Raw genomic sequence first — 288358 nt, 5'->3', positions numbered from 1 at the left:
GTCCCAAAGGCTATCTCAGATAAGGCGGTGAAAAAAACCACACGTGCAATGAAGTGTTCTGAGCTCATGCAGGCCACCCACACTGAAAGAGCTCAGCAGAAAGGGTGGAGGGACACAGTAGCACAGGACAAGAAAGCGGCCAGTGTACGTGAGGAGAGGTGGCAGCAGGAAGATCAGAGGATGCACAAAGCAACACTGAGGCTACTGCAGGAACAAATGGACATGACCCGGCGTCTGGTGGAGGTTCAGGAACATCAGCTAGAGAGATTGCTGTTGCAGCTCCTGTTTAGCCACCCTCCCTCCTCCCCATGTTCCATAGCCGCCGCCTCACCCAGCTGCCCAAGAACACAGGGGCGTAGGCTCCAGGCACCCCAGTGGACAGAAGGCGGTCATTCAACAAGTATTGAAGTGGCCTCTTCCTTCCCTCCTCCCCAACCCCACCCAGGCTACCTTATGAGTTATCTCCCTATTTTTATAATTATTAAAAAATACATGTTTTTTAAACTATAGTGACTTTATTTCCAATTTGTGATCAGGGGGGAGGGTGGTTTGCTTACAGGGAATTTTAGTGTCAATCAAGGGTGTGGGTTTTCATTAAGGAGAAACCAAGAACTGTCACACCGTACCCTGGCCAGCCATGAAACTGATTTTCAAAGCTTCTCTGATGCACAGCGCTTCCTGATGTGCTCTTTTAATTGCCCTGGTGTCTGGCTGTGCGTAATCGGCCGCCAGGCAATTTGCCTCAACCTCCCACACCACCATAAACATCTCCCCCTTACTCCCACAGAGATTGTGGCACAAATAGCAAGCAGCAATAAAGGTGGGGATATTGGTTTCACTGAGGTCTGAGTGAGTCAAACTGCACCAGTGACCCTGCAAATGTCCCAATGCACATTCTACCACCATTCTGCACTTGCTCAGCCTATAGTTGAATAGCTCCTTACTACTGTCCAGGGTGCCTGTGTATGGCTTCATGAGCCATGGTATTAAGGATAACTATAGGCATTTCAACATCCCCAACAGTTATTTTCTGGTCTGGGAAATAAATCCCTTCCTGCAGCCATTTAAACAGACTAGAGTTCCTGAAGACGTGAGCATCATGAACCTTTCCTGGCCATCCCACGTTGATGTTACATCCCTTGTGATCCACCAGTGCTCACAGCACCATTGAAAAGTACCCCTTGTGGTTTATGTACTGGCTGCCTTGGTGGTCCGGTGCCAAGATAGGGATATGCATTCTGTCTATTGCCCCACCAGAGTTAGGGAATCCCATTGCAGCAAAGCCATCTACTATGACCTGCAAGTTTCCTAGAGTCACCACCTTTGATAGCAGCAGCTCAGTGATTGCATTGGCTACTTGCATGACAGCAGCCCCCACAGTAGATTTGCCCACTCCGAATTGATTCCCGACTGGCCGGTAGCTGTCTGGTGTTGCAAGCTTCCAGAGGGCTATCGCCACTTGCTTGTGAACTGTGAGGGCTGCTCTCATCTTGGTATTCTTGCAGTTCAGGGCAGGGGAAAGCAAGTCAAAGTTCCATGAAAGTGCCCTTACGCATGCGAAAGTTTCAAAGCCACTGGGAATCATCCCAGACCTGCAACACTATGCAGTCCCACCAGTCTGTGCTTGTTTCCCAGGCTCAGAATCGGTGTTCTACAACATGCACCTGCCCCATTAAAACCATGATGTCCACAGTGCCAGGGACCATGCTTTGAGATAAGTCTGTGTCCATGTCCTCATCACTCTTGTCACTGTTCTGCTGTCACCTCCTCACCTGGTTTTTCAGCTTCTGGTTCTGCATAAACTGCATGATAATGCGTGAGGTGTTTACAATGCTCAGAACTGCTGTGGTGAGCTGAATGGGCTCCATGCTTGCCATGCTATGGCATCTGCACAGAAAAAAGGTGCAAAACAATTGTCTGCAGTTGCTCTCAGGGAGGGAGGGGCGACTGACGACTGTAGCTATCCCACAGTTCCTGCAGTCTCCACCAACTATTTGAATTCTGGGTTGAGCTCCCAATGCCTGATGTGGCAAAAACATTGTCACAGGTAGTTCTGGGTACATCTCATCAGCTCCCCTCCCCCTCCCCCGTGAAAGCAACAGAAAAAATCTTCTCACCGTTTTTCACTGTCACTGTATGTCTACTGGATGCTGCTGGCAGACGCAGTACTTCAGCACTACACATCTTCTTGCCTTGCAGACAGCAGATGGTACAGTATGATTGGTATCTATCATCATCGTGAGGTTGGTCGGGGGCACCTGGAAAAAAAAAAAAGGGAATGACTTCAGGTCATTCTCTCTAAGTTCTGTGTAAGGGAGATTCAGTCCTGCCTGGAATATCATGAGAGCTGGAGGCTTCTGCCTCAGGCTGCTCTCCCAGTCGGCAGCACCGTGCAGTCACACCTACCCCAGCCTACCTACCCCTTGCTCCCATGGCTCATGAAGCCTGGACAGTAGTAAGGAGCAGTTCAACTATAGGCTGAGCAAGTGCAGAATGGTGGTTCACTCTACTTCCCTGTAAGCCAACCACCCTCCCCTCCCCGCTTTGATCTCTGCTTGCAGAGACAAAGTCAGTGTTGTTTCAAATTCATGTATTCTTTATTACTTCATCACACAAATGGGGGGATAACTCCCAAGGTAGCCCAGGAGGGGTGGGGGAGGAGGGAAGCAATGGGTGGGGGTATTGTACGGGCACCTCCTAGAATGGCATGCAGCTCATCATTTGTGGGATGTCTGGGGCTCTGACCCAGAGCAGCCACTTGTACCTGTGGTACTTCAGTAGGCTTGCCTGATATTCTAGGCAGCACTGAATCTCCATTAGACAACATTTAAAGAGAATGACATGGGGAGTCATTCCCATTTTTGTCCAGGTGCTCCCAACTGACCTCACAGAGGCTGGCCAGGAGCACCCATGTCTGCTTAAGTGCCCCCGACTGACCTCACTGAGGCCAGCAAGGAGCACTCATGACAGCAGCAGACAGTACAGTATGACTGGTAACCGTCTTTGATAACTTGCAAAGGCAAGGCGCTGCCGCTGTGTAGCACTTGAGTACTGCGTCTGTCAGCAGCATCCAGTAGACATACGATGCCAGTGAAAAAAGGTTGAATGGGCTCCATGCTTGCCGTGCTATGGCTTCTGCTCAGGCAATCCAGGGAAAAGGGCACAAAATGATTGTCTGCTGTTGCTTTCACAGAGAGAGGGTTGACTGACAACATTTTACCCATAACCACCCATGACAAATTTGTCCCCATCAGGCATTGGGAGCTCAACCCAGAATTCCAATGGGCAGCAGGGACTGCGGGATAGCTACCACAGTGCACTGCTCCGAAAGTCAGCGCTTGCCACGGTACTATGGATGCACACTGCTGAATTAATGTGCTTAGTGTGGATGCATGCACTCGACTTTATACAATCTGTTCCCAAAAACTGACTTCTGTAAAATCAGAGTAATTTCGTAGTGTAGACATACCCTGAGTTTAAAAAAAAAAAAAAGACAGGAAGTAGTCCTCACTGAAGATTACTTAGTTCACATCAGTTATCTGCAGTCACTCTTTGGGAGAAATGAGGTGTGGTTGGGGGGCTAGAGTCAAAGTAGCCTACAATACCCCCCTGGGAGGAGGGAATTTCTGTGTTGGCAAACAGGGGAAGGGGGGCCCAGAAGGTTAGGAAAGGCTTAGGGAAAAGGCAGTAAGGTACAACATGGAACAGACTGCAGCTGCTGATTAGCGGGTCCTGGAGCTGGAGTAATGGGTGGTCCCATGTTCCCCTATCAGCCACTGGGGAAATGGCACTGGCTGGGCAGTGAAGAGGAAGACTGCCTGAGCCTGTTTGGAATAAGGGGCTTTGATACCCTGCAAGGGGAGAACACATGTGACTTGGCTGGAGGCTAAGCCACAAACACAGAGCATCTTGTCTTGCTGAGAGTCAGAAGGAGACTGTAGGGCATGTGGCAAGCAGTGGAAGGGAGGTGAGACCTAGAATCAGCTAATCCCCAGAGCAACCAGGAGGAAACAGAGCAGTAGTGAGTAGATCCCATGACAAGTTGCTGCTCTTATAGGGCAGCTTGGAAAATTGCAGTGGAGCCCCATGTAAATGTCAGCTGGAATATTTACCTTAAAGAGCAAATACACAAACAACAAACAAGAATTAAGACCATAGAATCAAGTCAACCTTCACATAAATTATTTTTCAGTGGATGAATATCAAACAAGCTAAGTAAAACAAGTATTTCTGTAAAAAAAAATGCAAAAATTAATTTCAAGCAATAAACATGTATATTAAATTACTAACTCAGATGGGGAACAGCCATAGACAATTAGCCAAAGTACCCATGATGAAAATTTGGTAGTCCTCTAACATTAGGTTAAAGGACTTGTGAAGATTTTCAATATCTGATTAAAACCTTTCCCCAAAGCTTATAATCTAGAGGACTCTTGAACAAGAAATACAATAATGCTAGCAACTGTGTACCAATCGAGCCTTTTAAAATTAATCTCTGAATGAAAATCCTGAACCTAAAGGAAAATTAGCAATTAACGAAGGAAGTAGGCTCGAAAGGATGTGTATGTGTGCACAAAGGAAGACTTTTTTTAATTGGCTGACTAAATCTGAACTGTGTAGACTTTGAAACAATAAGAACACAGATGCAGACTGTTGTATAGATTTGCTATCAATTGGCCATTAATGAGGTCTTCATTTTCATGACTACAATCAAACCTTTTCCTCTGAACAGAACAACTTTAGAATATCCTAAGTGCCCTAATATATGCAGCCTGCTATATTGAATTTATTATAACAGATGTTTTACAATGAAGTATCCATCAGTTAAATTACTGGACATCTGGTGAATCTCAAATTTCTTTGAAATTCAGAATTGAAATTAGCTGGCAGTGTTTGAGTAAAGAGCTCCAATCACTTTGCAAACATAACTATTTCACTAACTGTATTTTCTTAATAGCTAAGTCCACTACATGATTACTTCAATGAAATAATGGCTATATATAGCTCGTTTTAAGATGTAGGCACACAAATTCGAAACAGCATTATTTGCTCAAGTAACACAGATTTTCTTCAAACATAGGTTGACCAAGCTCTTTATTTAGGAGTATACAAATTCTACTGGATGACTGTGGAGAGCTTAAATTCTTCCTGAAATCTTTCATGTTATTAGTCCCACACTCTTTCAGCCTATGGCCAAAGCACACTGCACTCTGGATGTTCCAACAAGCATAACAGCCTTCAGACTGTTTTAAATTATGCTGGGTCCCTAACCAGCCCCAAGCTGGCTCCAGAATCAGGAATGAGTATGAGAAGTTGGTGTGCCAGGTACTGTTCTAGTGCACCTGAGGATTGAGCCCTATCTAATTCTAAACAGAGTCAGGATGAGCTCTACCCTGACATCTGGTGGTGAATTGTGGCAAGTTGTGGAAAAGAACTTCAGGGGCTGCTCTTGTTTGCATAGGCACACCCACCCCACCTAGCAGCCCAATTGACCATTTGGACTCATGCTATGGGATCCCAGTTTCTCTGTTATTGGGGCAGGAAGAATAAAGCATTGTTACCCTGATTATGTGAATCAAGGACAATGAAACTGTTTTATGACAGAGGGACTCGCTATCAATTAAGTAGCACTCGCTAGACAAGGGACATGGGTTCCAAAACCCAGTAAATCGAGAGATTTTGCGGCTAGGTAGTTGACCCTGATTGTATGGGTCCCCTTTGAGGGCCTGCAATACCATTTGCACCTTTTTCTTGGTCTACTGTAGAATATCAGAGCTAGTTTTAATTCTATTAGAAGTCTAGTTACAGGCTGCGGAGCTGAATTCACTTTGGGCCAATGGTGTACTAGCACTGAGGCTCCCCCACTACAAGCTGAAAGAGCTAAAATTACTGAGGGGGGGCTGAAGATATGTTGCTAAGCAGCTGGCAGAGCAATTTGTGGAATGGCTGGAGTGGCTCACAGTGAAGGCTGCAGCAGAACCCCATGGAGAGGCGGGGCAGTTGGCCTCGGATCACATAAGGTGCCCCTTAACACTGCTGTGTGCCCTCCCCCGCACTGGGAGGTAAAACTCTGCAGATAAGCTTTTGAACTCTGTGGCTGCACTGACCAGGAACAGAGATTTTTGGGTTATTGGACTTAAGACCCCAAGGGGAAAAGGATACTGCCAAACTTACTGGGGGAGGTCTTCTGTTCATGGTTTGTGTTATGAATCCTATTTGTGGTGTCTCCCCAACATAATGCAGCATTGTTTCCCTCCTTTATTAAAAGGATTTTGCTACACTCAGACTCCGTGCTTGTGAGAGGGGAAGTATTGCCTCTTAGAGGCACCCGGCGGGTAGTATGTAATTGTCCCAGGTCACTGGGTGCGGGCTTGAGCTAGTTTTGCATTGTGTTATTGAAACAGAACCCCTAGATACTGAACCCGGCCCTTCTTGCTGCCAACGCAGATGAGCAGAAGGGTTACATAATTATTACAAAACCCTTGGTTTTATTTGGAAATGACACTGAATTCAATGGATGAAGTTCAGTGTTGACATAAATTGTGGAGAAAGTTACATGTTGGGTGTAAATAAGTAGTAAAGCAGTGTAGCTTGTATTGTTCTGACAAAACAAGAAACTGGCACAAATTGCAGAGCAGAAGGATGTGCATATCAGGAAAAACATCAGGAGTGGGGGAGGGATGGATGGCTTTATGTTGCATCTTGTTTGATTTTCCTGCTGTGTCCCTCCCTTTCCATTCCTTCAGAACATTCCATTTGTTTTACACTCCCCCTGAATGCCAAGTCAGTAAAAGCTATACCTCTTCTGCTGCTGCTACTGCTAAATTGGCCTGGAGATTCCATGTGAATTGCACCCACATACAGTAGCCTGAATTTGGCCAACTCTATTTACAATATAACTAAAAAAAAAGCTTACCTGACCCTGCATAAGGGAACAAAGAAAAAAATAAACTCCAGTGCTGGAAAAAAGCATCTACTTCTATAATCAATAGTGTGACTAAAGTCTTATGTACTGAGTGACAAACTTAGTGAACACATGCCTGGATCTGGTGGGATCCAGACATAATCAGAAATGGAACATCTAGACCTCTAACTACCATGTGAGAAACCCAAGTTTTATTGTTAGGGCTGGTCCACACTAGCTCTTTAAATCGAATTTAGCAGCGTTAAATCGAATTAAGCATGCACCCGTCCACACCAGGAAGCCATTTAATTCGACATAGAGGGCTCCTTAGTTCGACTTCGGTACTCCACCTCGACAAGGGGAGTAGCGCTAAATTCGACATGGCTATGTCGAATTAGGCTAGGTGTGGATGCTAATCGATCTTAGTAGCTCCGGGAGCTATCCCACAGTGCAACACTCTGTTGACGCGCTGGATGCCAGTCGGAGCTTGGATGCTCTGACCAGCCACACAGGAAATGCCCCGGGAAAATTTGAATTCCTTTTCCTGTCTGGACAGTTGGAATCCCATTTCCTGGTTGCTCATCGGGGCGAGCTCAGCAGCACCGGCAACGATGCAGAGCTCTCCAGCAGAGGAGCCCAGGCAATCTCAGACTAGAAAGAGGTCCTCAGCATGGACTGACCGGGAAGTCTCAGATCTGATTGCTGTGTGGGGCGATGTGTCTGTGCTTTTGGAGCTGCGCTCCAGCAAACAGAATGCAAAGACCTTCGAGAAGGTCTCCAAAGCAATGAGAGACAGAGGATACAGCCGGGATGCAATGCAGTGCCGCGTGAAAGTCAAGGAGCTGAGACAAGGCTACCAGAAACTCAGAGCGGCAAACGGACGCTCCGGAGCCCAGCCCCAGACATGCCGCTTCTACGAGGCACTGCATGCCATTCTCGGTGGGTCTGCCACCACTGCCCCACCAGTGTGCGTGGACTCTGAGGATGGGATAGTGTCGATGGACTGTTCCTCGGAGATGTTCGCGGACGGGGAAGATGAGGAGGACGAGGCAGTCGACGGCGCTTTCCCCGACAGCCAGGATCTCTTCCTCACCCTCACTGAGATCCCCTACCAACCCTCCCCAGCCGTTACCACGGACCCTGAATCGGGAGAAGGATCAGTCCGTAAGTGCTTTAAACAAGTTAACATTTATTTATTAAAAGCAGCTAAGACCAACGAGTTAACATTTTTTTAGTAATTAAACAGGGAGAGAAATTAGGAGAACAGAAGGTCTACATACAGGGGGATGGAACTTTTATCTTCATAAGATTACCTCCAGGAGAGTTTCCTGGAGATAATCTGAAAGTCTATGCAGGAGGTTCCTTGGCAGAGCTAGCTTATCGTGTGCCCCGAGGTAGCACACTTTGCCTTTCCATGCTATAAGCTGGAACTCCGGGACCATTGCCCTCACGAGCATGGCAGAGTAGGCCCCTGGGTTGTGGTGGCTTTCTTCCAGCATGCGCGCTCTCTCTGCCCGTGAGACTCTCCTCAGGGGTGATCTCTCTCGCACAACTCCTGCATGAAAATTAGAGTAATTGGGGAACTATTAGTAATGGGAGCGCTTAACTGTTCCTTTGCATAACAAGAAGCCTCACTTAACAGCCACGTGCTGCAGTCTACAGAGTGGCAGCATACAGGGATCTTTCCAGTGAACAGCCGCGAGGGGGTGCAACAGGGCCGAGTTTATGCTTTCAGGATTGCCTGCATCAAGAGGACAGATCTGTACATTCACTTCTATGAATCCAAAAGTGTTTGGCTTACCATGCCTTGCTGCTACACGAATTCTTCTTTCCTGCAGAGGTTCTCTGATCTGCAGCCCAATACCCCAGGCAATGAAAGCGCATTCAGAGAAATCGAACTTTCCATTAGTGAGTGCGCATGAGACAGGTGCTGTGCATACTCTTGTTCACAGACACCGAGTAGACTATGTTTCTTTGTTTAAAAAATGTATCATGTAAGAAATTCAACTACCTTTTTGACATCACACAGGTGCAACTGTATCATGACCTGATGCACCATGCCCCTCACAGATGATGGCGCAAACTAGAAGGTGTAAGAAAAAGACAAGGGACGAGATGTTTGCTGAACTTATGGGCTGCTCCAGAGTCGAGGCGGACCAGCAGAGCCAGTGGAGGGAGAACCTCAGTCAGCAGCACCGCTCACTCTGCGAACGGGAGGACAGGTGGCGTCAGCAGGACCAGCAGGCGACTCAAACGCTGCTTGGACTAATGAGGGAGCAAATGGACACGCTCAGGCGCCTTGTCGATGTTCTGCAGGACCGCAGGCAGGAAGACAGAGCCCCCCTGCACTGTATCTGCAACCACCCACCCCTGCCTCAAACTCCAATCCCCCCCTCATCAAAAATAACAAGAAGGAGGGTCACCAGGGGCCGTGAAAACTGTCACTGCACTACAGGACAGTGTTAAATTACCCAAAAGCTATCAGTCACTACATTTTGAAAAGTCCTTACCCTTACTGTGTTGTTGATTATTAAAAGTAGTTTTCTGTTACTTACTTTTTCCGTCATGGTTTTTTACACAACGCTGTGTTAGATGTCTTGGGTGGGTCGTTGGGTGGTTGAGGGGGTAGTGTAATGCATGGGACAGTCACCTTTAGCAGGGTACAGAGACGGGGGCTGGATCAGCAGCATGTCACACACACAGTGCAGTCAGTAGGCGGTTAGCTGGTATGGGAGGTGGTTTGCAGGTTTTCTTTCGTTGGGGGTAGTACGTGCATTTGTAGCGGGGGAGGGGGGTTACAGATGTCATGCAACGGTCCCTGTAATGGACCACAGAGCCACGCAGCAGAGGAATCGGTATCCGTCCTCCCCCACAACAAGGCCACATAGCCCCCGCACACAGAGTCCAAAAAAGGAGGGATGGCCGGATCCGTTGAAACAACCAGTCCGGCACTGCTGACCGGTCTGGGAGCGGGAGCATGTCAAACCTCGACTTTAGAGGCGGTCTTTACATGACCACACACCCTACCCAGCACAGTGTGCGTCCCAGTTTCAACCCTTTAACGCAAAGTCATCAATAAAGACACCGTTGTAAAGCTACAGTGGAGCACGTACTTTAATTTTTAAATGTGTGTTAGAAGTTGGGGAAGCGGGGTGGACGGGGTATGTAACTGCAGAGGCTAGTCCAACAGTAACTTGGTAAAGAAACAGGAGCAGGTTCAGCTTCTCTGTGAAGAAACTGAACAGTCACAGTTCACGCTGCTCGCTGGTACTTGAAGAGTTCCTTGTCGCTGTGCAAGGTGCCTGCATAGGGCGTGACGAGCCAGGGCATTAGCGGGTAGGCTGGGTCCCCTAAGATCAGTATGGGCATCTGCACATCCCAAGCGTTATTTTGTGGTCCGGGAAGAAACTACCTTCCTGCAGGCATCTAAGCAGACCAGAGTTCCTGAAAACACGCGCGTCATGAACTTTGCCTGGCCACCCGACGTTGATGTTGGTAAAACGTCCCCAATGGTCCACCACTGCTCGCAGCACCATTGAAAATTAGCCAAATTTCTCAGCAGCTGACTGCGGAAGAGGTGGACGATAAGTTGCGAGGAGCTGACAGCGGCCACAACTGCAGCGGGATCCGTGCTCGCAGTGCTGTGGCGCCCATGCTGTCACTGAGAAGAAAAGTGCATGAACAGATTGCCAGCTGGCGCTTTCAGGGAGGGATGCTGGGCGTGATTGACGGTTCAATGATGACAGTTATCCAAAACCACCCTCCACACAATTTCCCCCCCCCCCAGCATGCATTGGTGGGAAATCCCAGCATTCCAATGGGCGGTGGGGAGTGCGGGAACTGTGGGATAGCTTCCCACAGTGCACCGCTTCCAAAGTCGACGCTTCGCCCGTTACTGTGGACTCACACAGTCGAATTAGTGTATTTATTGTGGATACACAACTTCGACTTCATTAGGTCGATTCCAGAAATTCGAATTAAGATGAATCAAAATAGTCTTGTAGTGTAGATGTACCCTTAGTCCCAAACTATCATTCCCAGGGCTGGCACAATGCACTGGATGAAGCAATTGCTCCAGATTATTCAACAAGATTTTAAACTTTTGCTCTGTAGTTTTTGCTTTGTGTTGCCTCTAATGTTCTTGCCCTCTCCCAGTCAGAGGGAGGCCACTCAGGCTTGTCCTATAGGGTCCAGACCAGAGTCTGAGAGACAGGCAAATAGTCAATACCAGGCTTTAACCTGGTCTGGGGTAGCTCAGGTAGAGTCAACCCTTAACTAGTTTATCAGGGCTGGCTGTGGCCTGGGCAGAACTCATCAGCTAGCAAACAAACAGTCTCAAAGATGAATAAGCTCCTATTCTGGGCTAGAGGCTCCTTGCACCATATATGGGCCAGAGCCACCCAGGGTGGAGGTGGCAGGGGGACACAGGCCCACCCTACTCCACTGCATCCCAGCCCAGAGCCCTGGCAGGGCTGGCTGCCCCTATGTCAGCAGGGATCCAGACACAACACACCAACTGAGCCACACTAGGTTCTGCAGCCAGCTACTCCATGGCTGTCCGTGGGCTACTTCCTGCCTCCCCAGGGTTTAGTACCTGCAGCCTCCAGGCCTCTTCCAGCTCTTTGGGGTAAACAGAAGCAGGTACGATAGGCCAGTCCTCATCCACATCAGGGACAGTCAGGCATTGGGTTCCTCTCAGGGCCTCTGGAGAACAAGCCGAGCATCCCCCTCCATTGCAGGCTCTCCCCCAACTGAGCTGCAGGGCTGGCCTTTTATACTTCTGGCCCCGCCCTGGTCCTTCCAGCAAGGAGGGGTGGGGTAATCTAGGCTCCGCCCCTCAGGGGCGTGGAATGCTCTTGCCCTCTCCCAGTCGGAGGGAGGACACTCAGGCTCACTACATTGCCTTTCTGTTCCACCCCCACACTGTAGCTGGACTTGTACAAGGAGGTGGAGTGAAGAGAAGAGTAGAAATGATGCAGAAAGCATAGCCAGCGCTGGGCCTGTTGCTATAGGAAGAGAAGAAGAGAACATTCTAACTGGTAAAATTTTGACTGTTAAAGCCTGGATTACTTTAAGAGGTACTGATCTTGTTCATGAATTAGCAGGGCTTCACTTCAGAGAAGGTCCATCAGTGACTGTGTTATTCCAGAAGTGTTCTCACAGCATCCCTGGGCCTTAAAATGAAAGACACTTAAATTCTGCACAATTCTCTACAGCTTCATAGCTTCACAACCATATGTAGTTTCCAGACTCACTTCCTTCTTTAAAAGAAGGTCCTGCCACAAAACCACTACTTAGAAGCTCAGCCTAGTATTTTTCCTTACCTTCAGTTTAATCAGAACAGCCTTCCTTAAGGAATGTAATAAAATATATACTAGGTATATGTAGAATGCTTTCCCTCCATAAATCACTAAGCCCCAGATTTTTAAAGGTATTTAGGCTTTGATGTGCTCAGCGCTGCAATGTCTAACTGATTTAGGGGCCTAGGTCTCATTTTTTCAAAAGGGATTTAGGCTCTTAGGAATCCAAATCCCATACTGTCAAGGGGATTTAGGCTCAGGCATCTGCTGACATCTGATTGTTTGGAGGAACCTAGTGACCTACAGATCTCTGGGGTACCGTAGGGGGAGAGTTGCTTCATGGGAAATCCTTGGGGGCCTCTGGGTTGGACACTGGGGATGCTCTTGACCAATGGGGGCTCTGAGTCTCCTGTTGGGCAATTCTAGGCTGTGGATCCCACCTTGCTGGGGACAGCAAAGACTATTTTTGGGGGGAGTGGGGAGAGTGGTAACCCCTTGGGGTTTAGAGAGCATGTCCCCTTTAAAACCTCTTCTTAAAGCAGAGGAGGTGCTGGTTGTTCCAGTGGGGAGGGGGTTGAGAGAGAGAGGGAGGGAGAGAGAGTGGCAGTGACAGGTGTGAGTGTGGCCTTTACATAGCAAAGCGGCCGAGAACCAGCCAAAATGCCAGGAAGCACAGAGTGCCAGCCAGGAACATCCCAGGATGGGAGGCAGGAGGAGCGCTGTGCCGGGAAGGAAACACCTGAGGACAAACTGAAGCCAGACCCAGTATTGCCATCACCCAGAACTATATGGGTTTGTGAGTACTGGGGCTTGTGACTTTGCACTGGGAACTAAGGAGGGAGGTTGTAGCTAGTTAAGTGAGGTTGTTGCACTGTGTGGGTGTGCAGAGAATGGGGTTTGTTGGGGAAAGTTTACTGGTGCCAAAGACAATCAGGAGCACCCAAGAATCACTGCTGGACTGGAAGTCTGCCAAGGATTCCTGAGGTCTGAATCTAGATGCATTGCTCAGTGTCACCCTCATATAAAAGGATAAACTTTGGGCCCGTGGGTCCTTGTGTTGGATGTAACCCTGCTTTACTGCTCCCCCTCTCTCTTCCCTCTATTTTCCTCCATTCATCCCACTGTCAATAAATATTTCCTTTGCCTGTAGTCATTGTACTAATCCACTGTGTGTATGTATTTAGTCAGTGGGGTTAGGAACAGGTGCTCCTGGGGTGGAAGGGAGATTCTCTACTGTGTTCCTGCATGTGCCTTTTCTTGGCCAGAGCTGCCCTGTAGAGTGGACTCCACCTTGGCCATGAGAGTAAGGTGGCCAGATGTCTGGTTTTTGACCGGAAAGTCTGGTTGAAAAGGGGACCTGACAGTGTCCAGTCACATCTACTGACCAGACACCCTAAGTCCAGTTACAGTGAGCAGGGGAGGTGCCGGGTCATCACCCACTCCAGCCCCAGCCAGAGCCGCCTCCTGTCTTCATCAGGCGGCTGCAGCTCCCAGCCCCAGCTCTGCAGATAAGTCCCTCCTGAGCTGGGTGGGAGGAGGAAAAGCAGTGAGGAACTTGGGGCAGAGGGGAAGAAGAGGGGATGGGAGCAGGGCAGGAGTGTGGGGGGGAAGAGATGGGGCAGGGGAGGTTCTAGCACTTCTGCTAGAGTGTCTGGTTTTTAAATATTACCAAGTTAGTAACCCTACATGAGGGTGCTGTAGTTATACTGAATGTGGGAGGTGACCCACTAGAGAGCTATTGCCAGAGCTGGCCTGCAAGATACTCAGAATTTATGGATGGTGAGGCCAAGGCCCAGTTTGCAGTGCAGCAGAAAATTTGAACATGACTGCCTAGGTACTACTGGGACAGATGTATTAGAAATCCCATAGCGAGGCAGACAGGAATAGAGTTGGTAGAATAATCGGCATGAATAATGTATTTCAGTTCTTCCCCATCAACTATTCAATAAAGATTTTCATTATTCAAACGCCTGTGTACTACTGGGATATTAGTTTGTGAATATCTTTGACCAATCTGACATATTAGTAATAACTTCCTTCCTTATTTGACCAGCACTAGATGGGACTAGACCTGCTGCTGCTGTCTGACCACGTGGGTGGAGGGAAGGGAAAGGAGAGATTAGGGTAAAATTAACCACACTGGGACGGTGCCCAGTGCCCAGCATCTTAACTCCAGATCTGGGTGCTACTCCCCCCCAAAGGCCTAGAACTACGGAGAGGGGCACCCTAGCTCCACGGCATTGGCCCAGGGCCTGCGGGGGAGAGGGGGCGTGGGTCTGGGCTCCTGACTGAGGGGGTGTCCTACCCACTATTGCAGTCGCTGCCCCACGCACTGGGAGGGTGCTCGGCACTAGGCTGGTGGGGGGGGGGGCGGGGGAGCAAGCCCGGCCCCTTAGCGCTCGGGCGGCCAACTTCCCCTTTAAGCCGAGGAGGCGGCGCGGGCGGTCTGTGTCGGCAGAGACAGTGGCCGGCCGCCCTTTAAGACTCCGCGCTGCTGCTGCCGCCGTCAGCGCCGAGGGGCAGCGAGGACGGAGCCGCTACCTGCTTCTCCTGCGCTGCGGGTCGCAGCGGCCCCCGCCCCAGCCCGTTCTCCCGGCGCCGCGGTGCGAGCGGAGGGGGCTGGACGGCCGGGCGGGCGGGGAAGCGCTGCCTCCGCTCCGCTCCGCCTCGCCTCTGAGCGCAGCCCGCTGCGGGGATGTGCCATTGCCATGGCGAGGAGGCTCTTCCCGGGGGCCTGGCTCAGGAAACGCTACTACGCTCAGGTAGGCCGGCAGCCGGCCGCCCCCCGGCGCTGGGTCGGGGCCGGGGGCGCTGTACGGGGCGGGCACCTCGACCGAGCCTGGGGGGAGGGACGTGCCAAGCCCCCCGAAGCTCTGGTGGGTCCGGCCCGGCCCGGCTCTCCTCTGCCCGCCGTGCAGGGGCGCTGCCGTCGCGGCCCCTCTTGCCTGTGCGCGGCACAGAGGTGCGGGCATTCCCCGGCCTGGCGTGGGCGCAGCTACCCCCGCGTGTCAGGCGGCGCGGGCCGGCAGCAGCCCGCTGCCCTCAGCTGTGCGCGCTCCAGCTGCCGCGGGGCTTGGGCAGCTTCCAGGAGCGGGGTGCGGAGCAGCCTCGGCCGCTTGGCAGGTTAGACACCCCGGGGCTGTGAGACTGGCAGGGGCACTGGACCTTGTAGCCAGACTTCATTCCTAAGATGTAAAACGCCAGCCCCTAAGCTGAAGTATCAGCACTAGTGTCATGTGCCTGTCACGGGTTAATGCAGGTGCATAATGCCACACCATGCGCGCGCGCTCTCTCTCTGTATTGACTGTTGAGGATAGTGTATGTTGATGGCTGGGCTCACTGGTTCTTCATCAGGCCTCCTAACACACTGTCCTAGGTCTCTCATCTACTCTTATCACCCACCTTAACCAACTCTCTTTAGTATTGCAGTGTTGATGATCATGTAGTGTGTAAAGTCATCTCTGACATGAAAGGTTCAGAGAAGGGCAATTAAAATGATTTAGGGGTTTGGAACCGGGCTCATATGAGGAGGGATTAAAGAGGCTAGGACTTTTCAGCTTGGAAAAGAGGAGATGAAGGAGGGATATGATAGAGGTCTATAAAATCATGAGTGATGTGGCAAAAGTAAATAAGGAAAAGTTATTTACTTGTTCCCTTAATATAAGAACTAGAGGCCACCAAATGAAATTAATGGGCAGCAGGTTTAAAACAAATAAAATTAAGTTCTTCACACAGCACACACTCAACTGTTGTCAGATGCTACCGGTGTGGTGCTCTGCTCTGATCAATGTTGATATCAATCGGCTGTGTGCGTGTGTTCCCTCTGTGTGCTGCCCCAGCTCTACGCAGATCGCTGACACAGCAGACCCAAGAGAACCCCCAATGACCACAGAGTCCAGTAAGGTACAAAGGCACCAGGTTTATTGCCGTATGGACACAATGATAGTTCCCTGTAGATTACTTAGTCTACCAGGCATACTACGAGAAAGTGCCTCTTGGCAATGGACTTGGCTCAGTCAGTGGCGGGACTTTCCACTGCCCCCTCGGCCGGACCAAGACACTGCCCCAGGGATGCATTCTTATACACAGGTGCAAACAAGTTACACATCACTCCTGACATATTGAGGTGCAACCCTTCTATGTAGTAAGGTACAACCCCTCTACATAGTAAGGTGCCGCCTCTCACCTTGTACATGTTGGTTCGATCAAAACAACTCTATCCATCATATTACCCTTTTGGCCTTGTCATTGGGATGAGTCGGCCTGTTCCTTGTTGTTTGTGGAATGTTCCAGCATAGTGTGTTCTGGTACCGTGTTTATACTTTACTACACTAGGTGAATATATGTTTATGCAACATCAGCCCTTTCCTTGCCAGCTTCTGTGAGCAGGGCCTGCCTCTGGCTCACAGCTTAACTTTGCTTTATGTTAGCAAAGCCTTGACCATTACTTTAGTTTAGGCCTCATACCAGGCCTCTGATACCAAGGTTTATATCTTAGGGCCTCCTCTTACTACATCAACCTGTAGATCTTCTTGCCTGAGGAGGTTGTGAAGGCTAGGACTATAACAAGGTTTAAAAGAGAACTGGATAAATTCATGGAGGTTAAGTCCATTAATGGCTAGTAGCCAGGATGGGTATGGAATGGTGTCCCTAGACTCTGTCTGTCAGAGGGTGAAGATGGATGGCAGGAGAGAGATCAATTGATCATTACCTGTTAGGTTCACTCCCTCTGGGGCACCTGGCATTGGCCACTGTCAGCAGACAGGATACTGGGCTAGATGGACCTTTGGTCTGACCCAGTACGGCCAGTCTTATGTTATGTTTACAGGGATTATCAGAAACCAGAGAAAGAGGCTGGCATGTGGACTAATGTGTGTAACAAGTTCCAAACTGCTGTTCAAATGGCTAGCTGCACCCGTCATATTACCAGTGGCTTTGTGTCACCGCTGTATTCATGGTTTTTTTTTTTTGGTTTTTTTTTTTTTAACTCTACAGACATCCATTCTATTGAGAAGAAAATGACAGGATTCAATAACCGTTTAGACTAAATGTAATTCTTTATATGGGCAGCAAGATGGTTCATTTTTGACACATCTGCCCTAAAAGCAAACCATTTGAAAGGGATCTGTATTTTGTTGTTGGGAAGAACTGTATCTTGTATATACAACAGATGCTTCACCCTGCCTGTGTGCACATGCATGTCCTTGTGTGTGTACCTCCGTATGTAGTGTAGGCAGTATAAATGTATGCTATGAATATGTATTACATAAATTGTCTGTGCATACACTTTCCCCCATCTGTAATATTAGGGTAATAATAACAATCTTTGTAAAGTAACTCAAGATCTTCTGGTAAAAAATGCTCTTTGCCTTAAGAATACTTCGTGATATGGCGTCTCATATTGAAATCCACAGACTAACTATGAGCTTAGGCTAGGAATGTCTTCAGGCATATGGGGAGGAAATTCCTTTTATCTGCTTCATATTTGCATTTTCATTTCAGTGGATGTCCATTGCTTTTTCTGTTTTGAGAGAGGGTAAATAGGGCACTTGTTTAATCTTCTCTGTACTATTATTCAATTACTACGTCACCTCTTTCCTCATTCTTAGTTTAGGATTACTAGGTTTATCTTCTTCATCTCTTTGTACTAAAGTATTTTCAGATCTCTAGTCATTTGAATTGCCTTTCTCTAGAACTTTATCGGGGGTATTCAGAGTGGAGGGGTGTAACAATGCTGGTTTTGGTGAGGCCCAATTGAGAGTGCCAGTTCAGAACAAATTGCTTAAAGCAGGGTGGTTACAGCCCAAGGCTGGGGTTTTTCCACCTCTAAAGCAAACCAGCCAGACAGAGAGGACTTTGGTTTTACCCCACTGGCTAACCACAAGTCACACAAGCAATTCCCTTAGACACTCCAGTTTCCCAGTGTCACCACCAGTGCCACTTGTTATGGGGACAAATGGTTATAAAAACCAATGCCCCCGTAAAAGGAAAAAAGGGTCTCCTGATCCCAAAGGACCAAGCCTCAGACCCAGGTCAATATACAAATCAGATCTTGCCCACAAATCACGCTGTTGCCAGTCCTTTAGAGTCTAAAGGTTTATTCATAAAAGGAAAAAGATATAGATGAAAGCTAGAATTGGTTAAATGGAATCAATTACTTATGGTAATGGCAAAGTTCTTGGTTCAAGCTTATAGCAATGATGGAATAAGCTTCAGGTTCAGTCTCTGGAGTACATCCCCAGCTGGGATGGGTGATCAGTCCTTTGTGTAGAGCTTCCGTTTGTAGCAAAGTCCCTCCAGAGGTAAGAAGCAGGATTGAAGACAAGATGGAGGAGCTGCAGCAGCTTTTTAGTCTCTTGCCATGTGATCTCTGCTTTCTTTGTCCCAAAGACAAGCTGTAAATCACATGGCATGGAAAAACCTCAGAGTTCTATCCATAGGCATGTCCCTTGTTGAGTCACAAGGTGTGTCTGCCTTCTCTCAATGGGTCAGTTGTATAGCTTATGGTCCTTAATGGGCCATCAAGCAGGCTAGGCAGAGTTGACACCAACTTGTCTGGGGTGTCACCCAGAAGCATAGCATAAGTTTGAAATACAGACAGTATAGAACCAATATTCATAAGTTCAACTACAAAAAATGATACACCCATATAGACAGCATAATCATAACCAGCAAACCATAACCTCTCCAGAGACCCCTTACATGACAACCTTTTTTACAATACTTGCTGCAAATATATAACAGTGGTTGCAATAGTCATCTATTCTAGTTACAGATTATGTCAATAATGTCACACTACACCTTTATGGGGGTATTTGGAGTGGAGGGGATAGTATTGACTTCTGTAATGATGCTGTTGTTTGGTATGCAATATTGTCAATAACATTTGCGTTTAAATAGTTTAAGGATAACCCTTCCCATTTTATTTAGTTTACCTGCTTATAAAGAACTTTTATCTGTTAAAATATGTGCTGTAAAATACATTTAAAAATTAAATGAGACACTTGTACAGGCTTCCTAGCTAGGACCCTCCAAACTAGTTGCCTTCTCTACCCTAATATAACTCAATCTAACCACCATCAAATCTCACCATTTTACCTCCAATCACCCCTCACTGGGCTTGGGATGGGAAAACTTGGCTTTTGAAACCACTTTTTGCAGAGAGACAATTTTGAAATATACAGAAAACATGAGTCAGAATGTTGATAGAACTTCTCATTGGGATCCCTGGAACAATTATTTTTCCTTTTAGTTTCCTATTATATCTATTGGGGGGCCAGAAGGAAAAGTAGTAGCCATTGTGACTTTGGACTGATGCCTCTAAAAGGCTGTTTTATGGCTCTGTTTTGAGAAGGTTAATGAGATGGCCTTTGAGTGTGAATTTATTTTGCTATGTTGTGATATGTGCCTTCTGCCACTTGATGCATGTGTAGAATTGGCAGGAGGCTGTCAATATGTTGGCTTTACTTGTTGTTATGTGGTGGTGGCCCCAGATTATATAGCTCTTCCTTCTAAAGATCCCAAAGAGCTAACCAGACTTTATATAAAGGGTTCGTTTAACCCATTATTGAAATGTAGTTATGTCTGGGATGGAGATTGGAAGACTGTAAGCAACATATAGCAATACTACACAGTAGTGCAGGACAGAAAGGGAATATTACTGTAAAGAGAGAAAGTTATTGCCTAGTTCAGTGGTTCCCAGCTTTATTGGTTCTTGTACCACCTTTTTTTTTTTTAAGAATTGATTAACATCTCACTCCTGTAGGAAGTTTGGGCCTCCAAAGGTTGGTTAAAAATGAGGATGCAAATCTAAACACTTTACTCTTGTTTAATGTGTAAACCAGATAGACATTAGGCCAAATTTTCTACTCTTATCTGGCCATGTTGTGCGCCTCAGGCTGTACAAAGGGGCTGAAATCTGGCTATAGTTGGCTGATTGATAATACCCTGGCCAAGGAGGATGGAGTGGTTTGATCTCTCGGCTGCTGTAAAGTCATCAGAAGGCCCCTCCCAACCCTGGCATCGGGGCGGTAGGTTTGTATAATTTTTGGTAGTGCCCAGAATGGGTCCAAGTCCTCTCCCCACTCCCACCTAAAGCTCTGGGAGGGAGTTTGGGTGTGGGAGGGGGTTTGGAGTGCAGGCTCTGAGATGGAGTTTGGGTGCTGGGTGTAGTCTCTGGGCTGCGGCAGGGGGTTGGGGTGTGGGAGGGAGTTTGGGTGCAGGAGAGGTGCAGGCTTGGAGGGAGTTTGGGTACGAGCTCTGGGCTGGGATGGGTTTGGGGTGTGGGAGGAGGTTTGGGGTGCTGGGTGTGAGCTCTGGGAGTGGGGTTGGGTGCAGGCTCTAGACTGGGACAGAGGGTGTGGTGCAGGCATGGGGCTGGGCCAGGGATGAGGAGTTTGGGGTGCAGCAGGCAAGCTGCCCTGGGGCTGGGGACCAGAGAGGGGCACTCCCCCCCCAGCCCTCTCTCTGCCAGCAGCAGCGAGCTTTGGAGGGGAAGGGGGGCCCTCTCTGACACTCACCCAAGCGCCCCCCTGCCCCCCGGCTGCTGCTCAGGAGGTCCTGTCAGGATAAGCCCCCCCCCCTTGGAGTTGACTTGAAGTCGCCTGCCTGGGGGGTGCTGCCATGTACCTCCTCCCCTTCTCCCTCTGCAGGCGCAGCAGCCGCCTCAGGCTGCCCTCAGTACCGCTCCCTTCTAGCCAGCCGTGGCCGGTGAGAAAGCACAGCACGGAGCTGCAGGGGGCAGCCACCTGCTGCCCAGGGCAAGCAGGGATGCTTGGTGGGGAGGGGGCAGGCGGGGCTGGGGACGCTCCAGGGGAGGTGTGCGGGGGCAGCAGGTGGGGCTGGGGGAGAGATCGGGGCCCTGAACACTGGTGGAGCCAGGCCACCCGGGCTGTGAATTTGCTGGAGCCCAGTTCACCACGGGCCCATACAACTTGCCGCACCTGCCTGGCATAGGTACTGGGAGAATCAAGTGTTTTCTCTATAGTGTTTCTCCACTAGCATTTATTCTTTTAGGGAATATAGAGCAGCCCTGGGCTGCAATAATTTACACTGGTGTTTGTGACAGTACAGACTAGCCCTCAGAATCTGGGACCCAGAACTGTCTTGTTTGATGCTCCCCTTTTTGGAACATGGCTTCAGAAGAGAATCTGTCTCGCTGCTTTTTAATTAAATCCTCCTTACTAACAGTCAAAAGCAGTATATCCCGAAGTGTGGGTATATTTCCCCTGGGGAGGCACAAATAACTAGCCAGAATGGCACTGACAGATCTCTGTTTTTTTTAGAGCCTCAGATTCCAAGTCTCTTACCCTTTTTAAAGAAACCAAGTCTCTACTTGTTATGGTTGTAAAGAAAAACTTGACCATGCATCCGACGAAGTGGATATTCACCCATGAAAGCTCATGCTCCAATACGTCTGTTAGTCTATAAGGTGCCACAGGACTCTTTGCTGCTTTTACAGATCCAGACTAACATGGCTACCTCTCTGATACTTGACCTGTGTGTTACACACAGGTCAAATATCTGATGAAGCAATGTCTGCCTGAGTGTGAAGGAAGTCTGAAACAATGGCTCTGAAGTGTGAAGTACCCCCGTTCATTTCAATGGATGCTAACTCAGTAAAAATTTAAATGTTAACACTAACTATTTCACTGCTCATCAAACACACCTGGGTGTGTCTGATTCCCTTTATTTTGAAGGGAAGGGGGCTTAGCTTTTAAAAGTTTTGGGGGAATGCTGATCTAGGTTGTTCCTAAGAGCAGCCAGTTTACCTGCAAATCTTGTAACTAGAATAACTGTATTGTGAGGCTGAAGAGATTGACAAACTAGTAGGTTCATGTATAGCAACAGTAGTGTCGAAGAGCTTTTCATGACTGGAAATTTATGAGCTACCAAGAGATACTGTGCTGAATTTTTCAGTCATAACATGTGCAGTCCTACTGGCTTAAATAATATTGTGAGGCAAAATTTTGCATGTTGTCTTTAAAGATCTCAAGTGCAAGCAATCAGAAAAGTCACTGGTAGCAGAAAATTACTGTCATCTGATTTCCCTCAGTTTTTAATCCTTGATTTATTTTCCATCTTCTTTACTTATGAGAGAAATCCTGTTTTTTCTATCTTATCTTTTACTATAGTACAATGTCCATTGCTCACTTGTTCCTCAAATTGGTGATTATTTAAAATATAAATAGTTCAAGACATTCATCATCATAATGTGTATGTTCACCACTTTTAGAGAAAATGTGAATGCATCCATGCTGTTGCCGGCACAGAATGCTCGAGGCAGCAACAGTGGTTCGTTGCCCGGTGTGCTTCGCTCCAATAAACACACCAAGGTGGAGAAGCAGACAAAGTTTATTTGAGCCCAAATAAGGTGCAAGGGAGACATAGCAATCTCAAATCCTGCACACCGATACAAGCCGTTTTTCCCTTCTTATACATGATTTCAGCTAAGCATTCCCATTACCCCCCACACTCCTCCCCCTTACCCCCCCTTCTTCCCCCTCCCGTCTATTTTTCTATAGCAAATACATCATGCAAGTAGCAATTACATTAAGCAGTTAAGTCATACTTGGCAACAAACAAATCATCTCGTTAGTGACTTTTTCTTGACCGGTTATTTTGTTTTACTCCCTCTGATTTGTTATTCTGCCCTCCCCCCCTCCTCTTAGCCAGGTGCAAGCAGGCCTTATTATTGCCTCCTGGTATCAGTGTTGCACTGATAACTAGCTGCTATACATTCCATTCTCGGTTACTGGCTTGTTAGGTCGATTAAAGTTCAAACATAAACATGGAAGCGCTCTGGTCAGACATGGAGTGACTTTAGTTCATTTAGGCCTACTGTAGGAAGGCTTTATTGACACTTATGGTTTTCCACCCTCCTGAGTTACCTAGAGTCATGCCTAGTGACACCAACAATGCCTTGTCAACTGAAGTTCTCCATTATTCACAAACCCCAAATGTTGTGTTCACACCAACCTGGCTGAAACATACTGTGTCTTTATAAAGCCTTTAAAATAGAAATGAGCAGATAACAAAAGGAAATTCATAATGTGGTCAAGTGACAATATTAACGAACTGGAAGCATAATAAACATTATCTGGAACCTGCAGTACAGAACTGGGAACTGTGTTCTATGTAGTTTATTTAAACATGATTATATAGTACAGTGGTAAAACACTTTTTTGGTAGAATTAACCAAATGTTACTTAAAACCTTCTTATAGCAGAAGAATATAAAGTAGTTACAGAAAAACTGGCTAATAATTCTTACTGATATCTTTCAGTTTGCTATTACCCATGTCATAGAATATCAGGGTTGGAAGGGACCTCAGGAGGTCATTTAGTCCAACCCCCTGCTCAAAGCAGGACCAATCACCAGACAGATTTTTGCCCTGATCCCTAAATGGGCCCCCTCCAGGATTGAACTCAAAACCCTGGGTTTAGCAGGCTAATGCTCAAACCACTGAGCTTATCCCTCCTCCCGCTCCTCTGGAATACATCCAGCTTTGAATTTTGCCAGAAGTGGTTTTACCAGATCTGCATCCCAGGGGATGACAGTATAATTACCATGCAGCACACATTTTTGTAGAATGTAAAAGTGATGGCAAGATGTTCAACTGTGTCTATGCCTTTTTAGGTATGTCAAGCTTCTTCCTTCATGCCTGTGTTCCCTGGCTCATGTGAGAATGTACGGTGGAAGAAAGAAACAGTATTTACTGGCTCTGAATTATTTTCTTTCTGGCTCATCTCAAAATTCTTGCCCTCCCAGAGTCCTAATCATGTAATGATTGTTCATAGTTTCCTATAATAGATTTCATATGGGCATATGGCAATATCTGTATGAATAATCATCTACACAGTGAATATATTAAAACAAACTTTCCATAAAACCTACATTCTTCTTTTTCCCTCGGTCACTACCAGATTTTCTAAAATTATGTTCTGGCTTAGTTCTGTTTCTGTTCTACAGTTGATCAGCCATTATGTTAAAACCTTTAAGCAAACAAAACAAAAGAGAAAATCCTGTAGCTGTTTACCAGGATAAGTTTTATTTAGAAAAGTAAGGCAAAGAGGTTTTCTTCACACTATTTGCATTAGCTTTCACTTGCTGTAATTTCTGGTCAGTTGTGCCAATCTTACTTCCACAATTTTGTGTGGGGGGGAAAAAACTGAGGAAAGCATGTTAAATATGCTTTACAAGAATTGTCCATAAATCTATATCGTGCTTCTGAATTATAACTTCTTTGTCGAGGGGAGTTTTGCAGGGAAGAAACCTGTAACCGGCTGCAAGAAGGCAGTTTTTAGGATTGCCTTAGGTTCTAAGGATCTGATGAAATCATTCTTAGCCACTTTTTCCTGTAGGTATTATTGAAGATTACATCAAGAGCATGGTAACTAAACTAGTTGCAAAGCAGCAAAAGATTCACTCTTTAAAAAAAAATCCAAGGAAAAAGAGTCTTCCTGCAGTAGAACAACAGAGTACCTTTCTTTCAAGCCAAACACTGCCCCCAGCGTCCTGTTATTTGCAGACTTGCTGCTCTGCAACTGCAGTCCTTCCCAAGAGAATCCTTCACCTCTTTTGTTTAATTGCTGTAAATTACTCTGCCATCCTGCCTAAAGTTGCTTGTCCAAAACAAAGTTTGCAAGCCATATTGATCCCAGAGTTGCGTGAACAGCTCTTTCATACAAATGCCCTGCCTTGGAGGACATTCAGTCTGTTAAAATCAGTCTTCCTAAAATGAAAAATATGTCTAAAGTAAAGGACTAAGTTAAAGATGAACTGCAAAACTAAAGTGAGAGTGGAGTTAAGTCCAAAGTGCATGCTGAACAGCTCCTACTAACCGGGCTTTTCGTGTTGCGGTATGTGTGTGTTTGGAGGTGGTGGCACTTAGAAATAAGTTGGATTTTTTTTTTTCTGGCCAACCTGGGCAATAGAGTTTAAAGGGAGTAACTGAAATCCAGCCTTAGGCTGATATTTACTACTGATATAGTATTATTGCTATTGTGTATTCTGTAGAACCCAGATCCCAGGTACTGAATAGAATTGCCCTGGACTGTACCCTGAAGGAGCTCACAGTGTATAGATAGCTTTACACTGGTGAGCAGTTACTCAGCTGATTAGTTTATTGACATCAGTACACATTACATTTCAATTGTGTGTAGATACCTAGTTGACTTAGGTAAATATTGCTGAGTTCTAATTTAAAACAAAACAAGGAGCTTGTTGTTTTGAGGAATACTTTCAATGTTGTCCCTTACCTGACTCAGGTCTGCACACAAACATCTCTAGCTAAAGTCAAGTGGTGCATTAAGCTTGAGGTAGGTGCCGGTGGCCCGTTGGGGTGGATGGGTTGAAGCTTGAGTGCAGCTGAAGTTTGCGTAGTAATACAGTCAGGACTCTGTTTACAGTCCAGTCCATTCAAGTATCGGGAGGTCCCCCCCATGCTTTCCTGAAACTCCCACCCAGGTTAATTGTTGTCTGTCCCCCCTCGCATCTTGATTGGACACTATTTCCACCCTGTATTAATACTCAGTTTGATACTTGGACCCTGTCTTCTATGTGGCCCTTTGCACCTGTAGCATTTCTTCTACCTCAGCTATTAAATCACTGAAGACAATCTACTGCTGGGAAATGACTAAGTGAAACCCTGGCAAGCTCACTTTACTACAATTTGACTGGGTGATTTCCAGCATGCAGCTCTATACCTAGGCAACTCAAAGGCCTCTTGAAGTTCATGAGTGACTGACCATGGAGGATCCTGAGGAGGACCCAGAGCTGGGCCTGTTGCTGGTCAGAGTTCTTGGGCGAGGCAGAACCAATGCTAGGGGCCACAGTCACTCCATCCTTGACTAAGACTCTGGGAGGAGATGCTGAAACAGCATTACTTCAGCCAGGTAAGGACTTGATTGACCATTGTTATGGTTAGGGGGGATATGACATAAGGGACCTGTTATTACCTTTGTAGAACCAATCTATACAAGGGGATGTTATGTGGTGGAGGGTGGCCTTTAAGAGATGCCATCTGTAGCTTCCCTTTGGGGTATGGGAACAACCATTACCTTCACCATCCCTGGCATCCAGAGGGTAGGTTTTAGGTAATGCTGCCTCCGCGTTTCTTGCTGGGCATAGGAAACCATGATCTCCTTTCCACCGCAGAACCTGGCATCCAATAATGTCCACTCAGCACAGCAAGGAATGTGGACATACCAACTGACATTTCAGGAACTCTGGAATTTAGCAGCTGCAAAGTGAAGAGTTTCACTTAGATAAAGGGGAGATTCTCTTCCTTTTTTACCCTACACAGTAAAGCTATGCACTGTTCATAGAATCTCAGGGTTGGAAGGGACCTCAGGAGGTCATCTAGTCCAACCCCCTGCTCAAAGCAGGACCAAACCCAACTAAATCATCCCAGCCAGGGCTTTGTCAAGCCTGACCTTAAAAACTTCTAAGGAAGGAGATTCCACTACCTCCCTAGGTAACCCATTCCAGTTCTTCACCACCCTACTAGTGAAAAAGTTTTTCGTAATGTCCAACCTAAACCTCCCCCTCTGCAAGTTGAGACCATTACTCCTTGTTCTGTCATCTTCTACCACTGAGAACAGTCTAGATCCATCCTCTTTGGAACCCCCTTTCAGGTAGTTGAAAGCAGCTATCAAATCCCCCCTCATTCTTCTCTTCTGCAGGCTAAACAATCCCAGTTCCCTCAGCCTCTCCTCGTAAGTCATGTGTTCCAGCCCCCTAATCATTTTTGTTGCCCTCCGCTGGACTCTCTCCAATTTATCCACATCCTTCTTGTAGTGTGGGGCCCAAAACTGGACACAGTACTCCAAATGAGGCCTCACCAGTGCTGAGTAGAGGGGAATGATCACATCCCTCGATCTGCTGGAAATGCCCCTACTTATACAACCCAAAATGCCATTAGCCTTCTTGGCAACAAGGGCACACTGTTGACTCATATTCAGCTTTTCGTCCACCGTAACCCCTAGGTCCTTTTCTGCAGAACTGCTGCCCAGCCATTCGCTCCCTAGTCTGTAGCAGTGCATGGGATTCTTCCGTCCTAAGTGCAGGACTCTGCACTTGTCCTTGTTGAACCTCATCATTTCTTTTGGCCCAACCCTCTAATTTGTCTAGGTCCCTCTGTATCCTATCCCTACCCTCCAGTGTATCAACCACTCCTCCCAGTTTAGTGTCATCTGCAAACTTGCTAAGGGTGCAGTCCACACCATCCTCCAGATCGTTTCTTTGCTTTAAAGCCTATCTGCATAGGTGCAATCCAGCCACCCACCCAAAAGGCCACTGAATATCAGCATCAGAGTCTAGAACCATAGAAGCAGAAGGTAGAGGACACAGGAGGACCTTTTGATGGAGATGCATAGGGACTTTGGCAGAAAGTCTGACCTGCTCTTTGAGCTTCAAAGGGAGATGCTGGAGCAGGAACAGCAATTCCAGACTGCAGCCAAGATGATGCTGGAGAGGGAGGAATGCATGGTGGCAGAGTAAGTTGCCCGTAATGTGCTATGTGCGAGCAAGACTGCTAGCAGAAGCACAAGGAGAACCCACACCAAATGGTTGCACGTCTTCTAGGCATTATGGTCAGCAAGTGCCAGAACAGCCTGGCCACCGCATTTGCCCAGATTCATCTCCAGCCTAAACTTGCAGCCATGAACCATAATTAAGGCTAATATTTTGTCAGATATTTTTAGTAAAAGTTGTGGGCAGGTCACGGGCAATAATGAAAAATTAATGGAAGATGGTGACCTGTCTATGACTTTTACTAAAAATATCCATGATAAAATGAGGAGCCTGGGAAGCTGTGGGTGGGCTGGGAGCTCCAGGATCCCCTTCTGCTGGCAGCTCTGAACTCCAGAAGTTCCACCCATGAGCTGCGGGGGTGCCACCTGTGATGGCCAGGACCTGCAGGAGGTCTGCCTATTGGCGGCGGCAGGGGACTGACCCTGCAGCTCCCAGCCGGGGCTGGCTGAAGTCAGAGGTCTTTGGAAGTCCCAGAATCCAGTCAATTGGCAATTATTTTTGGACCAGTCAGATGCCCACCTAGACTGAGGGTAGGTCTACCTTTTGTGGTTATGACTGAATGTTTAAATCTCCTGGGTATGCTTGTAGCCATCCTTGAGCTGTAATTTTGTTCAAACTCTCAGGGTTTGTCTACACTTACAGCACTGTAGCAGGGCAGCGGTACCACTTCTTGAAGGCACTACTTATGTTGATGAGAGAGCTTCTCCTATCGGCATAGGTACTCCACCTCCCTGAGAAGTGGTAGCTACGTCTGTGGGAGAAGTCCTCTTGTCAATATAGCACTGTCTATGCTGGGAATTAGGGCGATATAACTTGGGGGTATGGTGATGTAGTTACTGACATAAGTCTGTAGTGTCGACCAGGGCTTAGGCTAAGCAGGGAAAGACCTGATCAACATCTGAATGGAAGTCCTTCAAGGAAAAACCTAGTTGCTGTAGAAAATGTTGTTGCTGATTCAGTAGTTAGTACCCTTCCCTCCAAGTTTGTTGAAATTCTATGATTTTTTTTTAATGTCTGTTCTCCACTTTTGTCTTGTAGAGAGTAGTGCTACAACAGCAACATTATTTTGCACCTGTATTCTGTGCTGAGAGTGACTACACAACTGAACTTGTGTTGGGCTCTCCACTTCCTGCCAAAAAGTTGCAGGATCCAGCCCAAAGCTGGTAAAGATGCATAAGGAATTGGGGTAATTAGGTAAAATGTGTAATGTTGACCCCCTATATCTTGTGCTAAGAACCCCTCCACAGCTGGAACTATTTCAAGATGTGTGAATGTGACCTCTTCAGGTTGTAGGGGAACTGAGACTGGGATTTGATGCTTCCACTCTGCATTTTCCTCTCTCGAGTTTGACTTTTTTGTTCTTGGCATAAATGAGAGGCAATATTCAGTCCATAGTGCATATCATTACTAAAGAACATTGAAAAATAGGTCCCCTAATATATTACATTATTTTTTCCTAATTTGAAAAACTGCAGTTTGCACGTGCTCCTAGAGACTTGCTAGATCTCTGCAGCTAAAATCTCTATCTACATGCTCAAGCTAGGAGCTCAGCAAATTTTTTTTCCATTCAGCTGCAGGTCTGGGTTGCCATGGTCTGGGACCAAGCATCTGAACTGAGAGGAGGGAGAGAGTCTCCTGTTCTCTCAGTCCCTTCCTGCTGACACCAAGACTATCTGGAGGAGGAAGCTGTCTGATACAAATGCAGAGGGGACAAGAACCAGACCAGGGGGTGGCAATGGGAGTTGATCTGGACAAAGAGCTCTGGGAGTTGTGGGGAGGACTAGAAGCTGAGAGGGGTGGGGGAAAGATGGGGGAAATTGGGAATTAGTAGTGAAGGAGACTAGGACTGGCTGGGCAAGAAGACTAGGATTGGGAGCTGGTGTGGGGAAGTGGTGGGTAGGGGAATGGGACTAGGAGCCATTGGTTGGAGGGAAAGACTGAACTCGGATGAGGAGTGGAGGACTGAGAGCCGGGGGGGGGGCAACAGGGGACAGGCAGATTGGATAAGGTGCCAGGAAAGGATGAAACTGGGACTGGCTGAGCAAAGAGACTAGGAACAAGGAGGTAGGGGGAACTAGAAATGGCTGGGCAAGGAGAATGGGTTTTAAACTGTAGGGGTGTCTGGAGAGAAGGATGGGGGTGGAGAAGCTTGAGGAGCTAGATGAGAGGCAGGGCTGGCTCCAGGGTTTTTTTGCCGCCCCAAGCAGCGCGCCAAAAAAAAAAAAAGCTGCAATCTGCAGCACTACTGCCTCAGCCTCATTATTCGGCGGCAGGTCCTTATCTCAGGGAGGGAGTGAGGGACGTGCCACCCCTCTCCGTTGGCCGCCCCAAGCACCTGCTTGCTGAGCTGGTTCCTGGAGCCGGCCCTGATGAGAGGTTTGGGATGAGGAGCCAGAAGTGGACAGGGATAGGGCAGAAAGGATAAAGTTTTAGGGGGAAGGGACAGAAGAGGCTATGCCCACTAGAGAATGTTCCCCTCCAGAGTCTGGAATGGAATCCAGATTCCTGAGTCTCATCATTCCTCTGTTGATAGCAAATATCTGGAAATCCACTGACAGTGCCCCATCCTTTTCTAGTATTGGTCCACAGAGGATGACACTATTACTGTTATGAATTGCTGCCTTAACTTAAGTGGCAGAGGTCTTTGTGAAGGATCTTAAAGTTCCAACCCTGGTGGTGACCCATATGGGTGTCAGTATGATGCCACAAGATGGTTTTTGTGTGCAGTTTGCGCTTTTTTTTTTTTTTTTTTTTAAACTTTAGAAATGAAACACACACACCACAACAATAGAAGAACATTTTTAAGGTCGCAAAGTCAAGCACTCGGAAGTTATGAAATGCCAGAATTAAGGTTGTCTGTGCAACCTTAATTTAGCCCCCTGGTGTATATACATTATAATACAGTCTTTAATTACATGATCAACTATTTTTTTTGACTTAGGACTCCTGCCTCATTCAGTGCACACAATGAATGGTGCTCATGTTTAAAAAAAAAAAAACAAAAAAACTTTTCTCCTGATTGTTCTGTCTGTGGCTCTATGCCTTATTTTTGCATATGAACAATTAGAACATAAAGCACCAATTTTCGGCATGGTTGGATTCTTTTTCCTCAATTTATCTCTCACCAGCAGGGCTATTGGCAACCATTAATATAATGATATTTGCTTAATTAATACATGTATTTGTTCCCCAAACCTTTTATTATCTTTAGGCACAATGGTGAAATCCCTCAGACCTCACATTCTTTCCCAAGTGACCTTTTAAACTGTAAATCTAAATAGTGTAACATATCATGGATCTAACAATTTTAGTAATTGTATTGTAATGGCACATTTAAAGATAAGGCACTAGTTCTTCATATCTGTTACAATTCTTCTACAGGATTACTTTTTCTTATGCTGTTCCCATTTCTTCATGAAAGGCAGTTATGCGCTGTCAATACTATTCAAAACTTAATATAAATTACTACAGCAAATTCCTTTAAAAACATGTATGTGCAGCAGCATATTTTATTACTGCTGAAGAATTTCTACTGAAAATCTCTTTTTTTGGGGGGGGGGGTGTTACTGATAATCTTTGATTTGTAAGTACTGTGAATATTGCAAATCTTAATCTGTTTAAAATCTAATAGTTCAGGTTTTTTAATTAAAGCCAGTGAATGGTGTGGGGAAGCAGGTATTTATAATAGTCAGAGTTCCCTTGTCTTAATCTAGGATTAAAATTCTTAATTTAATTGGTGATAAATGAGATGAAAAAAGACTTAGTTACTTTGAGAGAGAATCTTGTTTTTTATAATGACCTTAGCAATAGGGTGAAGTATAAGGACATGTTGGATTTTTTTTTTTCTTGTAATATACCCTAGAGAAGTGCTCTCTCTACCCAGTGCAGCCTCCCACTTTGAGGTTTTTGGGCTGTCATTGCATGCTAATCTTAAGAGTTATAGACAAAGCAACAAAACAGGATGGTTCAGATTTGTTTGCCAAAGCCACATTTTATATCATTAATTCTCTTCTGCTTGTGTATAGTGCAAATAGAATCTCTCTAAGGGTCTTTCAAGAATGTACAATGTTACCTGCTGTGCATGCAAATATGGTTTTAGATCTACCTTCTGTACCATTTTGTACTATATTATTTTGTAGCAAACTGCTTGGGGGGTATGTTTCGCTGCTGAGTGTGGAGCTAGGAGAATACTGCAAAATCTTTCCACAAATGTTTTGATTTTGACTGTGTCTGGGTCCTTATGTTTGTGGAAAGTATTGCAGAATTACTTTACTGTTAGAAATAGTTGGAGAAACAGGTAGTATACATTTGAGAACATTCACAGAAAATAAAAGTTGGATTTTTTTTTAAGTTACGTTACACACAATTATCAGTTATGTTTCTGATCCCTATTTAGATTAACCTATATCAATAACTAAAACACCTTGAATTTTGATTATTAAATAGTCACAATTTGCTGCTCACAAATAAATTTATGGCCAAGATTTAGTTTCAGAATATATACAATGAATAATTTAAAATTTGTACATTTGAGAAAACTGACTTGTTCCTGGATAATGTTTGCACAGAAAATGGAATAATTTGAACTACTCCTTTTATCCATTATCTGTCCAGTTCTACCTGAGGACTTGGGATTTGCAGACAGTCCCAGCTTGTCTTGGCTTTGCAGAATTTACGGTATAGTTCTGACCTAATAACTCTGCCAGGGAATTATCTTGCCTTTTAATGTGAATGCATTTTTTTTAATGTTCAGTCTTAATTCAATGAAGCAGTGGTGCAAGCACATTAAAAACTTGGAGTGTACCAGGAATGTTGAGAAATCTAGGAATGATGAAGTACTTCACCCTGAGTATAATTTAATAACAAAGAATTCTTCTTCTCTACAAGTTTTCAATAGAGAATCTGTTTCCTTTAAAATGTTATCTGGACCCCAAATATCAGATCTTTTTAAGGTGTTCCAGGATCTACCATTCTTAATGTAGGGAAAACCAAATTGTAAAGAGCAGTGGGAGAAGCTCTTCAGAGGAGCAATTTGAGGTACAGTACTAAGGTCTCCAGTGAATTTTCTAAAGAAGTAATATTTTATTTGAAGCATTTTGATTAGGGCTGTGAAGTGATTAAAAAATTAATCACGATTAATTCTTTCTTTTTAAATTGCAATTAATTGCACTGTCAAACAATAATAGAATACCACTTATTTAAATATTTTCAGATGTTTTCTACATTTTCAAATATGTTGATTTCAATTATAATACAGTGTACAGGGATCACTTATTTTTATTACAAATATTTGCACTGTAAAAAAACCATTTTTTTCAGTTCCTGCATTTCAAGTACTGTAATGCAATCTCTTTATCATGAAAGTTGAACTTACAGATTTAGAATTATGTACAAAAAACCCCTGCATTCAAAAATAAAACAATGTAAAACTTTAGAGCCTACAAGTCCACTCAGTCCTACTTCAGCCAAACAAGTTAGTTTACATTTAAAGGAGATAATGCTGCCCACTTCTTGTTTACAATGTCACCTGAAAGTGAGAACAGACGTTTGCATGGCACTGTTGTAGCCAGTCACAAGATATTTACGTGTCAGATGTGCTAAAGATTCATATGTCCCTTCATGCTTCAACCACCATTCCAAAGGATATGCATCCATGCTGATGACGGGTTCTGTTAGATAACAATTCAAAACAGTGCGGACCAATGCATGTTCATTTTCATCATCTGAGTCAGATGCCACCAGCAGAAGATTGATTTTTCTTTTTTGGTGGTTTGGGTTTTGGTGGTAGTTTCGGCATCGGAGTGTTGCTCTTTTAAGACCTCTGAAAACATGCTCCATGCCTTGTCCTTCTCAGATTTTGGAAGGCACATCCAGATTCTTAAACCTTGGGTTGAGTGCTGAATCTGTCCTTAGGCCTGGTCTACACTATGAGGTTAGGTCGAATTTAGCCGCATTAGGTCAATTTTTATAAGCAACGTGTCTACAAAACCAACCCCATTCCGTCGACCTAAAGGGCTCTTAAAATTGACTTCTGTTCTGCTTCCTGGCGAGGGGAGTAGCGCTAAAATTGACCTTGCTGGATCAAGTTTGGGTTAGTACAGATGCAATTTGACAGTATTGGCCCCTGGGAGCTATCTCAGAGTGGTCCAATGTGACCGCTCTGGACAGCACTTTCAACTCCAGTGCATTAGCCAGGTACATAGGAAAAGCCCCAGGAAACTTTGAATTTCATTTCCTGTTTGTCAGTGTGGCACAGGTGACCAATGCAGTCCCCTCAGAATCGCAAACAAGCTCCAGCATGGACCGAAAGGGAGACACTGGATCTGATTGCTGTATGGGGAGAAGAAGAATCTGTGCAGGCAGAACTCCAATCAAAAAGAAGAAATGCTAATATATATGCCAAAATCACACAGGGCATGATGGACAGAGGCTACAATAAGGGGACACAGCAGTGCCGCGTGAAAGTTAAGGAGCTCAGGCAAGCCTACCAAAAGATAAAGGAGTCAAACGATCACTGTGGGTCAGAGCCCCATACATGCCCGTTCTCTGATCAGCTGCATGGCATTCTAGGGGGGGACCCTACCACTACCCCACCACTGTCCGTGTACACCTGCAAGGGGGGGGAGAGTCTAATGCAACAGGGAAGATAATTTTGTGGATGAAGAGGAGGAGAATCTGTTCTCCCCAGCAGCCAAGACCTTTTCATCACCCTGGAGTCAATACCCTCCCAAGGCAGGATCCTGGACCCTGAAGCAGGAGAAGGCACCTCTGGTGAGTGCACATTTGTAACTACAGTACAGGGTTTAAAAGCAATTGTGTTTAATGTTTGATTTGCCCTGAAGGATTGGGATGCATTTGCAACCAGTACAGCTACTGGAAAAGTCTGCTAACGTCCAGGCTTTGGAGTGGAGCCCGGAGCTGAAGTGTGGACCAGTAGGTTTTTTGCCCAGAGCTGGAGCAGAGCAATTCAAAATTTGATTGCTCCAAATACCTAGTTAACATGTCTGGGGATGGAGTGGGAATCCTCCAGGGACATCTCCATGAAGCTCTCCTGGAGGTACTCTGAAAGCCTTTGCAGAAGGTTTCTGGGGAGGGTTGCCTTATTTTGTCCTCCACAGTAGGACACTTTTACCATGCCAAGCCAATAGCAAGTAGTTTGGACTCATTGCAGCACAAAGCATGGCAGTGAATGGTCCTGGATTTTGGTCACATTCAAGCAACATTCAGTCTATATCTTTCTGTGTTAGCCTCAGGAGAGTGATATCATTCATGATCACCTGGTTGAAATAAGGGAATTTTTGTAAGGGAACAATAAAAAGACCCCGTTCATGCTGGGCTGTTTGCACTTGGCTAAAAGGGATCATCCCTGAGAATAGCCACATGGTGGGGGGAGGGGTGAAGGGCTCATCCCAGAGAATAGCCATGCGGTGGGGTGGGGAGAGGGGTGTGTGTGCTGCACATCCACCCGAAAATCACAGCCCCTCCTTTTAAATGGCAAACCCAACTGGCATTGCTTGCTATGGGAAAGGAGGGTGCTGCAGTTTGAAACCATTCCCACATGTTATGAAGGCAGAAGAAGTCAACCCCACGTACCCTTTGGATTACCATGGCTGCCTGGAAACCGAATTCTCTTGCCCAGCCATGTGTGATGGGTCACCATACTGGCAGGCACTCAATATAAAAGGCAAAATGCGACCTTATATCTAAAGCACGTGTGCTGTCTGCTGTGAATTGCTTGATTCACTGTGAAAGAGTCTCCCTTTTGTTCTCAGAAATGTAACATCTTAAATTTTATTCTCCCTTTTATCCCCCCGCAGGTGCAAATGTTTCTATGCTCCCCCATCATCTCTGTTCCCGGAGATTTATTGCTGAGGCTAATGGGAGAGCTGGTGGAGCTGCAGGAAAGGCAACAAGAGCACAAACTGCTGCTGCATCCACTGTATAACCGCCTGCTGTCCTCCCCAAGTTCCATTTCCTCCTCACCCAGATGCCCAAGAACGCTGTGGGGGAGGCTCCAGGCACCCAGCCACTCCACTCCAGAGGATAGCCCAAGCAACAGAAAGCTGTCATTCAAACAGTTTTGATTTGTAGTTTGGCTACAATAAGCAATGTGGCCTTGTCCTTCCCTCCTCCCCTACCCTACGTGGGCTACCTTGTCAATTATTAATTTAAAAAAAAAAGTGAGAAAAAGAAAGAATGCATGGTTTTCAAAACAATTGTGACTTTATTTCATTTGCCAGCTGTGATTGAAGGAGGGAGGGTGGTTGGCTTACAGGGAATTAAAATCAACAAAGGGGGCAGGTTTGTATCAAGGAGAAATGCACACAACTGTCACACCATAGCCTGGCCAGTCATGAAACTGGTTTTCAAAGCTGATGCGCAGCGTGCCTAGCTGTGCTCTTCTAATCATCCTAGTGTCCGGCTGCTCCAAATTAGACACCAGGCAATTTGCCTCAACCTCCCAGCCTGCTGTAAATGTCTCCCCCTTATTCTCACAGATATTATGGAGCACACAGCAAGTAGCAATAACAGTGGGAATATTGGTTGTGCTGAGGTCTAACCTAGTCAGCAAACAGCGCCAGCGAGCTTTTAAATGTCCAAAGGCCCATTCTGCACTTGCTCAGCCTGTCGTTGAACTGCTTCTTACTACTGTCCAGGCTGCCTGTGTACAGCTTCATGAGCCATAGGAGCAAGGGGTAGGCTGGGTCCCCAAGGTTAACTATTGGCATATCAACATCTCCGACAGTAATTTTCTGGTAGGGAAGTAAGTCCCTTCTTGCAGCTGCTCGAACAGCCCTGCGTTCTTAAAGATGCAAGCTTCATGCACCTGTCCCAGCCATCCCACATTGATGTTGGTGAAACGTTCCTTGTGATCCACCAGTGCTTGCAGCACCATTGAGAAGTACCCCTTGCAGTTTATGTACTGGTTGGCAAGGTGGTCCACTACCACGATAGGGATATGCGTTCCGTTTATTGCCCTGCCACAGTTAGGGAATCCCATTGCAGCAAAGCCATCCACTATGAGCTGCACATTTGCCAGAGTCCCTACCCTTGATATCAGCAGCTCTTTTATTGCATGGGCTACTTGGATCACAGCAGCCTCCACACTCAATTTGCCCACTCCAAATTGATTCCCGACTGACCGGTAGCAGTCATGTGTTGTAAGCTTCCACAGGGCTATTGCCACTCGCTTCTCAACTGTCAGGGCAACGCTCATCTTGGTATTCCTGCACTTCAGGGTGGGGGAAAGTAACTCACAAAGTTCCAGGAGAGTGGCCTTACGCATGCGAAAGTTTTGCAGCCCCTGGGAATCATCTCATACCCGCAACACTATGCGGTCTCACCAGTCTGTGCTTGTTTGTCAGGCCCAGAATCGGCCTTCCACTGTATCAACCTACCCCACTGCCACCATGATGTCCCAATTGCCACATCCCGTGCTTTCAGAAACATCTGTGTCCATGTCCTCACAGTCGTCCTCGTGCTGGCGTCTCCTAGCCAGGTTCTGCACATACTGCAGTATAACATGCAAGGTGTTTACAATGCTCACAACAGCACTGGTGAGCTGAGCGGGCTGCATGCTTGACATTCTATGGCATCTGCACAGGTAACAAAGGGAAAAAAGCATGAAAGAATTGTATGCCGTTGCTTTCACAGAGGGAGGGGAGACTGACATCATGTACTGAAAACCACCCACGACAATCTTTTTGCCCTGTCAGGCATTGGGAGCTTAACCCAGAATTCCAATGGGCAGCGGAGACTGCAGGAACTGTGGGATAGCTACCCACAGTGCACCGCTCCATGAGTCCATGCTAGCCATGGTATTGAGGACGCACTCTGCTGACTTAATGCACTTAGTGGGACATAGACAATCGACTGTATAAAATCCCTTTCTAAAGATCGACTTCTATAAAATTGACCTAATTTCGTAGTGTAGACATACCCTTAGAAATCTCACATTGGTACCTTCTTTGCATTTTGTCAAATCTGCAGTGAAAGTGTTCTTAAAATGAACAACACGTGCTGGGTCATCATCCAAGACTGATGTAACATGAAATATATGGCAGAATGCTGGTAAAACAGAACAGGAGACATACAGTTCCCCCCCCAAGGAGTTCAGTCACACATTTAATTAATGCATTATTTTTTAATGAGCATGGTCAGCATGGAAGCATGTCCTCTGGAATGGTGGCCGAAGCATGAAGGGGCATATGAATGTTTAGAATATCTGGCATGTAAATACCTTGCAATGCCGGCTACAAAAGTGCCATGCGAATGTCTGGTCTCACTTTCAGGTAACGTAAATAAGCAGCATTATCTCCCGTAAATGTAAACAAACTTGTTTGTCTTAGCAGTTGGTTGAACAAGAAGTAGGACTGAATGAATTTGTAGGCTCTAAAGTTTTACAGTTTTGTTTTTGAGTGCAGTTATGTAACAAAATCTACATTTGTGAGTTGCACTTTCACAATAAAGAGATTGCACTACAGTACTTGTATGAGGTGAATTGAAAAATACTATTTTTTATAATTTTTACAGTGCAAATATTTGTAATAAAAACATCAAAAATAAAGTGAGTACTGTATACTTTGTATTCTGTGTTGTAATTGAAGTCAATATATTTGACAATGTAGAAAAACATCCAAAATATTTAATAAATTTCAATTGGGATTTTATTGGTTTTTTGAGTTAATTGCGAGAGTTAACTGTGATTAATCAACAGCCCTAATTTTGACTTTATGATCCCCTTAAAGATACATACTATCATTCAGAGAATGTTTGGTACTCAAGTTTCTGCAATGTCACTTCTTTATTCCTCTAGTAATTATTAAATTTCCCTTCTGTAGTTCCATGCTGTTAGATCTGACCTCTACTAAGTTAGGAGGAAAGCATTAAATTAGAACATGCCATCTTAAAATTGCTGTGTTTTTAAAATAATTCCATAAACTGTTCATAGAACATTAAGGTTGAATGAATAAATATCAGTAAACACCAAATTAAGATGCACGTGCAACTTTAGCAGTGGCCCCTTGTACTATTATATTTAGTTATATTATGTATTTGCATTGTTTTAATTACATTAGAGCATTATATCTAAAATAATATAGTATCTTACAACTTTTTTCTACAACCATGAGTAATTTCCTCTGGAACGAGTGAAGATACCCCTTTTCAATAAGGTCTACATATTTTTATGCCAAATTTCAATCCACAGCTAATTTGTGGATTTATGTGTGTGTTTTATTTTAATAGAAGTTGCAAGTATATTTTTATAATGGGAAAAGTGTGTATTACTTTTCTACCCTCCTAACTGTGCGAAAAAGGTCAACTGATTTTATTCATACTTTCCAAAATAATTCACCTCTGGGCAGAGCCCATGCTAGGAAATCTTCTTCAATTAGGTTGTTAGGCTGGTGACAGTTCTGCAAATTCAACTGAAGCCAATACTGCTCCCATTACAATAACATTGTATTGTAGTGAAGCATAGATCATTACTACCATCTAATTTGGTCTGAAGGTCAAAATCCCTCAAATGATTCTTTTGTGACACTTTGCTACATTTAGGATGCAGATGTTAAAATAATAACAAAAAGCATAGGTCCAAAGCTTTAAAAACCCAACTGTTTTTCCTAGCAGGGACTCTAGCCCCCAGGCTTAAAAAATTAAGCTAATGATTTAAAAATCAATAGTTTACTCCCAAATTAAATTTTATCATCAGTTCTAATGTGCATGAAGGTTAAGGAACTGGCTGTTCTGGAAACTGAAATCCTCTGTTTATTCACAGGTCAGATACGATGCAGGCAGCCAAAGTGTGAGCTTTCTTACACTGGCCCATTGCTGACCTGAGCCCTGATTTGGAGGGACCACCTTCTATAAGGGTAAGAGGCAATTCAGTCTCCTTACTACAGGTAGTTCTCTCCCAGGCCTTTCTCCATCAGAGATTTCTAATAGTAGTTTACTTTGAGTTTTGTATGTGATGAGCATTTACAGTGTTAATGACTCTTCTTGCTTAGAGAAAATATATGATCTGAACCAGGGGTAGGCAACCTATGGCACGCGAGCTGATTTTCAGTGGCACTCACACTGCCCGGGTCCTGGCCACCGATCCGGGGGGCTCTGCATTTTAATTTTAAAGGAAGCTTCTTAAACATTTTTAAAACCTTATTTACTTTACATACAACAATAGTTTAGTTATATACTATAGACTTATAGGAAGAGACCTTCTAAAAATGTTAAAATGTATTATTGGCACACGAAACTTTAAATTAGAGTGAATAAATGAAGACTCAGCACACCACTTCTGAAAGGTTGCCAACTCCTGATCTGAACCATAGACCCATGATACTATACCCCTTTATTTGGATTATAGAATTAAAATCTTTTCTGTATGGATAATTCCATTATGAAGTTTCTTGCACCTTCCGTTGAAGTGTCTGGTACACTGTCAGTGCTGTCTGCTCAACTAGATGGACTATTTTTCTGATTTGATAAGATAATTCTGGTGTTCCTATATAATTCTTCTGTTGTAAGTTGCAGTTTTCTCTAAATAGTTATTTGAGGAAGCAGAGAGGGATAGAAACTAGGTATAAGTAAAAGGAGCCTCGAGTATTCGAGTTGTTCTAGGCTACCTGAATCCTTAAAAGTCAGCTTTCCTTAGTAAGAGTTGATTTGGTTAATCTTATTTCATGTTCCTTTCCAAAATGTATATTAAAGGTGTGTAATATCTTGTTAAACTATAGGTTGAGCATTCACAGAACCCCAGAACAGTTTTTAAAAATTCCAGTAATCTTTTTCAAGCATCATAAGCAAAAATTTAAGTTCAGTTACTATAAACCATGGTACTTACCCTTTCATAGAAAATGTCACAGAAGCCAGTAGTTACAAATACTTTTGAAAAAGTGTTTATATTTTTTAACAACTGTGACTATTATTTCTAGGTAAATATTCTCTTTGTATTTAAAGGAAAACTGCACTCGTTTTATTCTCTCCAGTGTCAAAGTTAGACTCAGGACTCACAGTTTGTCAGACCACTCTGTTTTATTAGCACAGCACTCTGCTAACAACACCCAGATAATGTGAGCACCATGCAAGACATAAACTATCTTATTTATACAGATAAAAGGGCACGAACTTAACTCGATAACAAAGGAAGCAGAATCTGATAAGTTTACCTGGGCTAGACATTCATAGTTAATTTCCTTACTAACTTTTACCAATCTCCGGTTAATGTTTCACCATTAGCTTAAGTGAGCTCATTGTTTATGCCTTAATGTTTCTTTTCCTGACACCTGTATTTCAACATTTATTTCTGCTTAAAGGTACATACAGCATTTCTTTAATCCATTCTTATTTTTACAATATAATTCATTCTACTTTCACACCAACAATCTAAAAGTTTAAACGGTAAGAAATGATTCTCATAATAAAGCATGTTTCATGGGTGACCGTCTTGTTGAAGTGACTTAATTTGCAACACTGGCAGTTTAGGAACAAAAAACACAACTCTAAGCAAGTTTCAGAGTGTAACATTTCAAATAACTTAAAAATGAAATGTTTTGTAGAAACAAGTTTTGAGTGTTAAAATGTCATTAAAGCAGTCTGACAATTTTATTTAGTTTCTTACAGCAGTCTGTCACACAGGTGTTGTCACAAGTGACATTTCTTCCACAAGATGGCTACTTGGGCTCAGAGTTGCCAATTTATTTTTCCCAAATACACTTAATGTTTTATTCATGGCAAGTTATACTTCTTACTTCTTGGAAGACTCTAAGCGGAACAAATCTAAGCGGAATAGATAGGAAGACGTGGATATTAAAAATAAGAACGATACTTTCAAAACTTGATAGCAGAAGGTGAGAGGACAGACAGTGTTGTAATTCAAGTACTAGACTTCAGCCGCAGGAGGGGGATGGGGAGGGGGAGAGGAAGGGATGACCTGGCCCCTGTCTTTGCAGAGCTCATCTCTTCCCCCACCCTCCTGTGGCTGGAAGCAGCTCCCATCCCTTCCTGCCTGCACAGTGTTGAAAGGCAACTAATACCTCCTGTAAGCTGCTGCTGGCCACTGACATAACCCAGCCACCTCCTGTCTTTCTGCCCCTGCACCCCCCTGCCCCAGCTACAGTGCGGGCAGGAAGGGGTTAAGCCCTAAAGCTGAATTGTGCACCATGGCCCAGGGAATCTGACTGCAGGGGCTTCAGCAAACCTGGCCAGGGAGGTGGCTCAGCAGCAGAGGGTGCCTAGGGGACAGAGAAGTCCTGCTGTCCCTGTGGGCAGGGGAAGAGGGTGCTAAACCATTGCCTCGGGGCTGCTGTGGAGCCTGCAGGTTCAGGGCATGAACAGGCTGGAAATCTCACACACCCCCCATCCCCACTACTCCAGAGCTTAGCTGAAGGGCAGAGAGGCACCCTGTGTCAGCACTGTGTGGGGCTCTGACTTCTCCTGGCCAGCACCCCGTGCCAGAGTGTTTTGGGCTTCCCTGGGGCACTGGCCCAGGCCCAGGCAGAGGCAGTGGTGGAAGGAAGGAGCCTGCCAGTGAGCTGAGCACTCCAACCAGGGGTTGGTTCTCCACACAGCACTGGCAGTAGGATGCCGGGGGAGATATGGAGGAGCAGCAGGAATGTGTGTGTGTGTGTGAGTATGACGGGGCAAAGCAGGGAGCAGACAGTGAGAGGGGGAGCACATAAATGGTGGACAGTAAAGGTGACACGTAACCAGCCACTGCCTAGTGCCTGCCCTCACTTACTGGCTGCCACAGCATGCAGTCAGTGCTGATCAGAAATGGGACAGGGAGTGAGGCCCTGCTGGCTCAGAGCCAGCACGCAGCAGGGGCTGCACTGACGGAACAGCAGGGGAGCAGCTGGCCCTGCACACTGCATAGACTCATAGACTTTAAGGTCAGAAGGGACCATTATGATCATCTAGTCTGACCTCCTGCACAATGCAGGCCACAGAATCTCATCCACCCACTCTTGTAACAAACCCCTAACCTATGTCTGAGTTATTGAAGTCCTCAAATTGTGGTTTGAAGACCTCAAGCAAGTGACCCGTGCCCCATGCTGCAGAGGAAGGCGAAAAACCTCCAGGGCCTCTGCCAATCTGCCCTGGAGGAAAATTTCTTCCCGACCCCAAATATGGTGATCAGTTAAACCCTGAGCATGTGGCCAAGACTCACCAGCCAGCACCCAGGAAAGAATTCTCTGTAGTAACTCAGATCCCACCCCATCACAGACCACTGGGCATACTTACCTGCTGATAATCAAAGATCAATTGCCAAATTAATTGCCAAAATTAGGCTATCCCATCATACCATCCCCTCCATAAACTTATCAAGCTTAGTCTTAAAGCCAGATATGTCTTTTTTCCCCACTACTCTCCTTGGAAGGCTGTTCCAGAACTTCACTCCTCTAATGGTTAGAAACCTTTATCTAATTTCAAGTCTAAACTTCCTAGTGTCCAGTTTATATCTGTTTGTTCTTGTGTCCACATTGGTACTAAGCTTAAATAATTCCTCTCCCTCCATAATATTTATCCCTCTGATATATCTGCAGCTTTGCCCTGCCACCAGCCTTGCACCTCAATTGTCAGCCGAGCCACTGGACCCTCCCACTCACCGCTGGTGGGCGGGTAGCTGGTGAGCAGGGATCCAGCCAGCAGCAGGACCCACCAGTACTGATGTGGAGGGGAGAGCGGAAACAGAAAATACGGGACAATTTGCCCATTTTTAAGAAAAAGTCAGGACACCTGTAGGAGGGCTTAAATACGGGACTGTCCCTTTAAAAACAGGATGTCTAACCCTACTTACGGACTTTGTTCAGTGGCAAAACTTAACTAAATTGATATTTAAATTGTTCTTATTAGTCTTCAGAGCTAACACGCAATTGAGATGAAAAGGAGCAGTATGTACTCAATATGTACTGAGTTTGTGGACTTGGGCAGACTTCACTTCATTGGTTTACACTAGGTTCACATTTTGAAGGTTTTCTTCACAACCGTAAGGGTTAGAGACTTACGTGTGTGTTAAAAATTTAAATCTTAGATTTGGAGGGGAAAATAGCAGCCACCACAGAAAAGTACCAAGTAACACTTGCCTTTGCAGAGGTATAAATGAATGTAGGAACAGAGTAAAGTAGTTTTTGTTTCTGCCCTAAATGCTGCCACAGAATATCTCCTACCTTGGTCACGATTCTGACCCTGCTTAGTTCCTCTTCAACAGGGGCGGCTCTAGCCATTGCGCTGCCCCAAGCGCGGGGGGCACTCTGCCGGTCGCCGGTCCTGCGGCTCTGGTAGACCTCCCGCAGACGTGCCTGCGGAGGGTCCGCTGGTCCCGCGGCTCCGGTGGACCTCTCGCAGGCGTGCCTGTGGATGCTCCACCGAAGCCGCGGGAGCAGCGGACCCTCCGCAGGCACGCTTGCGGGAGGTCTGCCGGAACTGCCTGCCGCCCTCCCGGCGACCGGCAGAGCGCCCCCCGTGGCGTGCCACCCCAAGCACACACTTGGCATGCTGGGGTCTGGAGCCGCCCCTGCTCTTCAAGTTCCCTTTACACCAGAGCCAGAGTAAGGCACTACAGGCCCAGGGTCCCCATTTTTAAAGTTGTGATCAGCTTTAATTTTTCATAGATTAGAAAAGAAAATCAAGCTTTCCTGCTTTTTCTATTTGCACTGGTTTCTTTATTTTGAATGAACTAGTCATTGAACGGAAGAGTGCTGAATAAATTGAAATGAAGGCAATATTTTGTCTGCCTTTGAGGAAGAGGCTACTGGTTTAGCACTGCAGCAAACTCTTGTTTCATGTGTGTAGCCAGTGACTTCTACCATTTCAGTAGTTTGGCTTTCTCTAATACCTCAGTAGCAAACATGTACTACTTTAATTTAATTTAAATTACTTTAATAGATTATAATAAATTTAGGCCTTAACTTGGGTTGTTATAATTTCTAATTTAATTTTAAATGGGTTTATATTAAAAGAAACATATTTAATTTAAATTAAAAATTCTATTTAAATAAAAAAATATTTTTATTTAAAAAAATCATTGATTTTTATCCACCCTGTTTCTAGATCTTACAGTTGAAGAAAAGCTTATAAATGTTCAGACAGCCTGAAACAATAATTTCAAGAGGTGTGAACTGACAAATGCTAACAAATAGACACAAGAAAAACACACAAACAAAAACAAAAAACCCATCCTAAACCAAAACTGTGGAACAAATAAGACACATTCTATTCCACCACTCATTCCCTTTGCTTTGTGTTGCATCACATCCATTGTTTATATATGCTCTATTGAAAATAGGAGGTTGTTGGCAAAATAATCTTCCTTTTAATACTTGTTTCCAAGTATCTAGCAAGTAGAAATAAAACTAAATAGACCACTAATCAGAAGATACCTGGAAAACAAAAGTAATATGTCATGGCAATTTTTATTTTCCTTCAGGGAAAAGTGTGTTAGAATACAATTATGAAAGCTAATGATATTTAAAGTAAAATCAGTACTAAAAGCAGATGTTTTTTTTTAATGTTTATTAAAAAAAAAAAAAGATAATCTACTTTGTTTAAAAAAAAACAACAAGGAATCCGGTGGCACCTTACAGACTAACATTTATTTGGGCATAAGCTTTTGTGGGTGAAAAAACCCACTTCTTCAGATGCATGGAGTGAAAATTACAGATGCAGGGATTATATAATGATACATGAAGAGAAGGGAGTATCTCACAAGTGGAGAACCAGTGTACTTTGTTTAGACTTCCAGCAAATTCTCTCTTTATTCTCCTTTGTAAGATCACTTTTTAGATTGAAGTATGTTATGCTAAGATCAGTGGTGAGCTGGAGCTGGTTCCCACTGGTTCACAAGAACCGGTTGTTAAATTTAGAAGCTGGTGTAGAACCGGCTGTCAAAGGGGCGGGTGGGTGGGCAAACAACTCTGGTCCGTGGGCCACATCCGGCCCGCTGGACCGTCCTGTCTCCGGCCCCCTGAGCTCCCTGGGGAGGCTCCCCCAGCCCCTCCTCCGCTTCCCCCTTCCCCCGCAGAGCCACAGCGTGCCGCGCTGCCAGTGCTCTGGGCAGCTCTGCAGCTCCTGCCGCTTTGAGCGGCAAGTGGGGGGGGGGCTGCAAGCTCCAGCGGGCCGTGCGGCATCCTTACACGCTGCCCTGAGCAACATGGTAAGGGAGCTGGGCTGGGGCTGGGAGGAGGGGTTGGATAAGGCAGGGCCCGGGCAGGGAGCGGTTGGAGGGGGCAGAGGTTCTGGGGGGCGGTCAGGGGACGGGGAACGGAGGGGTTTGGGTAGGCATGAGTTCCGGGGGTCTCTCGGGGTGGTGGTGGATGGAGTTGGGGGACTCAGGAGACAGGGAGCGGGACGAGTTGGGTAGGGGGTGGGGCGGGGTTCTGGAGGGCAGTTAGGGTGGGGGGTCTCGGGAAGGGGTTGCCAGGGGACACGGAGTGGGGGGGGTTTATGGGTTGCTTGCGACCCTTGCGGGTTCTGTGGGGAGCAGTCGGGGGCAGGACATGGGTGGGGGTCGGAGTGGGGAGGACAGGCTGTTTTGGGAGGCACAGCCTTCCCTACCCAGCCCCTGATACAGTTTTGCAACCCTGACATGCAGGGCTGGCTTTAGGAAGTGCGGGGCCCGATTCAAAAAGTTTTGACGGTGCCCGGCAGGGATGACTAAAAAAAAAACACGTGGGGCTTGTACTCACTGGGCGGCACTCCGAGTCTTCGGCAGCACTTGGGTGGCGGGTCCTTCACTCGCTCCAGGTCTTCGGCAGCACTGAAGGACCTGCCACCAAAGTGCTGCCAAAGACCCGGTACGGAACCCTTTGTTAAGATTTTGGCAGCTCATCGCTGGCTAAGATGCTTAAACAATTTTGTATATTCTCTTTGAGTGGTTTAATTTAAAGACATTATCATTTACAGCAATCCAGTATTACAGAGCTCTCTCTCCTGGAATTGCTATCTCCAGCTGAAACTGGTATTCATATTTGGTGTGGGTGGATCTTTAAAGGCCTCTGGTTGTGATTTAAGAACAAGAACCTTCAGAAACAGAATCTTTTATGTACTTTACTACCTCTCATATCCATGCTTTTGCTTTCCCATCCCTCCTTTCCTTGCATGCCTGCCAAGTCTCACTGTTTCTCTATACAAAGCACAGATTTCATGTGGCTGAAGAAGAATGAACAGGCATTTTACATTTACGTAATCTGAATTCTCACTCTTTATGTTGCCAAGACTGGTCTCTGCTGTTCTGTTCTCTCCAACACTTTCTGTTGTTCCTGAGTGCAAAATCAGATCCTGAGCACTCCAGATTGTCAGGAATTAAAAACTAAATGGCCAAATGGCCAGATCAGCATCTATCCCTGCTTGTTTGTTTTTTTAAGCCGGACAGCAGCAACCCACCCTCAAACATTAAAAAGCCAAACAACCTTCCGTTGTCCAAAGGGATAACATGTAGCTGATGGGGTGGAAGCAGCCAGAAAATGAAAATATGGCAATGTAGAAGACAGTTGGAGATCAGAATAGTACATGGAACTTCCCATCACCCTCCTTTGAATTCCACTAATTAGCCACATAATGGAAAGTGTTCAAACACATGGGAATTATTTCCTTCTACACCACCACCCTCCATATACTGATGATTTCATATTTATTTTTCATCTGGATTAGGTTATATCTTTCATTAGTTTCTGCTTTGTTGGAACTGATTTTCCAGAAGTAGCGCTTCTAAGTGACTGACAATAAATGCTTCTTCCGGCTGGATTGGCATAGGTGGAAATAGTAGAAATTTGGCAGTTTCAATTTTTTTACAATTTGGTAAACTTTTACCAACCCTCCCTTTGGTCTCATTTTTCCAATTTCTATGATCAGAGTCCTTCTTTTTCCCCTATAGCTGGCATCCCGCACCAGTTCTGTTTGATCCTGGAACTTAGTGTTCTAAAAGGATACTACACATTAACAAAAAAGATGACTGGATTTTATATAGAGTTTTTGTAAAGACTGAATGGCAAATCATGTTAGGGCAATGGAAGCAGTTCAGTCTATTCCTGAATTAATTAGCTTCATGTTTTTCTTTTATATCTTCAGGTTCGCTTCTCATATATGCGAATGAAGTATCTCTTCATCTCTTGGCTAGTAGTATTTATTGGCAGCTGGATTATATATGTTGAGTACTCCACTTACACAGAGCTATGCAGAGGTCATGACTGTAAGAAAATAATAGTAAGTATATTTGTATGTCCTGTTTGTTAAGCTTTTTTATCGTCTATGGATCTACTTTTGAATTATTCAGTAGTTACCATCAATAAGTAATATTTACTATTACGTTATGCAAATACAATAATCCTAATTTCAGTTACCTACAGCTAAACCCAATTATTTTTGTACTTTATTTTCTCATTGATTAATGGCTCAGTTGTAAACTGCCATGTGATCAAATTCACTTTGTGACAGTTTTGTTGTGGGAGAATCAAATATAATTGACATACTAATTTTAAGTTAGTGATTTCCCCCTGCCTTTGTTTAACTCCTTCTGATGAGTTAAAAATGATGCATGCTGCTAGAGTACCCACAAGATACTCAGGTAGAATCTCTCTCTTATAAGAGAGAAGCAGCTGGCAGTGTGTTCTCCACAGGGGCCCTGTAGATTTGAAACTTTCTCCTTCACAGTCCAAAATAATTTTAGTTTATTGGCTTTTTAGGGCATGCTGTCCATTTGTTTTCCCTGGCTGCAAGGGATCGGGAGGACTTTGGTGAATGATTGTAAAGATCTTAAATATGTTTTTGTTTGCTTGTCTATTATACCTTAATTATTAGACAAAGGGGGGTTGCTAAAATAATCTAATCATATACTTGTATTTTTAAAAGGTGTTGGAGTACCTACACCAAAGCATAGACATCTTTACTGAAAGAATGTATAGATTAAAAGAAATAATACTGTGAACTCAGTGGCAGGCTGTTCCTTTTTCTATTATTTCAGAATGGTGAAATCTGAGGATTCCATGTTGAAGTAGAAATACATATTAGCAGCCCCCCATGTAAAAGCAGAGATAAATGCTAGCAGATGCATTAACAAGTTTGAGGCATTAGCTGTCATTGTGCTTCTTACCTCCCTCAACGCCCCCCCCCCCCCGCAAAAAAAAAAAAGGCATCTTCTGGCACCATCTAATATGTAGTTTTGTTTGTTTCCTGTTTTCGGTAAGTCTCTTCCGATCAAGAGTAAAAGCTCCCTGTCTGTCTCCCAGTTTGAATCATTGACCCAGTAAGGCCCTGATCTTGCAGACTGCTCCATGCAGGTAGACCCCTGTGCCTGCGCAGAGCCCCATTAGCTTCAACATTCTGCTGTATTCTATTCTATATAGCGTCCTCATGCAGATGCAGGAGGTTCACCTCTGCAGAGCAACTTGCAGAATTGGGGTGTATCAGAATATTTTTTTGTACCCCAGACACATTTCAGAGTTTCTACAGCTTTTTCCCCACTCATTTTACAGGACAAAAGCATAGATATTGGAAAAGCCAACAGGTGTATTATTTCCTCTTTCTATTCTTCAGTTCTTTCTAGAAACTATTTTCCTCTTTGTCTTTCAGTGTGATAAATATAAGACTGGAATTATTGATGGATCAGCATGTAGTAGTCTTTGCGCTAAAGAAACTCTGTATTTTGGAAAATGTTTGTCAACAAAACCCAATAACCAGGTATGACTTTATTTATATGAGCTAATTATATGATTCTTTATCTAAACTGGGTTTGGGGTTTGTTTGGATTTTGCAGAATATTAAACAGGCCTTATTGTAAAATGACTTGACTTCAGTTAAATTTTACTTATTTAAAGTTTTGCTCACTGAGATATTCAAGGGATGAGAATTTTAAACTAGGGATCCTGTTGGCACAGCATTTATAATCCCATTCTAAAAGCGAGAAATCTGAGCTGTCAACCAATATAGAACACTGTCTTAGAAACAGCAGACAACAATTCAGAATAATGTTTGATTCCATTTTACAAGGATCATACTTATCTGAATTTTGTATTTAATTCACATTTCTGTTTCCATGAAATAGGATGTTTGCCACTCAATCATTTTTAACTCTAGGCATTTTAAATCCAGTATCCTCGGTTCAGCAAATCTGTGATAAATTGGGTATTGGGGGAAATGAGGACAGAGATTTACCTTTTACAGTGATTTAGATAAATACTAATGTCCAATAAATGTATAGATGTGGTATTTCTTAGTGTATTTGATGATTTGGCATATCATATTATACAGATGTGTATGTATGCTTTAAGTAATACTGTCTAACACTCTACTTCTCTAATTTTACAAACGCCACTTTTAAAATACTGAAACTTTAAATGTACAATAAAGCTATACTTGGTGTGGACCCTGCACTAGAACAGCTATGAAATTCCATTTCATAATCCCAACTTTATATATATAAAATGATGGGGTCTAAATTAGCTGGTACCACTCAAGAAAGAGATCTTGGAGACATTGTGGCTAGTTCTCTGAAAACATCCACTCAATGTGCCACGGCAGTGAAAAAAGCAAACAGAATGCTGGGAATAATTAAGAAAGGGATAGATAATAGGACAAAAAATATCATGTTGCCTTTATATAAATCCATGGTACCACCCATATCTTGAATACTATGTGCAGATGTGGTCATCCCATCACAAAAATTATATATTGGAATTGGAAAAGGTTCAGAAAAGGGCAACAAAAATTATTAGGGGTATGGAACAGCTTCTGTATGAGGAGAGAGTAATAAGACTGGGACTTTTCAGCTTGGAAAAGAGACGGCTAAGGGGAGATATGATTGAGGTCTATAAAATCATGACTGGTGTAGAGAAAGTAGAAGGAACCTTAAGAAAGTGTTTTGTTTACTGCTTCTCATAACACAAGAACTAGGGATCACCAAATGAAATTAATAGGCAGCAGGTTTAAAACAAATAAAAGGAAGTATTTCTTCACACAACGCACAGTCAACCTGTGGAACTCCTTGCCAGAGTATGTTGTGAAGGCCAAGACCATAACAGGGTTCAAAACAGAACTAGATACAGACGTCCCCCGGGTTACACAAACCCGACTTACGAAAATCTGCACTTATGGAAAAATTTCCATAAGCTAGAAAATGGGAGGTCCTTTTTTTTTTTTGTAATGGTCAGGTATACGTTTCCGACTTACGCAAATTTCGAGTTACGCAAGGCGTTCCAGAACGGAAAACTTGCGTAAATTGGGGATTGTCTGTAAATACATGGAGGATAGGTCCATCGATGGCTATTAGCCAGTATGGGCAGGAATGGTGTCCCTAGCCTTTGTTTGCCAGGAGCTGGGAATGAACGACGGGATGGAATACTTGATGATTACCTGTTTTGTTCATTCCCTCTGGGGTACCTGGCACTGGCCACTGTGGGAAGACAGAATACTGGGCTAGATGGACCTTTGGTCTGACCCATTAGGGCCATTCTTATGTTCTTACGTTCATTACACGGTCACTTCCAAAATAGCTGACACTCCAGATCCATTAAAGGTTTTTACAGAGTGCCCATGTTCCAGTACAGTGTGCTTCCTCTCTCCCATCCTGCATCACCAAACCAAAATAAATGCCTCTTATCAGCCTTAACGGAGAAGGTGCTGATGCCATTGTATAAAGCATGCTTTTATGAAGCATGGACATGTTGCTCTTTAAAATCATATTTGGATACAGTGGTCTCTCTTAAATATCTTTTAAAGTGGCACATTGTACAGGGAGCTGCCACTACCAGTCTGAATGCTGGCTCCTTGCAGTTTCCATGAGCAAACCCAGCATTCTGACTCAGGACAGTAGAAGACAGGAGAGCTTTTGAGGAAATTTTAATGTAACTATCTCATTGCCTTTTCTCTGCATAGATGTATTTAGGAATCTGGGGTAATCTACAAGGTGTCATAAAATGCCAGATGGAAGAAACTATTCATCTTGATCTTGGAACTGAACTGGAACCAAGAAAAGAAATAGTTCTGTTTGATAAACCAACTAGAGGAACTACTGTTCAGAAATTCAAAGAAATGGTATATGGTCTTTTTAAAGTAAGTATATGTCAAAGAAGAGAAAATGAGCATAGATGCTCATTCTCACCATATTTATTTGTTATTAAAAAAAAATTTTTTTTTTGCCTGACTCTCTTTATTGTCTGTTCGTTTGTTTTCAGCAGGAAGAGTACACAAATTAAATGTAAAGTCAAAACCTACTAAGTTGCAATTCCAGTTACATTAGGGATGACCTTCTATTGTAGCTTTGAGAACCATTTTCATATTTTTTCATTTTAAGAATCTACTGTGATTGTGGAAAAACTCAATTATGTTCTAGGCTACAGTGGTTGCTGGTGAGTAGATCAGATAAGCCTGAAAAATTTTAGATCCAGAGTTACATGTTAGAGACAATCATGTGTAATTTAAAAGAAAAACAAAAATAGAGGGGTAGAGGTGGCAGGATAGTTATTGGAATGAAAGCTAGCATGCAACTTTTACATATTTAAGGCTTGAACCTGTTTTTGGCCCTTATATAGGTATCTCTTTTTCTGTACCATACTAAAAACTATTCTATCCTACTAAGTAGTCTACAGCCCAGTTTTCCCAGTATAGAAGCATTGATCTAAGGATATGTTTACACTGAGGGTTTTCTGAACTTCTCCCTCCATTACTCTATCACTTGTGCAGCTCCAGTAGTGATAGCAACTGTGGCAGTGTGAGTTTAAAAACCAAACAGAAAACCTGACAGCTGATCTACAAGTGTCACGTACCCCTGCTCAAAGCAGGTCTATGCAACATGATTGTAAGAATGTTGGTGACAGATTTACACTAGTGCTTTCCCCTATAATTAACACTGGTGGAGCTGCAGAGATGCTAGTAATTTCAGGACAATATCAGAAAATGTTCAGTGTAGACAAGAACTCGAAAAAATGTCCTATCTGTACTGGTCATAGATGGGTGTAGTGCAGTTTTGATTCCAGAAAAGACAGGACTTCCCTATTCAAAAGCGCAGCAGCAGTCCTGCTGGTTTGTTAAACCAATGAAATAAAAGTTATTATAGTAAGTGACAGAACTAAGAATGAAAGTACATTTATTAGTATAAGAGTAGTACTAAGAGATATTAAAAACATATTTATGACTGGCTAGAAATGATTGTATTCCTTGTTGTAATCTCTAGTCACTATTGCAAGATCCAAGCTTTAATCAGATGAATTATAATAATCAGAGCTTGTTTTACTATGAAATGTTGTTTGAACTCTCAAAACTTTTATAGCAAAAGAACCACAAAATGTTTTTATTACAAGTAGGGTTGTCAAGCGATTAAAAAATTTAATCGTGATTAATCACACAATTAAAAAAATTAATTGCGATTAATCGCACTGTTAATAATAGAATACCATTTATTTAAATATTTTTGGATGTTTTCTACATTTTCAAATATATTGATTTCTATTACAACACAGAATACAAAGTGTACAGTGCTCACTTTATATTTATTTTTATTACAAATATTTTCACTGTAAAAAACAAAAGAAATGGTATATTTCAATTCACCTAATACAAGTATTGTAGTGCAATATCTTTATAATGAAAGTTGAACTTATCAATGGAGAATTGTGTACAAAAAATAACTGCATTCCAAAATAAAACAATGTAAAACTTTAGAACCTACAAGTCCACTCAGTCCTACTTCAGCCAATCGCTCAGACAACAAAGTTTGGTTACAACTTGCAGGAGATAATGCTGCCCACATCTTGTTTATAGTGTCACCTGAAAGTGAGAACAGGCATTTGCATGGCACTGTTGTATCTGGATATTGCAAGATATTTACGTGCCAGATGCACTAAAGATTCATATACCTCTTCATGCTTCAACCACCATTCCAGAAGACATGCGTCCATGCTGATGACGGGTTCCACTTGATAATGATCCAAAGCAGAGCAACCGATGCTTGTTCATTTTCATCATCTGAGTCAAATGCCACCAGCAGAAGGTTGATTTTCTTTTTTGGTGGTTCGGGTTCTGTAGTTTCCGCATCAAGAGTTTTGCTCTTTTAAGACATCAGAAAGCATGCTGCACGCCTCATCCCTCTCAGATTTTGGAAGGCAGTTCAGATTTTTAAACCTTGGGTCAAGTGCTGTATCTATCCTTAGAAATCTCACATTGGTACGTTCTTTGCGTTTTGTCAGATTTGCTGTGAAAGTGTTCTTAAAATGAATATGTGCTGGGTCATCATTCAAGACTGCTATAACATGAAATATATGTCAGAATGTGGGTAAAACAGAACAGGAGACATACAACTCTCCCCCAATAAGCAATTGGCTGAACAAGAAGTAGGATTGAGTAGACTCAGAAGTAGGACTGAAGGCTCTAAAGTTTTACATTGTTTTGTTTTTGAGTGCAGTTATGTAACCAAAAAAAATCTATATTTGTAAGTTACACTTTCACAAGAGAGTGCACTACAGTACTTGTATGAGGTGAATTGAAAAATTCTATTTTATAATTTTTTACAGTGCAAATATTTGTAACCAAAAATAATAATATAAAGTGAGCACTGTACACTTTGTATTCTGTGTTGTAATAGAAATCAATATATTTGAAAATGTAGAAAAACATCCAAAAATATTTATTAAATTTCAATTGGTCATCTATTATTTAACAGTATGATTAATTGTGATTAATTTTTTTAATCACATTTAATTTTTTTAATCGCATGAGTTAACTGTGATTAATCAACAGCTCTAATTACACAATACCTAACATAATTTATTAAAGACTCTTTTACTGAGGACAAGGTGCAAATTTTTAGGATTTGAAAAGGAAGAAAACACATACTTTCATTGCACCATACACATGAAAGGAACACTCAGTATATAGTCCTAAAAAGTATTGTGTATGTATCATTACTGAAACCAGAAAAAACAGAGCATGACCATAGACACTGCTGTAGGTTCCACATGCAGCGGAGTAGAATGGGTAAAATACTTCATTGAATATAAAAACACAGGACAGGTAATCAGTTTAACAGTTTTTAGAAGAAAAATGTATATGGAATTAAATATATATATATTTGTTTTTTTCTAGCAAAAGTTGGGTGAACAGGGAAATCTTTCTGAACTGGTTAATCTCATCCTGTCAGTTGCTGATGGAAACAAAGATGGTCGAGTTTCCTTACCAGAAGCAAAGTCAGCATGGGCTCTTCTGCAGCTAAATGAGTTTCTGCTTATGGTGATCCTCCAGGATAAAGAACACACCCCAAAATTGATGGGTTTTTGTGGAGATCTCTATGTGATGGAAAGAGTTGAATATACCTCTCTCTATGGAATAAGCCTTCCATGGATCTTAGAACTTTTCATTCCCTCTAGTTTCAGAAGAAGCATGGACCAGTGGTTTACTCCATCATGGCCTAGAAAGGCAAAAATAGCTATAGGGCTTTTAGAATTTGTGGAAGACATTTTCCATGGACCTTATGGGAATTTTCTTATGTGTGATACCAGTGCCAAAAACTTGGGTTATAATGATAAATATGACTTGAAAATGGTGGACATGAGAAAAATTGTGCCAGAAATTAATTTGAAGGAATTACTTAAAGATCGTCACTGTGAGTCTGACTTGGACTGTGTTTATGGTACAGACTGTAGAACTCTATGCGACCAAAGTAAAATGAAATGTACCACAGAAATAATTCAGCCCAACTTGGCAAAAACATGCCAGTTACTAAAAGACTATCTGCTTCGCGGTGCTCCGTCAGAAATACGCGAAGAGTTAGAGAAACAACTGTATTCTTGTATTGCCCTTAAAGTCACAGCAAACCAGATGGAAATGGAGCATTCTTTAATACTAAACAACTTAAAAACTTTATTGTGGAAGAAAATATCCCATACAAATGATTCTTAGTATCTTTAACCACAGAAGAAAACATTGTTGCCAGTATAGGAGATTTACCACTTTTTATCAAGTGCATCTTTGGCATTTTAAAAATATTTCTTCTTAGCTCAGAATTCATTAACTTTCCTAACTCTTACTCCAGCAAACACTGCTACTATAGTGCTTCTCAGAGAGAGAATGTGCCACTTAATGAATTGTCTGGCACAAGTTACAAGAGCCTTGTGGTTAGAATGCTCCATCATGGAAATAAACCACGTGCTTGCTCTCCCCTTGCACTTTGGCAGTAGACCCTAAACTGGGGTCTCCTGCTGTCAATATTCACTGTGCTATCATATTGACTAATTTAACTTTTTTTAATGCTGTGACTAGCATCATTCATTTGTAAATATCCACTGAGAATTATTTTTTTCCAAATAGTGTTACAAATGCTAGCCAAAAGACCCCCATTAGAAATAATGTGCTTGAGTCCAAGAGACTCTTTTGAATGAACTGAACATTTAGAGGATGAAGTTTACTAATAACTTAGCATAGCAAAATTTGCACAATGGAAAATTTTTAAATTGCTAAACTCAGTGTGACAATTAAAATGTATTCCAGAAAACTGGGTATTTTAGTATGAGAGATTTTTAGTTAGATTTTGTTTGCATACACCTTTTTACCTCATACTTACATATATCTTGAATGTTACATTAGCTGAAAGTTCTTAATTAAAGGTCCTGGTACAACATGCCATGTTGGGAGCTAAGAATTTAAAATATGTATTATATATTTAAAAAGTTGCATATACTAGAGCAACAATATACCGTTACACAATGGGGAAACAGAGAAACTACAAAGCCAGAGCCTTGAAATGTCAGTAAGATATAAGGAAAGTTAAGCAGTAGCCGGTTTTGAAGCCAGGGATTTTGTGGATTAGGTGATTCTAAAAGGGTTGGGAGTTAAAGAACTTTAATAGTTTTGGTAGCTGCAGTGTTGTAGCCTTTATAATGGAGATCCTCATAGTAAAGGTTTAGAGTCCTTGTTTGACTTAAGTGAAGTATCTAACAAACTACATTTCTAACACTGATGTAGTCTAAACATTTGATTTTGTAGCTAAGGCTGTGTGGCAAGATGTCTTGAATTTACTCTCTCCTTGTTTACTTTAACAAATGTCTAAATTATAGCTAGGCCTAAGCCATGGGACAGAATCTAGATCCTGATCTGGATTTCCCTAAATTTTGGAAGTGTTCAGATATGGAGTTTTTTGTTTGGGACATCTTTACCCTAAGCACTAAATCAATAATTAGTTTATTATTGGAAATATTCTCCTTGGCATGTTCTTGTTTAAATTTTTGCAGGGTGCTAAGTTTATTCTCTGCAGCTCTGAAGCAGAGTGAATACTAGACTTAAGTTATTTCCCTCATGATCTATCTCATCTTAACTCCCATTTGTCCACATTCCACTGTTCTTGACTGCTCAGGAGTGACTCAAGTCACAAATGAGACTTTGCAGAACTCTGTATGTAAAGCACTTGTGAACACTATGCTTGTATTCACCCATTACAAACCCTTCGTAAGCACTTCATTCACTTCTACCTTTTGTTCAAGGGAGATGAGGAAAAAAACTTTTATTTAAAAAGTACTATTTAAAGTGTTAATTCTTTTAATTGCTTTGCAGGCCTTTTATGTTAAACATGTTTCCTAAATGATTTTTAGTATCTGGATTCAACAAAATTCTTGTTCATGAAGGCATATAACAAACATACTTAGAGAAGGTAAAATCATCTATCTTCCCTCTGTGTATACTGGGGGAAGTATTAATTCTCTTGGTTTAGGTGTGGTTTTGCTTTTTTGTAAATATTCAGTTGTTTGACTCTTGCACCATGTCTACCATTCTGCTGTCTCCTTAAAGTTGACTGATCTGCCCTCCAAGAGGAGGTGCTAATATATCTGCAACTAGTAAAGAAACCAAACATTAAGTATATCATTTTCTTACCAGATAAATCTGAATGTGAATAATATGATGGCCATTAGGCATTGAAACTATTGAACAAAATAGTGTGACTATTTTAAATGTTTTTTGGATAACTGGAAACTTGTCAACAATGCAGTTTATTGTACATTTTGATTGCTACTGCACCACCTTCAGGAACTTTCATTTAGAGTTTTGTTTACAATAAATCAAAGGAATCCTTTCCCTCTTTTACAGCAATATTTTTTATAAAGTAACACTGGGTGTTTGAAAGACTCTTAAAAGGAAGGTTTTATCTTAAAATAACTTCAGATATCCAGCTTCAATTTGATTCTTATAGAAAAGAAGCAAGTCACTTAATCGTTAATGAGCTCATTACTGCTTACTGTATATACTCGATCATAAGCCGGTTCATTTATAAGCTGACCCCCCCACCCAAGATGGATAAGGAAAAATGGAAAAATTTTATTACCCGTTCATAAGCTGACCCTATAATTCAAGGGTCAGCAGACTTTGGCTCCCGGGCCATCAGGATAAGCTGTTGGTGGGCCGAGAGTTTGTTTACCTTGAGCGTCTGCAGGCACTGAGGTAAACCTAAGTAAACAAAGTGTCCTGGCGCACCAGCTGCTTACCCTGACAGGCTGGGACAGCAACTGGTGGGGAAATTTGGGGGGTGGGAGAGAAGCTGGGAGTCAGGGAAGTAACCCCTGTGACCACCCCCCACATGACCCCACCCCTAGCCCAGGACCCCCACACTCTCTCCATCCCATCCCTTCCCACCTTAGCTGGGGAGGGCCAAGGAAGGATGGCTCTGGCCTGGCTAGAGCTGCTCCAGCAGGCTGGGCAGTGCTGCCCACAGCCTGCTCTGGGGGGAGGGGCTGAGCTGCACAGCTGTAGCCTGCTAGCCCCAGAGCTGCAGCTGCTTCAGAGGCTGGGGGGAGAGCAGCATGGCCAGAAGCAGAGAGACTCTGGCCCCGCCTCTTCCCTTCTGGCTCTGCTGCCTCGCCTTGCTCCCTCTGTTGGGGGGGACAGGCTGTGTCCCACTCTCCCTCTTTATACCTGTTCATAAGCCTACCCCCTTCTCTGGTGCTTCCCTTTTTTACTAAAAAAAAATTCAGCTTATGAATGAGTATATATGGTAATTTTCATTGGAAGACAATCCCATTCGATAGTTTTCATACTACTATTGGAATCATAAAAGTTAAAAGGCAGGAAGGTTTTAAAACATGGAATTAGCCTGTTTTAAGAAAGTATGATTGACAGTAGTTGTTTGTTTGTTTTTTTAAGTGTTCAACATCCTCCCTTCAATAGCAATTGCTCCAAATGAAATTGGATATTCCAAAGAATATTAGAGATTAAAATCAACATTGGTAGGATAATTCATGACTCAAGGTATCCCACGGTTTCAGTTATCTAGTTTTTATGTAGATAATTTTTTAAAAAATTATTCAATGAATCTTCTCATTGCACAGCAATAATGTCATTACTTTGTTGCTAATTAACTGAAAGAACTCTGCAAGAAAGCTCATACACTGGCATTGCCACCAATATTCTTTTACATTTTCTTGGTACTGAGTGGGCTACCAAATTCATTGAACACTATATTTTTGTCCTTGAGCAAGTTTACCCTTGCCTAAAGACAAAATTGAGGGTGGGACATGCCAGCTAGGAGTCTCTGCAAGGGGTGTGTGCGCATCAAACGGCAACTCCCCAAGGCTAGTGGTTTCAACCCCCCTCTGCCAGGAGCAACTGTCACATCTCCCGAAACCAACTGTGGGCAGGGGTGATATGCTTTGGCCTCCTCAGATCAACTCCAGAGCCTCCCAGAACTGGGTGGATACTGCAGAGCTATTGCTAAAGGAGCTGTCCCACTACCTCCTCCCAGCCAGGCATGGCCTCAAGAGGAGGAGGAAGGCTTTCATGCCACGGGGGCGTGTTGCGCAGCACTGAGCAGAGTACAGTAGGCTCTTAAAGGACCAGACCACAGCCTTGCTGGGGCCACAAAGAGGAGACAGAGGCACAGTTTCTGACTTGTGCAGCCACATGTGTGCAATTTACAAGAGACACTGATTGCCACTATTAAGTACATATTCTTAGTTAGGAGGAATGGATAATCACATGCATACATAACCCCATTTAATTAACACTAATTTTCTTTTGGCTATTATCTAGACTCACCAATGCCAATGACTGGTCAGCAAAGTGTATTTAAAAATCTCGTCTTACTTTCCAATGCATAAAGCTAAAACTCCAGTAGAACTACAGACAAAGGTAGTTAACTGAGAAATAGAGCCAGTGCCAAAAATTCACAGGGTGAGAAAGTCAATAGGTGACAAAATGAAACTTTACAACATTATCCAGTGGTCTGTGAAATACAATAAGTTGGATCTTTAAACATACTAAGTTACCTTGAAGACAATCATCATGAGTCTAACGCTGTAGAATATTTTGTGAGCCTCTTTTTCAGATAGTTTGTTTGGACTTTCATTTAGATAAAGCATCTTTAGATCAAATGTCAATAAGCCAATGCTACACAGTTGCTGGTTCAATAAATTTATTGTACTTTTCAAAGTCTTCTCAGAAAATTGTGGAAGATCTCTTAGCTATCAGCTGTACGCTCCTGGGCCCTGAGGAAGCTAGCCTTCTTCTGGGCAACACGATCTTTCTTCTGGGCAAGGGATAACTTGGGACGGTTCCATCTGCAATGCAAACATGGTATAAATACACAAGGCAGTAATAGTAAATCTAAATACCAGAACACCAGGAGTTACATGACCATAAGGAATGAGTGTGAGATTATGCCTAGGAAATAGTGTTTCAGAGATTACTTTCTATAGCACTCTTTCTTTCAGTGGTCAAGGCAATGGGTTAGTTAGTATACCACAAGGTTTGGTCACATTATGAAAGTGCACCATGTTTTTCACTGTAGTATCCAGTTTACTACCAAGGGAAATAATTCTAACGTGTGGTGGCAGCACTGTCAAACAGGCGACTAGCCTAGATGGACCTCAAGTCTGATCCAGTATACCAGTTATGTTCCTAGATTAGCTGTTCTCAAACTCTGGGTCAGGACCACAATGGGGTCGCCAGAGCCAGCATTAGACTTGCTGGGACCCAGGGCTGAAGCTGAAGTCCGAACTCCACCGAGGGCAGTGGGGTTGGGGTGTGGCCACCTCTCCAAAGACCTAGGGTGGCAGGGCTCAGGCTCCAGCCCCCGTTCCCCGCATCCAGGGCAGCGGGGCTCAGGCTCCAGCCCTCCCCCTGGTGTCATGTAGTAACTCTGTTATCAGAGGTGGTCACGGTGCAATGACGTTTGAGAACCTCTGTCCTAAAATCATGTCTGAAATATCCAGTTAGTTTCAACACTAAACAGGGACTGGAGGAATTAATTAACAAAAATGCCACAGCTCCAGAAATTTGCTTTGTAACAGGCATATCTAACTCAAAGGAGGAAAAATTTTACCTCTTCTTTTTTACTTCTCTCTTGGGTTTCTTTTCATGGACTGGATTCTCCCGTATACCAGCATGGGCTTTTTTATACATTTCTTCCATCTGCAAGAAATACAATGTAGTCCATAAAGTCATGAATGTTAGAACTTCATTCAATGCGTACAAGTTGGGAGTTATCCCACTGCCAAGAACATACTAGTGAGTAGAGAAAGAATACTGACTGGAGGTCAAATGTGTTCTCTCAACATCTTTAAACAGTCCTACAGAGAGGTCTAAACCAGACTGGGAACAGAACACAGCCACCTAAGGTGCTAAATCTTCCTCCACAAAGAGTAACTTAGGACAGAGCAAGGCTGTCGACACTGCACACCTTACAACGGCTTGTGTTGCAAGGTGCGCTGTGTGACAGCTCTCTCGCCAGGAGAGCATTCTCCTGCTGACAAAATAAAACCATCTCCAACAAGGAGAGGTAGCTTAGTCGCCAGGAGCGTGGCTCCCACTGACGAAGTGCTGTCCACACCAGCACCTTTTGTTGTTATAACTTGTCGTTCAGGAGAGTGTTTTTTCACATCTCTGAGCAACAAAAGTTTAAGTGACAGAAGTGCCAGTGTAGACAAAGCCTAAGATGTAGTTCAAAGGAGCACGTCAGAAAGGCAATAAGCCTGCAGCTTCCACAGGAACTGTGCAGACAGGCTTGCTCTACAGATTTCACACCAGAAACTTTCTTCTGCAAAACCTATCTGAAGTTCTAAAAATACTACTGACATCAAATGCCACCCTTCAACCAGCACTGCACTCTTGTGCTCAGGAGATAGAATTTTACCACCAACCACCCCCCCCCCCCAAAAAAACAAAACAAAAACCAGTCATCCTTCAGCTAAGAGCATGATTGGCTTTGGAATCCAAAGAAACTTTTTCTTTACAGGGGAAAGAGTCATTGGTCTCTATCTATGGTGCTTAGATGGTCCCACCAGTTACTATAGTATAGTATGAGCACCTCGCAATACCCATGGCAGGCAGCGAATAGAGGCACAGAGAGACGAAGTTAGTTGGCCAAGGTCACAAGAAATCTACAGGGGAACAGGGATTTGCACCAGTTTCATGAAACCTAGGAAGCATCCTAACCACTAGATCATCCTTTCTCTGAAGTCTATCCATGTTTTGTGCATCGCTTTTGCAAAATGTCTCCTTCCTCAACCTAAATTAAGAACTAACTCAGGAAGTTCTCTAAATGAAACTGGAATGTTTAGCATGTCCCCGGCAAAGGAGGAAAACTCAAGTCATGCCAGTTTCTCCAAAGACTATACACGTCTGAGGGAACATTTAGTTTGACTTGAACCAAAACCTGTGATCAACAACAATGGCCATATGTGAATGAAGTAATCTGAACTAAAAAACATGCAATTTTTCACAATAGTGGTAATTTTGTACAGCTGTGCCTCAATAAAGATAGAAATTTTATTGTTAATGCAGGGGTGAGAGAATGGCAGAGTCTGAGACACTAATTATTAAGCCATGCAACTGATGAATTTATCAATTAGATGTTAGGTCATCCCATTAGAAATCACTTTGTTGTGGGAGGTAAGGGAAATACATCTCTAAACAGAGAACCTCCATCTTAGCATATTTGGAAATAAAAATTCCTAGTTCTTAAATAGCACTTTTCAGCTGCAGATTTCAGTGCTTTAGAAAGGAGGTCAACATCTTTATCCCTGTTTTATAGACGGGCTGAGGCACAGAACAGTAGTGATTTGCCCAAGATCACACAGCATATCAGTGATACAGCCAGGAACAGAACCCAGGTCTGCAACTTCCAATACAGTGGTCTAATGCACTAGGACCGGCTCCAGACCCCAGCGCGCGCTTGGGGCGACATTTTGCCGGGAGGGTGGCAGGCGGCTCCGGCGGACCTTCCGCAGTCATGACTGCGGAGGGTTCGCTGGTCCCACGGCTCGGGTGGACCTCCCGCAGGCATGCCTGCGGATGCTCCACCAGAGCCGCGGGACCAGCGCACCCTCCGCAGGCACGTCTGCAAGAGGTCCCCTGGAGCCGCGGGACCAGCGACTGGCAGCACGCCCCCTGCGGCATGCTGCCGTGCTTGGGGCGGCCAAATTCCTAGAGCCGCCCCTGACTAGGACTAGGCCACTACTAAGCAACAATTCTGACTGCTTCAGCATAAAAGTTTCCTTGTCCAATATAGAGGTTCTCTTTAAACATGGAATGCATCTAAACCACATCTCAGGGACATTTCTCCTCTCTTCATGACTGCTGTATATTCCAGGCAACTGCATACATTGAAGTGTACCATTAGTATTCTTTAATGCAGATTAGTGCCGGGGTGGACAGTGCTATGCCGGCGGGACAGTGTCTCTGACTAGCACAGCTACTGCCCTTGTCAGGAGTGGTTCAATTATGCCAGCAGGAGAGCTCTCTCCTGCTGGCATAGAGTGGCCATACAGGAGACCATACAGCAGCTCAGCTGCAGTGCTCTGGCTGTGCCGCTGTAAGGTCTGTAGTGTAGACATAGCTGAAGTTATCTCGGTAAAAATTTGTATGTAGGTCGGCTCTGAAAGGATTTTGGAAGCTTACAGCTCTTTAGCATATCTAGTGTATGGGCACTAAGAAAGAGTTCTTGCTGTAAGCATAAGACTTGAGTACAGACTTCATGGCAATATAAACTGCATACATTACTTCAGAGAATAAAGAAGTTAAGATTGTAAATGCCAAAGTTTCACTGTAATTTTCATGGAATTTCTTAACTGTTTAGTATGCTAAAATTTAGTTGGAGTTATTTTAAGACAAGACGTTAAGACATACTAGCAAAATGATTTACAAGATACCAACATAATACACCTCTATCTCGATATAACACTGTCCTCGGCAGCCAAAAAAAACCTTACCGTGTTATAGGTGAAACCACGTTATATCGAACTTGATTTGATCCGCCAAAGTGCACAGCCCCACCCCCCGGAGCGCTGCTTTACCGCATTATATCCGAATTCGTGTTATATCGGGTGGCATTATAATGGGGTAGAGGTGTACCTAAAAACTAACAAGTAAGGGGCTGTATATAGTGTTCTCACATTGTACTGCTATTTAATTGGCTTTTTCAATACAAAAGGTGATACAAACAGAACATTCTCAGAGAATCAGGAGTGACAAGGAAACAAGGAAAACAACATAACAGTGGGACAGGCAAGAAACCACTGGTAAGGAAGAGTTAGGAGGAGGGAGGGCAACACATATTCTGGTAGAACAGTGTCATAGAAAGGAGTAGATCCTTGGTCTGATATCTGTCAAGCAAGACATTTAACAAGCTGCTAAGCTTTTTGATAGCAGGTCACACCTTTATCATCTTTTTGGTGAAGCATGTAGTATGACAAGAGAGGTCATATAATTTGGCCTTCATTACCAGCTGTTCTGGGTTCAGGGAATGTGTCCAACTTTTAAGAATCATAGCACTAGGTTTGTAGAGGCCTGGCATTGGGCGTACCCCTCTGGTCTTATAACATGCCATCTACATGGCCCACATTAATATTTTGCAAAGTATTTGCATTCCTAGCATCAGTTTTAAACAAGACAAATTATCTTTTAGTGCCACTACTAATATGCAATTAATTTACAGACAGTGTCTTACCATGTCAGGTGTTACATTGTTCTTTATATACTGGGAGAACTGTTTTTTGTAGGCATCTTCATCCTCCTCCATCAGGTAACGCATGTAACCAGCAACATTCTGACCCATGATGTGTGTGCGATGAACCTCTGCATTAAACTCTTTGCTTTCCGAGTCATAACCAGGGAAACGTTTGGTACTATGAAACACAAGTTACAGGTTAGTGGTTAGAATTTTACATCACCTAAATCAAAGTTGGTTTAAGAAGTTCTTTAAGATTCAGAGACTGCATTCTACAAGTCTCAAGTGACTGATACACTATAGCTCCCCTACAGGTAGCTGGAAAGTGTGACCAAAGAAAAAGAATTTTAAACCAGCTGACAGATTATGCTTTCTAGAAGCAAAGTTAAGAAATCAACTTGCAAATTGACATCCTTAGCTGCCATCAGTCCCGTCTTGAAACAATGACATACGTCATACACAGACCGAGGACCAACTACAGACTGCTCAGTCACTGGGGTATCATCATATAGCAGCCAAGTTAAAGAACCGACAGAAAGTTGACAGCCTAAAAAAATAATAAAGCAGCAACACTGAACTTTCCCCCCTTTCCTTTAAGTTATTGCAGCTACTGTTTGCACTATTTGTCACAACTGCATTCATAGAAGCAATCAATAAACATCAAAATTAGACAATGCAGACGACAACCCTGAGTCATGATCGTTCACTGATCCTAGCTTAAAGTAGAGGTCGCCAGGACTTCTACACGGAAACCTGTGCCACCACTGCAGATGGATTTTAGATTCTGGCCCAAGTTTCCACTAATAGTTGTATAGAGGGCCTAAGGCCAATGATCATTTTGAATGTGGTGTACATAGTTTCTCAAAACAGAATGTCAGACAATAGGAGGTAAGACAGAGAATTAAAAAGAATTACACATTACTACAAACTGTTTCTATGGCAATATGAACAGTAAGAAGTGTTTACTCTGCTTAACTGCAGTCACTAGATATTCAAGGTGAAAGGTGATTATATTGCTGTATTTTTAGTAACCTTTATGGAAATAAGCATTAATCTTACTCCCTTAACTTCAAGAGTCTCTGGGAGGAATGTCAATAACATCTACTGAAAACAAGCAAATACAACTTGGATTAAACCTAATTACCACATTAACAGGGTCACTCCACAGTGAATTCAGCTAACCTAAGGTGAAGTTGAAATATCACTATAATGCACATAAAGATGTGAAGTCTCAGTTTTCAAAATTCCCTTTTGACCAATTTATCTGAGATAAGTTACCTATGAGGGATGGACAGGCCACCATCCACTGCACCCTTTAGTGCACCGAAGACTTTGTTTCCAGTTGTAGTTCTGGCAAGACCTGCATCCAGGTAGCATGTAAAAGCACCAGGCTGTCCATCCACACTTTCCACATTATATTCATCACCAGTCACTTCAACTTGGCCTTCATAAATCTTATCAAGGCCAAATTTGTTCAAAAGCTGTAACAGGAACAGTACAGTATAAGTATGTCTTCCTCTAGAGTTCTCTCCACATTTAGGTGTTTTGATTTAAGTGTTTTCATGTTGCAAGACAATCGTCATAAAAGTTGATTCTGTATTTGTGGCAGCACCCAGGTATTCTACATTAATGCTTCCTCAGTAATAGCGCACACTAATCTTACCCTCAGAAGGTTTTAACAGGAACCACTAAATAAATCTGTGCATACTTTAGCCCACCCATGTTTGTTAGACAGCCACACTGGGCAATCAAATCAATCTACAAATTCAGCGTTTTTTTTTAAATAAATATTTAGAACACAGTTCCAAATAAGTCAGTGGTACATACATAAGTGGAACCCTCTGTTTTGTCAGACAGACTCCTTTCTTTTCTGCCCATCTACTAAAGCAAGCCCTTTGACATGCAGATACAAGTTTAGTGGGTACATACCCTGCGAGCCAGCAGCAGGCCCGTACAATAGGCGGCAGCATAATTGGTCAAACCAACTTTCACACCATATTTTGGCAGCTCATGAGAGTATGCAGCACAGACTATCATATCACCTTCGATCCTGGCATATGCAATCTGATAACAAAACAAATGTTAGTGTTCTCACAGCGGTTATAATATTGTGTGCTCAAACCTGCCTCCCATCTGCATGTGGAAATCCTACTCAAGTCAATGGCAGTACTGCAAGACCTCCATATGCAGCTTTGGAAAACACAAGTTTAGATCTAAATTCTTCATCTTTCCTCATTTAAACCTTTCATCGTCATGTCTTAAAAGTAAACCTCAAAATGTAAAAAGTATAATAAATGTCAAGAGTTGAAGTACAGCTCTGTGATAATGCAGCCTCAATACTGCTTTTTCTATTGCATCAGCGCTAAACTGACCAATAGAAACAAAGTCACTTCTATCTGAACCCCCACCCCCACCAACCATTACAATAGTTAAGATAACAACAACAGTTATTTTCTTAGTTTCACCTGTGTATTTGACAGCAATTACATCTAGTCAACTTCACCATTCATCTGCATTGATATTTCCCCTATTTGTGTGGTACTTTCAGACAGCAAGAGGAAGGAACATGTTTTTAAAAAACTTGAAGAGGACTATGGGGCACGTGCAGCATTTGTACATAGTCTACATTTTTATTGCAGTTATCTGTTGTCCTGTTTTCTTCAAACTTGGACTGTGATATAGTCCTCATTAAGGACTATAAAAAACAACTTATATGAAGCTTCCAAGCTTAAAGTGTTCTATTTGCACTGATAAGAAAAGTCTATTCGCACATAATTCAAAAGGTGTCATAGAATCAGAATATCACGGTTGACCTCAAGAGGTCATCTAGTCTAACCCCCTGCTCAAAGCAGGACCAATCCCCAACTAAATCCTATGATTGAGGATTTTATGGACAAGCTGTTAAAAGCACATTTGCTTCTGGAGCCAACAGAATGTTTGGGGGTGAGAGGAGACCCCACAACAATGCAGGAGCAGGACCCAGCTGACAAGACCTCATGGTCAGTCTTGCTTCTTTCTGCCTAAGGAAGATGGAGATAGCTCACAGTGTGCATCATTCTGAACTGAAAACTAGCACTCAAGATTAAGAAAACCACTTCATTTCTGCTTCAGCAGTGAGGGTTTGAACTGCCTCTGATGCAATTACATCAGTTCAACTGTATTTGTACTATGAGAGCTTATTCCCCATCCGGGAATAAGCACATTTATACCTGTATAACTACATCCATGATATAACTGCAATGTTTATCTATAATGATCAAAATCACACTCCTAACAGACATTGCTATACCACTACAAAAACTGTGGTTAGACCAGACCTTAGAACACAGAGTTGCTTTTTTCCCTCCTTAGTATAAAGGTAAAAAAAGGCAGTGCTTTGGTATAGCCAAGCAAGCAAAGAAATCCTTACCTGGCAGATAATATCTCTGTTGGTAATGCGTACTATCATCCTATATTTAGGGGTGTTATACTTGTTTTTATCTTGAATCACCAAACGCTTACGGGCATAATAATCAGTCTTTCCCTCTGAAAAGACAATAGTATGGACATGAGAAACAAACAGCGATGACATACAGCAAAGACATACATCAATAGAGTTTACCAGTATAATTTGAGCTATGGAAAAATTAACTGTACCTCTCCTTCTCCTGAATTTCACTTGGTACCTCTTGAAGTAGGCCTTATTCTTGACAACTTTCACAAACCCCTTGAACAAAGAAAACATAATTACGACTGGACACAGTTACCACAGCACCAAGAAGTCTACTGATGGCTACTGTGAATTAAAAAGTGTCTGTGGGAGGAGGGGCTGAAAAGATAGGAGATACAGTGTTTTCTCAGACTAAACACATTAAAAATCAGAAGTTACCCCAAGGGAAGAGAGGAAAGGAACCTTCAAATTCTAACTTAAGGCACATCTTACTGTCTCATTTCATGTGGATTCATGTGAAGTAGAGAAATACAGCAGAGGCCGATTAGATGTATAATACATACTCATTAATTAGATGCTTCTTAAAACTATGTTACCTAAATAAACGAATTTAATCACTTATTACCATGTACTCATAATTATTTTCTTGATCAAGGTAATAGTGTCAAAAGGACAATTACCAGCTTTAATGTCAACATGATAAGAAAACTTCCAACCAGTCTCCACTACTTATCACGGACCACACTAAGTTGGCACATTCGCATCAAAGCCCACCTGTGGCAGCGAGGGGACGGGCGAGGGAAGAGAATATTGGTATGAAACTGGCGTTGCCAAATTTGAAGCCAACAGCCAGTGGCTAGAGGGGACATGGAGCATTTTCACAACAACCCAGGGAGACCGAAAAAGCAAGTGTTTCCCCCCAGAACCCCCGTGTCCTGCCCCCACGTCTCACTCGCAGCTAGACAGCGCCGAGCACAGCCCTGCCCAGACGCTAGGAGCCAGGCCGGGGCCATGCATGCGCGGCGCGAGGGCTGCCATGCGGAGCCTCGCAGCCAGGGCCCAGCGCTCCCCACCGCACAGCGCCGGCCGCACTCGGAGACATGGCGGAGACACCCGGCCCGCCGCTCCCTACGGCCCGCCGCGCCGGCGCGGGGCTGACACAGGCCTGAGGAGCCGGCAGCTGAGGCGCGGTGCAAGGCCCGTGTCAGCGGCTCTTGTCCCCGGGGAGCCGCCGGCCCTGTCCCGGCAGCAGCGGGCCCGGGCGGCGGGGGCGGCCATTAGGCCACGCTGGAAGCTGCTGCAGCCGGGCCCGGGCGCCTCCCCAATCAGAGTCCATCGGGCCGGCGCGGGCCGCGCTGGAGGCTGCAGCGGGCGCGGGGGCACCGGCCCGTATCGCCCCTACCCGTGCTGGGCCCCTGGTGCGCGGTACTGACCATTGCGCCAGGTTCTGTCCCGTCTCGGCTTAGGCCGGGGGCCGCTCAGCGCAACGTCCACAGCCCGTAGCACTGGGGGAAAAGGCCGCGCCCACTGCGCAGCCGCAGCACCTAGCCCGGCCGACGAGGCGGAGGGAGGTGCCGCGAGAGAGAGCCGCCCTGCGCACTAGGGGCGCGAACGGAAGTTGGCGCCCCCTCCTGGGAGGCGGAGAAATCGCACGCCGGAGCCGTGAGTGCAGCGGGAGGTTCTGGTTCCCAGGAGTGGCCGCGCCTCACCTGCCAGTGGCCCTGCTTGTCTTGTCTTTCCTGCAAAGCTCCGGGTTCCCCAGCGAACCCCTCTCGGCTCCCACGCATCCCCATGTGTGCGTTAATTCGTCCAGGCTCCCATCTTCCCCAGGCACCCAAGGACACACACACAGGGATCCCCCGGCTTTCATCTCACCCCTCCCAAGGCTTCTCCAGGACTCCCCAGCCTGGCTCCCTCGCCATAACCCAGGGTGGCCAACCTGAGCCTGAGAAGGAGCCAGAATTTACTAATGTACGTTGCCAAAGAGCCTCAGTAATATGTCAGCAGCCCCACATCGGCTCCCCTCCCAGCCCCGCTCCCAGTACCTCCCACCCATGGGCAACCCTGCCAATCGGTGCCTCCCCCTCCCGATCTGCTGTTTCGTGGCATTCAGTAGACTTTGGGGAAGGAGCGAGGGCACTGCAGGCTGAGGGGAGGGGATGGGAAGGGGTGTAGTGGGGGCAGGGCTTGTGACAGAGACAGCAGTTGAACAGTGACCACACCTTCCCTGGCACATTGGAAAGTTGGCACCTGTAGCTCCAGCCCCCGAGTCGGTGCCTATACAAGGAGCTGCATATTAACTTCTGAGAGCCGCATGTGGCTCCGGAGCCAAAGGTTGGCCACCCCTGCCATAATGCAAGCTTCCCCAGAGCTCTCCCACCCAGTGGGATTCCCCAGCGCCCTTGCTCCTGGAATGTCCCCATGGAGCCCTCCCCAGGAATCCCACTCCCCTCCTCCTGGATCACTTAAACTTTGTCTTCCACTTGAAATTTACTTTCTGCCAACAGTGGCTCTTTTCTTAAGAGCGAAGGCGCCCTTCCCTCACAATTGTGCATCTTCTTTGCAGTCACTGGAATGCTTGATTACATACAGTAATAGTCACTGACAAAACCAGGGGCGGCTCTAAACATTTCGCCGCCCAAAGCATGGCGGCATGCCGTGGGGGGCGCTCTGCCGGTCGCCGGTCCCACAGCCCCGGTGGACCTCCCACAGGCGTGCCTGCAGAGGGTCCGCTGGTCCCGCGGCTCCACCGAAGCCGCGGGACCAGCAGACCCTCCGCAGGCACGCCTGCGGGAGGTCCACCGGAGCCGCAGGACCAGCGGACCCTCCGCAGGCAAACCGCCGAAGGCTGCCTGCCTGCCGCCCTCCCGGTGACTGGCAGAGTGCCCCCCGCGGCATGCCGCCCCAAGCACACGCTTGGCGTGCTGGGGCCTGGAGCCACCCCTGGACAAAACCATCCTTAACGCAGTGTTAAGGTTGCTTTGTGGTACCTTGTCCCCTTCCAGAACCACAAATGAAGAGTCGAGGTATTTTAAACTTCTGAAAATCAGGAAATTCAGAGTTAAGGTACATGCCAATGCAGTCTTAAGTCTGCCACCCTTGAGCAGGCAATAGCCAGTGGCAATTATCTGTCTGCACTCCAGCTGTGTTTACTGTGTTAGGTGGAGTTGTACTGAATGATGGAGGGGTTAGTTGGAGTATCTTGGCAGCACTGTGATTGGGATATGAGGAATTCTGTGGACCCACTTGGTTGATCTGACCATCACCTTCCCTTCCCACCGCCCCCCTGTATGTGTGGTGGAAGTAGGGTGACAGATGTCCAGATTTTATAGGGGCAATCCCAGTATTTGGGCCTTTTTCTTATACAGGAGCCCATTTCCCCCCACCCCCGTCCAAATTTTTCACACTTGCTATCTGGTCACCCAAGGTGGAGGAGGTGCATCCTTGAGATATGCTTCATTTCAGTGCTGAGTTCTGTAGGTTGTGTCAGTGGTGGAGCACAGGGGTCTTCTTGCCATGGGGATTTCCATCACTGTGGGCGGGATATGGGTTATGGGACATGGTTTGTGGGTTTAAAGCTCGGTAAGTGAAAATATAGTGTTAGATTGAATACTGTGGGTGAGAGTGAGTGGGTTGAAAAAGAGGTGAAGGGGTTGTAAAATGTATTAAGGGTGGGGTTGTTTGTGGGGCTCATTGAATGTAGAACAGGGCTGGGTAACTCATTTAAACACAAGTTTTGTCTTAGGAAAGAGAAGGCATTGGACTCTGTGCTACAGTTGTCATGTACCCTATTCCTTGAGTGATGTGCACTATCTGCAAAGGAAGATTGTGAACGTGCATTATGGGTGTATTGGCTCATTGCTCAAAGAGGACAGAGTTAAGGTTGTGTTTGCATGTACCTTAACTCTATATTTCAGGGTTTTCAGAAGTTTAAGTTTGAAATACCTTAACTTTTACTTAGTTACGTATATTAATGAAACTATTGGTCAATTTCCTATTTTTTAACAGAAAGATAAATATTTGTTGTAGGAGTCAGTGGTCATGTAGGCAGTAGGAGTTATCATATAGGTTTGCAGCTGAGACACTACTGTGGCTAAGAGCCAAGTTACACTGTGAACTTACACTGGCATAGCTACAGTGCTCAGGGGTGTGAAAAATCCACACCCCTGAGTGACATAGCTAAACCAACCTAACCCTTGGTGTAGACAGCACTAGGTCGACAGAACAATTCTTCCATCAACCTATCTATCACCTCTTGGGGAGGTGGATTATCTATGCCGATGGGAGAACCTCTCCCATCAGCATAAGTAGTGTCTATATGGAAGCTTTACAGTGGCTGCTATAGCATTTCAAGTGTAGACAAACCTTAGGTAACAATACTAATACCTAGCTATTATATATCACTTTTCATCAGTAGATCTCAAAGCACTTTACCAAGGAGGTCAGTGTCGTCATCCCCATTTTACATCTGGGGAAACAGAGGCACCAAGAGGGAAGGGATTCCCCCATAGTCACCCAGCAGGCCAGTGGCAGAGTCAGAAATAGAACCCAGGACTCCTGTGTCTCATAGGCTAATCTAGAGAACCTAACTCTGTAATAACAAGTCCAATATTGTTTTGCCAAAGGGTGGGTACCATGCGCCAGCTAGGTTAAATGTTAGTAGTAGCTGAGTGAGGGATGATTGAAGTCATAGTTTGAGCTCCAAGAATATGCAAAAAATGTTGGTAGAATGTGCTGACTTTATGAAATGCTGGTGTTTTTTTTCAGGGGAATCCCTTGCTCAAATCAGAAGCTGCTCAAGGCAATCTGCCATCCTTGACAACCCTTCAGTGTGGCACCCCTTCCCATTCAAATTTGGCCCAGCCATCCCTCCATCATGATGGAGGGGCAACTGGACCAAATTTAAGGGAATGGTGTTGCGAACTGGCACATGGGGTCACAACATCACTCAGATCTGGCCTGGATGCCCCTGCACCATGACAGAAGGGCAACTGGGCCAAATCTGTCACCCTAGGCAGCTGCCTATATTGCCTATAGCTAGAGCAGCCTCTGGCTCAACTGACCTCAAATTTGGAGCACTAACCCTACCCGCTGCCCAGGAAGCACACCACATTTCAACTCAATTTGACTAAGCATGAAGATTTTAGAGCACTCGGTAAGTGAAAGTCAGAAATGTCATTTTTTAAACATGAAGGGTTTGGCAGTGTTAATCATAGCAGAGCTGATGTGCTGATATAATACTGTAAGTAAGAAATTAGTCATCAGCAACTGCTTTGTTATAATCAAATCCCCAAACAATAATCTCAAAACAGGGATTTTTTAGGTAGGCTAGAGAGAGGATGGAAGGAAGGGGCTCTATACATCCATCTGCTGCATAAGAGGCTCAGAGATACGTGAGGTAGCCAATTCATCTCAATGTCATAGTCTCAGAATATCCTACGGAGATGAATGCAGCCTGAAACAATAGCTCTGAGCCAGGTGAACTGCTTTATTCGTCTCAGTGGGTGTTCTCATTCCTCCTCCCCACTGCCAATGTTTGAGAGCCTGTGATATACATCAAGCATGCCTGTTATCAGCTCCTGACCCACTCTCAAGCAAGGTGTTCTTGGTGCTGCTCCCAACATGCATGTTCTCCACTCCCCACGCAGAGGATCAGAACTTCCCCAGAAGTCAGATCACCTGAGGGGCAGGGAGTGGGGCTCAGACTTCCCAAGATGCTGGCTCACAGTGGGCAGAGAGAGGGGCTTAGACACCACAGAGGGGTAGGGCTCCCCTAGAACCTGGCACACCCACAATAGGGGAAAATGTGGGTCTGACAGGTATTCCCCACTCCTAATCTCTCCACTTGCCCTGCCACCCATGTCACCCATGCCCTAGTGTCCCACCCATGCCAATGCCAATGTTACCAGTGTCCCACCTGTCCCCTCCCACTTCCCCAATCCTCCCTTCCCCTGATCTGTGACCCCAACCTCTCACCCCTACCATCCATCCCCATTTATCTCTCTCTTCCTGGTCCCCCTTCTTTCGCTGCAGCCTCAAACTGCTGTCCCCATATTCTCCCCAACTTCTCTGCCCCTCTTATCCCCCCTTCCCTCCCAGCAAGCATTAGTAATTTATTTTCTTTTTTAAAATAGTTTCAGTGCGCTCTGAATTTTCTGCTGTACTCATTAAATTTCTTCAAAACACCCCACCCTCTTTGACAGAGGGTAGCAACACAGCTACATTTCACTTTCAGATTTTGGCCAAGGGTGGCAGAATTTACAATGTTTGGGTGTTACACAAATTCAGTGGCCACAACAACTCCCCTTGAGCCACACAGGTAATGTGAAAATTGGCAGGCTACTAACTCTCTTGGGTAAACTGCCAACACACGTGCCATGTAATCCATTTGGCATGTGAGTATTAGGCTTGAGCCCATGTGTACATCTTAACTCTTGGTTGAGTAACATTCAGTATTGTGGGGTAAATGTCAACTGATGGAGACCCTTTGGGGCCCAACCAAGCTATGGTTTGATCCCCTGGTGTGTGTAAAAAACATTGATAGAATCATTTATTGGACCAACTTCTGTGGGTGAGAGAGAGAAGCTTTTGAGCTTACACAGAGCTCTTCTTCACAGGGCTGCCCAGAGGGGGGGGCAAAGGGGGCAATTTGCCCCGGGCCCCAGGCTCCGCAGGGGCCCCCAAGAGAACAGCGGAGGCTCCCGCCTCCGCCCCGCTCCTGGAGCCTCAGCGCATCAAGCGCCGAGTCTCCGCCCTGAGGCCCGCAGCGTGTGTCCGGCGGGGCCTGAGCTCTGTCCCGCTCAGAGCCGCGTGGTGAGGGGGCGGGGCTGGGAGCTCCGGGCCGAGCGGAGGGAGCTGATCTCAGCCTGGAGCTCCCAGCCCCGCCCCCTGACCACGCGGCTCTGAGCGGGACGGAGCTCAGGCCCCACCGGACACACGCTGTAGCTGTTCCGGCGAGGGGCTGAGACTCCGGGTGAGGAGGGAGCCGGGGGTAAGAGGCTGGGGCTGAGGCTGGGGCTGGGGCGGGAGGGGAAGCGGGACCCGCCGCCGAAGCGCAGCCCGGTCTTCGGCGGCGGGGGGCCCCTTCAGGTTTACCCTGCATGATTACCTGGATTGCACTGAAATTTGGTGTACCTCATGGAGGAGCAGGTTAGGTTTAGTGATTCAAATTTGGAATCATTTGACAGAGGAGTTCCCAAGATATAGTCCCTCAAAACCCCCCACTTATGCTTGACAAATTCTATAAATATATGCAGAGTTGCTGTACCCATGTTGGTCCCAGGATATTAAAGAGACAAGCTGGGTGAGGTAATATCTTTTGTTGGACCAATTTCTGTGGGTGAGAGAGAGAAGCTTTTGAGTTCGCATGGTCAGGGGGCGGGGCTGGGAGCTCCAGGCTGAGATCAGCTCCCTCCGCTCGGCCCGGAGCTCCCAGCCCCGCCCCCACACCCCCCCGCCGAATTACCGCCGAAGCGGGACCCCCCGCTGAAGTGCAGCCCGGTCTTCGGGGCACTTCGGCGGCGGGTCCCGGAACGGAAGGGCCCCCCGCCGCCGAAGACCCCGGGCCCCCGGAATCCTCTGGGCGGCCCTGCTTCTTCAGGTCTGTTTAAATTGTGTGTGAACTCTGTGTAAACTCAAAAGCTTCTCTCTCTCACCCACAGAAATTGGTCCAACAAAAGATATTACCTCACCCAGCTTGTCTCTTTAATATCCTGGGACCAACATGGGTACAGCAACTCTGCATATATTTATAGAATTTGTCAAGCATAAGTGGGGGGTTTTGAGGGACTATATCTTGGGAACTCCTCTGTCAAATGATTCCAAATTTGAATCACTAAACCTAACCTGCTCCTCCATGAGGTACACCAAATTTCAGTGCAATCCAGGTAATCATGCAGACTTTAGAGTACTTAGAAGAGTTGTCCTTTGAACAGAAAGGGTTCCTCAGCCTTAACTATAGTGGAACAGGTAGTCCCCTATAAATTAGGACAGTTGAGAGAAGATGAAAATAATTCAATCAAAAGTGGTGGATGAGAATGCTTGATTATGTCTCTCCTATTTGGTATGTGTACTGTACTATGTATTTCCTCTGAAAGATTTGATACTAAGAATTAATCACCAATATTGCTAAACACTCTCAGTCTCTTGCCAGTGTTTGCAACTGTGCCTAATGCAGGAGTGTAACAAGGCACAAGTGGGCCCCCTCTATCTTCTGCTACTTCTACACCCAAAAAAACAGCCAGAGACCTCTACTTTGGTGCAATCACCCATGCTCTTTATTTACAGCACAAGTTCCCACCACCTTGTAGCTAGAGACAGCATCAGGCTTGCAGCCAACAATGCCTCCCAAGCTCTTCCATTTTTTTCCCCCTTGGCTTCCTTCCTGACAGCCTTTATGTAGCCCCTGGCTGATGAGGTCAGCAGCTGTTCTCCATTTGCCACTTAGGCCTGGGCTTACTCAGCCAGCTCCAGTTCCCCTTTCCTGACTGGAGCTGGTGTGCCTGAGGTCTGGTCTAGGGTTTTGTAACCAGCACTCTGTCACAAGGAGCCTCTGTGAATGTAGTTCATGTACTGTTTATTCCGTCTTCAAGAACATTAATGCAGATTTTAAATCTTAGGGTATGATACAGTGGATAGGGCACTGGAGTGAGACTCAAGTGTATTGCCTTCTCTTCCTGGCTCTGCCACTGGCTTGCTGTGTGATCTTGGACAAGTAACTGCATCACTAGGTTCCTCAGTTTCCTCATCTGTAAAATGGGGGAAAAGATACTTACTTCTTCTGTAAAGTGCTTTCAGATCTAATGACAGAAAATACTATAAAAGGGCTAGATACTATTAAATATGAAAGACCTAACACAGTTCCCTATGGTTTCCCTTCAAATACCTCCACAACTCCATATATTACTGTTTTTCTTGACCTTTTGTTTATGGTCTTTCCTTTAGTTTTTCAGTCTGTGTCAGTGTTGTATTATGAGAATAAGATTATCAAATTGCTCACAAAAATCCACTAATTTTACACTATTAGGAAAATCAACGTTAGAAAGATTTTATTTTTTATAAATTCATCCTGCTGATTGTTTATCATTCCAATTGCCTTTTAGATACTCAGGGCATGACCTTGTGAAGTGCTGAGTGCCCACCTTTCTCAGTGGAGTCCATGGAACTTGATTCTACTCACCACATTTCAAGATCAGGCTTTTACTGTTTTTCTCTCTTAGGTCCTGATCCTGCAAACATTTACACACATGCTTCACTTGTAAGTACATGAGCAGTTCCAATAAATTCAGGTGTGTACATGTTTGCAGGACTGGGGCCTTAGTTTTATTATTTTGTTAGGGACAGAGCTTAGACTTACAGGAGAACAATTTCCAGGATCTTTCTTCTTTCCTTTTTTTTAAAATCTGTAGGTAGTACATCTGTTTATCTCTAATCTTCTGGCACCATTACCTCCCCGATAATCCATCACTTTTCTAAAAAAGCTGTTGGATAATTCTAATTCATGGACAAATTTTGGCCTGGTTTGCATGGCTGTTGAAGGCAAAGGCAATGTGGTTTTTCTGCATGGGAGTAAGGGCAAAGGGAGCAGATCTTAGGAAGGCTGCCCAGGATTATATGTCCCATAAACATGATTTTCATAGAAAAAATAAGTGTCCTGAGTTTGTTACTAGTAGTTTACCTCTTACAGGCTGATCCAGGACCCACTGAAGTCTATTAATTTTAAGGGACCTTGGATTAGATCTTTGACTAGTTGCGAGTGCTGTAATGCTCAGTTTGGAATCTTTTTCATGAAGAGAAAGACAACAAAAAATGTAGGTTATATTTGTGGCCTGTGAAGCTCAGGAGAATCATTCAGGAGAAACATCTGCACTTTCCTTTCCAGTTTTCTCTGATTTTAAATAAAAAATCATTTTTATGGTTGTTTTTATTATTTTCCTGAGTTAGTTATAAAATCTGATACATTTATGTCTTGCTTTATTGTATTTGGGTTATATGTACTTGTTTTGTGTATTAAAAATGAGATTAATAAGAAAAGAAGAAAGCTTAGTTCCATTAAAACTGCATAGGATTTTCTCTTCTTTAAAACTCTAATCTTCTAATGAATCACATCAGATTAAAGAAAGCAAAGAAAAAACTCTGATGCAAAATGAGTCTGACGGCTGTCATCTAATGCCCACTTTCCACCTGCTTTCAATGTCTCATCACTTCCAGCTCTTCCTTCTGCACCCAAAAGATATCTAAAAAGTTATTAAGAACTACTATATTCCTATTAAGAGTTTGATGCAACATTAAAGTCAATGGATAAGGCTCTAATTTATTGTCCATTGGGAATATGTTTCATGAGTTTGATGCCCTGGTGCAGATCTTAGGCAAATTCACATGAACACCCATATAGTTAATACAAAAATAAAAGAGCAGTCTAATGCCAAATATTCCCAAAGTAATTTATGAATGCATACAGTCATTGATGTTTCATGGAAAACTTTGAAAAACATTCCGATTAGAACTAGATCTGGGTATACTGGGTCCAAAGTGTGAGGCATGCAGACACTTTCATATTTCTTTTCTCCACTTTTTGATTATTAAAGAAATGGCATATAAACTGCTTATTTGTTCCTGACAGACCCATCTGCGTGTTCCTCAAATGAAGCTATAATCTTGCTTGTGACATCATAGTTATTTGCAATAGAGTAGAGACAACTGTAATGTAACAAACAGAAGATTATGACTTAATGGGCCTAATCCTGCATTCTTTGTGCACCAAAATCACCATTCACTCTAATAGGAGTTTTGGCTGCACAATTAATTCAGGCTTGAGTCCTAGTTGGGGTAAAAGCAGGAGTAGCTGCACACTAAAGAAGGAAGTTGGGGATCTTCAGGGAAAATGGGTGCAGTCTTTTCAGGTGGGCCTAGTGGCTGGCACACTAGAGTGGAACTCAGGAGACCTAGGTTCTAGTCTGGGCTCTGCTATTATCCTTCTGTTTGACCTTGGTCAAGTCACTTCCCCTCCCTATACCTCAGTTTCCCTTATGTAAAATGGGGATAATTTAACTGCCATCCTTTGTCAAGTGCTTTGAGATCTGCTGAAGAAGAGTGTTATATAAGAGCTAGGCATTATTATTAATCTTAGTCAAAATTTTTGTTGCAGTTCAGAGTATCAATAAACTAAGGGTAAAAAAAATCAAGACAAACATATAGAAAGTCAAGGAATTCAGATACAGATTAAAGTAAAAGGTTTTCTGAACATTTGCAAATATGGAAATGCACAATTTAAGCATCCAGATGCTCTTAACTCTGCTCCTGTAATGATACCAGCTTCCAATCTTCTTTTTTATTTATTTCATACCTACTTTGTAAGAAGTGATTTTTGGATCAAAGACTTCTAAGTGTTTTAAGAAGTCCACAGCCTATAGCTGCACACATCTTCCACTTGTAAAAGCCACTATACGTGTATAGTGACTGTGCCAACACCATCCTGCCATCTTTTCTTCATTGTTCTTTTGTATAAGGTCTTTAAAAAGTCTGCAGTCTACAGCAGTGAGCATTTTATGTTTGGAGGTAGCACTATACAGTAAAGTTTATGAGGGATGTATTCAGATGTGCTCTGCAGAACATTCGTTTAATAACTGATTTCATAAACGTGTCTGATACTGAGTGTGATGCTTTATCACAACAATGATTTTGCTCTTTTTTACATAAGAGCTACAGTTTCAGAAGTCTGGTTTATAGGTATGCAAGATCCCTTTTTAATGATGTGTATAATTGTAGCACATAGAATCTTGCTACAGAGAGGGGGATGACTGCCTTTCATGGGTTATTTGCAGAGCCCTACGAAATTCACGACCATAAAAAACACATCACGGACCGTGAAATCTGGTCTCCCCCTATGAAATCTGGTCTTTTGTGTGCTTTTACCCTATAATATACAGATTTCATGGGGGAAACCGCATTTCTCAAATTGGGGGTCCTGACCCAAAAGAGGATGGGGGGGGTCACAAAGTTATTTTAGGGGGATTGCGGTATTGCCACACTTACTTCTGCGCTGCCTTCAGAGTTGGGAGGCCAGAGAGTGGTGGCTGTTGGCTGGGTGCCCAGCTCTGAAGGCAGCGCCCCGGCCAGCAGCAGTGCAGAAGTAAGGGTGGTAATACCATACCATGCCACCCTCACTTCTGCACTGCTGCTGGCGACAGCTCTGGCTTCAGAGCTGGGATCCTGGCCAGCAGCCACCACTCTCCAGCTGCCCAGCTTTGAAGGCAGTGCTGCCGCCAGAAGCATCGCAGAAGTAAGGGTAGCATTACTATACAACGGTCTTCAAAACAGGATTTGTACCTACTTCTCCAGACATGAAGAACTGTCAGTTAATTCAAGTGTGTTTCTTAAACTACTGGACAGGTCATAGGAGTTCTTTGGTGACGGCAAATTAACAATACAAATAAGTGCAAGTAGACGTCCTCTCTCCCATTTATTTCTAAAATGCTTTATAGATTACATTATATTTTTCAGCCTTTGATGATAGAGATGCTTTTTGTTATGAAGAACAATGGGAAAAATAACCATTAATCCTAAAATAAATTATGCAAAAATAGTTTACACACAAGAGTTCTGCAAGTTTTAACTATCTGGTAAGTTTGAAGAGTCTGTGTTGTACACTTATTGCAGTCATTAGGGGCACATAAAAGCTCTAACACTGAGTTCTAAATTTCTTTAAGGGCCAATTTTTAATTCCTAAACTAATTAAACAGCTTCATTTGTAAATTCTGAAAAAATTCATCTTGCACTCAAAGAGTAATTGCTGTAATTTTTGGGAGGGTAGGCTTTATTTTTCCATTCAGAGAGGTTGAATCCCTGCTTTAAAGGCAAAACTCAACTCATCCTTTACTATGGAGTTATTACTGTATATTTAATGAATATATATATATTTTTCAAACACACACTTTCATTAAAAACAAACTTCCCAAGCCAATCTATAAACACCAATCGCAATACACAAAACAAATGAAAACAAAATAATCGAAGTCTGAAGTTATCTTGGTGTTTGCTGTGACAATTACTCAATTAATGAAAGGAAAAATAAAGAAATAAGTAGGGTGACCAGATGTCCTGATTTTATAGGGACAGTCCCGATTTTGGGGTCTTTTTCTTATATAGGCTCCTATTACCTCCCACCCCCTGTCCCGATTTTTCAAGTTTGTTGTCTGGTCACCCTAGAAATAAGTGACTCTCAAAATCACAATATTTTCTTAAATCAAGTAGGCAGCACTATGACTCTACATTTTGCTAATTCCAGAACTAGTTTAACCATGTCTGGGTTAGAACTTTAGAGGGTTCAAAATTCCACCCTATTTTCCTTTTCCCAGGAAGAAACCATTCATAACAAAGTACTTGTTTCTTTTCTTATAGTATGTCTGTCTAAATAAATGCTTGTTATCCAATAAGAATTCTCACAAGGGTCTTACATTTTAATATAAATATCTATAGTTAAAAATATCCCAGCCAATATTACACAAGACAGAAATAACCATTTCCCCTCTTCTCTTCAGATAGAGCCTTTTTGCATCTACAGTGTCTTAATATTACCTACATCCCCATTATGAATAGAACAGAAGGGAGTTGTGTGGGTAGATCTAGGTGGAGTCACTTGCCACACCCCCTGAGTCAGCTATAAATTCAGGCCAAATCCCTTTTCTCAGTTTCTCTCCATCTAAAATGTTTGCTGCCAAGATAACTACTATCCCTAGAGGCCATGGTTTCAAGCAGGTAAAAACAAAGATGTTCCATTTTGTAATAAAAAACTGCTTCCTGAAGGCAATGCCTTATAATTAGAAAGGGTTTATATTTGAATTTTTCTCTTTGCAGCTTACCACCATCAAACCTTCAGTTTCTGTGTTTGAAGAAAAACACTTTTAAAATCAATTTTATGTTGTGTGGAACAAAGAAGTGCACAAATCCTTGATGGAAATGGCTTGCCCATATCTGGAGGGAAACCTGTTTGAGTAATGTAATTATTGCTTATGCTATAAACCCTTTGGAACACCAACTGTCTCTTTGGTGTGTGTTTCTAGAGGGCTTGGCACTATAGGGCCCCGGTCCATGTCTGGGGATCCTTGGTGCAATAAATTACTATTTTATCCTTATTCAAGACCTCTACTTCTGTCTTTGCTGTAATCACAGCTGAGATATTCTTTGTGGCAGAGAAAGTCATAGCAGCAACCTAGGGAATGATCTTACAGTAGGGACTATCTTTTTTTTGAAGCAATTCCTTTGCTGTTTTAAGTGTCTGTCTTTGATTAATGTATACACTCCTTTTGTAGTTAAAACTAAACTGCATATTTCCTTTAGCTGCTGTTCTTCAAACTATTCTGTCTAACTCTGTAGCATATTTATACAGACCAACTAGGGTCATCCTTAATGCTTATGGTGCTTCATGGGGTGCTTGGTATTAGAAGTTGCTACAAATACAGAAAGCTTTCATTTTATTTCCCTGGTGCTTAGCACAATTTGAAGGGACTCCTTCACTAGTAGACTTGGGGCAGAGACTGTCCCTTGGTTTTTTGTATACTGCTTAAAAGCAAGGGCCTCTGAGCTCGTTATGCTAAATACAAATAGACTCCAATGTTGAATGAGGCCTTTGGGTACTATCCTAAAATAAAAGCATGTTATATATAGCATCAAATATACTAGGCAAAAGCGCCTACATGCGAAGTGTGACAAACAGGATATACTGCCTTTTATATAAGGAGAAATGTGGCAGCTATGTTTTGCAATTGCTGTGGTTTCTGGCATGATTCCAGTGGAAGTTTTAGAAATGGTGAAGGCATCAACTACTATTTGAGGTCCACCGTGGGGGTAGGGAACAGCCTTTTTGGGGAGTACAGTGATGGCAATAACTGAAATGCTGTTAGTGGCTGGTGGATTCAAACAAGGGCTGCTCCTAGACTGTGTCTAAACCAAATGATAGCTAGTTTTAATAAGCTTAGAATAGCCACTAGTTAACAAAATTAGAGAACTGGCATTGAAATGGGGGCATACTCAACCTGAACCATACTTTCATGCAATTCTCCTCCTTTTTGGCCACTGAGTTGGAGCCAATACCTCCCTTCCAACCTCTGCCATCCAACAAGATGGTCATGGGTGGGAGATGGGCCTGGGGCAGTGGCTGCTGCCCTGAGAGGACTCCACAAAGGGAGCGGTGTAGACAGTGCTGTCACCCACTGGAATGGTTTACCTAGGGAGGCGGTGGAATCTCCTTCCTTAGAGGTTTTTGGCTTGACAAAGCCCTGGCTGGGATGATGTAGTTAGGGATTGGTCCTGCTTTGAGCAGGGGGTTGGACTAGATGACTTCCTGGGGTCCCTTCAAACCCTGATATTCTGAGTCTAGAAGTCTCAGCCCCCGTTGGCCTTCTGGTGTGTGTGGGGGGGTCCAACTCCCCCGTGTAGGGCTCAATCTGCCTGACCTGAGGGGACGCCTGGCCCGTTTCCATTTCAGGGGCGGGCCAGCCCCCCCCCCTTCGGCAGCCGACCTCTTCTGCAGGGGGTGCTGACCCCAGCCCCGGACGTGGAGCTCGGCTCCCTCCACCGGCCGCCCCCTGCTCTGTAGCGGGGGACGCGGAGCCCCGCGGGGGCGCTCTGCTGCGCAGGGAGGGACGTGGCCTCGCGGCCGCGGGTGGCTCGCTGACGGCGGCCTGGGCGGAGAGTGTGCGCCTGCGCGCCGGGCTCTCGGAGGGACGTGGCCCGGTTGCCTGGGGCCGGAGCAGCGCGGCGAGCTCGGGGGCAAGGCAGCGGGACAGGCCGGGCGAGGAACTCCGAGGCGCCGGCGGCTGCGGGCCGGGCTGCACGGGAAGCCGATGTTCGCACTCCGGCCCCCCGGCCAAGGCTTCCAAGGTGAGGGGCGGGCGAGACCCCAGCCCGGCTCAGCGGGGGTAGCCGGGGTGGGGACGTACCCAGCCGCCGGGCCTAAGCGCTCTCCGCAGGCTGCGGGGCCCCCGCAGGGAGAGCCCGGGGCCCCCGGGCCGGGGACATGCGCTCCCTTCCGGCTTCCAGCCGCGAGCCGCCCCCTCTCGCTTCTCCCTGCCTCCCCCGGGGGCCGGGCCGGATCGGATCGGCCCCTCGCCTCGGCTAGCGCTGGGCTCAGTCTGCGGAGCCGGGAGATCCGCCTTCCTGCGAGTGCCGGAGGAGCAGCCTCTGCTCGCCCTGCCGTCTCCGGAGCGTGGGCGGCGGTGGCTACTGCGGCGAGTTGGGGTTTGCCCCGTGTGGGGTGGGAGCGACTGTCTCGGTTTCAGGCTGTGAACCCGCTGCGAGGCAGCCCCCGAGTGACCCGCCGGAGCTCCCCTGGGCTGGGGGGAGGAGGTGGCGGTCTACTGGGATTGCTTTGGGTTCTCATACACAATCTGCCGGGTACTTGAGTCCTCCTTCCTGACGGCGAGAAATATCCGCCCTGCTCTGACCCTGTGTGAACGCGCTGTCCCAGCCCCACTGACGAGCGCGAGGGGTAGGATGCGCTAGGATAGCACCAGGACTTCATCACAGTGACGCCTCCTTCAGTCATGCAAGGAGGAGATTCCACTGCGGCATAATCACAACATATATTCTGCTGTTACACGTTCATCTGGTTTTAGGGGGTGTGAATTAACTGCTGGCATGGTTTCAGTTTGTTTGGATTTAGTGGTCTTTAGAGGTGGTGGACTGTGGTGATTTAAGTAGAGATGGAAGTTGCTAGCTTATAGCATCACAATAAAATAGCACCCACATGAAAATGTCAACCTTCTTTAGAGGTGACCTAAAAAGAGCTTGTGCCTTTTGTCCAAAAGAGATCTTGATGGTCTTATCTGGAGAGAGTAATTTATCTTGATAAAATGGAGTTGACATATTAAACCAAAAAGGTTTGGGAGTTTCACTCTTCCACAGCTTTACTTAGATTCTTGAAATATTTCAAGTATCAGAGGGGTAGCCGTGTTAGTCTGGATCTGTAAAAAGCAACAGAGTTCTATGGCATCTTATGCTCCAATACATCTGTTAGTCTATAAGCTTTCATGGGTGAATACCCACTTCGTCATTTACCCGTGAAAGCTTATGCTCCAATACATCTGTTAGTCTGTAAGGTGCCACAGGACTCTTTGGTGCTTTGAAATATTTCATTCATTATAAATTCTTGTCTTCAAACATGGTCTGTACTGTTCTGGTTATGTAATATGGATAAAAATTGAAAATTTAGAAGTCTCTTAATGGTGGTTGGTCAGCGTAGAGTCCTTAACATCTTTTTTTCTGTATTTCAATTTGTATTTCCATCATATTTGTTGAGTTGCATATAATTCCTGCTTTTCTTCTTTATTATGAAACAGAGGGAGCTGTTTCATAGTTAAATTTGAAACTGATTTGCCATTATCTCAATTTCCAATCCTCCAACTACCCAAGAAGAGCGATCTTATCAAAATTTATATACTTCAAGAAATCATCAGACAGTTTTTCCCCAAAAGAAGTTTGGTTAAACACTTGAGGTCTTGTTCTGAAAACTTACATGATCATTCTTCCAAAATTTCAGGTGTTCTGACTCATATCTCCAAAATGGCTCAGGGTATGTGAGTGGAGGGCTAGTGGAGAAGATAAAATCCATAATAGAAATAAATACCTTTCGTGATGCTCTCAATTATATGTGAGAAGGGGTTAATAGACCTCAGTAAAACAGGGTTATTAAACTGAGCCAATGGAATTTTGAGAGGGTGTGAGAAGGAAAGATAGAGGAAAATGTTTGGCCTGTTGAGTTTATCCAAGGAATCATTCAAAAATGAACTAGGAAATGTAAGGACTATATACTGCTTACGGACACTTTGAAAGTTGACTGTTTTTCTTTGTGACATATCTGTTGATGTGGGGGAGGGATGCAGGTGGAGAAGAGAAGATTTGGGCTACAATAAAGACAGTTTGGGATTTCATTCACTAATCTATTGGGGTGTGCTGGAGAAATGCTCTCCCAAGGAATGTGTCTCTTAAAGTGCCATATTTTATTTTCCCCCTCTCCTTTCTGCTCTCTGCGGTTACAGCCTTTGTTGTGCTTTTACAGATTGGTTTTTCACGTATACAGATCAAGACTACAACCTCAAGTATGAGTTGTTAGGGGAAATGTAGAGGGGGAGGAATCTGGGAGGCATGATGGAGCCAGTGGAGTTGGAGGGACATGAACAGGAGACTATGTAGCATGAGACTGCTGCCTGGTGTTGGAAATCTTAATGTGTTTGAGCAGGAAGCAGAAAAATTGAAAGGTTGAAATGGGGGAAGTGTAGAGAGGAGTAGGGAAGATGCAAGGGAAAAGATGCCTGTGGTCCAGAGGAATAGGGAAGAGACACAAATAGTGACTTACATTTACCACTTAACACAAAGTATCAGTTGCTTACAGTCATCATCCAGTTAACAGTGGTTGTAAATAGACTGGTAGCAAAATGAAACTGGGAGGAAACCCCCCTACAAGGGGATTTTTCCCTGAAAAGCCTCCCTCACCAGGAAGTGAGATTCTGTCCTGCTAGAGCAGAGATATAAAGTCAGGATTTAAAGAGATTCAAAACAATCTTATTTAAATCAATTTTTAACTCGGTTTTTATTACATGTTGCTTGTTCTCTACTTCCTTCTCATTTTATAGTCTTCAGTTGTAAAATGGGTGTTCTGTACTTATTTGTTTAGTTTACTAATTGATAATAGACCTTCAGATTTTATGTAGATTTTTTTTCTTAGAAGTTTCACACTTAAAATGCCTTTTTTTTTTAAAAAAAATGCTCTTGCATCCAGCACTCTGGGCACATGTACTCTTAAGAATAACAAATCTTAACTGAATAAATTATAACCCCTCCTTACTGAAATAGCCTGTAATATCTCTCTTGATTCCACTCTAATTCACCTACTTCTTGAAGGCCTGGTAAAACAGTATCTCTTATGTACAACACCCGAAATGAATAGCATGATCTCAACTTTTTCTGAAGTTAAATAGCAATGAAAAATATAATTGTTAGGCTATTGTTCAAGAACTGAGAACGTGTAGCACACTGGCTTATAGATGGCACACTAATGCATTTCTTACCTATTTATAGGTTTACTTGTTTGTAAATTGATTTAGTTGATGTTGGAAGACTAGTATGGTTTCATCATAGGCTCTTGTGGATGTTGGCTACAGCACAAAATAATGCTTATCGTGCTGCCTTCTTGGAAGAATGCTAAATGGAATAGAAGGGGTAATGGAAGTTGGGACTAAAGTGTATGGCACAATGTATAGAGATTCTTGAGTGAATCATAGAATCACAGAACTGGAAGGGACCTCAAGAGGTCATCTAGTCCAGTTCCCTGTACTCAAGGCAGGACTAAGTACTATCTAGACCATCCCTGACAGGTGTTTGTCCAACCTGCTCTTAAAAATCCCCAATGATGGAGATTCCACCACCTCTCTAGGCAATTTATTTCAGTGCTTAACGACTCTGACAGTTAAGTTTTTCCTAATGTCCAATCTAAACTGCCCTTGCTGCAATTTTAAGACGATTGCTTCTTGTCCTATCCTCAGAGGTTAAGAAGAACAATTTTTCTCCCTCCTCCTTGTAACAACCTTTTATGTACTTGAAAACTTATCACGTCCCCCTTCTCTTCTCTAGTCTAAACAAACCCAATTTTTTCAATCTTTCCTCATAGGTCATGTTTTCTAGACCTTTAATAATTTTTGTTGCTCTTCTCTGGACTTTCTCCAATTTGTTTGCATCTTTCCTGAAATGTGGTGCCCAGGACTGGACTGATACTACAGTTGAGGCCTAATAAGCACAGAGTAGAGCAGAAGAATTACTTCTCGTGTCTTGCTTACAATACTCCTGCTAATACATCCCAGAATGTTTGCTTTTTTTAAATTTTTTTATTTTTTTTGCAACTGTTACACTGTTGACTCATATTTAGCTTGTGATCCACTATGACCCCAGATCCCTTTCCACAGTACTCCTTCCTAGGCAGTCATTTCCCCTTTTGTATGTATGCAACTGATTGTTCCTTCCTAAGTGGAGTACTTTGCATTTGTCCTCATTGAATTTCATTCTGTTTGCTTCAGACCATTTCTCCAGTTTGTCCAGATCATTTTCCAATGTGAATCTTATTCTCCAAAGCACTTGCAATCCTTCCCAGCTTGATATTATCCACAGACTTTATAAGTGTACTCTCTAGGCCAGGGCTTCTCAAAGCCAGTCTGCCGCTTGTGCAGGGAAAGGCCCTGGCAGTCTGGGCCGGTTTGTTTACCTGCTGCATCCGCAGGTTTGGCCGATCGCGGCTCCCACTGGCTGCAGTTCACTGCTCCAGGCCAATGGGGGCTGCGGGAAGGGCGGCCAGCACCCCCCCCCCCCCGGCCTGCGCCACTTTCCATAGCCCCCATTGGCCTGGAGCGGTGAACCGTGGCCAGTGGGAGCCGCAGTTGGCTGAACCTGTGGACGTGGCAGGTAAACAAACTGGCCTGGACTGCCAGGGGCTTTCCCCGCACAAGTGGCGAACCAGCTTTGAGAAGCACTGTTCTATGCCATTATCTAAATCATTGATTAAGACACTGAACAGAACCGGACCCAGAACTGATCCCTGCAGGACCCCACTCATTATGCCCTTCCAGCATGACTGTGAACCACTGATAACTACTCTGTGGGAACGATTTTCCAAACAGTTATGCACCCACCTTATAGTAGCTTCATCTAGGTTGTATTTCCCTAGTTTGTTTTTGAGAAGGTCATGTGAGACTGTATCAAAAGCCTTACTAAAGTCAAGATATACCACATCTACTGCTTCCCCTTATCCATAAGGCTTGTTACCCCGTCAAAGAAAGCCATCAGGTTGGTTTGACACTATTTGTTCTTGATAAATCCATGCTGTCTGGTGTCTGTATTACATATGCATATGAAATACAGTTTCACTTCTAGAAGCTAGAACTGGAAAGGAGAAGGGACGTTTTAGGTGAAGTCCAATGTTTAGCCCAGGTAATTACTTATATAATTGTTACCTAATGTCTTTAAAATGTTTTCCTTGATGTTTCTGTGGCTGCTCTCATCATTGGTTCTGGTGTCAAGTTGATATTGTGAGGAAATTTTTTTTCTTCCTGTCTAAACCTGCTCTCATGTAAGTTACAGCCTCACTGTAAAATTTTCTGTCAATGTGTTTGAGCCATGACGTTACTTGGATGTCCAGCTTGTATAAACTGCCTAAATACTTAAGTGTTTTTTGAAGTGTTCCATCCAGGAAAACTTAACAAATACAGTACTATACTGGAACAGACAGTTTGCTCACACAGAGGTTTTTTTAGCAGTGGCCTCTATCTGATATTTCAGAGGGGATCTTATGAAGTGCCTATCTTCTTGTGCCTAGCCTCCATATAAAAGGGGGGTGTTTCTTCCTGGTCCTTGCAGATGATCATGTTATGCTCCTAATCAGGTTTGAATACCCTTAGATTATTTTGGCTTGCATAGCTGCAAATGTTGACTATTCATTCCTCTTTAAAATCTAACTACTTTGTGTGATCTCTTGTTATAGTCCTTTCCACTGGTGCAGTGGGGATACATTTGTAGTTAAGGCATCAGACTAGGAAGCAGTTCTATTCTGCATACTGTTTCTGGCTCTGCTGCAGACTGATTCCAGTGAAGTTATTTAATCTAGGTAATAGTTCCCAGTCTCTGCAAACTGGTTTTAATTTGGAAAGTAATCAAGACATCACATAAGTTGTGAACATTTCTGCTTGCCCAGTCCATGTGAGCCATCTCTGATAGCTTTCCTTATTAAAACCTGCATTTTCCCATCTAATCTTTTTGTTGCCTGTATCTTCTTTGCACAGTGAAAACTTTCAGAAAAGTGAATGGAAGTATTTTGATAATGGTTAAATACAATGGACTCAACCACAAGATCTGCTAGTGAGTCTAAAACGAAATGACCAGAGTTTAAATTCATATGAATTTTTAAGACTCCTGAGTACTCTTAATATGGCCTACTGGACAATGTCTGATGGCAGTGTGTGAATCAGGGTGATAATTTGATACTAATTTGGCAATGTCCTAATAGATGTTTAATCAGTTATTCTAAGTGTTCTAAAATAGCATAGCATAAATACCAGCTGAATGTAATTATACTTGCTGCATAATTTTTCTTCAGTGTATAGGGATAAGTCTTCTAAAAATGGATTGCTATTGTCTCAGGTTGTGGAAAGGCTCCTGTAGCTTTTATTTAGTAAGATGGCATGGCAGAATTAGTATGATCTTTGTTTGTTAGTAAAACATATTGAATTTAATGCGTGATGGTGTTCAAGATGTGTTGCTTGTTAAGACATCTACCTTCCCTGGAGGATATGTAGAGAATGATGGGGCTACGAGGGGACTTGAATAAGAGTTCTCTGAGGAATGGAAATCCAGAATTAAGCAACTTTAATTTTGAATTTAGCAAATTTGACTTTAAAAAAAATATTTCTAATGTTCTTCCTCATGTTCCTTTAGTTTTAGGAGTGTGGGAAGCCATAATCCTTTTTTAGCTCTGGAAAACAAATAAGACGTAGCATTCTTTTTTGGGGCAGTCTCCTATAGATTATGCAAATTGACTTTTGTATTGGAGAATTTGTAGGCTATGTGGACTGGATATTAGGGCTTTACTTAAGTAACTTTTGTCAACTCTGTGCCAAAAGTACCGTAAATTAGCTTTATTGTCTCCCTGAGATCTTTCTTGCTATTCTCCACTAATGACTCTTTATTTGTAGATTCCTAGAATAGATGGAATAAATTCTTCTTCCAAAATGAGTACACAAAATGCACTGGCCAAATAACTCTGAAATGTCATTCATTTTTATAAGTGTTGTTGGAATATGAGTAGGCCTCTGGTTTTTAATGAAGCCACAATCTTCATTGTTCACTTAGTCAAATGGCCAAAACATTAATTTCCTTCATTAGGTGCTCTGCTCCTATTTGAAGTTTATGGGAACTTGGTCATAGACTTCAGTGGGACCAGAGTAAGATTTTTCATACAGCAACACAGGTGTTGTACTAACCTCAAAGAAGGCATTTTCTCCTAATAATTGTACTGTAAATACTTGTGGAGATATGTCATGAATATTGTAAATGAATTAACAGGTAAAATTTAAATTCTAGTGCATTACAAAAAGACCAAAGGTATGAACCCACGTAAACCTGCACTGTGGTCAGACTACTGATGCAGCATAACCTATATTTGAAATCTGCCCTGCTCTTGATGAATAAACTGGCTTTCCACTAGATAGTAGAATTCACTCTACCTTTTGAAGTAGAAACTTACACATTTTAGCAGTAGGGTAGTAAGAGTTTTGATTTCAGCCTAGGGATTGTGATATGCAGACTAAGTATTGTAAAGATTGTTTCCCTGTAATTATGAACAGTTTATAAGTAAAACTGAGTTGTTTGGATGCTTTAACTGTTTCCATATTGCCAAATGTTGGAGTTTTTTTAAACTTACCAGCAGAATTCCTGGTTTACTAAGGCTTGTTTTGATAAGAATTTTCACCCTCAAATTACTGTTATGCTCCATCTTAATTCTGGTTTAATGAAGCTTTCTTGGAACTTCAACATGTGTGATTTGGTGGTATTTTCCCATTTGTACAGCACATAATTAAGGCTTATAAGTAAGTCTTGCTATGACTTTGGCAATGTCTTGCTGCATTCTTGATTTCCGTAGTAGCTATAGTTGTCTGTCCCAAAAATAAATTGATTAGAAGCAGCATTGTGGAAGTTAGTGGTTGAGTGAGAAGTGGGAAGAGACTATATTTTTGTAAATATCTGTTAGTGGTAAAGATTGAAAGTCCTCCCCTCTGATTTATATGATAAGTCTTTGGCAACTGATAAGACTTTAGTCATTTCCCCCAGAAATTCAAGTAAGATTTTATTGTCTTCAGTAGCACTGCAGTGTCTTGCAATCTGTTTCTTTAAACAGATTTTACAGAAATGTCATTGGTCATCACTGATAGACTTATTCTTCCCACATCCTCTACCTCCGAAAGATCCCATGCCTTCAAATATGCTCAACTTTACTCTTGTGAGTCTAAGTGTTTTTAGGATTGAGGTCTACCAGTGCAAAGAATCAAAGGGTGTAGTGTAGTTTCCATTTATGTCGTTGTGGCCTCTAAACTTCTCTTCACAATTCCGTCTACCTTTTTGTATCAGGCTGCAAAGTGGGGCCACTGCAGTGCAGGGCAGCTGTCTTTCTGGTTGTGGAGAACTTTAGCTCAAAATATTTAAGAATTTACCTAAGTCTATAAAAGGGAAGTGTTATGAGAATTTAGCTAAATTCCTTAAGTGCACCACTGAGGAACTATTACTTTGTTTTCTTAAGGTTCAGAGGAAGACTACAAAGCATACAGTATTTGTTGTATTTTTAAATGTCTTGCTATTCACCTTAAAATGAAATGTGATCTGCCCAGATCACAGTATTTGTAAAGTAGTTAAGATATCTCATAGAACTGGAAGGGACCCCGAAAGGTCATCGAGTCCAGCCCTCTGCCTTCACTAGCAGGACCAAGTACTGATTTTGCCCCAGATCCCTAAGTGACCCCCTTAAGGATTGAACTCTCAACCCTGGGTTTAGCAGGCTAATGCTCAAACCACTGAGCTATAAGCTATTCAATAATGCTGTTTAATTGCTAAAACACATACAAATGTTCCAATTCAGTGAAATGGGAAATTGATTAATTTAAAAGCAGTTCCTGGTACACCTACAATTAAGGATATCTAAGAATAAACCTGTTAAATGAATACCCTCTGTTTAACAAATGGGAAAATATGGCCAACTTGTTAAGTGCAGCCATAAGCAGTTCTCTGGCTTTTTATGTAAAGAATAATACACAATCCAGAAATGTTCGTAGAAAAAATTTACAGTTACATGAATGTAATCTGAGGTGTTGGTCTTCCTTTAGTATTCCTCTTTACTTAAACCTCCACTATGCTGTTTCCTCTCTAGATTCCGTTATTAGAAACTCAGAGCCTCAACTCAACACCCCATATTATATGTGTAATAAAACAATTGTAATTAACCGATGGTATTATATAACTTGTGCTGATATAAATTAAAACACCCATTACTCAGTATAACTTATTTGCAGATACACATGATGCATAGTGGTGGTTATATATCTTTTACATCCTGGTTAAATATATACAGAATCTTGTAGTAGTTGATGAGAACACTCAGAACAGGAATTGTTTTATGAACTAAAAAGCATGCAGATATGTCACACCACTAGCTGATATATTATGCTAGTAATTCCTCAGTTTGTTTTGTAACAGTGGCTGATGATGATATGGAATTGTAATATAGAGACAATCACATTAAATGATTACTATGAAAACCTTGTTACTGCATCTCATTAGTGAAAAGCAAATTGTATTCTGCAGACATTTTAATATCACATCCATCACTCTGGTATCAGACTTCCAAAAAGCTCAAACTTAATAACATGACCTACTAACATGGCTTTAAAAGTCCTGATCTTTAAACTGACTGAAAGGATTTCATACTGAGGAAGGCAGCAGTTTTCAGATACTTAAAGGAAATGTATATTTCCCCAAAGAAAGTTCATTAAAACTAGTTATGGTGATTTGGGTGGGTGTCCACCCATACAAATCCTTACCTTAACTGGACATTTCCTTTATTTTATCGTCCTTTAACATACCTTAATTCCCATACATCACATTCATCACTTTCACTGGCAGACTCTGCCCTTCTATAAAGTCCCATTCACCTTTGTTACAAACAATAACAATACAATACATATGGCACTTTCCTCATGCTTATACTAGATTGCAAAGCCTTAACTCTGATTTCAGCAGCATTAACATACATATCTGTTAGACGTGTATGGTGTGTTTTCCCATAGGTAAGTATGAGGTCTGAGTCTTGCAATGAAAGTGGTGGATCCGGTGTGTGGGAATTAGGGTCTATTAAAGGACACCTAAAATGGGTGTTTCCTTTTATTTTAAGGGGGACTATCTTGTTAGTGTCCAAACAGAACAACATCTACCACAAAGGGATCCTGGTCCATGATTAGGGATCTTTGATGCTATGGGAATATATTTAATACAAGGCTACCATTAATCTGTCTCAGTTCTTTATAGTGGAGGCTATGCAGAAGTATCTCATTTTTAAAGGATAGCAAAGCCTAATCTTTCTGGGAACAGTATGGCTAAGTGGATGAGACTTGATTCTGTCAAGGTAGAGACCTGGGTTTTACTCCCAGCTCTGCCAGAAAAGTGATTGTTGTGTGCCTTCTCTTACCCTAGTTACCATATCTGTTAAATTGGGGTGAGAAGGGGATGAAACTGGAAGTCTTGCTCAGTCATAAAAACTGAAGTATATAGTTAACACCACTCCAACCTCACACTCTGATCTGGCTTAAAAATAATTAGCTTCTGTTCTTATTTTTTGCCAAATTTATAAAACGTTTATAGTACAGGTGTGCAAAGACCAGAATTAGGATAAACACAAATACAAGGGGAGGGACATACAATCTAAAACAGAAACAATGGAAGGGATGATCTCTACTTTTTGGCAGACAAATAAAGTGACAAACTGACAGTTTTATTGCATGCTTTGGGATTTTGTTTAATTTTTAATTGAAGGTAGGGCGATTGGAAATGGCAGAAACAGGGTTAGTAAGAGCTAAACTTTCCTTTAAATGCTATTTATGAATGGTTGTAGAAGTGGAGTATTCCATAACTATTGGAGTAAAATTAGGATTATTGTTGCCCCCAGTTTGGCTCTTTGGACTGTATTGATGTAATCTTGGCTTTATTTTCTTTTGACTTTAAGTGGATGAGACTGATCTCCTCCCAACTACTTAATTTTGTCTTCCCCAAAAAAGCTGATTATATCTTTCCTCTTCTTCTTCTTCATTCAGGCACTTGCAGTAGATCATTCCAAGCCAAGATGTTTTTGATGTGTTTGCTTACATGAGAAATATTACTCAGCGGCATTGCAAGACTGTCTCTCTATAGTGATCATATTAGCTTTACTTTTTCTTAAGATCAACCTGGTTCTGTCTACATTTATATTTGGAGGAATTGCAATACTTTGTCAAAGGCTTTGAAAATGCTAACTAATCAGTTCCTACAACATCCCGTGAGGTACATTATTAATCTTTATAATAATGCTGTGTATATAAACTGAAGCAGCAATAATTTATGCCTTCACTGCAAGAGAGCATCCTTTATGCTCCCTTGCAATCTGTATGATACATGCATATATGTGTTTAAAAGTCTTCAAAACCCCCATTTAGCTTATCTTTTTGTATGAAAGGTGCTACCCAAACACTGATATTGAAGCAGATTTGGTTTCTTAAAGCTGATCTTTAAATAAAGGAACATAGGTTTCCCTGCCCCCTCCCCCCCCCAAAGTCCTTTGAATTGGAGGTGGGCAGACAAGTTCAGTTAAGGTAAACCAGTTTGAATCTTTTCTCAAGCTTAAGTTAGGACCTCGCTGTTCCCATGTGCCCTACTACCCCCATCTTGATACTTCTGCCTTTGGAGATCCTGCGGGGCTTGGCAGGATCTGTTCACGTTTTTTTGAATGAGTCTTGCTTATGAAAGTAGGGGATTCATAGCTCTCTGTAGGAGAGCTTCTGAACACCTTGTTGTTAGGGAGGGTAAAAACCATACATGCCTTCTCCTCCTCAAATAGCCATCTCCTGCTGCCTCATGGCATTCAGCAGATTTTCCCTCTCAATATTAGACATAAAATGAGAGGGAAGATTTGACCATCTTGTGTTGGTGAAAGATGAGCTTTTGAGCTTACACAGAGATCTTGTATCCATGGATATAAACTGGCCATCAGGAAGTTTAGACTTGAAATTAGACGAAGGTTTCTAACCATCAGAGGAGTGAAGTTCTGAAACAGCCTTCCAAGGGGAGCAGTGGGGACAAAAGACGTATCTGGCTTCAAGACTAAGCTTGAAAAGTTCATGGAGGGGATGTATGATGGGATAGCCTAATTTTGTCAATTAATTGATCTTTGACTGTTAGCAGTAAATATGCCTAATGGCCTGTGATGGGATGTTGGATGCGGTGGGATCTGAGTTACTACAGAGAATTCTTTCCTGGGTGTCTGGCTGGTGAGTCTTGCCCACATGCTCAGGGGTTAGCTGATAGCCATATCTGGGGTCGGGAACGAATTTTCCTCCAGGGCAGATTGGCAGAAGCCCTAGGGTTTTTTGCCTTCCTTTGCAGGGTGGGGCAAGGGTCACGTGCTGGAGGATTCTCTGCCCCTTGAAGTCTTTAAAGCACGATTTTAGGACTTCAGTAGCTCAGACATAGGTTAGGGGATTGATACAGGAATGGGTGGGTGAGATTGTGGCCTGCATTGTGCAGGAGGTCAGACTAGACGATCATAATGATCCCTTCTGACCTTAAAGTCTATGATTCTATGATCATCTTCAGGTCACAAATTCCCAGCATTTGACTCAAGTTAGTATACAGGCTTTGATTATTTTTTTTAGAGAATCTTTCCCTTGGAGTCTTGATAACAAGTTTCTCCAGATCAAGCTGCAGGAATTTCAGAACGAAGGAGCCTATCTCCTACTGAGTGATACAGTCCAGCAAAGCTCACTTATTTCCTGTTGATAGATAGCCTAGCCATCATTTCCCTTCCAGTGTTGAAGCTTTAGTTCTGATATTTTACTTCAAGAACACCCACACTTCCTCTAAACCACACTTCAGTTCCCTAGGAGTTGGTTGATCTCTAAGTTAGATACTCCTGAAGACATTCTGCTCCAAAAAATTAAAAATTGTGCCAAAAAATTATAAATTCTGCAAGTTTCATTGGTCAATACATAAATGCAGAGGTTCCAGCATGGAAGTGGGGTGCACAGGCCACTGGCTGCACAAATGTGAAAGATCACTCTGCAGCCTCCCTACCTCCCCACCCTTGGGACACAGACTCAGTGGTGAGGCTGCACCAGACCTGACACAGCACAAGGCTTGGGCCTGCCCCCGAAAAACCCTGGAGTTCTGCCCATCTGTACCAGGTGTGGGGCAGGCAGGATCCAAGTGTGGGGTTAGAGGATTCTGTGTGGGACAATCTGGGTGCAGGCAGCTCAGTGGGGGGTATAGGTGTGGGGGGATCTGGATGCACAGAGGCTTATTAGGGGGGTTCCAGTTGCAGGGGCAATGGGACTCTGCAGGGGCTTCCAAGTAAAGGTGCTTGGGGGCTCAGCAGAGAGAGGGGTCTCCTCAGGGGGGCCTGGGTGCTGGGGGAGTGGGGCTTGGTGGATGGAGGTCTGGGTGCAGCTAGTTGGGGGTCAGTGGTGTGGATGTCTGGATGTTGGGGCTCAGAGTGGTTTAGTGGGGTGGGGGTTTGAGTGCAGGGAGCTCAGTGCGAGGTGGTCTGGGGTGCAGGGGGTCTGCGTGCAGGGAGGCTCCAGATGTAGGGGTTGAGGTTCAGTGGGATGGGGTTCAGATATGGAGGTCTTGGATGAGTCCTGGGTGTATGGGGTGAGGCTTGGTGGGGGCATCTGGGTATGGGAGATCCAGATGTATGGGAGTTGGGTGGATGGGGGAGCAACTCCCTATACGGTGAGCTCTCTCCCTGCAGTTGAGGAGTGATGGGTTCAGGAAGCAGGGGAGGATGCTGAGCTTCCTGCAGCTGTGGGAGGCTTCTGGGGGTGGGTCTGACACAGCCCTAGCCACTCCTTGTAGGGGAAGAAGTCCCATCCTCTCCCTTCAGCCCAGCCAGAATTAGCAGCTGATCCTGGCTCAGGGTAGGAGCCACTGGCTGGGGTGTCCCCAGCCCTTTGGTGATTATCTCTCCACTGGCTGCTCCAGGTGCCTGAAACAATGTACCTGTGCAGCTAGGAAGTGGTGCTTGACTGTTCTTGCAGCTTCCCTGTCAGAAAGTCATTCTTCTGCAGGGAAGCAAAGAAATCTGTGGGAGACATGAATTCTGCACGTGCGGCGTGGTGCAGAATCCCCCCAGGAGTAGATAGAGGATAAGCTCAAACCTTAGGTGCTCAGATACATAACAAAAGGTCCAACATAATCCATCTAGGTAGGTTCTTACTTGTAGAGTGTGCAGTTCTTGTTTCCTGCATCCACTCTACATTGGACTCCCATTTTGGCTCCTTTACCATCCAGAGATATAACCTCAGACTGGCAGGTCCAAAGAAGGGCAGGTAAGAAGGAAGAGAAAAGATGAGAATAATATATTGGCTATAGCCTTTGAAATATGACTACAGGAAAATGTAGAATTAAACTGCAGGATATACCCATACCATACATGGGCCACAGGCCTATTAATGAGTTTCCCTGGAGGGGCAGCAGTAGGGTATATATGAAGGAACCATTTTTCTTCTCCGGACCATTTTTCCTTCAAAAGAGATGGGACTAGTGAGGCAGTTCCACTCACCCTCTCTAGGACTGGCAAAAAATGCCAGGCATATGCCTTTTCTTGGAGTCCGGCTGCCACAAAAGAATATTTGTTATTTCTCTTTTTAATCTCACTTCTTGTTGCTGATCATGTTACATTTACTGAATGAAAATTCACCGCACTGTGTGAGCTAGCCATTATCTGGAAGGCACTTAGCATGCTCATTTACACGCTGCCTGTTCCTTCTGCGTGATTTCGAAGTCCTGAGTAGTAAGCACAACTTTGGCAGTGTGATATGGGTTGTGACAGATACCCATTTCCATACTGGGCTAAGTCACCAAAATATCACTTGAAACCATTTTTTCATGTCTCGGGGCTGACTAGTTTGTTTCTTCCATAGGGGAAAGCAATATTTTAAGTTCACATCCATGCTATCATTGTTCTTGTTCTCATGTTTTGCTACAGATATTAAAAACTATATGTAAGGCCTTGGTTTTGTTGTTAAATGCTTTTCTTACATATTCTGTTCTTTAATGAGTTTTCAGTGAGGTGGAATGGCAAAACAGTAAGCAGTAAAAACCTTCCTTGAATGTTTCCATTTATAGCAAGTAGGCTATAACATGAGATAAATACATAAAAGCAGAGAAGAAAAGGTAAAATGGAAACATGATAAAAGTGCAGAAGATTCTCACAAGTTCATTAGCTATTTTGGTTTTATAAGCGTAAATATGGACCTAAAATTAGTGCTGACAAAGCCCTACAAGAGTCCAGTTTTAAAGTTCAGAAAATGAATTCAACTACTGTATTTGCATGTGGTGTTGATTCAAGTAATAAAGCATTAACAGAATGCAGTTTAACTCTGCTTCAGTAGGTGGAGCCTCTAGGGTCCAAATAGATAAAACTATTTTTGACTTCATTGATGTAGATAAGTACAATAATATCCTTGTGTAAATGAATCTGGAATTAAAATAAAATTTTAATTCTATGCTGCCAATTCTAAACTGCTTTGAGCATCAATGTTTTCTAATTTGTATATTTTGCTAGTAATGTTCTTTGCAAGTCCTGTTAGTAGACACTGTAAATTAATAAAAATCAATTGCTGGAATGATACCATTTATTTACACTTGTGAGCCTTAAGGTATTAAGTGTTTAATTGCTGCAGAATGCATGTGAAGATGGTAAAAAGAGTAATGTGGAAAAATCATGGGCTGCATTATGCTGTTTTCATAAACTGGTTTGCCTAGTTTTGTGTGTTCTGTAAGAGTTTTGTTGCATTTCACCTTTCATATCAGGATCTGTGTCTTATAAAAGCTGGGTAAGCATTATCCTCATTTTACAGATGGCTAAACTGAGGTACATCAAAGTTAAGTGACTTGTCCAAAGCTGCAGTCAAGAGTTGAGCATTGAACGTGGGTCTTCAGTTTTCCAGTTTAATTCTCTAACCACTAGACTGTATTCTTGAATTCAGCAATTTCTGCAACTAGTGAACTTATGCAATGAAATATGCTCATTCAGTAGATCACTGTTTATATGTAAGATTCCCTTTTAATGCTAGCCCAACTGACAACAAAATGAAGTTCATATGTTCTAGCATATTGACTTGATTTTGTGTTTTTGGGCTAGAAAGGATTCCTATGGCTGAAATCTCAAAGCTTTTAATGTAATGTTTGACTTGCAAAGCAAGTGTAAGGTTTGAGGCTGACACAAAATAACTTTGGAATTTTTAGACATGCACTTTAACCTGCTGTGAAAGCACTGAATTTACTTGATCACTTAATAGTAATGTTGTCGTTCAGAAGAAATTGTAATTTGCTTTTCTTGCAGTTTGGAGTCTAATTGAAAGGAAGATGGCAAGGCAGCTTTGCATTTTACTTTAGCAACTTTTTTCCCCCTCAGTTTAACTGTAAGTAACTTGTATATCTTTATATTTTGGTAGAATTAAAGGCAGTGAATGAACATTGAATTTTACGTTTGTGTGCAAAAGCTATTCAGAATTAGTGACTAGTACTGTCAAGCCTTTGTTTAAACAATTACTACTTATACTTCTCAAATAGAATTTAGCCCTTATTATAGATGTGGGGCTGACATCTTTGAGAATGAAGTCACATCCACAGAAGAGATGCAATACAGACATTGTCAGAATAGGCTTCTTCATAGTGTCCTGTCAGTGTGCTGTGCTGTACTGTTCCCTTGGATGATGCACCTCTGGGGGGAAGTAGGTTGGCTCAGACACTCTACCTTGCAATTTTGACCTTTCTTGAGGCTAAGGTGCTAATTTGTGTCAGTTATGACTGCAGCTTTTTTAATGTGGATGGTTCAGACTGGACTGAAAATGCTGCTTTATTCCATGTAGGCTACTTAACTGTAGTCTGATAGTAACAACTGACTTGAGTGGGGCTGGATTTGAGGGACTTCAGTGGGGAATGGCTCCATATGGAATTACTAATTCCTGAAACTGAGGGTTCCCAAACTTGTTCGTTATGTGGACCACATCTCATGGGTCATCTACCCTTTCATTCAAGATCGCTTTGCACTGCTGTGATCATTAGAGGAATCACTTGTATGGACTATTGTATTTGCAGCTGTTAATGATTCGTCATCACCATATGACTGACTGACAGGTGCTGTGTGGACCACTAATGGAAACCATTGCCTGGAACACTATAGACAATTTAAACAGATTTTTAAACTAAACTCCTTGGCTTTTAGAACTAAGTTAACCGAAATCCCAATAAACTTGAATGCACTCAAATTTTTAACAGGGAGCATTGGGTTGATCAAAGAATTCTGGTGGTGTTCCTAACTAATTCAGTTTGCTTTTCCTGATTAAGGAAAAGTGGAGCTCTTCAATGATATTTAAGGATGTTTATTGAAATAACTTGTTAGCACAATTTTCTCATTAGGTAACACAGCTTAAAATAACAAGAACAGCATAAGATGTTTTGGCTCTATGTTAATCTTAGAAATTTGTAATGATCTAACATTGTCCTAACTAGGACTACAATATTAAAGCTTGAATCACCTTTTTTCGATAGGGAAACTTTTTTGAGCGCCTAGAGCCACTCCAAAATGTGGCCAGCTTTGCTTTTGTGGATGGACTCCGTAGTGTTACTATACTGCTTTTTGAAACTAAATTTCTTTTCATGGCTATAATGGACTTTTCTGATTGGTTTGAAGTAAGTTTATAGATACTAAACTTGCATAAATGTTTAAAATTACTCTAAATATGAAGATAATTATACTGGTGTTCTAGGGTTCTCAACAATTTTTTTTGGTGGCCACCAACTCCTTGCTGGTGGCCGCACTGACAATTTTTCCTAGAACACTTAATTAACTTTAGGAAAAACAAATATGCATATATACATGTCCAAATCATTGTAATTTATTTATGTAGGGTTTTTTCAGACTCATTAATAAAATAATGTACAGTGATCTCTATTCTTTACTGGACCTAAACAGAATAGAAACACTAAGTGCTTTGCATGTTCTTGTCTTTTGTTGTTTTTCTTCTGCTTTTTTGGTTGCTTTTTTTAAAACTTGCTAGATAGTAAGTCAGCTGCTGTGAAAAGTGCTATTTGTATGTTTGTTAATATCACTTTTCATAGCAGCCTTACTCAGCCCCAGCAAGCTCTTGGACAAATTAAACCCTGGATGGAGAGGTGGGCAGGGAGGTGGCAGGGTCCAGGGATGATGGTGTGGGCAGTGAGCCTGGGACAAGAGCCTGCTACCGCATGGATGGAGCCTGAAGTCCTGTGACCGAAGCCTGCCCGCCCCGCCCCCAGGTAAGTGGAGAATTCACCAGCTCCCTGCACCTCTAGCATTTGTCTTTCCAGAGTGGAGCAGGCAGGCTGTGGCTGCAAGAAAAGCCCCTGGTGGCCACATTTGAGCAACACTGTAAGACGGGCTGTATGTGTGTTCTGCTATGTGCAAATTTAGATGCTTAACTTGTTTATGTTTATTGCATAACTGCAAATATACTTTGCAGTTGTATAAAGCCTCCAATTTGATATTCCAAAGTACATATATAATGTAATGCATGTTGGTAAAAATGGGGAAATTGAAACTCCAAGATTAAATAACTTTTCCCATGGTCACACTTCAAGTATAGAACCTATTCCAGACTTTTTTCTGTTCTTAACTACAAGTTGATCCTTCCCTTTGTTATCAAAAAGCAAGTTAAAGCATTATAGGGTCAAACTTCTGACAAATAATTTTAGAAATCTTGGGTCTTACAGGTGGGAGATAAATGTAGAAAAATAACATTAAATTTAAAGCTCTGACATGGAGCTCTACCAACTTGGAATGGTTGTAACATAAATTTATAGGCAACAGTTACCAGCTGAGACAAGCATTTGACACACTGGAGCCTTGATAGCTTGCCTACTCTTGCAGCTCAGTCACTGCAATGAGACAGTAACATCCCCACTGAATCTTTATTACCCTCATTGTCTCCTGAAATGACCTGGATTTGGAGGCCACAGCATCAGCGGGAAGGAAGAGTCTTGCATACAAAAACGCCTGGTGAACTTACTAGTCAATGTGACTGCAGTACTGGTCTGTCTCCCTGCTTTCCTCAGTATCCAAAGATGAGACTGAAGGACTTTCTTCTAATCATCTTTTGATGGAGGTGGATGCTTCTCTGGTAAAGGATATCTCCATGCTTCAAGCATAGGTGTTATGTTGGGCTTCCCTTACCAAGTCCTCAGCTCTAACCAGTCTTTATACCTAAGAAAAGGGCAAGTAAAATCTTTCCTAGTCAAGTTCCATCAGCATCTGCATGGTAGAAGTTTCATTAAATACATTTATATCCCTTATGGCTCAATTATAAGAATGTAGCCAATGCAGTGTTGCCTTCCAGAGCTGGAACTGCTAGTGCCTCTTCTGCTCAGCTTTACCAAGCTGCAACAAAGTGAGAATTTACCAGTCTTGTCAATTTTCCCAGCTGCTGCTAGAACCTTATGGGCAGTAATCATTGAAACTAACAACTAAGTCAATTTTCACTCAGCTTTTTCCCCAGGCTGCAGCAAAAGTGAGCCTAGGAATCAAAAGACCTTGGATATGGTGTTGTGTAGCAGAGCTGCTAAAAGGCTCTACATTGGGAGGTGGGGAAGATGGGGATTCCCTTGTAAGAATTTTTACCCCTCACCTTTCCCATAACTGGAGCAGAGGTTTGTTTTTCACCAGATGTTGCTCCTAATTATTGGAAAACCCAGTCTTCTGGATCACTCTTTACTTAAGAGGTTTAGTCCTGTGGCTTCTGGATGTCTAGTCCAGTATTGAAGTGGTTCAGGGAACAGAGGAAATACTGATAGGAAAATTTAGCAAACGGAAGTGTGGTGCAAATGAGATCTCTTGGGAGTTAGGGAACACAGTGTAGATGACTAATATAAGGAAGTAGGGAAGAGAAGGAAAAGAGGAAACACTGACAACCATGTGGGCAAGACCCAGTGATCCATTACAGGGAAGAGGGGGAAAGATGGGTAGAACAAACACAACATTACTTAACTTTATTTTATTAAACACCAACCATGCTAAATAGTGTGAGCAGTTAACTGCAAAGGATGTGGCTTTGAGCACACAAATGCACAGAATTACTATGCCTGTGTAGACAAGAGGGCGTGTCTACATGAAGACACTCAAGAAAATTTATCAGAATTAACTTAACTAAAGGTGTGAATTCAAAGTGGATTAGTTAAACTGCATTAAATCCCTGTGTGGATTCTGTCATTCAGAATTAAAGTAGCCTTAATTTGGTTTAGCTTAATTCACTTTGGAAGCAATCTTTGCTTTCGATCAGGCTTTTCTCAAATTGTAAAACTTCCCCACTGCACAACTCAATGTATATTGATTTGAAATGTGGTATTTAGCAAAAGAAACATGGTTTATGACATTGTACAGTTTTCCAGTCCAGCCTCTAAGGAAGGGCTGCCTATCAGCTACTGCTAAACCTGAAAATCTGAAGCCTGCCTTAAAACATGTGGCTTTTTGTCATCCAACAGATGAAATGGAAGTTGTCTGTTTAAATTACACTTGAATGAAAGATCTCAGGGAGTGGGATGGAACATTTTCCTTGTGGTTCTAATTGTTTGATATGTTTGCTATAAACTGGTATTATTGGGTAAGCTGTATTTCACATGATTTGTTCATGCCAACCTGTCAATGTAAGGAATTCTACATATGTCAAAATAGGTAGTTTTCGGCAGTGTGACTTGAAAGAAAATTTCTTCTTCAGTCTACTGTTCTCCTTGACAGTCCTTGACTTGTGTCAGCCGTCTTTGTTCTGCATTTTCAGATGTGGCCCAAGTTTTCTTCTAGTGGACAACTTGGATAAGGGTTAGGCTTGCTAGTAGTCTAGATATTCTGTGGCTGAGGAAGTGATCCACTGCAGAAAATAGTATAAACCTCTTGCATTCCTTCAGTGGTAGAGCTTCAAGGAAGTTCTTGGACTAGGCCTCTGATTTTTTTTTTTTGATCGGTTTCCTTTGCTTTTTTCTGAGAAGTCTAGCTCAGGGTTTTCCCAAGTAGTCCTTCCCTAACCCACTTGTGGGAGTAGACTTGTGTTGTATTCTAGAATCTAGATTCATTTCAAAATGACTTTCATTCCCCACTGTTAGAGATCTCAGGATCATTTTATCTTTGATTTTTAGCTGTGGTTCTTGTTGACTTTTAGCCGAACTTCCAGCCAGTCCCTCTTTGAGATGAGAGAGGGTACTGAGAGCAAGAGAAAAATTAACATCTGTGGTACTTACTCATAAATTCCTTCCGGTGCATGTCAGTCCTCAGGTAAAGTTATTGTCAGAGGCATTTTACCTGCTTTACTTGATTTCGGCACTACTATTTTTATCAAGAGATTTTGAGAGGATCTCACTACGTATGTGTCAGAGGTACGAGGTGGTTCTGGATCCAGAGGCACTACACAGAAAAGACTAACCTGTTGTATCGGGAAACAGAGACGAGACAAAGCTGCAGTGAGGCGTCCCTGGATAGTCCCAGACCGCCGCTTTTATTCTCTTTCTTACAGACCGGTTACTCAGTATTACATGATTGACATCACACAGGTTACTTATTACTATATGATTGATACACCTGTTTACTTCATTCTGATTGATTAAGGCTGGTTTCCCTCACCGGGCCATTGTCTTGTGTGACTAGGCTAGCATAGCAGAAAGTGCATAATATACTGTGCTAATAACATGGTTCAGTGCAGGGACAGCGTGGTTTGCCAACATCTGTACCTACACTGTACCTACATCTCCCTCTATTTTGTTTTGTTAACTATGACTAATACTTTCGGGGGGGCTCCGGGCTAGTCCATGGACAGCCCTTAATGAAGAGAGAAACAAGTGAAGGGATACACTGGATGCCGCAGCAAAACAGCACGAGTAACAGTACAGTGAGTCCCCCAAAGGTGACAAGTTGATGCAACCACCCAGTGTTAGGAAGCCATGAGGAGAGCCAATCCCACCATCCCGAGAAGGGGTCTGGATTGTATCTGATTTGATCTGTTAAATTTTTAATTATCTTGAGTTGATTTTCAACTGAATGATGATGATCAGAAATATTAAAGCAACACATATCATTAACCTTTTCACATCCATAATGATGCAGCATAAGTAAATAATCTATAGCCGCTCGATTTTGCAACACCCCATGACGGATGTCTTCCTGCTCATCATTAAGGAGGGCTATAGCGGTAGATGTCGCATTTAAAGCCTTAGTGGCTGCACAAGCTAAACCATTGATTCGCATACTATTTCCTGTGGCCAACCCGGGGACCCCAACAAGAGAGACAGCCAAAGCGACTGTCTCAGTTTTTGAAAGTAAATGTACACGGCTATCACAGGAAGCATCTAAAGGAAGACTGCGACTAACTCGCGAAGTATTTAACAGTTGCCTTTTAGTTGGTAATATGAGTGCAAGTCGGCTTAGGCAACAACAAGTGCCATCACTAAGATTGGCGGGCATATAATTGAAAGTATATCCTGAGCATGTCCAAAACCACCCATTTGGCAGCTGTACATGCTTGTATAGATAAGAGATATTTGTCACAGCAGAACAATTCATTGCTGGAGCAGGAAAATGCTTACAATTACTCATGGTACAATTAGTCATGCGGGCACAGGTTATGTTATGTGTGGCTGCATATGGGGTTCGAAGGGCAAGCGCATTCCTAGGTCTACGAGGTGTTTGGGGTCCCCAATTATGATAGCCAGCATAACCCAAGCCATGAATAGTGGAATTTGGCCCCAGACTAGAATAAAACCAAGTAGCATTTTCAACATCATTAGGATTATGGCATACAGGAATCAGACAGGTACCTAAAATCTCTCCCACCGTAACTTGCTGGGAGAGGCAAAAGGATGTCTGATTCAAGGTGTGAATAAATGTCTCCCACACATTGGTGGAAGGGAGAGGGGCTGCAACACCTTGCGGCAAACAGAACGGTCACCCAAATATACATAACCCAGCAAAGAGAATTAGCATTTAAGCTGGCTATTAGCGCAAGAAAGTAGTTTTCTGTAGTCTTATCCGCCTTAGTTTGCTCTAATACATGTTCAGCCTGCCGTGATAAAGCTTTGACCTGCCCCCAAGTTATGGCAGTGTTAGGTGTGCCACGCTTTCGGGCCTTGTCAATCTTGTCCACCCTATCCGTCAGGGTTAGACTGAAGTCCGGAATGGGATTCTTTAGCCCCTGATGCCAGGCCATCTCTCCACGGCTTCACAAAGCGAGCGGGAACCCATACAGGGCCGGTTTCAGTTGACACTGCTGCGTAACCCCGGCCCCAGGTGATGAGTGGCACAGGCAGGCTCCACTCTGGTCCTGGCAACTTGCGATATATTACCTTCGGCGCCGGAAGGGGCTCGGTCTGTCTATAATGGCGCTGGGCTCTAGATAAAAACTGATTATTAAACAAAGTTAAATTCAAATGATTCAGAGTAAACAAGACACGAGCCAGCCATTCTTCCTTATCTGGCAAGGATAGGGGCACTCCTCCTTTTTGTTTTTGTTTAGTAAGGGCCTCCTTTAGGGTGCGGTTAGCCCGCTCAACAATGGCCTGACCCCGGGAATTATAAGGAATGCCGAATTTGTGGAGAATGCCCCACCGGGCACAAAATGCGGCCATGGCGGAGGAACAGTAAGCAGGACCATTGTCGGTTTTTTAACTCAGTGGGCTGCCCATTACCGCAAAAACTGCGAATCAAGTGATTACAAACATGTTTGGTAGCCTCCCCTTTTTGGGCAGTTACCCAAGTGTAACCAGAAAATGTGTCGACGACAACGTGCAGGTATTTCCAAGGGGAGAAAGGGGGAAAAAGGTGACATCCATCTGCCAAAGTTGATTGGCTCCGAGACCACGGGGATTTACCCCTATGGGAGGACCCTGTGGGTTAAGGGTACATTGAGGACATTGTTGAACAATAACCTCGAGCATCAGAAAGAGGGATCTGAAATTGTTTAGCCAATGCCTTGGCATTTTGATGATGTAGGGCATGACTTTCTATAGGAGTACAAGGGAAAGCCCTGAGTTGGGGCATCCGCCTGGGCATTGCCTTCTGTCAACATGCCAGGGAAAGGTTGGTGGCTTCGAATATGAGCAATAAAAAACTGATCGGTACGGGAATGAATGAGATGTTGCAATGCTAAAAACAAAGCTAGCAAATTTTTATCTAGTGCTGGTGAATACATAGCTACCACTAATAAATTTGAAACAACATTGGCTACATATAAACTGTCAGTGATAATATTAAACGGTTGCATAGAAAAAACGATTAAAGGCTAAAATTACTGCAGCCAGCTCAGCACGCTGGCGGAGCTTTGGGGTAGGGTAAACAGAGAACACCAGTGGGTAGTAGATGGGTCACGCCAAGAGAGAACCCCACGGTTTGGACTCCCGTCCGTAAATACTGTAAAGCACATCTGGCAGCGGGGTTGGGGAGAGTAAATAGCAAAAGTTAAGGGGTAATCGCTGCGTCATGCTGAAACGGGGGTCCTTCAAAGTGTGACAGGAGAAGACCCCAGTAAAAGCTGAGCATGCACACTGAACCTCGGGGTTAGTTTTTCACAAAGAGTTTGCCATAAATGCAAAGGGATCGGAAGTACTATTTCAACGGATCAATGCCTAAAAGGACCCACGCTCGCTGGCGTCCCTTGGTGATAAGGGAGGCAAGCATGGAGGGAAGGGGAGTAAGGGTGTTTGCCGGGGTATGGGCGAGATAAAGCCATTCAAGGATTCGTACCGTCCCAGCCTCGGGTGCTTGAAAGAGGGCGGCACAAGGCTGGGTCACCCCTTGAAGACAAGCGAGACGTGGAGGCTCGTTATCCACAGGCACGATCCACCCAAACCTTTGCGAGAGATTGATTTACCTGCTCAATGGCATCTAATTGTGTTTTTGTGAGAGAAATGATATCGGAGGGGTGACGCCCCTGCCGAAAGAGCATCAAATAATGGACTTAACATGTTAGTATCAAGGCGATAATAGGGACGTACCCAATTAATAATGCCCAGGACTTGTTGAAGGGTGACGTAATTAATGTTGGTTTTCAAGGCAATTTGCGGGATAATCGGAATGGAATAAGTGGCCCATCATTTTATGGCCCAGATAAAGGAAAGGTTCTATACATTGTACCTTTTCTGGGGCTATTTGAAGGCCGTATTCCTGGAGCATATTTTGCAGGTCAGTTTGCCATGAAGGAGGGAGTTCTGTCCCCTGCTATGAGGATATCATCCATATAATGGTAAACCTTAAGCATAGGGTAACCGTTTGCGAAAGGGTAAGAGAGACTGATTCACATAATAAACTGACAGAGGGTGGGGCTGTTTAGCATACCCTGGGGAAGAACCTTCCAATGGTAGCGTTCTGTTGGCTGACTATTATTCAAAACAGGGATAGTAAAGGCAAAGTACTTTCGATCACGGGGGAGGAGAGGGATAGAGAAAAAACAATCCTTAAGATCGATTACTGCTAACTGATAATCATGTGGTATAACATTCGGATTCGGGGTCCCACATTGAAGGGCTCCCATAGGTTCCATAATTTTGTTTATAGCTCGGAGATCATGTAATAATCGCCAGCGTCCAGATTTTTTCTTAATAACAAAGACCGGAGTATTATATGGGCTAGTAGTAGGTTCAATATGTCCCTCGGTTAATTGTTCCTGAACTAATTCCTTAAGGGCTATTAATTTTTCCTGAGGGAGTGGCCATTGCTCAACCCACACTGGGACGTGGGTTTTCCATTCCAGGGGGGAGGGCAGTGTGTAAAAAGCACTGACGTGTCATGGCACCACTAGGGAGGCTCCCAGCTGAGACAATAGGTCTCGCCCCCAGAGATTAATGTCAATTGGCAAAATGCACGGACGAATTTTTGCAACCTCTCGCCCCTCTTCACTATCCCATACTGAGAGCCAATTGGTGCTTTGTCGAGAAGATTGCGGGCCTCCCACTCCCCAAACAGAGGGGGAAACTTCGGAAGGCCAGGAAAGGGTCCCAATGCTTTTGTGCAACTACTGAAACATCCGCTCCAGTGACTAGCAACCCATAGAGCTCCTTACCGTTGATGATATACTTACGGTCGGCTTGTGGGTTTGGATGTGTTGTAATACTGCAGCAATCTGTGGATGAAAAAGGAGACCTTGCTCCAGATTAACGCGAGTAGAACCAAATCCGCCGGCACGACTCGCTTGGCTGGGTCCGGCCGGCGCTGTGTAAGGTAAGATTAGCAGTTGAGCCCAAGAATCTCCCGCCTTTAGCTGAAGGGGAAGATGACTCCAAATTTGAACATAAATAACTCCGGTGTAAATCAGAATCGATAACTCCGGGCACAATCATAATAGACTGACTACTGGCAGAAGAACGAGGCAAAATTAACCCAAATGTGTCTGGGGAAGCGGGACCAGAAAGCTGCGTAGGCATGAGGAGTACGTCACCAGGGAGAGGGGATTGCATATCTACTGCATTAAATAAGATCCAAACCAGCACTGCCTTTTGTGGCTGGTCGAGCAGCTGTGGCAGGCAAAGCTCCCTCCTTTAAACAACCGGGGCTGGAGGGGGGCCCGGTCGAAAGTTTCTCCCGAATTATCTGGGGTTGAGGAGCGACATTGATTAGCCCAATGATATCCTTTATTACATTTTGGGCACTTTTTAGAGGACGGCCCCCGGTGGTGTTTAGTTCCGCCCTTATGAGCACCACCTCCTGGGGCCCGGCACTCCTTTTTGAAGTGTCCAGGTCGCTGGCAGTTAAAGCAGTTACCTGTAGGTTTGTTACCTTGACGGATTGCTCCCGCCAACAGTGCCATAGCGTGGGTCTGAGTGCCCACTTCGGCACATGCCTGCAACATGTCAGCGAGTGTGTAATTAGGGCGGTGAATGATAGTTTGGAGAATTTTCCGACAGTCAGCATTGGACTGCTCATACGCTAAGCGTAAAAGGAGTTCCGTCTGAGCGTCCGGATTGTCAATTTGGCATTGAACAGCCTCCTTGAGGCGATCAACGAAATGATGATAAGGTTCAGTAGCTTGTTGTTTAACATTTGTGAATGATCGAAGGGGCTTGCCAGAGGCTGGAACGCGCCGAAAGGCTCTCTGAATGCACATTGCCGTGCGGTGAAAAGATTCCATGGGCAATATAGATTGTTGCTCCATGGTGGCAAAAGCTCCTGTCCCATATATTTGCTCAGCAGTATTCTGCGCGTTACCGAGTGCTAGGGCTGCCAACCTAAACTCATTATCCCATACCACGTACTGTGCAGGGGAAAGGATCATACAAAATAGATGTTTCCAGTCCTCTGGGATCATAGTATAACTATTAGCGATCCCTTCTATCATACCCTGCACATAAGTGGAACGCAGCCCAGACTCACGTACCGCTTTGTTAAGCTCCCGAAGAATTGAATACGGGAGGGTGGAGTTGCCGAGCTACCACCTCACCTGCCTCATTGGGAGGGTCATAAGACAGGGGAAACATCAAAGGGATTTCTCCCTCCCATTCTTCCAATAAGGGGTCCTGCCCGCTCGCCCGCGCCGCTGCAAGGGCGGCACAGACAGCACCCTGATGAAGGGACTTCTGCCCCAGGGTGTCCACCACTGGTGTAGAAGTTTTTGGTGCTAAAAAAGGGGCTGGTGGGAGCACTCGGGGATAGGCGGGAGGTGCCTCTACCGAGAGCAAGGGAGGTGCGGAGGGGGATGCCTCTTTTCGTAATCTCCCCACCGCAGCTGAACAGTGCTGCCACAACAGAATATGTTGGATCTCGGCTCGAGGTTCCCTAAACAATGCCTCTCCGATCTTTATCCAATCGGAGTGATCTAGGGAGCCTCGGTTCGAGTACCATGGGCACTTATACTCAATCACTCGGAGCAATTCCTCCAAGTGCCGTAACGATACTGCAGTACACCCGTCCTGTTTGATAAGCTTCAATAACTCTTTTGCATGATCTTTTTGCTCAATGGATAAATCCCCCCCCATTACTCACGAGGGAGCGCGTTGCGCTGAGGTGCACCAAGGCTAAGCCAGCCGATGAGTCGGGGGTCCTGTGTCTGGATCACGTCGGGGTCACCAGATGTTGTATCGGGAAACAGAGACGAGACAAAGCTGCAGTGAGGCGTCCCTGGATAGTCCCAGACCGCCGCTTTTATTCTCTTTCTTACAGACCGGTTACTCAGTATTACATGATTGACATCACACAGGTTACTTATTACTATATGATTGATACACCTGTTTACTTCATTCTGATTGATTAAGGCTGGTTTCCCTCACCAGGCCATTGTCTTGTGTGACTAGGCTAGCATAGCAGAAAGTGCATAATATACTGTGCTAATAACATGGTTCAGTGCAGGGACAGCGTGGTTTGCCAACATCTGTACCTACACTAACCCTGTGGGTATCTGGGTAGCTTCCTTGATATCCTTTTGGTGAATCTGTCGCATACTTTATATATTTGTTCTCACATAGCATCTTAACATAATCCCATACCTTTCTCTTGGGCTGCTTCCAACAACTTTGGTAATTCTGGGAAACAGGATAACCTTAAGTCATACTCTTTAGAAGGTGCAAAATACATGACAAACACTTCAGTTTATTTGTAGAATATAGCTATCCCACTAAATACCTTTTCCACTGGTTTGAGTGGGCCTGCTGATCAGTCTACAAAAATAACCTCTATTATCCCGTTTTCCTTTTGTAATTTGCAGGTGGCGACAGACAAGGTTGCAGGAAAGCTGAGTTCTACTCTCTCATGGGTGAAGAACACTGTATCGCATACTGTCAGTCAAATGGCCAGTCAGGTGGCAAGTCCATCTGCCTCATTACACACTACATCCTCCTCTACCACTCTTTCTACTCCAGCGCTATCACCATCCTCGCCAACACGGTTGAGTCCAGATGATTTAGAATTATTGGCTAAACTAGAGGAACAGAACAGGTGAGTGGGGGAAACATGGCTTTCATATTTTGCTCTTGAAATTGTAAAATGAGAACCAAAATAGACTTATTAAAATTATAGCAGAGAACCCATTAAAAGTGATTGGTTTTTCCTGGACCAATATTTGACTCAATTTAAAACTGCTAGCTGCAAGGAAAAGAATGTGCATTTTAAATATTCTTAATCTGAGATTTAAAAAAGCATTTGCTTTTTCAGAACCTCTAAAACATTTGTTACCTTTTCTAGCTTTATAGAAATCATTAAATGTTTCTAGAATTGTACTGACAACTGCTGCTGGAGCCCATGAGATTCTGGGATACAGTTTGAGGGGAGTCTCAAGTCCTGATGCTTTCACCTAACCTGTTCCTTGGTTTGTGATATACTAATGCTGGTTTTTAAACCTATATGAAAGGGTGCAGACTTGTGACTCCTAAACAGTCTAGTTTTATCCTTCTCTGCTCACTGGGGGCTTGTCGAGAAAAGCCCCCAATGAGCCAGGATACAAAGATTTTTTTTTTAAAGGGTGATCAGTAGCATCTCAGACCTCTAGTTGTCCAATTATCTGGTTTTAGTCAGGCCTTTTGGTAAACCTTTCTCTAAGCAGTTTATCTCATGAACTGTGAATTGTGGTCAGAGGTCCAGACCTTCTGTTTCAGTAAAGTTGACATTTTAAGAACATGCTTTTTATTTAATTCCATAAAACAGCACTTGGTTTAAAGACATGGGCATTTAAAGTCTGAATAAATTAATTTAGCAAACAGTTTTCAGACCGCTTTCAAAACTTTCCATAAATGGAATAATCTATCCCCCTCGTGTCTTGTTTTTACAGGTTGGATTGGAGTATTTCTCCTTGTCTCTTGAAAACAGGACATTTATTTTAGCTATAGTGAAGCTTATATACATTTCACTAGAACTCCATTATTGGTTATGACACACTCAATAGGCGATAAGGAGTCCCATTGCTTATCTTCCTTCAAACAGTTCACACCAAGCCTGCTTTTTCACATCAAGATTACACTTTTTCAAGGAGAGAGTTGATGCACTTATCTTGAAAGCTGCTGTGTATTGTGTCACAACTTTTTGAATCTGCTACTTTTTTTTTAAACTAGAACAGCTCTTTGGAAGTAAAGAATTGAACTCTGAACCCAGGAAGCCATACTTGTTTCTGCTCGCCAGACAAATTGCCGCTGGTGATATCTTTAAATTCAGATTTCCTTGTCTGTGTGGGAGAGAAACTGGCCTACACATGAAGATGGGGATATAGGTGAATTAAACAGTTCAGGCTATAGTGAAAGAACCCAAAGGACAAGTGACACAAGGAAACTTAAACTTCCTGCAACCAAATTATATGGTTTTAACCTCTAAGTTAGCAAAACTATCTACTTTTTATTGAAGGCCTCCTAAGAAGTGTATTGGAGTGGTGCAGTCCAAAGGATCTGTTTGTGGATAGTAAATCATTGATAGGGTTTTACATGAATCTAAGCAGTTTGTATTCTGTGTTTAGTGACTACTTACAATATAACGAAACTACATGTTACAAATCTGAGGGCAATGGATTCAGTAAGGTAAGGTTCAAATTATAATAGAAATTTAGTAGAATTTCTTAGAAACTGAGGAAGAAAACCTAGATTGTCAAAACCTTAGGTTTTGCAATCTTAAAATGTTTGTTCTGTGCTTTAAAAGTACATATAGCTCTTCTCTCTGACGGTATTTGGAGTCTGATCGTGTTTAGCATGGTGCGTGTTGAGAAAAGCAGTTCTAGTTTTTAAGTCTGTAGTGGTATGTGGTAGGTTAGGCTTGTAGAAGTTTCAAAATGCATTTTCATGTGTACACAATACAGCTGGCTAGTGATTCTGTTCATCTCAGCTTTTGAGTGTTTTTTTTCTTGTGAAAATGAGACTTTTTGTTTCCATTAATTGGGGCTAAATTCAGATTTAAACTTCTGGGACCATTGAGGTTAAAGGCACACCCTACTACTTTAAGCCTTTTGTTCAAAAGCTGAAAATAATAAAACTGCAAAGATCACACTTGTAAGATGTTGCTTTTTATGGATTAAATCACATTCTGATGCATGCTTTGTTTACACAGTACTTAGGATTTTTTATAAATGCTAATGGGCAGGAGCAGAGAAGGGGAAAGACAATGTAAATATTTGAATTAAATGTTTGTTCTATCTGAGAACCTGAATGTGTAGGTGCACTGAGATTTATGCACATACATGGTCAATACTGTGCAGAAGTTTATAATTTCCTGAAAAAAATTAACGACTTGACCTCACCAATATGGTGTTGGATGCTACTTTTTAGCACAGGGACATCAGAATTTACTTGACTCATGGCTTAGCTTTCATAGCACCCCCCCTTTCCTATAAATACAGCTCCAGTGCTAAGTGAATATGGAACATAGTACACCGTCTCCTAGACTTCAAAGTGTAGTCTGATATCTTGCTTCCTATCCAGTACCTAGACTGAAGTAAATGGATATATTTTTATTACATGGCTCGTTGTTACTTGAAGATAGGTAGATCTTAAGGCCCAGTGCCTGCTGCCCCTGAGCTTTTCACAAAATCAGTAGCCAACAGGAAGCAGGTGATGAATCCAGGCTCAATATTTAGTCTCTGTCTGGAGGGGCCCAGAGGAATAAGGGCACAGCTACACTAGCGTTTACAGCAGTGCGGCTGCATTAGTGCAGGTGCGCCGGTGTAAGCTCCCTAATGTAGGCACTGTAAGCCAACAGGAGAGAGTTCTCCTGTTGGCTTAACTACAACGCTCACAGGCTGGGAGTAGTTGTCATTTCATTTACAATTTTTATTACAAAAACATGTTAAGTAAAACAGTATCAATGAATGGATTTGTTGGATAACTTTCACCCTCTCTTCATAGACTGCATCTCCTTTGCATCATTATTGATAATCAAATTGTTTAATCTAATATGGTTAGTACTGTAACTAGCTTTGTATGTTGCAGACTGTTGGAGACAGACAGCAAATCTTTGCGTTCAGTAAATGGGTCAAGAAGAAACAGTGGCTCCTCCCTTGTATCTAGTTCATCAGCTTCTAGCAACCTCAGCCATCTCGAAGAAGACTCCTGGATTCTGTGGGGAAGAATTGTAAATGAATGGGAAGATGTATACAAAAAGAAAGAAAAGCAAATTAAGGTATTAGTCAGTATTATACGACACTTTTTTTTATAGTGCAATGCAACTGGTGCTATTTTGGTTTATTCTCCAATTGGTCTTCCATGTTTTTTGGAAAATAAGTGATAGAAACTAGGGCTATCAATTAATTGCAGTTAACTCATGCGATTTAATTTTAAAAAGGTTAATCGTGATGTTAAACAATAGAATACCAATTGAAACTTATCAAATATTTTTGGATGTTTTTCTATGTTTTCAAATATCTATTTCAGTTACAACACAGAATACAAAGTGTACAGTGCTCACTGTATATTTTGATTACAAATATTTGTACTGTAAAATGAGAAACAAAAGAAATAGTATTTTTCAATTCACCTCATACAAGTACTATTGTGCAATCTCTTTATCATGAAAGTGAAACTTACAAATATAGTTTTTTGTTACATAACTGCACTCAAAACCAAAACTGTGTAAAACTTTAGAGCTTATAAGTCCACTCAGTCCTATTTCTTGTTCAGCCAATTTTGAAGAGAAACAAGTTTGTTTACATTCATGGAAGATAATGCTGCCCACTTCTCACTTTCATGTGACATTGTAATTAAGAACAGGCATTCACATGGCACTGTTGTAACTGGAGATGCAAGATATTTACGTGCCCGATGCGCTAAAGATTCATATGCCTCTTTGTGCTTCGGCCATCGTTCCAGAGGACATGCTTCCATGCTGATGATGCTAGTTTAAAAAAAAAATACATTAATTAAATCTGACTGAATTCCTTGGGGAGAATTGTATGTTTCCTTCTCTTTTACCTGCATTCTCCATATATTTCACGTTATAGCAGTCTCGGATGATGACCCAATACATGTTCATTTTAAGAACACTTTCACTGCAAATTTGACAAAATGCAAAGAAGATACCAATGTGAGATTTCTAAAGATAGCTACAGCACTCAACCCAAGATTTAAGAATCTGAAGTGCCTTCCAAAATCTGAGAGGGATGAGGTGTGGAGCATGTGTTCATAAGTCTTAAAAGAACACTCCGATGCAGAAACTACAGAACCCAAACCACCAAAAAAGAAAATCAACCTTCTGCTGGTGGCATCTGATTCAGACGATGAAAATGAACATGCGTCGGTCCACGCTGCTTTGGTTCGTTATCGAGGAGAACCAATCATCATGTACGCGTGTCCTCTGGAATGGTGGGTTCTTGTTTACAATGTCACCTGAAAGTCAGAAGTGGGCAGCATTATCTTCTGCAAATGTAAACAAACTTGTTTATCTGAGTGATTGGCTGAACAAGAAGTAGGACTGATTGGACTTGTAGGCTCTAAAGTTTTACATTGTTTTATTTTTGAATGCAGGTTTTTTTGTATATAATTTTACGTTTATAAGTTCAGCTTTCATGATCATGAGAGGTTGCACTACAGTATTTGTATTAAGTGACTTGAAAAATACTATTTCTTTTATTTTTTACAATGCAAATATTTGTAATAAAAATAAATCAAAATGAGCACTGTACATTTTGTATTCTGTGTTGTAATTGAAATGAACATCTGAAAAATGTAGAAAAGAAATCCAAAAATAGTTTAGATAAATGGTGTTCTATTGTTTAAGTGTGATTAATCACGATTAATTTTTTAATTGCTTGACAGCCGTAATAGAAACTTCTAACTTAATCTTTTCATTCTGAAAATCAATTCTATTTATGAGCTAGCAGACTTGTATGCCCCATCTGTCTTTATGTAATGCCAGATATATTTAGTACGTCCAGAATATTGAACATTTTCAATGAAATCTGCCATTGGAAATGCACTGCAAACTAGGAAAGATTCCTCATTTCCTTAATCGTATTTCTGAAGACAGAATATACTTCATGGTCAGAGCCTGTGCTACTTATGTAACGGCATGTGACAGAGCATCATTTGTGCAGGTGAGGATACTTCAGATCTCTCACCCAACATCTGTCAAAGACTAGAAAGCCCACTTGTCTGAGGCAAGTAGGAATCTTTTTTTCCTGGCAAGTGCAAGCAGTTTTGCAGACTTAAAATTAGGTTTCTAGCACCTTATAGATGCAAATATAACTTCAAACTATGATCAGCATAAACCAATGCAGTGTTGTCTTCCCAGGGAGAACTGACCAGTGTCTTGTCAGTTTTGCTGCTGCTGTCAGTTTCACTACTGTACACAGGGCTCTGTTCAAGAATCAGGTCAGTTTTATTCCACTGATGTTTGATCTCTGCTGCACAGCTGTGTGCTGGAGCTCTTCAGTGGGGAGGAGAACTCACAGGGGGTCTGTGGGAGGAATACAATAACTTAAGATGCCGTACCACTACTATCCATGCAGCAGCCAAAAGGACAAGAGGAGAGGAAGAGAGGATGGTTTCTCTTTTCTAACAGTCAGAATATTTTGGCGGAAGGAGGGATCTGTTAATGTCTGTTTAATAGATAACTTATGCTCAGGGGCTCCTTACTTTGTAGGATTCAGGGAGAGCTCCTTTCCCAGTGGCTTGGAGTGGGGTGGGTGGGTGGGGGGGAAATAATTTATTAACTAGGCATTGGCCTGTGACAGTTGGATCTGGCCAGAAATTGATATGGAAGATGGCAGGTAGGCTTAGTTCTGCTAGATGTTGAGTAACTTCCAAGCCCCATGGGGAGCAGAGATGGAGAGAAATTAGTGTGTGTGTGTAATTTCTTTGAGACGGCTGTGAAGAAAGAACATAACGTGGAAAGTGAAAGAAAGATTTGAGGTCAGAGAAAAGAAGGAAAAGAGGAAACAGACTGTTTCTGCTCACACAGCAAAGACAGCTTGTGAAAAGGTACCCATAATAGATCATGGAAAGAAAGCGATTTGAAGTCAAGAGGAGGGAAGACTAGACAAAAGCAAGAGACTGTAGTAAATAGGGCATCTGAGTAGGATTCGGTGAAAATATTTGAGTGTCACATACTCTAATGTCAAACGTTTTTTGTGGTATTTTTGCCAATTATAAAACTAGTCAAAATACTATTTCAGGGAACATAGTCAACAAATTTAACGAATGTTAGTGGAATATCTTTTCAATGAGTTTTCTTTTGCTGTTCAGCCAGCTCTACTAGTAAGTTACACTTTTAAAACTAATAAGATGGATTATCAATTTTACAATTAAATACAGTGTAGAACAGTATGCAACAGCTTCCCATTAATGCCAATGGGCATTGCTTTCTCTGAAGAGATGTCTTCAGATTTGGCTACAAAGGCTGCCCTTGGGCTTGTAGACTTGGGGAAATTTTTGAAACTCTGAACATAAACATATGGTACATTATTTTTCAGACAGGTTGATGTATGTTCCATCCTTGGCACTTTCATCCACCTCAAAGCATGGACCTGGACATAATTCTGAAAGGTGACCTTAGGGGTTCTACCTTTCCGTACCCCTAGCATGCATAAAGAATGATGCTGTGCCTGTTACCAAGTGCAGTATTTTCCTGGCATATAGCCCAGGTACCACTACTGTTTCTTTAGGTGTGTAGGAAGAGTTAATCTTTGTTACCTTGTAGAGCATACCTACATAGGTAACTTAATTCAGTGGAGATGAAGAGTTAACCCTCCTCTGCCACATTGAGTGAGATGTAGGGGATTGAGGGTGGTGCATTGTTGGGAAGCAATACCTGGAGGCAGCTTTTGGGAGTTTAGGGGCATAGTTATCACATGGGAGCAGGGATGGGGGGGCATGTCATAAAGGGCTTTTATGAGCTGATGGGAGCATAGCTGGTTCAGAGAGTTAAAGCTCTGCTCCCTGAATCAGCAAGGGATCATCAGTAGAGCTACTAAGATACTGCTAAAGTGGAGCTCCAGAGGGGCATTGTTCCCTTAAGGAGATTAAAGGGGAGCTCACTGCTGTAGAGCTACAGAACAGCTCCTGCTGTAGTGAAGGTTCTTTGTTAATTACATTCCTTTCCTTGTTGACTTCACCAAGAAACTGTGTAATTGTTTTTTAAATTGTTACTTTTTAAGCGCTGTCCTTGCCCTTGGAAACTCCCAGAAGAGACAATGCTGAGAATGATTTTATGTAGTTTTTTTGACAAATAGAGAGGCAGTCTTTGAAAACTTTAACATGAAGCTAAATTGAAGGTCTTGAAATTAAAAGTACCAGCTCAACTTTCATAAGACTTGGACAAATGATAATTACTGAGACTTATCCTTTAAATTAATAGAGGGTTACCTGCAAGGGTGTTTGAAATAGCATTGTAACAAGGTCCTGGTTTCAACCTTAACTATGGAGAAGTTTCTACTTCTCCATAAATCTTATTTAATAAACTTACATTAATGACAGCTACCAGTTTTTTTCTTTTCAGGATTCGATATTTTCTTAGTGAAAGGATTACTTAAGTAAAAGAAGGTTATCCTGCTTCAAGAACTTACCCAGAACAAATGATTAGATGAAGTGCTAGAAAATGCATAGGAAAGGAACTATGTTGCATTGTTGAGGGAATAACTCTGTGGTTGGTGGTTGTCCCCATGATTCCTAAACTTCCTGAGCTGTATCTTTTTCTTAAAATCTTTATCAAGCAACCAAACCCCTTATCACTCTGTCTTTCTTGACAGATCTGTAAATACAAGTACAATACTCGAGCACCCCTGGAATGAGACAGAATATATAAGTAAGTTGTTAGAGGCCCCAAGAATCTGTTTCTGATGCACCAATTTATTCAGGAGAGGCTTGTATTGTGTAATAGCTGTCTGTCTCTTTTGAGAGAATTTATATATGTCCCATAACATGGAACCAAAAAAAGTCAGAGAACCTGAACATATTACCCTCTTGGTATGCCTTTGTCTCTGAATTCATGTTCAAATAGCTTTAAAAAATATTTGAAGCACTGACATCAGTGAAATTAAGCAAAAAAAAAATAAAAAAAAGCAAGAATTTCTGGTGGATATTGTCTCTAGTCAAGCAGACCCGTATCTGAATAATATAGAAGTAGGACTTTTGTTGTACCATATTAACATTGTAGCCTAACACGCCTAAAATAAGTTTGGCAAATATCAGTATTGGCTAATACTATGTAACCATTTTGTTATTAATTTTCAAATTTTAGCTCATTGGGGATTTATTCCAACCAAAGATTTCTCATTTCTGAATCAAAGGTTACAAATGTAACAAAGGGTGTGGTCTCTTAAAGGCATTTTTTTGTGGTATGTTAAAATATTGTAACTGCATCAGTTAACTTCTGGTGCATAGTAGTCATGTGGTGATGGTGCTTGAAAGTATGTGCAACTACTTAGATGCTCAGAAAATAGGTACCCTGATTTGCTAGACTACTGAGTAGTATCAGAGGGGTAGCCGTGTTAGTCTGGATCTGTAAAAGCAACAAAGAATCCTGTGGCACCTTATAGACTAACAGACGTTTTGCAGCATGAGCTTTCGTGGGTGAATACCCACTTCTTCAGATGCAAGACTACTTTTGTTGCTAGACTACTGAATGTAATTACTTATCCCCTGAAAATACACTTAAAAAGTTTTTAGTGTTTATTAAGTTGCATAGTAATCATACTCCTGGCATCTTCTTGGTCAACGCTCCTTTCTTTTGCTATTAAGTGAAAACAAAGCTGAGTTTAGTTGCATCACCATTTAAACACCCATCTCTCAAGCGCTTATTGTGGACTATGTAATTGTTTTAGAAAGTACTTTTCCTTTGTAAACCAACTTAAGTCTTGAGAAATTTCCTTCACAAAAGATTTAAAATATAATTTCATTGTAGTTTGTTTTAGAAATTTACGTATTTATACTGTAGGAAGCACTAATGAGTTTCCTTTCCTTTTTCTTATGCTTTAGGAGCTTGTTCGAAAAGGGATACCCCATCATTTTAGAGCAATAGTTTGGCAGCTTTTATGCAGTGCTCAAAGCATGCCAATAAAGGATCAATATTCAGAGCTTTTGAAAATGACTTCTCCTTGTGAAAAACTGATAAGAAGGGACATTGCTAGAACATATCCTGAACATGATTTTTTTAAAGAAAAAGACAGTCTTGGGCAGGAGGTTTTATTTAATGTTATGAAGGTAAGTTAACAATGTTTTTTGTTTTTTTTAGTATACAATATTGGAACACTGATGGAGGCTTTACAAATAACATACCCATGCTGCAGCATCTTTAAGAGCCGCTAGTCTTTGAGAATAGAACTTTCAAGGCTGTAACTTAGTATAAAAATTGTTTTACCTCTTGATAGCCCAGTTTCAAAGATGGCTTGCAGATAGGTGTATATTTAGCTATAGGAATAACTTAACTTTATCAGCAGTAGAAAATATTTACTTGATTATCTTAGATAAAATCAATACTAAATACTAACAGCATAATGGAAATAGCTTGTGCAGTAAAACAAAACACATATTGTGACAGTTGGCTAAAACAAGAACTTGAAAATTAGAAGTGCCATTCAATCTTCAAACAATCCTGTTGAGTCTAGGTGTTGTAGCACAAAGTGAAGGAAACATCCAGACTGATCTGAGTTTGCTACAGTGCTGAAGAACAAGATGACTTCTAACTGCAGAGTAATATTTTATCCAGAATTTCCTTGCATTTATTAGCTGACTTAACTATTTTGAGGCTTAATTTAGGAAAAAAGATTGTCCAGGCCCCACGCTGAAATCCTTATCCAGCAGAAAAATTGGCCTGCTGCCAAATTCCATAACCCAATAAACCTTAGCTACTCTTATTAGAGTTAGAGCCAACTGAAAACTCATGAAAATTGTGTCTACCTCTTAACTCCATAGCATTTGCTCCTCAGTGAAGTCCCCCCACAATAACTGTGCTGCAGACAGGAACTACTCCCTCTGTAGGCCAGGCTCTGTCATGACAGCTGTGGGAATTGGGGGTGGACTGGTTGGGAGAGAAGAGGTGATAGTGTTGTGCAGCCTGTTGCCCAGGTTTGCCCTTGTATCGTCCTAAAATTAACAAATTCCTCTGGTTGAAGACTGCATGCATCCCTTTCAAAAGGGGGTGACAGAAATAACATGAAATGCTTCTGCTCTATGCTGGCCTAGGGAACATAGAATTGAGCTCAGTCCTCTGAAGCATCATGCTACCACTAGATCATTTGACCTCTAAATAGAAATTCTGTAATCTATTAGGACTTCAGAGAAGGAAGGGTACTCTGAAGGCCAGATTATTTGTTGAAATATGTACAAGTGCTGTGATCCCATTAATGCTGCTCCCTTGCTATCATGATCTGTTTCAGGCAGACTAGGAAGAGGAAATCATTCCAGCCATCTGTTTCAACTAGTGGAGTTAAAGGAAAAATTGTTAATGTAAACTGGCCTTGAACAGAGCAATCAACAAGGAAACAGCCTGGCAAACATGAAGCTTTGGTCCTTCAACTTCACAAGTAGAATGTCTTAGTTTAGGAGACTTTTTGAAACCCTTTTCTGTAGCCCACTTGAGGATACAAAACTAATGACTGAACAAGGGCACAGCTTTGAGTGACTGTTTCCATATACAATCCATAACTTGACAAATATAATAGATCTGTGGCTGACATAGGAGTCTCAGTCTTGCTATACTGAGAACCATTAAGGATTTGCTGCTATCTTGAAGTTTAAAAGCCTTTACAGTTTGCGTTTAGAAATGCTTATTTGAATATGGCCAATGTACTCATTCCAAAATGAAAATCTTTCAAACCTTTAATCTTCCCTTGGGAGCTTGCTCTTTAGAAGCTGATCCAAAATAGCTTCTGTTGTCAGATGACTGCTCCAACAGGAAGGACCGTGCCTGTATTTCAGAGGTTAACCACTCAAGTATTGTGTTCAGTTCAAGCACAAGTCACTTTGCTTGGCATTTTAAGCTTCTGACTACTGAAAGAGTTGGATAAAAGTTGACCATCACTTTTAGTAGCTAGAAACAAAAGCAGAAAAACAGCAACCAGTGTGGAAATAAGTGTTTTAATTGTTGCTTTTCAAAATCTTAAAGATTTTTATCTTCTAGGCTTATTCTTTAGTGGATCGTGAGGTTGGATACTGTCAAGGAAGTGCTTTTATAGTTGGGCTGCTGCTTATGCAGGTAAACAGAGTATTATGTCAAATGTGTAGAACCTCTAATGTTTTACTAGAATGCAGAACACCGCGTAGTACCATGTGATGGGATTCTTTTTTCTGTATATTTCCTTTTCCATAATTTCTTTCACAGTGGACTGCCAGATACTTTGCTAGTCAAGGACATTTTAAAGTTTTTAGTCAAATTAGTTTTTTTCTTTGCTTCTGTCCTTCCCAAGAAGCATCTCCTATAAAGAGTGACCTTTCTCAATGGAGGGGGGAACACTTATTTCTCAAACTTTTTTCAAAAGTTACTTCAGTGTTACCCTAGCTCTTACTCATTTCAACTTCAGCGACCTTAATTGCTGAGTGACCACAAAGTGTCATTTGAATTAATGATGTGCCAAACTTCAGAGCTGTCTCTTTATTTCACAGTTAGAGCATCAGTGCTCTAGATTAGAATAGGCTTTATAAATTCCAAGGCCAGAAGGGACCATTGTGATTATCTAGTCTGACCTCCTGTATTAGTCCTAGAACATCTCCAAAATAATTCCTAGAGAAGATCTTTTTTAGAAAACTTCCAGTCTTGATTTAAAAATATTCAGTGATGGAGAAACCACTGTAATCCTTGGTAAACTGTTTCAATAGTTAATTACACTCACTATTTAAAAATGTTTGCCTTAATTCCAGTCAGAAATTGTCTACTTCAACTTCCAGCCATTGGATCATATATATCTTTCTCTACTAAATTGATGAGCCTATTATTATATATTTGTTCTCTATGTAGATTCTCTTAGGTTCATGCTGTCAGAACAGGGATGTGCATTTACTTTGAATAACTCCAGTATGAATCCTAAATTAGCCCGTGTACTTCTGGGTAAACCATAATTGGTTATAAGTCCTTGGGGGGAGGGGGCGGAAATTGGCATGTCTTGGCTTGTGTCCATAAGTTTTCATTGTGCCTTTGTCTGTATAGATGCCAGAAGAGGAAGCATTTTGTGTGTTTGTCAAATTAATGCAAGATTATAGACTTCGAGAACTCTTTAAACCAAGTATGGCTGAGCTGGGCCTTTGTATGTACCAGTTTGAATACATGATACAGGTAACTGTAAAAGCTGTTAAATGTATAGTATCTTACGTAGTTAATTAGTTATTAGCCTACTTCTGTTATACACTTGTACTATAAAATATTTTTTTTCAGATGTTGGGCAAAACATTTGCTTATAAGCAGATTAAAACTGCAAGAGGAACTCCTAATGCATGAGCCAAGGAGGAGGGGGAGAGCTACTCCTCCCCCCCCCCAAATAATTAATAATGTTTAGGGCCGTAGGAATGGCCATACCAGATCAGACTAGTCCATTTGCTAATGTAGTCTCTCTGACAATGGGTCGTGCCAGTGCTTCAGAGGAAGATGAAAGAAATCCTATAAGATACCAATGAAATATGCCTGCTATCTGCTTCTTTACCTCAGTCATGCAGTGGTTGGCTTGTATAAATCCTCATGTTCGAGTACCTGTTATTTTTAATCTTTTTTTCTAACGTAATTGTATGTAATCTGTATAAATGCTTAAACATTTTTTTTGTATCCTACAAACTCTTGGACTTGCATTCTTCACTGAATGTCAGTGATTTCTCCCTCCCGCCCCCCCATTAACTGAAACTGTAAGAGGTGGCATTAGCTCTTGTTTAATATTTACTTTCTGATCCTCTCTCCCAGGAGCAACTACCGGAGCTTTATGTGCACTTTCAGTCTCAGAGTTTCCATACTTCTATGTATGCCTCATCATGGTTTTTAACTATCTTTCTTACAACTTTTCCACTACCAATTGCAACAAGAATATTTGATATCTTTATGTCTGAGGTAAGCAAATATGTGTAATACATTCACCACTCCAACAATGCTGTCAGTTAGGTAGTTGTATAAATTCTACTTTTCTGGGGGGTCTTGCATGCAGATTTGAAAGTAAGCATGTTTTTATCTCATTGTTTTGTTAGGTAACCAGTCTTTCTCTGTATGTATTTTGTGAAGAAAAGGCTAATCTATTTTGGATGAACTTATACCACAGAGTCAGAAGTGTTAAAGGGGGAAAAAAGCAATGAAACATTGACCACATCTGACCCCATGCTCTGGATGAAATGGGCAGCACTAGTTTGTAGTAGAGAGGTGTTCACCTCACAGCTAGAACATCAGACTCTTTCAGTAAAGGAATGGAGTTCCGTGGGCAGAAATGCTGCATTCTGGTCAAAGTTGAGAGAGCTTGAGGAGGATATAGAGGAGGCAGAGGAAATGTTGGAAGGCAGCAGCTGCCTGGTGATTATCTTACCTGCAGATAAAGAAGTTATTCTGCAGGACTGTCAATCTGGCACTTCTCACAAATTCAAAATGAAAACATTAAGCTTCATAGGCTTCAGTTTGTAACATTTTTTTCACATTAAATGCTGCTTCTCCAAACTCACAACTTTTAGCACCAATAGGTGCCAATGTACATCTTATTGTCCTACATCAAGAGTGTTTTCAGTACTGTAAACGTGTCTCTCATTCCTTTGTAGCTACAAAGGACTATTTAAATAGCTACTTAAATTATTTCAGAAGTGGTATAATACAACTAACATTTCTTTCCTGAGAGAGAGGTGCACTGTTTTTACCAAAAAGTTCATATAAGACTTTAATAAAGGTTGCACATGTATAGTACCCTGTATGTGAATGGGCTTACTTCACCAGCCACTGAAAGGCTGTCACTTCTGAGACGAGTATGGTAGCTTTTTTTTGGCAGCGTTTAATCCTCACTGCATAAATTTAGGGTGAGGTGAAGAGTGCAAGACTGACTGTAACTTAAATGGGATTTTAAGAAGGCATATTGTCATGACTTACTCTGGGATTTGGCCAGGCTGCTGGGCCAGCTCCCTACCTCACTATGTAAGCTGGTTATTGTTCTGCCTTAAGGAATTCCAGCAATTCATTTTTTTAAAAAACTTCTCTTTCCAGGGTTTAGAAATAGTATTTCGAGTAGGTTTAGCAGTTCTTCAGATGAACCAAGCAGAATTAATGCAACTTGACATGGAAGGGATGTTACAGGTAAATTAAATTTACAATCAAGTATTAAATGCAAGTTCATTTGAAAGCCATGAATATATGTATTTGCCAATACTAATTACTTATATTCTCTGAATTGCTTTTTAGCACTTTCAAAAGGTCATTCCACATCAGTTTGACAGTGGCCCAGACAAACTAATCCAAGCATCTTACCAAGTCAAATACAATGCAAAAAAGATGAAAAAGTATGTGCTCCATTTTGAGAAAATACTGTACTGTTGCCTCTTGCTTTGTGAATCTGTAAAGATATTTGCCCAGTATTTTATTTTGCGCTTTCCCTGTTAAGTAGTTCTAGTATTTTATGCCCTAAATATATTAGTTCCAGCAAATAGCATGTATAAATTTTTATCAGCATAATAATTCTTCTAAAACTAGTAATCACTATTTTTTTTGCTGATTACAGTAACTAAAATGTCTCAGAGGAAAAATAAGCAATCTAAAATACTTTTTTGAAAAGCTGCATGATCCTCATAAATTACACTGACTTTTGTAAACAGCATATAAACTAAAATATAAAAAACAGTTTTGAAAAATATTAGTCTTGGATTCATACTTATGACTTAGATTTTCTAGAGGTGAAAAATCCATTTGCACAACAATGAGGATTGCTTGTATGATCAAGATGAGTGCTGTTTGTAATCTGAACAGTTGTAACTTTTTACTGCCGGTTAAGAGCTCAGTACTACTGTCATGGTTACAAGGCTAGGTTCACCTCTGTCCCCTTTCTGATCTCTGAGTGCACCCCCCTCAGGTCTTGTGTATCATGCCTCTACCTATCCTGAAGTGGAATTGTGCAATTGTCCCATTCTGAGACTGGGCCCTGTATCCACATTTCTTACTCTGCAAAGCCAAATGAGTTTGCGCACCTCTGGTTCTTCCCTTTTGGGGAATCACTGGTGATCAGTGGTGTACAGTGATCAGACCACCTTCTTAAAACCAAAGTATTGTTTGTTTTGCAGTAGGAGCAAAGGCATTTAGAGCGGATTTAAAAACCTGTCTACACTCATCTGTCCTACCTAAAGTTGTATCATCCCTTTGTGGTAACTTAGGCATGCCTAACTTCAGACATCCTCAGGAGGGTGTTCAGTTTGGTACCTCCGAAACCTGCCAGAGTTCCTTTGTCCTTCTGTGTTCATGAGCCTTTTCCTCTCATGATCCAACCATTTTTGTAGATTGGCTGGAGAGGAGGCAAAATAATTAAAGCCAATAGATCTGGTATTCCGTCTCTTTCTAGTGAGGTAACTCAGTGTATTTATAAATCAACATCCCAACAACAGGCCAACATACAGTATTAATAATACAGGGCAGCTCAGAATCCATCAACTACAAAAATACAAATGAGTTCTAATTTAAAAAAAAGGTCAAATTTCTGTACAATGCAAGATCATGAAAACTGTTCAATAGTCAGTTTCCTGGAGCATTAAGTAGGCTTGAGCTCTTTAGGGAACTTACCCAAAACCCAATTAAATCAGTGAGTCTGTCCATTGAATTTAGTGGGTTTGGATTGGGTGCCAGATACTTAAATGCTTTCATTTACTTGGGGATGCCCTATAATTTTTTTTTCAGATAGCTTACTATAAGGAAAAACGTACAGGCAACTCTCAAGCAGTTACATTAAACAAAGGAAATGTCAATCATTCATCAGCATGTACATTTTTCTGCTGTTTGTTGGGCATATCCATATACCAGGCAGTAAATCAATTGTAATATTTCTAATAGATATTTACCATTTTTTATTTTTAGGTTAGAAAAGGAATACACTACAATAAAAACTAAAGAAATGGAAGAACAAGTTGAAATTAAAGTAAGCATGACAGCAATGTAAATGTCTCTGAAGAGCAGTTGGCTTGCGGGGTGGGATACTAGTCTGATCTGGGATATCTGCAATGGTGGATTTCGTGAGCTACTAGAATGACAATAGTTGTACTTGGGCTGTGGGTTCAAAGAGGAAGTTAGTAATGTATTCCGTCCCTTCATTGGAATTCTGATGGAAATAGATACATTATATAGAAATGATATGAAATGCTGCTTTTTTGGTAATTAAAGCATGGCTACAAATAAGTTTGTAACATGCTTATCCAGGTGTGGGTTTCCCACAGAGGATCTTCTGAAAAAATAAATGTAAATGATAGGGAAGAAGCTTAACCCTCATTTTAAAAAAATTCTGACATGTTTGAGCAATGCGTCATCTGCTGGCGAGACATTGAATTTCTTGTGCATTGAGGTGTGAAATCAGAAGCAAAATATTGGTAAATTTTTACTCTGATAGTTTTCATCCTTGAGTTTCTGGAATTAACATATATAACATTTAAAAAAGAACCTTTAAAGTTCAGTTCTGCTCTGAAAAGTCCTTGCAAACATGGCACCTTATTACCAACTGACCAGCTTCCTGTCTGTATTCATTTAATGTATCTACTTGCTTTAGTGACAAAAACAAGCTTTTGCTGGTTTTGTACTCTTAGCCTTACAATTTGAGCTAGATTCCCCTTCATGAGTGTCAATATATTCATTTCCAATCATGGGTCATCACAAACCCTTGTCTCGTTTCCCACCAGCTTCTCTATCCAGCTACACGTGCCACAAAGCATACAGAATCTATACATTGCTAAATTAATGACAAACAATGTATAGTTGGTGAAGATGTTTTTAAAACATCCTAAGATACTTTGCAATGTTGCAATCTTCTGATGGTTGGATTTCAAAAGTAATGTGAACATTATTATGCAAAAAGAAAATCAAATCCTTAGTCTTGCCAAGATCAGATATTTACGTTCGGTTCATTAGGTGAATGTTAAAACCAATGACAAAATCAAAATTTTAAACTTCCCTTTAGTAATGTTTCTGAGGTCATTTGCTTGGACATAGGTTTGGGTTTGATCCATCTCCCCCAGTCACTAAAAGCTGTGTGAAAATGAGATCACATCTTTGGCTCTAAAAACAACAATTTCCAATATCCTGTTAGGGGAGAAGCCCAGTGGTGATGGGAGATGTCATGGGGTATGCAACAAATTTGCTAACCTGGGTTATGCTAGAATATTCAGGATTAAATATTGAAACTGTTTCGGATTGCTTCACAATCTTAATCTATTCTTAGATGTTAAAATAAATTAACATTCCTGTTAGGGTAATATGTCCTTTCTGTAAAAGAATAAAAGGCTGAACATGAATAAACAGTTCTGATATTTATAAAAAAGGGCATATTTTAAAAAGTTTTCACTTCTGTGGTAGACATCCATCCTGCTGCTTCCAGCAAAACTCCTGTTTAGGGAGGGAGAGAGGTAAAACTCCCTTTGTTGGTCTTCTTTATTGCAGTAATTTATTGAATCCCTTCTTCCTGATGTCTGTATTGTGTTCATTGCAGACTTCATTCTCACTTCAGGCACACATGCCGCAGATACTGGCTGTGCATTCAGCGTATAAGCAGACACGATGCTGCTCCGCTTCTAAAATTAACTGCTTAATACTCATAACAATCATTTGCACATACCAGTAAAACATATCAACAAAATAATTGTTAGTTTGACAAAGCAGTAGGTCCAGCTGAGCTATCTAAAACCCAGATCTAAATCAGACAGGTTACAGGTTTATATGAGAACAAAATACATACTCAGGGACTTGTAACAATTTGGGGGTAATAAATTAAAGGAGCAGCTGGTCTTTAAACTAAAGGACAGGACTGGAAGTTGGGAGATCTGTGTTCTAATTCCAGGTCTGTCACTCTTGTGGTCTTTGCTAGTCACTTCCATTTTTGTGCCTGTTTATCTGAAAAAATGGTGGTTCTTGCCTTCTGCACATTGGTATTGTGTGGAAGTAATTGATGTTCTGAAAACATATTGAGATCTTTTGATTAAAAAGCACTGATGAAGTGCAAAGTTGTTATAAAATTTTGGCCTAAATTTTCAAAAGTGACTAGAGATTGAGAGTATGTCTTTGGGCACACAACTTTAGATTCTTTATAGGAGTCTGACTTTGAGAGGATGGATGCTCAGCATTTGAGTCACTATATCTAAACACTTTTGAAAAATTTTAGGCCTGCTTCCCCGTTATGCCCAAAGAGATTTGGCAATAGTACGTTAATTAAAAGAATACAGTGAACAAACCTTTGGGATTCTCAGTATAGTAACTGTAATCTTTAGCACCACTATTAATGTGAAGATTGTTTAGTTACGCTAAACTTGACTTTATTCTGTGCAGCTTTGAACAAAGGGATAAATACATGCTTAACTTGTATGCAGTTAATTATCATGATTGTATGTGTAAGTGGCCACTGAAAGCCCCACATCGGCTTCACACACAGTTATGACAACTGCATGAACAAACTATGCTCTTGTGCATATGCAGAAAGTTTACAAGAGCCATTATAGGCTATTTTCTTAAACTTGTGAAATCCCCTCTACAGCTAAAGCTGGCACTAGTAGTTTTCTGCATGGGACCTGCAAGAAATGTTCTCCCCCATTCCCCTACTCGCTTTCTCTCCAAGTGATGGGGATGTTTTCACTTTTGGGACTAAGGAAAATATTTTTCAGGATAACACTAACTTTCTTGAATTCCAGCTAGCTAGTTTTAATCTGGCCTTGTCTGAATTGTATAATCAGTTTTATAAAGCTAATGTTGCTTACCATGGAAGCTTGAACAGCCTTCTCTCTCAAATGTTATGTAGGCTGGGCCTGTGGCTTACAGCTTGTCTAATACTTAATACCCTTTGTTAGAAAGCAAAGTTGAGACCAAATTTGCAACCTTTAACAAATCCAGTTTCCATATTTTCTATGATGTGCTAATTCAGAGTGTGTGTGTGTGTGTGTGTGTGTGTGTGTGTGAGAAAGGGACGTTTGTTACTGCTGCTTTCTCTACTCATTTATAATGTGTGTTTCATAGGTGCTGAATAGTGTGGATTTTTTTTATGTATTTCATGGTTCTTAAAATAAAAAAATTGTTTAAACTTGTTTGAGTTTCTGTTGTCACATGATTATCTATCTGTTTAGTACATATTCTCCCACATGCACATTTAAAACTATCTTGCTGCTTTTACAGAGATTACGAACAGAAAACAGACTCTTAAAACAGCGCATTGAAACACTAGAAAAAGTGAGTACATGAGTGACTGGATTTAGCCTGTATCTTTACTACATAATTGCCACAAACTTGACTACATGAAATGGTTACCTCATAACTGTAACTTGTTTATAAATTTTTGTGCACTATTCTGCAATATTTGTTAACTCTACTTAGCTGAATAACATGGCAATAATATAGTGCTATGGATGCTGCTTACAAATGCAGTGTTCCTTAAAACTTGTATCTTAGCGTTGTACTAAATGGATAGAATTGCATATAATTTAAAAATCCCAACGTCATCTCTGTGGAATTGCATTCCATGCATCAGAAGGATCTCTGCAAAATACAGGAGGATTAGAGTACATGTAGTTTGGGGGGATTCTTAACTATCCAAAGTCCTAAGTTTCTAGCCACTTCAGGTAAGGGCTGAATGAAGAGCCAGCAAATGCTCACTGTGAGCTAGTAAAAAGAGGATAGAGATGAATGCAGGTTCCACCAGTCTCTGTACTTCCAAAAGTCTAATAGGCTGTTTCAGCACTCCCAGTCTAATTCAGTCTGGGAAGCCTGATGCCTGGTACTCTGGCCTCTTGCATGGATGTGTATTACATTAGAAAAATCTCGTCAGAGGCAGGAAAGACTTGGGTAGGCTTTCAGATAGATCTAAACGTCTTAGACTTCTTTAACCCTTGGACTTTAGTACAACTCTGGATTTCATTTTATTTTTTGAAAGCGCATCAGATTATAAAAGTAAACCAGTATTGATGTATTGTCAAAATACAGGCACTGCTCATGGATAACCTCTCCATCCATATCCTGAAATCATAATTCTGGTTGTAAATTTGTATCTCTGATCTGGTGGTAGGTTTAGAAATGTAGGTGGTTTTTTCTTCTAAGTTGCAATATTAAATTGTTCACTTCCCAGAGTAAATCAGACACCTGTGTAGAGCACATAGCAGTCTTTGTGAACTAGTAATTTCCTGGGGCTTTACATGCCCCCCAGAGACATAACCCATTTCAAATGGTAAATCGATACAACACCTGTTAAAGGCACTGTTATATCAAATTCTAATTTGTTATAGCAACAGAGAACGTTAACTTGCAAGAAACCACACTATAAATAAGAGTGCAACATTCATGAAGCAAAAAATTGGGCAAGAAAATATTGGCTTAAAGAAAAGACTTTGGGAATGTTTCTACTTTTAGTGTTGATAATATACTGGCAAAACTTGCATGAAAAGAACGAGGAGTCTGGTGGCACCTTAAAGACTAACAGATTTATTTGGGCATAAGCTTTCATGGGTAGAAAACCCACTTCAGCTGTAAGGAGTGAAAATTACAGATGTAGGCATAAATATACTGACACACGAAGAGAGGGGAGTTACCTTACAAGTGGAGAACCAGTGTTAACAAGGCCAATTCAGGTCCACTCCCAGTAATTGATGAGGAGGTATCAATACCAAGAGAGGGAAAATGCCACTGGACTCCTCATTGTTTTTTGTGGATACAAACTAACCAGCTACCCCTCTTGCATGAAAAGAGAAGCCTATTTTTGAGACTACTAGAGGCTGATGGCAACAAGTCACTCAGTAGTGAATTTCCATTATTAAATATTGCAGTTTTACAAATAAAAGTACAAGAAATCTTTCAGAGGAATTTGAATATAAATTTATAGAAAGCTTTGTTTTTAATATACTCAATCAAACATGAGAGCATTTGGTAATTGTGTACTTCAAGCAAATGTTGCAGTGTTTCATCTTCAGGGTATTCCAGTATTAGTGATTGCTCTTAAGTGTCTTTCATTTTTTAACAATTCTATTAGTTTAGGAGTGATTCCCTATTAATAGGGAAATAGCTGTACAGCAGCAATATATTTCAAACCAATAGGAATGTTAAGTGCACCTGTTGTGAGAGGAGAGATGCTTTTCCTTCTAAAAAAACCTCTCCAATAGTCATAATATAGATGACTTAATTGTGACTCTATGAGGAACATTTGAACCTAATTTAAACAGCTAAGTGATCAGCTTAATATAGATAAGAACTAAATTCTCTTAATGTGACTGAACTTTCTTTTGATAGTTTAACAATATATTTTGTCTAGAAGTAGTAATTTGTATGGGGGGAGTCTACTTTGTTGCAGAGAATCTGAAAAACATGTAAGTGCATTAGAGGAGAATAGACTTGAAACTGCACTTGCCTGAAAGGTTGAGTGGGTTCTTTGGCTAAGCAGAACTGCTTTGGATAGAATGCTTGTCAGAGTACTTAGAGATCTAGGAAAACTTTTCTGTTGTAGAACTTGAGCAAGGTGTGTTAAACTAGCAAACTAAGTTATTGCTAGAATGTACTAATGCAAACTATTAGCTCCTAAACCTCATTTAGAATAAGTCATTGGCTCTTCATGCCTGACATTTTGCATCATTTACCTTTCTTGCTTTTACCTCTTGGGAGTCTTGATATGGCATGAATGCGTCTGCATTTAGTGGAGTTTTAAATATGATTAGATTATGCCTTCCTTTCATGGTATAACCATGGGTCAAATCTGTACATGCATGTTTATATTCAGAATATTTCAGATACTGCATTACTATCTAGTGTAAATGACTAAACAGAAAATGGTTCACATCAAAATACCCAGTCTCTTCTAGATGAGCTTTAAATTCTTAGTCTGGCTTTGAGGACCTCCTTACATTGACTGCTAAGATGGAATGCTGTAGATTGATACAGAAAGTAATCATTGCAGTGACTTTCAAACATAAATTGTATTAATTTGTATGAAAAGTCAGTCCTGAAAGATTACTGTTTGTATGGAAAATGGGTAGAATGTGACATTCATTCTTGGATCTTAATTTGTCACTCTGACCTCTCCTCTGTTTTTGTTTCTTTTCCCTTATCTTCCTGTCTAAATTTTTCCTTTTTGTAGGAAAGTGCTTCCTTGGCAGATAGATTGATACAGGTATAGTCCTTAAGTATTTTACCTTATACCTCCCCTCCCATCCTCAAAATGGAAAACACTATTTTAATGCATGGATAGTTCCATGCATTTATTTTGAAATGTAACCCTACCTACTTAATTTGGACATAAAATATTTAGCTAATTCTTTATTAGAATTTTGTTTATTTTTAGCATCAGCATCTAAAAATAGACCAATCTGACATCTGCACGTTGTAATATTTTTCTAACATGAAGTTTGTAATCCATGGATTCTGTGGCATTGTATTAACACTTACCCTTAAACTGAACACTGAAAACTCTTAGCAAACCGGTGCATGTATAACAGAGTAACATTGCATGAACTGAATTTTATTGAATGCAAGTACACAACTGAACTTGCTAAAAGATGGTAAGCTTTAATTTCACAAATTAGAGCAGTACTAAACTGCTACATTTTACTAAATTGTTATCAATTGTAACTAAGTTCTATGCTGTTTGTGAGATTTAATATCACAAAGTAAATGGCTAAGCATCACAAAGGCAGTCTGTCTTGGATCTGTCCTCAACTGCTTTAAAAAGAAAATTATGTCCTAAGGGACAAGTGACAAGGGCCCAGGAGGCTGAGGAAAACTACCTCATAAAACGGGAGCTAGCCACCATCAAACAGCAGAGTGATGAGTCCATTACTAAACTGGAACAAGCTAAGAATACCATCAGGGAGCTCCAGCAGCAACAATGGGTAAGGAGCCTGGTAGCACTTCATCTCATCTGTCTCATTCGCTTGTTTATTTCTACTGGTCATGGCACGATCTCTGTGCTGTCCTTGTAAATATTTTGTTTATCATACTATCTGCACTCATGAAATTATACAAAATCCAACTTGTAAGAATGATAGACCATTTAATAGTGTGGTTTGACTTAATTGATAGACTAAATTAAACTTCTTTACATATATCCTATGCACTCATCAGACAAGTAATTTTTCCTTCAATATTTTTCTGTAGGCCTCAAAAATTAAGTCCAGGAATTGCGACTTGATTCGTAAAACCTTTGCCTAGCCTCTTGTTATAATTTAACATGGAATGATTTTAATTTTTCTACCTACTTAAACATTTTGTTGTTTCCTGAGATTAGCTTTTGTAAACCAGTTAGTGGGATATCATCTGTAGGCTTCTAGTGACATGCTAAGACTTTATGCTGTACCAAAAAAGCCCTTTTTACTAAAGGAGAACATTAACTATGCTGCTGCAGCATATTTTGGTTTATTTTTAGAAATAAATTAGGTGTGTAAACTGTAGCTAGCTTGTGTAGAATATGGAAGTTTCACTAAGTGGTCATTGCTACAAAATGGATTCAAAGTGTCATTTTGCTCTAAGCTGCTGTCAGAGCATTTGCTATTTTCTCCTGAAAGATACAGATGTGCCTCCGCAGTCTAAACTTGCATTTAAGAAAAGAAGTTGTGTACTGGCGTATAAACTCCCGTATATCTCTTTAGACCGTGCATCACAAAGTACCTGTCCAGAGCCCTAGACACTTCTGGCACGTCTAAAACACACAGTTGTACAACTAGATATTACCAACAAGAAAACGATCAACTTAAAATAGAACTGTAGCCCTCCCTACCAGTTCCAGCCTTAACTGCACAATTCCTTCCCTAAAGCTCAGGAAATACTTGCACCTGCAATCTGGGAAGCTGGAAAATGTTTTTCATTTGACAAAGGTAAATCTGTATGCCCAAAATACAACTGGAATACAAATTTGTAGAAATTGAAGCATTTTGTGCATATGCAGTCTCTATTTGTAATGCCCAAATATTGCATTTCAGAGTAGTTGTAACAAGAAAAAGTAGTCTGACTAGATCATAACTGCGAAGAGAGCTCTGACTGGCATGTAACAAATCACGGTTTGCTTAATTGAGGCAAGTTTCCCATTAAACAATAAAAAAATGGATTGTGGGAATGGTGGAGAAGTTCTTGTGGCTGTTTTTTGACTTAAAGCATTCAAGTAGGTACATTTCCACTGAAATGAAACTTTTTATACCCACAGCCACTTGTTAAGTTTTCAAAAATATATTCTCCTGTGCTGACAAAAAATAAGGGTTTGTATCTAAATGTATTTCTGGACATACCGTAGCATCTCCATAGTTAGTGTTGCATTTAAATTTGCAATTAAAGTGGGACTAAGATCTGTCTTTAGCAATTTACTTTGTTAAATTTGGGGGCTAAATTCACTCATTGTGTATGGGGCAAGCGAATTTAATTATTCAGTTATTTTACTAGTAAGGCTGGCACTTTAAAAACTAGCCCTTTCTAAAATGACGTTAAAGGGCCTCCTTGGCACATCTGCTTTCTGGTGTAGTAGGCATAAGGATGGGGGAGTCCATCAAGCATATGAAATACAGAGAACACCCCCACCTTTGCCCCCCTGGACAGTCTTTGTCCACAGCCCTCTTAAATACCAACTCTGGCATCACTGCTTTCACCCCCTTGAGTCTCTGCACACTGGGCAGTAGCACTGTGAGGCACCAAATATGTAAGATTAGTTGCTGTATAGGTGGAGGATGGGATGGATATTGCAGGGATGGTGAGGCCTGGGGATAAGGGGAGGCATTTGCCCTGTAATCACTGGGCATGTACTAAATGTCACACCTGCAACCTTGATTCCAGCCATATGCTTTCAGTTGTACAAATAATGCACGAGACTGGAAGTGCATGAGAGATCAATATTCTCTGTAGATACAATCTGTGGTTGGAGTTAAAGTTGTGCATTTGGTGTGCATTGTCATTGTCTATATGTTGAAAGTGCAAAGGAGTTGATTGTGGAGGTGAGGAGTCGGTGCGTTTCGTTAATGGGATGATTGGATGCCAAGGCTGCATGAACTGGTGCCTTCCTGGATTTTTAATGACTTTGTTGGTGGGGTTTACAGAGTAAACTTTTTTTAACATGAGGAATAGATACAGTGGCTGCAAAAACTTTGAATGTATGCACAGCACCACCTAGTGGAAGTTAATAACATTTAAAATCTGAAGTTCAAAAGAAATTTATATCAATTTTGACAGGAAAATTGAGGCATCTCATTATTTTGATGCTGTTGCTTACTACTGTGGGTCCACTCTTGGGGGTATTAGAACATCTTGATATCAATATAGTCTTATAACTTCCTTTGTTTGTTGTCCTTCATCCTGAAGGATTCAAAAATTATTTTACTGGTGATGCGTTAACAGCCATCTCTGAGTGGCATTACATACTAAGAAGTATGTGCATGGTATAACTTGCATACATTTCAAAAGTACAGTCCACGCCATAAATATTTTAGAGTTGAAGTCCCTCGTCCTGCAGTTCACTGTGTATGGGTGCATATCTGCATCTGTATGCCATGAATTGCAGGATTGGGGCCTAAATTTGATAGATACTGAACATTAAGATAACAAATGGAAAGTATTCATGCAGCAGTCTTTTAGACAGCAGCAGTAATGGACTTTAAGAGGGAAAGCAAACTTCTCTAGATGACACTTCCTAAGCAGATTTAGGTAGAAAGACTGTGTTATCCAAGTTGCAATTATGCTAGCCAGGCTGATGTGAAAAGTGCAATTACTCATGTTCAAATACTGACCAGATTTGATTCTAACTGTTGAGATCTGAGATTTCAAGCTCACATGAAATACTAAAGGCCCTATTATAAGATTACCTGTGTAAAATATTCTGTCTTAAATATCTTCTACACAACTGCTCTGCAAGACTACAAATGAACATAAAATTGTGCGTTACCCAAGTGTGCCTGTTGACACCAGAACCCTGACTTGTATGCAGCCTTGAGATTTTTCTTCTTAAACATGTAGTCTAAATATTTGTAAGGAATTTGACAGTAAAAAGAAATGACTCTCTTACAACTTGACAAAGCTTCTTTTTGGGGCAGTTTTTGTGGACTTTGTTCCTCCGTGGAAGGAGGGGAAAACTTCTTAAAGCTCTCTTCAGACAATTACGGGATGGACTTGAAACTACTACTGGTGACTTTGTATGCTGAAAAAATCTTGCTCATTCACACACACCGCATCTGACAATGTTTCATATATAGGATAACGAGATCCTTTTTCTTTGTATAGCCGATTATATTAAGGTAGCAGTCTGGCATGAAAATTTGGCTGAGATATAATTTCTGTTCTAGATCCTAAACTGCATGTCCTAATATAGGGCAAGTGTGTAAATTAACCACCTAAAAGTTTTATTAGATTGCCAAGTGGGGAAGGGGAGCAAATGCATTGTAAAGGCAGCCATATTCTGAAATAAAAAGGGTTGTAGGTAGCATTTGTGCCAAATGGAACACAATTTTAAAAGCAAACCAAAAACTTTGGTTGGTACAGCTGTTGTCTGGAAGAAATCTGAAGATGATTAACAATTTTTATATTTTCATGGGCTCTCATCAATATATTTCAAAAAAGAAAAAAAAATAGTAACTTGTCGAAGTTCTCTGAAAACATTGAGCAACCTAAAGATTAGATCTAAGGAGACAGTTTAGCACAAATTAACTACAGTTTAGCAGGTAATATGGAGGAAATTGTGTTCAAAATTTGAAAGTTAGTAGTTTATTCTAAAAATGTGATCATTTTTTAAAGGGAGTTGGTGAGGTGAGTCAAACTTTGATTGTAACAAATCTTCCAGTAAGCTGACTCTCCCATGAGGCAACTTCAGATTTTTTTTTTTAAGTTTTTTATTTTTTTGGTAAACCAAATATATTAATGCTACAATATTTGTTTGGATTTGTAAAAGCTGGGGATCACTCTAACGATCTCTCAAAACTTAGACACAGCTCTAACTTGAACCTTATGAGGAAGCAAAGGATCTTTTTAATATTTCTTAAATTTTCTTTTGAGTTTGCAAGTTTGTCATGCATTTTATAGTCTAATTCAATTAGACTATAATGTGTATTGAACACAAACCTCAATTTTCCCCCTAAATCACATAACTTAGAAATAAATCTAATTTTGATTTGAATAAATTAAAAATTAAGGGCCTGTGCAGCCAGGGGAAAAGTAGTTTCAAATATCTTCGAGAAGCTCATGATGGCTAGCTTTCAAGCTTAGTAGACATTTAAAGGAGTAAACGTCCTATTTGAATAGTGATGCTTCCTGGAAGGGGACTAATGCACATATATTCAGTTATGTTCATAACGCTGTAGAGTTCAGCTTTTTTTCAGGAACACCTGCCAGAATGTGAGATATTGAAAAGCATAGTGTTGACCAAGGGAATACAAATTCATTCACTAAAGCATTTTAATACTGTGTGTGTGCGCATAGCAGCAAACTTTTTAGCTTGATTGTTAAAGAATTATAAAACAAAACATAACTTACCCAAGGAGAATCTGAAACTAAGTAGTTTGGAAAAAATAGTGCCTGATTCTATAAGCAAAACTGAGTGTGCAGCTGCTGGCCAAAGGCAACTCTGTGAGCAGCCCCGGATTTCACTGAGCCAGTAGTTTTAATGTCTTCACTGTAGATCACTGCAAAAGCATTTCCTGGGGAATGTGGCCATGTGTGACAATGACAGCTGCCAAAGACGTTTCATAGTGGCTGAAATTCAGTTCCTGAGTTTTTAACATCTGAATGGGTTACTTAGAGTAATGTATCCATTTGTGAAGCTAAATGAGGAAAGTACTAGAGATTTGCTTCCATGGGTGCTTGAACAATTTGTATGGTCCATTGGTTCTCAACACCCCCACTACACTGGCCTTGAAGCCAGTGGGTGCAGGAGCACCCACACCTTCCCTAGTTCTAGCACTTACGTTTGTCTCTGTGTATCTTGGAGCTGTACTTATGGTAGAGGTACACTTTTAGTATACACATGCATCTGTGTAACATCTTCCCAAGGATTAAGAGTGTTCCATTGGACTGGGACTGGGAGATCTGGGTTCAGTTTCTCACTCTTCCACAGGCTTCCTGTGTGACCTGGGGCAAGTTACTGGCATCTAAAAACAAAGTTGCTCTGACTTTGCAAAATTTTCAATGTAAAATCACACCTTTAAGTAGACTCTTTATTGTTTATCTAAAATTATGCTGATTCTGGTAATTCATTATGTAGAACGGAAAATCTAATCTCTTCTAATCTCATCATGATTATCTGATGAGCAAAAAGCTGTAACGCTGAATGCTGCAAAAATCTGCTCCTGGTTTTTCTGACTGTGCTGGGCAATCAACATAAAGTTAAGGTCTGCTGTAGGCACATTCATGACTTGCAAAACAGACTGGAAATAAAATAATTGAAATACAAAATTGTGTTCAGTTACTGTTGTGATATCACAACAATAAGGAACAAAATACTGGTCAGAAAACATGCACAAATTAGAGTAGTTCCCACATGTCATGGACCATTTTGGTGCAATGGACTACATGAAAACCAACTTAAACTTGCCAAATTAGAAATAAAGTAGCTTACTTTCAATAAGCACCTCGTCAAACTTCTATTTTTAAAAAAAAAATCATGTCCTTGGAGCAGGAATTACTGTTTTTAAGTAGCTTCTCAAGTCTCCACTTTCCCATCAAAAAATGAGTTGTTGTAAATTAACCTTGATTAAAAAGTAAAATGAGGATTTCAACCTAAAGGAACAATTTCTTGTTTGCATGTCCTATCTTAAACAGAACTTGGAACAAGAAACCTATAACAGAGCAAGTTTGACAGTCTAAGTATCATTGATACGATGGTATAAAGGACCTATATATATTTTTTTTTAAGTAAGCTCACTATAGGGCTTAATTATGTAAATTTGGAAAAGTGATGTGAATTCAAGTAGTGTGGTCATAAAGGAAAACTGATAATCACAGCAAAGTACTTGTGATGGTCCCTAAATGTTACAGTGCATATTCGTTCGGTCATAGTTATTTAGGGCCAACACTTGCTTGCAATAAATGAGTAGTCAGACTGGGACTGCTTGCATGAGTAAACTGAGTAGGATTTGGTCCTTGAGGTTTGTATATAACCCCTCCCTCTATAACTGTATTCTGTCAATTTGTAGACATATAACTTGTACTATGCTACCATAAGTTTTCCTCTGGGGTAATAGGCACTGAATTTAAAGGCCATGATACAATTCACAAATGTAATAGGTTTATTTTTATGTATCAAACAATGGCTAACCATCACCATGGCCCCTTTTCTTGTATGTTATATATGCTCACCTTGTACTGCTTGTCTGTCTTTATAGCTTGTGTCCTCAAGGCGAGGGTTTTCTTCCTATTTCTATACAGTGTCTAGTCCAAGTGTAGAGTGCTACCATAATATGTTGTGCTTCAATAGCTTTGTAAAGTCTATTTAATTCAGAAACTAAATTGTTGGAGAAAAACATAGACAAAATGGGAAGTATTTTTGTTTATAATATTACAACTAATGTTCTGATTTGATTCTGTAAAACAGATATGTCTTAATTCCAGACGTTATGGTTAATGATACTATATGATAGAAACTATATTCAACTGTTGCCCCTCAAATTAGACTTTCATAGCTCTTATGCATCTAAAAACTCTAGAGAGCACTACTTTCTTGGAGACTTAAACAACAATCTTTTCCAAATGACAGAACCATAAACTTCATGGAGAAATTCTCAGGTAGGGGGATATTGCCTATCAAGCATTTTCTGCAGAGGACTATTTAATTGTGACTCTTCCTGGCTTTGTGGTGCCAACAAAGTCCTCTCCTCTGTTGCACTGCTAAAGCAGTCTTGAAAGAAATGCTTTTTTTATAATGTGACTGTCGCAAAAAGTGAAATATGACTGCACTGAAGTAACATCCTGCTTGGTTACAAGTTCTCAGTCAAGCCTCCCTGCTGGAAGTGGCTGCTTTATCCACTTTACAAAAAAATTCTAGTTTAGAGGGGAGATAGAAGGATGACATTTCGTTATTGGAGTTGTGGGTGGTTGTTTAATATCATGGGCAAGTCAATTGAAGGGAGCAGCAGGAGAGGGATTCTTCAGGAGTCCCGGGATATCACAATTCCAGTTGTATCACTAAAGTAAGCAATGATTTGAGCTAAGATCTGTGGTAATCTTTCAAGCGTACTTAAAGGTTGCTGAAAATTTCTGACTAATAGGCTGACTGTAACTAGGATTGGAGAAGGGTCTCTGACTAATAGGCTGACTGTAACTAGGACAGTTGTGCCAAACTAGTCTTTCCATAAACTCTTGTTTTTGCACATCACAAAATCACTGTGCCAGACTTAACCCCTTATTCACATTGGTGATCAGTTACTGTAACAAATATTCCTGTTGACGTCACTGGGACCAAATATGTGAGTAACCCAATGAAATTAAGGGGTTCACGATGTGGCCCTGTATGTTTGGGTGTGTTTAGGGTGTTTCTGGTTGAGAAGCACAGCACTAGGATATCTGAGTCTATAAATCTGGATGGAAGCATATTAGAAGAGCTGTGGACAGAAATATGTACTGCACCTATCTGCACTGTCAAGCATACTGCTGTTAATCTTCAGCTTTCAGGAGCACACTTTATTTGTAGATTTAAGTCTGTGAAAACTTTTACACACTACTATTCTCACTTGATAATGTGTATTTGCAAACTTTATAGCATAAGTGCAGTTCCCGCTACAGTGAAGACTTTGTGCTACAGCTGGAAAAAGAGTTGGTCCAAGCCAGACTAAGTGAAGCGGAATCCCATTGTGCTCTGAAGGAGATGCAAGATAAGGTTCTAGAAATGGAAAAGGTAAATCAAAACCAGGATCCTCAGTATAAAGTAACACTGTAACTAACCACACAAGTCCCTCATAGTTTAGCTGCATGATTGTATTCCAAAATCTATCATGTTCGGTTTCTAGCTCATGGTTGCAAAAAACCTTCAAAAATCTGAGATGAATGTAACCAAAAGCAAAGATGTGTCCTTGAGCCTTCACACCTGAGTATTGCTCCAGGATCTTGGAACAGTTTCCTTTCCTTTCATTTCCATGTGATCACTTTAAAGTCTGGTGGTTTGAGTAAACATTTTGTTTCATTATTGATCATTTTGTCAAGTCTCAAGATAGTGTCCATCCAATGCTTGGACTACTGGTAGATATTGATGCAGGGCGTAGCTAGCTGCTGACAAAGGTATCTGTAATGGGGAATGAGGAATTCAAGCTCTCCTCTGTCCCAAATTTTCAAGTGCTTGTTGGGCAGGAAAATTTCCAGAATGGGAAGGCAAAAGATGCCCGCTCTTCACAGTACCAAAAACCTCAACTGTCTTTGTTTTGGTTTTGACGTCCATCTCCCTCTTTTTTTTCACGTTCATTGAAAGTTACAATTGTCCTCTAACAATCAACTATCAAAACATCCAGCTTCCTTTGCAGAACAAAAATTTGCAGCACGTCAAACATTTGCAGAATAAGATGGAATAATCCCAAATGATATAACTGATGTACTGGTTGGGGGACTAGGCAGTCCCACATATACATGATTGTTGTATGGCAGTCTGCCTCTCACAGGGTCTGTTGAATTAGGGAACAGCAAGCCCTGGCAGAAGTTGGGAACAAGCCAACCAGCAGATAATGATTGACTGATTCCCAGTGGGAAGATACAAGTGAGGATACAGCTCTGTAAGGGTGGCAGAACAGGAGAGAGACAGACATTTCCTTGACCAGCAGCAGAAGACTGTAACAGGTTGGGTAGGCCATATGGTCCCCCTGAGGCTAAGGGGAGGACATGACCTCTTGAACTTCTAGGGTGTAAAGGACCCTGCAGTATCAGGCCAGGTCAGGACTATCCCTTTTTGTTACTTTTCTATATATCTTGCATTTGTGTGGTGGAAGAATAAAAGCCTGCATAGAAGGCTAAAATAGAGGTGGCTGTGGCTGACTGTTTTGTCCCCAAGCTGGTAGACAGACCCACCAGATTACATGGACTTTGATCAAAACTTGTATTTTAGGCAAAGTAAGACCTGGAGTACAGTGTCTTTAAAAGTAAAATCTTGACTCAATAGGTAAATCAAATGATCTAGAAGGCTTGGCAGGTGTGTGGTGGGGTAAGATGCATAAAACATTAACATGTTCAAATAAGAATTAATGATTTGAGGGTCCTACCCCAAAATTCAGATGAGCATTTACCTATATTTAATCCTTTTCAGACATGGACATGATATTCTTTAAATTAAAAATTCAGTGTACGTCTGAAAAAAGGCGTTATAACCATAACAGATAAATCCTAGTTTTAGGAAATAACTTTATAAAGTTACAGCATCGCTGGACTGGAGCATGTACACATGGGTGGGTGAGAGAACATAAAATAACCAAAAGTTGCTTTGACTACTGCAGTCTATCTTTAGACCATATAGGCTGGGAAAAAACAATCATTTTCCCAACGTCTGCACTGATGCACTAATAGTTCAGGAGCCTAGCAGGATATACTGTAGCTATTCACACTTGTAAATAGCTACAGCACTTACTCTGAGACCTTTTGAAGCTGTTACAGTGGATATTTACTATCTGTTAATTCTGATGGTATTACTGAATCCTATGTTAGCCAAATCATCATGATCCCCCAATATACCAAGGGTACAAAAAATAACCAGTGTTTCTTAAACACTAAAAAATGGTAGGGAGGCAGAGGAAAAATGCAATTAAACTTCGAGTATTTGACGACAGTTCAAGTCCTTCACACCTTTGAAATGTAATGAGCAGGGATGCTCCTGTTCAGGTGGATTTCTTTTTTAAATTTCCCTGCCACTCTTTGGTTATTGTTTTAATTTGTTTCAGTAATTCCATGTTAGTATTTTTTAAACTTTTTTCCCAAGCTGTTCTTGTTACCAGCTACTCTTCTTTCTGGTTAGTTTCCCCCAGACTTATTCCTTTCCCCCTGTCCTGTAGGGTTCTGCTTCCCTCCGTTATTTCATCTGTGTCCTTGCCCAGCTGCCATTCTGAATCTTCACTGACACTTCTTTTTTCAACATCACTTTCTTCTGTCTTTTTAATTTTTGGAAAGTTTGTTCATTTTTGAAAGTCTGAGATCTCATTCATTAATAAGATGTGTAGGCTCAAATGGTAAAAATCACCATAATGGTATAACATCTATTCCTCCTTCACTTTACCTAGCAAAAATAGAGTTCAAAACCTTCAGATGTTTTCCATGCATTTTTGTTGGCATCATTACTATCAAAGACAGTGTAAGCAATCCAGCTCCCTGCCCTGCTTTTTAGTGATGCTATCAACTCCAGTATGAGAAGTCTAGAGGCCAGGAGGTCTGAAAACTTGGTATCTAATTTTAGTTAGACAAATACCTTTTAAGTATTAACTTAAATCCATACTTTATTCTATCTACAGTCCCAGATTTAGCTTTAAAGCTTTTCATTTCATCTTAAGGTGCATCAGGAATAGTGATCACTCCATGTGATCTTGGAACAAAACTTCCTAAATGCACATGTCTTCAATTAAATGTTTAAGAGGGTGTTCTTTGCTGCAGAGGAACAGCTCTTTACCTGATGAGAATAATGTTGCCAGACTCCAAGAAGAACTGATTGCAGTGAAGTTGAGAGAAGCAGAAGCTTTGATGGGCCTAAAAGAACTTAGACAGCAAGTTAAGGATTTGGAGGAACACTGGCAGGTATGGATATAAAAGTTTTGATAAACTTAAATATTTTTGAATAAAGCAGGACAATTGAATATGTAAGTCTGAGAAATGGGGTAAAGTAGATTGGTGACTGGGGCTGTACAGAAATGGAATATTAAATGAGGGAGCCACAATACGTTTTCTACTTTAAAAATGTAAAATTGATCCAAGTTGTAGATGAGGGCTTTCTACCTCATGCCACAAATTACTTTCACTTTATACTGTATACCTCCCGCCAAAACAAGTGTTTTAAAGATCCTATTTCAGTGAATGCAAGTAGAGGTTGAACTTGGCAAAATCTTGCTATGCAGGTGTTTGAAATACTCAAACTTCTCTTGTTTAAGAATATAGTTTCAGTTTCGTGATTGCCCCAATTGAAAATTCCTGCCCCACTTCCACCATCTCTAGTTCTTGTAACTATGTAACCTTGTGGCTGTTTGTAGTTCTTATGATGAACTGTAATGCTATATTAGTCTTCTGTTTGAGTCTTCAAAATTGTGGTGGTGGATTGGGAAGTACTTCATTCTTCAGCAGATGAGGTAATAGTATTTTAGGAGAGTCCATAGATAAAGATAAAAACCCATTATAAATGATTTTAGCGTCATCTAGCTCGCACTGCTGGAAGATGGAAAGATCCATCCAGAAAGAACACTGTGAATGAACTGCAAGATGAATTGATGACAATCCGATTGAGAGAAGCAGAAAGTCAGGCAGATCTAAAAGAGATGAAACAAAGAATGATGGAGATGGAAACACAGGTACGTTATTGAAAACTAGTACTGAGATGGCAGAGAGTTAAGCATTATTGTGATCCAAACTGAATGCTGTCACCTAGGGATGCCAAGGGATAGCCTTTACCAATGACAGTAGCATAATGAGACAGTACAACACTCTTATGCTTCATGCTGTTAGACTGGTTAAGAATGAGACTCCAGTTTGGTTCCCTTCCACTTTTCAAGACTTACAGTATATGAAGTTCATCTTTCTAAACTTCCCACCTTGATGTTAAGCAATGAACTCACCATGCTGGGTCAATATGTATGAATCTCAGTTGTTTTACAGTCCTAGTTTAGTACAGCAATAAGTGTGTATTTTTAAATCAGTTGTTAAATTTAACAGGCCCTTATCTGACAAAAATACTTTCTTCCCCTTGGGAGTTGCCTATGTGGCTTTGCCTGATCATGACCTCCTTTCTTTCATAACCCATGAATCTGGCTCCTGAATTGACCCGAGGATCCTTGCAGATCAGCTGTGTGCTGCCAGTACTTAAGTCCACCAACATTTTGCCCTTTTAGCTGTGATAAATTCCATGTGACTGGGGTGTTTGTGAAGAGAGAAGAGTAACTTGTTTACCTATTTAAATTCTGCTATAACCAAGGAATAAGGGAGAATCACTTGGTAAAAAAACCCTGTATTATGTGGACTTCAACGAACACTACTTTGTTCCTGAAATTTCTGTTGACACTATAGCATAGTATTGAACTTCTGTTTAGGGTGATCGGATGAGAAGAAGAAAATATCAGACACATGGGGGGTGGGGTTGTCCGCTGGCAGAGCAAAAAAAAAAAAAGTGCTGCTGGCGGAGCGAAATATCAAGACGTCTGGTCACCCTACTTCTGTTACTTGAAAGGAGGTGAGGAGTGAAGGCTTTGCAATAGATTTTGGGGGAATCCTCTCATGGAAAAAGGCTCAAACATAACTGACACCTGGGGAAACATGGTGCATTCAGACTGTAAAATGCATCTCAGTCCTACCACTGCCATTCCCTGCTGTCCCAGGAAGCAGGAGATGGGACACATGGTGGGGTGGTGACTATCCACCCAGCAGTTGGCCCAGAGTCACCAGTTAGAACTTGTTACAAGCCACTGATGGAGTAAAAAGCTTCATAAAATATCTCAAGCAAATTGGCAGCCCTAATGAGAGAGGTTTTAACAACTTGGCATTGTAAAAATTACTTTCAGTTAATCCATTTTTAATTCCATCAGCAGGGGGCATAATTATCCTGTCTTATCATATGCCATGTATTAACAATCACAAATAACCTATTTATTTGTTTAATTATTTACTTTATATTTTTGCATATAAACCGACTATTATGCCCCCTGCTGAAGTGTATTTCCTGAGTGCTTCTATGTAGACCTTCAAATGGAAGCTAACAACAGACAATAATTTGGTTCATATATCATTTTGTATAAACATAGTCGGTTTATATGCAAAAATATAATTCGCCTTTCAGTGTCTAACATACTTGAGTTACTAATCTTCTTGTTCTATATACAGTAGGTCAGGTATCCTCTGAACAAATTTGTTGGTGGCTGCACTCCTCACTGGTGGCCACACTGACACTTTCCCCTAAAATACTTAATTAACTGTAGGAAAAATAATTAAATATGCACAGATACATATCCAAACCATTGTAATTTTATATTGTAGGTTTTTTGGCAGACTCAGTCATAAAAATAATGCTGCTTCCCCCTTCAGGAGTGATATTTGTTAATATCACAGCACACTTAGTAGCTATCTGGGAAGCTATGAAAAGTGAGGTGATTTTTAACAAACGTGCAAGTATCACTTTTCAGTTAGCTAGTAAGTCTGCTGTGAAAAGTGGTACTTGTATGTTTGTTAATATCACTTTTCTCAGCAAGCCCCAGGACCCACTAAGCTCTGGATGGGGGGGCTGCAGGGGGAGGCGGCAGGGGCCAGAGGCAATGGTGGGACGGATGCAGGCCGGGGAGCCAGTGGGGGCCCAGGGCAATGGCCGGGGGAGGGGGGAATGGATGCAGGGCTATGGGAGGCAGCGGGGGCGAGCGGGATGGGTGAGTCCAACTGTCACATGGCTGGAGCCATGACCTGGTATCTGCTGCCATGTGGCCAGAGCCCAGAGCTGGGGACAGGAGCTGTGTGACCTGGTGTCTGCTGCCATGCGGCCAGGGCTAGGGCTCAGTGCCTGTGGCCAGAGCTGGGGACAAGAACTGCCTGGCCGGAGCCAGGGATTGGAGCCCGCTGCCACGTAGCCGGAGCTGTAGGTCAGCGCCTGGCAACCAGTACCTGCCACCGCATGGCCAGAGCTGGGTGCCAGAGCCCAGGACTGCGTGGCTGGAGCCAGCACCCGCTGCTGCATGACTGGAGCCAGCACTCGGTGCTGCACAGCTAGGACCGCGGTCGGTACCGGGGGGCCAGCTCTCACCACTGCGTGGCTGGAGCTCGGGAACAGAGATACGGGTTGGCGCCTGCTGCTGTGCAGCTCGGGTAGGGGATCAGCGCCAGGGGCTGGAGCTGCGCGGCCGGAGTTATGGGTTGGCACCTGCCACTGCACAGCCAGAGCTTGGGACTGGAGCCGCAGGCCAATGCCCGCTGCCACACAGCTGGAACCAGAGGCTGGAGGTGAAGTCCCTCAGCTGGAGGCCAGGGCCACATGACCAGAGCTGGTGGGGTACGGTGGAGTCAGTACGCACTGCCCCACGCTTGGATCCCAGTGCTGTGCAGCCAGGCTCCTGAAGTCCTGCTGCTGGAGCCTGATGCTGAAACCCTCTTCCCCCAAGGCTGGGTCAAGAACTCACCTTGCTACTGCAGCATTGTGCCCCACCACTCCCCAGAGGCGGTGCAGGGTGCTGCCCAGGAGGCTGTCATGGTCACATGAAAACCTCCTGGTGGCCGCATTTGAGAAACATTGCACTAGACTGCCTGGTACCTGAGTATACTTTGTCCAAATGTAGTTGCATCATTTTCATTCAAAATAAACATTAAGATGAGCAGTTTTTAATTGCAACAAATCTTGGAATGCTTTTTGCTCAATAGTTTTATTTACAAATTCAGTAAATCAAAAGTGACTTGTAAATCCTGTTTATAAAAAGTCTGCTGGGAGAAATGTGTGAGTGCTTTCCTTGTCTAGTTAGGCAGATGTGATAAGCTTCTGACACACTCCTTTTTTATAATTGTAGAACCACATCAACAGTAACCATTTACGGAGGGCGGAGCAAGAGGTCACCAGTCTACAAGGAAAGGTGCAATATCTTTCTGCGCAGAACAAAGGGCTTCTTGCTCAGCTGAGTGAAGCAAAACGTAAACAAGCAGAGACTGAGTGCAAGGTAACCAGCATCATGAGCACACAATTCACGTACACAGTATATAGTCACATTCTTCTGTCTTGCTTGCTACAATCAGATCCATATTTTCAACGTTCTATAGATGACAAAGCTCACAAAAGCAAAACTTTACCTCTTCTAGTGAATTAGTCACATCTTGGATTTATCACCTACCAAAAGGAGGGCTGACAACCTTCTCTAATTTGTGGTCCTGTGAAGGTTAACTTTTCTGATTAGAACCACACTTTAAAGTAAGTGATTATGTATAAAAGGCACAGACATGCACAGCAGACTCTGAACATGGTTTACTCAGACGTATCTGATTGCATTCATGACAAAAGTTTGTAGTACCTTAATTCTGGTTAGCAGAATCAGTATAGGTGTGTGAAGGGTCGCAAGGGTAGAATTAGGGTGGAAAGGGGACATGTCCCCAGGATAGTGTATGTGTGACAGTACCCACTGTCGAATGGCAGACTGTCTTTCTGTAGTGTCTACAATTGGTCAATGTGTGTCCAAGAAGGCTGAGTAGAACAGACCTCTTCATTGTGGTCAATGCACAAGAATGAAAGAATCTGGCTTGACTTTGAAATCCCAGGTTCAGTTTGCACTTTTTAGTTTAAAACTGTTTTTTCTTTCTGAACTGTGCAAATTTGGTATGGCAATCAGACACCATAAACATGGAGTCTTGCGAGGCTCTTTTAGCAACTTCCTTGTAAAACCATACTTCAAAGTCATCATTGCCCCTCACCTAAAAGTGAGCCTATCTAAACCAAAAGTTGTTCCAGCTCAGGTGTGTAAAATTTTTTTACATGTCAAGCTGAAAACAAAAGTTAAAAGCGTGTTTTGAATTCATTTTCAGTACACATGGGTGGTAGGATTCCTTTAGTAAAGTAAATTAAAATATTCAATATAGTCAAAATCCTGTGTGTACCTGTTTAGTATTATCCAAAAGAATAGCATGACCGGCACATCAGTAATCAAACTAACATCTTAAACCTTCAGCTGTACACTGTTGTGTTCATATACTGCATCAGCTTCCAAACGTGTCCATGAACATATTTCCTTTTGCTAAGGCAAAACTCAGATGGGTTATGTTATACTTGAGTTCCAGATATTTCCAGATTCATTCATACAAGGCAAAGTTGAAAAAATATTTCAAGAAAAAATTTCTCAAATGACATTAACTTATTAAAATGTATGCATATAATAAGAAATAACATGCACCCAAGTGTATGTAAGGCTGTAATTCCATCAAAGGGTTCTGATGACCGCATAAACCAAGAGTGATGCTTGAGTGGTTTTATCACTGGAATCTAGTGACAGTGATGAAATTACATCCTTATTAACATGTATAGTTTTCTTACAATATCCCACAAACCTGCACAAATTTCAGTATTTACATGTTTCAAAGTGTTCTCTTCAGGGTAATACAGTTTAATTGACTAGATTTCTGTACACTAAACTATGCTGACCTACCATTAATCACCCTAAACTATGAAGTGTAGTGTGTATTCAGCATCTCTGTCTCTTAACCAGTCTCCTAATTAACTTCATTCTGCTAGTGAAGGGTTTTCTTATTTAGTTTTATTTGATTTTAATTTAAGGTGCTTATCATTTCTTAGATATACTATAGTCCTTCTCCCCTAGGACATTCAACATCTCTTTAGAAAGGATTTTCATTTTTCCTGCTGTTTACATTGTATGCTGTTGCCAGCCTCCTGTGTTTCTAATGTGACCTAAAATTAAGTATACAGGTAATTCGGTATTGGAATTTGACAAGCCAATGAAAGTTGTTTTTTAGGGATCTGCCCACTGAATATTAAATATTAAATGCAAGATCTCATTCTGACTAGAATCAGCACTTCATTCTACATAAGAGTTGGTTTCTAATGTTGGTTTCTAGGATCAGTTATTGCTTTCCATATGTTGATTTCCTTACTAGATGTTCACAACTGTTTTATATATTGGTGGCATTTCTTAGTGTATAAGTAATGACATTTCCCCACCTGTAAATTCTTGTTTCATAGAGTTTGATACTACTAATCACATCAAATCCTTGTTAAATATTGCAAAGAGGTGGGATATCCTCATCCTTTTCATAAAGTAAAAGAGCACTTTGTCCTCTAATCCAGAATCTGGATTAAGTTTGTATCCATCCTCATCTGGATAATTGGCATGGAAAACCTTGCTCTAAAATGGGTTGGGACACATTGCTAGTGGATGCTCAGTGCAAGCAGGGACTGTGTGTCAAGTATAATTCTTGTGGCTAGTGAATGAGGTGGAAACACTGACTATGATCCTGGCTAGACCCTGAATTTTGGATCATAATCATTAGTCCCTGAGGTGTATGAGGCTTACATCACAACATGCTTCACAAATGCACATTTGTGGTGGTCTGAGATCTGTCAAGATAATGTTAATATGAAGTTAATCTCCGTTTGGTGCAAATAAATTGCTTCTGTTTGGTATTCTGGTGCATTATTTGAACTGTGACCTTGAATGTAAGCTTGGACTGGCCCCATATCTGAGTTGTTTGTACAGAATCCTGCATAGTAGCATTCAGATACATGGTTTTTTATTTGCAAATTGTATTAATAGATCATTGTGATTAACTTGCTTAAGTAGGACTCTTCTAATTTAATTTTCCCTCCTTTCCCCTTCTCCAAAATCCTTTCCTCCTTTATCCTATCACTAATGTAATCTGTTGTGCCTGCTGTCCTCCTGTTGTCCCCACACCCACTCCTCTCTGACTTGCCTCTTGCTTTTTCCCCTTAATAAAAGCATGCTGTGGTCTCTCCATCCTCAAGAAGCAGTCCCTTTATTCCACTAGCCTTTCCAACTACTTCCTCTCCTTTCCTTTAATCTCTAAACTCAAAGGCACTATTTGCCACTGTTGCCTACAGTTCCTCTTTTCTAGCTCCACTTGGCCCCTCCATGCCACTGAAATTAATCTCACCAGGATTTCTAATGACTCCTTTCATGGGCGGAATTTCTGGCTCTCGACCTGATCCTCCTTCACTTGCTTATAAAACTGGTTACTTGCTTTTTCTTGACATCTTGTCCTTCCTTGGGTATTTGTGTCCTCTCCTGGCTCTTCTACCCTCTGATCATTCTTTCATTGTATCTCAGTGAATCTTCCTATTTTGCGAGCAGTCACACAGGCTCTTCCCTTGACCAACTTCTCCTTTTACATCTTTTTTGGCTTCTTGCATGACTTCAGCTACCATGTGTATGCTGATAGGTTTCAGAGTTATCTTTTCCACTCTTAATCAGCTCCTTCCAACCTATCCCACATCTCAGCCTGTCTTTCCGACACCATCTTGGATGTGTCACTACAATTTAAACACAACGTGGGCAAAACTGACTCCCATATCTTTACTTTCAAAACCTCTCCCCCTTATCCTTTTTGTTACTGTTGACAATACCATCATCTTTCCTACTGCCCATAAACCTAGATGTTTATATTTGACTCCTTCTGCCTTGTCCCACATATCCAGATTTTTCTATAACACTTTTGAGTGTGCCTTCCCTCTTAGTTGATACAGGTAAATGTCTTGTTCAGTTCTTCATCTCCGATCTTACTATAGTGACTTCTGTGACCTCCCTGACAACCACATCATCCATCCCCAAGCTATTCACAACACAGCTGCTAAGATCTTCCCTGTCTTTTATTCTAAACGCATCTCACACACCACCTTGAGTGCCTCCATTTGCGTCCCCTCTTCCACAGCATTTAGTTAAGCTTCTAATACGGTCCTTAAGACCATTCACAATTCTGTCCCTCTTGTCTCCTGCTCTGCCAACAATGCCGTCCTTGATTGCCCCTATGTTTGCATCTCCAACTCTTCTTGCATATAATTAACATTGCTATGGCCGTCACTGAAAATTAAGGTATTTTAAGAGGACATGGGGGCCCCAGTGCTGTGGGGGGGAGGAACAATAGAAGCTACATGAAGTCCTCAAGGACTGTTAAGTCTCTTGCCCAAAATGGTGACATAGATCTTCATTCCCCAAATGTAAGTTAATTTGACAATAGATGTTTTGAAATTGGTTGGAGTCCTACCTAAATGATTTTCATATTTGGGAGATATCAGCCCAACCCTCTTGAAAGCTAGAAAATTTAACTTACTATGGATGTTCAGAAATGTAGTGTCAAATAGTCCAGTGGGCAACCATTCACTAATACTCCAAGCCTAATAGGGTTGATCTCTTCCTTCATGTTCCTCCATCCAGTCTTTTTAAGAGCTACCTAATTAGACCTTACTTCCATGTAATTAACAATGTTGAATGCTTCTGGATATAAATTCTTACTGTGTACACCTCTCTGGGATCATATCCTCTCATCTGAAACTTACTGCATCAGAAATGTGTAATATTAGGACTAATTAAGAGAATTGTATATCAGAGCAAATGTAAAGACTTTTAAATATATACAAAGTCATACAGTCAGGATAATTGTTCTTGAAAAACCTTGACACCCCTCCCCACAACCCTCTTCCTCCCTCCCTCCCCCCAAAAAAGAGAAAAAAATTGGACTCCTGGCCTAATGGCCAGTCTCCTGGCAGGGGGAAATAACCCCTTTCTAATGTTATTTCCTTGTTGAATTAAACTGCAAAGCAATATCATCCCTTGAATTTCTCCAAGAATAAATCAGGTTGAGCAAAGTTCACTGATCTATGCATCATCTGACTAAGAGGCTGCTCAGTGAAAGGAGCTAGGGTTTTTTATTGGCACACTTCCCACTGCTGAAGTGGAAGATGCTGTATCTTCTGGTTCTGAGAAGTTAGCTGGTCCATTGTTCATTCCTCAGTTATTTGTCATGAAACTGTAAAATCACCTGCTATGTGTGATCAGTGTATTAGTCTCATTTTGAATAAGTTAATCTGTCTCACCTTAACTGAGAGCAGATAGTTATGAACTGATCCTCAGCTACATTCTTACCATGAACACTTCAAATTTTATCAAGAATTTGAAGTGTCAGTGTGTTCCTCTTGTATCTGATCAACAATTCATGAGCTGTATGGTGAGTCAGCTTGAATTGTTAGTAATCGGCACAGTCAGATTAAAAAGAATCCAGCTACTAGTACTGCTAGGGCTAAACTCTGCTTTAAGGTAAAGTAACCCAGCAGCCCTGCATGGGTAGAATTCGGCCCTCAGTCTGAATTAGATATGAGGTCTGAGTCCGTAGCATTTGTTCGTTTATGCTATGGTTTTCATCACTCTGACAAATATAGGTAACTAATGCAGTAGAACAGATCCACAGTTGTTATGAAAGTCAGAATTTAGAAAAAACACTTTTACAATATCAAAACTAAGAGGGAGTACAAAGACTGAAAAAAGCAATCGTCTAGTAACTACGGTAAATCTGAAACTTAATTGAATTGATGGCTATAGAAGTCATAGTCAAGTAACAAAAGGAAAATAGTCCACAACATGCTCTAATAGTGCAGTGATGGGAAACAACTGATGTTCTTTGTTTACAAGATCCAAATAAAAGGCCAACTTGAAAATTACTGTAATGACTGTTCCGGAATAAAAAAGTAGTTCAAAATCTGAATGGTCTGATTTTGATTCTACCTTTACATCAGAAAGTCCCAATAAATAAAATAGAACTAGAGCACAGTTATCAAATTTCAAATAGCTGAAAAAAACCAAGCATCAAACTCTAATGGAAGTGTGACAATCTCCAAATTTAAGGAAATTTTTTCTGTAGACATCTAAAGATATTTCACATGATAGGAATCTTATAGGATCTTCATGGTCTGAACTAATTTCCATTCCCCACAATGTTTAACTAAAAGATTATTTAAACTTAATTAAAATAATGAACTGGAATGTCAAACAGCTGTATTGTAGAATGGCATACACTTAATACACTGCTGGGGTACATGGCTCAGGTGCTTGATTAAAAGGACTTGAGTTCTACTGGTTTGTCACTGTTACAGATATCCAGCTTCTTGGTAACATTACCAGTTGCCTTATGTGAAATGAGTCAGGTGAGAGGGGATGGACTCTTGTGATGGATACCTTATTAGCACCGGGAGGCCAGTGTTTGAATTACTATGGAGACTAAGCCTTTGACAGCTAGTGGTGTGCTTTACATGCCAACTGTTGAGGTACGCTGGTTTGCAGTGTTACGGTCCATGCTATATCACTTCTGTGGATGAAGAGAAGACTTCACTTGTACTCTTAATCTAGTCCTTTTCCTGGGTATTAAAATCTTAAATAACTTATTTATATTTCTTCCTCTCCCTCTTCCCCCATCCCCCAAATAAAGGGAAGACAAAGAACAAAAGAGTAGAGGAATAAGGAAGGAAGGGGGACCGGGAGGAAGAGGGACCGGGAGGAAGAGCCACATCTCAAGTTTCATCTGCTAGGAATAAATTAGGGTATATCTACACTACAGTTGAACACCCGTGGCTGGCCCATGTCCGCTGACTTGGGCTCAGGCTGCAGGATTGTAAAATTGCTATGCAGGAGTTTGGGATCAGGCTGGAGCCTCCCCCTCACAAACCCAAAACATCAGAGAAAGTTCTCTTGATTTTACAGCTTAGCTCTATTCAACCCTTTTCAGAACAAGGAAGAAGTGATGGCAGTAAGACTCCGTGAAGCAGACAGCATAGCAGCTGTGGCAGAACTCCAGCAGCATATTGCTGAACTAGAAATCCAGGTAACAAATAACTCTTGTAAATGCTAAATGTGTAACATAGTACTGACCCCATCCTTATTTAGCATTATCCCTTTTATTTGCTCCCTTTTCCTTCTCACTTAAGCACAAGGCCATGCTTCTCTAATGTTGGGTAATGCTGTACTGTTGAGTATTTCCTTTTAGAAATAAAGACCTTGAGTTCTGTCAAATAAATAGACTTCTGGGATGTTAATTATTGCTTCCATGCAAGTGACAGAGAGCCATGCTTTCCTCTTGGCTTCTAACTTGCCTGTTTGCCTTTGCTGACTTTGTCAATGTAATGTAAATATGAAGGACCACTGACTATTTCAACAATTGAAAACCTCCTTTTAGATTTTTAAAAAAATGTTTTAGTTTGATTCCAATCACCTTTCTTGTTTAGCCTAATTCTACTGCCAGGGCCAGAAGTGTAGGCATTGTCCTAAACCCACATTTCAGTTGTCTAAGTCGGGTGGCCAACCAATCTGAGAAGGAACCAGAATTTACCAGTGTGCATTGCCAAAGAGCCACAGTAATATGTAATGATTGTACATACATACACACACTCATAAGTTGATGATGTATATTTATTGTACATTTATTATGTATAGTTAACAATAATAACTTAACCTTTTACTTAGTGGGACTTCTGGAAATCTTTGCTTTCAACAATTCCCTTGAAGTTTGGTTTGTGTTCATTTGTGCTCACACTCAGCAGTTCTCTTAAGTGGCTGTCTGTCAAAATAGATTGATGCTTGTATTTCACATGTCTGAGTGTTGTGAAAACAGATTCACGAAGATAGGTCAAGGCAAACATCGAGATAAATTTTAGGGCTGCATCTCTGATGTTGGGGTATTTATGCTTTGGTACAGATTTCCAGAAAGTAAGGGTCCCCTCTGTCTTCTGAACAGATTCCAATCTGTCATCTTCCAAAAGTTCTATTTCCATCTGGCATATTGCTTCATCAGTGACTAAAGGGGGCTTCAGCACTAAAAGGATCAATCAGAAATCTGATTTGAGGTCTTTTCTGCTGCAAATCTTGGAATCTTTCCTCAAAACTGTCCTTAAGATCTTTAATCACGCTTGCCTATCTAGTTGTGCTCCGTTTTAGGGGTTCTGTGGCATCTTCTTGAAATTGTGACATTGAGGGAAAGTGTCTCAGCTCTCCTTCAAGCATTTGTCTGTGAAACTGCAGTTTGTTCATGAACGCAAATACGCCTTGCACTAGATCAGACAGCAACCGGAATTTTCCTTGCAAGTCCATGTTTAGTTTATCCAAATGCAGCAGCATGTCTGCAAGAAATGCCAAGTCTAGAACCCATCCAGGATCTGTAAGCTCAGGATGTATTCTGTGCTTCTCCTCTGTAAACAATTTTACTGGTTCCAGGAGCTCGAAAAAACAGGAAGTAACTTTTACCTTTCAAGAGCCATTCAACTGCACAGTGAAATGGCAAATCAACAGGGGAGTCCTCTTCATTCAGTTCTTGAATTAGATTTTGAAATTGTCTGTGAATGAGTGCATTTGAGAGAATGAAATTCACAATGTGCAAGACAGGTTTCATGATGTGATCAAACTTGAGATTTTTAGATACCAGTTGTTCCCGATGAATAATACAGTGAAATGTCCAAAATTCGGGAAAGCTCTCTTCAGATTTACAAAGCCCTAATAATCCATTTGCAGATTCCCACATAGATGGAGCCCCATCTGTTGCAATGGCAGTGAGCCTCTGTAAAGGCAAGTGGCTTTTTGCAACTACCAGCATCAGTGCCTCCTTTAGATCTCGTCCACGAGTTCTGTCCTTTAGTGACACAATATCAAGGAGTTCTTCCCTTACAACACAGTTGTCAGACACAGTGTGGATAAATACTGATGATAAGGTTTATCCTGTGCATGGCACGACTCATCCAAAGCGATGCTCAAACACTCACACTGCTGAAGTTGCAAGTGCTGCAATTCAATGTCACTGTTCAGGTTGGAGATTCTGCTTTCTGTTGTGTGGCGTGAAAGCTGCAGGCCAGAAATTTTCTTCAATAGTCTCATTCTCTGGGGACAGGATTGCAATCACATCAGTGAGGCATGTTTTTATAAGCTCTCCTTTAGAGTAGGGCTTTTTCACATGGGCTATGTGCCAGGCCACATAATAGGAGGCTAACGTTACAGTCTGCAATCGGTTGGCAAATTGGGTGAAGAACTGGGCTTCTACATTTTAGTTTTTTTCAAAGCTTTCCGTTTTAAAGTGTAGAGTTCAGAACCTTGTGGGAATTCTTGATCCATATGTGCCATGGCTAGAAGTGAAATGATGCTGCAAGTTTGAAGATTTGAACTGAGAAACACTCAAAGAAGGCACATGGCCTTACCATTATGTTCAATGGAAAAAGTACTTATTCTCCCACCCCTGTTGGAAGTCTTGATTTTCATCTGTGTATTTTTTCTGTTTGCACTTGCCTTTCATTGTTAGACGGTGTAAGAAAATTTTTTATTAAAAATTTCCACACCAGCTAGTCACCGTGTACTTTATTTAAGGAGACACTGGTGCCATCCAGGGGTGCTGGACCCCTTGCTCTGTCCCAGGCCCTGCCCCCCACTCCACCCCTTTCCCCAAGTCCCCATTTCCTCTTCCCACACCCTCCCCAGAGTGATCATCACAAAACAGCTGATCAGTGGACGGGAGGCACAGGGAGGGAGGAGGCGGTGCAGGGGGAGGGAGTGGTGAGGCTGCACACCGCATCCTTGCTCCTCCCCCCTAGAGCCACCTCAATGCCGTGAACAGCTGATTGCTATGGGAGGGAAGGGGGCTGCATGTCATGTCCTCACTCCTCCCCCCCCTTCCCCCCACAGAGCCTCTTGAACACTGCGAAACAGCTGATCGCAGGAGGCACAGGGGAGGGAGGGAGGAGGTGGTGCTGATTGGGGGGGGGGGGGCCACCGGTGGGCAAGAGGCACTGAGGGAGGGAGAGGGAGCTGATAGGGCTGCACCCACCATTTTCCCCCAGTGTCAGCTCCTAGCAGGAGCCACGTATTCTCTTCTGAAGAGCTGCATGTGGCTCTGGAGCCACAGGTTGGCCACCCCTGGTATAAGTGCTGTATATTGCTTGACTTTCACTATAGTAGTCTTGTTCTCACTATGGCCTGTAGTATCTAAGCGTGCTTTCTTAAGCTTCTATTTCAACTCCCTCACTTCCAATCTGTACTTCTGGGCTAGGGTGACCAGACAGCAAGTGTGAAAAAGCAGGACGGGGGTGGGGGGGCAATAGGCGCCTATATAAGACAAAGGCTCAAATATCAGGACTGTCCCTATAAAATTGGGACATATTGTTCCATGGCCTGATGACTTGCTGGCTCTAGGGATAATCAGTGACAATTATGTACCCTTTAGGTACTTTTCTGCTTTCAAAAATCTGACCCCATGTCTCACCTACAACTCTCCCATCTTAGCTCTGCTGTGCCAGTTTTGATTGTCCTCCTTGCAACTTCTCATAGATAAATGTCACTCTTCAACCTCTGTCCTAACTAGGACTACTCTGAGTTGCTGTCACAGCTTCAGTCGAGAGCTTCCTCTTGCCTACTCACCAGATTGCTGTGAGGGAATCAAGCCACTGAATCCTCTGGTGTTCTAAGTCTCCAGAGTCAGAACAGAGTCCAGGCACTGCTCCTGTCTTGGAGTCTCTAGACACGTTCTCCTGCATGCAAACCCTCTGTGTAGCATGCCCCTCCTGAGAGTGGTGATCACACACCCCACTGCCCAGGCCCTGGAACCAGTGCAAGTCCTCAAACTTTCCTCCTGCACTGCCCAGCTTAAAAACTCTCCCAGAACTCCAGCCAGGTGTTGGTGTGAGTCCACAGTTTACTACTTCATGGAGTGTGTGGTAGGCATAATGCATGAAATTCAGATACTTTGCACAGGATTCTAAAACCACTGCTCTTTATTTAATTGCATGACATACGTGAGTCTAGGGTTTTCTTTTTTTAAAACTATATGTATTTCCCTGCCTGAGTTTCCTCAACACTCCAAAGTATACTTTGGGATGAGGATTCTCTGGGAGCTGTCCAGGCTTATGTTCTGAAATGTGGAGTCTTCTCTCCCCCCCCCCCCCCCCAGCTCCTCTTCCTCTTGCCTCTTTCTTTGTGCTGATCTTTTCCCCTGTGAGTCTTTTTTAACCCCTCTTTCTGTGTCACGTTGCTGGTAACTTTCCACTTTCTCCATTTTCATCATTCCTGCAGACAAATTGGGAGAAATCTCTTCTGGCTTAAATATCTTCTTGCTTCAGGCATTTCCATCTGGATAGGTGACCATTACATTCTAACGAGTCATTATTGTCCCTGAGCTGGCAGCGATGTAACACAGCCCTGCCAGCCCATAGTGGATTCCATATTTTCTTAGAGGCATTGAGTGATGCTGCAATTTCGTAGCACCAACTTCATAATATCAGCCAGAATTCCTAGCTGTACGTACAGACAGACTTCCCAAATTCCCAAGTTCCCAAACAACTTCCTAGTTGTTTCCTCTGAAATGTTGCCTTCAAAACCTTTCTCTTTTAGCTTATGGTGGCCAAGCTTTTCTCTCCCTTTGATCCCTCAACTGCTGTATCCTTTTTACTTTTCCCTTAGCTATACTTACATGCTCCAAACTCTTTTAAAAATCCCAACTTATTCCTTTACTGCACTCTTGTCTCGCTGTCTGTATGAGAAAGTTATACAGCATTTGTTCATTTTCTTTGCGATGCTGATGTCCACTTTATTTGTACACAGCAGCCTACAAAGCAAACAGAGCTTTTATGAAGCGTCCTTTACCATGAATATTTTTCCTCAAGCACAATAGGCACAGAAAGGATTGAAAGATAGAGCAATCTGTTGTATCGCATTGTGCCCAGATACTGTAGTGATAAGTGCCTTAGAAATGCATAGATAAGCAGTTCATCTGTAATACTCATTTTACTTATCTCTGAAACAAGATAGCAAGAAAATAGCTGAGTTTTAGTCAATCTCTTCTCATATGTACTCTTCATATGTACTAAAAAACATTTTGTTAAAAGGTGGACTGCATTCTTATCAGCTTTTTAAATCATAGATTTTAAGACCAAAAGGGGCCTGTGGATCATAGTGTTCAGGGATGCGAGTCTCTTGTGTAGTTGCACAACACCTCTGCAGGCCACATACAGAAACAAAATGGCATCCTCCATGCAGTGTGACCTCACACATACAGTGCATGTGAGGTCATGCTGCATGGAGGATGCGATTTTTGTAGAGCAGGTCTGCTGCACAGGTGCATATGTTCAGGAATTGTCCAGTTGGGCTAGTTAGTCTTAGCCTCCTGCATAACAAGGCTGTAGAATTTCACCGTTATCTCTATATTGAGCCCAATAACTTGTGTTTTACTAAAGCAGATCTTCTTTCAGAAAGGCATCTGGAGAATTCACCCTCCCTTGGTAGGTTGTTCCAGTAGTTAAACACTGTCTTCAAATTAGATATACAGCACAAGTTTAATTTGTCTGGCTTTAACTTCCAGCCATTGTTCTTGTTTGCTTTTTCTCCATTAGAATAAAGAGTTTTTCAGTACCTGAAGAGCTCTGTGCAGCTCAAAAACTTCTCACTAACAGAAGTGGGTCCAGTAGAATATATTACCTCAACCACCTTGTTTAATGTCCTGGGGGACCAACACTGCTACAACATTTAGTTTAAAGATAGTACTTGGTAGCAATAATGAAGCTTATGCTCAAAACTTTCTACTTTGGGAACCCATATCCAAAGCCTTCAGAACACCTTAACCAAAAACTAGTAGAATAGTAATGGAGAATAAATGCTTATTTCTAGAGCTAGTGAACTATGGAACATATAGCCCCAAATAAAACAAACAGAAGTTTTGCCTTTAGGAAGCTGCAGATCTATTTTAATGTAGGGTTTTTTTTGTAACACTGGTCTACAATTTTTGAGAAGTCATCTGCTTCAGAGATAAAATGTGCTATTTATTATGTATTTTGATGTGCTGAATTTAAATATGACAATTAAAACAACTGATTGGCTACTGTTTCTAAGATATTTAAGTTTTTACATTTTATGTCTATGTATATTGTGTAGATAGAGTTTTAATCATAAATTGTAAACCTAGGTCTTTTCATGTGTTTATGGTTGCTTTACATGATATTTCACCTGTCCTGTTTATGTAACACTTTAAAAATCAGCAAAAGGGTTATATAAATAAAATTTATTATGAAACAAAAGGCAAAAAACTATTATGTACATAGTTTAGTCCTATTCAGTGTCTACTCGGCACTTCTTGGCTTGTCTCTTGTATTCATTAAATGGAGCATCTCTTGTCACTGTCCAGCAATAGTCTGCAAGCATTGATGGGCTCCATTTGCCCTGATAGCGTTTCTCCATTGTTGCAATGTCCTGGTGAAATCGCTCGCCGTGCTCGTCGCTCACTGCTCCGCAGTTCGGTGGAAAAAATCTAGATGAGAGTGCAAAAAATGTATCTTTAGTGATATGTTGCAACCAAGGCTTTTGTATGCCTTGAGGAGGTTTTCCACCAACAACCTGTAGTTGTCTGCCTTGTTGTTTCCCAGAAAATTTATTGCCACTAACTGGAAGGCTTTCCATGCCGTCTTTTCCTTGCCACGCAGTGCATGGTCAAATGCATCATCTCGAAGAAGTTCACGAATTTGAGGACCAACAAAGACACCTTCCTTTATCTTAGCTTCACTTAACCTTGGAAATTTTCCACGGAGGTGCTTGAAAGCTGCTTGTGTTTTGTCAATGTCCTTGACAAAGTTCTTCATCAGACCCAGCTTGATGTGTAAGGGTGGTAACAAAATCTTCCTTGATTCAACAAGTGGTGGATGCTGAACACTTTTCCTCCCAGGCTCCAATGACTGTCGGAGTGGCCAATCTTTCTTGATGTAGTGGGAATCTCTTGCACGACGATCCCATTCACAGAGAAAACAGCAGTACTTTGTGTATCCAGTCTGCAGATCAAGCAAGAGAGCAACAACCTTCAAATCGCCACAAAGCTGCCACTGATGTATGCACATAGTGTATGCACCTCAAAAGTTGTTTCATGTTGTCATAGGTTTCCTTCATATGGACTGCATGACCAACTGGAATTGATGGCAAAACATTGCCATTATGCAGTAAAACAGCTTTTAAGACTCGTCTTCGATGAATCAATGAACAGTCTCCACTCATCTGGATTGTGAATGATGTTGAGGGCTGCCATCACACCATCGATGTTGTTGCAGGCTACAAGATCACCTTCCATGAAGAAAAATGGAACAAGATACTTTTGACGGTCATGGAACATGGAAACCCTAACATCAGCTGCCAGGAGATTCCACTGCTGTAGTCTAGAGCCCAACAGCTCTGCCTTACTCTTGGGTAGTTCCAAATCCCTGACAAGGTCATTCAGTTCACCTTGTGTTATGAGGTGTGGTTCAGAGGAGGAGGATGGGAGAAAATGTGGGTCCTGTGATACTGATGGTTCAGGACCAGAGTTTCATCCTCTTCCTCGTCTGACTCAAGTGAGAGTGATTCTGGTGCATCAGGAACCGGCAGTCCTTCTCCGTGGGGTACTAGGCGTATAGCTGATGGAATGTTTGGATAATGCACAGTCCACTTTTTCTTCTTTGACGCACCTTTCCCAACTGGAGGCACCATGCAGAAGTAACAATTGCTGGTATGATCTGTTGGCTCTCTCCAAATCATTGGCACTGCAAAAGGCATAGATTTCCTTTTCCTGTTCAACCACTGGCGAAGATTTGTTGCACAAGTGTTGCAGCATATGTGTGGGGCCCACTTCTTGTCCTGATCTCCAATTTTGCAGGCAAAATAAAGGTGATAGGCTTTCTTAGCCATAGTGGTTATACTGCGCTTTTGTGATGCAAAAGTCACTTCACCACAAACATAGCAGAAGTTATCTGCACTGTTCACACAAGTATGAGGCATCTCTGCTCACTTTGGCTAAACAGAAATCAAACACTGACAAATAAGAGAGCACGACACTGTATGATTTCTAGAGCTGATATAGGGCAATTTGTTCAGCAGAGTGATGTAAGCTTCGTTATGATTGCATCATCCATGACTTCTATCATGTTTGACGCAATACCAGCTTCAGATTGCATCATTCATTGTTTTGCCTAAAAAGCAAGTACTGTCCAAACCCAGTCATAGATTTATTCATAGATCCAGTCAAAGATGTATTTTAATCATTTCTGGTTTAAATTGAGATCCCTTCCCTTTATAACTCACTTATACTCCGCTATTCCCAAGTCAAGGGTCGTATATAGTGACCCAATAGCATATCTTGAAAACTAGAGCCAATCAACAATTTTAAGCATCATTTTCGTTCTTAGTGACCCAGAATTAGTAAAGTTTGACTAGATTTATTTCAGAAGCATTTTGGCTGTAGAGCAGTGTAATATAAACATTAAGGTTGCAAAGTCAAGCACTCCAAAGTTAAGAAATGTCAGAATTAAGGTTGCATACATAATCTTAATTTGGCCCATTTGTGCATGTGCATTATGATGCAGTCTCTGATTATATTATCACATACTGTTTTATTTCTTAACTTTTGAGTATTTGACTTTACAATCTTAATGTTCTTTTAACATAGTTTGTATGTAGTTTCCTATCTTCTTAGAAAATTGGAAAAGACCAATTCAATCATGTGGCATCATATTGACCCCTACATGGTTCACCAGCAGAGTAGGAACCTTTAGATCCACGACACAGACTTCTGCCACTTGAACTAAGAGTAATTGATAGCAGAAATTGAGTCTTATCCTCTAGGTGGACCAGCACTAGAGGAGAAGACACTGCTAGTGAGTGATGGCTATTTGCTGCCAGCAGAGGAATGGTGACGCAAGAATCTTGGACTTGATTCTGGGCTTTGGGGGAGTCCTCTAGTGGGCACAGACTACTCTGCCATTTTACCCAAGTTTGACCCGTTCTGACCCATTCCCTCCATCCTGTCCCTGTTTCTATCTCACCACTGGCTCCTCATCCCATTCTCTTCTCATCTGGGGAGTCCCAGTTTTCTTGTGTGGCAAAACCTAATATTACCTCTCTGTACACTCCATCCCAGTCTCCCCACTCCTCTAGTTCCTTGTCCCCAGTTGCCTTGGCTAGCTAACTCAGTTCACTCCCTGGTCTGCAGTTGCCTGCCTCTCCTGCCCACCGCGGGCTTCTCAGCTGATTTGTGTCCTTGCCTCCCCTTGCTCCTTGTTCCAGTTTTTTCCCAGCCAATAACCATGCTCATCCTGGCTCCTGGTCAGATCTCCAATCCCTCCCCCACCTGGTTACAAGTCCCAGTCTTTTTGCCCTGCTAGTTTCTCTTTTGTCCCAGCCTCTTCCCCAGGCTTGTTGTGCCATCTACTCCCCCACAATATCCTGGGTCTGGTTCTTTGTTCCCTATGTGTTTGTCAGGTGGGTTCTTCTCCCACAATGCTTGGTTGCCAGCAGAGGGGTCAATGAGAATACAGGGAAGACAAGCTGCCATCTGTCAGTTCTGGTGCCTGGCCCCGGTTCAGTTTCAGTGCATGGCGATTTGCTTTGTGGGGATTGTGCACACAGTGTGGTTAACATTAGGAGCTGTGAGGGAATGGAGCATGCTCAGTGAGATGCTAGAGGTTTACAAGTCTCCACAGAGCATGTGTGGGCTACAATTTTTTCAAAATTTGATACATTGGCCTAATTTGAGTAGATTTTCACAAGGGTGACAAAAGGCACATCCCTGACACAAAGGCTACTACCTGCCAAAATTCAGTTCTTTGCTCTATCATGGCCGTGCTTTAGAGCTTTCCCAAGAGAAGGTCTCCAGAAAATTGACACTGGAAAATCTGGTAATTTTCTCTAGTCTTGTCCTTAACTGCTGAACTGTTTTGGCTGAAATTTTCCAGAATAGATGCAGCTTGAGGCAGACACCCACATAGAAAATTTCATTCCAAATGGTTAATGTCTGTTAAAGTTTTAAAAGTTCATGAAAACAAGGCCTTACAGCTGGAAGTGTCAGGCAGCCTTAATACTAAGCTATGCTACTGCCCGACCTATAATAGACAGGTGAGAATTCTCTGTGGAGAAGGATCTGCCTCCTTGTTCCTCTTAAGATTGTTCTCTTGCATGTCACTTCCAACCCTGTCATAATTGCTCTGACCTAACCTAGGCATGCAAGAGGTTCCTTCAGGTTGACTCCTCTTTAAGACATTACTACTTGTATTTCAAGTCTTAAAGTGCACTCTGGATAACAGGCATTTATGGAGTGTCTGTCTCTAAAACTAAGTGATTACACTTAACTTGGAGCATCACAAACGGCTACACTTGTGGCAGTGCTGTAGGGTTGATAATGCAGGGGGGGAAGTCAAGTTACCACATACTCTTCCTTTTGAGGGGGAGGGGTGCTTTTCTAAGAAACTCTAGGGATTAAGTGTCAGACCAACATGGGCCATAATCATGTTTAACCTAAATCATGCATTTTTCTGTGAATTTTTTCCTAGGTGCAAGTGCAAGACATTTGGTGTTAAATTTGTAATACATATGAAGTATCACTACACCCACACTAATACTGATCTGACTGTACATATACAGGTGCTAAATTTAAATCACTGTTTTGGATCACTTTTAGTTTAGGTTAAACACAATGGTAGATAAAAGGAAATGCAAAATTCTAGTACTTAACAGTGGATATAATTGTCTAACAAAATAGCTTTTGATTATTTTTCTATAACCATAGGATATTTAGGTACATTTCATAATAACCAGGAATGTGGGTTTTTTGATGCGTTGAAATGTAGTTTTCCCTGATCATTTAAGGCATTCAGTTCCTAATGTTGGTAGGTTTTGAGGGTTTTAGTCTGAGTGAACACATTTAAGTGCAAAAAATAATCCATTCCACAGAGATTCCTAAGCAAAATGTATATAAACCTGTTCCTTGTTTCATTTCTGTGTAACTCAGAGTACTCAAGTTTTAAAGAGAACTGAAAACAAATATAAAATTTAGCCTCTGTCTAACAGTGTGGACTTAAATCCAAGAAATGATTAAAAAAGTAAACTGACAAGATCCATACCAGTAAATGAATTGTCACCTTTGCCACTCTTCTTAACTCTGCTTCCCCTCTTGTGTTTGACCACCCACTTGTCAGTTTAAATTTAGATTATAAAGTCTTCAGGGAAGGAATCATGACATGTTTCTGAGGTATCTAAGGTGCTTCTGAGCTTTTGAAAAATTAGGTTTGAGTACAATAGTTTTCATTTAAAAAAACAACAAAAAACTAGTGATCAGAACTCATTCTCCTATCCTTTAGATCAATCTGGACAGTGGGCAACACTGCTTTCTCCTGGCTCACTTCTAGGCAAATTCAAATAATTTTGTTGCATCTACCCTGTCCCATCCACGTAAAAACTCAGTTGAGAACAATTGTAAAGGAAGTCCATGATTGTGCTAGCTCGCCTCCGCAGTCTAAACTTATAACACTGTTTTTCTAGAATAAAGCCTTTCTGTGACCCCTGTTTAACAACTTTTCCAAGTACTGACTTAAGTAAAGAAATTGTTTCCATCTTTTTCAAATTACAGGAAACTTTTTTACTCTTATCAATAGCGGTGCATGATGTTTATGATGTGTTTTTTGAAAGTCTAGAATGAGTCATCCTGAAGTCACTGAAAGGCCACTAGTCACCACATTTACCCTTCTGAATAAACTTCATTTACATTTTCTAATGCAAAGTGTCTCTTCACCACATAGCAAGAGTTTAAAAAGCCTCCCGAGGTGACTGTGAAAGTCAGGGTCAGGCAGATTACTGCTATGTAGACAGTTCTAAATCAGTAAAAACATTTTAGAAGGCAAAAGAGCCTTTCCTTTTGGCTGCTGTTTATTCAATAATTTCTCATATAGTGATCTGAGGAACTGTAGTGCTCTGATCATCTCAGAGGTAGCTCTGTAAACCATTTTTATCTTAAACTTCTTCTTTTGCACATTTCACATCTAGCTTTCTCAGTCTCTCCACACTTTGAACCTTCACTAATAGGTAGCAGGGGCTATGTGCCTTCCCCACCATAAAGGCATTATAGACATGGTCTCAGGATCCCACATAAGATTGGTCACTTGCCTTTGGGAAAAGGTCAGGGAAAGCCAGGCAAATCAGTGATGAAATCTGTGACATTTCAGCAATGAGAAACAATCTAAGTCTTGGGTGGGCACAGAGGCTTCATCACTAATGCTGAGAAGTGAGCCTTTCAGTGCCAAACTTCGTGTGCTGATGCAAAATCCAGCTTTTAAGGAGCCCGTTTGTGTGGGTCTCAATATACAAAGAAACCTGGTTTAGGTTAAACTGTTTTCATTTCAAATTGAGGGTTGGGAGGGGGGAGAGCTGGGAAAAGAATTCCAAAAGTGAGGACCAAGAGAACACTGTGCCAGCAGCCTCCTTTTAGATCCATGGGACTCCAGTTCTCATGCCTCCACTATCTATAGGGTGGCAGTGGTGCAGATACACTCTCAGGTAGGAGTACGGTATTGGTTGAATTGCTGGCTATTTACACTGTCCTAAGCACTGACTCGGTTATCTGCTCCAAGCGAATCTGGCCAACATGCATCAGATGTTCTCTGGAGCCAGACTCATCCACACAGGGACTTCCAACATTGGTTCAGCTCCCCCAGTGGAGGAAAAAATACCTAGCTTAGACACCCCCTAATGGGACTCTGTTTAGCAGAAGGAATTGTGGTGGCTGAGGCATCTTGGTTCTCTTGTAACATTGGCTTCTGACAGTCAGTGCCACAAGAGAATGCTTGTTGCAACACCAAGGGGCATTGCTTTTCTAGAATTCTCCCGAGTCAGCAGCACCAGGAAGTGTGGGGGTTGCATCCCACAAGTGTGAACATGCAGAGGCAACACTTCTGGGGGATTCATTCATTGACATTCAGATATCCTTGTGATACAACATAGGTTTAATTTGATATTTGAGCATACATTCTGACGTTCTTAAACAACCAAAAAAAAAACCAACCCCACCGAAATACTAAAAATGTTTAGGCTTAATATTTTCTTAAACCCTTTCACTGTCCTGATAACACAAACATTGCTTGCCAAAATATTTGCTGTAGATTGCCTCTTGTCTTTTGTAGATTGGTCTTCAGTTGTCCTGTAAATGTGTAGTGTTTAAAATAACACTCATTACTTGCCTAGAGACCAGATACTCTGCTTTGTGTCATGACCTCTACTAACACCACAGATTTTCTGTAATAGTGCTCCCAAAGAAAAACCCACATCCTATGTATAACCTTAGATTTTTTTGAGACCTATGTGAAGAGAGATTACTAATTGCTTCTGTTATTTCCTTTAATGGTGTGATCTCTACCTTACAAAGACTAAGATTCCATTTAGAATGCACAAGTTCAATTCTGAAACAGCCCTGCAATGAAGAAAAGAGTGTTTGTCAGATATAACTAGCAACTCTAGTTAAAAACAAATAAAAAATTATTTAAAAAAACAGTTGGCATTTAATACTGTGGCTTTATTTCAGCACAGAACCATGGGAAGCTGAACTAAGTTCTAAGCTAGTGTTAATATTTAGCCCCAGGCAAGATGGTGGATGCAGCATGCTCCCTTTCTGTTGCTTCATAGGTGGTGATGGCTTCTGAAGGAAGCCTCATCAAAAGTTCTATTGTCACAATCTTTGTGGCCAAGGTACAGGAATTTCAGGGTGAAGACTTTAAAAAGGAAGGCAGCAAAGAGCCCAGAGGACTACTTCTGCTAGAAGGTATGGAGTTGGCTCTATGATAGTTTCAGGTATATTTAAAATGTTTTTTATTGAATTAAATTGGAAAATAAGTAGTATGACTGACTGGTAAGTATAGTACTCTTGTGGTTTGCCATCAAGCTCTGCTCTGGAGCACAGTTTAAACTATTTTTCAGTAGTATTGACAAATCGTAGATGCATTTTAGTATGTTGGGAAACTTAGAGCTTCTGGTAGCTGGGTAGCAGACAATTTGAGAAAGTGAGATAAGCACACTAGCTTGGATATTTCTGCTAAGCTAAGCAGTGAGGTAGCTAACAAAGTTGAGAGCAAAGACTGGGATTCTTAAAGGAGCCTAAGGAAGTAAGATGCTCAGCTCCCATTGAAATTCAATTAACTTCCTTAGTTTCCTTTTTTCAAAATCAACCCTAAATGGCCTTAACTAGGTTTCAGAGTTAACACCATTGATGATGATGGTGATGGTGACAATTAACAGCTTTTAGCTCTCTGCAGACACCTAGAGATGACAGTTTACCCCTTTTCACATATGTTGTTCTTTGCAGCTATAAGGGCTATTGAAAAATGTAACTTTAAAAATCATTTAAATTCTTGATCAAAATATTACAACAAAAACCCACAGCCAGAGTGTCACTGAAGATAAAGGGAGCCTGCTGGTGGTTAGGGAGCCTCCTCCCTCCCCCCCACACCTTTTCTATAAATCTAGTTTAAAAAAAGAATTGTATCTACTGTCTAGGCTTTTGGGCACACTTCACTGTTGAAAAATGCAATGTGATGCACACTAGAAAACATAATTCCAACTATACATACAGAATGATGGGTCTAAATTAATTGTCACTACTCAAGAAAGCAATCTTGGAGTCATTGGGGATAGTTCTCTGAATATATCTGCTCAATGTACAGCAGCCATCAAAAAATTAACAATATTAAGAACCATTAGGAAAGATAAGAAGACAGAAAATATCATAATGCCACTATAAATTCACGGTACGGCCACAGCTTGAATATTATGTGCCGTTCTGGTTCCCCCTCTCAAAAAGTATTAAAATTGGAAAAAGTAGAGAAGGGCAACAAAAATGATGGGGTATAGAACAGCTTCAATATGAGGAGGGATTAAAAAGACTGGGACTGGTCAGTTTGGAAAAGATGTCTGAGAGGGGACAGGTAAAGGTCTATAAAATCATGAATGGTGTGAAGATGAATAAGGAAGTATTGTTTTCCTCCTCACATAACACACGAAGTAGGGGTCACCCAATGAAATTAATAGACAGCAGGTTTAAAACAAAGTATTTCACACAACACACAGTCAAACTGTGGAACTCCTTGTCAACTGGTATTGTGAAGGCCAAAAGCATAACTAGGCTCAAAAGGGAATTGGGTAAGTTCATGGAGGATAGATCATCAATGGCTGTTAGCTGGGATGGTCAGGGATGCAACCGTGTGCTCGTTGTCCCTGAACCTCAGACTGCTAGAAGCTGGGATGGGCAATGGGGTGAATCACTTGATTGCCCTATTCTGTTCATTCTCTTTGAAGCATCTGGTACTGGCCACTGTCAGGACAGTGGGCTAGATGGACTTTGGTCTGATCCACTATGACTGTTCTTAGGCTCGTACCATTTAAGAGAGCATAAATTAACTGTTTTGGCTGTAGAAGTCTTGCCAAATAAAACATTACTAAAGTGTAACTTCAGCAAAAGAACATTTTACTGTTCTGTTTTTTTCATATCCTAAACCAACAAGTGTTCCTTATTTCTTTGGTCTTGATAGGTCCTCCTCTGAAATCAGAAGGTCAGACGCTAGTTGTATCACAACCTCAGTTTTAAACTGTCATTTGAAAATCTTACTTGGGAACTGTTTGATTTTTTTTTTTCAAATGTGTTCAGTGTTTAACCATTAGAATACTCAGGAACTATATACATATTCTAAACTAAAGGCTGAGAAGAAAATGTTACTGGGCTCTTGTCGTTCTCACCATGAGCCAATAGCCTTCTGCTCTCCTTTCCTTCAGTGTTCTAGTTCTCTTCCAACTTCAGTAGTTGAACTACCATAAACCACAGCAGGTTCCCAGGCTCAGAGGGTTTGGTTGGGGAAAGGGAACAGGCTGCATCCAATCGAGACAAGAGTCTGACCCATTCCTTTCTCCCAGAGGCTAGAAACCTTCCCTTTTCCTAGCACAATATACCCTATTGGATTTTAGGCACTATCCAGTCTCCAAAGTGTCAAACACCTAGAAACTAATCAGCTCTCTTAAGAGTTATAAAACCAACTGATCATACCACAGGAGTGGGATGAAGATTGGCAGCAGCAGATCAGGGAGAACTTGGCTCACTAGAGAAGCAAAAGCAGTAGTAGGCAGTGCAGACTGTTAGGTGAGGTTCTCCTCATCTCCACCCCCAATAGCGAGCGAGAGGGTGCAGCAGCCATTTTCTCCAGTCAGTCCTCTTCCTGTAAATTGCTGTAGTAGCAGCCTAGTTCTCCAGTCCTGAAGTAGATGGGCACACCATCCTGAAGCTGTGGTGGCTGCCAGGACCCCATCTTCAGGTACTTACCGCTTATGGGGTAGATTATGCCTGGTGGGGGTGCCTGGATTAGTTGGTATGAGGTCAGTAGGGCTGCAGGGCTGGGCATGCTTTTCTTCTTCCCTGCTTGTAGTGAATAGGGGTAGCAGCAGCCTTGCATTTGCTACTTTCTCTAAAGCAACCTCCTTCATCAGGAGCATGCAGCCTCATGATGGCAGTCTGTTTCTTCAGCCTGAAGGTAACATCACATTATCTAGTTCTCTCCCCCCCCCCACCCCACCCCCAAACCTGGCCCCTAGGCAAAGGCCAGTTTGAGCCTAGTGCTTAATCCAGATCTGTCTCTAGTTACTAATTTGAGAAGGATACACCAGTAAATGCACTAAGGCATCAAATCCTTGTAATAGATTTAAATTGTGGATTGTGGGAGAGAATAGCCTACATAGCAAATTTCATGAAGTGTTACTATCAGGAGTCTGTAACTTGGTTTCAATTCCATTCAGTACTTGTTATAGCTCCACTTTTCTTTTCAGTTCCTGTCCCATTTCCGTGTCCTTTTCAACCTCCTCAGTTCCCTATCTCTCTATTTCACTTCAGCATTAATTCAGGTCCCTATTACAGCTACCACTTCTCAAACAATAAATTTTCAGCATAGTTCATGACTAGGAACTAAATGGAAAGATCAGTATTAAAGATTGGAATTAATTCCCCCAAATAAGGTCTCTTTACGAACCCAAAGCTGATAAACAATTTTATTTTTCTCTAGAGCATTGCAGTAAAGACTCAAAGGGAAAGCCTTTGTGCAACTTCCATCTGTAGGTCAACAAATGTTTTGAGATTCAAGGTGTTTGACCATCTCTGGGGCACGTGGTAGTATCTTCACCAATCTCATTTCCGCAGTGGCAGTTAGATCACTGTCACAGCCTAGATGACTCTATCTAGAATTATGATGTGTAAGCAGTAGCCTAAGTTGCCTGAACACAACGACTGATCATAGAATCATAGAACTTAAGATCAGAAGGGACCATTATGATCATCTAGTCTGACCTCCCGCAAGATGCAGGCCACAAAAGCTGACCCACCCACTCCTGAAATAATTCTCTCCCTTGACTCAGCTGTTGAAGTCCCCAAATCCTGATTTAAAGACTTCAAGTAGCAGATAATCCTCCAGCAAGCAACCCCTGCCCCATGCTGCGGAGGAAGGCGAAAAACCTCCAGGGCCACTGCCAATCTACCCTGGAGGAAAATTCCTTCACGACCACAAATATGGCGATCAGCTGAACCCCGAGCATGTGGGCAAGACTCTCCAGCCAGACACTCAGGAAAAAGACTTTCAATATCCCAACATTGACCCTCGGTACTAATTACCAGTGGTCGCACTTTATTGACCTATTGACTAATTCACGTTATCCTATCAAACCATCCCTCCATAAACTTATCAAGCTTAATCTTAAAGCCAGAGAGGTCCTTCGCCCCCACTGTTTCCCTCGGTAGGCTGATGGGTTTTAGCCTTGCTATGGTTAGGTGTTTTCTAAAGATACAAATATGTACAGTATAATTTCATAAGAGATGGTGGGGGAAGGGGGGAAATGGCAAATGTGAAGACACTGTGATGGAGTGGTCACAAAACTATAGTTTAGATTATAAAGCACAACCTTATGTTGAGTTAAAGGCCCCAACTGAAACTGCATGGTTTTGGAAACAATTGAACCACTGGACGATCTTCCTTGGAGCCTTGCTGATGCTAAAGGACAACTTAATGAAAAAATTAGGCCTTATATTGGTTTCTGCAATGGCAGTAGGAACTTGGTAAGATAAGTTTTCCCCACATCAAGATAGCAGCTGAACATTCATATCAGGGTATCATCAGAATAGAAGATAATTCAGATAATTTTGACTTATGAGGAAATGGGGAGGAAAGGAAAAATCTTCAGTAGATATAGCCTGTTATGAATCTCTAAGCAGTTCATCGTAGTCATGGTCTATCTGTACTGGCTTGTCTTTGTTGTGTCCTTGAATCTCCAGGATGTATACAGAACAATTTAACATGGTATTGTAAAGTTGTAAGGACCATTGCACAATCCTTGGTCAGTTATAAGCATCTGTGTAAATGATTCATTTTCTCTCATGAATCTTCTAAGATTTAAATAGGACACATTTTATTGGGTTTAACAAATCAGTATATGCTCAAATCATACTTTTAAAAAAAATCTTAAGGTGTAAAAGCTCCTAAACACAGATATACTAAGAACCTTTGTCTTCTGTTGAGCTTTTCCTTTAGTTTGTCACCAGTTGTGCTACCTTAAAATAGGAAGCCTGTTAACCGCTAGTCTGAAATCAGGTCCCTCACAAATATTAGTTGCATTCCCCACCCCATCCTGCTTATCAGAAGCTACCATATGGAAATGGCTAGAAAATAGTTGAGCTCAACATAAGTGAAAGAAAAAAATCTTAAAATATCTCTGAATAGTGAAAAGCAATTTATCCATTTTATGAAGTTAAAAACTTACATTTATTTTCTGCATAAAATACATACTAGTGAGATCTCATCAGTTTTTTGAGAAAATAATTTGAATAAGAGGTTTTTATAATCACACCAAACTATAAATCAGACCTTTACTTAAACACAATTTTATACTTCATAAACTTATGCCGCTGATTCATTGGTTAGACTAGATTATTACTGTCTTTTTTTTAAGGTGAGGTAATTTTGGTAATTTTAATTTAGACTAATCATGACTGTAATTTCTTACATAACGCCTAAAAATTTTTCCAACAAATTGGTGGTACTTTTGAAGTAGTAGCTTTAAATAGTTACATTGGTGATAAGTATTAGAGGGGTAGCCGTGTTAGTCTGGATCATAGACTAACAGACATTTTGGAGCATGAGCTTTCGTGGATGAATACCCACTTTGTCGGATGCATCTGACGAAGTGGGTATTCACCCACGAAAGCTCATGCTCCAAAACGTCTGTTAGTCTATAAGGTGCCACAAGACTCTTTGCTGCTTTTACATTGGTGATGTAAACTGTCAACCCTAATACTGGTAAATTATTTTCAAAATGTTTAAATACATTGCTATATATTTTCAGTGACATTAGCTTAGTGGTACATTATGTGACTAAGAACTCTAATGAAAATAAACTCTCCATCACTATTGAGAGAGAACATCAGCAGTCATGAAGGACGGCTCTAGTACCTTTTGTTCTACGACCAACTTTGTTTCTCCTTCCCTACATCCTTGCAATTCATAAACTGCTGAAGCTAGACTTAGTGGCTGTAATAAGTAACAGATTAAGAGCAACAACATCAAACTTCTAGTGCTTTGTGTTGCAAGGGGAAGTTGCATCATTTTTCTCTGAAAAGTAACACTTGAAAATGGCACACAGGGAACCCCACGAAGTCAGCTTCTTCCACATCAAATGTATTCCGTGTATGAATATTTTTTTCTAGTTGCCAGTTCTACAGACACCATGAAATCTGAAAGATAAACTGGCATCTTTCCTTCCCTTGCATCACCAATGAAGATTCTGCAGGCAAAATTGTGCCCTTAGTGAGAGCTGTGTACAGGTGTAACTGATTGGAATTCAGTAAATAATTCTGTTGTCCACAAAGGGAATGAAATTAGCTAATTCTGTCATAGCTGAGTTTGCTCTGCAATGTTTGCAGTAAAAACTCACCTTAGTTACTGAAGTAAGCAGATTTGTTGAATAAGGTGTCATGTTCACAAAGCCGTTTTTCAAACAGAGCCCTCACTTTGTTTCCATATAATGTCAACATGGTTTAATTATACACTAGCTTATCATTTCTGTTGAATTTATTTTTCTGTACTCCTTCTATTACAAGGAATTACTCTAGATACACTGGCCTGATTCTAATGGGTTCTATTCCTGATCTATAGTGGGAGTGAGTGATGTTATTGGGCTGTATCTTTCCCACCTTTCAACCTATTTATTTACTCCTTCCACTTTGTGGCATCAGTCCTCCAACAAAGGAGGAAAGGAAAATTTTGAAACTTCTGCTTATTTATATTAGAAATAGCAGGAACACTTTAAAGCTGCCATAAAAGGGACAGCCAGTTTTATTTGGGGGTGTTGGAGGTTTTTTTGCCCTTTGGGTTGCCTCTAAAACTAGACTGGCAAAAGCATTAAACCCTAAACAGCCCTGCTTTGATGCAGGAAGGACTAGAGGAGCTGCCTTCATCTCATTTTCTGGCTCCATGGCTGCTCATTCTGTGGGTAGATAAATACTGTGTATGTGGGGGTCTCTGAGCTCATCCCTAAATGGTCATTGAGGGATTTGCTTCTAGTGCCCTCTCCCTCCCAATTTGTATGAGGTACACAATGCCACTATACAGATGAAGAACAACAAGGCAGCAGATCTAGATGGGATCCCCACAGGAATCTTTTAAAACGGTGGGCCAGAGCTAATTTGGCAGCTTTACCTGCTTATCCTTCAAATCTGGATAAAGGAGGAGATATCCAGTGAAATGAGGGCTGCCCTGATTGTCACCCTCTTCAAGAAAGGGGATAAAGTGGATTGTGGAAACTATTGTGGTATCTCCCGCCTAGCCATTGCAAGTTCTGGCGCAGATCCTTCTGCCCCTGTCAGAAGAAATTTTCCCAAAGTCTCAGACTGGTTTCTGACCATGTTGTGGAACTGCAGATATGATCTTCACAGTACGGCAGCTGCAAGAAAAGTGTTGGGAGCAAAACCGACCACTGTATGTGGCTTTTATTGATCTAACTAAAGCCTTTGACTCAGTGAATCGCCGTGCCCTCTGGACTGTGCTAAGATTGGATGTCCTGATGATGACATCAATGTCCTAAAATTGCTTCATGATAACATGAAAGTGACTGTTTTGAGCAGCACTGACTTAGAGAGTGAACCTTTCAAAGTTCAAACAGGGCTGTATCACTCCAACCATGTTTGTGGTTTTTATTGCTGTCATTGTTTACCTAGTATCCGAGGGGTAGCTGTATTAGTCTGGATCTGTAAAAAGTGACAGAATCTTATGGCACTTATAGACTAACAGACATATTGGAGCATAAGCTTTCATGGGTGAATACCCACTTCCTCAGATGCATGTGGTGGAAATTTCCAGAGGCAGGTATAAATATGCAGGCAAGAATCAGTCTAGAGATAATGAGGTTAGTTCAGTCAGGGAGGATGAGGCCCTCTCCTAGCAGTTGAGGTGTGAACTCCAAGGGAGGAGAAACTGCTTTTGTACTTGGCTAGCTGTTCAGTCTTTGTTTAATCCTGAGCTGATGGTGTCAAATTTGCAAACAAACTGAAGTTCAGCAGTTTCTCTTTGGAGTCCATACCGAAAACCCACCGACCACTATGCCTACCTTCATGCCTCCAGCTTCCATCCCAGACACACCACACAATCCATCGTCTACTGCCAAGCGCTGAGGTATAACCGCATTTGCTCCAACCCCTGAGACAGAGACCAACACCTACAAGATCTTTACCAAGCATTCTCAAAACTGATACCCACATGAGGAAATAAGGAAACAAATCAACAGAGCCAGACATGTACCCAGAAGCCTCCTGTTGCAAGACAAGCCCAAGAAAGAAACCAACAGGACTCCACTGGCCATCACCTACAGTCCTCAGCTAAAACCTCTCCAATGCATCATCAGTGATCTACAACCTATCCTGGACAATGATCCCTCGCTTTCACAGGTCTTGGGAGGCAGGCCAGTCCTCGCCCACAGACAACCCGCCAACCTTAAGCATATTCTCACTAGCAACCACACCATAGTCACTCTAACTCAAGAACCAATCCATGCAACGAACCTCGATGCCCAACTCTGCCCACATATTTACACCATCACAGGACCTAACCAGATCAGCCACAACATCACCGGTTCATTCACCTGCACGTCCACCGATGTAATATATGCCATCATGTGCCAGCAATGTCCCTCTGTTATGTACATCAGCCAAACTGGACAATCCCTACATAAAAGGATAAATGGACACAAGTCAGCTATTAGGAATGGCAATATACAAAAAACCCGTAGAACACTTCAACCTCCCTGGACACACAATAGCAGATTTAAAGGTAGCCATCCTGCAGCAAAAAAACTTCAGGACCAGACTCCAAAGAGAAACTGCTGAACTTCAGTTCATTTGCAAATTTGATACCATCAGCTCAGGATTAAACAAACTGTGAATGGCTAGCCAGCTACAAAAGTGGTTTCTCCTCCCTTGGAGTTCACACCTCAACTGCTAGAAGAGAGCCTCATCCTCCCTGACTGAACTAACCTCGTTATCTCTAGACTGTTTCTTGCCTTCATATTTATACCTGCCTCTGGAAATTTCCGCCACATGCATCTGAGGAAGTGGGTATTCACCCACGAAAGCTTATGCTCCAATACGTTTGTTAGTCTATAAGGTGCCACATGACTCTGTCATTCTTTACCTAAGTGCTGGGAAGTTTACAGCTGGCGTTGAAATCACGTACAGAATGGACGGAAAGCTGTTCAGGCTTAGCAGCTGAAAGCCAAGAGTATGATTTCCACAACGTCTGTTGTGGAACTTCAGTATGCTGATGACAGCGCAGTCTTTTCCCACTCAGAGAGATCTTCAAACGATCTTGAATGTGTTTGCTGATGCTTACGCATGTCTTGGTTTCACTCTTAGAGCGCTTTAGTTTTCTTGATATGATCAGCCCTCTCCAAATGAGGTATTGTATGCCCTATCTATCAAAATCAATGGAGTGGCACTGGAGAATGTTGATCATTTCCTCTACATTGGAAGTAATCTTTCATCCAAAGCAGACATTGATGCAGAAATTGAACATCGACTGAGCTGTGCCAGTGTAGCTTTTTCTTGGGTCTTTGAAGATCACAACATTCGTACAGACACCAAGCTTCTTTTTATCAAGCCGTTATTCTCCCAAAACTGTTGTATGGTCCAACACTTGAAAGTCCTTGAGAGGCACCATCAACGCTGCCTTCGTAAGATTCCGAAGATCAAATGGGAAGACAGGCGCACCAATATTAGTGTTCTGGAAGAGGGTAAAGACCACCAGTATCGAGGCAATGATCATCAGTCAGCAATTCCGCTGGACCAGTCACAGTCTGGCATCCGGACAATATCGCCTCCCAAAACAAGTCCTGTTCTCTCAGCTGAAAGAAAGGTACCATAATGGTGGGTGGACAACGGAAGCGTTATAAAGACTTGCTGAAGGACAACCTTAAAATGTAATATTAACATTGATACTTGGGAGACACTTGCCCAGCATCGCTTAAAATGGAGTGAAGTCCTATGTGATGGTCCCCTGCATTTTGAGCTTGCTTGCTGACAAGCCAAAGAGGACTAGAGGTGCAGGAGGAAAGAGACTGGTTTCCAGTCATGGTCAACAGCCTCCTGATGAGCCTGAAAACATCTACCCTCATTGTAATAGAACTTGTGGGTCAAGGATTGGCCTTATTTGCCTCCTAAGGGTCCATAACTCCCATGGAAGATGATCATTCTCGATAACGAGTGATTGTCCATTACTGTATATGGATTGCCGTTAGTCTAGTAATATATTCTATAGTGGATACTTTACAGGTGTTGTATAATTAAGTACAGAAATTGCGTTTAATTATCAGTATTAGACAAAGTGGTGGAAGCTAAAATTCAATGTATCTTAAGACTCCTTTCTTAACTCGTGCCATGAAGCGGTTTGGAAGAAAGTACGTGGATGTGAGCTCAGGACTCTGGCCTTTTTCTTAATAGCCTGGTATTTGTGAATATTGTGGTTTTTAATATTTCATATGTCTTAAAAGGAGCTCTCCATGAATGCTTCTCATGTTGGCAATTCTTCAAAAAAGCAACACTTCTCTCCTCCCCCAAATGGTAGGTTTTGATTTAGAAATGCTACCAGACCTCTAATGCTGGATTCAGTTTTTTCCACTTAAAGAACAGAGGCAACCATTCTTGTCTGGTGTGAAAAATATACTATCTTCACCAAATTTGTAGCCAGTGTAGGTAATTTTTTAAACTCAAATTGGATTTTTAAAATTAATTACTGTATTTACATTTTTAACATAAGAACGGCCATACTGGGTCAGACCAAAGGTCCATCTAGCCCAGTATCCTATCTACTGACAGTGGCCAATGCCAGGTGCCCCAGAGGGAGTGAACCTAACAGGTAATGATCAAGTGATCTCTCTCCTGCCATCCATCTCCACCGTCTGACAGACAGAGTCTAGGGTCACTGTTCCTTACCCATCCTGGCTACTAGCCATTAATGGACTTAATCTTCATGAATTTATCCAGTTCTCTTTTAAACCCTGTTATAGTCCTAGCCTTAGGTAAGGAGTTCCACAAGTTGACTGTGCGCTGTGTGAAGAACTTCCTTTTATTTGTTTTAAACCTGCTGCCTACTAATTTCATTTGGTGACCCCTAGTTCTTGTATTATGGGAATAAGTAAATAACTTTTCCTTATCTAATTTTATATACCTATATCTATCTAATTTTATATACCTATATCTATCTAATTTTATATACCTCTATCATATCCCCGCTTAGTCTCCTCTTTTTTCCAAGCTGAAAAGTCCTAGCCTCTTTAATCTCTCCTCATATGGGACCCTCTCCAAACCCCTAATCATTTTAGTTGCTCTTCTCTGAACCTTTTCTAGTGCCAGTATATCTTTTTTTGAGATGAAGCGACCACATCTGTATGCAGTATTCATCAGATTCTTTATTTACATGTTATTTCTTTACTTTCTTCCCATTTTATAGTCTTAAGATGCTAAAATGGATGCTTTATACTCTTAGGCTGTGTCTACACGGCACAGCTTACAGTGGCACACCAGTGCCGCTAAAGCCTTACCACACATTGTAGTCACTCTTTGTCAGCAGCAGCGAGCTCTCCTGCTGACAAAATAAAACCACCCCCCAACAAGGGACTATGTTGGCGGGAGATCATTTGCTGCCAATAAACCCATATCCACACCGGTGCTTTTCATCAGTAAAATTTGCCAGTCAGGGGTGTGTTTTTTCACAGCCCTGAGCAACAAAAGTTTTACCAACAAAAGTGCAGTGTAGGCATAGCCTTAAGTTCGTAATGTTAGTGAAAAATGGCTGTGTAAACCAGGGGTGGGCAAATGTTTTGGCCCAAGGGCCACATCAGGGAATAGAAATTATGTGGCGGGCTGTGAATGCTCACAAAATTGGGACTGAGGTGTGGGCTTTGGGGGTAGAGGGGGCTGGGGATGAGGCATTTGGGGTGTAGGAGGGTGCTCTGGACTGTGACCAAGGGATTCGGAGGGTGGGAGGGGGATCAGAGCTGGGGCAGAGGCATGTGGGAAGGGGTGCAGGTTCCAGCTGGGAGTGCAGGCTCTGGGGTGGGGCGGAGGATGAGGGGTTTGGGATGCAGGAGGGTGCTCCAGGCTGGGATCAAGGGGTTTGGAGAGTGGGAGAGGGAATCGGGGCTGGGGCAGAGGATTGGGGCATGGGGAGAGGCTCAGGGGGTGCAGGTTCTGAGGGCGCTTGCCTCAAGTGGCTCCCAGAAGCAGTGGAATGTCCCTTCTCCGGCTCCTATGTGGAGGTGCAGCCAGGTGGCTTTGCATGCTGCCCCATCTGCAGGCACTGCCCTGCAGCTCCCATTGGAGCGTGTAGGAGCCGGAGCAGGGCCGTGCTTCCAGGTGCTGCGTGGTGCGGCCCCGACCCCGTGCCCTGACTGGAGCGCCGAAGCAGGGCTGAGCCGCGTAGTACGGCCCCGACACTGCGCCCCAGCCAAGCCATGTAGTGTTGCCCCCGACTCAGTGCCCTGGCCAGAGCGGGGCCAAGCTGTTTGGTGCGGCTCGCAGGCTGGCTTAAAATGGTTCTGGCCCATGGGTCGCCCCTGATGTAAACCCTAAAATTCTACCAAGAAGCTTCACACTTAAAAATGCTCATCTGTGGGGGTGGGGTGGGAGAAATCCAAGGCCCTGTTAACATCTTCATTGTGAGAACACAAATTCAAATATAAAATTAATAAGCAAATGGCCACCACTATGTTTGGAACCGACATCACATACGGATAGTTTCCACAGTCAAAAAAGCTGCATTTTTCAGCTAGACTATACTCCTCCATCCAGGTTTGAAGTCAGCGGGACTTATGCTCCAGAGTCACTTAGGTCCTTTTGAAAATCACACCTTTTGGTGCCTGTATATTGAGTTATGAGCCTAAATTAGTCTCCTATTTTTTAAAAAATTGGCCTGTGTATAAAAACAATCAACTAAATAGTTAGGAGCAATTTTGCTTAGAAGTGATTTTATGCCACTAAAAAGTTTTTAATAGCTCTAGTGCCATATGCTGTAAACATTTTTGTGTACATGCTTAACTTTAAACACATGACTATTAAGGTAAGTAAGATTTATGCTTTAAATTTTCAGAATCAGGGCTGTAATTTTCAGGTTTTTTCCCCTATAGTAGGTTAGTAAAAATCAAATAAGTTGCTACCAGTAATGTTTTAATAAAGAGCATTTATACTTTAGATTAAACCTTTATAATGAACTAAATTTGCAATAGCAAATTTCAGATTATTTTGACAGTCTCAACCTAATTTAATTCCATAATTTAAAACAAAGATTTAAATTGCTCCACCCTGTTTATATCCCATGAGGTGTGAGTAAAGGATAAAATTTTCTTTTTGCTAACAAATGACTGGCTTATCCATCAAACTTCCATACAATTAAAACTGCCTCCTACCTTCAAATGTAAACATGAAGACATTGTGTTGTCTTTCAACAACATTAGTAACAATGAGGAAGAAGTCAATCTCTTCAGTTATTCAATTTTTCTATATTTAAAATGGCTGCCATTTCCCATTGTATAATAGGGTTGAACATGCTTATACCTTCAATAAAGATGGTATGAGGAACACTAGCCCCTTAGTGGAAAGTGGCCACTGTTTACCGTTGTTCTAATGGGACTGAAAGCACAGGCTGTCCACAGGGAGGAGGTCTTCCTCCCGTGCTATGAGTATCAAACGGAGAGGAGATAGGTCTGCCACAAAATTTGGCTCAGTTGGAAAGCAGTGGGGAAGGAGTGCTTCTGGAGAGAAGCTGTGAGCTTTCAGGCCTCTGAAATGTCAAGATACTCCTTTTTGTTTTTAGGAGCTGTAGCTGGCCATGGAGTAAATGTGGCAATTGACAGGTTCCTCCCAACCCAGAATGCAGACACCATCAAAAAGGGAATTGGGGAATGTAGAGACCTATCAACTCTCTCCCATACACACTTGGTTCCTTGACTCCTCCACTTCAAACACATCCATACCCCTATATGCCATAGGGGCTGGGGGCATCCCTGTCCCCTTCATACTCCCTGAAGCCCTCCTACACTTCAACAATGAAATTCCATAATCAAAAACTGCATTTAAAAGTGATTAAGGTATGACAAGTGTGATTGATATCCTCCAGACCCATCCAAAAAAGCAAGGAAATACCAGGTTACATTTCCTTGTCAGTTGAAGGCAGAAGGAAGTCCCTTATGATGATGCAATACTTTCAATATCAGTGGAAACCTGTTGTATGGGCATTTAAGATGCATCTAACAAGTGTCCCAAAGTTAATACTCCTTACTTTTAAGAAGCTGCATGGAAGAAAGAGATCACACTTACATGAACCTTTTGTTCATAGACTTATTTTGATTATATGCTGGCTTCCATACACTAACTTTTAACTCTTCAGACTTCTCTGCAGAGCTCTGCCTGTGTACCTCAACCCTGTACTGAGGGGACTAATTCAGTGTATGCCATTTAAGCCTTCAGACCCTTATTCTCTGCGGAGAATAGATGATGGCTGCGGGGAGGGGAGGTAGTTGCTAGTCACTGGAAACTGTGACAACTAACTCGTTTCACAAAGGCCATAGTACCATCTTCAGATGGTGACATTTTTCAGTTACTGCTAGTCTAGGTGAGATTTAAATCAGTGATCTAGAAGTGAAAAGCTCTGTCTTAAACCTAGGGTGACCAGACAGCAAATGTGAAAAATTGGGACAGGGGGTGGGGAGTAATAGGAGCCTATATAAGAAAAAGACCCCTGTAAAATCAGGATGTCTGGTCACCCTACTTAAACACTTGATTCAGTCAGTCTCCTGAAACAAGACTGAATGTATTATAAACATGAAGATTTCGAACAAGCTTTTTCTTTTTCTATTTCTTTTTTCTTTATAAAAAACAGAAAGAAGAAGGAAAAATTCAAGGGCAGCTTAATAACTCTGACTCTAACCAGTATATTAGAGAACTGAAAGATCAGATAGCAGAGCTGAATGATGAGGTAAGTGATGAAAAAAAGCTGTCATCTTACTCATTTATATCTTTTGTTCTAGTATCTTGTAACAGCATAGCAGTTCTCGCTGATTATGAGGAACTATTGCAGTTTAAAGGTTTGACTTTTTCCACAGTAATATTTTTTTCACCTAACACTGTAAAAATAACATTCCAATTGGTTTAATGAGTTTTGGCTAAACATAAGGAATCAACATTTTGTCAATCTTTTTATTAATGTTAAAATGACCCAAAAATGTTACCTGTGTTTTTCCTAATTCTCATGAGCTTTTAGGAAAGGTATACAATAACCAATGGTTGATCATGTGTTGAAATGTTACACTGCATTAGAAGCTCTTGTTAAAAATTAGTTATTTTTAATGCTCATTTGCTTTGCTTTTTAAGGTGAAATAAGTTAAACTAAACTGTACTTTGTGGTATTTACCGTTGAGAGGAAAGGTCTTTACGTGGAAGTATTACTGAGATTGCTAAAAAAAAAAGGATGCTTGCTTAATGTCAGTTAACAGATTTCTTTGTTTAAAAATTGCCACAACTTTGAACCGATGAAATTCCTCACAGACTTCCTTGATATAAAGATTTTAGTAATTTTCTGTTAACTATAAAGATTCTGGAGGATTTTAAACACTAAAGGCTTATATAACCAGAACTCTTACTGGTATAGTTCATTTGTTTGTCTCATAACATTATGGAGATATGCCCGTGGCTTTTCTGTGCCATGAACAATGTTTAGATAGTCATCTTTGCTTTTTTATACTGCTAATGTACACTTTCCAAATAAACAACAAAAATTAATAGTTGGTTGAAATCTTAGTTGTAGAGCAATGCAACTGGTTCAGTTATTTGCCTTTCCTGTTCTAGTGTTCTTTCCATTAAATAATCACACCACTTACTTACCATGATGCAGTTACTGCTTTCATAACACGTACAAACTACTCGAGTAAATACAACCTTAAAAGGCTCAACCATTTTAGGACCCATCCCTTGAGGATTATAATACAGTGGAGAATCTTGCACTGCTGTCTGTACTGTAGATAAAGGACTTCAGTCTCTAAGGCCATCAATCCAGCACCTTGAGCATGCACTAAACTCACTCAAAAATAAAGTTAAAATCAATACCCTACCGTCTTGCATTAAAGAATGTTATGTTTAAATGGATACAGTCAACCTGCTTATGCTCTCAAACTTCTTTAAGGGAAGGTAAATTACTTCCGGAATCCTTGGAACATGTATATTTTGCAAAAATGTTAGGAGTAACTAAGGAACAGTGCCTGACTAGTGAAACTTGTAACTGAGACTGAACAGAGTTCAGGGAAAATGGGAGAGGGTCAAAAGAAGTCAATGAATTTCAGCACAGCTGCTGTTGGAAAACAATGTTTGAAGTTAACTTTTCTTTGTCCGATATCTTGCAAAAGCTGAATGGCTAAACAAATTTTTTGACCAAGCTATTCCTGAGTGTAGTAAACTACATTAGATGAAACTATGTTAATGCATGCTAAGGAACTTTTAGTGCGCACCCACAGGTTCCACGTGAGCCAGTTAGTGTGCAACATGCTAGTGCACACTTACAGTGGGTGATTGGAAATTAATTTAGCTAATTTGTTCATTAGTTTCAACTCTTACAATTTTTTTGGATTAATCTGTAATTTTTTTCCTTGCATGTATGTTTTTGCAGAAAAAAATATTAATGCAAGAGTATCTTGACAAAATGACGAAGCAAAAATATGCTGGTTCAGATCCTCAGTGAAAAAAATCTTTCCTCTTTAGGATTAATATAGTTTAGCAGGTACCTATAAAACTATAGACCAATCCTGATAAAATTTTGTTCTGAAAAGAAAGGTCCTCTTTCTGTGTGGCCCAACAATGGCTACAAACTTTCTTCGTTAGCTAACTGATCTTTGGGTCTACTTCTCTAAAAGTTTATAGAAACGTTAAGAATAAACCTGCAAATTCATCTTCCTGAAGATAGGGCAATGTTGTACATGCCATGCTGACCACAACTATTCAGCTGGCTCAGATGTAAAACACATTCATTGGGATGAAGGAGAATTCATAGGAACTATGTAAAGTTACTGCTTTTTAATGCATTATAGCTACATGACTTTAAGTGCATAAACTTAGAGCTGACTGGAAAACAAAAGTCACTTCACATGAAAGTCACCTTTTTTTACAAATGTTTTGTCCTATTTTTTTTTAAACTGAATTTCCAGAAAATTTTGGTTTTGCGTAAAGGGTGTTTTTCATTGGAAAATCATTTCAGTAACATTTTCAGCCAGCTCTACGTGAATGCAAATGCTGTTTTATTTATTTTATAGAAAAACTGAGATTAAGGGCCAGATCCTCAGCTGGTGTAAAGTGATATAGAGTCACTGAAGTCAATGAATCTCTGCCAATTTATATCAACTGATGCTCTGGCTCAATACAGTTAGACTGGACATGGGGTGGAATATGAGCATGGACACAAGTATTTGTTACTGTCTGGGGGTGGGGGGAGAAGCTAAGCTAATACAAGTGTCTATATGGAAGTGTTTGCATCAGAAACTCTAGGTAAAAACTTTATTATTTCTGCTTAAAATGCTGAATTGCTGCGTTTCAGACCATCAGATTATGGAACAAATCTTATTTTAAACTGAAGCTTATGTATCTAAGAGATTTATCTTTGCCCCAGGATAGCCCATTTGTACTAAAAATTGAATGTCTCGTGAGAATTAACTTTAGAGGCCTACACTACTCCCCACCCCTCATTGGACTGCTTATGTGATTATACGGGAGTACCTTGCCAAATCAGGGTGTTGGGACCTACCAAGTTTTGTCATTTTACCACCATATTTTACTTTTTATTTTTTCTTGCACTCAGTAGAATCCTTTTGTCAGGGGACTGATTTGTGTTACCACATTGGCACCAGCACTTCAGCTACTTCTGCAGACTAACTTCTCCCTCCTGTATAAGCCCTGGAACTGAATCAGTTCCAGTTTTAGTTCTGTGCCACGGGAAACACCTTCTCTCAGCAGCTCTGCTTTATGCAGGGATGGTTATGGAAAAAGGGCCTGTGGACGTATGACTGATGCTGGCTAAAGGGGATCAACCCTAACCCTTTGAATATCACAAGCTGTTGAACTCTCCTACCCCATCCTCTTAGTCATTCGCCTCCAGCAACATGGCATTCAACACTGGTAATAGCTGGCCCACTAGTTCACCCATAGACTTGTGTTCCTAAATGAGATGAGATGTTTGGGTAGTTACATTAGTCACTAAACGGTTCCTTATAATTACTGTGGGGATTATATTTGGAGAGAGCCTATTGCCACAGTTCTAGTGACCAGTCAGCTACTTTTTCCCCCTGCCACTGCAAAGGCTCCTGGGATTTGCCTTGGTCTTCCTTAGGGTCCCCTTCTAATAAAAGAAGGTGTCTAATAGAGCTTAAAAAAACCCTCTAAGGGCAACTCTGCTTCCTCCCAGAGTGATTCAGGATAAATGGATCCATATTCCCGGTGTCAAACATTCTGGATTCTGAAAGGGTATGAGGTTTTGCTAGAAGAAGAGATGCAAACCCAGGGAGCTGCCTCCCCTGCTAATGTGTATCCCAAGGGATACATGTTCAGCAAGACATAGCTCATCTCCTGGTGCTGTGCTCCTTGGAGGAGGTAGTGTATGCAGAGTGCATCAGTGTATAGAACGATCCATTCCTAAGGTTTATGCTTCCCTTATCTTCTCGTGAAGGAAAAGCTGTACAAGTTTGGTGCCATCCCTAAGAGGACAGAACCAAATACCATCCTTTTTAAGAGTCCTCTCTCTTCTCCCCCCTCCCCTTGCTCCCATAGAGGGTACTGTTCCCTCAGGCACCCTGTGGATAAAATATAGCACCACAGTATTTTGAGGAGTTGTCCTCTGTTTCCATCTTCAAACCCTCTTTGTCCTGGCTTCAGGCCATTAATTAGCAAACCTGTAGTAGTAGTGCAGATGTAAGAGCCTCACTAAGGCCAGGTCTATACTACCACTTTAGTATAATTTACGTCAGTAAGTGGTGTGAAAAAGCCATCCCTCTAAATGATGTACGGTACACTGACCTAAGTGCTGGTGTAGACAGCCCTATGTCAGCAGGAGAAGCTCTCCCGCTGACATGCTACTGCTTCTTGCGGAGATGGATTTATTATGCTGATGGGACTGAGCTCTTTATAGAGCATCTTCACCAGATGCACCACAGTAGCACAACTGCACTGCTTCTAGTGTAGACTAGCTCTTAGGTAAAGCTTCTATTGGGTCCAACCATGATCAGAATTGGTATGGATGCCTCTCAGGGTTTGGGGAGCCCTCATGCTATCATACTCTTGCCAAGAGAGATGGTTTTCAACAGAAGGCACGAAGAACATGAGCTGCCTGAATTGAGCCACTGGGAATGCCTTCAAATGCCTTTCTCCTCTCTTGACCTCATCTGCCTTCCTAATGATCAGACAACAGGAACACAAAGGCTTAGCTCCCATCTGCCTGTCGACATGAGGCTTTTCTGTATAGGAGACATCCTCCAGAAGCCTCCTTTGGGCAGAGAAGAAACCACTCTGCATTACAGCAGTCAAGGGCAAGCTCAACATGAGGGCAGGGGGCTGTACTCGATGACCTCTCGAGGTCCCTTCCAGTCCTAGAATCTATGAAAATTATGCATATTTATTAACACACAAGCCCGTTGACTCAACCATTACAACCTTTTGCCAAGGAAATGGGAATTGAACAGTAGGGTTTTCCACCCAGTGTTCTCAAATGGGGCACTTGCTAAATTCTTCTTTGCATTCTGCAAGAACAAAAGCCTTGGATCTGGTCTGTTCCAGGCACTGGGAGAAATGGGCAAGGAGGACAGATGCCTTCTCATTCAACTACTCTGAATGTCAGGATGCCAACGTAAATTGAAGACAGGAATTGCCCTTGTTGAGCTGTCCTCGGCATACGACACTGTCTGGAGACAGGGCCTCCTCCTCAAGGTCTCCCGCATCATTCACTGCTGGTGAATGATCTGCCTCTTGGCAGCAATGACTGGGGACCGCCACTTTAAGGTAAACTTTAAGAATTCTTGATCTACTGATCTGGCCATTAATTTGGGCATCCCTCAGAGCTCTGTCCGGGGCCCAGTGACTTTTAATCTATATACCGCAGATATACCAGTGATGGAGTCAAGGAAATTCTTGTATGCAGATGATATTGCCCTAGCTATTCAGCCTACAAGCCTCCATACAATCAGCTGCACCCTAACCCAAGATCTTAGCACAATGGCTGATTATTTCCAATGCTGGAAACTTAGGCCTAATCCAAAAAAACCACATGGTAATTGCTTTCCATCTGAACAAGAAAATGGCTCTTACCAAACTTGATGTGCAGTTCTGTGGTGAGTCTCAATGGAGAGTCACGTGGAGCACTTCCACTACTCAGAACAAACAGCTAGTTGTTGATCCTGTTGAGGAACCACCAGGTTTTGATTTATGTTGGAAAGACTGGTGCTGATTGAATTGCATCAGGACATCTCATGGGAGATGTGGACAAACCCTCTTAAGTGGAAAATGATGCAAACACCTCTATGACTCTGGTCACCAGGCACAAACAATGGAGCACATCATATCTGAATGTTACCTTTGTTCTTTCGCCGGGGGCCTGAAGGACATTCACCAGCTCACTGCTGCGGCAATGTGCTGGCTATCAAACTTAGATATAAATTTGTAATTGTTGCTACCTACTGAAGCCATACGGAAGAAGGTCTGATGTATTCCTTGCCTCCTCTTTTACCTCTTGGTTATTCTGGCAAGAAGATCAGATTGGGCAGGGCTGGGGTGAACCTGATAGCCTCCTAAAGACTCTCCAGCCCTGGTTCCCTTGACTCCAAGAGACGTCTACCCTTCTTGGGAGCTACTTTTCTCAGAAGGAATCCTGATGCAAGGCCCAATTAAATTCCAAGATCCAGCTAACAGCTTGGAACTTGAGAGTGTAGAACTCTAAATGTTTGGATATTTTGATGCCATGGTGGATTTATTCCTTTAGCCAGAAAAGACTCCACCTCAGGTTCATTATTGGATCTGTAAGGTGCTGGGAGCCTGGTATGTGAGCACCAAATCCTGCCTAAAATTTTTGTTCGCTGGTTTTATCAAAGGACTAAGCCTCTACCTCTTGATTCAAAGTTGCTGCCCTGGGAGCTCTTAAAGGGTATGTGTCCCCAACATCTTTTGCTTGTATCACCAGATTCCTGAAGACAATTTCCAAACTTTATCATCCTGTTAAGATACCTGTTGGCAACTGAAAGCTTAACATTTAGTCTTGAATCACCTTCAGAACCAAACCTTTGAATGAATAGCTATCATATTTAGTCTTCATTTTCATCAGTCTTGCCTTTTTGACTGCTGACTGCCAGATGAACTATTGAACTTAATGCCTTGTCCATTAAAAAGCCATTCCTACAGATTTTCCCCGGAAGAGAGATTCAGAATTTAGCGGTTTTTCCCTGCCATCTTAACCAGAACATATTCCTTCTTTTTGTCTTAGACCACCTCATCCTCAAGAGATCACAGGTGGCACTGTCTAGATATCTGCATAGCCTTCAAATCCAGCTTGATTAGATCATGTCCTTTAGGAAATCGTATGCTTTGTTTGTTGCTTATGGTGGTAAAAACAAGGGCTTCAGAGCATCCATGGAAATCATCTCCAAGTCTGAGCTCGCACAACAACATCTGTCGAAGTCTCAGGCAGAAATATAGCCTCCAGCAAGGAGATGTGCAAAGATCCAGCTGACAATCTCTACATCCCTTTCCCAAACCCTACCAGGTTGCTGACATCTTCAAATACTGCGTTTGTTTGCCCAGTTCTACAGTCTGCCATTCTCCCCTTACTTGCCTCCTTATTTTTCCTCTGCTGTTCCCTCCACTGTCTTTAGGAGGACTGTTTGTTTGGTCTAGAGTGTGTTTGGAAGAAGCAGAGTATTTTACAGCATGTGAGAATTGATCATTTGCAAATACTGCATCATTTGAAAGACTTACTCATGTAAGTCTTCTCGTGACAGGATTAAACCCAAAGGATTCCTCAATCTCAATATGTGGTTCTTTTTAACTGTTTATTTTCTAGAGCACAAAATGTTGCAAGAGTCTTGACTGAGACTGTGGTGCAGTTCCAAGGCTTACATAGTGATGCTGAGTTTCAGTTGCTTTGTAACCTATGTGGGCATAGTAACCAAAAGTTGACAAGTGATCTCTGGTCTAGACTGAAAAGATTTATTTGCAGTAAATTCAAATTGCCTGTCCTCCCCTGTTGCTGAGTAAAACACCCCCACATTCAGGAAATTTGCCAGCATACATAGGAAATGCATACACATTGCTTTTAAATGCAGGAGGTAAATAAACTGAAAGTTTACTCTACTCTTCCTCTAATCTTTCAAATACAGTAAAAGTTGTAGATATAAAAAATTGATTTTTTTTAATAACCTGCCGATCTCCCTGTTTCCTCATATAGCCAGCTACTAGTCTTCATCTTGTACACTGAAATAAGTTGGCTTCTTCAGCTGAAGTGTTCAGCATTTTAGGAAGACAAGAGCACTATAGACAAACTCAGTATTATGAACCTCTCTTCTATGCCCAGCTCTCTTTCCTCCCTCCCCTTGTCTCTCTCACAAAAAACCCACATACAGTGTTCTCTCTCTGCACTAACTCAGGAGTTGAAAAGATGCAATACTGATAATTATAATAAAAATGTTGAATATAATTCAAATCTTCACAGCAACTAAAATTTTGCTTCTAAAACTGAATTCACTTGTCTAGAAATCATTCATTAATCTCTGTGAAAGTTTCCTCCATTAATAATTTTACTTGATATTTCCAGTAAAAGCATATTGCCAAGCATTAACTCTGTTGTGCATCAGGCAGCTACCCCTTTAAACTCCAGCAACACAGACAGTGATATTCTGTACTTCAGCTATCTTCTAGATAACCAACACAGCTGCGGGAATGGACTCTGGATAGTAGAAAGAAAATCAAAAGCAAAAACTCAACTTTTAAAATATTTTAAAATAGCTTGAAGCACTGGTACTGTGAAAGTCATCTAAATTTACAATATCAGATGGCTGTGGGATACTTTTATCTGTACTGATTAAGTCACTTCATTGATCACCAATTTATAAATTTTCTCCTTAAAGATTTGAAGGTTGGGATAGTGTAAAAATCTGGTGGCATTTTGGACATTGTCACTAATTCAGACAGGAAGGCTGAACTGAGCTTCCGACAGAGCTATTAGTATCCCCTTGATTTGCCTATTAAACATCTGTTCACCAATGTAATCTCATTGCCGTTCTCCTTCTCTTGATCAAAGCCACTCCTGTCTGTAAAAAGCTTCCATTTTCTTCCTGCCCTAAAGAGGAAATCCTGGTATCAGCAACTGTTGTTTCCTGCAGTATATAGTATTTAACAAATGAACTGCTTAAGAAATGATGCACAAAGAGTGGGGTTTATCTGAGCAACTTAGTAAAGTTGAGGGCTTAAGGAAAACTAGCAGAGTACCTATCTAGAGCTGGATGCTGTCACCCAGTCCAGCATAAAATTACATAGACACTACACTGTGTACATGTTGACCAGTGTTTAATGGTTCTTGCTACCTCTCTTGTTCACTCTTAATTCAAACTGAATGGAATTAAATGATTTATAAACTACCTTAGTCCTGGGAGTGTTTTATGCACTACCTCTGTATACTTAGTCACTTTGTATGTATTACACAGCAGCTGTGTCTGCTTCCTGTTGGATGTTGCAAGGTTTAAATGTGTTACCTAGATTACAGGAGTGGTACAAAAGATTAGCATTGACATGCTTGCCCGCAAACTATACTGACAGACCACAAGATACCTTTGGAGACAGAAGCAAGGTTTAAGAATAGTGGTTTCTAGTTTTACAGGTTTTGTGATTTAGGACTGAACTGCTTAAAACTTCGTGAAATTGTTGTTAGCTAAAAATATTAGACAAGGAATTTATACTAATGCAGTAGTGCAAATGCTTTATTTTGCTGTTTTTAATTAATGCAATCTCTTATACCGTAGAAAATGCCAGCTTTTGTGTATACTAATGCAGTATCTTAAATGGAGCAATTAGTTTTATTCTTATGGCTAGTTTCACACTGAGGCAGATTATGCCTGGCCTATATGCAAGTTTACATGAGGGAGCCAGGCAGACTTGCTGTTCCTACTTCTTTATGGGTGCATAATGTTCCAGAGAAAGCATGACCATGCCCCGCACCTGCACTGGTCCACAAAGTTGGCTGGCTGCACAGGGGTAGCAAGCTGTACTATAAAAAGGGATGTAGCAGCAGGCATGATGTCTGCATGCCTAGGAGCTCTGCACCTCCCCCATTCATTGCCTACAATGTATAAATGAGTGCTAGGCTTTTTAGAATGTTATGCAGAATTGCATGTATTTAGAAGCTTACACAGCAATAATAATGGGGACACTGTGTGGTCTTGCTGTCAAGGCATCATTCTGAAGCTCTTGTCAGTTAGTCGTGCGGGTTTTTTCACCTATGTGTTGTACACGTTTTAACTTAGGAGACACAGTGAGATAAGCTAAAGACCCCCTACTCCAGCCCTGAAGCTTAAGTTCATGACTCCAGGATTTCACTGAAGACAGATAGCAATTTTACATCTGCTGTGGTTGGTAGTGAACATTAATGTTGGAAACACCTCTTTAAAGACTTAATTTCTTACAAAACAAAACAACTTCCTTAGGCTGGTGTAGGTATCCAGTACTTGTTCTTAACTGGAGAGCAGTTTAACACCACTTACTGAAATTAGTTTGGTGGTTTTTACTTATGCCAAAAAATTCCTTTCTTTTCTAACAATATTATATTTTAAAGCTTTACATCCCCCGTTCATTTCTATGCAGTTTTATTTTTGGAAGCAGGAAGTCACTTGACAACCTTGAATCTTATAGGTAGCAAAAGTGTGTGTTGAGGCAACTTCTTGATCTTTATTCCTAGGCGAAGAAAGGCTTCCAGGTTGAAGGCTTTGCAGGTTCTGCTAATAGTGTATTTTGTAGGAACACAGATGAGTTACTGGAGATAAATCCATGTTCTTAAATTTGAATGCACTATTCTTGGAAAGGTGGACGCTACAGGGATTTTCTGTCTTGGGCATTCCTAGGAAAAACAAAACTAATGAGCAAATGAAGAATTCAACTAAACTTCTTAAAGCAAAGATTAATAAACCTGAAATAAAACTGAAGAAAGGTAAATGGTTTTGAGACACTGTTTCTTGAGATGACCTTTTTTCTGTTCCTCAAATTTGTTCTAGTTATTGAGAGAGCATTCTCTGCAAACAGCACGTGGCCCCCAAGAATGAAGGGTTACTTACCACCTCACTTGGTCTAGCCCAGGGGTTGACAACCTTTCAGAAGTGGTGTGCCGAGTCTTCATTTATTCACTTAATTTAAGGTTTCGCGTGCCGGTAATACATTTTAACGTTTTTAGAAGGTCTCTTTCTATAAGTCTATAATATATAACTGAACTATTGTTGTATATAAAGTAAACAAGGTTTTTAAAACATTTAAGAAGCTTCATTTAAAATTAAATTAAAAGGCCGAGCCCCCCAGACTGGTGGCCAGGACCAATAACACAAGTGGCACCTTTTTAATTTTACTCACCTGGGAGCGACCCACTGCAGCACTTTTACTGACCGGGGCAGCGCTCCGGGTCTTCGGTGGGACCTTCACTCGCTCCGGGTCTTCGGTGGCACCTCGGTGGCAGGACCTTCACTCATTCCGGGTGTCTTTGGCGGCACTGAAGCTTCATCACCGAAATACCGCCGAAGACCTGCGGAGCGAGTGAAGGTCCCACCGCCAAAGACCCGGAGCGCTGCCCCATCAGTAAAGGCTCCGCAGTGGGTGGTGCCTTTTTTTTTTCCACTCCACCTGGCTATGCCATTAGCCAGGACCCGGGCAATGTGAGTGCCACTGAGAATCAGCTTGCGTGCCGCCTTTGGCACACATGCCATAGGTTGCCTACCCCTGGTCTAGCCATTACCACAACATTAGTACAACCTGTCAAGGCCCAAAGTGAATCCCTTTTAATGCTGCTCTGTCGGCACCAATTGGAAGACACCCCATATAGCCCCTCAAAAAAAAAAAAAAGTTCTAGTTCTCCAGCGTCCTTAACATAGTCTACATGGGTTCTCATAAAAATGGAAGTCATGCTGTCTATGTGCCATTCTGTTCCAAATTGTTAAAATGTGTTGCTAATGAGTATATTTTTTATGTACAGAACCGTGGAAAAGGAGTAACATGAAGACAAGCCTATGGACAGGGGCGGCTCTACCTATTTGGCCGCCCCAAGCAGTCATGCGCGGGAGGTGCCCCAGAGCCCCGGGAGCAGCGGACCTCCCGCGGGCATGACTGCGGAGGGTCCGCTGGTCGCGCGGCTCGGCTGGACCTCCCGCAGCTGCGGACGGTTTGCAGGTCCGGCGGCTCCGCTTGAGCTGCCGCAGTCATGCCTGCGGGAGGTCCACTGGAGCCGCGGGACGAGCACCCCCTCCGCAGTCATGCCTGCGGCAGGTCCGGTCGTCCCGGGGCTCCGGTGGACCTCCCGCAGGCATGACTGCGGCAGGTCCGCCGGCCCAGCCTGCCACCCCCCCGGGAAAGGGCCGCCCCACGCGCGTGCTTGCCCCGCTGGGGTCTAGAGCCGGCCCTGCCTATGGAGAGGAAAACATCTCAGGCTATTAGTCTGTCCAATAATAGAGCAAATGTTCCATACTTTCATCTATGCTAGTTCTTTCCTTGGAAATGAAAACCTAGGATAGGAAAACATTTAGAAGTGAGCATGAAATCAAGCACTCTTCTCATTAGCAAAAATAAAACATTATTTTATTTTTTGAAGTCTTTCTAACTGAATGATGGAATGGAATTTTATGATAAAAAAGCTTTCAGGAAAAAGATACAACAGTTAGAACATTGTTCCCCTAATCAGAGTTGAATAGACTGTTTTAGTAAGTTCTTAAAAAATAACTTGGTGAAATGATTTTTAGAGGGAGACTCTCTAATTGTGCCCTAGATACTAGTGTAGATGAAGCAGATGGGAAGATAGTTTTTAAATTTTTTTTTTTTCATTTTCAGTATCTGAAAAACTTAAGATTTTTGCGTTTGGAGAACTAGTGACTCCTCCATTTATTACTTTCTGCTCCCACCGATGTGCAGTTCATCCTAAAATTGATCTGATATTATATTCTAAGACCCTAATGCAGTCAGTAACATTCTGATATAGGTATTATCTCTTGATCAGATCATGTTCCTGTTGATCTAACACTCTTAAGATTGGCTTAATGAAAACAGACATAAGTTGAAGATTAAATACCATGCTTTTAAAAGATTCTGCTTGTGTAAATAAAATTCAAGACCCTTTAAGTAATTACTTTGGGGATAAATAATGCATAAGAGATGACAAAAGGAGTAATCTGGGATATGGTAAAGCTGTGGATAAGGGGACATCTTGTAACTTTAGTTGCAGGAATGGAAACCCGGAGAGCTAATCAAGGAAGCAATGGAGGAAAATTAAACTAAGAACATCAATGTAAAGGATTAAAGAAATTACTATATATTGGTGCACTACACAGATCATGGTGAAACTTAATGGCCTCTGTTTATACAAGAGGTTATACTAGATGATTTAATGGTTCCTTCTGGCCTTAAACTCTATGAATCTATATAATTAATGCTAGAAGTAAACTGTATACACTAATATTCAAAGCTTCATAAAATATTTATTTAAATATTTTCTGCCTTGAAAAGTGGAATCTAGCAACTCCAGCCTATTAGAAAGAAGGTTTCAGCTTGTGCCACATGTAAAGTATTATTATTTGCCTTGTATTTCTTGGCTTGTAGACAGATCAAGCAATGCGGGCAATTGCTATTGGGATGGTACTGGATTTGGTTTATGAATGCCATTTAGATACCTTGGAAACAAAAGCCCAAGACACTAGCCTCACAGCCTGTATAGGGAGTTGATGCTCTGTACCTCAGGGGAACACCCTACACCCCCGTGTTCATCTTTATAAAATGATTGTGTGGTATCAATGCAGTCTGTCATGTTGGGTGTCTTCAGAAGGCTCATAATGCACTGAGCATGGTTGTTATAGTGATCTAGTATTTGTTACAGTAATGTTATGGTACGGTTATAGGTTATAATTTCATGTATATAGTTCTGAGGCAGAAAATGTGTCCTCATGGCTTAAAGCAGGCCCATGCAAAAACTCCCAAGAACAGAGAGGCAGTTCACACCTTATCAGGGCATGGATGGGACAAACCCAGCCCAGCCTTACAGGAACAATGGACACTGGCTTAGGCAGCAACAAAAGAATCTGTTAGACCAGGGGTAGGCAACATATGTCACGGGTGCGAGTTGATTTTTTCAGTGGCATTCACACTGGCCACCAGTCCGGGGGCTCTGCATTTTAATTTAATTTTAAATGAAGCTTCTTAAACATTGTAAAAACCTTATTTACTTTACATACAACAATAGTTTAGTTATATATTATAGACTTATAGAAAGAGACCTTCTAAAAACGTTAATGTATTACTGGCACGCGAAACTTTAAATTAGAGTGAATAAATGAAGACTCGGCACACCACTTCTGAAAGGTTGCCGACCCCTGTGTTAGACCCTCCGGGGAGTCACCCCCTTCCTTTGATCAGCTTAGGAATACGATGAGGTAATGCTCCCCTGATTCTGGAGTGGGGGGTTTGGCAAAGTCAAGAGGAAAGAAAGGACATAAAAGGGCGAGACACTTTGCCATGCTCTCTCTCTCTCCCACTTATATCTACAGACACCACCACCAAGCGACTGAAACGCTGATCAAAGGAGAGAGAGCCTGACTGAAAAGTAACCAACCAGCCTGGGGTGAGAAGCATCTCCGTTTTTAGGGACATTGAAAGTGTTAAGATCAGCTTAGAATGGGTTTTGCCTTTAATTCAATTTACCAAATTTATAAGTCAATCTTTATAGCTAATCTGTTTGTTTGTTCTACTTCTACCTGAAGCAGTGCGTTTGGTATGAAGTGTCAGAGGCTCCCCTTTGGATAAAACAGCCTGGTACATATCAATTAAATTGACAAACTTATACCCACTGGACTCTGCAAGCTTATATAACTGGACACTGCAAGACAGAGGTTCCTAGGGTTGTTTCTGGGACCAGAGGTATTGGCTAATGTCATTTGTTTGCAAGTAGCTGGGAGCAGCTTACATGCCAGAGGCTGCGCGTGAACAGCCCCGGAGTGGGGGTTCTACAGTAGAGCAGGGTAAGGCTGGCTCCCAGAGTTAAGGATTGGAATGGCCTAGCAGATCACTGGCCCAGACAGCACCAGAGGGGAACGTCACAGGAATATAATAAACCTAAAAGGTTATCCCGTAATATGTTCTCAGTCTACGTACTGCTGTAAATGAGTGTCAGCCTAGATGATCGGTCTCACCGATTGAATCTACCTTCACATTGAAGATGGCATTTGGGTATGCTACTTGCCTTGTATATTATACAAGGTTGGTTGGTTTGTGATTTTGGGCACCCTGGAATGTGTACAGTAGATGTGTGTTGTCAGCTTTGCATGTATGTCTCCTGGCAGTTCTAGTTTCTTCACTGGCATTGTCATAAGATTATCAGGCCCTCACCAGGCACAGTGATATTGGTCCAATTATTGTTTTCAATGGTTCTTTCAGTAATCTGTAAATTTGCACCCATTACTATAGTATCTAAGTTTGGACTGTTACAATCTTTTTATTAACCCTTAAGATTCCAATTAATGTTTCTAAACAAAGCCAAGTAAAATTTGTTTGCATTAAGTATTCACCTTCTAAATATAATTTAATGTTAATTGTTTTGAATTTTTGTTTACTATAGATGAATGCTTTCAAAATAAGTGGCTGCATTTAAATGTTTTTCTGCTTGATAACAAATGCTGTCACTAAAAGGAAATATGTTAACCCTCAGATTTACAAAGAATAAGCATTTCAACTTGTGGTTGAAGTTTATAGTGCAATAAATCATGTGCTTTTCTTGTACCATATCTTGCAAACACAGTTGGACAAGAGACCATCAGATTTGCCCTCCCACAAGCAGAGCTCTTGCAAGGCTGCTGGCCAGCTAAAAATGCTGTTACTTTACTAGTACATGTCAAAGATAGAGCCTCTATGCTGGCGGAGTCTGATTTAAGTGGTTGTGGTCAGTCTGAGGAACCTGTGATGTGATAAGATAGCATTCGTGAGGTCATGTGGTTTGCAAGCACCCAATCTAACACTGCAGCTTTGTCTACCGTGTGTCTGTGTATAAAAATATAAAATGCATTTACAAAGTTTTGTTCTTTAGTAACTGTGCCCTTTAGTTTTATATCCTGGAGAATCAGGGACATTTTACAAACTAGATAATTATAAAGATTGTTACCAAGGTCGAAGGTGTAGTGTCCCATTCTCTAAACAATAAACCAAAGATGAAGAAGCAGCATTATATAGTTCTGTCTCTATTTCTTATTCTGCCCTTGCTGAAATCATGTGTTTTGAGGCTGGGAATTTTAGTACTTGTCTGTTTTTGACATAACCAAATGATTGAGGCAAAAGCATTACTGTAGAACTGACACTGTATCTATGAAAGTTAGTGGTCTTAACTGTCCACATCATCATTAACACAAATTGGCATCTAAGTTACACTTGGCAAAAAAACTAAGGTTGATTCCATAATAATCAGGGCTCTGTACTACATGACTGTGGCCACAGAGTCTGCCTTGGAATTATGCTCCTGAATCTAACTTTTCTTTACAAAAAAAACCAACCTTCTGTTCGTCATGGCTGAAGAAAAACGGTACAAATGTGAGCAGTATAAACTGATGTGGTCTCTTCCTGAGTCTGCAGACACATGAAACAATGTACTGGAGCAGCATAGACTACTCTGTTAATCTCAATGTGACTGAAATTTAAAGATGTCAGTTTAGGTGCCAACATTAACTGTTTCACTGCTGGCAATTTCAGATTTGTGTTTTACTATTAAATCTAGTTTAATGTGCTTGTTTTATTTTTAGAAGCCTCCTTTTTTTAAACTTTTAAATCAAGTAGCCACAGACTTTTCAATCTACCACATCAGAGAGCTAAGGAATCTAGGTCCACTTTGCAGGGGAGTACACCAGTCCTTGAGTATTGTATATTGGGGACTATCAAAGCTATCTTGGCAAGTCCAAAAAACATCTGAATTCTTGTGCATATTGCAGTTCTCTTCTGCATTGTAGATGCTGTGTACATGCAGAAGAGAAGATATAGTCCTGTGGGTTATATAATGCAAAAAATGTAATGTTAAGAAAACCAAACTGGATTCTCATCAGTTTAACATGGAGCTACTTACTGAATGAGTTAAGGAAAAGTACTGAGGAATTGTCATGATTGTGTAGGTTGTAAAATATTTTCTGATAAACGCTTTTTTTGGGCACGCAGGTTACCATTAAAAAATTAAACTTGTTCCATTTAACATCAGTTATTTCCTCAGAAGACTCCTCTAAAGCTGATATAGGAATGCTATAGCTTAAGTACGAAGTCCCAATTGCACAAACCCTTTATCCACTGAGATTGTCATTTTTGGGAGATGTAGTTCTCTTACTAATTTTTTTTTACTTTTTTTTTTTGTATGTCGCTCTGAATTAACGGCCACAGATACAGAAATCTTTTTAGCTGTTGAACAGTTAGACAGACAGAAGCAGTGTATATTTCCAGATAGCACTCTGCCAATATTCCTCCTTCACTGAGGGACAGCATCTAATGGAGGGAGTTCATTATGTATGTTGTAAATGCATGACAAATCCCATTTGTTATTGTATTGTTAATATGTTCTTAGCATAATATTGCTAAATTGAAACCATCTAGTCTTAAATTTCTGCTGTATTTTGAGCTTCCTCTGTTTTACTCAAGACAGCAGTCTGAAAGTTGAGACGGTGAAGACACTTTTTTTGCCATAAATTACAAACACAAATTTTAAAATGTTTTGTTTTCTGAGCAGGCTGCTCAGTCATCCTAATGAGCAACACAGCACTTTTTAGACTAGTATTTAGAGGTTGCAAAACACTTGCCTCTTATTGTTTTGCTAATTGCTTTATAATTAAATAACTTTGTAGTAATTTTTGCTTTTTTTTAAAAAAAAGATTGAATCCACTGATTGGTGTTCTCAGCATATTCTTGGAGGACCTGAATAGTGATTTCATGAGGCTGTATCTCGAATTAGTTTTCCATCTTCCCAACCAAAGGCCAATGAGAAGTATACCATCTATGGTAGCTTTACACCTAGCTGGGATTTGGGCCCATGGCTTTCTACCATTCCTCCCCATCCAAAACATTGAGAGTGGAGAAATATGAAGGAAAATCATGGATTTCACTATGCAAGGGAAAAAAATGCAAAAAGACTCTTGAAATCCTAATATGATGTAAACTAATGTGAATATCTGGGGTTAAAATTTTCTTAGACTCCTCTGAATATCAGATTATTCTTTTTACTATCTATGGATCCCAAGGTGGTCTTTCTTGGTATCCAGGAAAACCATGTCCCAATGTCCGTTGATTTTTGTTTTATTTTGCAGGGAGGAAAAGGGGACCTGTTTTATTACTGTTGATGGAATATATGGGCCCAAACAGTCAAAGGTGTTAACATGCCCCTGTCATTGTACAACATTAATAGTATTTTTTTTGTTAAATTCAGGGTTCCAAGTACAGATGCCTGCTTATACCTTGGCAAACAAACTAGGACACCTCAAAGGTTAGAATATTATTGGTTGAGACACGCAAGGTAAAGAATCAAAACAAGGCTAAATCATTGAAACTGAGTAAGATTTTGATTAACAATTTCAATCAGTCTCTTTTTAGAGAGGAATATTGGTTAGTCTCTGATTCAATCAAGCAGTCCTTGGCGAGGAAGAAAGGATTTGTTCTGTTCAATTTTGAGTTGGGAATGATTGATTAGTTACTTTCCTACTTTCAACAGAACAAACACCAAAAGGGATGGGGGGGAAGAGAGGCTAGTAAAATATGGGGGAAATGAGGCTTTTGTTGATTTTGGGTTATTCCATCATGGAAGGATACTTTGGGTTGGCAGGTTGTCCAGGACAGTTATTCTTCTGGACCCTGCCTCACCTCCCTAGTTAGGGGCAATATTTGGTTGGTCGAGTCAGATTCCTTTCCTTGATTGGTTCTTCTCAAGCTGAACAGAGCTAGATGGGCTTTCTCATCTTACTACAATTGATATCAGGATCAAGTGAAAAGCCAGCAGAGTTGGGACCAGAGGAAAATAGTGGTGGGGGAAGGGCGGAAAGGAGGACAAGGGAGAAGACAGAGCAGGATCTTACATGTATCTGGCTGGGGTCCTTGCAGCACTGATGGTCAGGTATTGCCAGTGGTGTGCTGAGATCTGGGTGTCACAATGAGAAATGCTTCTGCTGTGCCTGTAGTAATGGTGATACTCCTGCCTCTTTCCCCCTCAGTTTCTCTTTAAGGGCCACAAAAGGGTGATGGGCAGAATAGCCCATCCTCTCATGATTTTGTCCACCAATTAGGCCTAAATTTTGGTTCCACACTCCTCTTGTTTACCAGATATGATCTTAACACACTCCTTGATGTCCTTCAGTAGACCTTTAAATTAAGTCCATCTTTGTTTTTTGCATTTTTTTTTTAAACAATTCTATGTAACAGTCTATTGGGACAACTTACGAACCTTTACCCACTTCCACCAATTAGGCCTACTCCAGGTGTGAGCTTTCTACTCCCCAGTTCTTACAACATACTCCTGTGTGTGTATAGCTCAGTAGAGAGTGGTACTGCTGAGGCTGCTGCTGTCATTAGGGCTACTGTAAAATCCCTCCTGCAGCCATCTCCCATAACTAGCCACTTTGGCCTCTGACCACAAATAATGGCAACTCAATGGCATGAAGCCACATGGTCTTGTGAACTAAGCATGGGTCTAAGAATGTGAGTCCTCCATTCTGATACTACCATTAATACTGATTGCTTCTTTTGCTTAGTCAAGTCAAGTCCACCTAAACTTTCTGCATGAATTTTCTTGGGGCCGGGGTAGCGGGGGAGGAGTAGAGGTGAGCAAGGGTGGTTTTTGTTTTTTAAACTGAACTTCCAATTTTCATGGGGTCGTGGCAGAGATCAGTGTTTATAATTCACCGGAATGTACACAACCTTCCAGTGACTGAGGACCTAGTAGGCCCAGTTACCCTAGTTTATTTGAGCAGTTTTCCCTTGTAAAACATACAATGTAAAACATACATGAGATGTTGGCAACTGTACAACATATCCCAGCACCAATAGCAGGGCTCCACTTTAGCAAAAAGCTGAGGGCAGTGAGGCTGCACACCACTGAATGATGCATGCTCGCTCTCCTATCCCAAAGAATCCTCTCAATTACCCTCCTAAAATTCTGACTGGCCGTGATCATAGTGATGCGACCATGGTGGGTAGAACTCTTATTTGGGGTAGGAAGCAATTGTGTCCTAGCCAATTTAAGAATACAGGGTTAACTCTGGCTTTAAAAAGACAGCAAAAGTGTGAAGTGATCGCTTCTTGTAACAGTAGTATCTATGCCCATAACATGTACAAACTCAGCCTCTGTGCCAACCAGATGCTTGAGGTTTCAGTAATTTTATTTATAAGTGCCAGCTATCAGGAAGAGGGAGTAGAGGTGTTTAGATAGTTCTCTGGTCAAAGTGTCATAGCACTTGCAGTGTGGTCATAATGCTGTTCTAAAATATTTGGGCTTTAGCCCAGAAAGCTTATGCCCAAATTTGTTAGTCTCTAAGGTGCCACAAGTACTCATCACTTTTTTTTAAAATATTTTTGGTGCCATTTCCTTACTTCAAATAAACACTTGTATTAGAACCTCTTGTAGGAAAAGATTCTGGGAATTTTCCTTCCACCTACCAACTAGTTATTTTATAGCACCTTCCCAGGGCTAGGTCAGCTGAACACTTTTTTAAAAATCATTGTTTTATTACAACAATTTTTTCAGATTTTAAGAAAACTAATGAACTAAATTTGGTTTGTAATGACCAGATACTTTTTTTATGAATAGAGGCAGGTTAAAAGTAAATATCTTTGTCAACTCTGTTTTGCTACTATTTCAATCATATTTGCTATAGAATTTCAAAGTTTAATTGGATTATATGGCACTAGATCAAAACCATACTTTTCAGCCATGTAGTGCAGTGATCAAGAAGTCATGACCTCCCATTGATCGCTTTATTGGTTTCCTGTTCTGATTCACTGGAAACCTTCTGGTCTGAACATTTGTCGCTAGTTTTAATCTTTGTCACGTTTACAATACAGCAGCCTAGGCTTTGGTAAAGCTGATACAGAGCACACAGTTAGCATCTTGTTTCCTTTTGGCTCTTGAGCCCTTGATAACTGATAAAGCTGTAAAACCACTTTCTATAAAAAAAAAAAATCTCGTATTCATAGTTGTAAAAACAAATGCAGAACAATCTGAAATACAAAACTAGAAGGCAACTGGAGATGAGATTTTTTTTATGCATTAAAATGTACATAAAATGTCACAGTTTTAATTAATTTACAAAGAATTGCATGATTCCTGCCATCATCTGTACAGCCACTGGAAAGCATTCTTTATTTCAAGACTGATTTCCAGAACCTGAGAATACAAAATGAAAAGGCCAAATGTACTAAATAGGTGCTATAAAAATAAGCCTGAAATGACTCAATCTTGGAAACTTGTTGCTACTGTTTTGCTGTTCGCTTATGACGCGTTGCTATGGTTTGAACTGTCTAGTGACATGGGCAGCAAGGTTCACTTTGCATTAGTATTTCAGTTTGTAGGCCACTGTTAACACCATGCATTTGTTTCAAATTAGTAGTTTAGAAAAGAAAATTACTTTTGGGTCATCCTTCAGAAATTGGAGAATTGAGCAGTTAGCAATGGTTCTCACACTGGTAATCACAGGCTTAAGGGGTTAACTGCATATCTTTACCTTTCATCATGGTTGCAGTTCCATTATCACTGTTACCCTTTTCACTCCCACTGTTCACAAGTAAACTGCAATTATCTCAATCCAGAACATCTTTGCATTTTTAAAGAGAACCTGTCATGTTGATAGGAAGCTGAATGTGGAAACAGTGCACAGGCTCCAGCTGCTACAGAATGTCTGCCTCCATGTTGTGGGCTTGATGTGTTCACAGCAACTCAAGCTCTAGTGTCATACTGGCTCCCATTCAGTTTGTTTCCAGTTCAAAGTTGTTGGGGGTTTTTTTTGGTCTTAACTGCCAAAGCAATTAGTGGATCCACGTCCCGGGTCAATGAACCAATAAGGCAGTTCTTTACTATCCCAGAGGAACACATTACTAAGCCCGGCATGAAACATGGGAGTGCTAGGACACTATTCTTAGTCAAGGGGATCTGGCTATGGAACAAACTTCCAGAAGGAATTAAACAAATCCGGAGTCTTCCCACTTTTAGGAAATGCTGTAAAGCCTTCCTCTTTGGGGGCAGGGGGAGGGCTTTCTGACATGAGAATGACACAGTGCTAGCACTTTCTGTCTGCCCCTTGTCACTCTTCCCCCCGCCCCCAACAAACTCTACTCCAGAAACCATTTTATACCCCAAAAGGGGAGAACAGCCAGACACCCTGTGAAGTCCTCTAGAGACTTCATTAAGGTAGGTTGTAGTATCCTAGTCATTGGAGGTATTTCAGAATAGGTTAGACAAAGGGCTGTGAGGGCTGGTCTTGGTTCCACTTGAGGGCAGGGGAATGGACTATGACTTCTTGAGGTCCCTTCCAGCCCTACATTTCTGATTCTATAACTGCTAATCTGTTTTAGATGGAAGGTGCCTCAGTACTATGGTGATAGTGGCATTATAAAGTCCTCAGACAGAATATGCTAGTACAGGGGTCGGCAACCTTTCAGAAGTGGTGTGCCAAGTCTTCACTTATTCACTCTGATTTAAGGTTTCGTGTGCCAGTAATACATGTTAACGTTTTTAGAAGGTCTCTTTCTATAAGTCTATAATATATAACTAAACTATTGTTGTATGTAAAGTAAATAAGGTTTTTAAAATGTTTAAGAAGCTTCATTTAAAATTAAATTAAAATGCAGAGCCCCCCAGACTGGTGGCCAGAACCCAGGCAGTGTGAGTGCCACTGAAAATCAGCTCATGTGCCATCTTTTTCACTCGTGCCATAGGTTGCCTACCCCTGTGCTAGTAGATAAGTCTGTACTTCCCATTCATAAAGGGCAGTGCCTAGTTGTTTAGCCAGTTGGTTCTATTTACTAAATATCTCTTAAAATGAATGTTCATTGTTTTTTAGAAATGCCTGTCACTGAGTATCTCATTCATGGTGGATGATGCTGGGTTCTCACTCCAAGAATGCCAGCCTTGAGTTCCAATTAACTTCCCAAATGTACTAATTTGGGTCTGAATGCAGTCTTTAAACTACTTGGCTCTAGCCACACTAACCAGCCAAACAGCGAAGCTGGGCGAATGTTCAAATCTTGTTGCCAAACTCTAGTGTAAATGGGGGCCAATGGGAGCTTCTGTTTCACTGATAGATCAGACTGAACCCTCTGCTAGGAAGTAAGTTTGAAACAAAAAAATGCAGTTCAGCATTTTAATGCTTACAAGAGACAAGAAATGTCATTTTTGCCTTAGCTGTATTTTTATAACACTGTTTAGTGCTGTATTATTCACTGTTAACCCCAAAAAGTTTTGAAAACAAGTTTTGAAAGTCTCTTGCCGCACAGCATTAGTATGCATGATCAAGGCATTTCCTGTCTTTAACCTACAATACCTCTGCATCAGATTGTCAAAGCAGCAGCTTCTAGTTTGCTTCTTTGCTTTTAGACACACTTACTCATTCTACTCTTTAATTAGATACTCTATTAAAATTTTATGTATTGCATTGCAGTTTTCCCTTTTTAAAAAGCTACACTATGTCAGCTATCGAAAATCCCATAGCTGGAATCTGAGCATGTGCTAGGAAAAAATCCTAGTGCTGCAGAATAGAAATTGCATAAAGTTAAATGGGATGAGGTGAAGATTTTGTATTTGGTTTAAGGCTAATTACTGGGGTGGGGTAGGGAAATGATTTTGTGCTTTTTACTGCTCTATTATGAGATGTCATGGCTACCTCAATTTCCCCAAATATTTTACTTGGTCGGTCTTTTGGTTTTTGTGTGTGATTTTTTTTTTTTTGCATTTTTTTAATGCATTACAAATATCAGGTCTTCACTTCCCTTCCTTTATTCCACATCTCCTCCCCCATCAACTGACAGCTGGGAAAATTGACGGTTTTAGCTTTTTGTGGTACCACTATCTCTTTTCAGTTCTCCAGCAACATGCAGATAATTACTAATGTTTGTATAAAACAAATTGTTTTAAGTTTCTGGACAGGAAAGAGAGGCTGTTCATACCTGAACAGGAAGTAGTAAAGGACAGACTGTATGGAGCAACGGCACAACTGTACTCCATATTTAGGGTATAACAGAGTTTGTATTGTAAGCCCAGTGTTGGTCCCTGCTATAAAAATCATATCCTCAATAAGTAAGTTAGATCTTGGGCTGAAACAGAATTTTTGTAGAAAATTTGAAGTGATTCAAAATTGTTCCTTAAGGACACCCTAACAACAGAGCTACTAGGGGTGTTTTGGATGTGTTTGAAAGTGACACATAGTTAGAGCTGTCACCTATGTTGTTGGACTCCTCCAGCAGAGATCTAGTGCCTCCTAAGGCTCATTGGGGATCTCTACTCGATGCAGACCTCAGACAGCCCATAAGCAGTTAACTCTTTCCCCAGGTTTAAAATCTGGGACTATATAGGGCATTGGAGAAAGCAAGAGGCAAGTGGTGGGAGAATATTGGGAGGCCGCATCTCCTCCCTCTCCCATTTGTGTGGACTTCTGAAGTCAGCAGATGGGGGGGGAAAACACCTCAGATTCTTTGGTAATAGGGGCTGATGAACCTCCAGTCATGAAAAGCTCATACGGCACCAAATTCTCCTAACCCTTTAGCTCACTGAGCATTTCTGAGCTACCCAAAGTCCCAACAAGCCTTACTAGGGTTGTTACTTCCTAAGGGGAATCTGCTTTCCTGTAGAGCAGACAGGGAAGGAGTTTTCATTCCCACAAACCACTCTATGGGTGGTCTTCCCTGGTTCTACTGAAACCTTCTTCCCCCCCGCCCCATCTTTCTACCAGCCATATCTGTCCTTCCTGTGAACCTTGGAAAGAGATCTCCAGTCCTTCAAACATTAGGAATGAACAGGAGGGCAGCTACTCTCCAAATCTGTCAGAAAGGAGCACTGATCCTGAGGACCTGAACATTTGCAGGAATAGCACTCTTATCTTGCAGATGTTAGGGAGTCCGGTATATTAGGATTCTCTCCACAGAACAGTGCTTCAGGGCCAGGATTAGCAGGAGACTGTGGTAAGCAGAGTAAGGGGACGTTCCCTTGCCTCAGCATCTCCTATGATCAGCTTGGTAAAGTCTCCTTTCTTGTGGACCATCTGGAGTTTGCAAGAACAAGACTCCTGTCCCACAGACCAGGGGACCATCTTAAAAACTAAGTAAATTCCCACAAACTTTAAGGTTAAAGTTAAAGTACCTGGCATAATATCCTGGCTTGAGGATGCAGCTGCTAATATTAACTAAAAAGTAAGTTAAACAGGAAATGCAGTCACTGAAATAAAAACCACAACCTGAACTCTGTCCAATATAGTTGCAAGCATGTAGTATTTGCAGTGAATCAAAGTATTGTACAATTTCCTTTAAATTGGTATTAAGAGTATTTGTTCATTTGGTATCTTTACATGGAAAGTCCTTTAATAGAGAAAAGATTCAATATGCATTGCTCGATTCATTTACGGAGTGTCTTGATTTAAGAGCCAGTTGTACAGCTCTCCTCAAACATCTGTCCTTGATTTTTTGCATTTGATTCTGCATTTGAGTGAAAATTGTCCTGCAAATTACTGTAAAAATGAAAGATGCCCTGTTAAAGTGATGTCCTTTTAATTATAGTAAAATGTTTGCTTGAAAATAATTAACATAATTGATAACTAATATCATGCTTCTGCCTTTTCGAACCTCAAAGAGCAACAGACAATCTTATTTGAAAGTTATCTCCCTAAGATCAGTGACAGAAGGGAAACCTAATTTTCTTGACATACGGGGAAATCTGTAGTGGAATGCATAGAGAATTGAATTGAACCCCATTTGGACCATAGTGTTATGACTGCCCATATTTGTGAAGACCTGTTTTAGGTGATAGATTGCTGATATTCATGTCTGCAACTATGAGATTTTGTCTATCTTCTCTCCTGCTGCAGAGTTCAGGTTGTGGTGGTTTGAGTGTGCATGGCTTATTGTGGAAGTACAACCTTAACATCTTGGGGGTTTCTGACAATTGCTTTGCCTAACCTTCTTGAAAAGGAAAATGTCTGGTCTCTGTTGATATGTGCCTGAAACCTTAACTTCATTTTAAAGTTTTGGGGTTTTTTTGGTGTGGAAATGTATTTCTGCATTATAGTTCACCTTTAAGGAGAAGAACTTCAGTTTTAATTGAGACTTAAGTCTGTTTTCCTGTTGACAGCTAGACAATTTAAGGTAGCATGTTTACCTCAAAATTTCCTTTAAGCTAAATCTTTACTTAAAGAATAGGTATAGTAAAAGAGTTGTTGAGGATTTTTATAGAGAGCTGACACTGTTTCAGTATCTCTTTTGTGACCATCTCTAGGTTGGGACTGCCACCTTAAACAGTATTTTACTTTCAGCAGGGAGCGGAGGCCAACAGTCATGAGCCTGATGAGGACTAAGAATTCAGAACCCATTAGACACCATGGGAAGCTAGAGTTAAGGAAACTTTTTAAAATTATATGTGTTCAGATTAAGTTGCTGTTACTGATGCTTAACTTACATAGCATTTAACTTGACAGCTCTTACATTTTTACTTAACTGCCTGATTTCCCCCCACCCCCACCCCCCTGAAAAAATGGAATGGAATCTGATTGGTTTTTGTTTGGGTTTTTTAAGCCTAAATCTGCCTCATAAGGCTGCTAAAATGGCAGCTTTCTGTTAGATTCTCTTATGATATTCACTTACAATGTTAAACATTCTCTGCTCTAATTAGATGTAGTGGTTAGCATACAGTTTCAGTAACAGTTTAGTTTTCTTTTGAATCATGTCTATTTTATAATCAGGAAATCTTACTCAGGTCCAGAACAAAAAAGGGCTTTGATTTCTTCAGACTGTTCCTGTTGTAATAAGATTTGCATAATCCAGTATTGATTTTTTTCCTATATGGATTTAATATGAATAATCTGTTTTCCTACCTTGAACCAAAAGAGTGCCCATGCTTTGATCCCATTTCCAGATTAGTAATCACTATGGAGTGGCTTGACTCTGCTAGGCAAGCATCTTTATGTCGAACATGAAGTACAGTTCTTGACTGCTTTAGAACTGTGGTTTCTAAAATCTTCAGAAGAAACAGAGATGACAGCCTCCCTTCTGTGCCATAATCTATCACAATCTTACCAGTATCAAAATATTAATCTATCATTTTTTCATTGCATCTTTTCCTTTTACTGTAGTCTGACATTCTAATGTTTAGAGAGATTTCCTTAGTAGCGTCAAAGAGATATAAAGGGGTATCTTAAAATATAATCTGTGATCTTATATCAGCACCCTTCATTTGCTACAACTGAATTGTGCTAAAACCTGAAAATCTCTTTACTGTCTCTTTCCTTCATGCATGGCTTGATGAGGCAGTCAGCTTCAGGTAAGAGTATATTACCAAAGTCCAGTGACACAATTGTTAATGTTATATGCCTGTCTTCTCTCAACTGCTCTGAATTAATAAATGTAAGTTCCATTAGCCTTGGACAATGTTTATGATCATAAACTCTTGGTGCGTTCCCATGGTTAACACAAAGCATGCATTCTGTTTTCAAAATGTTTCTAATTCATGGCTTCTTACATGAGAAGGCTTATGTAAGCAAATACTGTCAACTACTGAGGTTCTGTTCTTGATGCAACTAACTTTGTGAATGGCACGGAGGGGGCAAAGGTGGAGACAGTTCTTTTTGGTCCTGTGGTTAAAACTTTGATCTCCTATAGGCAGCCTGTCTAGGCAGCAGTGAAAGTGTGGGTAAAGCTATTGTTACCTTGAGCTATTAAAGGCCTCCTTCCTAATGTTTGTGGGTCTACCAGGCCTGCTGTATTCCCAAGCCTGATCAGACCAGAGTCCCCACAGAACCACCACATGAAGAAACCACCTAGTCTTCTAGAAATGGAGCAGGGGCGAGAGATCAGAACGAGGTCTGTTAATGCCTCTCTGGGCAGAAAAGCCAATCGCAGCACTTGAAAGGAGGACTGGGATTTAACCAATGGTGACCTCCCTCACAGAGAAGGGCTTCACTGCCTGGCAACGGCTGTGCCATGCCCCAGGGATATAACTCCAGCCCTACTCAATCTGGGCTGTCCTTGAAGGGCTAACCCTCTTTCCTCCCAGAGGAAGTGATCTTACGGTCACAGATGGGACTGGAAAACCTAAGTTTTATTCCAGGCTCTTGCCTGCACTTTGTGACCTTGACAAATCACTTAATTTCTATCAGTTTCATTTTCCCAAATTATAAGCTAGAGAATATGGCTTTCCTGTCCAGATGTGCTGTGCCTCGGTTCACTAATACTTGAAAAGAGCTTTAAGATTCTGTAGATCCGCAAATTAAAAGGCACTGTCCATTTAGGTTCTTAAATTGGTACCATCTACTGTGGCATCTGATCCCCTCAGAGCACAGGCATGTCATGCTGAATTTTAAATTTTACACATACCGACTAAGCCTTCAGTCAACAGCAAATTACTGGGCACAGGGAAGGACAGGAGGATCTGTGCAGTGTATGCTTTGGTAATGAGCATCTACGGACCTATAGCTCGTAAGCCTATTGAGTAGTAAGTATCTAAGCACTTCCTTAGCGCTGGCGTTACACACTGCCTTGAATTTTGGACAGCATTACCCTCAAGGTTATCTCTTGAATGGTAGCTTTTTTTAAGGATTTCAGTTTTCTAACAATCGCTCATTTCTAGAAAAGAATGAAATTTGATGATAGTACAAGTCAGATTATTTTTGACTTTCTTCAGTTAAAGACCAATAAATTGTATTGGAATGTTTTCTGTTTTACAATTAAAACTTGCTAATTTTTTTCTTCTGTTGAGGAAAAGTCCAGGTTTTGCAGTAGGTTAGTGCACTGACATTTCACTTCAGATCATTTAGGGTCAAATAGCAATATTCACATTTTTAATAAGTTCAAATAGGCTTTGGGACTCGAAGCTTCCAAAACTATTTTTATTTCTCAAAGAAGTGAATCCAGAATGGCAGCCCCAAGATGTAAAGCTAAGCTTTGCAGGGTAAAATCTATTTGCCAGGTTTTTTTAAAGTGACTGCTTCATACGCAATACAGAATCAGCTAGTAGTGGGGGATAGAAAGATCCTAAGGAAAGGCTGCTTATCTAGACTAGAGTTCAAGGTTGGGGTTGGAGCAAGGTTTTGGCCACTTCTATATTTTCTACCAGCCGGCCTGCCCAGTGCCAGTTGGCTGTGTCACCCAGACACAGGTGCCTGCAGATGCTGCTACTTAAAAGCATGTCACTGGATTGCTATCACAATCTTAGCAAAATGTCTGACTGACCCCTGCATGAGTTTGCTTGTTCAGGGGTTTCTTTCTGCAAATAGAGTTCAGATAGCGGTAGCTCAAGTCTCTGGTGCTTGAGGGCAGTTAGTGTTGGAAATCAAACCTCGCAATAGAACTGAAGTAAGCACCGGTGGCCTACCAGTGCAGTCACTATGTATTATGTGCCTTATTACAATGTACCAAGTCTGTAGACAGGGTCCCCTGCCCCCCCCCCTCCCCTCGGTGTTCCATTATTAGTCCTGTTTAGCTTTGGAAATACCATAGTTAAGTACTGGAAATGTTTGGGTTTGTCCAATCCATGTTATGAGATTCTGCCACTTAAAGGCCTTTACGAATCAATTTTTTTTTTTCCACAACTAGGTAGATCAGTGTTTCCCAAACTTGGGACGCCGCTTGTGTAGGGAAATCCCCTGGTGGGCCGGGCCAGTTTGTTTACCTGCTGCGTCCGCAGGTCCGTCCGATCTCGGCTCCCACTGGCCGCGGTTCGTTGCTCCAGGCCAACGGGAGCTGCTGGAAGCAGCGCGTGCTGAGGGATGTACTGGCCGCCGCTTCCCGCAGCCCCCACTGGCCTGGAGCAGCGAACCGCAGCCAGTGGGAGCCGCGATCGGACGGACCTGCGCACGTGGCAGGAAAACAGCCCAGCCCACCAAGGGCTTTCCCTACACAAGTGGCATCCCAAGTTTAGGAAACATTGAGCTAGATGAATTAGTGACTTTTTCCAAATACATTATACTGCCCCCATTCTATGTATATATCTATTTACATTATTTGACACAACATGGGATATAACTGTAATACAGCACAAGATACACACACTCAAAAAGTCCTGACTTTATGTGGGCAAATTTCACTCAGCAGGAGGACTCTGCAGGTAAAATTGTAGGAGTTTCATGCTTTGTATGTATATATGTCTCCTTACTGTATATTCCAATCTATGCATCTGAAGAAGTGGGCTGTAGCCCACAAAAGCTTATGCTCAAAAATTGTTAGTCTCCAAGGTGCCACAAATCCTCCTGTTCTTTTTGAAGAGATGAAATCCACCTTCAAACCTGGAACCCAGGCATGGGTCTGCAACATGTGCTGCCACCCTATGCGTGCACCACTCCCCCCCCTCCCCCCACACACACTTCATGGAGACTTTCTTGGTTAAAGGCTGAAATAACTGCAACCCCTTCACACAATTTTCATGGTATATTAAGGCCACTGAAGTAATCATAGACAGGGCCAGCTTTAAGCCAATTCTCCCCGATTTCCCGGAATCAGGCCCTGCGCCTTAGGTGTCTTTTTTACTCACCCGGTGGCGGGGGGTCCACTCCAGTCTTTGGCATTTTGGGGGGGAGGCTTCGGTGGCATTTTGGTGGCGAGGGGTCCTTTGGTGCCGCGGAAGACCCAGAGCGGACCCCCCGCCACCAAATACCGCCAAAGCCCTGGACCGCCACTGGGTATTCAAATTGGGCCCCACCCTTCATAAAGTTGGCCCTGATCATAGATTTTTGCCTGCTCCCAGTTCCCACCCTCTGTGCCATTCTCTGTGGAGAACTCCAGCTCCTTTGCAAACAAGTGTGGAAGTTCCCTGTTCTTTGCTGTGCCAGCAGCATCACCACACTGAAATGAGTCTGTGCATGGAGGTGAATTCCTCCCCCCCCCAACCCCCAGAACTCTGCAACGCAAACTGGGCTTGTTAATGTTCTGTATAATTCAAGCTTTCTAATCAGAGCCTCTGTGTTTAGATTTTTGCCCTTCCACCATTCTCACGGCCTTTGCATTGCAAGCAACTATTTGTCTAGCAGAGCAAAATGTGATGCATTTTCATACATGGTCTTTTAAGCTCCCAAAATGGCGGCAGGAGGTTTCTACAAAGCAATTTTATGCCCTTTCTGCGTCCCCATGGTTTTTGAGTGTGGTGCTGTCTCTGAAGCTGTCAAACTGACCCCTTAATATTGACTGACTAGGTCTAGGTGAATTCTAAGAACTAACCTCACAGACCTCTTCCAACAGCTAAGATTAGTCTCACTAAGTTATGATGTGACTTGCTCAGCATTAAGGTTTTTTTCTTCCTTCAGAGTAGCTTTAAACCTGTGGTCATAGTAGCTAGCTTATCACTACAGTTTAGTGTACTTGAAAAGCAAATATTAAGTACACTTTACCCGTGCCCCAACCACTTTTGTTTTGTAAGACATTTCTCTTTTAAAATTGAGAGCAGGCTGCTCTTCTATGAGGAAAGGTAAGTTTCAGAGCAAGAATGCAGGTTAAAACCTTCATGTTGTGGTTCATTGGAGGTTGATGCTCTATATCTTTCAAGGTGGAGAGAACCACTTGTATTGCTCTTGAATGTTGTTCACTTGCTCTTCCACAAAACATTGGCAATCACAACCCCCGACAGAAGCTTTTCTCCTTGTTTTTTCTAATTAGATGACAAGCACAAAAAACTCTTCCTGAGATAATACAGAAAAGTAGTGACTGTCCAGTAATAAATAGGGCTACCTGAAATCCCACAGCTGTAGTATATTCTCAGTGGGAATGTTCAAAGACACAAGATTTAGCCTCAATAACCAGAGGGACTTGTACATACAGTTCAACATTTTCAGGAGTACAATTAGTGTTTTTTGGTACCAAACCTGAAACACCCTAAAGTGCCTGATTTCAAAAAGTGCAGAGTACCCACTCAGCCCCTTTCTAAAGTTTCTCCTCTTGGACATTCAAACTCTAGTAACTCTTGGCAATCTAGGTCCTGCTTGCATTTAGAAATCATTGATTGTCAAGGATACTTTACTTCTCAAACATGTTTTTATTCCTATTGCTGGACTCTCACCTGTGATTAAATGTTAACTCTTGTTTTTAACAGATCAGATGCCTAAAAGGCCAGAAAGGCTTCTCAGACCAACCCACTTTTGATGGGATTCACATTGTCAACCATTTGATAGGAGATGATGAGTCATTTCATTCTTCTGATGAAGATTTTATAAGTAACTCCATACAGGAGGGTAGGGTCCACTTTCATTTACACAGAAGGACTGGACAGATGGCTTTGGACCCAACTGTGGTAGATAGCAGCGACAGTGATACTGAAGAAGGTGTTCTAGACACTGGGGATACAGACAAGATTATTCCAAAGCAAAAGAACCAGCAAAGAATGGAATCCTACTCCACTACTGTGTGATCATCACTGTGACTAGCATCTAAGACTTCAGATTTCTTTTAATGACTAAAAATGCCCAGCTCTTGGATTAGATTGCTATTGTGGCTTGTCTGACACATTTTATATACAATATATGTATATATGTATACACACACTTTACTGTTTGCCTTCTACCTTTGCCAAATCTTCATCACTGACATACCATAGAGTAGATTGGGAAGAAGTTGATGGATGACCGTTCTAACAGTATTACTGAATGTTCCTTGTTTTAGAAAATGCAAATATATAATTTCTTTAAATGCATAACCATTTTGCCATTCATAAACTTGGGAAATCTTTTCTTCAAAAGAAACTGCTCTTGTGCAATATTTTATACTCCGTGAACTAATGTGTTCTTTTTACATTGTTATCCATTTGTGATCAAGATGGACGTTAGCAAACTGGCTGATCCTGGGTGTACGCCTGATTATTTTTTGTTGTTTGACTGTTTTGTTTTAATTAAAAATAACTATTATTGGAGACCCCTAAAAGGCTCCAAACACAAGCCTTTATTTCTTCTGTTTTTAAATACAAATTAATGGTCACAAATGTCAAAAAGGATTTTTTAAATCATTGACTTTTAATTTTTGTGCATCTGCTATTGATGTGTTGCTAATAAAAAACCTGGTCAAAATATGTTAACTACAATAATGTTTATTTTGTACATGTTTATCTCTCTCTGCAGCAAACTGAAAATGTACATTACACATTTTATATGAGGAATGTAAATGTTACAAAATGACTACTTTGGCATTCTAACAGGAAAATGAATTCTGTACAGACATACTGATAGTGAGTTACAAAATAGAGGCAAAACACTAATCTTAGATTTAATCTCTGTTTAGCTATTGACACTAGCAGGTTCATGACCAACTAAAATGCTTGTTCAAAAACAGACTAAACTTTTAACTTCATATTATAACTATAATAAATTTTTCATGATTTAACACTTGTTGTAGCACTTATTGCTTAGTAATAACTAATGTCCGTACCCTAGAGATTCTGTAGGTGATTGCACAGTGCAGATCCAGAGAGTAGTTCAGATAAAGATGGAAAGTATTTTTATCTGGTTTTAAATTAACTACAGTTCCAATGAAGGATTGTTCAAAGCAGTAAAACCAGATATCTATACTGAGTTATTCTGAGGAAGATCAGTACAAGGATATCTAAGAACCAAAAAGCTAATATTAGTGCATCTAATAGATGCACATGATTTAATATGGAGCAAGACTTAGAGTGAATGCATGCTGGGTGCCTGGTCATTCCTGTCTCTTTCCTCACCCCTAAATGAAGCCCTGATTAGATCTCAAATTCTTCCTGTCCTTTCCAAGGCCTTTTGAGCAAAATGACTTGCTACTTCTGTCCTGCACAGCATTTTAGACATTAATCTCTTAGGCCTGGTCTACACTGGGGGTGGGTCGAACTAAGGTACGCAACTTCAACTACGCGAATAGCGTAGCTGAAGTCGAACTACCTACCCGTCCTCACGGCGCGGGATCGACGTCCGCGGCTCCCCCGTCGACTCCGCCACCGCGGTGGTGGAGTTCCGGAGTCGACGGGAGCGCGTTCGGAGTTCAATATATCGCGTCTAGATGAGACGTGATATATCGAACTCCGAGAAGTCGATTGCTACCCGCCGATCCGGGCGGGTAGTATGGACGTACCCTCAGATGCTCCCTAGCCCAGAATATTTCTCAACATAAATGTACCACTGCAATTCTCAATTACAAATTCCATGGAAGTATGTACTGTTAATATTAGCAGCTGGACGGCTTGTGATTTGAAAGGAATTAAATAATACTGCAGGCTTATGGCACAAGCTTGCTTCTTCTAGAAATATTTAAGTTCATTTAGGTATTTAAGCATGTGCTTAGAGTTAGGCATATGCTTATGAGCTTCAATGGCACTGCTAATATGCTGACTCAGGCACATTCTTAAGGACCTTGCTGAATGGGGGCCCTAGTCTCCAAGTCCCCTACTGGGCACTTGCATCTCCTTGGCTTTTAATTTGGAAGATTCCTAGTCTTTTTGAATGAGGCCAAAACAGGATCTTTTTTTTCACTTAATGAGTTAAACTAGTTACAGAACCTGACAATTTAAAGGAAACCAGCTCCATGAAAGAAGTGAGCTTGGGGCATCTTGGTCACACTATCTCTCGTATGTAGATCATATCCAGGCAATAACTGACCATAAAATGGGCAGGTGACACCTTTGAAGTTAGCTACTACTTGAGCTCCTGCTACTCCTGGGCTTTGCCTCCGTTACTTTTTTGAGTGTACATTATCTTTATCAATGACAATATATTTCTCATCACACATGGTGAAGTTTCACCCTATTGCAATAAACATTTACTGTTTTAACACCCAAACCCTGCTAGAAATGTCACAAAGCAAAAATAATCTGAGCTCTTGCTCACTAACATTTAGGTGACAGTTGCCTTATTTTCCCCTAATAAGCATCTGTCCACCTTTGTTTGCACCTGGATCATCGGCACCCATGTGGATAGATGACAAATTATTCTTTGTCTATCAATACCAGCTGCAAGTCTCTCTTAAAGGTAATGTTCTGCATTAAGTGGCAGGAGCAAAATTCAGTTAGAGGATGGTCGTAAAATCTTTTTTTGTTTGAACAGCAAAGTGTTATGATCTTGCAATAACTGCCTGACTGACTAAGTGATAGTGAATGAGCCTAATTGGTAAGGGTTGTTTCCTGAACTTTGTTTATATATATGTTAATAGCCTAGATTGTTTTATTCATCCTGCTACTTTCCATTTCATTATCAAAATATCAGTGAAAGAGTACTAGTGAGGTTTAAGCCTGATCCAAATAGCTGAATTCTACAGAATAGCTAACTGCACTACAGTGCACAACCTTAACTGACCTTCCACTGGGACCTTATTTAATAATTCTCTTAAAATTGAAATCTTACTATACATTAGACTGGAAAACTATAAATTTGAGCAAATTAAATGATAAATAGGGTGGGTGGCTGTATAAATTTAGTTTTGGGCCTGAGAACCAGACCAGGAGCCAGGCTGGGAAAGGGAGTAGAAGAGAAATGCAGTGCTGGGGAGCCAGTGAAACAATCTGTCTCCTCCATTTAAGTTATATTTCATATCAGGGAGTGAAAACGCTTGTTTCCTCTTTGGCACTCTGAGATGACAGAACATAAGGCGGAAATCAAATCAGTATCTTAGATGTCTGTATACTAATGTGAGAAATATGGGGACTAAGCAGGAACAACTAGAAATGCTAGTTAATAAACACAACTATGATTGCATTATCCCATCAAATCTGTGATAATTATTATAGGCTGGAATATTGGTAAAGGGTACAGCTTGCTCAGGAAGGATAGGCCTGGGGGGGGGGGAAGGGATTGACTTTTGTATCAATAACGTATACACTTTGACTGAGGTTGAGATGGAAATAGGAGACACACTTGTTGAATGTCTCTGGGTAAGAATAAAAAGGGTAAAAAAACAAGGGTGATGTCAGGGTAGGGGTCTACTACAGACCACCTAACCAGGAAGAGGGGGTGGATGCGGCTTTTTTTAGACATCATCATGCAAAGCACAGGACTTCAACTACTCGGACATCTGTTGGAGGAAAATAACACAGCAGGGCACAGATTATCCAACAAGTTCTTGGAATGTATTGGAGACTAATTTTTATTTCAGAAGGTGGAAAAAGACAATAGGGGAGAGGCTGTTCTAGATTTGATTAAATCAAATAGGAAAGAACTGGTTGAGAATTTGAAAGTGAAAGACAGCTTGGGTGACTGTGATCATGAAATTAATTTCATAATTCTAAGGAATGATGGGAGGGAAAACAGCACAATAAAGAAAATGGATTTCAAGCAGGCAGACTTTATCAAACTCAGGGATTTGGTAAGTAAGATATTTTGGGAAGCAAGTCTAAGGGGAAAAACAGTTTGAGAGTTGGCAGTTTTTCGAAGAGACATTATTAAGGGCACAAGAGCAAACTATTCCACAGTGTAGGAAAGACCAGAGGTATGGCAAGAGAACACTATGGCTTAATCAGGTGATCTTCAATGATCTGAAATTAAAGAATCCTACAAAAAGTGGAAATTAAGTCAAATTACAAAGGATGAATATAAACAAGTAGGACAAAATTAGAAAGGCCAAGGCACAAACTGAGATTAAACTAGCTAGAGACATAAAATGTAACAAGAAAACATTCTACGAATACATTAGAAGCAAGAGGAAGACCAAGGACAAGGTAGGCCCATTATTCAATGAGGAGTGGGGAAACAATAACTGAAAATATGACAGAAGTGCTAAATGACTTGTGTTTCAGTTTTCACCAAAAAGATGAGTAGCAATTAGACATCTAACATACTGAATGCCAGTGAAAATGAGATAGAATCAGAGGCTAAAATAGGGAAAGAACAAGTTAAAAATTCCTAATACAAGTTAGATGTCTGCAAGTCAGCAGGGCCTGATGAAATACATCCTAGAATACTCAAGGAGCTGAATGAAGAGATATTTGCCATTAGCAATTAGCTTCAAAAAATCATGGAAGATGGGTGAGATTCTGAGGCCTGGAAAAGGACAAACATAGTGCCAATCTATAAAAAGGGGAATAAGGACAACCTGGGGAATTTGAGACCAGTCAGCTTAACTTCAGTACCCAGAAAGCTAATGGAGCAAATAATTAAGCAATCAATTTGCAGACACCTAGAAGATAATAAAGTGATAAGTAACAGCATGGATTTGTCAAGAACAAATTGTGTTAAATCAACCTAACAGTTTTTTAACAAGCCTTGTCGATAGGGGGAAGCGGTAGATGTGGTATAGCTTGACTTTAGTAAGGCTTTTGATACTATCTCACATCACCTTCTCATAAACAAATGAGGAAAATACAACCTAGCTGGAGCTACTATATGGTGGGTGCATAACTGGTTGGAAAACCATTCCCAGAGAGTACTTATCAGTGGTTCACAGTCAAACTGGATGGGCATATCAGGTGTGGTCCCATAGGGATCATTTCTGGGTCCAGTTCTGATCAATATCTTCAGCAACAATTTAGATAATGACATAGAGAGGACACTTATAAAGTTTGCAGATGATACAAAGCTGTGAGGAGTTACAAGTGCTCTGAAGGGTAGGATTAAAATTCAAAATGATCTGGATAAACTGGAGCAGTAAATTCAATAAGGACAAATGAAAAGTATTCCACTTAAGAAGGAACAATCAATTGCACACATACAAAATGGAAAATGACTGCCTATGAAGGAGGAGTGCAGAAAAGGATTGGGGGAGGGGTGTCATAGTGGAGCACAAGCAAAATATGTCAACAGTATAACACAGGGGTCAGCAACCTGTGGCATGCATGACAAAGGCGGCACGCAAGCCCATTTTTACTGGCACGCTGCTGCCAGCCAGAGTCCCGGCTGCCAGCCCCTTCAGCCCTCTTTCAACCTGAGTGAACGGAACCCCCAGCCGGCAGCGGCTGAGTGGGGCCGATGGCCAGGACCCCGGCTGGCAGGAGCCGGCGGACGGAACCCCAGACCGACAGTGGGCTGAGGTTCTGTCTGCCGGCCCCGCTCAGCCCACTGCCGGTCTGGGGTTCCGGCCGCCAGCCCCGCTCAGCCCGCTGCCAGTCTGGGATATCAGCCACTGGCCCCACTCACCTCGCTGATAGTCTGGGGTTCCAGCCACTTGGCCCCCTGCCAGCTGGGGTCCAGACCTCCGGCCCTGCTCAGTCCTCCTGCCGGCCTGGGATAACAGCAGCCAGCCCAGGGCTCTGCTCCTGGCCTGGTCCCAGCACTCTGCAGCCCATATCAAAAATTACACTACAATTAGCTTAAAAACTTTAAAACTTTGTATATTACAGTAATCGTTAAAACATGTATCATGTTAATAAATACATAGATTTGATGAAACAAAGTAGTTGTATTTATGTACCTGTGCTTAATTTGTGTTTTTGATGATTTACCTTATAAACAAATATTGCATGTCTTGCACCCCCAGAAAGGGCATCTCGCACCCTCAGGCTAAGAACCACTGCACTAAACTGATAAGCGCTGCATTTTAATTTAATTTTAAATGAAGCTTCTTAAACATTTTAAAAACCTTGTTTCCTGTACATACAACAATAGTTTAGTTATATAATATAGACTTATAGAGAGAGACCTTCTAAAAATGTTAAAATGTATTACTGGCACATGAAACCTTAAATTAGAGTGAATAAATGAAGCCTCGGCACAGCACTGCTGAAGGGTTGCCGACCCCTGGAATAACACTTGCAAAAAAAGCAAACACCATTCTGGGATGTACTAGCAGGAGTGTTGTAAGCAAGACACAAGCAGTAATTCTTCCTCTTTACTCCATGTTGATTAGGCCTCAACTGAAGTATTGAGTCCAGTTCTGGGCACCACATTTCAGGAAAGATGTGTATAAATTGGAGGAAGTCCAGAGAAGAGCAACAAAAATGATTAAAGGTCTAGAAGACATGACCTATGAGGGAAGATTGAAAAAATTGGATTTGTTTAGTCTGGAGAAGAGAAGACTAAAGGGGGAACATGGTAACAGTTTTCAAGTACATAAAAGGTTGTTACAAGGAGGAGAAAAATTATCCTCTGAGGATAGGACAAGAAGCAATGGGCTTAAATTGCAGCAAGGGCTGTTTAGGTTGGACATTAGGATAAACCTTCTAACTGTCAGGGTGCTTAAGCACTGGAATAAATTGCCTGGGGAGGTTGTGGAGTCCCCATCATTGGAGCTTTTTACGAGCAGGTTAGACAAACATCTGTCAGGAATGGCCTAGATGAGTTATTTGCAAATTTAAGCAATCCAAGGACTCCCATTTTGATTTAAATATGTTGCAGATCCCCAAGCCCTCCCCGCTCAGCCCCAGCCCCCACCCCAACTCCACTCTTCCCCCCCCCAAAGTCCCACCTCCCTCCATCTCCTGCCCCTCCTCTTCTCTGCCTCTTTCTGTCCCCTCCCCCGAGTGCATACCATCCCCATTCCTCCCCAGTGCCGCCTGCATAGTGGGGAACAGCTGTTCTGTGGCAAGCAGGAGGCAGTGGGAGAGAGGAGGAGGAGTTGATCAGCGGGGACTGGCAGCCCTGGTCATGATTCCGCTCCTTCCCGGAGCGCACGCCATCCCTGCTCTTCCCCCTCCCTCCTAGCACCTCCTGTATGCCGCTGACCAGCTACTCCCCAGCATGCAGGAAGCGCTGGGAGAGAGGGTGAGGAGTTGCTCAGCGGGGCCCACAGACCCCCCTGGCATATCTTTGCGGACCCCAGTTTGAGAAACGCTGGTCTAGATAATACTTAGTCCTGCCTTGAATGCAGGGGACTGGACTAGATGACTTCTCGTGGGCCTTTCCAGTTCTATGATTTTTTTCACATGAAGTTGGGAGAATTTGGAAGCTCAAAGCTTTTGAGCACTGGCCACAAACACCTGAGTGTTTTTTAAAGTTTTCTCATGTGGGGGATTCAACACTTTTTACAGCAGAACTACCCCAATGCTATATTGTAGCAAAAGCTGTGCCTTAAGCCACTTTTTAAATGTATGAGTGTATGGTAGTCATGTTTTACTAACACTGTTATTCAGAGTCTGTTCTTTACTCTTTGTCTAGGATTTATGTTTTAGAGACTCTGTTACACCTGAATCACTTTTTCAAGGGTTTCTGTAAGGGCCAGAAACTTTTTCATATAAGTTTTTTAGGTTCTGGACTAGCAATGACACTTAACTATTTGTTGACAAAAATAGTTGTTTGTGCTCATCATGTTCTTTAACGGTCTTAAGGTATCTAAAGGTCTGCGTGCTATAGATTTTTATACTGCTCTCATCACTGTAGTATTGGAGGGAATGTCAACACTGCAGTAAAAGACCTGCGGCACAGCCATGGTTGGGTCAGCAGACTTGGGCTGCTGGGTCAAAAACAGCCATGTTAGAGGCTTCCTTGGACTGGATCCTGGGCTCCGAGACCGTGTGTGTGTGTGTGTGGGGGGGTGTCTCAAAGCCAGGCTCCAGTCCAAGCCTGGCTACCTGCACTGCTGTTTTTAGCTCCACGGCCCAAGTCCCATGAGCCCCCGTCAGCTGCCCTGGGCTTTGAGACTCAGTGCGGCAGGTTTTTGACCGCAGTGTAGACATACCCTGAGCACCTTCCAGGAGTGCATTAAGCAATATGATTACACATCTATTGTGTGTTTTGTTCTCTCATCCTTGCCCTAGAGGGAGATGCTTGCGTTAGTAGTGTCGGATTTTGATAAGGATTGGCGTTTTCATGTTTTGGGTTCTTTAAATGTACCTATTGCTACATATTTCTGTTGGCGAGGCCTGGTCAAAGAAATGTGCCTTGCACTTGGAGCAGAAATTGGTCAAGTTTTGTGATGGTCCTTAGTTCCTGAGCGAGTTCATTCCAGTCTCTGACCACCCTCAGAGAAGAGTCTGTCTCCCACACAGAGGAGCTTTACTCTTATTGTTGAAACTTTCCATTGCACCAGAGAAGTGAAGTTATTAACCACGGTTTTCATCCCAGAGCTGTAGACTCTCTTTTAGGTGTTCTGGGCCCAGGCTTTGACGATAAGGCCCAAATCTTTGAACTTGATTTGATATTCTTTGAGAAGCCAGTGCAGGGAGCAGAGGACAGGTATGATGTGCTCACTGTAGCCTGTGTGGCTGAGGAGACATGCCGCAGTGTTTACTGTTGGAATCTCCTAAGTGTTGACGGGTTCATACCTAAGTACATCACATTGCTGTAGTCCAGCCAAGAGGTGAAGAAAGCAGGAATGATTGAGGTCAGGTCTTTGTCTGCCAAAATGGGACAGAGTCTCCTAGACAACCAGAGATGATTAAAAAATATTGTGCATGGCCGTTGCGATGTGAGAGCCCAGAGTCAACCGAGGAATCCAAGAGCATTCCTAGACTGCGGACTGAATTGACCAATTATGGATGTGAATCTTCAATCAAAGACGGCTGCACCATGGCTGTAGACTACTCCAAATACTTTCCTCTTCCCACCAGCATCAGCTCCTTTAAACAGTTAAACCAGTGCAACTGTGTCTCTAGACACCTGCTGCTTTAAACTGGAATTATATTGATTCAGCCGAGCTAAACTGATATAAACCAGAATTAAAGTGATTCAAGAGTATTCACACAGGGCACTGCACCAGTTTAACTAAATCAGTTCTTGAAATTATTTAAAATGGTGCAACACCTGTGCAGATCAGCTCTTAATTAAACTCCTGTAAGTTTGCATGTAAGTAAAGGATTTACAAGAAATGCATTTATTTTTCTGTTTTAAGTTTTAAAAAACCACCCTAAGTCTGAGATTTAGTGAAGACAAATTTCTGGGTGAAATTTGAAGCCTGTGCAATATTTGTGTTTTTTAGCTAGAGGAACCCAAAGGAATGTAAGGCAAAGAAGGCCCAAATTTTAAAAAAAGGGAACATGTCTAAATGCTTCCTCTTCAAAAGGTATAGAATCTTTTACTGATGAAATAATTTGAAAATTCAATTGCCCCTTGAAGAGCCATTGAGCCAGACTTGAAGACTAGATTCAGACAATAATGTATAAAACAGAGATTTTAGTCCTGCATTAAGTGGAAAATCTCAGTGCAAATTTAACGATGGGGTCATTTCTGACTCTTCCATAATTCTGGGCATATTGGGAGGGAGGAAGGGGAGCTTGCTCCTATTCTGCTCCTTTTGTGTGGTGAACTTTTAGGTTATGACAAGGCTTTCCATAGACTTTCATAATAAGGTCTCAAATGCTATAGTGAGACTGCTTGTTAGAAACCACATCACTGGTCGTGGTAGATTTCTGGATTGAGTTAGTTTACATATAGTTCTAAAGCAGAGTTACACATTTTTAAAGATATATGAAATTCTTGATCCTAAATAACATACACTATGAATTTTTTTACATCTTTGCTTTAGAGCAGTGTATAAACTGGTTCAGGCTATAAAATAATAGTTATGCAACATGTTTATCAAGTAGCCCATAGCATCAAAGACCATATGCTACAGAGTAAAAAGCACAAAAACAGCAACAGTGCGATTTGCAATAAATGATCTGAGTGGCATTAAATTTCTATAAACAGCTTCTTAGAATGGTGAAAATGTTGCTTAACTCACACACAAGTTGGCCACAGTCTTATTTTCATTGGTTGGTTGGGGCTAAATTGTGATAAATAAGAGACAAGCCCAAGCTACAACAACTATGCACGTCTACTTTGCAGGAATTAATTATCCAATTAAATACCAAATTAACTTGAAATGCAAAAGCAATAAGGCATTCGCTATGAATCAGTGTATGTTACACTATCTATTGTATAATATAACTGATACCTCCAGTTTTGCCAATCCTTGTAATGACGATAGCAAGAACAAAAGCTGTAGCCATAAAATATGTGAAATGGTATTTCTAGGGAAAAAGGAAATATAGGAAAAAAATATGTGCTCAGTCATTACTTTTGTAGCCAGGCCAACCAGGCCTGGCACCAGGAAATATGCAAGCATGTTACTCCTCTTTTAAAACCACAGGATGTCATGTTAGCTCATAGCTATTCACAGTGCACAGGGTTTTTCCCTGCATATGGCGATCTGGCTTTAAGATTAAGGCCCAATCCTTGCAGTACAATCCTCACATGGACAAATAAGTCTTATTTGTTATCAACGATACCCAGTGAGGGGGCAGAGCATCCTTACCTCCAGCTGATTGTAAAAGAAGGTGTGGGGGCTTGGCACTGTGCAGGTTCAGGTCCTCTGGTGGAAGTGAGGGTCTGGAGAATTGTACTGGACAAAACTTAAACTTACTCCACAATCTGAGAAAGTGAGAGACGTAGCCAAAAATATCTTGGAAAAAGTGATGAAAAACTCAGCTGGGGTTTATTCTGTCTTTAAATTTAGTTTTCCATGTGCCCTGTAGAATCTTTAGTTCTTTCTCTCACATTCACACAGTTCATGGGTATATCTGACAACACACACAAGCTGACATTTCACGCACAAAACCAGTTCTACAGTTCATCTGCTTTAGAAAAAACATGTTAAAATAATCTATCAGCTTTAACACATGTTATTAATAAATAAGGGTCAGATTCTGCCGTTATTACTTGCTTTGGTGGCACCTTATTCTCCCATAGTCCCAGGACAACAAAGGTAAGGGGGCAGAATCGCGCCCCAAATGTTTAAAATAAAAGACGTGGTTTTCAAATATTTTTTAATTAAGAAATTGGCCCCTGAATCCAGAATGGTGACTGATGGGCACCAGCTGCAGGCTGCTAGTGAGGACCACTCTGTTGCTGAAACCACCCCCAGAGCAGGCTTTGGAATAGGCTCAGCAGCAAATTCTGGGTCCATTCAGGTGCTGTTCGATTGTATTCCCCAGGAACAGCCTGCTGCCAACCCTGCAGCAAGCCCAGCAGAGGCAGACGCTGCCCCTGAGCTATGTACGTTTCTGGCTCCAGTTTAAGGTTTATAGCTACAGTCATGGGAGGGTTTTCTGCTCCAAGAACCAATGGAAAAGTTATCAGAAGCCCCTGGCTTCCAGAGTGTAGCCACGAATGGCAGATTGTATCCCAGCGCCTTGGTGTCCCCCCTACCATGTGGCATTCAAAATGGTGACTGGGAAATGCAAACAGTAAAGAGTAGAGTATTGTTAGTGGGAAGGCACATCTTTTTGCTGGGGTGATTCCTGTTTTCTTTAAAACAATATTACATTGCTGTGGCTTTAATTTTTCTGTTCTGTAATCACTCAACGGTCTATTTTGCTGCCTGGAAATAGTGAACTGTGTGTGTGTGTGTGCGTGTGTATGTTTGGGGAAATGTGTTCATTTCTAAATCTAGTCCCCTTCAGTTAGGGGTCCCTTGTCCCAAGTATGAGTGGGGTTTCGATTTTTGTCCAGAAATGTGCCAGCGGTAGAGAGGACGAAGGCTGTGGAGTTCTGCGTGTTTGCATGTAGCCATAAACATAAACCATGTAGAAGCTAACACAGCATCTTATTGATTCTCTCTTGGATTCTGATCCAATCCCAGGTGCTGATAGCTGCAAACTGTTCTTGAAGCAGGAACTCCAGAGAGGTAGTCCCACTGCTGGGAAGGGTGTATTTTCCAGGGCCACCTGGGTAGCTGACCCAGGGCCACCCAGAGGATTCCGGGGGCATGGGGTCTTCGGCGGCGGGGGGTCCTTCTGCTCCGGGACCCGCCGCCGAAGTGCCCCGAAGACCCATGGCAGGGGCCCCCCACCGCCGAAGTACCACGGAAGCGGGACCCGCCGCCAAAGTGCAGCCAGGTCTTTGGCGGTAATTCGGCGGCGGGTGGCCCCCGCCGTGGGTCCTCGGGGCACTTCGGCAGCAGGTCCCAGAACGGAAGGGCCCCCCACCGCTGAATTACCACCGAAGACCCAGCTGCACTTCGGCGGCGGGTCCAGCTTCGGTGGTAAGGACCCCCCTGCCGGCGAAGACTGGGAGCGGAAGAAGCTACGGGGGCCCAGGCCCCGCGAGAGTTTTCCGGGACCCCCGGAGTGAGTGAAGGACCCCGTTCCAGGGCCCCCAGAAAACTCTCGTGGGGGCCCCTGCGGGGCCCGGGGCCTGGGGCAAATTGCCCCACTTGGCCCCCCCTCTGGGTGGCCCTGTGCTGACCAGCCCACTCCACTCAGAGATGTGCTGTTCAGTCACTATATGTTCTAATACTTGGGCTGAATCCTCTGCGGGTTTCCCATGAGCAGCTTGGAATAACATCTCCCTTTGCCAATAGGGCACCACAAGAACAGTTATGTCCTTCAAAATGTGAAAGGTGTGAAATGATAGAAAAAGCCTTTTGTAGCAAGGCCACTGGCCGTCCACCCACCCACTCTGCAACCTAAGTAGTTATGTAATCCTTATAAAACAAACAGCTTATAATTTTAAACTTACCACTGTCTCTGCACTTCTATAACTGCAATTAACTAGGCTGTGTCCAGGGAGATTCTGTGGCCTGAAACATCCCTTTCACAATATATTGCAGTTCAGTTTTGAAATGGAACATTTTATGTCCTTGAAATTCCACAAGAATTAATTCTGAGCACCCCCTTGAGCTATTTGAGACAATAACCCTCTGTGTCTTGTCCTATTCAGGCCCCTTGAACTTTACTGGCTGCTGTACCTCCTTGGCCCAATGTACCTTCCCAAGAAGAAGTGTTTCTGTGATGAGCTTATGCTCAAAGTTCTTGAGAGGGCTGACAAGTGCATCCAGGTGCAGAAGCAGAAGGACTTAAGACTGGAGGAAAGGCCTGCCAAGAGGCCAGAGGAAAGACTGAGGCCCACCACACAGCTAGAGGACAGGGTTTGATTGTGGGAGAGGCACTTGCAACATGATTCCTGGAACAGGAATGGCGGCTAAGGGAGGAGGACAGAGCTCAGCAGAAAGAATTGTTTGGGTTGCTCATCTCTATCATGGCCCAAAGATGACCAGGTCTTGCTGCCTCTGCTTCACCACAGCCTGAGCTCCTGTAATGGACCCTCAGGCCAGAAACAGCCTGGACAACTCCATGTGTGGGTGGCCCATGCAATTAGATCCCAGAAGCGGCTGGACAGGGCAAATAACCCCATGCAGCCTTCCTTCTTGATCTCCTCTCCTGTGGACACCTCCCTCCCCCTACAAAGTTTATGGAACACGAGGCAAGGAAATGGGAGGCCAGGAGACATGCAAGCGGTAGGAGGTTTCTGTCATGTTTGCTCTGGTTAATGCACTCCTTTGTTTTGGAAATGTTCTTTTGTAACTGGTGTTTGGATGTTGCAATGATAGCTGGCCTGCCTGGCAATGGGTGACTGCTGTACTGTTTAACACTTAGTTACAAATAAAGCCTTTTATATCATCAAGCAAGTTGATTGCTATCACTGCATCTCATCATACAATCACGATTTGAAATAAAACACACGTTCAGGTGCAGTTAGACATTACTAAGCAAAGGCTATTCCTCTATACAGTTAGGTACTGCAATTCACACTTCAATCACTGCCTTATGTGGCCCCATACTGTGAATCATCCCTCCCCCCCAGACTTAAATTCTTATAGCCTATTTCCCAGAGCCCCCCCTTCACCTCCTCTTCCTCAACATGCTACAAAAACTCCAGGGGGGTTGAAAATATTTACCAGAGCACTGCTCCGGACAGCTCCGGCTGAATTAAAGCCCTGCCTGCCCCCAATTCATAATTCATCACGTCATTCATAAGTACATTGCATGGCACTCAAGCCCCCACCCTCCCAAGCATTGAATCCCCAAAAATTAATTAGCCCTATCCCCCAACAAGCACATTCTGAGAGGTACTTTTCCTCCTCTTCCATTGGGCCATACAAATTCTTAATGTGGGAACACAAAGCATCCCTGATTCCTGTCCCTAAGTACATCTAGCTCCAGCTGTGGTAGGTGAACTTTCTGGCTGAGTGCACCGATTCAGCAGCCCCTCACTGCCATTGGGCCATTCAGGGGGAGATTGTGAAGAGCACAGCAAGCCACAGTGATGCAGACAGCACTGATGACACTGACATCCAAATGGGTCTCTAGACATCTCCAATGGGATTTCAATTGGGCAAAAGCACATTCAACAACCATTCTACACCTGCTGAGTGTGTAATTAAATTGCCTTTGGCCAGGGCCTCTGAAATCAGGGTACAGTTTCATAAACCAAGGCAAAAGAGGGTATGTGGGATCCCCCAGAATAACAACGAAGACAGTAGCTCTGTTTATGACGAGATCATTTGGTGGGACTAGTGTCCCAGCCTGTCCATGCACGTAGACTCCTGATCAGCAAAAACTCTGGCATTACAAACTTTTCCAATGCAGCCCCTGATGACATTCAGAAATTGCTCTCTGTGGGCCACGAGGGCCGGCATAACAACGGAGTAGCACCCTTTGTGGTTTATGTTCCTTGAGGAGGGCAAACTATGGGCACACAAATCCCATCACACAAGTCTCATGGCCCTGATGCAGTCTGGAAACCTCAGTCTCTCAAAGCCAGCAATTACCACTGGAATATTAGTTATGCCCACCACTGTGTGGTAAACCACTCACCTCAGAAACCTCTGCCACCACTTTACGCACAGTCAACTTGCCAACACCAAACTGGTTGGCAACAGACCTGTAGCAGTGTGGGGCAGTCAGCTTCCAGCCAGCTCTAGCAACCCGCTTCTGGACCGGCAGTGGTGGCCTCATGTGTGTCTTTACACTAGAGGGTCAGGCAGCAAGCAGCTCACAAAGTGCCAGCAATGGAGCTTTCTTCATGTGGAAGTTCTGGCCCGACTGCTGGCCATCTCAGGACTGCATGATGATGTGAGCCCACCAGACTGTGCTTGTGGCCTTGTCCCAGAAGCTCCAGTCTATGTAGGGGGCATAAGTGGGTATAGGGTGTGTACAGAGCAGCATCAGCCAGTGCTAGCCTGCCATGCCAGGTTACGTGGCCTCTGCCACCACCTCCTGCTCCATCTAAAGCTCCGGCAAGTGCCTTTGGTGGGTTAGAAAATGGTGCCAAAATGTCCATCAGCGCCTCTGGGAATTGCTGCCCATTTCCTGACACAAGAATGAAACAGTGAGGTGGTGAACAGGGGCTGCTAACAGGGAGTTTCGCAAGGGAGTTCTCCAGGTGAAGGAGGAGCTAATACAGCATCTGTGGGGTAAGTGACTGTCTGTAGTGTGTGTTTGTTTGTGTTTGGGGGTTACTTGCTGTGTGCTGAGCTTGTGTTTGTCAGTCTATTTGTTTGTTTGGTTGTTTGAGGGACCGTGTGCTCTGGCTGGCAGTTGGAGGCAGGTTTGAAAGCTCGAAGCCTCTGGTAATTGGCTGAGCCTTAATCAGTGGGCGGGGCATTCACTCAGGCCAGGGCTTTATAAAGCCGCGCACAAGCGACCAGGGGCTGCTAACAGGGAGTTTCGCAAGGGAGTTTGGAAGGGGAGTGGGAAGGGAGTGGGAGTCCCTCGCCGGCCGTAACCCCTTTACTGTGGCCCCCCCCTAAAACCCTAAAACCTGTAAACCGAACCACATTCCAAAACTCCTTTCTGTGTACCACCCTTCCACTAACTAGGAGACAATGCAGGCAGAAGCCCAGCAGCAGAGTGGGGGCTATCCAGTTTATTGTGCTGAGTGTAGCATGTATGATTACCTGCTCTGTGGGCGGGTGGCGTATGTGTGCAGTCGGTGCAAGGAGCTCCTGGCCCTCAGAGACCATGTACGGACTTTGGAGGCCAGGGTGGCGGAACTGGAGGAGCTAAGAGAGGCAGAGAGGTATGTTGATGAGGCTTTCCGGGACACTGTAGAATTGTCCCACCTCCACTCAGACAGCTCCTGTGCTGTTGAGGAGGAAGAACGGCCCAGGGAAGTAGAGCAGTCGATGGAAGCAGAGGGAAACCTTCCCGTAGTTGGGACCCTCCTTCCAGATGGTGCTGGGGTTGCCTCTCGCACTGAGGTTGCCTCTCGGGGGGAGGGAACTCCAGTTTCTAGGAAAAGGCAGGTGTTAGTAATGGGAGATTCGATTATTAGAAATGTAGATAGCTGGGTCTGTGATGACCGGGAGAACCGTATGGTGACTTGCCTGCCTGGTGCGAAGGTTGCGGATCTCTCGAGGCATCTAGATAGACTTATGTGTAGTGCTGGGGAGGAGCTGGTGGTCGTGGTACATGTAGGTACCAATGACATAGGGAAGGGTAGGAGAGATGTCCTGGAAGCCAAATTTAGGCTGCTAGGGAAGAGACTGAAATCCAGGACCTCTATGGTGGCATTTTCAGAAATGCTCCCAGTTCCACGTGCAGGGCCAGGTAGGCAGGCAGAGCTTCAGAGTCTCAATGCGTGGATGAGACGATGGTGTAGAGAGGAGGGGTTCACGTTCATTAGGAACTGGGGAAACTTCTGGGATGGGAGGAGCCTATACAGGAGAGATGGGCTCCACCTAAACCAAAGTGGAACCAGACTGCTGGCACTAAACATTAAAAAGGTTGTAGAGCAGTTTTTAAACTAGGAGATGGGGGAAAGCCGACTGCTGCAGAGGAGCGTGTGGATCGGACAGAGACTTCTCTTAGGGGAGAGTCTGATGATAGAGAATCTCCAGGTTATAGGCAGGAGCGGAGGACTGAAAAGTATAATGTAAGGGACGGATCAGATGATAAACAGTCACATAAAAAAGAATCTGGCACATCGGAAAAAGGCAGGCTAATAAACAGGGACAAGTTTTTAAAGTGCTTGTACACAAATGCCAGAAGTCTAAATAATAAGATGGGTGAACTAGAGTGCCTTGTGATAAAGGAGGATATAGATATAATAGGCATCACAGACACCTGGTGGACTGAGAGCAACCAATGGGACACAATCATTCCGGGGTACAAAATATATCGGAAGGACAGAACAGGTCGTGCAGGGGGAGGAGTGGCACTATATGTGAAAGAAAGTGTAGATTCAAATGAAGTAAAAATCTTAAGCGAATCCACATGTTCCATAGAGTCTCTATGGATAGAAATTTCATGCTCTAGTAAAAATATAACATTAGGGATCTATAATCGACCACCTGACCAGGACAGTAATAGTGATGATGAAATGCTAAGGGAAATTAGAGAGGCTATCAAAATTAAGAACCCAATAATAGTGGGGGATTTCAATTATCCCCATATTGACTGGGAACATTTCACTTCAGGACGAAATGCAGAGATAAAATTTCTCGATACTTTAAATGACTGCTTCATGGAGCAGCTGGTACGGGAACCCACAAGGGGAGAGGCAACTCTAGATTTAATCCTGAGTGGAGCGCAGGAGCTGGTCCAAGAGGTAACTATAGCAGGACCGCTTGGAAATAGTGACCATAATACAATAGCATTCAACATCCCTGTGGTGGGAAGAACACCTCAACTGCCCAACACTGTGGCATTTAATTTCAAAAGGGGGAACTATACAAAAATGAGGCGGTTAGTTAGACAAAAGTTAAAAGGTACAGTGACTAAAGTGAAATCCCTGCAAGTTGCATGGGCCCTTTTTAAAGACACCATAATAGAGGCCCAACTTCAATGTATACCCCAAATTAAGAAAAACAGTAAAAGAACTAAAAAAGAGCCACGGTGGCTTAACAACCATGTAAAAGAAGCAGTGAGAGATAAAAAGACTTCCTTTAAAAAGTGGAAGTCAAATCCTAGTGAGGCAAATAGAAAGGAGCACAAACACTGCCAACTTAAGTGCAAGAGTGTAATAAGAAAAGCCAAAGAGGAGTTTGAAGAACGGCTAGCCAAAAACTCCAAAGGTAATAACAAAATGTTTTTTAAGTACATCAGAAGCAGGAAGCCTGCTAAACAACCAGTGGGGCCCCTTGATGATCAAAATACAAAAGGAGCGCTTAAAGACGATAAAGTCATTGCGGAGAAACTAAATGGATTCTTTGCTTCAGTCTTCACGGCTGAGGATGTTAGGGAGATTCCCAAACCTGAGCTGGCTTTTGTAGGACACAAATCTGAGGAACTGTCACAGATTGAAGTGTCACTAGAGGAGGTTTTGGAATTAATTGATAAACTCAACATTAACAAGTCACCGGGACCAGATGGCATTCACCCAAGAGTTCTGAAAGAAGTCAAATGTGAAGTTGCGGAACTATTAACTAAGGTTTGTAACCTGTCCTTTAAATCGGCTTCGGTACCCAATGATTGGAAGTTAGCTAATGTAACGCCAATATTTAAAAAGGGCTCTAGGGGTGATCCCGGCAATTACAGACCAGTAAGTCTAACGTTGGTACCGGGCAAATTAGTTGAAACAATAGTAAAGAATAAAATTGTCAGACACATAGAAAAACATAAACTCTTGAGCAATAGTCAACATGGTTTCTGTAACGGGAAATCGTGTCTTACTAATCTATTAGAGTTCTTTGAAGGGGTCAACAAACATGTGGACAAGGGGGAGCCGGTGGACATAGTGTACTTAGATTTCCAGAAAGGCTTTGACAAGGTCCCTCGCCAAAGGCTCTTACGTAAATTAAGCTGTCATGGGATAAAAGGAAAGGTCCTTTCATGGATTGAGAACTGGTTAAAGGACAGAGAACAAAGGGTAGGAATTAATGGTAAATTCTCAGAATGGAGAGGGGTAACTAGTGGTGTTCCCCAAGGGTCAGTCCTAGGACCAATCCTATTCAATTTATTCATAAATGATCTGGAGAAAGGGGTAAACAGTGAGGTGGCCAAGTTTGCAGATGATACTAAACTTCTCAAGATAGTTAAGACCAAAGCAGATTGTGAAGAACTTCAAAAAGATCTCACAAAACTAAGTGATTGGGCAACAAAATGGCAAATGAAATTTAATGTGGATAAATGTAAAGTAATGCACATTGGAAAAAATAACCCCAACTATACATACAACATGATGGGGGCTAACTTAGCTACAACGAGTCAGGAAAAAGATTTTGGCATCATCGTGGATAGTTCTCTGAAGATGTCCACGCAGTGTGCAGAGGCGGTCAAAAAAGCAAATAGGATGTTAGGAATCATTAAAAAGGGGATAGAGAATAAGACTGAGAATATATTATTGCCCTTATATAAATCCATGGTACGCCCACATCTCGAATACTGTGTACAGATGTGGTCTCCTCACCTCAAAAAAGATATTCTAGCACTAGAAAAGGTTCAGAAAAGGGCAACTAAAATGATTAGGGGTTTAGAGAGGGTCCCATACGAGGAAAGATTAAAGAGGCTAGGACTCTTCAGCTTGGAAAAGAGAAGACTAAGGGGGGACATGATAGAGGTATATAAAATCATGAGTGATGTTGAGAAAGTGGATAAGGAAAAGTTATTTACTTATTCCCATAATACAAGAACTAGGGGTCACCAAATGAAATTAATAGGCAGCAGGTTTAAAACAAATAAAAGGAAGTTCTTCTTCACGCAGCGCACAGTCAACTTGTGGAACTCCTTACCTGAGGAGGTTGTGAAGGCTAGGACTATAACAATGTTTAAAAGGGGACTGGATAAATTCATGGTGGCTAAGTCCATAAATGGCTATTAGCCAGGATGGGTAAGAATGGTGTCCCTAGCCTCTGTTCGTCAGAGGATGGAGATGGATGGCAGGAGAGAGATCACTTGATCATTGCCTGTTAGGTTCACTCCCTCTGGGGCACCTGGCATTGGCCACTGTCGGTAGACAGATACTGGGCTAGATGGACCTTTGGTCTGACCCGGTACGGCCGTTCTTATGTTCTTATGTTCTTATGAAAGTGCAAACCAGAAACCTACTTGAAATGGGGTCTCCTCCGTTATGCTTGGCTGGCTGTATTGGCGGGTTGTTCAAACTTCCTGTAACATGCAGAGTGGGCAGTAAAGTTTTCCTACAGTGCCCTATGGACAAAGGGCTAGAGTGGCCACATTTTGGGAGGATGCTAGGGACACTGGGATATGGTTGGTTTGACGCAGGTCTGCATGCTTCAATGTGGATGCCAAAGGCCCAGGTACGAGCCTGGGTTAGAAAAATTTTAACATAGGGTTAAGAATCAGTGTATCTGCTCAAGCCCCAGGTTCTCTAACATGGGTCAGCAGACATGAGTGCCATGAACAGTGGGCTTACATTGCAGTGTAGAGACACCCAATGAGAGTTAGGTGCCTAAATACCTTTGAGGCTTTGTGCCTTAGAGCTTATCAGGAAGTTAGGGTTCAACCAGAGCGCTCTGTAAAAACATCTCCAGGGTAGTCAGCTGGGGAGAGCCTCTGAGAAGGCGCAGGGCCATAGCTAGAGGTTAGTGGTTGGTTGTTGCCGCTGAGCTGAATGTCGAGTTTTCCTGATCGTGTAAAAGCCTTTGATTGATTGTCTCCCCCCCCCCCGGTGGAATCGTGTCAGCCGGACAGAGGCCATCGAGTTGGGAAGAACACTCCTCTGCTGGACCGGGTTGCCCAACACTTGCAGTTTATGCTCTCCTTGCCTTCAAGAGGAGTTATGTGCACAGAAAGTCTTCAAGTTTGGCCCCCTTTAACCATAGCAATTCTATGTTCATTCTGTGCATCATTCCCTCACGACCTACTGCCTCACTGAGTGAAATGATTGGGCAGAGGGAGCTTTTCTGTGTTGCACTACAGTAGCACTGTTGTTAATGCAATTCATCATCATCAACCCTATATGATCCACAGTAGGCATGAAGCTGCAGGCTTCACCCGCTCATGGGCCCACTGTGCAGGAAGTCAATGCTATTATTATTATTTCTAAATCCAAGGTACCTCTGGTCTTTCTGCAATGCGTTTCCCCAGAAACGCATCACAATTCTGTCAGGCTGAGGCGGGGTGGAGGGGAACAGGCTAAAATCGCCATACTGCCAACAAGACCTTGTGGAGGTTCTGTCCCTCGTATACTCATACCTGTGCAAAGTGGGTGCAAAACATTAACAAATCAAAATGGTAGCGTCTCACACTCATCTTGCACAGGTGTAAATAGCTGCACAAGATGCAAGGCAGAGGGAATGGGGCCTAGAATATCTTGCGCTATTGTAATCCAATGTAAGTCCCGAGCAACAAGTGGAAGCAAATCAGCAATACAATCAGACAGCTACAGTGCATTTTTTTCTGGACAAAGTGATTTAATAAATCTATTTTCATATACTATTCCTGCTGTTAGATTGGGAAGATAGCACTAATAAGGCAACTTGCTGTGGATATGTATAGTATAGTATGAAACGTTCATCTCGTATAGGACAGAGAGAGATGGCTATTTATGCACCTGATCAAATATTCATTTGACTAATAGTGAGCATACCTGGCCACTTTTGTCAGATGTCCTTCTACCCATTCGGGGATAACACCTGAGTGTGTCATAAAATGCAATTGCTGGGCATGCAATGAATGAAGGGTTTTGAATCCATAATCCAGTCACACCTGGATGGTGTTATAAATGCAGTCATTTTCCCCTCTGTTTTTCAAAAGTATTTAAGCATGTGCACATTCTTGAAGGATAGAATAGCTTGTCCACATTTACAAGTAATGTTGATTTAAACTGTGCAGGAGCCCAGACTGTGCTGTGGTCTTGTATGGCTTTTAACTATTGGTTTATAAACATGGACACAGATTTTTTGGTACCCAGTTGAATGCTGTGTAGTAATGGTAGTACAATAATAATATTTCCACCTGTAGAGCACCTTTTCCGCCAAGGCGTGTTACAAAGGGAATTATTTTACAGATAGGAAAACAGAGGCACAGAAGTTAAGGTCCAGCTTTTTAAAGGTATTGAGGCAGTGCTGCACTCAGTGCAATGCCTAACTGATTGAGCAGAACTAATTCTCATTTGCAAAAGAGATTTTTCTCTGCTATGTACATTGGCCAAACTGGACAGTCTCTAAGGAAAAGGATAAATGGACACAAATCAGATATTAGGAATGGCAATATACAAAAACCTGTAGGAGAACACTTCAACCTCCCAGGCCACACAATAGCAGATCTTAAGGTGGCCATCCTGCAGCAAAAAAACTTCAGGACCAGACTTCAAAGAGAAACTGCTGAGCTTCAGTTCATCTGCAAATTTGATACCATCAGCTCAGGATTAAACAAAGACTGTGAATGGCTTGCCAACTACAGAACCAGTTTCTCCTCCCTTGGTTTTCACACCTCTACTGCTAGAACAGGGCCTCATCCTCCCTGATTGAACTAACCTCATTATCTCTAGCCTGCTTCTTGCTTGCTTATATATACCTGCCCCTGGAAATTTCCACTACTTGCATCCGACGAAGTGGGTATTCACCCACGAAAGCTCATGCTGCAAAACGTCTGTTAGTCTATAAGGTGCCACAGGATTCTTTGCTGCTTTTAAAAGAGATTTAGGCATCTTAAGAGTCAAATTCTCATTGACAGTCAATGGGATTTAGGTTCCTAAAGGCCTACATTATTTCTGAAAATGATACAGTGTATATCTGAACAGGGCCGCCAAAAGCGGGTTTGGGCCCCAGTGAAAAAAAAATTTCGGGCTCCCCCAGCAAGGGTGACTGGGCTAAACAGGGCCGACAAAGCCGGCCCCGGGACCCCTTATGGACCACCAGGTAATTTCTACCGGCTTCCCCCCGTTCTTGTCGGCCCTGTGTCTGCAGTTGGAGCTGGGCGTGTAATTCTCAGCTCCAGTTGACATACTGGCACTAGCTCTTAGTGGGCTAGTGCATTAAAAATAGTAGCATTGCTGTGGTGGCCCAGGTGGCAAGGGCTAGTTGTGCTGGATACAAACCAGCCTGGATCCCGTAGTCAGTGCTCAGCGTGGCTGCCGTTCGGTGCTGTCTGCACTACTGTGGCTACACTACTGGTTTCAGTGCACTAATTTGGTGAGCGCTATCTCAAGTATGTCTGCATGAGCTGGGAAACACACCAGTAGCTCCCAGTGTAGACGTAGCCTTAGGCTTCTAAGAGAGTTAGGTATTGCAATGCTGAGTGCAGTGCCTAAATACTTTTAAAAATCTGGGCCTAAGTGCCTTGGTGAAAGTCAGAAATGATGAGTCCGCAGCACATTCTTGGAATTATGGTCTCCTGACCCTGTGTTTTATAGCTACTAAAATCACACTGGCTTTGTTATTCCCTCTTGGTTGGTTTCAACACTTACTTATAAAATTGGCACCATGCATAGCCTTCCTTGTAATTTAATCTACAAAGGCTAGAGCAAGAGAAAAGAAGCCCTAATAACATATCAGTACATGGATGCACTGTAGAAAACAGCTGTTCTTAGCACCCTGGAACTTTCTGGCAGCAGTGAAAGTGTTAAGGACAATGTGTCGGCCTTAAGTTTGGATTTCCTTTATGTCACAGCCTCAGCATCATTGAAAAGGTCGGGCATCTTCATTTGTTTGATATTTTTGTCTTTAGTTCTTTGGAGATTGTTAATGATAACACTTTGCACACACTGTAGTTCAGCTTTCATCCCAAGATCTCCAAGCACATCACAACCATGAACTCAACCTCACTACACCCCTTGTCACCTACACAAATCATTCATGAGTGTAGAGAAGAACCTGTTTAGCAACTGGTGTAGGTGCACGGGGCAGTGCATGAGAGTGGTTCTGGGTGTTCTAAAGAGGGATGAGAGGCCAGGTCCCAGCAAGTGGGGACCCAGCGTACTCCCAAGCCACTGAAGGCCATGGGAGTCTTTCTGTTGACTTCCTTGGGTTTTTAGTTAAGGCTCTGTGGAAGCTCATGAGAGCTTTGGTCTTCCTCCCTCTTCGGCAGCTCTCCCAATTCTCCAGCTGTTTCTCTCTTCAAAACACGAGTGTCAGCTCTGTAGTGCCCCATGTTTGCACAGTCTTGACTATTTCAGCGAGGACCTTCTCCCCTGAGCAGCAGGAGTCAGGGAGTGGGGTGCCCCCAAGTCTCTGTGCAGGTTGGAGAGCTGAGCTCTCCATTCGCAAAAGCCGCAGCAGCCTTCCCTTTCCCCTCCAGGGTGTGCATTTACTCTGCCTCCTGTGCATCGCAAAAGAAACCGTGTACCTCAGAAGGGCCAGACCGAAGCCCGGATTTAGGGCGCTGGGATGTGTCAGAATTCAAGACTAGCTCAGGGTGAGAATTGTGTCAATCAATTGTCCCTTCTCTTTTATAATGAGAGGAGCCAACAGCCCAGATCGGAGCACCCGCAAACTTTGGGGAGCGGGGCAGGAGAGCGGCAGTGGTTTGAGCCCCTCTCTAATTTTAAAGGACGTTTCTCCTGCACGAAGTGAGTAAAGCGCTGCTAAATTGGATAATAACGGTGCACTCGCCGAGCTGTGCTTTCCTCCGCCCCTTCCCCACTAGCTCTGGTGACTTCAGGTCTGCACGCTGCGTGCAACAAGCGCCTTTCTCACAGATCCTTTCTAATTTAGCAAACTGACCACCGGAAATTAGGTAAGGAAGGCTGCTCTAAGGCAGCCGTTTCCCGAGTGTGTGTCTCTTGCCTGCGGTGTTTGAATCACTCTGTAGCTACAATAACCTCTGTGCAAAGGGGGGAGGGCAGAGAATCTCGCCTACCTCTTCCATATTTAACCATTACCTAAATCCAAAGGGAAATGAGCAAATCTCTAGGTTTGGGTGTCACGGTATTTTCAGCGCTGCTGGGTGTATTTATCCCAAAAGAGTTTCCACAACAAGTTAATTCTAGGCTAGGGAAGGGCTCCTTTGTACAATGCTCTGCCTTAAACCCGATCCATAATACAACCCCCGTCTAGACTGCCCCGTGGGGGTTGTTCAGCCCTCCCAGGACCGGAGGGGGGCTGAGCTGAGAGGTTTGAATTTCCCTGAAAGTTTTGTGTCAGCTCCTCCGAGCACAGTCCCCAGCCCCCGCCCCCCCCCTTTTTGAGTCAATCTGTGTTTTGAATCTGTGACCTGTTCTCGTTGCGGAAGTTGAAGAGGATCCAAGAATAGTTCAGCTCGCTGTGTGTAATTTCTAGAGCAGAACCCCGAGTGAAATGAAACGCCCTATTGCAGAATGACACTTGGATGTCACCCCGGCGAACCCTGCCAAGCTGAATACGGTAAGACCTTTTCATTTAAGGAAAAGAGAGAGAGAGAGAGAGAGAGAACCCGGTGTTGATTTGATAGGTTTTTAAACGCATTTTTGTTGCAGAAGCTCCTAACGCTCAGGAAGTGGAATTTGTGGTTTTGGGGGCTGAGCTCTGAAGGAGTTGAGAGAAAAAAAAAAGGGCAAAGTCAGACACCAGCTCTCCTTAAGGGAGGCTAAATTTAAAGTCACCTAAACTAGCAGCCTGTGTGGCACAAAGCTGTCTGCAGCCACGCTTCCAAATGGTAAGCAGCTTTCCTTGCCTTGCCTTGCGCCCCTGGCCGGCGCGGGGAAATGTCCTGTCCCCCTTGGCCCGCGGGTCTCCCTGAGAGCAAAGGACAAACCTACCAGCGCTGCTCTTTGCTCAGCCCCTGCCCCGAGCCCCGAAGGGGAGGGGAGGTTAGACACGCGTCTCCCCCGGGGCAGAGGGCAGATCCGCTAGGAAAACGGACCCCCCCCCCTCGGTTCCTCCCCAGCAGCCGTGCGAAGCGCAGGGCGTGTTGTGGGAGCGCCCGGGGCGCCGCAGGGAAACGGAATCGGCTTTGCCCGGCCCTCCTGCGAAGGGCTGAGAGTGCCCAGCTGTGCGGGTGGAGCTGCTCGCTGCCTCCCTCCCTCCCTCTGCCTATGCAGCGAGGAGAACAGTTAATAACAGCCCGGCGACTGGGAGCGGGGAGAGAACATGAAACGAAAGCACGTGGCGAATAATAACCGTACATGGCCCAAAGATAAAACGGAGCCCGACATGTAACAGGCTGCTGGAAAGCGAGGCCTGCGCCCTCGCCGCATCACTGACTGGCCCCGGGACAGGCTCGGAGCCTGACATCCAGGGGTCCGAAAAGCCCGAGCGCGCCGCCAGCATCACTGGGGAACGTGGGTCTCGCTTTGATTTCCTGGCGCAGCGGGAGAGAACAGCTCTGCTGTTGGCTAAACGCTCCCCGAGTTCCTGCCATATGTTTCACTTCCTTACGGGTGGGTCGGATAATGCCAGGTGGGTTTGGGAAACCGTGTTCCCACATTTATTGGCTGGGATTATCGGCCATCTCAGAAAATTTGGCCTTGGCTTTCAGCAGGGAGCGCAGATTTAAGCAGCGGCCAGAACTGAGATAAGGAAACCGATTTGTCTTGTTCAGAGAAAGGAGCGAGTTACTCTAACAAATTGGAATCAGGCAACGAAGTAACTTCCCTTTCCAACGGTGTGTGGAAGGAGTGCGCGGAAGGACAAGAAGGGCAGTGTGGACAGCCCTGCGCGCGCACACGTGTTGGAGCGCACGCAAGAAGCGAAGCTGGGGCGTGTTACCCATCGCACAGACGTGCCCAGGCTTTTGGAGGGAAAAAAACAGAAGTTGAGATTTTTAAAGTGTTTGAAATATTTTTGAGGCCCTCTCGGCTGCGGTGTTAGTGAATCAATAGAGGGCAGGCTCCTATGGCTCATGATAAATATGTCAACAAGTTTATCAAGCCACTTTGATTTTTATCCCCTTCCTTTCACAGTTAACAGTGCCTCCTTCTCAAGGATGAATTAAGGAACAGGTGGAACAGGGGAGAAACTCTCCCACCAGTTTCTAGCAAACAGAACGATCTGAAAATACTGTAGCGAAGAGAACAACTGCTTTTCGGGCGATCCTGTCAAGAGAATCTCTATTTTAACGTACAGGGGATTAAAAATGATCCCACTGAATAACATTTACTATATTTGTTTACGTCTTTTCGATGGCAAAAAAAATGAACGAGGCGGAATAAATATTAAAACACCTGCGTGAGCAATGAAAGGCAATCGATTGATTGCTGGTATTGTAAATTACAGAGCTGCCCGCTGAAAAAATGTATCTGCAGCAATTGATTGGTTCCCCTCTGGGCCCGGCCCTACCAGGGTAAATGAAATCAGACAGGACCTCTTTTAGCTGTTCATAATAAACTGAAGCCATTAGAGGAAAACCAAACCCAGATTAAATTCAATGCCGCGTGCGTGACAAGATCCAGCGTCTTCCTTTCTTTCCTCGTAGAAAGCGCAGGCTGGCTCCTTACCCCAGGCGTGGTGAGCCGGCGCTGGCGGAGGACAAACCCGCATTAGAGCTCAGACATGGGCTATTTCTCTTTGCAAAGTGCCGAGTACAGTTGTTGTGGCAGCCCAGCTCTGAGGCTCTATAAGTGACAGAGCTGATGCTGAATAGCACACCCGTCTGTTCGTTAACCCCCTGACTCCGGAGACCCCAAAGGAAACTTGTAAACAGATTTTTCTCCCCCAGGTGTCTTTTCGATCCAAGTGTGTGGAGAGATCTCGGGTTTTCATGTTACAGTTAAAATGTTTTTACAATTTTATGTATTTGTTAAGTTTATTCAACAGTGGATATTTGAGCTAGGACCGGGATGTACCACGATACTCCGACAGGGATAACTCTCAGATTTTGGATTTTGTTTGTAGATTTAATTATACTCCCTCCCCCCAAGCAAATTAATCCCATTTACACTGATGTCGCCGAAAACCCTTTAGCGGACAGTCTCTGGTGTCGTTCATACGTGTCCAGTTTACAATTGTTACATCGTTTCAGAAAGCGTGTTGTCTCCGAGACGGCTACGCTTTGCTGCTGATTTGTAGCTCTTTGATCTAATGCAAATATGAAGAGACCGTCCACACCGAATCGTGTCTGGCGGGGACTGTTAACTGAGTAGGCGGAGGGGTAAATGAACACTGGTGATCTCACTAAATTATCCAGAGATCAGACAGCAGGTTGAAGGCTGCTGCTCTCCTGACTTCCCAGCAGCAGCAGCAGCAGACAGCAGGCGCGTAGCTGGCATTTCTTTCCTGATGTGCTTGAATAAACTTTCCCTCTCCCAGTACTCAGTATCCAGGGCCCTCCTTGGACTGATGCCCAGCAGGACAGAGCAAGACACCGCTGTTTTCTGTTTGCAATTTACCCTCCCCCCCACAAAATCAATCTGATACAAGCTATTGCTTGAGAGTCTCTTAGAGGGAAGAGCCTGCAAATGACCCACATTGTTCCTGCGCCGCTGATGAGCTTTTAAAATGTTTACAGCCATGCAGATTATGAAAACATTAAACTATTGTAACTCAGGCATCTCGCAAAAGTTTGGTCAGAAATCAGTGTGTCGAGCTATTTGTTATTATTAGCAGTCTCGGGGCCAATGCGCGCACAGTGATATTTGTGGGGCCTTTCACTCTCTTGCGTGAGTGACGGATTGGCTCCGTTTCACCTCGGTAAATTGGCACACTCAATGATCCGCCTCGTTTGCACTGCCTGGGGAGATTGCTCCCGTGTGAGCTCTCCAGGGTGAGGATGGTGCGAAAGGCGCCTCGCGTGTTATTTCTCCCCGTCTGTTGCTCAACAAGCCGCAAGCAGCCCCTCTCCCGCCAGCCCACCCTCCTGAGGAAAGATCGGAGGGGAGGACCGCGTAACGCCCTTTGGAGTAACAACAGCGTGAACGGGCAGTGTCGCTCCTTCGCAGCGCGGCGGGTTTGATTTCCCAGCTGGCTGGAGACACCTAAGAAACGACCCCCCCCCGCGCGCCCCCAAGCCGATAGCCCCGTTTGTGGCCGATGCGTCTGGAGATGCGTTGTTTTGAAACCACCTGTCTGAATGCCACCTGGTGCTCGGAGCCGTCCTGTACGCATGCTCCTCCCCTGCCCCGTCCCCTCGCCCCTCCCCGCCCTGTCCCGATTCCCAGTCCCCCCGGAGACCCCTAACCAATGGCTTGTCAAATCTCTCTGCAGAGCACATCCAAGGCTGGGGATTTAAGGCGATTCACGGGTGGCGCTGCTGGTGATTTGGGGTGTCCGGGCCGCGGACACAGCCGCGGAGAGCGACAGGCGCCTCGAGGAGCAGGAGCAGCCTCACCATGCCGAGGTCTTTCCTGGTGAAGAGTAAGAAGGCGCACAGCTACCACCAGCCCCGCTCTCCGGACGAGGACTGCAGCCTGCGCCTGGAGAGCCTCTTGGCTCAGATCTGTGCAGGTAGGGCGGGCACCTGCGGTCAGGGGCCGCGGCACTGCAGCTCCGGGCACGGGGTGCAGCGGTACAACAGATGGAGGTGGGGGATCAGAGCCTGACCTGCGCCAAGGGGGCTGTGCCAGGTCATGGCAGGCAACCACAGAGCCCTGGGAGGGCGGGCAGGGGGCTCGGGGAGCTCGCGGGGCAAAGGCACGCGGCCCCGGTGTGTGTGTGTGTGTGTGTGTCTGTGTGTGGTGTGCAGGGACTGGTGCTTGTAGCAATGGGGCACTGGGGAGGCGGGGTGGGGAGATGCGGCCCAAGGGCCAGGGGATCCCAGCGACCAGGTCTCTGCCCCGCGCCTGCCCCTTGCCAGGTGCCCGCCCAGTACTGGGGGAGCTCGGCGCCTGGCAAGCGGCAGCCGGAGCTGCAGTCCAGGGGCTGCCCCCTGCCGCCCCGAGGACCCCGCTGCCCCGGGCTGGTGTTTGAATGGGGACCCCGGGTCCAGCCGGCCCGAGCCCAGCCCCGGCACGGGCCGAGTCTGCGGGTCTCCCGGAGAAGCAGCGGGTCGGGGCTGAGCTGGGGGAGCGGCGGGGCCAGAGGGAGGCGCTGCCCGGGTGCTGGGGCAGGGGCGCTGCTGGGCTGCCGCAGGGGGACGCTGCCCTGGCGGGGGGGCGGGGGCCCCGCGGGCCGGGCTCTCCCCACTGCCCCGGGGTAAGGGCCCTTCTCGCCTCTGTCCCCCGCAGACAGTAAGATCCCGGCGGAGACGGGTCTGTGCAGCTCCGGCCTCCGGGACCCGGAGCCCCCCCGGGGCCGCGCCTCCCCGGAATCCCACCTGAGCGAGGCCGTGGATGGCGCTTCCGACTCGGCTCCCAGCTGCGAGGGCAGCGTCTGCGACCGAGCGTCGGAGTTCGAGGACTTCTGGAGACCCCCGTCCCCGTCCGTGTCGCCAGGTAGGGCCCGGAGCCGGCACCGCCCGCGGGCTGGGGGCTCTGGCTGGGAGGGGCGCGGCTGGCAGCCCAGGGCCAGGGGCCGGCTTCCTCCCCAGCCTCTTAGCGGGGAGCCGCCGTCGGGGGCCGTCCCAGCCCAGGGAAATCGGCCGGGCTGGAGAGTGGCTGTTTCGGGGTGATGGGGGCTCCTGGCTGCAAACCGTCCTGCCGGATCCACTCCCCCTCAGCACCGACCAGCACCCGCGCAAACACAGCAGCTGTCGGTTGTGTTACCAATGTGCCTGTAGCTGTTAAGAAGAAAAAGCCTCCACTGTGTGTTACACTGAATCCCGACAACCCCTGTACATTGCGTTGGGTTAGAAATGAGCTTCCCTGTGCATCTTACTCCAGTGTTAAACATGCACCCAGAGAGGGATTTTAGTTTACGGAGTGCAGCATTCCTGTTGGCTTCACACAGAGCAGGATCTAGCCCGGATTGAGCATGGGCACGAGTGGATATAGAAGAATAATTTGACTGAAGAGCCTTGAAATATTGAAGAATGCAAATCACAGGAGTATAAAATTAGTTTTGTTGGTGTCTAAATGTTATAGGCTGCTACAGTGTCTCTGAGTTTGCTTATAAGATAGATCGGACTGCGCTAGGGGATACGTGTTATGAAAACTAATAAATGTAGATGCACGGCTATCTATACACCTATAGTAAACATAAGTGTGTGTGTGTGTGTGTGTGTTTGCATTATCTGTTAGATACTTTCCTAACTCCCATTCAAGTTATTTCTTGTTTCTTGTCTAAAAAGGGATTTTTTTCTTTTCTAAAAATGCATTCCTGAAAAACAGATGAAAATAATGACGGTCGGATTTAAACACCCCAAATCCAGGAAGCTCACACTTATAGCTACAGCTCTGTCTCTAGCTCCCTGGTTGTGTCTTTGATGTGGCCGGGGCAGTGGGAGAAGATGCAGACCTGACTTTGGCTTGAATACTATCTCATTTAAAAATACAATCGTGTCGTTTTATAACAAAAATAACAAAGCTTTTTATTGCCTCCGTTAAAAAGCTGCAGCTGAAAAAAGACAAAAGTGTGTGCGTGCATAAACTCGGTGCAGAAAGCAACAATTTCTGTCGCTGGAAAGGAAAAAAATTGTCTCAGCTTTGTAAGATCAACAAACCCCCGCAGACAAACAAAAACCTGTTCCTGATTTTCATTCCTACTTTGTCCCTGTAATGTCTCTGCATAGCCACGTCTGTATATAATAGGGGAGCAGCTCTACATTTTAAAAGCCCCCAGGGTTTGATTCAAGGCAAATAAAATGGTACACACGACAAAATGCAGGGATGAAATTTGATCTGGTTTGCTTAGTTATCTGCATTCTAATTAATAATAACAATATAATTAACAGTAAAGCCTCTCCTCTCCCCCCATACTAATGGCTTCTGGAGAGGGACCTGTAGATCGCGCCCCGGCCGCCGTGTGTACACATGCGGAGCGTTGTTGTAGCCGTTTTGGTCCCAGGTCCAGATATGAGAGGCACAAGGTGGATGAGGTAGAGTCTGGTGAGCGAGACAAGCTGTCCAGCTTACACAGCCCCGAAGCAGAGCTCTGTGGACGCTCGAAAGCTTGTCTCTTTCGCCAACCAAAGACGGTCCAGTAAAAGCTATTACCTCACCCATCTCGTGCCTGTAAACATGTGGACACAGATCGCGGGAGAGAGAGTCTTCACTAGATCTGCGCCTAGCTTTTGGTTCACGATTATTTTTCCCCTCCTAAAATTCACTTGCCTAAAGCGCTTCATTTACTGGGAGTGCGTCGAGGAAGGTGCGTTCGGAGCGAGCGTCTTAACAAAATGAGATAATCTTTTATAGCTCAAACTGATTATGCGATGGGGGCATCAGTACTGGAGGGATCTGTCCCCGTTACATTCCTAACGAACATATCCTAGGAGTGAAGTGGGGATTGCAGGTGTCCCTGGCATCCACTGATCCGACCCGACAGGCGTGTCCCCTACTAATGCTGCTGAAATCGTTACACTGAATACTCCAGCCAGCTTGGCATCAATAGAGAGGCAGGTACGAGCTGGCTGGCAAGCCTGAAAGCAGTGTCAGGACAGCAAGCTTCCTCCCACCAATTCTTTCTCCTCAGTCCTCCCCCGCCGCCCAGTCCCTCGCCAGCTTCTCTGTCCCAGAAATCTGTAAGCCAATTGAAGGTCTAATTAGGTCGCGGGGACGTATTGATACAATATTTTAATTTTTCACGGCAGGATTTATTCTTCTGTGGAAAGATCGTTGCTGTGCTTGACAAGTAAGAAAAGAGAGAAACAGCTTTTCTAAATGAAATCCATATAGGGCAGAGGCACTGAGAGTGTGTATATAGACGCAAACACTATAGAATACATATGCTATGTGCCTATAGTGGAATAGAATATGATTCATGTTCGTATTCCATGTGATCTGCAAAAAGAATATATGTATTCACATTTCATTAGTGTGTAAAATTAAATCTGAATATTGTATTTATGCCATAGTAATTTGCATAGAGTAGATTTATTTATAGTATTACTAATAATATTTATAAATACCATACATCTACCGTATTTATGCAAATTACTGCGGTATATAAATACATTATACCTATAAGCTCTCTTTATATATATGTATGTAATAACACCTGGCCATACATATTCATAATCTATAACCGATTAATTTAAAGTATATTAATATATACTATTAAATATATCATTGCTATTGTATTTGCATGATACCTTTCCCAGGGATAAGACTCTAGCTAGGAAGGCAGAGAGATGTGTGTGTATCTTTGTGTACATAGAGTGCTGCCTATTCATTTATTAGTTCAGTCATTTAGGGCTAAAGTCCCACTAGCCCTTATGGGGGATGGGCTCTTCCCCTCCCTTGCATGAACTATGCAAAGCCCGGGCAAAATTGCGGCACCTGTGCTCCTGGGGGAGCTTAAACGGGCTAGGGAGTGGGGGGGTGGAGGGAAGGCGGGATATGATTCTGCCCAGGCACTGGCTGGGGATAGGGGAGGGAGCAGATTGCACTGCTCTTGGTGCTGGGAAGCGTTCTGGGGCAGAGGAGCAGTGTCACCCCGACCCACCTCAGGGCTGTGCCTCTGTGACTCCATCCAGTCCTTAGTGAGGGTGTGCCCAGTGTGTGGGGTGCTCTGCCCTGGCACCTGCACTCGTAGGAAGGGTGTGTATCTATGTGGGTGGGACTCTACAGGACTGGTCTTCACTACCCAATGTTACCACATCCCTATTGCCTACTCCAAAGGTTCAAAATCAAAAGTCATCCCTTTTTCCCACCCCCTAAAAATAAAGAGACTGGCTTAAAAATCATGAGATTTTAAAAAATAAGGCCCTGGGGGTATTTTGATTTGCCTTCTAGTGCTGGAGCATTGAGGGGTCATGTTTTCAAGCTTTCCACCCCAACCATGAGTGTCTGAAAATTACTTTAATAACAGAAAGAAAGCTGAAATGCTGATGAAATCACATCCTTCCGGAAGCTGGGGCTTTAAGAGAACCAGCAAATACTCTGAGACTTGTGATCAAATTGCAATAGTTGACAACACTGAGACACTGGTTGTGAAGAACCGAGAGAGCTGACATGTTGCTGACCACAGCTTTGCAGTCAGTGCAGAGCAGGACAGACTGTGTTCACCATCGTGTCAGCATTTCAGACCCATTTTGTATGAGTGAGTGTGTGTGATGTGTGTGGGTACGGGTATTCCCACACAAAAATCTTCCTTATTTTGATGGGAGGTTTCTAGACTGCATATGCCACCAACATAAAGTGTACAAAGCAAGGGAATAAGAGCAAGTCATTCAGTGCTCCATCTCCACTCATCAGTTTCCTTTTCCATCTCAGCTCCCGCCTTTACAGCATTCATAGCCACATATCTTCACCCTCATCTTGGTGTGTCAAGAGGGTTTTGAGAGAGTGTGAGGCTGCCTCTGACTGGGGATGTGAGGAGCCAGGGGAGTAATTGTGGATGTAGAAGTGGGAGTTTGCAGGAAGAGGTGTTTGGCTGAAGGAAAGGTGGAGTTGTTCAGGCAGCCTGAGGTGATGAAGCCAAATGGCTTTATGTGGAGGCATCAGCATGGGAGAGTGAATTAAATACTCTCCACTGTTGCCTCTTCTTCCTAGTCCATAGTGTAGCTATGCTGTGGAGAGCCCTTGATAACAGATGCCTTAGCACAGAGACACTCGACTCCCCCTGTGCTGCTGGATGGTGTGATGAGGAGCCAAGGCAGTGGTACTCAGGGAGCCCTTTAAGGTCCAATGTGTCAGGGCTGAGACAGTTGGGTTCCATCTCTCCATGTCTCATGTCCTACCTCTGAGCTACACGCCCCACGCCTATTTCCTCCCTGTCTCCTGGCACATCTCTGATAACCCCCCTGTTTCTCAAAAGTCCCACTTGACCAGCCATGTCCTCCAAACCTGGCTCTCCCTGCTCAATCCTCATGGCCCTCTGAAGCTCATGCTCTTTCCCAGAGCCCATTTCTACATCCCTGCTGCCCATCTCCCTCACCAGGGGTATGAACAGAACTGCTGGCTCAAGTTAGAGCTGGCTGGAAAATTTTGGCAAAGCAAAAAACCCAAAGCATCTCAAACATTTTTGTTTTCATATTCTTGGCAAAAACAGAAGTAAGTGATGGATCTGAGCCCCAGCAGTCTGTTGTGGTGCAGTTCGTGTAGGTTATGACCAGGAAGGGCAATCACTCTCTTTTGTGTCTTCAATTTTACATGTGGTTTATGCGCATGGTTTTCATAATATTTGTCAGGGCTGGAGTTTGTGAAGTTCAGAGTTTTTGGGGCCCATGCTTGTTTCACTAAAGGAACCCAGAGAAATGTGAGCATTACACATCTCCATTTCAGCAAGAGACCATTTTAAAATGTTTCCTCTGCAAAAGTGAGGAATATTACAGAGATAATTCAACTGTACTCTAAAGCCTTATGGTGCCAAATCTGGAGACTAATTCCGACATTAAATTGGGAAACAGAAGGATTTCAGTTCTGCTAAAAGTGCAAAACGCAACACACCTTTAGCTGCTCCTGGCATGTCCATAATGGTATGTGTAGGAGAATATGAAAAGTGTTATATAAGAGCTAGGCTCATTATTTATTTATTTATTATGTGTGCTTTACATTACCACCTAGTCATTCAGGCCAAAAATTTCAAATGTAGCCATTAATTTTAGGTGCCCAGTCTGAGGCACATATTGGGTATGTTTTTCATGGGTGCTGAGTACCCAGAACTCCAGTCAAAGTCAAAGGGAGATGCAGGTGAGCAACATCTGTGAAAATCAAGCCAAAGGTTCCAAGCTGGCCACCCAAAAACTGAGACACCCCAAATGAGTGGCCATTTTTGAAAAGCTGGCTTTGGCAGCGTGTGCAGAGTGTAGCAATGAATGCATTAAGCCTATAGTGAACTATGCAGGGTAACAGCCCCCTCCCGCCCCTTAGAGGCAGCCCTCATGTGAGTGAGTGTGCAGCACTGATAGGTTTCTGGCTTTGGAACCTGTGTTGGGCTTCTGAGGTGCTACTTTGTGCCCAATGGGTGGTGGCTATGAACACCACTAATCGCTCCCTCCTCTTGTGTTTCCACAGCGTCTGAGCGTTCTGTCTGCCCCTCCCTGGATGAGGCGCCCCCATTCTCAGTGCCCTTCAAGCCATATGCATGGAGCACCCTGGGCAGCTCTGAGCTGAGGCATTTGGTGCAGAACTACAGGCCCTGCCCAACCCTGGAGCGTAGCTCAGCCCTGGGGCTCTTCTGTGAGCGGAGCTCGGAGTCTGCCCTCTTTGGTGCAGACTGTGGCTCAGCCCTGAGACTTTATAGTGACTTCAGCTCCCCTGGGCCGGGACTCTTCGAGCGGCCACCAGCAGCAACATCCGGCCTCTATGCAGAGGCCCAGCCTGGGCTGCAGCAGGAGAAAGGCCCAGGTGGGATCAAGGTGGAGTCAGAGCTTCTGTGCCGCCCACTGCTGATCAGCACTGGCTCCTACAAGTGCGTCAAGTGCAGCAAGGTAGGAACCGACCTCCCCCACTCCGGTCCTATCCGAGCCCCTGCCTCCTCATTCTAGCCTGCCTGACCCCTGTGTGCTCTCTCCCCTCAGGTCTTCTCCACCCCACATGGCCTGGAGGTGCATGTACGCCGCTCGCACAGCGGCACCAGACCCTTTGCCTGTGACATGTGTGGCAAGACCTTTGGCCATGCAGTCAGCCTGGAGCAGCACAAGTCTGTGCACTCCCAGGTAAGAGCAGGGCAGGCACATTGGTGGGGGCATGCAGTGCTAAGGCAGGTAGCCAGGGCCATCGGTACAGAACAAAAGAGGCAGCTGAGGCAACTGAATGGTGGTAGATGGGCACTTAGGGTGAGCGGGCCATGGTGCAGGAAGGCACTCAGGGTGAGGGAGTCAGAGAGGCATAGTGGCTTTCAGAGGAAGGAGAGTGCTGAGGCTGATGGGGGCACAGTGGCAGGTGGGCTCTTGAATGTGGAGAACATGGTGACAGGTAGGCATCCGGGATCCAGGCACTATAAACACTGAGAATGAAATTAACAAAATATAATACATACCAAACTTCCTCCACATTTCCCAGGCCCTATGTTTGTCTGTAATGAGCTATGGACACCTATGATACTTTACAAACAACCGTTCATGTCACTCTCACACAAAGTCAGGACCTTGCAGCAGGATGGTGGACTTTTTAGCAGTTAAAGAAACTCATTGTCTCCACCCTCCAGCTCTCCCCCCTCTCTCCCTCCTTTTTAGTTACTGTGTGTGTGTGTGTGTGTGTGTGTGTGTGTGTGTGTGTGTGTGTGTGTGTGTGTGTGTGTGTGTGTGTGTGTGTGTGTGTGCAGGGAACACCTGAATACCCAGTCGTGTGTAGAGAGCAGACTTCACCCATCTCAATGTGATCTGAGTCACACACAAGAAGAATGGTCGTTAATTTTGGTAGGAGGATTTGTAACTTTTTCCACCTGCTGATATTGTACCATATTTTCCCTTCACCCACTCACTTGGCCTGACAAATCTTCCCTCCCAAAGTCAGCTTCAGGAGGACAGAGTTACAGAGAGGCTTGTTTGCTGTTTTATTTGCAAGTGAATGCGTGTGCGACTGCAGGGCGTCTGAGGAAGGGAAATATCACCAGTTAAACAGTAGGAAAAAGGGCAATTCAGTGTATTCAAACCCTGAGGAGGAAGCATTTGGGGCTGAGCACAACAAGCAAATGCTGCCTGCCAACTACAGACTTAAAGCAGACGTGTCTGAAAAGCATAACATGGCCTTGGAGGAGGAGAGTGAGTGCTGGGAGAAGAGAGGAGTGTGTGGTAGGGGAAGAAGCACGGAAGGAAGAGAGGATTTTGTGATGGGGTGTCTAGAGAGGGAGCATAGTGAAAGGAGGAGAGGAGAGGAGTGCGTGATGGGGTGTCTAAGGATCTGACAGGAAGTTGAGTGGAGAGAGAGGTAGTGGTGGTTCCAGTGTATGTATTTTGATTTATAAAAATATTAACAACCAAAAAGGCTCTGATCTTAAAGCCCTAGGCACCTTTGACCTGAATGTTGATGAAAAGTAAATCTAGCAGCAAACAATAACTGCCCAACAGAATTCAACCCAGTCCAAAAGTTCCCCTCAATGCCTCACTCTCCCAGGTCTTCAGCACTGTTAAGATGTCAGGTGGGGTCCTGTACCTTGCAATGTCATTAACCTAATGCCCCACTGTGCTGTCTTGTGGCCAACAGGCTGCTCAGTGAAGTCATATGGCTTCTCCATTGGAGCCCCCTGGCATGTGCACATTTCTAGTGCAAAGTCTGGGGCACCAAAGTAGCTAGTCTCACACAGTCCCTTCGTCTGGAAGAGCCGTTCCATTAAATCACTAGGTCTGAGTGGTGCATAGAATTGGGAGGAAGGTGAATTTATCTGACTGTGAATCAGGGATGTGTTTTACCAAGTGGGGCAGTAATGCCAAGGTTAGTGCCTTCACTGGGCCTAGTGGATACTGGGGAGGAGGATGTAGTTCCTGGGATGGGGGTGTTTGTTAATGCACTGGCAGGCTAACTGTATTGCGAAGAGATCTCAGGAGTGGCATAACGGGGTGTGTGTCTTTCCTCTCTCTGCAGGAACGCAGCTTTGATTGTAAGATCTGCGGCAAGAGCTTTAAGAGATCTTCTACCCTTTCCACCCACCTGCTCATCCACTCGGACACCCGGCCCTACCCCTGTCAGTACTGTGGGAAACGGTTCCACCAGAAATCTGACATGAAGAAACACACTTTCATTCACACAGGTCAGCCCTGCTGCAGCTGGCGTTCAGCCCCTATTCATTAGAATAGATTCTGGAGAGGAGATTCTCCCCTCCCACCAATCCAGTCATCTTCAGCCAGACCAGTGCATGCAGCTACCTCTGCCGGGCCCTTGCCCCACCGGGGTAGCTCACACTGTGGAAACCCAAGCGGAGCAATGGTGCAAAGAAGGGAAATTTGAACTTGGTTTCATGAACAGCCTCTGTTTCATACCTGAAATCCTCACTGTCCAATCAGTGTTGCTTTAATAGGATCCTCCCTGTGGTTATTCAGAAGGGCTTCTCTGTAAGATGATTTGTAGAACAATATATTCATATGGCCTTGATTTAGAGCTATGGCCCTTGGAAAATGACAGGTGAATCTGAGTGCTGCATCTCCATCTGCATAGCCTGCCACTTTACAATAGCAGCAGCAGCAGCAGCCTCCTCCTCTAGATTAAACACTAAACTCAAGGGCCCAGGGTCCAACTCTCAGTCTAAATATTTACTCAGAGATTATCTATCTATTGGGCTTCCACCCGGACTTTCCAATCAAATGGTTGCAGTCTGGCATATAATGGGAGGAGAGGTGCATAGTTCTCAAGTTTCATTGTTGATCATAATGAATATGGAAATTAATACACTGCAGATAAATTACTCAAGGAAAGCATTTTTCAAAGAATGTTGTTGAAAGAGGCAGAAGGTCTTCTCAGGGATCTTTAAAAATAAAGATTCCCTTTCAAACTGCTAGCATCATAGATTTAAATCATAGAAAATGATAGTGATCTGTATATACATATATAAAATCAGTGCTGTTTGTCAAAGTATTTGACTTTCAAAAAGGTCACAGGTGGTTGTGAAAAACAAACTTAAATCTTATTATTATAAAGTTGTCTCACTTACTCCAGTGTAATTTCAGAGTAAATCCATTGGCTGACTTAGAATTTGTCTCAAGTTGAGACAAAATAAACTTTAGTGCAGGGATAGGCAACCTATGGCACGGATGCTGAAGGCGGCATGCAAGCTGATTTTCAGTGGCACTCACACTGCCTGGGTCCTGGCCATCAGTCCGGGGGGGTTCTGCATTTTAATTTAATTTTAAATGAAGCTTCTTAAACATTTTAAAAGCCTTATTTACTTTACATACAACAAGAGTTTAGTTATATATTATAGACTTATAGAAAGAGACCTTCTAAAAAACATTAAAATGTATTACTGGCAGGCAAAACCTTAAATTAGAGTGAATAAATGAAGATTCGGCACACCCCTTCTGAAAGGTTGCCGACCCCTGCTTTAGTGGCTACATTTGAAAAATTTGGTTCAGCTGAACCATTTAAATAGTAAAATGGGATGGGGGAAGAGAAGAAGAAAGACAATCATTTTTTTTTTAAATTGGACTTTGTTGGCCAAATCTTTGGCCAGATTCTAAATCAGCTGATCGATTTACTCTGGAGTTACACTGGCATATGCGAGACCAGAATCTGGTAACATACATTACTGAAATGAGACATAGGTTGAAGTCCTGTCCCCACTGAAATCAAAGGGAGTTTTGCCATTAACTTAAATGGGGTAGGATTTCACCCATAGTATTGTCCCAGGGAGAGTGACCCTGTTCTGTGGTCACTTAGAGATGACAATATTGCAGCGTGGTAATCACTTCAAAGTGTGGGGTGCATTGACTATGGCTAGTTTGTCCTGGATCTGCCTGGATGTTATGTTGATTGTCTAATATGGGGCCTGCCCTCTTTATCCCCTTCTCCTTGTAGGTGAGAAGCCCCATAAGTGCCAGGTGTGTGGGAAAGCCTTCAGCCAGAGCTCAAACCTCATCACCCATAGTCGTAAGCACACTGGCTTCAAGCCCTTTGGCTGCGATCTGTGTGGCAAAGGCTTCCAGAGGAAGGTGGATTTAAGGAGACATCGGGAGACACAACATGGTCTGAAATGAGACCCAGCTGCGATACAGAAAGCACCTACAACACTATGTGAAGAGACTCCCTTGCTTCCCTGATGGCCCTGAGTCATGCCCTTTAGCACAGACCCTGGCATTACGTTTTGGGGAAGGATCTCAGGGAGGATAGGATGGGACACAGCTTTGAAAGTTCAACCAGAAGGACTCTGAAAGTGGATCTGAAAGGCTGGGCTTTCTCTCTCACAACACTGGAAAATAAATGTTTCCATCTGAAACCTGAAGCTCCAAGTGTGGATAAGCTAGAAAATATCGGTGAGCTGGCAAGTCCTTCACCCATGAATCCCTTCATCTTTTTATTTTTGAAATTAACTTGCAGGGAAACAGAGTTTACATGATAAACACACTGAGCTGTTAGGTAATGTTATGGAAAGTGCTTGCTTTTGTTGAGTTTAACTGTTAAATAGGTTTATTGACCAGTCTCTGTCTGGAGGGCTTGTAGTGGAGGAGCTGGACTGATATCTTGTGGCTTTCAGCACCAAGGAATCAGCTTGGGCTTGGTTCTGATCTCACTTACACGGGTGTAAATCGGGACTTACACTACTGTAAAACTAATGTGAGAAGAGAGTCAGGCCCTTGTCTCCTGTCCTTCCAGCTCTCTCTGTCTGTATAGACAAGGCCTGGCTGGGTGAGTGTGTGTGTGTGTGTTAGGAGTGGGGTTGCTTGTCTGAAAAGGTTGGGATTTTGCTCTACATCAGTTGGGGAAGGAGAAGCCTATGAAGGACTCAACAGGAAAAGCCAAAGCACAGAGTAATGCCTTATAACTAGGAACTCCTGAGAACAACAGATTGCCCCTGACTGAAAAGAACAGGACCAAATAGCAGGCACAGGCTTTCTGTCCAGAATGACCACCAGCACCAGCACTCTGGGTTTGATTATAAATAACTGGGAAGTAGCTAACAAGTTACTGATAGACTTGTTTGTATATTAGGGTTTTTTATTTTTATTTTTAAATGCTGCCATGCCGAGGCTGGGCAGGAATAATTATGAACGTGTAATTGATTGAATTTGCCTTAAATGACCCTGTGTGTACCTCAGTGGAAAAATATGCTGTTTTTACTTTGTTGGCAGGATTGTAAATGTCTTTATTTAGATTTTATGGAGTGTCTTATGTTTATTGATACATATTTATTGGAATAATGTTTTAAATTAATAAAGTATTGAGGATCCTCTATAGTTATTTTCATTGAAGTACAGAAGTTCAACAGAGTTAGGAAATTTCACTTTTTATTATTATACAACATTGTATAAGAACATAAGAATGGCCATACTGTGTCAGACCAAAGGTCCATCTAGCCCAGTATCCTGTTTTCTGATGGTGGTGAATGCCAGGTGCCCAAGAAGGAATGAACAGAACAGGTAATCATCAGGTGACCCATATATATTGCGATAGGTGGGCATGGCACTTTACACATGGGACAGATTTTCAAAAATGCTTTAATAATTTAAGAACCTAAGAGACAGGGGCTTAGGAGCATACGTCTCATTGAAAGTCAATGAGACATAGGCACTAAGACCTATATCCTCAAAGGTATTTAGGCACCCAACTCCCATTGAAATCAAATGAGACTAATGTTCTTAAGTCACGTAGGCCTTGCAACCGTGAGTGCAGCAATGCCTGAGTACCTTTAAAAATCTGCACCTAAGTTACAGATTCACTTTTGAAAATTTTACCCATGAGCCCTTTCTCACAGAGCTGTCAATTGAAGGCCCTCTCCTGAAGCACATACATATGTGAGTAAATTTACACACAAGTAGGCCCATTGAACTCAATCAGTGGGTCTACTCAAATGCATCAAATTACATGTATGAGTGCTTTCATAGTTGGGGTCTTTAGTAAGCACAGAAAGACATGACATAAAGGAACAGGGTCACAGCAGGCCAGGTGGAGATGGGGAAGGGTATGCACAATAAGATTCTGTAATTGTACATTTTGGTAATAGTTCATGTAGGGAGGGATACTCAATAAGCTTGCATATATGGAGATATACCTATCTCATAGAACTGGAAAGGACCTTGAAAGGTCATCAAGTCCAGCCCCCTGGCTTCACTAGGCAGGACCAAGTACTGATTTTGCCCCAGATCCCTAAGTGGCCCTCAAGGATTGAACTCATAACTGTAGGTGTAGCAGACCAATGCTCAAACCACTGATCTATCCCTCTCCTGACAGAGAGCTAATTTTTAGAGGAATTGTGGGAAAAGTGGGCTTTGGGAAGGTATTTGAAGGAAGAGAGAAAGAGGTGATATGGCATACAGGAGCCAGGAGGCTAGTCTAGGCATAGCAGGGAGCACTGGAGGCAGCACTGGTGAGAGACAAAACTATGGAGAATGAGGTGTAGGCTGGATGTAGGTGACAAGAAAATATTTTAAATTGGCTTTAGAGGAAAACCAGTAAGCAGACGTTGAATGGAGGCTGGAATATTGCTAAGTGAATTAACAGAGGGGACTCTCCTGCTGACCTCAGATTTCAGTTCCAGCAGAAATACTCTCTGCTTTCACTCTTCAGAAGGATTCTTTTCACTCATGAGCAGACTCTCCATTGTCAGAAAGATGACGCCAAATTAAAGCACTTTTGAGCTCCCCCAGTGCTTCAGGCAGCCTGAACCTTCAGCACTTACCTTGATTTGGTTGATGGCAAATGCAAGTTTTAGGTACCAGGTTGCAGCATTGAACGAGGATGCAGGGGCTCTACCTGAACAATGTCTAGCCAGGGACTAATGTTGATAGAAGGCTAGCCTAGCCTAGCCGAGAAGTAAGAAGGTCAATCCTGGTAGGCTAACCCAAGAGCCTGAAAAGTGTAGGGATCTGGTACTTTTCAAAGGGAAATACCATGAACTAATTGAAAAATAGGTTTCTACTTAAAATTTCCTGCAACCTATAGACCAAATCTAGAAGTCCTTATTCAGTCTTTACTCAGGCATGTGGCCCATCACAACCAGGTGGGTTTTACTTGTGAAAGGACCAAGTTAAAATTAAGCAATTGCACCAGGATTCAGAATAGTGACAAATTCCCTCTACTGTGCATACAATTCTGGATTCTTTACCAGGGATTCCAGTAGGAGGTCTGCCCTTGACTTCAAAGAAGCGCAGGCTCAGGTCCATAAAGAATGACAATTTCAAGGCTATCTATTTGAAACAAATGGGCAAAAATAACTTTAATAATAATCTAACTGGTGAAGAATCAAAACAAATTACTGAGACTGTTACAGTGTAAATTTGAAGATTGCAAATATCTGTCTTAATGTTATTACTTAGTGCCATTAAAAATGTATTATGCATATTACATGATTCATTATTCATGAAGCAGGTTCCAGACCTTTTGTCTGCCAGCGTAACAGTAGAAAGGGTAATAGGAGACACCAGAGCACACCTTTGTTTCTCTCTTTAAATTTTTAATAACACCTCCAGCTAACCAGTTGGTGAAGCTCAGTGCCTGCATGAGAGTGGAAAGGCAGAGCTGTCTAAGAGAAGACTAAGCCTTTCAGGAGTTAATTTGCGTTTTTGTTCATCCACACCAGTGATGATTAAATTACCTATCGAATGTGCAGAGCTATCAGGCTTCAAGCCATTAAAAACAAGGTGAATTTATCTGATTGTTTTAAAAAACATGGATGGAACAACTGAGAAAAAAAAATCTACCTCCTTCTTGCTATTATAAAAATACTTACTTCTGACAAGTTACCTGATTTGTTAATTAGCCACCAAAAGCTGTGTTGAGTGGCCAGTAACCACACCAATTCCTTGGGGTAAAACTGCTTTAACCAAATCAGTTAGCAGGATCAACTAATTCAGCAGGAGGAAATGAAGCAACTTTTATTAAGTTCCACCCTGATGTCTAGGATAGCTTGACATTAAACTATAAGTAGCATCTATGGTTTCTAATACAGCGAGTTTCCAAAAGCAGATAACACTCAGATTCTATTTTAGCTCATGTAAGTATAAGGTCAATTCTTCCAGGTCTTGGGCCTTACTCAGGCAAAACGTGCATTTAAGCCAGTGGGGTTTTTCCCTAAATAAGTACTGACAAATAGCCTGCAGGACTTGAGTAGTAATGTGTTTGAAAGTTGCACTTTGGTTAGAGTAACAATAGCAGAGTATTCTTAGTACTTTCTTGCTTTGTTGATATATGAATGCTCGCCACCTTTTTTAGTTTCTTCCAGATTTAAGATAAACTATAAATTAAAAAAAACACCACCACAATGCCTTTTGGGTTGTATGGACCAAATTCATTTCTGGCAGAACCCCATTGATTTTAATAGGGGTCACACCAGAAATGGATCTGGCCCTTATTTTTGAGTTTGGGTCTTAAAATCTGGATTTATCTATTCAGAGTGAAGTATAACTCAGCAGAAAGCCCTCTGAGAGGTTCTGCTTTAGGCTGTGATTCTGGAATGCATTTAAGCATGTGCATAAATTGCTATGAAGTCAATGGGATTTATGCACATGCTTAAGTACTTTCCTAGGGGAAGACAACACGAGTAAGATTCTGTCAGATTTTTAGTATCAAGGCCTGATCCATGATCAGACACTAGTAAGAGCCAAATCCTATGTGTGCCTTACAAATCTTGATTTTAATAAGGTGGCTTTTGAGCAAATTTAGTTATCTTTTGATTTTCCACCAGACAAATAGCTGTTATTCCCATTATACATGGAGTTTGGGTCAATGTGAGCAATAGAACAACCCAAACAAGTTCAAGGGACAAGCCCATGTCTACAGTAACTGTATTATAAGGAATCTAAAGAGAAAGAGCTAGAGTTTTAAAGGTATTTTAGGTGCATACAAATTCATATGCTTTTGAACATCTACTAGGCACCTATCTGCAGCTGTAGGTGCCTAAATACCTTTAAAAATCAGGCCATAAATCTCAGTACATCTGATGGGTCTTTCTCACAGCAGCTGGCTGTATATAACAACTATTGAATGTAAATAATGAGAGTATAAAAGTTTGGAAAAAAGCTTTATGGATCATAAAACTGCCTGCCACACCTTGTTTGAGCCACGTTGCATGGCCTAACAAAGATTAACCTAGCGTTCATAAACAATCTTTCCAGAATGGTAAAAGCAAAACACTTTTTGTATGTGATTGCTCTTATAGTCTCAGTCTTGCCTGAGCTATTAGTTTGTAATGAAGACGATACCATAATACAGATAAATGAAGGAAGACACTAGAAAGTAATCTGGGATATTATGAATTCTCCCTCTCCTCCCCTCCCCCTGTCAATATTCTCACTCAGCGTCTGACAAGTAATTGGTGTATATGATAGATGAAACATACACACACTTAGATGGGCTGTCTAGCTAGCTGGCATACTGCCTTGGCTTAGGTACCTTATTGCCAGCAACTAGACTTGGAATTGGAATTCTCAGACACCATACACATCATAGTAGGATACAATAGTTTATTTTTTTACATTTTCTTTCTTTCGCTCATTTTTATTTATGGTTTCACAACGATTACGTTCATCCTGATTGAATTGACAAGCAAACACAGGGGGGAAACTGGATGACAATATAATAGGGAAAAAAACAGAAATATCTGAGTAGCGTAAAGAGAAAAAAGTAGATAGACAAGTTAACTTGAGAGCAAATGAATCAGTTGGGCTCGCTGGTATGTAAATGCCTGCGTTATAAGAAAGCATATGCATTGCTGTGAGAGACACAACTAATCACTCAAATTCAGGAGTTAAAGAAGCAGTTGGTATGGACCAGATCCTCAGCTAATGTGAACTGTTGTAGTCAATGATCAATATGCGAATTAGTCCACATTTTTCACTAGCTGAGGATCTGGCCTGTTATCTTCTGAACCATTTAAATCCTCGCCTGTTGAATTCCCCACTTTTTACATTTTCATCACTGCTTCTCTTTTTTGCCTCTTCATGTGAAATAAAATGAAATTAATGGATATATGTTTTGGGAAATTTGGGAAAAACGAGACCCTGGATGAAAGGCTGTTGTAAAAATTAGAATGAATATTAAGAAAATCAAGTTGAGTGTTTAAGGTTTTAACAACTCCGGGGAATGCCATATATAGATCACCTAAAATCAGTGAACCAAACATATTTTGGAATGACAAATCTTTTTAAAGAGCAAGTCGGACTGCACTGGGGATCGGCCATAAGTTTGCTGCTGTTTGTCATATTGATGGACCAAGTCAGCAGGAAGATTCCCAATGGGACAAGATGAGACGCTGCTATATGCAGACAATATAGCAATAAGAAAGAAACAATAAACCGGTGATATGACCAGCTATAATGGCATACGACGAAAATGAGCATGACTAAAATGGAGGTCACATGGTCAGTAAAGGTGTCACAGGAAATTGGACATAGAGATTAATGGAGTGAGACTAAACAAGACTGATCAATTCACGTACCTTCATAGGAGGGCTGTGGAAGATGTCGAGCTTGAACATGAGATACTGTCTAGACAGGGGAGTGCTGGAAGAGTGTGGAATAACATCTGAGGGGCTCTGTATGACAAAGGTATGCCACTGAGCCTAAAATCCTAACTGTGTAGAACAATGGTGCACCCTGCAATGCCATATGATGCAGAAGCATGGCTGATAAAGAGCTGTTAGGTTTGATGCCTACAGGTGTTTGAGATGAGACATCCTCATGCCATAAGAGGCGTTACATGAAGAGACAGATTTTGAAATGAAAGTATTAGGATGGAAATTAATGTCCGTGTTATGGCAGACAAAATCCAGGCAGTGTGACTTGACTGGTTTTGACACAGATGCAGAGGCTGAATGAAAGGACCTCGTGAAGCTAGGAACAGGTGGTAGGAAAGAGATCCAGAGGAAAGTTGAGGAAGCAATGGATGGATCGCCTCAGAGAAGATGGTAAACGGGTGGACCTTAGTGCTGCCTTAGACAGACAAAGATGGCGGATACTTGCACGACGACCCAATCCCAGTTGATGCGATAAGGGGAAGATGAAGATTAAGAAAACTGAGCTGTTTCATGTAGCCTGTTCCAAACAGGGTTCTTTGAACTGTCACATTGCCCGTGGTAGCATGACGTATGTCATAAACACTGGCTGTCTGGCAACTAATTAAGACCCGATTGTGATAACCTTACACTGAGTAATAGCTGTCTGACTCTAAACTGAAAGCTCTGGAGGGCAGGGAACAGCATCTTCCTGTGTGTACAGTGTGTAGCACAAGATGTCCCGATACTGTCCGGGTCTTTCGGGTGCAATAATAATAATAAATTATACAAATGATACCAGCTGGCCATTGTTATTTTTGCTGTCAGTAACTTAAAGCTATAGCTGTGCCAACATATCATTATGCAGATAGTCCTGTAGTGGCAGATTTGTTTCGTCCTGCTGTGACCTTAATTTTAATTTTTGGCTGCATATAGAGAGAGGTCTGTTTTCTGAACGATTTTTCATCACTTGAAATTTCTCAGCCATGTGAGCCAATCTGTGGTAGGAGTCAGTTTATTTGTGCACGTTTTAAAAAAGAAGTTGGGCACAGTTAAGAGTATGGGGCCTCATTTACATTTTGTTTCCTACAGGTTTGGCAATCTCTGGATTGATTTTGTGGCCAGTAGAGATAGTGTGTTTGCTTAGTTGTCAGTTTGTTACCTCTCTTTGATTCCAGTTAAGTGTTGCTATGTTCCAATGTGTACTTCCTTCCCAGTTTCCCCAATCTAAATTGCATCACAATCTCTTTCAGGGAATGGAGTAGAATAGCTGTTGTTCTGTTATGGAAGGAATTTGTCCTTATATTTGTCCATATGTTTTATGCAAGTGGAGTAAGTTCTGTCCTTTGTTATTTTCCCATCATTTTCTAGTTACCTTTGATTGTTCTTAATTATTGATTTGCATAATGCCCAATTCACATAAGAGAGAAGTCATGGCTACTACTTCTCTCTTTTGAGATTGTTGTGGTTTGGTTTCATTGTGGCTTTTTTCCACTTGCCATGTTGGATGTCTGTTCAGTTGTTGAAATGTCATGTTTGAGCAATTCTTCTGTGGAGTACAGTTTCATTGCTGTAGCCACCAGAGTGCTTTTTACAGATATTCTTACTAATTTTGAGACATTAGAATCATATTTATGACAATTATTTATATTTCAGTAACATCCAGAGTCCTCAGTCAGACTCAGGGCCCCGTTGTGTCAAGTGCTGCAAAAACCCATAGGAAGACACAGTTCCTACCTTAAAGTGTTTGCAATCTAATGCCCTGATTTGGCAGTTGATAGCATATAGGTGAAGCCACTTTGATCTACTGATATTAGCTTGATTTAGACTAAATAAATGATGTTATCATTCTTTATCTGTTAAAAAAACACAATAAAACAATGTGAATACATTGCTATGAGAATGTCCGTTATTGGTGTAATTCTCACAGATGAATTTGGTCACAATATATAGAACAAACTTCATATTCAATCTATGTTATAAAGCCTTTGAGCCTCATCCTCCTCTTACTTAAACCAGTGTAAATAGGCAGTAATTCTGCTGAAAACAAAGGAGTCCCACCAGTGTGAGGCCCTTTGTGTCAATTGAAACCCCCTTTAACCTGAGCAGTTAGCCTATATTACGGGTCTTGTGGGTTCTTTCCATTAGGGGAGAAATTGATGCTGGAGTCAGGTTTCTTCAATGCAATCCTGTTTATTTACAAAGAATGTACAAAGTCTCGTTTCTCTGAACACAGTAAGAATCAAACAACAGACAATAAAAATGTATTTATTTATTTATTTATTATTTATAACAGGAGCTAGTTGCCCTGTTCTATATTCCAAGCCTCTTTTCCCAGACAGCACTCTATCCACAAGCTTTCTTTCTTAGCTGCCTCTCACGCTAGAAGTTGTCCTTGGCTTTCTGATGCATTCTCTGGCTGCTTCTGTGGTTTTTATGGCTGCTTCTGCTCACACACACGGAGCTTCATCACTCTATACCCAGCCCCTCCATTTGTATCCAACCCCTAGTGAAGCACCTCTGTCCACATGGCCCAACTCTTAACTGGCTTTGTATGTGGCCAGTGTTTTCGGGGGATGATCCTCTTCTTTCAACTATCTTACACCAAAAATAGCTAAACAGTGTCTGACACTTATCCTGAATGAAGGGTGGCTATTGTGGCCACCAGATTCAACAAGATTCATCCAACTCCCAGCATAACAGTATTTGGTCACCACAAACAAGAATGAAATGAGTCAGATTCTCAGTTACACTAAGGCTGTTTTACATTGCTCTGCTAGTATAAAGGGCCTTAGAGTGGGAAAAAATAATTTCATTTTACAGATTTGTTTAATGCCCAGTGTACTGAAATTTCTTTTTTTGCTATGAAATAGCAAACTAAAATGTGTCTTTTTTAGATGTAGAGATTCTCCAGGCTAATGAGAATCTAGCTGTCTTCTAACTATCTTCTGTCTTGGTGCAATAACGAGGTAGCCCATTCACATTTAATGCTGCACATCCATTGTTTATGAAAAAGTGTTTGAGCTCTGGACTGGTGAGAACATTTGCAGTAGGGTGACCCTATTTCCCTATGCTGAATACAGGACACCTGGAAAAATTACTCATATTCAAGCAAGTTCAACAGCAATCAATCAGAACGCTGCAGTACAAACGTTCAAATTAACATCAAGTTGACTGAGCCCCTGTTAAAAAGAAATACTGCATAGTTGGATTCTTTTTATTTACCTTCTTATCTTAAGGCTTTAGGGTTTACATGAAGAGAGGTGATACACACACCCTCCACTCCCCCCCCCACATTCCCATACACCTCTCTCACACAGGGGAGGTGACTGACCAACCTGACCCTCCCTGCCCAGCACTCTCTGCCCTCCATGGCTGGCTGTGCCCCTGGGACAGACCCGCCTCTCCTGGTACCTGGCACCGCGTCTTCCTGAGGCAACATGTAGGGAGAGCACGCAGGGTCACATGCCCCCTACCCCCAGATTTCTGCCAGTGTTCACACTAGAATGTGGCCAGCAGCAGCCTTTTGGCACTGTGTGTGAGGGAAGGGACAGGAGCTGCTTCCAGGTGCAGGGGAGGAGGAGGGGGAAAGGATGACCTGGTCAGTGTCTTTGCAGAGCTCATCTCCTCACCCCCGCCCCCGCACCTTCCTGCCTGCACAGTCTTGAAAAGCAGCTAACACCTCCAGGCTGCTGCTGGCCACCAACATAACCCAGCTACCTCCTGTCCCCTGGCTACAGCACGGGCAGGAAGGGATTAAGCTCTGAGGATGCATTGTGCACCAAGGCCAGGAAACCTGACTGCAGGGGCTTCAGCGAACCCAGCCAAAGAGGTGACTCAGCACAAGAGGGTGTCTAGGGGATGGAGCAGCCCCATGGTCCCTGGGGGCAGAACCCAGGGTGGGGTTGTGGGGGGCGGTTAAGAGGGTGCTACGCCCCTGACCTGAGGGCTGCTGTGGAGCCTGCAGGTTCGGGGCATGAACAGGCTGGAAATCGCGCCCCCCTCCCCCACCACTCCAGAGCTTAGCTGAGGAGTGGAGAGGCTTCCCATGCCAGCCCTGCGCGGGGCTTTGGCACATGCAGAGCTTGGCTCCTCCGGCCCAGCACTGGGAGCGGGGAGTATGGAAAAGCAGCAGGGCTGGGGGGAGGGTGATGGGGAAAAGCAGGGAGAGGACAGTGAGAAGGGGATCATGTAAGGGCCAGTGGGTGGGCAGCAGAGGTGACATGTAACCAGCCACTGCAGCGCGCAGCCAGTGCTGGCCAGAAACAGGACAGGGGGTGGGGTCCTGCTGGCTGAAAGGGCTACAGTGACCGACCAGCAGGGGGAACAGCTGGCCCCATGTGCTGCATCTTTTCCCCGCCACCTGCCTTGCCCATCCATCCCCATCGTTGGCCACTGGAGCCCCCCATTCACCACTGGTGGGCGCGTGACTGGTGAGCAGGGAGCCAGCCGGCAGCAAGACCCACCAGTACTGATGTGTGGGGGTTGGGTGGGGGCAGGGGAGGAGACAGAAAATATAGGACAATTTGCCTGTTTTTAAGAAAAAATTGGGACACCTGCAGGAGGCCTTAAATTTGGGACTCTCCCTTTTAAAAATGGGACGTCTGATCACCCTAATTTGCAGTCTTGTAAAATTCAAAGAGAAACTTTAAAGTGGCTAATTGCATATCTCACTAATGTGGTACTAGGTAGTGTTTTGTAATCCTGATTGACAACACGCAGAGGAAACTCCAGACATCTGCAAAAAAAATTGTCTTCAGAGAAAAATGTGTGGGTGAGTGCTTGGTTGGTCTGGCAAATCCAGGCACCCAAAAGCCATGGCTAGAAAAAATCAATGAAGAAATGAATAAAATACAGATGGAATTATTTGATTCCCGCCTATAAGTGACTGAAATGTCTCTTGAGGTGAACACCCCACAGAACACCCGTTAAAGCCGCAGGAGGTAAAACCCTCAAGTAGATCCACAGGAAGACAGCGACGGGATTGGTGTACATGTAGACAAAACACCAAGACCATTTTGGATCTCAGTGAGTGGATTGTAGGAATCAGATGCAGAGGTGTGACACTGTATTAAGCACTGGATAAAAATCACATCATACAGATCCTTCCAGCCATGAGGCATGTTGACTGTAATATACATTTCAGAGATACTCTGCCAAGGAAAACCAGTTACCACATGAGCTGCCCTTTGATTTACAGCTGCAACAGCAGGACCTGCATGAATATATGACAATATAGCCTAATATTTACTTACCAGTAATTTCAGTGTTTAATTCAAATAAAAAACCACCTAACCCAGTGGTCTCCAAACTGTGGGGTGTGCCCCACTAGGGAGGTGTGGAGGAACATTCAGAAGGGTGCAGCGGGGCCTAGGTCAGCCCCTACAGGGGACGGGAAGGGAGCACCACCCAGCCCCACTCTGCCCCTAGCTCTGCTCTGGCCCATCCCTGGCCATGGCTCCGCTTTCAGCCCCCGATTGTGGCCTGGCTTCTGCTCCCAGCCCGGCCCCAGTCTCACCCCTAGCCTCAGCCCCGAGCCGTGGCTCCATTCCCAGCCCCGGCCTTGCTCCCGGCCCCCAACTGCGACCCCAGTCTTGGCCCCCTTACCCTTGTCTGCACCCTCCCCTCCCCCCGGGAGTGCAGCCCAGCTTCTGGACCCAGCTCTGGAGTGGGGGGAAGGTAAAGGGGGGGAGCAATTGTAAAAAGTTTGGGGACCACTGACCTAACCTAAGCTCTAGGATCCTTTGCCAAAATTAAAAAAAAAATTAGTTCTAATGCTACAGGGTAAATCTATGTATTTCTGTTGACTGGCTCAACCTCACAATGGTGAATGTGTTAGGAAAAAAGAACAATTCCATGGACTCACAGGAACAAATCTTTAATTCCTTGTTCAGAGCTGACTTGGGCAAAGATCCCATTCAAGTCAACCTGTAATTCTCTTTGAGTTCAATGGGAACTGCAGGTGAGTCCCCCCCCTTAGGATCAGGCCCAGTGAAAGTTTTGTCTGAGTAAGGCCTTCAGGATTTGGGCACTAGATTGTAGGGCCAGAAAAGGCTACTGGGGTCAAACGGTCTGATTGTGCCAAGGTGTGTGTATCTCATCCTTGGCTGAATCATAGAGAGTGTTAAATTCCTTCAGGGGCTGAAAAGAAAAGCCCAGCCCATGGGGGGACTGCATTAGGTGTTAGGTCTGGGGGAAGGGGCTGGCAGCTGTTGCCCCTTAGTCAGTTGAAAAGTGGAGCTGACAGCTGTGCCTCATGAACAGGGAAGCCATAAAAGCTGAAGCTGCCAGTACAATTTATAGGAACGGGGGGGGGAGAAGAAAGAAGAGTTGGTTAAGGGTTGCTATCTCTTTTGAAGTGATGGTAATCTCATGCCTGGCCGTGTACTATCTTGTATCTGTTGCAGATATTGGTGATATGAAACTACTTATCTGTGATTACGTCAAAACCTAACCGTAGCGCTCATGTACTTTTGAAGCACTTATTAGGAGATTACTAATGAGCTCATTCAATGAGGAAGAAGTCTTAGGAAATACTGTTTTCTTCTAAAGGTGGTTTTAAAAACAGAAGTGTTAGCTTGTTTTTGCCCTTCTGGTTTATGTTTGTACTATGGTCTAAACTTACTTCCAGCTAGTGTTTAAACCCGGGGTTCTTGTAACAATTTTTTTGGTGGCCTCAAAGTGCGGCCACCAACTCTTGCTGGTGGCTGGTATGACAATTATTCTGAAAAACTTAATTAGCTTTAGGAAAAACAAATAAATATGCACATAGACCTGTCCAAATCATTGTAATTTATTTATGTAGGTTTTTTTTTCTCCCCAGACTCAATAATAACAATGCCCAGTTGTCTTTATTCTTGATTGGACCTAAACAGAATAGAAACACAAATAAGGTGTTTTGCATGTTCTTGTCTTTTTTGTTGTTGTTTCTTTTGCTTTTTTTTTTTTTTTAAACAGAATTGCTAACTAGTAAGTCTGCTTCTGTGAAAAGTGCTATGTGTATGTTTAAGATTGCTTTTCGCAGCAGCAGCCTTGTTAGCTAGCTGGGAGGCAGTGAAACGTGATCTTAACAAACATACAAAGATCACTGTTCACAGCCAACTTACTCAGTCCTGGCAAGCCGGGGGACAAACTAAGCCTTGGATGGGGAGGTGGGTAGGGAGGCATTGGGGGCCAGGGGGGGATGGGTCACGGGCTAGGGGAGGCAGCAGGCGCCACAGGTGATGATGGGGGTGGTGAGCCTGAAGCCCAGTGTCTGGAGCCTGCTGCCACATGGCTGAAGCCGGAAGCCTGAGCCCCACTGCCCATGGGAAGGTGGAGAGCTGACACTGTCTGCTGCTCTTGTGTTTGTGGCTCCAGAGGGGGGCAGGGCCCAACCCCTACTTGCAGATCCAGAGGAGGGGCAAATGCTTGGCCCTCCCAGTCACTGCCCAGGTGGCCTGTGGCCTCAAGAAAAGCCTCTGGTGGCCGCATTTGAGAAACGCTGGCTTAAGTTAATACCTACAATGGGCTAAATCCTACTTGCCTTAGTCATGTAAGACCTATTGACCTTGTTGGGACTTCTCCTTTGAACAGGGTGAGCAGGATATGACCCACTCTTGCTTCTCTATCTCCCCCCCACCCCCGACCTTTTTTCTCTCTCACGGGTACTTGGCTAACTGGAGTGTGGAAAAAATGCCTACTGATGTCTGACTTCTGCCACCAATGAAACACAAACCTCTCCTAAAAGCTAACAATTAGACAGAAAAGAATCTCTGACTATAGGCTCTCAAGTGTAACAAACCAAAAGAAATCAACTTTAATTTCCTGTTGCTTTTTTTTCTCTTCTGTCCCCATAATGCAATGCTATTTGTAACACTGCCAAAACCACACTCAAATGATCGTGGTGGGAGAGCATAGATACAAAGGGAATAGCTACTCAACTAAAAAACAGTGTTAGATTTCTCAAATTGCCTTTCCACTGCTTCCCATTTTTCTCTCTGGGATGGGCTGTTCTTTATTTACAGGTTTTTACCACTGCTGGAATTGTGTCCATTACCTACCCAAATCAGGCAAGGTAAGTAGGAGAGAGAGGAGCAGGTAATTACCTCTCATAGCTGTGGTCAAAAGACTTAGCACATTTAGGGCCAAGTTTTCAAAAGAGCTCAGCATCCAGCAGCTCTCGCTGCTCTCACAAGGAACCGATGGGTGCTGAGTTCACTTGAAAACTGGCCCCAGTTGTAGGTGTTGAGTACGCTTGAAAATCTAACCCTAAGAGTAAACCTGGATAACTTCTGGACTATCTGACAGATTTTTCCAGGTGATCTTCAGTGAGAAAAATGTACAGACTTGGAGGACTCAGGACTCAAGTTCATGTAGAAAACAAAAAAGCTTCAGAAGTCCAAAATATCACTAACTATTATTAATGGCCAGATGCTTTAGTAATGTAATTCCAAAGAGCTCGTCAATTACAGATGACCTGTTTTATTGATCTATGCTCCCTCCCCTTCCACACGCTCGTTTTGCATTTTACTATGCATCACAGTTAAAACGTCCACATTCATTTTTCAGGATCTGATCACAAAGCAAATAGCTTTGTAAAGTAAACACGTCAGCCTAGCACTTTTATTTTCCCAAATCACTCCTTTAGCTAATGTTTCAAAGGTGTATATGTGACACATCTGGTACAAACCAAATATTTTCAGTCAGTTGGATTTCAAAGTCAATATTTGCCAAAGAAATTGCAGAGACAATGGTAAAGCCCTGAACCAGGAGTAACCAGGGTGACACTTACAGCCTTCTAGAGAACATTCCCCTTTTAGAGTTTGGAATGGAACCCAAGATTCCAGACTCCCACCATTCCTTTGCTGTCAGCAAATATCTGTTAAGCCCACTGGCAAAGTGTCTCCTCCCCACTGTAAGGCTGGTCCAGAGCTTAACCACCTACTGCGGTTATCAGCTACTCCTCCGCCACATGAGCTAACAGTCTGTGTGCTGGGATCTAAAGAGTCCAACCCTGCTGATGATCCAGATGGGTGTCAATATGATGCCACATGATGGAATTTGTCCTTTGTTTGCTCTTTCTTAAAATAACACTAAACTAAACACAAACTATGTTAACAGAACAAGCAATCAAAACTTTGGAAATGCCAGAATTCAGCCCCCTTGTGATAAGTCTCTAATTACATAACCATGCAGTATATTCCCCATAGGTCCCCTGTCTTATTCAGTGCACAGGATGGACCTGCTCTGGGGATGAATCAGGGCTGTGTAGTAAAGGAAGCTGCAGGAGCAGTGAGTTGTATGAGCCCATGGTGCCTGGGCTCCAGCAAATTCAGGGTCTGAGGGGCCTGGCTCCAACAATGTTTGGGGCTGGGTCTCTTCCCTGGCCCCACCTGCCACTCTTGTGTGCCTCCCCCAGAGCGTCCCCTGGTCCCACCTGCCGCCCCGTGAGCCTCCCCTGAGCGTCCCTGCCTGTCTTGGGCAGCGGGCGGCTGCCTCCTGCAGCTCTGTGCTGAGCTCCATCGCTGGCTGCTGCCAGGTACAAGGGAGCAGCGCCGGGGGCAGGCTGAGGTGGCTGCTGCACCTGAGGAGGGAGGAAGCACATGGCAGCCCCCACTCCCTGGACTGAGGCGACTCTGAGTTGACTCTGAAGGGGTGAGGTGGGGCTTATTCTGGCTGGACCTCCTGAGCAGAAGCCTGGGAGGGCTTGGGTAAGTGTTGTGCCGGGGCGGGGAGGGGCTGAGATGGGCCCCCTCCTTCCGCCCCTCCCCCAGAGCTCACTGCTGCCAGTGGGGAGAGGGCTGGGGGGAGGCCTCCTCTCTGGCCCTTTGCTCCAGCTCCAGGGCAGCCTGCCTGCTGCACCCCAAACTCCTCATCCCCAGCCTAACCCCACATCCTCTCCTGCACTCCAACCCTCTGTCCCAGCCCAGAGCCTGCACCCAGCACCCAAACCCCTCCCGCACCCAGCACCCCAAACCCCCTCCCACACTCCCTGCTGCATCCCAACCTCCTGCCCCAGCCCAGAGCCTGCACCCAGCACCCAAACTCCATCCCACAGTCCACACACCCCCTGCACCCAAACTCCCTCCCAGAACCTTAGGCAGGTGTGTGTGTGTGAGGGGGTGGGATTTGGATCCGTTCTGGGCACCACCAAAAATTATACACGCCTGCTGCCCCTGGGAAGCTGTAGTCTTTAAGACCCCTGCCTCTTTTTTTTTTGGCAAAAGTTGGGAGGTGCGTAGTGAATAAGGCAGCAGATTTTATCACATTTGAAAGTTTAAGTAGCGGGCATGATCTGGGTGGTCAGTGCTAAACTGTCCAATTTATCTCTGGCTCTTATAACCAGCTAGGGCCCAGCCTGGGAATCCTGGACCTGATCCAGCAATGTACACAATTAATCGCAACAACCTCTCCTCCCCCCACCACACAAGTACTCTGACTTTGATGGGACTACCTGCATGCTTAAAATTAAAAGCACATGTTGCTAAGTTAGGGTCTTATTGAATAAGGAATATGGCATGAGGCCCATTTCCCCACTATCCAAATCATATTTAAACTGTGAGGAACATCTTAATGCTCTCCCATCCAGTCCTAGTTGTCATGTCTTTGTGCGAAAACAATAGCATGAAATTTTAATATGAAACGATGGACAATTGTGGGAGCCATTTTAGAGGATGACTATTTGGCCTATGAACATTGTGAGAAGTATAGTCTCTGCTAGTAAAGTCATCTAGTTAAAAGTGAGTCTATTTTAAGATCCACGTCTCAAACGTGATTTTTGGTTATTTGTAATCTGTTGATCACAGAGTCACTTTAAAAAGATATAATCTTTTATGTGCATGCAAGAGCTACTTAGCACTATGGAGACACTTGGCAATGCTAGACATCTTGAATTACATAGGTCTTATACTGCTTATAGCAGGCTCCAATAAGAGGAGGAACAGCAGCAGCCACAGCTGCAACCAAACAGAGGAAGCCTAGTTAGAAAGCTGTAAAACTAGCAATCGAGAACACGTACATAGTAGAAGCAGGGAAAACCTTAACCAGTGCAATGCCTGATTATAAGTGTAACAGTTGCCAATGAGTGATCACTTTCTAAGAGAAGGATCATGTCTTATGTGAATTTTACACTCCTATAGATGTGTACCTTTTTGTAAACTGATACGAGCACAACAGTCATGCAAGTCTTGTATAAAGTACTAAAACAGAGCCTTAAGGGTTTTACAGTACAGGATCTATTCTGTCTTAGATATTGTTAGAAGAAGCCCTCTATCATTTCCATTTGAAGTTTATGTGGACAACTTCTCATATGTCTGCACTGAAAGCTGTGCCTACATGCGGTTTTAGGGGAACTCCAGCCTAATGCAAGCGTCAGATTAAGTGCTTTCTTGCCTATGGCTATTTTACTGGAAATCCTACTAATGAAGACCTCAGAATAGGCATTTGTGTCAAAAAGACATGTTTTCAATGCTTCCACCCTGGAAAGAGCTGAAGTGAGGTTCTATGTTTCTGTTGTATTATTGATTGATTATTTATTGTAGCTCTCATGGGAGGATAGAGGACTAAGCCATTATGACTTTAATTGTCAGATTTTAACCTTAGTGCAAACTGTCTGGAGTTCAGAAAGCCGTGTAAAAGTGGGCCACTCTGATTTAATAACTATTATTTGCCAAATACTGTTTTGTCATGTAACATACGGCTTGAATATCCATTGTGTTAAGGTTCTGTGCTGCCTATGATTTTCTGAAATATCTGTATAGACTTAAAAGGTACTGTATAAATGGTGAGATACACATATAGATATACACAGTGGCCCAGATTTCCAAAAGACCTAAGCAGCAGATTTTCAAGCAATTGGCTTTCACTTAGGCTCTGAAATAAGGAGCCACTTTTTCAAAAGTTCTCAGTACAAGCATGCCTAACAGTCTTGAAAATCAGGGTGTGGCACAACAGTTGCTCCTGGACACTTTTTAAAAATCTGGCCCTGATTTAGATGGCTAATTGTGAGCTGAACACTACTGAAAATCCAAGCACGAATTGTGGGTGCTGAGCAGTTGAAAATCTTGCCCTGAGTGCTTTGGAAAATCTGACCCAGTTTGGCTAAAACAACATTTGTATTAGGTGCAGGACCAAGCCTACAATATCAATTACTGACATCAAGACTAAGCTATTTGACACCAGTAGCAGACAATGTGCCCAGCTGCATCTCTGGTTTTATCTATCAACCCTGAGTAGAGCAGGAGCCAGTTCATCACATTATATAACTAGTTCAAATTAAACACACATTTTAATGAAAATATATCTGAATACATCAGCAAAATGAAATCTTTTGCTTTGAACGTCAAATGCACCTTCCACCTGAAATCTCTATGCCTAAAAATACAAGTAAAAGGTTTTCTTACGTTAGGAACATCTGTAATCTGTCCATTATAGGGTCTGTCCATTATAGGTTCATTAAACTGGGGGTGGGGGAAAGAGAGGCAGTGTTGGTCAGTGGACTGGGGATTAGTCAGGAAGTCAGGAGTCCTGGGATCTATTTCTGACTTTGCTGCTGACTTACTTCATGTGCTTATATGAGTCATTTAACTTCTGCGTCTCACTTTCCTTTTCTGTAGGATGGGTTCAATACTACTCACCTTTGAAAAATGCTTTCAGATCTGTGGTGAGAGGCGGGACCTATTATTATCATTTGAAATAAGTTCTCCAAACTCAGCAAACAGCTCATCAAAATAAATGTGAATAAATGCCATTAGAGGATGATCAACTCAGGCTGTGAGATTAGCATTATCCAAGAGCAACACTTAAAAATGGTATAACATGTACATGTATCGCTGACTCATTCAGCACCAAATAAAAATGGCTGTAGAGTGCAGCTGTTGTTATCACAGCAGACTCATAACTTCTGAAGGAAAAGTTGCTTTTGAAACTTCCTGAACAGTTAAAGGAAAATACCAGCCAAGTAATTTCTGATATGTAAAAATTTAAAAGCAGGAATGCCTTTATTCACTCCCTTTAGCTGCTAAAATCCTCCTTGGGTTTGCACTATGGATGATGACCACTCTTGAAGGATCAGATGGCAATATCCTACAGAAAGGTAGGATCTCTTTGGATCTTGTAGCACAACAGGTTTTAAATAAATCTATGAAAAAGCCCATTTAATATATAAGCTTATGTAACAGGCCAAATACATGAGTGCAGAGCTGGGTGAGAAACAGTTTGCCCATTCCACAAAAAATTACGAGATTTAAAAAAAAAAAATTCCAATCCCAAATCAGGACAAAATTAATCTCAAACTTTCATGAACTGACTCCCTCCACCTTTTCTAAAAAATTTTGGTTTGGCTCAATCAAAATATTTTGTTAGGTTTCAACTATTTTTGCTAAATATTTTTTTTTACTAAGATTAGCCTACATTTTGAAACAGTCACTCTAAACTAGAATTTTTCATTTAGAAAATGTCAAAACATTCCAAAACTTAAACTTAAAAAAATAAAAATAAAAATCTGGAGTCAAGAAACTTGTTGAAACCAACCCTTTCCTGTAAATTTTTTTAGTTCTGATGAATCTTCATTTTCTGATGTAAAAACATGTATTTGAAAAGTTCTGTCCTGCTTTACATAGGAGCACTGCTTTGCCTTTTATGATTCAAAGCTGTTCTTAAAAACAAGCTTCATAGTAATTTAGACACTCTAAGAAGAAACTTATTATATTAGTATACCTTCTGATGAACAACTGCACTAATGTGCCACTGTATGAGGCTTGGAAATAATCTGGTAGCGCTATTAAGAGTTTAGCTTGATTGTTTGACAGTGTGTGAGTCTGTTACAAGTGGCAAGTGTCTAGTGAACTCCTTTTCCTATGGTTTCAGAAGAGGCAGGGGTGTGAAGATATAAATGGTTCTCACACTCCATTCTGTATGTGCAAAGCTAGGCAGGTGGCTTTATCAGTTTTATCTCAGGGACTGTCTCCCTCATCGTGGTGACTGTTAACCTGGGGGGAACTAGAAAAAAATCCAGCTTTAGAGTTTTGATGATGAAACCCTTGACAATATAAACTGACCCAGAATCTAGCATTAGTGATCTATATGAGGGTAAGAAAAGTCAGTTAAAGTTCCAAATGAGCCTTGAAAGGGATACCCCAAAATATCAGAAGTTAGGTACTGATGAGTTTCCTGATCTATCAGATCATTCAAAGGTAAATGAGATTCTTTCTTCCAGTGAATATTTGAAAATATGTGCAGTAGGTTCTCTATATGACTTACATTGACACTTACAGAGCTTTCAAGTGAGGTTAGGCACCTATAGGGTTCAGCAGGAGTTTTGTGGATCACAAGAGCCTAAAACAGGGACTTAGGTACCTAAGTACTTTCATGGATCCCACCGTAAAACACTGCAGTAAGTGAGGGTGGAGGGCAGCTAGAGGGAAGGAATCTTCTTCCACTGGGCTCCATAGCCACTACTGCACTTGGAGGCTGGAATACCACAGCCGCTGCGTGCTAGGTCTATAGCAACAGGAGCCAACCAACTCTCACATTTCCTATCCTTCTCCCCAAACTATTGCTGGGCAGTTGCATGCAGGCAGCTCCATTGGAGCGAGGCTCCATCCATGGCACACAAAGATTAGATTCCCAGGCGTCCTGCCTGCCCCACAGTGTAGCAGAACCACATAGATTCTGATGGGTTGTGGGGCTCTTCACAATGACAGGAAGGGCAGGGTTTTGCCTTACTTACAAATGCCCAGAATCTTTAAAGTAGAGCAAGAAAATGGTTATTGCATATGAGAAGCTTTATAACCAACTAACCTATCCTGTTCCCACTGAAGTTAATAGCAAAGGCCACTGAGTTCAGTGGGTGCCAGCTTTGGCCATAAATAATAACACAAAAAAACTAGTTCAGCCAAATTCATGCTCTTTCTCCCTTGCACAGATCACACAGGGCTTATAATAGATACATTGCATGTTAAAGTACAGGAAAATGTGTTATCAGTGTCACTCAATTTCTTGTTGCAGTGGTGTTGTAGCTGAGTTGGTCCTAGAGATGAGGCGGGTGAGGTAATATCTTATTGGACCAACTTTTATTGGTGAAAGAGACAAGCTTTTGAGTTATCCATGGAGCCACAGGATCACTGCTATGCCCCCAGCTTTGGAACAGTTTCTAGGAGGAACCCCTTCAGTGTGCCAGACCTCCAAAGGGTCTCGCTCTTCAGCCAGGATAGGCCATGCAGATTCATCTTCTCCTACAACTGAACCTCTAACTCTAAGGCTTCAGTCCTCCTGCTTCATGCAATGAGTTCTGTTCGAGTCTAACTGAGACAATTCCTGGTAGAGCCTTTGTACACTCTTCAGGGATTGATGCACTTTACCAACTATTTGCAGTGACACTCAAACAGTGTTGTCAAAACAGTAGGGTTTATTAGGCTATGTACACACTACAGTTTACATCGGTATAAGTTATGTCGCTCAGGGGTGTGAATAATTCACTCCCCCTTCCCCAACCTAATGTAAGTTACACCAACCTAATGTGGACAGAACTATGTCGGTGGGACAACTTCTCCTTCCGACATAGCTACCACTGCTCCCGGAGACTGGAGTAATTAAGTTGATGGGAGAGCTCTCTCCCGTTGGCTTAGAGCGTTTGCCCTAGCAACACTACAGCGGCGCAGCTGCATCAGTGCAGCTGTGCCGCTGGAAGCTCTGTAGCGTAGCCTTAGTCACTGCGAGACAGCATAGCAAGTCCTTGGGTTATCAGAGAGAAAAGACAATTAAAGCATAGTGCAACTCCATTCCGGTTAGCCCAGAGCCTCAGCTAAACTGTAGACCTGAAAAAGAACTCTATGGAGCTAGAAAGCTTGTCTCTTTCACCAACAGAAGTTGCTCCAGTAAAAGATATTACCTCACACAGCTTTTCGCTCTTTCTTAACACACAAGGCTACCCATTTAAAGCTAAAAATTATTCAGATTCATTCTTTGGAAATAATTTGATTTCTTCTGGGTTTTTTTCTCTTTCAAATGCGATTGTTTTCTTGCAGCACTGCTTGGGGTGTGTGGTTTGACGCTCAGCTTGACAGTTTAGTATTTTGAGATTGAGTTTTTGAAGAGGGCACATTTGTGGTTATAGAAGAAAAACAAGAGACATCAGAGATTGGTTGTCTTTTTTTTTTTTTAAGGCATAGCTTGGGAGGAGCTTGAAAATGTATAACTAGCAGAGATGACATATATTTGACCTAGAGTTGCTCAAAGATACTGTATCTGTAAAGTTACTTCTTTTCAATGGTCTCAAATGCTCTCCACAGAAACTGCAGATCACAGTAAGACACGTCCAAATTGTGAAAATACATAATAAGCAAAAAAACCTTAAAGAGGAAAATTAGAGTTTATGTTCTGCACTTTTTATTTAGAGACGTCCTAAATACAGAGCTTGAAGTTGTCATATGAAAAAATGGGTTCAGAAAATCCCTTGTTTGAAGACCTCTTTATTGCAAAGATGAGACACCCTGTTAAATTAAGGCTCCCAAATGAAATATACATTTAGGGCACCAGCTTGCTTTAATTTGTCAAGGGGAATTTTGCCATTGTCTTTGGGTAAGAGCAGAGCTTGAATTTATAATTAACAAAGATTAGCCATTCATGGCCAGATTCAACTGCGATGTTAGTCCATTGAAGTCAATACTCAGATACTATAGCGATGGGAGCCTAGGCATTCCTAAGACATTTGGGGCTATATCCATAAAAGAACTTAGGCCTGCAGCCAGAGCCCTAAGTGCTGCAGACAGAGGATAGGGCCTGAGGATGGACCCCGAAGCCATGTGGCCGGACCCTGGGGCCTGCTGCCATGCAGCCACTGCCCAGGGCTGGAGCCTGAAGCCCCACAGCCAAAGCCTGCTGCCCTGCCAGCGTCTAGCTGAAGCCCAAAGCCTGAGCCCCATCGCCCCTGGGAAGGAGGGGAACTCACTAGCTGCCTACTCCTACAGTGTTGTGTCTCAGGGGACTCCAGAGGGGGGCAGGGCCCAACCCCTGATGGTGGCCTCAGCAACCAACACCAAGGCGGTGCATCAGGAGCAACAGGGAGTGGGCCGCTACTTTGTCCTCCCCACCCCTCCCAGTCACAGCCCAGGAGGCTGTGGCCACAAGAAAAGACCCTGGTGGCTGCATTTGAGAAAAGCTGGGTTAGTGCATGTTCTTGGGAGGTGGGAGACTCAACATTGAGTCCCTTCTCCAACGCAGGCAGAGAGGGAATAGAATCTGGGTTTTCCACATCTTGGGTGAACACGCTCAGCATTGGGCCAATGTTATATGGGGACAAGAAAGGCAGCTCCTCCTTTGCTGTTCTTGAAAAAGTGCTTAGGTGCCTACCTCCGGAAGAAGGTTCACACTGTGAATCCCAAGAAGACACAGGCAAGTCCCTCCCTGCAGCCTGGACTTAGGCAACTAACTACCCTTTGAGCAGTGGGGCTTAAGCCACACCCCTCTCCTCAGCATTTCCTATTGGCTATTTAGGTGGCTCCCCACTCAGCACATGTGCCCATTCTTAAGCATTTTTCTCTTCCTATGTGTTGTCTGAGGAACCATGGCACCTGATTTGGGGTGGTGGATGCTATTGGGTGGCTAGGCACCTAAAAGTTAGGCACTGTGCTGCCGAAGTCCCATTGTCGATCTAACCCTTGGCCAATGTCTGTGTATGTAGCTAAAGACACATAACAAAATGGGATTTAAGTGTGACTTAAGTGATGCATAGGCCTTGTGCTGGGTAAATTTAACTCAGAGCTCAGTATCAAACATAAAATCCAGCCCGTGTTGTCTCCTCAGGTCTGGCTGCTTGGAGGACTCGTCAGCCCACACCCTAAGTCTCTTCTCTCTAAAGGGTCACTCTTGCCTTTCTTATATCCAGGTTTGGAAACAGGCCACCTGCATTACTGAAAAACACAACATTGTTTTTCAGCATGACCGTCACCTGCAAATAGGGTGAGGATTTATGCACATTCATATGAACATGGTAATACACTTACAGCTTGGCATATTGACACTGCTGGTATTAGGATTGGTATTGAACAATAGCTATTTATTCTGTGCTTTAATGCTAAATCACAAATGTCTGAAATGCTTTCCCTATGACTGTAAGGTGGGGTTTGCTCTACTGAAATGTTTATGGAAAATCCTGGTCAGTCTCAGATCCTGACTAGGAAATTTTATCATATTTGCATGAAAGGTGAGATACACACATGCCCAGCATATGGCTGCCATAAAATACCTTGGATGAGTCAGAGCTTAGCTGCCACCTGTAAGCGTGGTGGTTCTGGCTTCTTAGATAATTTTACTAATCTTTTTTCTTAACCATTATATTGTTTTATTATATCAACCTGATTTGAAAACTCTCCCACAAACAGAGCAGAACAAAAAGGCATGATTTATGATGGGAAAGGTAATCATGATTCAAGCAGTTAAAACCAAGCAATAGGATATTATCTAAATTCTCTAATTTGTGGCTACACATTTATTCTAACTGATTTGTAGGAATTGCAGTACAGCTGCTGCTGCAGCACTCGGTTTACAGCATATTTCATGCAGCTCAATATCATTTAATTTTGTAACAAGTGTCACAGCTGGCACTGATTCACTGTGAGATGTAATGGTATCAGGCAATAGCTCTCTCCTCCCTGCCATCCCCTGAATGGATGGAGCAGCTCCTGGAGATCATGCAAAGCTTAAAAACGTCCTATACTCAAAGCTTCTGCTTTAAAACTCAAGGTAGGTTACTCAAGTGGTAGCGTAATGACATCTAAGGCACAAGTTTTCACTTCAATGTGAAGTGAGCCACGTTACAATGAGACTTCGTTATTAAAGAGCAAGCGCATAAAGGAAATGCCTAAAGTGCATGTTGAGGGAGCTGTACCTCTTGATGTAAGCATGCCTAATGCCAGTGCACCCAAAACACTGACTGGGAAAAATGCAGAAGCACCTCGTGTGTCATACTTGTTGCACTAGCCTAATCAACTGGCCTTCTTAAGTATAGACCCTTGCAAGTTCAACCCTGGCAGCAAAATCAGTAAGAGGATGCACTTGGCTAGTAGGTCTAGATAACGTGGTTAAAATGCTGGTGGCCAGTCTCCACTAGGGCTCCCAACCATTGCTAGCATTGGTGAGTCTGCACAAGAGCTAAAGCAATAATGGGAGAATTTCGCAATTTTTTTCAATGCAGGTGAGCCCAAAGGGCATAGGGTAATATTGGCCAGTCTCTTATTTTTAGCAGATGTGGAAAAATCAAGCAGGGGAATGCCAGTTTCTTCAGGAAGCTCCTGTCACTTTCATACTTATTGTATCTATTTTCTATGATTCTAGAATGCTGGCCTATTGCTGCTGGCCAGTGCTTCAGCTACTGAAGGCGACTGCTGCAAGTGATTTCACTGCTCACACATTCCTAGGGGCAATATGTGCTTTTTTTGTGTGTGACTAGAATTCTTAAATCATAGCTTCTCTAAGAAATGTGGATGCAAATTGGATTTACACAGGTGGTAGTGTTGATGTAAAATACTTAGACTTCTGTAAGGTGCTTGACTTGATAACGCACAACGTTTTGATTAAAAAACTAGAATGATTTATAGTTAACATGGCACCCATTACAGGGATTAAAAGTTAGTTAACCGTGAGGCCTCCCAAAATGTAATTGTAAACAGAGAATTATCGTCAAGTGGGTGTGCTTCTACTTGGGTCCAGGGCCAGCTCGGGCTTTTTTGCCACCCCAAGTGGCGAAGGAAAAAAAAAAAAGCCATGATCAGCGGCACTTTGGCGGTAGCTCAACTGCGCCGCTTCATTCCTTGGTGGCAATTCGGTGGCGGGTCCTTCGCTCTGAGAGGGACTGAGGCACCCGCCACCGAATTGCCGCCAAAGACCTGGATGTGCCGCCCTTTCCCATTGGCCGCCCCAAGCACCTGCTTTGTTCGCTGGTGCCTGGAGCCGTCCCTGCTTGGGTCTCACAGGAATCGGTTCTTGGTCCTGGGCTATTTAACATCTTTAACAATGACCTGGAAGAAAACAAATTCACTGATAAAGCTTGCGGCTGATACAAAAATTTGGGGAGTGGTAAATAATGAACAAATGTCACAATCTGGATCACTTGGTAAGCTGAGTGTAAGCAAACAATGTGTTTGTTATGATTGAACAGAACATGCGGGCCATATTGACAGGATGAGGGACTTTATCCTGGAAAACAATGGCTCTGAAATAGATTTGGGGGTAGCTGTGGATAATCAGATGAACATCATTATGCCACTTTGTGGATGTACAAATAAGGCAATCTCAAGTAGGAGCAGAGAGGTTATTTTACTTCTGTATGTGGTTTGACTGTTGCTGGAATAGTCTGTCCGGTTCTGCTGTCCACAGTTCAAGAAGGAAGTTGATAAACTGGAGAGGGTTCAGAGAAAAGCCTTAGCAATGATTAAAAGATTAGAAAATATGCCATATAGTGATAGACGCAGGAATTTAATCTATTTAGTTTAACAAGGAGAAGGTGAAGGGGTGACTTGATTACAGTCTATAGGTATATCTACACTGCAAATAAAAAAACCCAACCAAAATACCCCAAGACAGCATCTCAGATCCTGGACTTATGCTGTGGAGCTAAAAATAGCAGCATAGATGCTTGGGATGGAGGCCAGGGCTCCAATACCCTTCCCCATTCCCGGGTTTCAGCCTGAGCCCAAATGTCTACTCTGCTATTTTTAGCCCTGCAGCGTGAGCCCAAGTCGGTTCTAAGACTCACTGCCAGGGGCCTTTTTTTGAAGCATAAATGTACCCTAAAAGAACCTTCAAATATTGAATAATGGGCTCTTCAACCTAGCGGAAAAACATATAATATGATCCAATGGCTGGCAGTTGAAGCTAGACGAATTCAGACTGGAAATAAGGTGTAGATTTTTAACAGTGAGAGTAATTAACCATTGGAACAACCTACCAAGGGTTGTGGCAGATTCTCTGTCACTGGCAATTTTTAAATCAAGATGGGATGTTCTTCTAAGAGATCTGCTCTAATTATTCGGGGGAAGTTCTATGGCACGTGTTATACATGAGCTCAGACTAGTTGATTGTAATGGTCCTTCTGGCCTTGGACTGTATGGAAGTCTGCACTGGGATTGCTATCCTAGTACACTGTGTCACTTAATGAGAAACAAACCCTGGAGCTTCCAGGGCAAAGGACTGTAACTTCGAGGCAGCATTAGCGCTGTGTCCCTTGTCTTTCATCAGAACCGTGGTGTCACAGGACGGGTGCTTTACAGAGTCCTTTGTGCAGATCTTCTGCTGAAATGCTGTATAAAGTTTGGTGCTTGGTTGTATTTGCTGGACCTTTGTTGGGAATATTGAGTCCACTGCCAGAACTTGCCTTCATGGATTTAAGGCCCTTAGTTAAAAAGGAAATGTCACAAAGAAAAAACTCTCTCTAGCATTATTACTTTGTCTTTGCCAACAGAAGGCACACCCGACTTCCTCTGAATCTAATCAGTGAAGGCAGAGAAAGATTGGCTGTCAGGTGACAGAGACATGCCAACTGAGAAATATACAGGGTTTTACGATGTTACCGTCACTGCCTTATACACCATCTGCCACTTATGGAAACTTAAGACTTGCCAAAGACAGGATGATTCTGTGTTTTCAATATTTAATGTCCTTTTGGAATGACATTTTAGAGTTGTGCACTAAGCCAATCAGATCAGCTAACCCCACCTCTAGCTGTGGATGGAACCATACTCTCTTGAGCTCCTACATGATCCTATATTCCTAAAGAGCCACTGAAGTAAAGGTGGAGATGGCAAGCGCATGTACAATGCCAGCACTACAGCACAGTCCCTTGGGAATACACCAGTCAGTACTGTAAACAGTCCTCTAGTTGTTTGCCACCTACTGTAATTCCTCTTAGCTACAAAGGCAGCTGTCAAAGGTGGTGGGTTGTTTTTTTTAAACCCTCATGGGGTAGCCATGGAGCTAACAAGCAGTCATCAAGATAACTGAACCAGAGGATCAGAATGTGTCTGAAGTTCCTACTGAGTGGGAGCAGCCACTAAAGAACTGCTTTATTTGTGGTTCCACATTGCTTGTCAGAACTTGCATTCACAATGTTGTAGTAAACACTCACTGACTAGGAAGAATCCGAATACAGGGATGGCCTCCTCTACTCACTGTGGTGTGGCCCAGGGTTCTCGCTCATGCTAGGGAAGAGGAGAGGGGCACCTGCAGGTTAAACAGCAAGTCAGAAAGGGTTGATGCTCTTCTCAAAAAAATGTTTTTGCAGATCAAATGTTCTGTTTAGTGATACTATCCAGTGAGGCAAAAGAGCAGAAACACCGATGAGGCCAATGAGCTTGTATGTGAGACACTCCCAGTATGGGAGTAGTCACTGAAACATACCTACGATTATATTTAAGTCCCTTTTCCAGGCCTGCCAGCACCTCTTCATCTGCGTGCAGGAGAGGTCTCTATTAGTCTTTGGGTTTGTCTACATGGAGAAATTTACCAGCATTACTATAGTAGTATAATTACACTGCACTTTGGCATAACAGTGCCTTTTTTTGGTTTAGCTTATGAAGTGAATGTTAGGGGAGTGTTATGGACAATGAGTGCTTTGTCAGTCATGTTAGCTTAACAGGATTTAAAAGTCCCCTGAAGATGCATGCTTACACATTTTGAAGGCATGACAATTTGGCTGTGTTGTAGCCTGAACTAACATGACTGTAAAAAGACATTGCTTTCTCCTAGCAAGACTCAGGCGTGGGTGCTTGGAGCAAGGTATCCTCACCGAAAGGCCCTCCAACAAGGTATCTGCTTCCAGGGGACACTCTGGAAAGGCTCAGGTAGTTATGCAGGACCACAGCAGCTGTATGTGAGTGTGAAAAGGGACAAGACTCTGCTTGTCAAAACAGAGGTGGGCAGAGACTATGTGATACCAGACTGAAGGGGGCGGGGCTGCTTTGAATGCCAACAAGGGTTTGGTTTCAGGGTGTGTGTGTACATGTATTTTTGGTGGTTGTCAAAGTTTTTTCTGGTTTGTTGTTAAACCAGCTGCAAACGTGGTAAAGAGTCTTCGGCTGCATCGTACTACACACAGCACATGCCTGCTTTGATGTTAAAAAGGCGCAGCAGTATGTGTAGAGTTTTTGTTTTATTTAAAAGCAATCCTTTCTATCATCATCTGTATTTGATTAGGGACTTCTAAGAAGGGAAATGGACAGAAGTGGCACTAGTTGATTACAATTAAGGCTTCCAAATAACACAAATTTGTAAAGAGTTTAAAAGCAAACTAGATTTGCGGTCCACTGCAAAGGCATTTCATTCTTCACAAACTTTTTTTTTAAAAAGAGTGCTGAAATTTACCTCTGTTTGAAGTAAATACCTTGCCTGTAATTCAGACTTTGGGACAGAGATCCTCAATTTCTTGGCCCCAAAGACAGGATCGCATCCAAAAGGGGATAAATCTTGAAGGCGTTCCATTTGAATCTAAAATGTTGAACTTATTTGTTAGTAGCACAGAAGACCTGCCAGTTACTTTAACCTACCCACTGCCCGATCCATTCTTTTATAG

At 42.7% G+C, this 288358-nt stretch overlaps 4 protein-coding genes and 1 non-coding gene across 19 annotated transcripts; 3 read left to right on the top strand and 2 right to left on the bottom strand.

The window, feature by feature from the left end:
* Positions 1-14876: 14876 nt before the first annotated feature.
* DIPK1A (divergent protein kinase domain 1A) lies at positions 14877-57786 on the top strand. 3 transcript variants are annotated; one of them, XM_045028600.1, is made up of 6 exons: positions 14911-14966; positions 39518-39611; positions 47803-47937; positions 49303-49410; positions 51604-51780; positions 54808-57786. In XM_045028600.1, the coding sequence occupies exons 3-6, from the start codon at positions 47818-47820 to the stop codon at positions 55618-55620; spliced, it is 1218 nt and encodes a 405-aa protein (XP_044884535.1). In that variant the 5' UTR covers positions 14911-14966; positions 39518-39611; positions 47803-47817; the 3' UTR covers positions 55621-57786. The 3 variants fall into 3 exon arrangements, with proteins under 3 accessions (XP_044884534.1, XP_044884535.1, XP_044884537.1); XM_045028599.1 differs by lacking the exon at positions 39518-39611 and having other exon boundaries at positions 14877-14966; XM_045028602.1 differs by lacking the exon at positions 14911-14966 and having other exon boundaries at positions 39509-39611.
* Positions 57787-60098: 2312 nt separating this feature from the next.
* RPL5 (ribosomal protein L5) lies at positions 60099-69661 on the bottom strand. Of its 2 annotated transcripts, XM_045028032.1 has the most exons (8): positions 69512-69661; positions 68285-68354; positions 68058-68173; positions 66578-66712; positions 65927-66129; positions 64649-64826; positions 61025-61113; positions 60099-60260 (listed from the first exon to the last, which is right to left on the bottom strand). In XM_045028032.1, the coding sequence occupies exons 1-8, from the start codon at positions 69512-69514 to the stop codon at positions 60161-60163; spliced, it is 894 nt and encodes a 297-aa protein (XP_044883967.1). In that variant the 5' UTR covers positions 69515-69661; the 3' UTR covers positions 60099-60160. The 2 variants fall into 2 exon arrangements, with proteins under 2 accessions (XP_044883967.1, XP_044883966.1); XM_045028031.1 differs by lacking the exon at positions 69512-69661 and having other exon boundaries at positions 68285-68387.
* LOC123376763 lies at positions 65066-65161 on the bottom strand. The gene has a single exon (XR_006581934.1). It is a non-coding gene; the product is annotated as a small nucleolar RNA SNORD21 (small nucleolar RNA).
* A 12122-nt stretch (positions 69662-81783) lies between the features above and the next one.
* On the top strand, positions 81784-218733 carry EVI5 (ecotropic viral integration site 5). Of its 11 annotated transcripts, XM_045027137.1 has the most exons (21): positions 81791-81833; positions 100252-100330; positions 112616-112845; positions 115812-116001; positions 121791-122015; positions 123934-124008; positions 124957-125082; positions 125698-125841; positions 126967-127056; positions 127162-127259; positions 128818-128878; positions 132106-132159; positions 135047-135079; positions 135654-135797; positions 143627-143761; positions 146485-146625; positions 147231-147389; positions 150573-150719; positions 157291-157386; positions 185807-185902; positions 217454-218733. In XM_045027137.1, exons 3-21 carry the CDS (start codon positions 112697-112699, stop codon positions 217766-217768), a joined length of 2478 nt encoding a protein of 825 aa, XP_044883072.1. In that variant the 5' UTR covers positions 81791-81833; positions 100252-100330; positions 112616-112696; the 3' UTR covers positions 217769-218733. The 11 variants fall into 11 exon arrangements, with proteins under 11 accessions (XP_044883073.1, XP_044883074.1, XP_044883072.1 ...); XM_045027138.1 differs by lacking the exon at positions 100252-100330 and having other exon boundaries at positions 81784-81833; XM_045027139.1 differs by lacking the exon at positions 185807-185902 and having other exon boundaries at positions 81789-81833.
* A 24332-nt stretch (positions 218734-243065) lies between these two features.
* Positions 243066-259544, top strand: GFI1 (growth factor independent 1 transcriptional repressor). Of its 2 annotated transcripts, none has more exons than XM_045027997.1 (7): positions 243066-243204; positions 246961-247200; positions 247920-248126; positions 253749-254164; positions 254255-254392; positions 256260-256425; positions 258186-259544. In XM_045027997.1, exons 2-7 carry the CDS (start codon positions 247086-247088, stop codon positions 258362-258364), a joined length of 1221 nt encoding a protein of 406 aa, XP_044883932.1. In that variant the 5' UTR covers positions 243066-243204; positions 246961-247085; the 3' UTR covers positions 258365-259544. The 2 variants fall into 2 exon arrangements, with proteins under 2 accessions (XP_044883932.1, XP_044883933.1); XM_045027998.1 differs by lacking the exon at positions 243066-243204 and adding an exon at positions 243444-243475.
* The last annotated feature ends 28814 nt before the right edge of the window (positions 259545-288358 follow it).

This window comes from Mauremys mutica, chromosome 8 (assembly GCF_020497125.1).
Source record: "Mauremys mutica isolate MM-2020 ecotype Southern chromosome 8, ASM2049712v1, whole genome shotgun sequence".
Taxonomy (NCBI): domain Eukaryota; kingdom Metazoa; phylum Chordata; order Testudines; family Geoemydidae; genus Mauremys; species Mauremys mutica.
Note: the sequence above shows the minus strand (reverse complement) of the source record. Positions and strands in the feature narration are given on the sequence as shown.

Excerpts from the sequence above, each read along its gene's own strand:
- RPL5 (XM_045028031.1), bottom strand. The coding sequence starts at position 68,372 with ATGTTTTCTTTGTTCAAGGGGTTTGTGAAAGTTGTCAAGAATAAGGCC. Across the intron at positions 68,174-68,284 it reads GAAATTCAGGAGAAGGAGAG|AGGGAAAGACTGATTATTAT; the intron begins GTACAGTTAATT and ends TTGTCTTTTCAG. Across the intron at positions 66,130-66,577 it reads GCCTGCTGCTGGCTCGCAGG|CTTTTGAACAAATTTGGCCT; the intron begins GTATGTACCCAC and ends TTCCTGTTACAG.
- DIPK1A (XM_045028599.1), top strand. The coding sequence starts at position 14,913 with ATGGCGAGGAGGCTCTTCCCGGGGGCCTGGCTCAGGAAACGCTACTAC. Across the intron at positions 14,967-47,802 it reads GGAAACGCTACTACGCTCAG|GTTCGCTTCTCATATATGCG; the intron begins GTAGGCCGGCAG and ends TTATATCTTCAG. Across the intron at positions 49,411-51,603 it reads CAACAAAACCCAATAACCAG|ATGTATTTAGGAATCTGGGG; the intron begins GTATGACTTTAT and ends TTCTCTGCATAG.
- GFI1 (XM_045027997.1), top strand. The coding sequence starts at position 247,086 with ATGCCGAGGTCTTTCCTGGTGAAGAGTAAGAAGGCGCACAGCTACCAC. Across the intron at positions 254,393-256,259 it reads ACAAGTCTGTGCACTCCCAG|GAACGCAGCTTTGATTGTAA; the intron begins GTAAGAGCAGGG and ends CTCTCTCTGCAG. Across the intron at positions 256,426-258,185 it reads ACACACTTTCATTCACACAG|GTGAGAAGCCCCATAAGTGC; the intron begins GTCAGCCCTGCT and ends TTCTCCTTGTAG.
- EVI5 (XM_045027138.1), top strand. The coding sequence starts at position 112,697 with ATGGCCAGTCAGGTGGCAAGTCCATCTGCCTCATTACACACTACATCC. Across the intron at positions 125,842-126,966 it reads TTGATATCTTTATGTCTGAG|GGTTTAGAAATAGTATTTCG; the intron begins GTAAGCAAATAT and ends TTCTCTTTCCAG. Across the intron at positions 185,903-217,453 it reads TAGCAGAGCTGAATGATGAG|ATCAGATGCCTAAAAGGCCA; the intron begins GTAAGTGATGAA and ends TGTTTTTAACAG.